This window comes from Genypterus blacodes, unplaced genomic scaffold (genome assembly GCF_046128005.1).
Source record: "Genypterus blacodes isolate CSIRO-AG114 ecotype Tasmania unplaced genomic scaffold, CSIRO-AGI_Gbla_v1 ptg000039l_1, whole genome shotgun sequence".
Lineage (NCBI taxonomy): Eukaryota > Metazoa > Chordata > Actinopteri > Ophidiiformes > Ophidiidae > Genypterus > Genypterus blacodes.
The window spans coordinates 3622421-3876785 of record NW_027466852.1 but is presented as its reverse complement, the minus strand read 5'-3'; the positions used below and the strand labels follow the sequence as shown (position 1 = coordinate 3876785).

Sequence of the window (254365 nt, the reverse complement as noted above, 5' to 3'; positions counted from 1 at the left end):
CTCAAGGGATCCCCAAAAGTCATTTGACATTAAACCGATTGGCAGTAACAGAAGAAAAACTGAGGAAGCGGGAGGGTGACAGGAGGACTGTCAAAGAAGTATTCCAAAGCTGTCTCCAGACAATTACCGCTGGAATCCCTGGTTGAGGAAGAATACTATTTATCAAAGCTTAAATTAAAGGAAGGGGCCGGAATGAGATGCAACTACTTCGTGTAATAATCCAGAGAGCTTGGCTTGACAACATGTCCGTGACACACTCAATATAATGTTAATACTTAATGTAATGTTCTGACCCAGTCTAAAGTCAGTCCCGTCTTGGTTCAAACTCATTATGCTGCTGTCTAGGAGAAGGAGAATCAGAGTGCAAATAAATCCAGGCTACATGGGTGGTTACCTTGTTCAGAGTCCTGGGGATTAGTGTCAGCAAAGCTGACAGATGTAAATGCTTGATCAATGGCTTTCAAAACCTCCAAAGAACGTTTTCTCTATTTGTTCTTGCTTTTACTTACTGAAGATGTGGAAAAATCAATGAGTGGAATGTTGTAGCGTCTTTTCCATGATAGAGGTACAGACATTGTTGAATCACTTGAATGGGCTGCAGATTATCATGGTTCTCAGAGGATAAATTGTGATGAGTCCTTCACCTTTTTCCAGTGTTACCCTCAGGTCCAATTGTGAACTTCGTATAACACACATGCCAAATTAAACAACCGTCAGTGTCACAATGTAAACTCTACTGATTAGGTAGCATGGCCTTTTTCCTGGGTCTTTTTCCCCACCAGTGGGAAGGATCTAGGATAAACAATATTGTCTGTTCTATTTAAATACTTCCAACGACTATTCTTGTGTACCAAATCTATACTTGATGGTAAATGTTACTCGATTTTGAGTACATATAAACTAAAGAAAACTGAAATATGTAGACGAAATTGACTGGATTTAATATGCAGTCAATGAATAGTCCCTCATTGGAAATTGGAGGAGCTTTTTTCTACTTATAGGTAGAAAAAACCAAGTGCATAAATGATGCAAAGAGTGGTGAGACAGCTTTATTTAGAGTAAATTAAAAATGCTGGTACTTGAAAACCAAGAAGATTCATTTAGCACACGCTATCAGTATGCTGTATGTAGCTGGAGATTATGTTTGGAACATTACAGCATCACAGGAATCCTAGTGTGGCTACAGACCAGACCAAACTGCTGCTGAAGAGGAAGTGTGTATATTTTAAAGTAGCTAAAATTCATCTTTCTTTTGGTTGCATTGGTGTTTTTCAATCTGAGGTTGCAGGGCAGACTTTGCATTCAGCTGTGAGTCGATCGCTGTCCAACTGCATTCTAAAAGGGCAATTTTCCACATTGATGGATTCTTTGTAAATCAATTAAATAATTTGGAATCTGATGAATAGAATGATTATTTGAACTAAGATCATGTATAGATTTCATTTACTGGTTTTGCAAAAAACAAACAAAAAAAACAATCTAAAATGTAGGGAAAATTAAGTCAAGTTCTCTGATTAAGTAATGAATTCACACTTTCACCTTCTCCAAATGTCCCACATCAGACCAGTTTGAGGTAGCCTGTATCCTTATCCTTATCTTGATTCTTGGGAACATGAAGTGACTCAATAAAAGCACCTGTGACCTTAGAGCTTCACCCTGAGATCAAACAAAAGTTTTAAGTTCTGATAACTAATTAAAATGTGCCCTGATGTCCGACCACCGAAGAGTGTGGGAAGCTGTATCAACTTGTAGACTAGCTTTGGAAAAGACTCTCTCCCTCTCTCTTCTCTCAAGCTCTTCCTTCCCATACAATTAGCGAGATTATTTTTGTAGAGAAAATGTTAATAATAATAATAAAAACAAGTTTTATTACTGTACAGCTTTTGTATAATAACAGACGGTAAGGTATTACAGTGTTTCGGTTTGACCTCAACTGTGTTGTGTGTAATTGTTTTATGCATTTACAATCATATTTATTAAATGGAAAGAAGTCTGTTAACTTTGTTTTCATTTTCTTAAAAAAAGATGAAGAAAAACCTCAAAACAAACAATGTATTTGAAAAAGTAATATTCAACCTTTAAAAAACAATAAAATAAAAAAAAGTGTTTGAATTTTTTCTTTTCATACACACTAAGTACATATATTTAGAACTGATATAGTAATACTGATACTGATATACTTCTACAATGCTTTTAGATAATGATAGATTAAGAATCAATAGAACATTTGAATATGCATCATTTTTATTAAGAATGTTTCTAGTCCACTAACAGTTCTCTCCAGCACTCTCGACAATACATGAGCCACTCTTTGTATTTAAATGTTAAAAGTCATGCGCTGTGCATTATCCTGATCTTGGCAATAGTGTTGAAAATCAGTCAAGCATATTGTGTTTTCATGTCCGTCAGGGCTTCATTTTGTATTGCTCTAATATGGGATAGCCAGAATCAAAAAACTTAAAAGTCCTGTAACTCTAAATGTGCCTGGACCAGGTAAAACCTGATCTGTGACTCTAATTCTCCAAATGCATCGTGGGGATTTTGTACTGTATGGTGGTGAGCAGATTTGCAGTGGGAGGCGTGTCGAGTGAGCATCCAGGAACATTGGGGAAGTTATTGCTGACTTGGACTACTGCACATTATTTACTATGGCATCACCTTTTTCAGCTCCATGGACATTGGGATACGGCCTAAGTGCTGAGGAGTAGCTACTGAGTGGCGGCATGCATCCTCAGACAGAAAAACCTTATAGGAAAAGTGAAGGGAGACACAGGCAGAGCTGTGGGACTCGACTTGATGTATAAAGGAAGCTCGGTTAAGTTTCGAGTGCCCATGGGACAGACTATGCTGTCGTCATTGCTGTTGACGCTTAGAGGGAGACCAGCCTAAGGCTATTCGGCATGCACCAAGCTAATCTAAGGAAGGTTGCAGTGGTGCGGCGCGGTGTTCCACCTTGCATTCTGTCTTCTTAGTTCCTGCTGGTAGAGACAGAGTGGCTGTGACGTGCCCAGTGAAACCCAAGAGCTGTAGAGCCCAGGACTGGATGGATGATTGCAGGGAAGTCTGACTTTAAATGAAGTGTGTGTGTGTGTGTGTGTGTGTGCGCTAGTGTTTGTGCGCGTGCGTGCGTGCGTGCACCAGTATATACACCTGCCTCAGCTGGTGTAATTAGCTGGACTCTTGTTTTTCCCTTTTGTCATATGGACTTTTTCTATTGAATTGTGCTTGTGTTGAGGTGACTGGGGATACCCTGGGGGGTTGCCCTGTGCCGGTGCACCGTGGGTTCAGGGTCATGGTAGGGTGCTTGGGGTCATGGTATGGTGCTTGGACCTAGATTTGCAAATCAGATATAATTGCAAGGAAATTTGAATTGTGCAAACCAGAGGAGGATTCTTAATTATTTTGTAGTGTGTGATCATATAAAATGTTGCCCTGACACAATAATTGAATACAAGATATCTTAAAAAATGGATGACCTACGACAAGGACGCATCTTTTCAAGACAGATAAATCACCTAGTGCTTAGACTAAATCAACAACCTATTAAGTCAGGTTACAGTGACACAATGCTATGCTGACATCCTTAAAGATTATGTATTATGGTCACTATTACATGTTTTACTAGATACAGCTATCGAATGGTCACAAAACAGTCAGAGCAAAGTCAGATTCCTTCTGTCAGTCGAGTAATTGGATTTTTCCATTACATCTTTGCAGAAAATTGTAACTTAAGTTAAGTTACAAACCACCAAGGACCACCAGTTCTACACACATAACTGTTTGAGAACCACTGGTGGAATGAAAACTGCAAATATTTTACATTTACTTGGCATGTCAAGAGATGTATTCTTCTCCTAATGTCAATCTTCATAAACTGACCAAATAGTAATTTGACTTGGGTCAAACAAGCAGATGTGATCTTTCCATGAATGTGAATTAAAAATTTAGATGAAGTCATGAAAGATTAATAGAATAGAATAGAAAAGAAAGGAAAAGAATAGAATAGAATGTCTTTATTGTCATGACACGAGCAGTACAACTAAATTAAAAGAGATAAAAGAACGAGATTGATTTAAGCATGGCTTTAACCTTAAACATTATAATGGTTCTAAGTGAGTACATAGAGGGTAGCCTTAATTAAGTGGGTAGCTGGGAGCTTATTTATCCAGCTGGGGTTACAATACAACATTTATGCTGATGATGATGGTGACTGCAATGACAAAATAATATAAATGGACTCATCTTCTGAATCTTATTGATGCTGCCTGTGTATTACACATGAATCAGCCACGGCATTCAGGAAATACAGATGTATTTAATCTGAATAATGATGATGATGACAGCCACTCATAGAAATGAGTCACAACTTCTCAAATGATGTTGATATCCAAAGGCCTCTGTTATTCTTAACGACAGATATCAGAGGGAAGAGGGAGGCCACAGGAGCACTGTCACGACTGATTACTGCTGTAGTGATGCTTCTGGTGCTGATGATGTTGATGACAGTCGAGAGGGCCTGAATGGAGTGATCAGGAGTAGAGGGTTGCTTCGACCAACTCTTTAATCGGTCTTAGTCAGGAGATGCCTGGGTGCCCAGGGGACACAGGCGATTACACAGAGATCAATTCCAAAAGGGGGGTGACTCTGCTGACATGTCTCAAGGTAGTGGGCTGCAGTGCCCCTGTGGGACTCGACTGCCAATACAGGATGGTATTATTACAGATTTAGTGTGAATGAGATGAAGAGTCAGGAGAAGAGTGCTTTTGGTTGGAATAAATAGCAGGAGGATTACAGAAAATGTTACAGTGCTTACAGCAGTGTGACTCTTGGCACAGGCATGTTACAGCAGCACACAGAGAGTCTTCTGGCAGGATTTAAGGTTTGATAAGTGAGAGCCTCAAGCTGCACTTGACTTGTTCAAAATAATGTGATGATTTAAATGAATTAATGGAATTTTCTGTGACAACTTTGCTTTGGAGTACATGTTATGCCAAATCACAACAAATGCAACTGTTTCGCTTGTAATTTCAACCCAAAGCTCTGATGTAATTTATCCAAAGTCCACTTTGTCAGAATCAGAAGCTGATTAAATTAAGCTGCACATATGGATTAACATAATTTGATGTAACACTATTTTCAGTTTGCAGTTTGCAAACAAACATTGATTTGCAGATTTTTGGGGCATGTTACTAAAACCTGCACAATATCTGTTAGTACTGTCACAGCTTGTGCCACTTCCTGTTTTATTGTGAAACTCTCTGTCTTGTCTCTGTTTCAGGCGTCTTTAGCTCCTACCCCTCGTGTGTGATAACCTGCCATCCTTAATGTCATTCACCTGTGTCTCGTTGTCTCCTCCCCTGTCTTGTATATATATACCCATGTGTTGTTTGTCAGTTCGTTACTCTTGTTACCGTTCCTGTACTGTTCATGTTCTTGTCACCGGTTCCTGGCTTCCCGTATTAACAATGTTCCCTAGTGTTTCTCGCGTCCTCCGTGGGAGCATCTCCCTCTTGATTTCCTGTGTTTTCCCGTGTATTGACCTCCTACTCCCGTCCTCTACCTCGTCTCTTGCCTCCAGCCCTAGGACCTACGCCTACCCTTGACCTCATCTCCTGCCCCCAGCCCTCGGACCTATGCCTGTACCTGACCTCGTCTCCTGCCCCCAGCCCTCGGACCTATGCCTGTACCTGACCTCGTCTCCTGCCCCCAGCCCTCGGACCTATGCCTGTACCTGACCTCGTCTCCTGCCCCCAGCCCTCGGACCTATGCCTGTACCTGACCTCGTCTCCTGCCCCCAGCCCTCGGACCTACGCCTGCACCCGACCTCGTCTCTTGCCGACAGCCCTCGGATTTACCCTGCCTGTCCCCGACACCGTCTCCTGTTGCTCCTTTGGTTACCTCTGCCTGGTTTAATAAACATTTTTGTTCTGTGAATCTGCATTCACGACAGGCTTTCTCCTAGTCCCTACATCGCACCACAATCTTCCCAGGCTGCACATTCCACCCTATCTGCGAGCTGCACAGTATGTTTTTATCTGCCATGATGCCCATTGAGGCTCACTTCAGCCGCCCTACGATGGGCCTCAACTGCTCATGCCTGCTCTGGAGCCCCAGGTTTGGCCGGGTGATTCAGAAGGTTTACAAGGGCAGTTTTTGTGAAGTGTGTGGCGAACACTTGATCACAGAAGACATGACATTTGTTTTTGAGTTTTAAAAGTAACAGTGACAAAATCATATTGTTTTCTGTGTGAGTCAGTTATGTTCAGAAATTTCCCACACACCAAAGCTTTTGACTTCAGGTTGTGGCACCTTGTGGACGACCTTGTATGTTTTGTTGCCAATTTATTTTGAAGTTGCTGTGATCTTGACTGAAGTGTGAATAATAAACAAAGAGGTAACTTGAGCTCTTCAACCAAGACAAATCTTTGTGTTTCTGTTGCACATGTCCCAAGCGTGAGGGAATGTGCGGTGTCTGGCAGACGGGACATGGAGAGCTGAGAGGTTACAGAGAGAAGCCACAGCTAATAAGACAGCCATCCACAGCTAATGTCCCTTGAGGAAAGGGAGTACAGGGAGGAGAGACAGAGACAGAGCCCTGCCACCCATCGAGGGAACATCATTTTGCTCCCGTGGGCAATTTGCATGCTTAAATATTAATTGGAAATACTTGATTTGATTAACGGGGCAGTCCCTGGAGGAGGGAGAGGCTCACTGTAGAAGAAGAGAAGGGAGTGGCAGCTCTGCTCTAACCTTGTTACATTGAAAGTTAACTACAGTAGAATTGAGTAAATAAGAGGCACTCACGCACACAATTCTGTGTATGTTTAGACATTTTCTATTTATATACAAGTATTTCTCACAGTAGAGAAAAATAGTTCATGTAAAATATGCATTTTTGTTGTTGTAATTCCATTAAAAGTTTCATCAGATTGAAATATTGCATATTGCAGACATGCATACAAGCAAAAAAAATTCAGCATTCAGACAGGGTGAAGCGATTGATTGCAGCTTTTGATATGAAAATGCAGCATACGCACATTGTATCAGCTGCATTTGCATTCTGCCGATTAATCGTTAATTCATATATATATGTATGGGATTTGCCTGGAAATGTTCCTTGGATTGACTTAAATAGAGAGTGGGTATGATGTCATCAGATTGCTATGCGCCTTGTGAAGTTATTGTTTATCTTGCCCTGGCTCTGGTCCCCTGCTGTGTGAGGACCAGACCCACTTCCTCCGGTGTTGATCCGAGATGTTTTCACCTAGCATCTGTGTTACACAACAACAATACAATAAGCACTTGTGTGATAATCAGTGATCTAAAGAAGAAACCGCAGACAGTCCGGCAGCAAGGAATATTTTCCTCCATTTGGCTATGTTCCTAAATGTTGTGTTGACAGTCTTTTGTATTGGAAATTAGGTGGCCCATCTCCACTTGTTGTCACCTGTATGTTTCTCGGGCCCCCAATGGTGAAGGCCACCAGCTCTCTCGGTCCTTTGTATAACATATAGACGTGTTGGAGCCAGTGTCCTGATTATAAATGTAGCCTTTGTTAATCCTATGATTATTATTGATATATATATTCACCTTACGCAAAAAATACTTTCCACTTAATAATTTTCCACTTGCACCAGGCATTCTAAATGTAATTTGTCTACAAATAATATGTTGTGACAATTGAGCCACAATTGTTAGAAAAGATACCAAAGGGGGGAATGTTGAGGGAATAATTCAAAAATGGCAGAAAATCTTACAAACAAGACACACAGGGTGTTGCCTGTATGAATGGCTGCAGATAGACCCAGGGAAGAAAGTTTTTATTATACCACCACCATCAGGCTAAATTAAATATGGTTTAACAAAGGTCCTGACATTAACCATCTGCCAAATTTGATCCTTATTCGATTGTTCCTAATTCCAAAATAAATGTTTTCATCAATTTGCATGCCAGCATGCACAGACATACAGACATGTCTTTATTAAGATTTGACCTCCATCCAAGGACATCAGCATACAGTACCCAGGACACCAATGGGCTTATCTTAATAGTCTTGAAATGAAACACACTGCCAGAGTCAAATCTGAAGCTGATGAACTTGCAATTCCTATGAGGCTGCTCTCATTAATTCCTCTTATAAAGCCAGGACATTTGCCACGTCTTTCATTTAAAACTCTAGATTCAGTTTGTGTTTGTTTCCTTCAAGGACACTATTGGCAATGCAAACAATGCACATGCTCAGTGAGATGGACAGACGCTCATTAAAATCCCCACCAGAGAGGCAGATGTCTGATCTGTGTTTCGGAATGAGCTCAGAATCAAACTATTACAGAATCCCCAGTCATTTGGGATTCTGGCCCAGTAGTGTGACATTCCAAATGTGAGATCTTATGTTAAAATGTGCAAGTATATTAAAAATTAATGCTCTACTTGGAAGTGTTCTTTTCTACAGATTTTACATTTAAAGCCAAATTAATTAATAATACAAACTCTCAATCCTTTATTTGTTTATCCATGCAAATTTGTGTAAATAAACTTTTTACAGCAATAGACACACATGCATAATTTAGATTTGCTTCAACTCAACTATTAGAGCCTTTATTAAAAGCCATGTCAATACATTTCATTTGAGCAGTTTGTAATCCTGTGATCTGATTTGGTTTCCATTCAGGTCACAGATTGAATCTTTAGGCAATTAGCATACTTAACATTACACTTACAAGCATGCCAAACTCAATTTGTGTTCATTCAGCAAATCGAAAAAGAAATCTAGCAGTTCTGGATGACATCCAATATATCACAAATGAGTCCAAATTGAATTGTAACTTCTCTATGTGTGCATAAAGTAGCTATTACAAAACCTACAATGGTAAAGCTTTGTCATAGTTTGCTGGATTTATAGTGCAAATAAAGGTTCAAACAGGCCTCTTGTACCAAAACACACTCATTGTATTGTATTTCAAGTGTAAAGGCCTGTCTTCTGGTGTCACTCTATGTCGCTTTAAATAGATAGAGTTTCTCTCTGGACCTTTTGATCACCTGCATGAGCCAAGGCTGGCCACTGCATGCAGATTTAACAAAAAGTATACTTTTTCTTCAACTAAAAAAAATATATATATGGTATCTAACAACTACCAGAGCAGCACCCCAACATATTCGGTCAGACCATCACTGCTCTTCCACCCTAACCCTAAACACCAGCGTCCCACAAGGCTGTGTGTTGAGCCCGTTCCTCTACTCCCTCTTCACCCACGACTGCAGACCTGGACATGGTTCCAACACCATCATCAAGTTTGCGGACGACACCACAGTGATTGGCCTCATCACAAACAACGATGAGTCGGCCTGGAGGGAGGAGGCCGGCTACGTGGTGCGACGGCAACAACCTGCTGCTCAACACCACGAAGACTAAGTAGCTCATGTGGACTTCAGGAGGAATGCTGACACTCATCTACCAATCCACATCAACAGTGCGGAGGTGGAGACCAGCTGAAAATTCCTGGGGATCCACATCTCACAGGGCCTAACCTAGATGACCAACTGCCCCAATCAGGTCAAGAAGGCTCACCAGCCCCTCTTTTTCCTGAGGACTCTGAGGAAAAACCACCTCTCTTCGGGAGATCCTGGTGAACTTCTACCTTTGCACCATCGAGAGCATCCTGACCAATTGCATTACAGTTTGGTACGGGAACTGCTCCATCTCTGACTGGAAGGCGTTGCAGAAGGTGGTGAAAACCGCCCGACGCATTGCTGGAGCCCCACTTCCTGCTCTTGAGGCCACCCTCAGGAAGCATTGTCTCAGGATAGCATCAAAAATCAAAAAGGATTCCTGCCATCCGGCACACAGACTGTTTGCCCTCCTGCCCTCTGGAAGGCGCTACAGGAGTCTCTGCACAAGAACCACCAGGTTCAGGAACTGTTTTTTCCCCACAGCTGTCTCCATGCTAAACCAACATGGACATCACTGCACCATGGACTGCTTTCATATTCACTTTCTTTTTTACTGCACATACTGTAAATCATAATGTATATAATGTAAAATCATCCTTTGCACTACTATATATAGTCTACTTTAAATACCCCTCTGTAGCATAATTTAGTCATTGTGATATACTATTTAATTATCGCTTATGCACTTGTTAGAACCGTTAGAAGCTATCTGCATTTCGTTGCTTGTACCTGTGTCATGCAATGACAATAAAGTTGAATCTAATCTAATCTAATCTAATGTGGCTCTGTCATGTAGGGCTCAGTTCTGTGTCAGTGAAGTGTGCACATTGCAGAATCAACTCTCGGCTAGCAGACAGTGATCGGTTCTACTGTCCCGCACCACAACCCACAGGCAGCTGATGATGTCTAAGCTCACTGTTTTTATGTTATTTAAGATGATTTTCATAGCAATGTGCCACTCTTTGCTGTCTGTCACTTCAACCGAGCGCACACACACCACATATGCTGTCAAGGAGTTCATACTGGTTGTCTTAACAGAGAAAACTTGACTCAGTGTGTCCTCGGTTTTGTTCGCAGCAAAAAAGACTGAGCTTAGATAGATAGATAGATAGATAGATAGATAGATAGATAGATAGATAGATAGATAGATAGATAGATAGATAGATAGATAGATAGATAGATAGATAGATAGATAGATAGATGCCAAACAACAACATACCTTTAGAACCTGTAGAAGTCTCAGATCAGTCCTGGTAAAACTATATACTAAAACAATGATGAGCCCGAAGCCTTTGCTATCTGTGTCATGGTATTGCATCATTGCAAGCAGGCCCATAAACATGAGAACCATGTTTTACTTATTAAACCACACATTACTCAACACTGGAAGTTTAATTCTGTCTCCACTGGAATGTGATCAAATACTTCCCTGCAAATTGAGTTTTGATGGAGAAAAAAGTCATTTTTTCTTCCTAATTTCCATCTGTTCTCAGCAGCAACCAGCCAGACATCAACCACTGGTTTAGAGAGGGAAGCACACATAACATAGCACACAGGGGCTTACAGACTGCTTTACACTGACATTCTGTCTGCAAAAGCTATACTTTTCATCTCTCACTGCTTCTATACTCTCTGCAATCTCTCTCAAGCTACTCACTGGCTCTTTATTTATTTATCTATTCATTTTTCTGATTACATGTACAGACATTGCTATGAGCTAATGAGAATTATTAGGCATAAGAAAATGAAGCTGGGTGACACTAGAGAGATCAGGGACTTGTGCTCTTTTTAACTTGTTTTGAGACTGTCCCTACCCTTAGCTAATATTGAGGCCTGAAGTTCGATTCATGTTGTTTCACATCTTGTTTAAATGATGTGTTTGGGGAGGCCAGGCAGTCTGTTCACATGCAGAATTGCAGGTATCCTTTATGTAAGCATGAGAATGATGATGATGATGATGTCATCATAATTACACGTTTGTCATTCCTGGTACAACAAATGTACGCTTGTTTGTAATGCCTGCCATGTCATGTAGTATGATCATGACCACGTTGGTCTTTCTGTAGTTTCCCCTCAATGCAGGTTGTACATGTTCCACTAGATGGCACTGTGCACACAGCTGTAAATAATCATTTAATCAGGTGACTCGATCAAAGCACAGAAATAATTTATGATCGGTTATTGACACTGTGTTTTGTGTTTGGACTTCACCTTATCACATTCAACTCTGTTGTCGTGGCCGAAAAGAGGTTGCACAGATCCACACTGTAATTTACAGTCTCCCCGGAGTCTCCAAGGCAAGTCCCTGTAATGTATACAGCAGCTGAGTTGAGTCAGCAAAGGTCACCAAAGATGACACTACACCCAGCGAGTGAATTAGCAAAGGGTCTTTTCCAGAGCCAGGCACTGAGCTGTTAGCCCTTGTTGGCTTACAACCGAGCAATAAAAGTCAAGTCAGGGAAAATGATGTCCTGTTAAAGCCAAGCCTTACTTCAACACTATGCTGGTCAGGTAATCCAGCATGTGAATAATATGTCAGGCAAACTGGATGTGCTTAGTACACCTGTTAGGCAGTACTGTGGCTTAGTGGGTAGAGCTTCTGCCTAAGAACCGGAGGGTTGCTGGTTTGAGTCCCTGCCGAGGTGCCCCTGAGCAAGGCACCGAACCCCAAGTTGCTCCCCCCTCTGCGAAGGGTGGTAATGTAATGTAAGTCGCTTTGGATAAAAGCGTCTGCTAAATGATCGAATGTAATGTAATGTAATGTACTGTGGGGCTGCTTTGTTCTGTGGAACATTTATTCCTTCAAACACAACCCGTTAGCTCTTTTGTGAACGGTGCCGGTGCTGCTCATAGCGTGTTTGCTGTTTGGGTGGTGAAAGTGATATTGTATGGACTGTTAGCCAAATGCTTGTGTGCTGATTCACGACTCAGACACTCCCACAGCTGCCAGATTCAAATTAGGCATTTTCAACCCCCTGATTGTGAGGTCCGCCTATTAGTTACCTCATACTTGGCTACAGCCCTGACAGTACCTTAAAGTGGAGAAAAAGAGAATAAAGTTGTCGAATAGAATTTGAGCTGTTGTCTTGATTAAAGGGTACAATATAACGTTGGTGTTTCTGCTCAGTTGAGTTCTGTTGCCATGAAGAAGACTGCATGAGTCTAGCTTAGTGCCAGTTTTCTGGTGGGTTGAGCGCTCTGCTTGAATTAGCAGCCTGGCAGGCCACAGATGCTACTTTGTCAGCTGGGCTAAGCTAACTTGAGCAGACTGACCACAAGCTACATAAGCTCACGCAAAGATAATTGTATGACTGTGGGCTAATTATCATATTAACCTAGTTCTACCTATCAGCTTCCTTTGCTCTCTGGGATTGCCTCAAAATGGAAACTGTCTTGCAATGTTTTGTAAGTGTTCTCAAATGTATTTCTTGTCAAAGCAATTCATGTGGGACTGAGAAGGCTAATTATATTTACATCCTGTTTCTGATCGCTTTGTCTGATGGGGACCAATCATATTTACAGGATGCACAGCTTGTTCTCGATCGAGCATGATAAACAGGGACTGCCAAGTAGCCAGAGGTTGTGGTGTCATGAAATAAGATGGCTACTTGTTCAGTATATATGTGATTTTGCCCCAGATTTCATATGTTCAAAATAAGGTTTCACTCACATATCAGCAGCTCCATCTGTATCTACAACTGCTCATCACACACCAGCACTACAGTGGGCAGTTTAACAAAGCCCATGTTTGCGTCGCAGCTCAATCTGTTGACAATCAACATTGTGATTTGATTATTATCTTCAGCTACATGAAATGAAATAAGGATGAAAGAAAGCTAGGTTAGGACGGAATCGAAAACCACACAATGTGCACACGTCATTCAAACATATTTGATTCATCTTAGGCCTCCTGTCCTCTATCTAAAAGATATGATTATGCAAGTTATAACACAGAAGACAGTTTCATCAGAATCATATAAAGGGTCTTATTATACTGACAATGTAACTTCTTATCTGTCTGACTGGTTTGTCCTCTTTCTATCAGTTCTTTGTTCAGTTGGTAAAAGTGAATCAGACCATATAACAGTAAAATTGAGACATCATGAAATGGATTCTCTCCTGAAGTTTAGACAATTGTTTAATGTGCATTTTCAAGGAAGCAGATGTTGATTCATCTGATTATTGCTAAATGCTGATATAAAGTCAGGAACATTGTCACCCCCTGAATTGATAAAAATATGTCTAAATAAAATAATATATCTGTCCGGCATTAGGATGTAAAACTGAAGAAATGTATTCAGAAAAATAGAAAAAGCTAATGTATGGGTTGCAAGTGTGTGTGCAAGCTTGTGTATAGATAAATATCTATGCTGGCCTAAGTTGACGTCTCTGTCTCCTGTTTTGGGCTTCACAAAGTAGTGAGAAGTGCCAGGCCATTTTTATTCCCAAACACTTGACATTCCTTTCTAGTTAACCTTTTTCCCATTTTGTTGAGGACAGGTATTGTGTAGACGAGTTGTCAGTGCTTTTTTGAAGCTTGTATTTTTCACATTTCTGTATTCATTCTACAGTTATGTGACCTGGCAATACAAAACAATGAGCTAAAAGCCGCAAAAGCATAGGGTGGTTATTTTCTGCATTTACGCTAAATGAAAATATCAAAAATGTTACATCAAAAAAACACATATTTAAGTCAGAATAAATTGTAGCTGTTACTTAATATTTCATTTTATCTCAACATGTCACTTAGTCTGATGAGATAGTTAATAATGCCTAACATCTTCGGCATGTATTTTGTATTTTTTGGTGGGAGACAGTAGGCTGCTTTGACAGTGAGCACAATAAAAAAGACACGCTGTCACAGCAACTGGGACAAACAGTCTATTGCACACCTACACTATGCAACTAAAAGTAATTATCTTCCTCACTGGGAAATCAATTCTATATCATGGAGGGTTTCCAGAAACAAACTTGCACCCAAAGCTAAAGCAGAGCAGTGCAATCGCCCTTGTGTAATACAAATTTGACTGTCCTACTTACTTGTAATTATCGTCTCTATTTTTCTTGCCCCTACCCCTCAACCCATAACCTACATGGTATTGGTAGAAAAAGAGGTTAGAGACAAACTAGAGTGTCATTATCTATGGTGAACACAGCACAATATAACGAGAATATGATCGAATAGGCGTTTACTTTGTATGACAGACATCTGTGTCTACACAGTCTGCAGCAGGTTGTTATCATATGTATAAACATTGTAGTGAAAATTGTGTATCGTTTATACTGAATATGTATGCAAGTTAACAATGCTGTATTTTCTACAAAGCCCATGACTCTGTGAAATATATGATATTTGTCAGTGAAATATTTAGATTCAGTTAACCTTGTTACAGAGTCTGATGATTGTGGCGTGATTGAAGATGCATCCTCAGTCCAACCATCCTGATCAGTGAACATTGACGTCTGTATTTTCCATTTCCTGCCATATATTAAAAACCGACCACAGGTGACGAGAGGCGGAAATTGAGATGTGCAAATTAGTCCAGAAGGCAACAGCTTCAGGTGCTTTCTGTGCAAAGGGTGTCAGGACCATAAGCACACCCAGTCTTATTGGATTCAAATAGAATATTACTCTTTGCGCAGAGCTATGTCAATCTAGGGTTGGTAATGATTAAATAATTATTAATTACAAGTGGTATAGAATTTAAGCATTCAAGAGTACACACCTCAGGGGAGAAACAAACTTACCGTGAGAGGAAAGACAAGTCAAAGCCTTGGCTACATTTATTATACTATTAATGTTGTAGTTTACTGTTGTTCATTAGTCACCTGGGTTGAGCCCTAACCATGAGTAGTTGACCCAGTCAAACCAACCCAGTTTCAGTATTTCTTCAGGAATGGAACAGAATGATGTTTCTTCAGTCAAGGCTGCATTTTTTTTTCTTCAAGCAGCAAAATTCTGGTCTGCACTAGGTTCATCAGTGAGGTGCCAGTGCAATGTGTTTTAGGACAAGTATTCTCGTCAGCACTAAGCAGTGTTTATTCCGGTGTTTTCATCCTTAGAGCTTCACTGGGACACCTGTGAGGCACCCTGCACTGGGTTAGATTCACCACTTGTGCCTTAAGATGTTGACAGCAATCATTGATGCCTAGCAGGTAAGATTACAATCAGGATAATTACCCACCAGGACGGGGCCATGCCCCTCCACAAGCTATTCTTCTTTAGCTGATATGATTAAAGAGACAACTTTTTGTTGTCCTCAGTTCATAGTTAGTCAAGAGTGATGTTGTGGCAGAGTGGTAACACTGAATGCTAGTCGCCCCTAATTCTCACAAAAAAAAAAACATTTTCAAATATCGTAACAAATCATGTGAAATTCTGTGTGATAATTGAAGAACTGGAATTACTAAAGTTAAAGTGCCAAAGTCTCTGTTTCGATTAAAAAACTCTCTTATGAGATGCTTCACATGAAACAGCTAGGAGTTCCATAGCCCACAAAGATAATTGTGTATTGCATAAGGTGAAAAAAAGCACAAAGACAACACTAAAAACAAAAAAAAGGAAAACAAAATATGAACTGACAAAAGTATATTCGTTAAATTGAAGTCACAATGCTGTTTGAGTGTACTGAGGAAGTAATACATCCTACTTGGAGATGTTACTTGGACCAAACGTCAGATCTCCTGGCAAGTTGTTCAGAAAAGTGCACAGAAACTGCTTCACTGTGCTTTGTTTAATCACTAGAACAATCAGCAAAGCATTGGTAGACAGCCCAAGAGTTATGTAGGGTTTGTGAGGCAAATCACTGATGTATTTTGGTCCAGATGCTGAGCTCTGAGAATGTTTTAACAAATGCACCATTCCTGAGGGATACACTTGAATCATGGGGATTAAACGCAGAAAAAAAAGACCTACTTGATTGTAGGCAGTGGGGCAAACAAAGAGCTTTTTGCCACATGATTTTAATCAGCCATTAATGAGTTACATGACATAACATTTATTTAAATTTCAGTAAGTAATTTCTGGCAGTTAACATATGACAAAATGCAGCTGGTATGCAGTATCTTGTACCTCATCCATATACAGCTTAATCAGAATAGATAGATCTATATGCCTTATCATGTGTGGCTAGAGCAGGGAGAATTAGAATATGTTCTGTATTGTGAGTCTCAAGGACCTGGATTGAGAAACTACAATCTAATGTGTAGGTCATAAGAACTAGTTCAGATCCTGTTTCCAACACACATTAATTAATCCAAATAACCTTAGAGGAGGTGGCCTTGAGACCGCAGTCTCTTAGTTAGTTTGGACTTGACCCAAGTCTTGGTTGTTTATGTTGTGGACCAAGGTATGATGGCTATATTCACGATTGCCTAAACAAACAGAACTTTTTGGTTTTGTATATAAGCCTCAGGAAGACATATCTCATCTAATTGCAGAGTAACTGCAGTTCATATAGAGTCAATTCATCATTAAACATGACATCGCAATATTATGATCTGCAGTAATGCTGGAATCCATGAAATTCTCTTCAATCAGTGATTCAGTTCTTTTCAAAGGAAAGTATCTAGATACATATATTCCCAAAATGTCCACTTATGTATTCCTATTGCAGCTTCTTGTTACTGCCTTGAGCATGTCCCAGATTGGCAGCAGTAACAGGTAATCATTAAAGGTTTCATCTAACACTGTGATTAAAAGACCTGCTTAATTTTCCCAAGGGTCACTTGTCATTGAACCATGCAGCATCCCAGTGGTGTTAAACAGATGCATTTCTTTAGTCCACTAAACAAGCAGACCAGCTAATGGTGAATTTAAGGTATAAACAACATCAAAATGCTCCTTTCATTGCAGTATCCTCTGAACATGGAGCTGTTCTTAGCCTGGAGCCATGGAAAAAATTTATCATTACTAAATTGGGAAAACCTGATTGAATGAAATGAAAAATTGATAATTACATAAATATGTTGCATGTCATCATAGTGCATGGAGTCTTATTAAATTGGATATAAGTTCCACAAAGTCCAAATGACTTGTGGGGACATTGTAAAATTCCTATTCCTCTATTTTGTAAGGCATAACATTTTGTCAGAGGGTGATTACCATGGGCTAAACCCAGTGTCTTATATTGCCTAATATATGGCCCCTTCCATAATTCCCTCAGTAAATTCAAATTTCAAATTAATTTATAGCTAACTACAAGCTTCCACCGACACAATGACAGCAGTTAAATGGTGGTTAAATGGTGACAGCATGGGGAATGAGACATTCAACAATGTTCAAAAGTTTTGTTCAAAGATATGTTTATACACACCTAGATAATCACAATCCAGAAGACATGGCACAATAACATGTATGTAGGTATCTTTTTTACGGAGGCATTATTATTACAGGGAAAGAGGGTGGTTAGACTGTAATCGGCACAACTGTAATTTGAGCAGATGGTCAGTAAAAGTTAGCAATGAAGCAGCATCACATCCTGCTCGATTCAAGCCTTTTATTGCTGGGTTGCTCTGTGGCCAAGTGTGCCACACGGTAGCAGAAGATCATGGCCGTGCTATGGCTGGATTTTTTGCTTTCCTTTTAGAGAGCAATGACACTAGAATTAATCTAATTAATTAGATTATTAATATTATAATAGATTATTTAATTATTTGAAACTATAATCTACAGAAGGGGTCTCCAACACGTCGCTCGTGAACTAACAGTAGTTTGCCAGCCGTAGCTCACTAAAGGTTACTATATTACTATTACTATACTATTACTATATAACTATATGCAGGATGCATATAGTTATATTACTATATGCATCCTGTTTCAGAGCAATCTTTCAACAGAGATGTATTCGCTCTGCACAGTTCATCACTCAGCTGTTCTGAAGAAGCATGATTTATAGCTGGTAATGGATCAAACATTGCTCAAAAACCCAAATAAATGTGAAACGGCTCTATATTTTGTCAAATCTCAATGGCAGATCATCTATGTGTTCTGATGTGAGGGGGAAAACAAAGTGGCTCTCCTTGTGTTGTGGAACAAAAGAAGGGAGTGAAGTAAAAGTTGTGGAGTTTCATCCTCCTACATGTCATGATGAATTGGAGGTATGGAGCTAAAGCTGAGGTCATCCATCATGGGCCACAGTGTTAATTAATGTTGTAGGAGGCAAGCTTCACATCAGCAAAAAGAAAAGCTGCTGTTTTCCTTCAGACCTGAGTAGAACTGCTGATTAAAAATGCATTTCTGTGCAAGAATCACTAGGATAAAGGATACGTGATATACACAGACAAATACTGTATATGCATGCAGTTGGGTTACTATATTTGGGAGGACCCTGATAAACATAATTCCTTCCCCAGTGCGCTAACCCTTGTTGAAGTAGCTGAAGCTGAAGTATACAGTATGCACGCACACACAGAGCCAACAAAGCAGTGGCACATAGTACAAAGGGAGATTTATAGGTGATTTTTCTATCTCATGAACTTCTGATCACTGTGTGTCGCCATGGTAACTTATGCTCCATGGCTAGGCTGGTTTAGAATTTTTATGTTCAAGACTAATCCGGTTGAAATATGAAAAACTGCCTTTTTGCCCATCAACTCCTTGAGAAAATAGCATCACCTTTGCTGCAGGATCCCATAAAACTGAGTGTTTGTATCATTAGGGGGTGTCTCCAGCAAAATCTGTTTTTTTCCTGAGCATAGTCTTTACCAACGCTACAGATTCTCAGTGGATGACACACTCTATTTACGTATGCCTCTGACTTGCTTTGCTGTACATTTCATACTTCCAGGATTGCAACTAAAACAATAATGATGAGAACAATGCTTAGTCTTAATTTTTTTCACAGATGATATTTAATCAACAAGATACAGAAATTACACTATTTTGCAAATGGAATCAAATGAAATCCAGCTATATTTATAGTGCATTTGACATACATGTCTCACTCAACTTTACATAGAACTTTAACAAAAATGCCAATACACAATACAAACATATACACACACATACAGTACATGCAAACACAAACCTTGGTGTGAGTGCATAAAGCTTTCAAATACTGTAAGGAGTGGGAGCTCAGTGAGGCATTTCAGAATGCATTAAGTAAGAAGGTAAACAGTAACAATAAAACAGTAGAACAGTAAAAAATAAGGTATTAAGGTATGTATTTGCACAGCTGCAATTTTTGGCCACCATTCCTCTCTGGCATTATTTGCAGTAGTGGTTTTACACAAGATGTGCGTTGGTTCATAGCTGTGGCGTCGTAATAGGAGGTCCGTTATCAGAAAATTGACAGTTGAAATACTGCAATTGAAATGCGCAATTGCAGGAGTCTTTCTTCTCTTTCTCCTTTATTTGTAGACAACAAGAATATGACATTGATTGATGATTGACAGCCTGGTCAGTGACTTGATGTTTTCTTACAGACCTGACAATGATTAAATAAGCATTAAGTTTTGGCAAAGTCATGGAAATCTACAAATCATTTTGTAATGACCATAATCGTGACAAGTCAATCTGGAACCTGACGAGGATAAACAATTCAACATGATATTATTTTTTTTACTTTCCTTGAAAACACACTAATATAAGCTTATAAAACCAGCCAATGCTGATTGCTATGAGATTCACTGTTATTGTTGATGACTGATTTTGCAAATGTTTGTTAAGACTTAAGAAAGCCAGAAGTTACTCATTCTTTCATTCCTGACTGAGTAATTATTGGTTTTAATAATGCCTGGTTATGAGCTGACAAATGGAAAACATGATGTGTGTTGATTACGCAAATTTGTGGTATTTCAAGAAGCAATCCACATTTGCGCTTTTGTGACACAAACAATGCTGTGGAACTCAGAGAAGGTTTGGAATTTTACTGGCAAATAAATGTCAAAATCCTAAATTGCATTTCATTCTGATTTGTCCTTCATAAATAAAAACAAATACAAACTGTTGCATGTATCTCTTTCTCTGTGGCTTTTATTTTGATATGATATGTATGTATGTATGTGACCATCATGACAGTCAGCATTAAGTGATTTTTGTTCCTTACAAGCACAAACATTTGTGGTCAGCTGAACGTTTTTTTAGATAGAACAAGTAAAGTTTAATGTGTACAACAAAATATGCCATGAGACTTGAGTTATTGTTGGTTTATTTATGTGTTTTTAAGGGTGTGCTTATTTTTTTCAATTTTGTGTATGTTGACACTGAACACAAGGTTAAGACAGAAATGTAATTTTAAGCGTAATGTCACAGCCTTGTACAACATGGACGCACAAGATTGGGTAACATTTGTACATTAAATGCATGGGAAATAGCTAGAAACATTGTATTTTGACATTTAAGGATTTCCATGTTTTCCGTTGACATATGAATGGAAGGAATAAATGGAGGAAAGAAGGACTGCTAGAAGATAATTTATATGAAAAAGAGTAAAAAAGATGATCAACTGCTCGCAGATCAAAAAGATGCAACAGACCCATACAATGACTTTGCATGATTATAATCATTATTATTATCTGATTCAAGGTCATGATAGTAAAAGTATGGATTCATAGATTTATACATATTATCTATCTATGTCTATATCTCTCTCTCTATACATTTAAATGTATATGTATGTACAAAAAACAGTAAGACTGATGGGCCTTGGTAGTGGTATGCGTTCTGTAACCTGTTAAACGTAATGAATTGAATGATGAAGTATTCAAATTACCTCAATAAATCTTCACCTAAAAGTACAGTACCTTAACAAATGCAACTCTGTTTATATCCTGGAAGAAGGACTGACTGCAGTTGTTAGAGGATATATTTGAAAGTTTTGAAATATCACACGAGTTGTATTAGATCATGAAATTTATACCGCTGAATAAAATTCCATTTTACTGCCCTAAATTCAGCCAGCCACAAGTTCTTATTGAATTATTATTCATTAGTCATCACAAATTCAATGTGTGTGCCCTTTGCGTGGACAAGAAGTCCAAGTCTGTAAGACAGCAGACAAATGAAAAGACAAATGACTTAATAAATGCCTGCTCCCTCTCTTAGGATTTTTGTTGAGTCACTGAATGCAACTCTCCTATTCTGTTCTGATCCCAAACAATATATCCTCCTGTCTGTGCTATTTCACCTCCATTATTCATTTACAACAGCTATGCTGGTCTCTCTCTCTCTCTCTCTCTCTCTCTCTCTCTCTCTCTCTCTCTCTCTCTCTCTCTCTCTCTCTCTCTCTCTCTCTCTCATGTATCTCTGGGCAAGCTGAAGTCAAAGTCAGCAGAGGGGCAGATATAAAGAAGGCAAATTATCAGCTGCCATCATCTCCCCCAAGGCATTATAAATATGGCATTCATCTCAGAAGCGATCCACAAACCTCACTTTTATATATTCTCATTTGACAGCAGGCAAAGTGATAAATCTCTCGGTGGACCATTTTCGACGAGGTAACCACAATTTCGAGATGCAACAACCAGAAATGAATAATGTATACAGTAACAAATCAGTGGACCAATTACCCAGCATATCTACGACCAGCTGTATCTTGTCTCGGTCACACTAGAAAGTGTGCATGATCGCAGAGATGGATGTGACATCAAAGTTTGTTTTAGGAAGACAGAGATTCCTCACATATTATATTTAAATTGTTTTTCACACAGGGGAGCCTTTTGCAATAAGCATGATAGTGTACAGTACATTTCCCAGTCTGAGGGAGTAGATTGTAGGCATGTGAACAACGACAGGGTGAGCAAGAGAGACAGAATTGCATTCAGATAAATTAATCTGAATAGTTTGTTATACTAAACAGCTGAATCTGCTGCTTTCTCAATGATGTTATTCATCTTCATGCTCTGAAAGCACTTGTAAAAAAATTGCTTATTACATTTTTCTAATGAATCGTTAGTCATAACATGTAGAGAGCCGCCCACAAGGTCAGATTCTGACGTGTAATCAAATGTATGTCTGCACTGTGATTTCAGCGTGTTACACACAGAAAATGCTGAAATTCGATATGTTGTATTCTGATTGTTGTTAAACATAACAGCTAAACTGTACTCCCCCCCGCCCCCCATAAGAAAAATAGAAAACATATTTCAGTGGACCATTTCAATCTGTTTATAATTTTGAAAAGAGCTAATTGTTTTAGACAGAAGAAGACTCACTTTATAGTCTTTACTGTCGAGAAACAACTTAATTATAGAAAAAAGAATGGGACAGAAATCATTTTCAATCAGAATGTAGAACAGTTTCAGCTGCATCTTTTCAGGAGTTCAATTATAATATAATATACTGTGCATAATGAGTATGTTGGCTACAACCCACCCACAACTTTCACCTCTTCATCCCCAAGCATTAAGAATATGGCTCAAACCTGTGTTTATGAAAGCTCATATGCTAGTGTAACAAGGCTAATTTCCCCCATCGAGAGAGAACAGAGTATTAAGCTGCCTGCCTGCCTGTCGGTCTGTCTGTCTTTGCCTTATACAGTGAAAAATAAAATCTGCACACAAAAGGCTAATCATGTATAATAAGCTGACAATGTTCACATTTTATCCTGCTCAGCATGGTGGACTGGTTTCATACTTGGTTACTTTGGATATTTGTGAATCTATAGAGAATTGACATGCCTTGAGCATCTGATTGACACTCATGGCTTCTTTCATTACAATTTATGCAACGCTCTAAAAACTATATTGATTTCCAATCTAGCATGCTTTAAGTGTGGACACAGAGCTTCTGGGTTTTTTACCCAAGCACATCTTCGTGTTTAAAGATCTCTAACCATCTAATGGTCAGACAAGACATTCCAGCAGTGTGTTTAAGTTTTAATCACATACATGACTGGTTTGTCCAATATTCTGAAAGGAAAGGAGAGCATTGTTGACGTTACGTTTTACTGCGAAGCATAGCACGATGGTGAGTTTGCATGTCTGTGTCCAGTGGTTTAACATGATATTCATGAGACCCAGTAAAAAGGTTATGTTGGACCATTATTCAGCTTCTATATTAGTAACACTTAGAGGTTTTGGTGCTTTTACACAACTTGCACTGGCACTGATATAGAATTGGAAGTGGTTACCAGGTACTGCACACTGGCTGCCCACTGCTCATGGGTTCATGCATGATGGGTGAAGTGCAGAGGATACATTTCACTGAAATGGTGCTGTGTATGACTGCATGTGACAAATCAAGGATTCGTTCTTAGTTTCCACATTACCAAAGTTTGTGATTGATCCTCCAGCTATGTATTAACACAACAACAGACTCTCAACAAGCTGCCATGGAAAATGTAATCTTTAGAGCTTGCCTCCAGTTTAACAAACTTTGCTTTAAAATGCAACAATAATGTAACTAAGGTTTAGGTTTGCAAACCGAGGGTTGTTTTCTATTTAACAAATTATATTGCAGCATTTTGCAATTGGCTCATTGCACCAATGCCTTTTTACAATAATACAAATGCGCTTTGTAATTAATGAAGGATTTGGGAGTTCCTAGAGAGCTCTGAGCTTGGTCTTGAAATGCTGTTGAGGGGCCTGAAAAGCCCTTGGAGACATTGTATGTGATATTTGGTTATACACAGTGGCGGACTGTGCATTTCACACCTAGGCCTTCAGAGATGTCCATTTTTTTTGTCCTACCACTCTGACAGTTTGCGAGGTTCACAGGCAATCTGAGAAATTCTCAAAGTGTCTTTCAATCATCCACGTCAATCATGGAACGTAACGTAATTATTGATATTTATTACACTGTGGGTAGAGGTGTGTGTGTGTGTGTGTGTGTGTGTGTGTGTGTGTGTGTGTGTGTGTGTGTGTGTGTGTGTGTGGTGAGATAAGGAGATATGGAGAGAAGGAGAGGAACTGACTCATAATCAAAAATCAACTCAAAAAGGTACAGCTTCCACAGGATGACAGCTTACCACTGTACAGGCAGTTGCAAAACGCAACATCCGGCAAGAGATAAAAAGAAAAAGTGGAGAAATCCCACCCAAAGACCCATCATTTTATTGAAATAGAATGCTGCCGATTCGAAAATAAAAATCTCAGTTGTCTCTGTTGGTGCGTTTCAGGTCTTTCCTGTCCACCACTGTGAACCTTGGACCAGAAATGTCTCACTGAAACAATATGAGGACTTTGTAAAGAGGAATCAAGCCAGCACAGATGGTGTGGCTCCCTGTTGATCTCAACCTGGAAAAAGACATCTGCCTCTTCCCTCTGATCCTCCCTGCACTACACACACCCTCTCTCTCTCTCTCTCACAGACACACACACACACACACACACACACACACACACACACACACACACACACACACACACACACACACACTGCATTATTAAAGTAACAGACTCACACACATATCCCCCAACCACACTCAAGCAAATCATTCTCTACCCACAATTTCTAGCATTAGGCAAAGATTAAGCCAAAATGGCTTCATTAGATTATAGTAATAGTTTCGAAATTGTAGCCCCAACAAAAAACTGTGCTCCCTTAATATTAGTACGAGGATTAGGATTGGGCATAATCTTTGAAGTAATCAAACATTAGAATTTATGTCAATTTAATTTATCATGACATTGATCATGTCATGGGACTGATCATTTGCCACACTGTCCATCATGTCCACACACACACACACACACACATATATATATATATCATACATTCTAATATCCATTTTCAAGTGCATCCTTCATGCTTGTAGTGAATGGGACCTCAAGTCACAATTCAAATTCTAAAATGACCAATTCCAATTTTATAGAGCTCCAAGCAACTTGGAAGCATTGGTGGCGGCAATGAGCTTTCTGCCTGGGTCACACTGGCTGCATTCTCTGGTCTGGATTTTGTGACAGCCAGGACTGTGATCCCCTGGGTGGTTTTCGCTGGTAGTGTGCCGGGGATCTGCTGCTTTGTTTACCACATCTACTGAGGGAGAGGGGATGCATGGGTGGTGTGATGCAGAACACTGAGCCAGTGATGTACAAATATAAGTGCATGTAATGAGGAACCACTCACGGTTCTGCTCATCACCACCACACACCTTACCATCTGTGGAGAACGCTATTGGGCCATTTTATTGCTTGCCATGATAGTGGAATATTCTATTCCAGTGACATAGAGGAGAGTTAATGCAGCCTGTGTATTTACTTACTGGATGACCCAGAGTCGGCTTTAGGGGAATAACAACTCTTGTAGTGTATCCTGTGTGGGCGTTTCACTGAAACACTGGTGAAGGAGGTTGCCTACTTGATAACCCAGAGGATCCCATCACCTACCATACCACACATACCACATCACCACTCACTTGACGCCCCTGATAAGTCTAGCATGTCCCCACTGCATTGCATTTACACCAGGATCTGATCACTGTGCCATATTGACTAGTGAGCCGGTCACAACACATGGCCTCGTAATCTGGAAGACATAAATGCAAGGACAGATGTTACTGCAAGGTGTAAATAATCTCATGGTGTCTGCATTGAACTGAAGTCCCAATGTCAGTATAGTAAAGTAGTTGTAAGTCGTATGGTCATTTTTTATAACATCAGGGATTCAAAAGCCCTTATCAGCCACTTGAACGGGAACACAGAAGGCCAGATATACTGTATCTGTATGAAACACGGAGCAAATTGCAGACCGATGAGTGTCATTGTGTTGCTATTAGGTGAAATGAACATTTAATTTACAAAGATTGCAGCTGATTACACCTTCAGATAATGTGACTGCTGACTATTTCCATTCAGCGCGAGGTTGAGTTTAAAAGGTTAAAAGGTAGTGTAATCATTTTTAAAAAGAGCATTGTCCTTGTCTTTTTAGAGCAAAGTAACCCTTAGGGTTATAATAAGTGCATGACTGTCATAACAGAGAGCAAAGGTGACGACGCAAAGGCATGGCACAAAATAAGAACTCAAGGGGAAGCTAATTCAAAGCTTACCTTTATAGCCGAAGTAGCAAAAGAGGTATTTCAAAACAAAGACCAAAGAGCATAAAAATATCCAGAACCTAAAATAACCAAGCAAGAAACAATCCAAAAAGGCAAGGAAATGTAAAAAAACAAACATATGCAGCACAAGAGAAAAGCGCTTAAGGAATAAACGATGAATCCAGGAAAGCAACACGAGTGTCAGCAAGGCAACAAGGAGCACAGAAACACATCTCAGGAGCAAACTTAAAAGGGGAACACAATGGTAACACCACAAGAGACACAAGAAGAAGTTGCAAAGGACAAAGTAAAACAGAGTATACATGCACAAGGAACAAGTGAGGGAAAAGTAAGAGAGGGGATGTAAGTGAGGGGAGATGAGACAACTTATTGTTTAACAAAGACATGTGAAACGCGGTGATGGGAGCTAGAACAAGTAATCAGGAACAGGAGAAAAGGGAGGGGCAAACTAACAGGAGACACACGAGAGCAGGAAGTGAGGTTCACAGAAATGAGGGCAGAGGGCAACAAAATAAAACTAGACCATACATTGGATCATGACAATGAGTACAATAAGACTACAAATGAATATATGGTAGTCTATAATTTATCGATAATACCATGTACTATAAACAATGTACACTTTTCACCTGTTGTGATAATCGCAATCTTTTTTTATTTGTACTCCAGCAAACACACGGTTCACCCGAACAGGTACGCTGGAGAATAGAGCAGCACCCGAAGGGAGACAGGAGCAACGGCTGGATGCAAACAGAGGTGTGAGTGTGTGGATCTGGAAGTCCAGGACAAAAGGCACATCAAAAAACTATTACAAGGTATGAATAGCGCATTTACTTCAAAGAGCCAAACACACGTACCGTATAAGCTGACATATAGCTGAATGTCCTTGCGCTTAGGTTCTGCAGCTGATGAGCACTAAATGGCTGATGGGCAACAGATGTGTGGATGAGATGGCGGAAATAGGAATCAGGTAAACACGCCCAGCCAGAAACAACACAGAAATAGGAAGCAGGAAACCAAGGGGAAGAGGAAAGCCTACAAATACATCAGACAGAGCACCATAATGAACATAATATGTTTGTGGGTTCTGCAATTTACCATTTAAATCTTGAGAAACCTCCATTATGCCTGATTTGAGGCATCAGGAAATCATAAAATTAATTTTATGTGATTATAGAGAGATTAGAAATAATTTTAAGCAGAACATTTCAATTTTGGAATTACTCTATTTTAACGAAGATGTTTGATTATTTATGCGGCTTTTTATTGTTTGTTTATGGGTTCATGAATAAAAAGGGTCACAATAACAACTTCATTTTTAAAAGCAGTGATGCATTGGCAATTACTTATATGTCTCTAGCATTTGTAACCATAGTTCTAGTTATGTTACTTATAGATTATTTTTCTTATAAATGTTGATGCCACAAGGTCAAATGGAGGGTATTTTACTCTTGTCAGATTCTCATATTGAATAATTGGATTTTTTACCCATGTGGTTTTGTCAGGATTCTAGGGTTTGATTTCCCCTTGGTACTGTGTGTTTCAGTAGGTCTGAACACCGCAATTGCACCAGGGAGAGGACCAAAACAACTGCACCAAACCAATTTGAGGTGGTTGTCTATGAGATGGTGGTTGTGGTTCTAACTCTCTCTGGAGGGATTTGTTTGTTTGTGGTGTGAACTTGAACCACCGCAGGTCTCAACCAACTACATGGGAATCTGTCCAGGTGTTGTTTGATCTGAAACCAGAGATCAAGATGTGCGTGCCTAACTGCAAATAACCACAGCTAAGGCTAAACAAACAGATGCGCAAAACGGTCATAACACATACATTTACCTAATACAACTTCATATTTACTGGATTATCACAGACAATTACTACCTAAACTGTCAATCTTGTCCCATATTCTTGGATGGTGGGGTGTTGTGGAGGGAGTACTGAAGTGCAGCAGGTCAGAGTGGGTCAGAGGGAGTTGATACATTTTATCACTCGTCTGGTGTTCAACCTTCCCAAGCTCTCCCACACAACTTGCCTTCTCCGTTCTCTACACTGGCTCCGCGTAGCTGCTCACATCCAGTTTAAGACTCTGGTGCTAGCCTACAGGGCAGTGAAAGGAACAGCTCCTTCATACCTCCAGGCTATGGTCAAGCCCTACACCCCCGGCCGACCAATTCGCTCTGCTGCTTCCAGGCGGCTGGCTGCCCCGGCACTCAGCGGCCCCTGCGCCTGATCGACGCGGTCACGGCTTTTCTCTGTTCTGGCACCTCAGTGGTGGAATGATCTCCCGACTGATGTCAGGACAGCGGAGTCGCTGCCCATCTTTCGCCGCAGGCTGAAGACCCATCTCTTCAAGAAACACTACCCGGATCCTCCCTCTTAGGACATCACCTACTCTGTCCTAGCTCGTCTGATGCTCTTGTTTTCTAATCTTTCATTTCTAATTTGTCCTTTTTTTCTCATTCATCATAGTACCTAACTTATTGCACTTCTACTCTAGCTCTAGTTATGCTCTTAGCTGTTGGTTTAGGAAGGAAATGCACTTACGATTTCTTGTGACCTGAAGTTCTTTTATCTACCTTTGTTGAATGCACTTACTGTAAGTCGCTTTGGATAAAAGCGTCTGCTAAATGACAGTAATGTAATGTTATGTACAGTATCATGTCTCGCCATGTCTAGTTCATGATTAGTGTTTTATGTCTTGTCCTTGTCTCACGTTTTGTTAAGTTACCGTCACTCATGTCTTGGTTCGTCTTGCACTTCCTGTTTTGTTTTGAAACTTACCTTCCCTCTCGTTCCAGGTCACTTCCTGCCTTTGTGTGTTTTCCCGCTTCTGTGATCGTCTGCCCCGCCCTTGTCACCTGTGTGTCCTTACCTCATGTGTAAGTAGTCCATGTCTCCCCTTGTCCTGTACCAGTTTGCCCTGTAACATCTTGTCAAGTTGAGCGTTCAAGTCCATGTATTTGCGTCTAGTCCAGTTTCATGTATATTTTGTAAGACTATGTTATTTTTGAGTAAAGGATATTTTGTCATTTGAACCCCGTCGTGGAGTCATGCATTTGAATCCAGTGTTTTTGTGCTGTGGCACCCTGAAATACAGTCGTACATTTGTGCACTGTCCCATGACTGGTGTATGAAGCGTTTGAAGCAGCAGCTTAATGATCAGCTACATATGCAAGATCACATCCAAGCTCACCATTTGGATAAACTGGCAAAACAACTGATTGGGCTCAGTTGTCAATTGTATTGATCACACATCACAACTGATTAACTGCTTAACAAAGCCATGTGAAAGGAGGTGAGGGAAACATTAGCAATGAGAGTTGAAATATCATCCACATTTCATGCCACTAAAGTATACCATCACATTGAAAAAGGTCTCATTATGAGTGAGCGCTCTTTTTTTTGGAGATTTCCTCTTGTTTAATTCAGATTACTTTTCCCTGCCTGTTTTGTGGATTATTATTTGCTTGGACATTTTTAGTTTTGGGCTTTTATGCATTTTTGCTTAACACAATTTGGGCTATGGGATTTAATAAAAGACAACTTTCTTTTACTTCATTTGTGTTGGACCTGCGATTGAGTCCAGTGCATTTTACTAGTGATCCCAGACAGAACAAACTGGCCAAATAAGCAGCAGGCCATTTGTTTTTTTGTTAGTTTTCTTATGAGCATGTGTAGATTGCGATCTAGTCCTCACCCTTTGGATTCTCCTAGTGATCCCTGGCACTCCTTGTTTTATGAATTATCTGCACCATCCTTAGTAATGTGGTATGCATTGGCCAGTTTTTATTAGTATTTAATGCTGAATGGAAGACATTCAGTTGAAGCTTTTCTCACACAGTGTGTGATGAGAACCAAGTTACTGATGTAGTATGTTTTGTTTGGCACGTATCGTGGACATTTGAATCACCTGTAACAGCAGCATAGGCTGTATTCTCCCACTAGCTCATTGTGTTCACATGCAGTGAGTGTTGCTGACAAGAGGGCGAGCTATGGTTAAAATGTGGTTTTAATGTGGAAAAAGGTAACAGTCATGGCTAATTTAAATTGTTGAAATTTGTAATTTTTATATGAAAAACATTATTGCACAGCTCAGTATTTTGCAAGATGTGAGTTGAATGTGTGCCGTCATTTGAAAGGCTAATCATAAAAACTCTGCAAGGTCATATAAAGGTCTTATGCTCCTCTTTCAATTCCCTTTCCTGTGGTTATGAACATTAATGATCACCCCACATGATTTGAAAAGATTTAATGGATGCACGCAACACATTCTGCTCAAGCTTTCAAACCTTTTGTATTTTCATGGATTGTTTCTTTGGCTTCAGTTCCTTAAGTTGGTTTCCCGGGTCCAACCTTCACCCCTGGGAAATCAAGGTTTTTACCTCACATTCAAGATGAACTGTTCTAATGTTTTAATAAAAAAGGAAAGTCATTTTGATTTAAATGTTAGAGCATCAGTCCACCTCCATCTGTGTTTATCTTTATGGGTGAAAGTTTCCATTCAGACTTGATGTATACTATCAAATAAATCATATGAATGGATTATATTACAAAAATGTGTGAATACAAAAAAACTACCAAATATCATCCACACACAACCGCTGATATCTCAAAGACACCAAACTGGATATCCTCCAGACCTTGCAATTAGTGCAAAAACAGACAAAGGCAAACATTTGTTAAACTACCCAATGCCCAAAATGAACATTTACGTGTCCTGGTAGCATTAGTCAACTGTTTGCCGCCAACCTCCACTTTTCTTCTGTGCAGGTTGGATAGGTGAAAACTGCCAGCTTCTTACTGATTGAGTCATGGATTAGCATTATGTTGTCATATCACTGTCAGGACAGAGGGTGAGGTTTTCCATCTAAGCACAATACGCCTGCCAGAGCCTGGTGTGAGGGGTAGCTTGTATTAAAGAGCCATAGTTACATGTTTTAACACTAGGAGCTGCTAGTTTACTACTTTATCAAATCTGCCACAAATTATATTACACATTGGGGTATTCATTAAAAAAGACAGTAACTACACTGTGCCATGTTAAATGTGTACCCAGATAATTAAAGCTCACTCACTCACAAGGCTTTACTGATGTGAATTGGTGTGTTGGTGTAACAATACAATATGTGGTTGTAATGGGTGGGCCAATTGAAAGCCAATTAAAATTGTCACAATTATAAGTTGATACATTTGTAAAACCCATGCTTGATGTGGTATAAAAGCAACATGAACATGTCAAATCAGCAAAGAAACTTGGATTCTCTTATGTAAAGATCTGAGAAGTTTATATTGCCTGAGTATCTCTGCCATCTACTCATGTCACAGCCCATGGGAGGAGTGCATAGATTAATGTGCATGTGACAGAAATGCAGAGCTGAGACGCTGGACAGAGTGCACTGCTCTTGTAGAATGCCTGAGAAATCCAGATCAAAACTTTACATTTCAGTAAACTGATCAGGCCGGCAATAAACTGATTATACTCACAATCACTCTAACCACAAACATTTTAAGTCGTGTTTACTGAAACACAACTTAATTTTTGCATGAAGACGGGTTGTCCAACATCAAAATGTAGAAACACTGTGTTATGTCCCCAGTGTCCGGGGAGAGGGAAGCAACATACAAATACTGATGTTGTAATGATTAAAAAGGTATTTATACTAACAAAAAAGAAAATTGTTGCTTCGTCTCCTTGTGCATCTGGTCCACATCTGTATCACGTTTGCTAGGTCACTTTTATATTTCTTTCCTTTTCTTTTCTCCCCTTCTCTGTCTATCAAAAACAATCTCCAAAATGAACAGAATGAACTGAATGCTCAATGTCATGACAAATCGGAATCAGAATAGCTTTATTGCCAAGTAAGTTTTCACTTACAAGGAATTTGTTCTGGTCATTGGTGCGATCAACATATAGGAGCATCAACTGTGCAAAAAATTAAACTAAAACACACAAAATTGAATAAATAAATAAATTAAATTCAAATAATATAAAATAAACGTGCAAGTTACGAGGTACAAATGTGCAATTACCAATTGTTCTGATTACATGGTTAGTGGTAGACCCGGGCCTTGTTGATGAGGCCCACTGCGGAAGGGAAGAAGCTGTATTTGTGGCGTGTTAAAGATGTCGTCTAACACCGGAGACAGCTGATCAGCTCAGTGCTTCAGCGTGGAGAGGGAGACAGAGTCCGGACTGGCAGCTCTGCGGGGGTTCTGTCTCCTGAACAGCCTGTTAACGTCCCTCTCTAGAAGTGAAAGGGTCGATGAGGTGGGGGAGGAGAAGGGACTCTGTAAAGGCCATTTGTGTGGAGGGGGGGGCTGGTGATGGTTGTAGGTGTCATGGGGGACGATGTCAGGACTGGCAGCTTGACCATCAAAGCGACAGTAAAACTCATTCAGCCTGTTTGCAAGGCACAGATCATTTAAAGACTGAGCGGGTTTGGGCTTGTAGTTCAGGATTTCTATGAGACCCTTCCACACAGATGCAGTGTCATTAGCCGCAAACTGCTGCTTCAGTTTCGCAGAGTACATTTTCTTAGCATCTCTCACCGCCTTGCTAAATCTGTACTTAGCCTCTTTGAACCCATCTCTGTCCCTGCTCCTAAATGCCTGCTCCTAAATGCCTGCTCCTTCTGCCGCCGTAGCTGCATGAGTTTCACCGTGAAGCAGGGTATTTCATTGTTGAAGCACACCCCGGGGCTTGTCACAGCTGTCCTCATAGAAGCTGATAAGATAAGATGAAAGTTTATTATCCCGAAGGAAATTCTGATGATGTATAACGTCACAGCCTCTGTGTGTCACATTCTGTCACCTCGTGCCACTTTGTGTCTTATTTTGAAACTCACTGTCTTGTCTCTGTTTCAGGCGTCTTCACTCCCTACCCTCCTGTGCTTCTCCGTCAGTGTGATTACCTGCCTCCCCTAATGCCGTTCACCTGTGTCTCGTTGTCCCCTCCCTTGTCTGGTATATATAAACCTGTGTTTCATGTGCTCTTAGTCAGTTTGTTATCGTTCGTGGCTTCCCAGTAGTCCTTATTCCCTGTGACAGTGCACCTCTTGTGATCCTGAGCTACCTGTGTACCAACCTCTGCCTGGACTAACTATGTCTTAACAAGAGTAGTTAACTTTATAAGAGCCAAAGGTTTGAATCACCGCCAGTTCAAGTCTTTTCTGGAGGAGTGTGGTTCAGAATACGGAGTCGTGCCCTATCACACGGAGGAGATGGCTAAGCCGAGGAAAAGTACTGAACAGATGTTTCCCGACGCGTGAGGAAATCTGTCAGTTTATGGAAAGCAAAGGTAAAGACCCAACAGAGCTCCGGGATAAACATTTCTGTTTGAGCTTGCATTTCTCTGTGACATCACGAGCCACCTCGATGGGTTCAACCTGCAGCTTTAGCCGTCTCATCACAGACCTGTACGCTGCAGTGAGGGCTTTTCAAACAAAGTTGTGCCTGTGGAAAACTCAGATGCTGTCTCATCACAGACCTGTACGCTGCAGTGAGGGCTTTTCAAACAAAGTTGTGCCTGTGGAAAACTCAGATGCTGCAAGGAAACTTGGGCCATTTTCTGTGCTGCCAAACCATGCAACAGCAGATCTCTACCTCCATGTTGCCAAGTGCACAGTTTGGGGAAAAACTCAGTGGGCCTATATCTATGTGAACAGCTATTTTCTTTGATGAAGATGAACAAAACATCTCCCAGGAGTCATCTCACCGATGAACACCTCCACTTAATCCTGAGGATTTCCTCAGCTCAGAGCCTGACCCCAAACACTGATGAACTAGCATCTAAGAAGAGATGCCAGCTATCTGGCTTGGCCGAATGTGCACCAGAGTAGAGTTTAGCAAACTGAACTGTAATTAATGCTTTCTTCATGCACTTTTGTCTTGGACGGTTAATACTGTAGTTGAATTTTGGGATTTTCATTCAAATTATTTTATTTTGGTTGTTCTGTGAAAAAAGGTTTCCATTGAAAGTTTACTTGATGGTAGAGAGAGGCATAAACACTTATATTATATTATTTATTACTACACTGCTCAAAAAAATTAAAGGAACACTTTGAAAACACATCAGATTTCAATGTGAAAAAGAAATATGTTGGATATCTATACTGATATGGACAGTTTAATGTCTTAGGAACAAAAGGATGGCACATCTTTTGATGGAAATAAAAGTTTTCAGCCTACAGAAGGCTCAATATATAGACACCCCAAAAATCAAAGTGAAAAATGATGTGGCAGGTTAGTCCATTTTGCCAAAATTCAATTTCTGCAACTCAAAATGCTTCTCAATATCTTGTGTGGCCCCCACGTGCTTGTATGCATGCTTGACAACGGCGCGGCATGCTCCTAATGAGACGACGGATGGTGTCTTGTGGGATGTCCTCCCAGATCTGTCTAAGGGCATCAGTGAGCTCCTGTAAAGTCTGAGGAGCAACCTGACGACATCTGATGGACCGAAACATTATGTCCCAGAGGTGTTCTATCGGGTTTAGGTCAGGTGATCGTGAGGGCCATTCGATTGTATCAATTCCTTCATCCTCCAGATACTGCCTGCACACACTTGCCACATGAGGCCGGGCATTGTCGTGCATCAGGAGGAACCCAGGACCTACAGCACCAGTCTGACCATGGGTTCAAGGATTTCATCCCGATACCTAATGGCAGTAAGACTGCCGTTCTCTAGCCTGTAGAGGTCTGTGCGTCCCTCCATGGATATGCCTCCCCAGACCATCACTGACCCACCACCGAATCGGTCATGCTGAACGATGTTGCAGGCAGCGTAGCGTTCTCCTTGGCTTCTCCAGACCCTTTCACGTCTATCACAGGTGCTCATGGTGAACCTGCTCTCATCTGTGAAAAGCACGGGGCGCCAGTGGCGGACATGCCAATTCTGGTGTTCTATGGCAAATGCCAATCGAGCTCCGCGGTGCTGGGCAGTGAGGACAGGGCACATTACAGGACGTCGCGCCCTGAGGCCACCCTCATGAAGTCTGTTTCGGACTGGCAGAAACATTCACACCAGTGGCCTGCTGCAGGTCATTCTGTAGGGCTCGGGCAGTGCTCAACCTGTTCCTCCTTGCACAAAGCAGCAGATATCGGTCCTGCTGATGGGTTGAGGACCGTCTACGGCCCTGTCCAGCTCTCCTAGAGTAACTGCCTGTCTCCTGGAATCTCCTCCATGTTCTGGAGATTGTGCTGGGAGACACATCAAATCTCCTTGCAACGGCACGCGTGGATGTGCCATCCTGGCGGAGTTGGACAATCTGTGCAACTTCTGTTGGGTTAAGAAATCGCCTCATGCTCCCAGTCGTGATAATGATTCTAGCTAAAGCCAACACTAGTGGAAAACCAGTTCAAAAAGATCAAGAGGGAGAAACTTGAAATGGCCTCCACATGCAAAACCAGTCCTGTTTTGGGGGTCGTCTCATTGTTGCCCCTCTAGTGCACCTGTTGATAATTCCATCAACACCAATGCAGCTGAAACTGATTAACAACCCCCTCTGCCACTTAACTGACCAAATCATTATCAGAAAAGCGCAATTGAATTCATGCCATACCCTGATAAAAAACTGTTCCTTTAATTTTTTTGAGCAGTGTATTTTATTTAAGTAAAAATAAGAAACAAATGCCATATTTACTTGAAATTTGATTTCTCATGTGTTGATAATGTTACGCTTTGTTTGTTTCCATATGAAAAAGTTTATCATTATGTACAGTATATGTGATTCTCGAGAGACTGGTAAAATGACCTCAGATACAGTCAGGGGCGTTAAGGTGATATCACCCATTTCTGTGAGTGACCCATCATGTGATCACCTCCAAGGATGGATAATCAATTACTTCAAAGATGCAAGGCATTTTGTTTGATCCTTGACTGTGGTTTGGATATGGGAAGAAGCAGAGCAGAAGCACCTAATCAGCATTCTGTGACTAGAACTCCCACACTACATTTTGTGTAATCTCCACAACACTACTCGCTAACTTTACGGTTACTTTCGTTATCACATATTTATGGAACATTGGGAACCAGTTGTTTATTGTGTCTTTGTGATTGATTATATTGTAACCGGCTGCTAAAAAAACCTGGTGAATAAATTGGCAATTGTGAAAAATTGGTCTCTCTGATTATTCTTTGTGCAGTCATTCTAGAAGTTTCCAGAGACTTGTTTTCACGATTGCTGGAAGGACTTAGTTCTTGTCCAGATTGAGTTGTACGGAGCATATGAAGGAAGTGAGGGAAACATGAACCAATGAATCAATAATCAATTGACACACAAGGGCAGAAAGTCAGTAACAGGAGACATAATTGGAGACAATTACAAAATATAACAGAAAATTTAGACAATAAACAAATAATCATAAGCAGGTGCGTCTCCAATGCCAAATTAATGGTAAATTAAGCCTGTGTTCTTAGTACCTGAACAGAGATTTTAAGATCTACAATATACATTCTCATTTAAACAAGCAAATTATTTATCTAAACCAAGGTTCATTCAATTGAAGGCATCACCGTTTAACCCACATGAAGTCAGATAAATCAGATGTTGACATTTCTCTTGGATGGGAGTGGTATCACTCCACCTTCACTGTGACAGTGGTGACTCCCTCATTGGGCCAGTAATAATAATCAGAGCAATTCTAAGGGCTTGATTTTACTGTCAGTTAGCTGCCATAACATGTGGTCCCTGAAGTGGACACATCATCCTCACTACATCCTGTGAGTCCATTAACTCCTCACCTCCAGCCATGCCATTCTTGTCTTGGAAAACGGGGGGCCATCTTGAGGAAGGAGATGACTGCAAGTGGGAGGTCCGGGTTCTCACACACCTGTAGCTTCTCTAGCGTGTGGACGATGTTTCTTTTCCTAATTTTAAGGAGGAGGCTTGTAATGTAAAATTTAAAATGCAATGACATGTAAAATGTTTGCTTCAATGAAAACAAATAGTAAAAAAAAAAAAGGAGGAGGCTTTGGGACTTTCTTTGTTTATGTCCTTTTTTCTGACATTCTTTTTGTTTAGGTTCTCATTCCCTGACAATTGTTCATGAACACTCTGCAGCTCATCCTGGCACATGTCCAACCCCTTTACCTCCACCCCTCACCTACACAGTGATGTCCATGCATAGCACTTCCACAATTAAGTCATTTACCAGGTCTTTGAACAGATAGAAGTGGGAGAAACAGAAGAAGATTTTTATGATGGAGGTTTGGTGCTCTGTCTGAAATCCTCTGTGAGAACATTGCGCTGGGAAACCTCCAGCAGGTTATAGGGATGCTATACAGTCTCAAGGATGAGCATGTCTCCTCTAAGTTGGTCCAAAGTGTCTTTTTACAAAAGCTCCTTGTGCTTGTCATTCCCCTCAATGCTGGCCTCCTCATGTCAGCATGTCACTGTAGACTTCTGAAAGGAAGGAGACGACCACCAGTAGCAGGTCCTTATGCTAACATTCCTGTAGCTACATCATTGTGATGATTCCCAACAGTTCACCAGCAGACATACTCTGAGCAGCTGCTGCTGTTTGAAGAGGAAGCTCTGGAACTTCAATGACAAGAACCAATTTCCTAAGGGAGTGAAGGAACACACCAGGTTGTCTTTTTATGTGATTCCAGATGCCTCATCAGGGCTTGATGTCTTTCATCATTATTCTTTCATGTAATGCTCATGAATGAAGCATCTGCACTCCTCACAATGATTTATGTAAATCATTTTCATAAAAAAACATTCTACATTGAAAATCACAAAGTGAAGTGAAACACTCATCCTAAGCAGTTAACAATGTCCACAAGAAACATAAACACCAGCTGTCGATAGTCCATTTAATGACTAAGCAGGTGTGTACCACACCTTTTCTTATTTATTTGCACATTTCAGTCATATTCATTATTTTGCAAATCTGAATCTATTTTTCAATGAATGCCAGTGCCCTGCATGAAACATTACTAACCTTTTCTACACTAAGTCATAGACAATTAATTATATATCATTTGAGAAAAGTTATTCCACTCTATGTCATGTGGCATCTAACCTGATGGGTATGTGCATCTTTGTGTGTTGTACCACTGACACTACAGTTCAGGGGAACTCCTTTATTAAGGCAGACAGACACTCTGTGAATTTTAATCCCACTTGGACACTTGCGGAATGACAGTCTAACAGGATGCCACATGTCATGAGGAGGACTGCGAAGGCAGCTCACTTGTCCAAATGATTGACATGATTGATATGACAGGATGGATATCAGTCAAAAATGTTTGCTTGCTTAGAGTAACAATACAGATAGTCTACCAAGACCTGAAGTAACAATCAGATTTCCCTAAAATCTCAGCAAAACTACCTTTATAAATGTACACAGGAATTTAACAGTACAAAATACTAACACATTAACATGCACTTCACCTGTCAGTATGCATCTATATATAGAAATATAGATGTGCTGTTATGTAGTGTCAAATAGTCATATGTGTAAATGAAAAAAATGTGTATATGTGTATATATATATATATGACACATATATATATATTTATATTATATATATATATATATATATACAATATATATCAATCAATCAATCTATATATCAACAGTTTCCCAAGATCCTCCACTTTTCACACTCAGGTGGAAGAAGAACAAGAATAACAAAAGCCTTTTCTAAACCCATAGTTGAGACACTTTACCTTCAGGTACATGCATTTTTTTTTTACATTTCATGCAGTTTTTACACACAACACACAATGAAAATCACACACACATCTGAAATTGCACACACACACCAGAGGGGGCACTGCAAGCACCCAGCGCCCGTGGAGCAGGTTGGGGTTTGGTGCCTTGCTCAAAGGCACCTCGGCACCCCTGGAGGCAAACTGGCAACTCTTAGTTTGTTTATTTTACTGTGTTCTATACATTTTCTAAAAGTGTGCAATCTGAGCCTGTGAATCATTTCAGATCTTGCATGCACGCCTTCTGTTTCTTTCTCCTTTGTTCCGACTAGGAAACATTGTGTGTAGTGCCTCCCCAGTTTCTATCCGAATCAGGCCGGTGTGCATTTAAACTTCCTCGTCTGAGCCAGATTATTTGTGTCATCACATGCACAAGGGCTGATCAACTCCATTGTCTATTGTCTAACGATCCTAGGACTCCAACATTGTGGGTTGTGTCATCCATTTTGTGCCATTCTACCTCTTTTTGAGTTAAATGAACCCTCTTATATTGTAACAAGAAGTTTCCAATCTTGTTTTGCTGATATGTTGTTGGATCCATCCTCTGTCACATCAAGACCTCCCCTTTACCTTCAGTAGACTGATCAGTAGGTGTTGTAAATCCAAGAGTAATCAAAGTCATTCTGTGTGACTCCCTGGTTGACACCGTGGACTCCTTTCAATTCCCGGGATCCATCATCTCCCAGGACCTCAAGTGGGAGCTCAACATCAGATCCCTCACCAAAAAAAGCCCAGCAGAGGATGTTCTTCCTGCGGCAGCTGAAGAAGTTCAACCTCCCAAAGACAATGATGGCCATGCACTTCTACTCTGCCATCATTGAGTCCATCCCCACCTCCTCCATCACCATCTGGTTTGCTGCAGCCACTGCTTAGGACAAGGGCAGGCTGCAGTGTATCATCAGCTGCGCAGAGAAGGTGATCGGCTGCAACCTGCCGTCCCTCCAGGACCTGTACGCCTCCCGGACCCTGAGGCGTACAGGCAAGATTGTGGCCGACCCCTCCCAGCCCGCACACAACCTGTTTGAAACCCACCCCTCTGACTGGATGCTGACAAAAACAGCTTCTTCCCCTCTGCAGTGGGCCTCTTTAACAAGGCCCAGGCCTTCCACTGACCATACAATCGGAACAATTGGTACTTGCTCATTTGTACCTTGTAACTTGCACATTTCATTTTATATACAGTTTGCATCTTGCACATTTTGTTTTGGTTCTTACTATATTTAGCTTTTCCACTTTTCCATATTTTACATTTTTCATATGGGGCTGTGAGGCTAGTAAAATACAAAATGAAAGCACAGATGCTGTTGAAATACATCAGGGATCACAATTCAACATAGAGCGTAAAAACTCTGTGGCAACAGGACTGTGACTGCTACACCTTCTGACAGTCTCACTTCAATGCAATCATTCCTCTTTTTACGAGAGCCAAATGACTGATTTCCCATTCTAGTCAAAATATAGAGAGCAATGGCTGTTATCCCATAGCTATAGCCACAATGTGAAGTATTTGTGATTTTAAAATAATCTACCCTATTAAATACTTTATGATTAAATAATTTTAAAGTTTATAGCCATTTTAGCCCTCGTCAAGTAATCAAACCTCTCAAATGCCTCAATATCCTTCACACTTATCTTTTAATGGGCTTTTTTTAATCTAGGGTGCTGCTAATCCAAATATCTAAATTATTATCAAGATACAGAGCCATATTGATGTAAGACTTTCTGCTTGATATATCTGGTTTATCAATCTCTGCAGCCATGCTGAACCCTCTAATTGCCCTTTGATAGAATCATGCTCAAAGGCTTTACCAGATATATTTAATTTATTGTTTCATTTTTTTTTAAATAACTGTGCTAAGGCTACTGTACAAAGGGGACATATACACACTATCTTGTTCTTATCTTAAATTTGTGGTCAATTTGAAATCTTTTGAATATGCAATTCGAATGCGCAAAGAAACTCCACATTGAAAAAATTACAATATTAATTATATGAATAAACCACCCAGAAACTGATCTTTTGAGTCACAAGAGCCCGCAGACACAGTCTGTTTCAGTTGCCAACTCTGAATACACCCCACAAAGCACAGGTACCATTCAAAAGCGTCTGCCAAAATGATCGTAATTCAAATAAATGTTCTGGTTTTATGTGTCATCAGAAATGAATCACTCAATCAAGACTGATCTGCTAACCAATTATTTAGGTATGTCCAAATCAGACACTTTGCCTCCAGCTATTTTACAAAATGTCCCTTTCCACTCCCCCAAGACCTGCTAACGTTCAAGACATCTTCTGGACCTCAGGGACCTATCTAATTCTAAAACAGGGGTTGCCTTGGAGGCTGAGCTCGCTGGTGGGACTGGGAATTCATACGCAATCTACATACCGTCTCATCCTGTGCTGGTTTGCTCTCATCCAGTTTAAGGTGGTACACAGGGTCCATTTTTCTAAATCCAGATTGGCCGAAATGTACCACAGAAGTTTAGGATAAATGTGATGGATGTTTGAATCCTCACTGTTACCTTAGCCACATGACAATTACTGGTCCGGTTACTTCAACACATTGTCTACCATATTGGGAACACATGTTCTACTCTCCCTCATTGCCATTTTCGGTACCACATCTGACTCAGGCCAATTTAACACCGCACAACAGGAAATTGTCGTGTTCACATCTCAGCTTGCTAGATGCCACCTTCTTCTGTATTGGAAATCCCTCACTCCTCCCTCTATTTGACAATGGCTGAGGGATATGTTTTTTCTTAAACTTGAGAAAATCAAGTACACTACGAGGGGTCACACTGATAAGTTCAATCAGAGATGGCAACCATTTCTCTCTTACTTACAGATCTACAGACTATGCCAGACCATGACTGAAAACCTGAAAAACACCGAACACTTTCTTTTTCTATTTTTATTTTATTTTATTTCTATATCCCAAGCGGGCCAGGACGGGGTTTTGTGACTGCTGGGTTGGGTCGGGTCTTGTGGGTAGGATTCCTTCTCTTTGTTTTTATTGTTTTTTTTCTCTTCTCTTCTTTTCTCCCCACAGCCTACACTGCTGTTTGACATCATCCTGTAAAAACTGCACTTATGCATCAACATCACTGATGCCATCCTGGACTCTGCGTCCACAACACTGTGCCATGTTCTCACAACCTCCAGTGGCCGTGGCTTCCTGCTGTTTCAATTTCAATCTACTTGTACCTCATATTGCCTTTTTCTTTACCTTAGGGTCTATGAAAAAAAGTTAAACAACAATAATAATAATTATACAACCTTCTTTCTCTCTATCTTCCTCTCCTTTTCCACCTCTTCCTGTAAAAAAAATGATCTCCAAAATGTCCTACTCTATGTGCACTGTCATGTTATAATAATAATAATAAGAAGAAATGAAACACTGTATCAGCTGGTCAATGTGAGCAGCAGTTGGAATCATCAACAACATTGACAAAAAAACAAAAGAGCAAAACTGTCCCTGGTTGGTCAACTGCACTACCCTCACCAGATGAGAGGAAAACTGTGAACTGTTTTATTCCCTGTTGTTTAAAACTGATAATAATAGAATAGTGGGTTTTTTTCTCAGTTCATCAGCCTCAGTTTAGCGAAATGCAGACCAATTATAATTATTCAGGCTTTGAATTAATCACAAATAGCCCTAGGCTTGCCATTCTAACTGATCAAATATGCTGGCCTCTCTAAAGAGATGAAGAACATAATGCATATTTATGGTTTCCATCTGTGAGCATTAAATAGATAAATCAATTATCATTTGGTCAAGAGTATATGAATACACATTTTATTAAGACTTTAACAGTTTTGTCAAATTATATAGGCAGTCAAAGATCAACCATATGATCACTGCCTCTTTGAAGGAATAGTCATCCCCTCATTAAAATTAGTAATTGAGATACAGCATTTTTATTTATTTAAGATTTATGCTGATCATTTCCCATCTGTTATTTACAATTAAACTGCAGTGGTTGAGTGGAAGTTTGCTTTATGTGAAGGCTAGCTTGCTTTATCTTTTTTTTTATGACAACACCCCAAATGTCAACATCCTTGCAATTTACCTTCCTTTGGTAAGTGTTGGTTGAGCTGTGTCCCTGTGTCCCTGTTTATTTAATTTGACTCTGCTCCCCAAATGTGATTTTGTGGTTGATTGAAACATTGATTAGGAGTTCCAAGGCAAGGCAAGGCAAGACAATTATATAGCACATTTCAGCAGCAAGGCAATTCAAAGTGCTTCACAAAAAAATATTTAAAGCAGGGGTCTTCAATGTTTTTCAGGCCGGGGACCCCGGAACTGATGTAGAGATGGAGCAGGGACCCCCTACTATATATATTGTATAAAATTGTGTTTTATATCAAACCGGGCCTAGTGCTATGTATAAACATAGCTACCCTGTTATTGTGCATTCAATTCTAAGCTATTCAAATAATACACAGGTTCATATATTAATGTATTTATTTTAAACATGTGCAAGGTACAGGGTGGCCGTGCCACTGCCATTCTAAACATACATCTTGCATACAACTCTGAGCTATTAAAATAATTCACAGATTCATGTTTTTATTTTAAACATACATGTAGAAGGGACAGTGAATCCTCAAGCCGTCTTTGGATGGCACACATACTCCCACATTAGTGAGATGTCTGACCCTGATGAGTAGCACCCAACTTATCTAACCTTGGACAGATGGAGGTTGTCAGGCAGAGGGTCATATCAGCCTCAGGCTGCAGTCTTGACCTGTATTTGTTTTTCAGGTAGGTGAGTGAGGAAAATCCACTTTCGCAAAGATTTGTTGTTGCAAAGGGCAAAAGGCTCATCATAGCTTTTGCTGCCAATTGTGGAAAGTCTTTCTGGAAAGAGATCCAGAACTTGGTGAGTGGTGTAGTTTCATGAATGTTTCTGAACGTACTGTCAGTGGATAGTTCGATGATCTGATCTTTTTCTATCACTGTCAGGCATGTGTCCCCTGCTGCATTGTCTCTGAATGGAAACTGTATCCATGTCTTGTCCCTGCGCCAGGAGAAAAGTAGTTCCTAAATTGTCCCTCGAGCGCCTCCAAGTGTGCAAGAATTGTGCGTGTTACAGGAGGCAAGAGCACAGCAGAATCTCCCAGCTCATCCACTGATGGAAACATGGAAAATATTCCCTCCCCCGACGCGCTACCTCTATTCTGATTTTTTGGAAAAAGCCTTCTATTCTGTCATACAGCTGAATGACATGTGTATTGCAACCTTGCATAGAAATGTTAAGTTTGTCAGCAAGATATGCAAGTTTGGTGACCCAGACGTTGTCACTGAAAAGTGCAGCCAGCTCTGTGCGCTTTTGGGGAAGTAAAAACTCCTGAATAGACGTGCATTATTCCAACACACTTGAAAACACTGTTCCACGCGAAAGCCATTGAACCTCAGAATGGGACAGTAGCGCAGTGTGTTCTTCTCCCTCAGCAGCATAGAGATTAGAGAAGAGACGCGGTTGCAAAGCACTCTTCTTGACTATATTGTCAACTTTTACAACCGAGTCCATGACATCTGACAATTCTGCGCTCATGTCTGTGACTCCCTGTGTAGCATGCAGTGCGTCCAAATCACTTGCGGAGCCACATCCCTTACAAGTGCGATTAGTCCAAACCAGCCATGGCTCTTGCACCGTCGGTGCACAGCGCAATACATTTTGCTCATGGAATGTCATTTTCTCTGAAAAAACATCAATCACTGAAGATTTCAGAACTAGTTGTGCGCTCAGGAAGTCACTTACAAAACAAAAATTCCTCCAGCATTTCATTTTGTTCGACAGAGTGTGCAAACGGCAGAAGCTGTGCGTCCTTTGACACGTCTGTTGACTCATCCAATTGTAATGGAAATGCACCTGCCAACCTCAGCTTCTCTATCAGTTGCACCCTCACATCAGATGCCATCTTGTCAATGGGGCGAGCAATGGTTGTGTCCGACACTTGAATAGTTTTCAGTATATTAATGTCAATATCATTCCCATACATTGTTTTACACATGTCAATTGCTGAAGGCAATATTAAATCCTCTCCAAGTGTGTATGGCTGTTTCTTCTGGGCAATGCGAAGAGCAACTTGATAAGAGCACTTCAAAGCTAGCTCACCAACTTCGGATGATTTTCTCATCAATGTCTGTTGACCTTGGAGGGATTTGAGACTAGCCTGGAAGTATTCAACAGGTTTGTCTCCAAGTGACGCTGCAGCTTTGATGGCTTCATGGATTAATTTGACAGCACAGTAGAGCAAATGACACACATTGGTAATTCAATGCCATCTGTCTCCTTTAGGGTAATTCCGAATTTCAATAATTATCTGAATATTTTTGGGTCTTCTCTTGTTTGCGTTTACCCTCATCAGCTGCTACATCAGCAGCAGGTGCAGCCTCGCCACCTGCATTTTCATTTTATTCGTTTCTGAGGTGGAGGGTATCTTTCTTAAGCTTGTGGAGTTTTTTGGTCGAGCTACAAAGCGATCGGTTTTCGCTCATAACAATGTTCATACACTTGGCAAAGGTATCTTCTTTCAATAATATTGCAGCGTGCGTCTTCTTGCATCTGGGATCTTAGTCAGCTGAGGACTGAACAGGTTCGGCCAATCACAGGGAACCTGACAGAGCCAACCTGTAACATGGGGCCCTCGTGATTGGCACAGCAGCGATAGGGGCGGGTCCTGCTCTTTGCGTACAGGAGGCTTGGAGGGACAGGTGTAGGCTAGTCTTGCGCTGTGAGTGAACCTGTGCCCAGCCATTGCTGACTGAAAGTCAACATCTTCTGCCGCCATTTATCTGTTCACTTCAAGATGTTGGATTCATGTTAATGTGCGTGTGTGTGTGTGTGTGAGAGAGATATTCATATCAAATGTACTTTTCAGATAAAATCGGGATTTGGATTTAACTTCATTTGCAAAAGACAATTATCTTGTCTTGACAAATATAAATACCTTAGACTAAGCATTATTCTTGTCATTATTCTTTGGGTTGCAACCAGGCAGCCTGAAGCAAACAGCAAAGCAAGTAAGAAGAATACATAAATACTATATGTCTTCCATTGAGAATCTGTAGCATTGGCAAAGAAAGACCCTATGGGAAATCAAGCGGATTTCGCCAGCATCTAAATATCCCTGCCCTATGGAGAGACCCCCTAACATTACTATACAATGCTATTTTGTATTCTATCAATGCTATTTGATTGTTCTACAGGCGGTGGTTTATATTTTAGCCTGACTAAGCTCAAACATAAGCTGCTGCATGCCAGGCCATGGAGCATACATCACTGCGGCAACAGGGTGTGATCAGAATTGGGGCAGGTTGATGTCATTGAAAATTGAAAATCCTGAAGTTAGCTACCTAACCCATTTAATATTGCTTCATATTACAGCCCCCAGCTTTCCGTGCTACCCCATTGAGCAACAACATGGTAGGACTTTGCTAGAAATTTAAAGGACTTAAAATAAGGACATGAAATGAACATAAGGACATTGATGTAGGGAACCCAATGTAAAAAAAGAAAATCCCGAGATCGCCAAAAACGCACTGAAAATTCTGCTTCCATGTCTAAAATCCTGTGTTTGTAAGGGCGGGGTTTACTGCAGTGACAGAGTGAGTGAGTAGATTGGACATAAGGAACACACTCCGGGTGTCGTTGTTACAGGCCCTAGTTGCTGCTAACATTAAAACATAAAAGAATTGAGAAACATACGAATATGAAGCCAACCAACTTATTGGTGGTGGAAATTGATTGTGCAACTCACTTTCCTCAGAAGCTTAGACAGAAATAAAGTTTCTAATGTTTCATTTTTTCCATTTTCCGTAACTTTAGTACTTATTATTGTTTTTCTTTATCTTTAACAATGCATTTCAAATTTAATTGATGGATTTTACAGTGACATTTTCAGTTTAATTTACATAATGTAAAATAAAAAGATCCCCAAATTCTCCTTTTAGAACAACACTGGAAATTATAAATCATTTGCATTTAAATCCATAACTATTATTATTTCCCATTTGCTTATACTAAAGCAGTTTCAGTACTTTCAAACAGGTTGCCATAGCTGACATGTTTTTTTGATAGATGATAATCTCTGGAGTAACATTAAGAAAGACACAAAGGTCCTTTATATATTGTGTGAGAGGCCCTGCAGTGCAATCTGCAGTGAACACCATCTCCATGCACCCTCAATTCCTAAGAATTTAATTAACCACACAAGAAAAATGTCTTGATGTACAAAAATACATTTATTTGAAACAATTTCAAAATGACAGTTTCTTTTTTCTGCAGAAATACTGAAATAAAGATGAAACAGAACATTACCCATAAAGCATGCGTTGTTGATCTTTGTGCAACATTATAAAGTTTCACCCTCTGAAATATAGTGAAAGATTCTTATTTCATATTGACCAAGTGTGGATTCCCCACGGACCTCAAACAGGTTCTTATAGTATATTGTGGCATTTAAAACATATATAGGATAATATAGAATAAAAAAAAAAAGAAATCTACACTAGAGATTGGAATGCTTTAACAAAAGCATATAAGTTATCTTTACTGTTGAAAGTTCCAATAATTTGTATCTGGATCATTGTATTTCACATATACACATTTATAAAACAAAGTGTAATTGCTAATAGAATAGCAAAGTGGGAGGGGTTATTTTGGACGGTCTGTCTGCTGGAAGTAAAATATATTTTCTTGTTGGTGATTGGCAGTTTGAGCACATTAAGGCTTGTATGGTCATGACTAAACCTTGTACCTCTGTATTGAATTGTCAACAACAAAGTACCTTTAAAATCAGTGCTTTTACAAGTAATTGATTATTTTTTGTCACATAAACATCGGTGTTCACTGATGAAGTTTAAATGCTCATTAATGCTCTCTGAGCTTACAATAAGTCAAAAGAATCTTTGTTCGCATTTCCTCGTCTGATTTACCTCTTTTTAGCCATTTGAATGAAATTCCTTGATGTGTGTTGAAATAATCTGCATGCAATGTACTTGAAAGTAAGCTATGACTACAACTGCTCATGAGAATTCAAGCTAGAAACATCTATTAATGGAATACAGAATTTGATGTGAAATTCTGAATCAGTGATCAATTATACAACTTACTTACTTTGTATTGTTAGCGATTACAATGATAATTTGATATTTGCTACATTTCAGATTCATGCCCCATTTTGGGTCTTCTCAAGGTGTCTTCTCTAGCATTGGTTGATGATGTATTGAGAGCCAGAAATGGAAAAAAATTACAAATATAGACGCAACACTTTTATTTTTGCCGCCATTCCCCCTTCGTTTAAATAATACTCAAATTGTACCCACAAATTTGCATTTATCACTGTTGGCTAGTATTTCTCTTTTGCCAAGATAATCCTTCTCCCGCATAGGTGTGACATACTAAGATACTGATTAAAAGTCTTGACCTACAGCTGTTCCTTATAATGGGTTCACTAAAAAGCCACCCTAAAATGTTGAGTTTTTTGTTGCAGACTGCAGGAACGTCATGTTGAGCTGTTGCCATAGTAATGGGTGTTCATTTCTCCACCATGAGCCGCCTCCAGCTTCATATCAGAGACTTTGAAAGTTCATCCAACAGGCCAAATGTAACCGCATCCAATGTCTTCACCTACAGGATTGTTGGAGGCCAGCCACAAGGACAGCTTATTAAGCAGTTGATTTACACAGCTGCAAGTCAGAAATAGCCTCAGGAAAGCTCATCTGCATGATTGTCGTCCTCATAGAGGTCTTGATTTGTCTGCAGTTCGGCGTCAAAATCGTGACTGGGCAAGTGCTCGATGGCCACTGGCATGCTGGAGAATGGTCCTGGTCACCAATGAATCATGGGATCACCTGTACATGTATGGTGCCAGGTGGTCGAGCGGTTTTGCCGATGTCAATGTTGGCCCATGGTGGTGTTGGGGTTATTTTATTGAAATGGGTTTGGCGGACATATCCTGTGGGCAGCAAACTCAAGTAAATTTTAAATTGTGATAAGATGAAGTGTGCCATTCATCCACCGCCACGACCTAATGTTTTAGCATGTTGCAAGAATCTGTACACAATCCCTTGAAGCTGAAAATGTCCCAGGTCTTCCATGATCTGCATACTCACCATACATGTCACCCATCCAGCATGTTTAGGATGATATGGACTGGCACATACGACAGCCTGTTCCAGTTCCCACTAATATCCAACAACTTGGTACAGCTATTGAAGAGGAGTGGGATAATGTTCCACAGGCTACAACCAACAATTCTGAAAATCCCCAATCACATGATAATCAATATTTCAGTTGACCGATTTAAATAAATTACCTTTGACCAATATAACATCTTTGCAATTTAGAAGTGTTGCGTTTATATTTTTGGTCAGTATATTTTTAATTAATTATCTTAACCTAATCATATTGCGGTGGTTATCCAACTGTGGTCCATGTATTACTGGAGAATACACTATCCTGAGGTATGGTTCAAATATGCTGATACTCCAATGTTGGCATGCTTAGGAACACTGACTTAACAAAACTTACTTCCAGAGCACATTTTGCTACTCTTTGTGTTTTATTTAGCAATAGTTGCTGGTAAACAGTATGGCATTGATATCAATTGTGGTCGAGTTAAATATAGACGTTCGTTCTTAATGGAGTTTTAGATATTTATTTTGGTCATCGTCCTAATCTATGGTCCTCTAAATGAAGATATCAAAACTTCCATCCAAAAAAGGTATGAAAGCAGCCAACAATCCTGTCCTTATAGCTGGTATTTTTGACAACAACAAAGTTATAAAGATGGATTTTGTTTCTTGAATAATTAGACTCTTTTCAAAATGGTGAATATAGGGGTATGGGGCAATTCCGTATGGTGTGACAGGCTATATCTTTTTGCAATATTATCTCCACCTGCCCCCACCCCTCCCTCTGCTGTTTAAAACAGCATGGAAGTGTGTTTTTTGATTATGGTCATGTGGCATTTGGTCAATGGGTACAAGGAGATCAATTGGTGGCTACCAACAGTTTAATCAGAATCCACAGAGTTGCTTGCTGGGAGGATGCAACTTCACCACTAAAAAAAGAAATGCAAAACAGCAAGTGGGACGAGTGACTGTGGATTAATATGTAACTGCTCTATCTTTACCTTGTGATATTTATAAATAAATATAATCACATGTTCCTGTTTGTTGTCTCTATACAGAATATTTGTGTTCTCATTTTGTCTTATCAATGCTATGTCACAAACAAGAATAATGTTTCAATGGTTAAATATATTCATAGTAACCCATTCCAAAAACAATTCAAAAGTGATTAATAACATAAATTAACGTACATTGAATCACTTTTTGTCATTTACTAATAGTTGTCTTTAAACTTTCCTATAAAAATCTGGCGAAAAAACAAATGACGATGACTTATTAATTCACATTTTTAAATAACCATTTTATAACTTTTGAATCATTACTCGAAGCCGCACTTGATTACTTAAACATGTAGTGTTATATTATTGTAAATGCATCAATTTAGTCAGTGTTTCACTTCTGTTTTAGTCCCAAACAAGCTTTTTTCAGAGAACTCCATCCTCAAATACAGTTGCCAGTGCAGTTAGTCCAGTTTGACGGTGTGTTTGTGTATCTGAATTTTCTGTCATGGCACCAGTTTGTAGGCATTGTAAAACAAAACATTAATAATAAAAATCCAAAATATTATAACAGCAAAGACTCACACACCAACATGAAGATAATATTTCCGGGTCAAAATGATATGACATTTATGACTTTTATGTGTGCAATAATTAATTTGTCTTATAAATTAATCTTTGAAAGCATCAACCAATAACTTCACTAAAACTAAACATTAAGAAAAGTTAATTTTTCCAGTAGCACACTCGAGACATTACACACTGAAGGGTTTCATTCAACAATAAAATAATACTTATGTTCTGTTGACAAATTGGACATATCAGAGCCATCACCTGAAAGGCAAAGTGTTGTATATTTAAAGGGCAGATAACTGTAGGTACAAAGGGTCCAGAGACAGAGTCATCCCTGTAAAATATTTTCATATCAGTATGACTAATGATATCCTTCCTAATGATGTATTCACATTTGTATCGTTAATTTTCATTTCATTTCCAAAGACATATAGGGAGATCTGTCCTACATCAATTCAATTTTACCTGCCGAAAAACCCTTTCTGCTTGACATATACTGCCCAACCGTAATTAAAAAAGAGACAAAATGCAAATCTGAGATTTTCTAATGACTAGAAAATAACTATTTACAACACTTGCTTATCTACAACAAAGAATGCGTGTCCTTAATAAGAACATGCACAAGTCAAGGACCTTATAAAACAAAGCTGATTCTTTACGTTATGTTTGACTTTGTAACACATTAACAAAAGCAGACCACTGCCAGATCCTCTGTTGTCGCCATAATCAGACTACGAGCATGTAGAAAGTAATATATACAGACAACAGAACATTTTTTATATAATACATTTCAATAATACTCCCTGTTTGGTTGCAATTTAGACATTACAGTCCATAAACTTATGGGCAGAAATGACTGACAGCAAACTCTGGAAATATACAGAGCTCTTCAGAGGTCTAGACCAAGATTTTTCACTCTGCAAATGAATGTGATTATGTAGCTTATACATCCACAAAACAGATTAAGTTCTGCCAATAATTACAATGATTTCATAGGGAAAAACTGCTGGATGGATGTTGGTGATCTAGACATCCGTTTGAGTCTTTATAAATGAGTTTTCTTAAAAAACTATTAACATCAGTTGTGTTTGAGAAATACAAAACAGAAAAAATAACCCCCAGCATGGTAGTATGGGTTTTCTATACATGAACTGCTGTGGTTCCTCAGCTTTACACACTGGTACAGTTTGGAATCTCCCTTGTGCTCTCACAGGCATTTCCGACTCCCCCTGAGCAGGAAAAGAAAAAGAAAAAGGCTCAGGAACAGTGTGTTTGTCAATTGCCACTGCTTTAATGCTACAAGATACTTGGTATCACTTTGTATTTATACTCAGCAATAGAACACTTATTTCTGCATTAAGGTTTCTGAAAACAAAAAGGAAATAATCTGGGGAGAAAAAAAGACAATTATTATACAACCTAGAGGGGTGGATTCAGGCTAGACTGACAGTGTTGCATTTTCACAGAAATTACCTAAATGAGATCATTTAGCACATGTGTGATTATTTAATTAGCCAGACTATTTTGACCCTATTTTTGTACTACCAAGCACAAGCCTCATTTGTTGCGTAATTTGTGTGTCTGTCTAACCAGATGTGAAGACTGGTAAAGTCACACGCTGACATAAAAAAAACTTTGATAATGTTGAGCTTATGGCTCAATTACAGTATTACACTTTAAGAATGGGAGAAATGTTAGCAAAGTTGTCAGTCCAATATGATTCGATATGGATTTCCTACGCGTTACTTTTTTTTACTACTACATTCTTAAAGATAATTTTATGCCATGTAAGAAGAGCATGGCCAATCCCCTGTTGTTTGTGTCATTTTTAGTAGTGGTAGCGTTGTTGCCAGATAGTGAAGCCATTTGTCATGTCTCGCCATGTTATAGTTAAACTTTAGTTCATGTTCAGTGTTCAAGTCATGTCCTTAAATCAAAGTCACGCCATCTTATAGATTAGTTCATGTTCAGTGTTTGATTTCTTGTCCTTGTCTAACGTTATGTTAAGTACCGTCACTGTGTCTTCTACGATCACTATGTCTTGTGATCGTCTGCCACACCCTTGATTGTTGTCACCTGTGTCACATTACCTCATGTATAAGTAGTTCATGTCTCCCCTTGTCCTGTGCCATTTTGTTTTGCAATGGCTTGCCAAGTCATGTTAAGTTGAGTGTTAAGTCCAAGTATCATGTCAAGTCTAGTTTTTAGCCTCATGCACATTTTTGTAAAGCCTTGTTTATTAAGAGTAAAGGATTTTGTTATTTGAACCCCTTCGCGAGTCTTGCATTTGGATTGTGCGCTTTTTGTGCTGTGGCACCCTGACACCATTAGGTTGCTGACCTTAGATGAAACCCAAAAACCACATGCATGTTTATTTTATTTATAATTCATACTTCTCAGTACTGCAGTTTTTGCTGGAGTTTATTCCTGGGCATAAATGATCTACAGTGTGTATCTTTCTGTAGATCTATTCTCGTCTAGTTAAATTCAATGGCCAAAGTTTACCTACGGAGTAAATCTTAGACCCTTTACTCCATTTTAGAAGCAGTGCTTTACTCTGAAAATACCCTCTGAATTTGATTTATGAGAGACAAGATCACAAGACTGAAATATATATTTAATACCTTTCTCAGGTTTTGCAATACAATGGAAGCTGTTTCCAGTCTGACATTTGTTCAATCAATTATATGTACATTATATATACATTTTCCACAGATTTTCAACTAGAATATTTACTTGGACTTTATGGAAGTGCTTGACTTACGTTTGACCCTGGCATCCAGTTCCTTTTCCATGAGTTCTTTGGATGTGGGGAACTCACTCAGAGTGATTTTAGGCATGCTGTCACCCTGGCCCACTGAGCCAATCATCTCCTGCTCCTTCTCCTGGTTCACCTCAGCATAAATGTTAATCCAAGGTATTTTTCTTTAGAGTAAAAAAAGAGTAGGAGTGTTCATTGTTAAATGATATGAAGCCTTTTCTAGTTCCTTCATTGATTGTAAATCGTGTGACTATTACGTGCCCTCTATTAACATGGACGGGCATAGAAAAAACTCAAATTCACAAGATGGTGTATGCATTCTAAACCATTTTGTCTTACACCTTTTCAATTATCGAGGGGACATTAACATATGCCTTAAATAGGTATCAGTACAGAAAACATTTTGTGTGCGTGGTGCTAGCACAGGAGTGAGGACTTTTCAAGTCATCTCGACTCTAACCTTGGGAACTAATTCATATCCATACAATACATTTAAATCTACGCACATCTATATTTATTATACCCAATACACAACTTTATTTAGTTGCTATCTAATTTATTTCCAATTACTATTCATTTTTGTTATTAATTGTTCTGTTTTGTCAACTGTGAGATTTCGTTTAAAATGCATCCCCTTCAGACTAATGAGAAAATTTCATATCCATAATTAATGACAGCTTTTCCATTTGCCTCAGACTTTTCAAGAGAATCATTTTGTGTATGAGTAAATTATTTAGCATATAACAGCCAAAGCACAGCAACAGAATATTAAACAATTTAACAGCTGTTTTCTGAGCATTTTATCACTGATTGGTGTGTATGCATGGGAATCAAGCAGAAATATGTTTGCAACCTCTGGGATATAAATTTAATTTCACAATACATTGAATGAATAATGAATGATATATAGTCAAATACTATAGTAGTAGGTAAGGTAACTCAAAGTTGTTTACCTCTTGAACTTGTAGATGAGAAACACTGCTAGGCCAAGAAACACCACAGACAGCAGCATGACCATAGCCGAACTGCTGTGTCTCGGGTTGGAGTCCACCAAGGGTGCTGCGGAAAATACAACATTATAACAAAGCTGAGTTTAGCACCAGTGTAACTGAAATAGGCAATTTGCAAAATAAAGTCTACTTTTGTCGTTTCAAATACAAATTGGATTTTGTCTTGTTTTTTTTTTAACTGCACTAGCTTATGAATGCATTCCTGTTTATTATGGGTACATGTGATATTGTGATATCACATTATGTAAACATTTCTGATATCTTAAATGTTTAAAGTTGCAGCAGCATGTAATTACCATTCCGATCACTTGCTCCAAAGTAGGCGCCAGTTGCAAGTGATTCAAACATTTCAGGTGGATTTTAAATGGTTAAATGCACCTATATTTACCTTAAACACCACACAAAAATTGTGGCACCCGATATGACTAATGTCACAGTATATGGTTTTGCTTATGAGGCCTGTTAGACTGCCTGTTAAATTATTCTCCTGACATCAACAGCGAATTATAAAGCATTTGCCACCATTTCCGCTCCTCGCCCTTCTGCTCTGAGATGGAGTGGTGTGTGCTCGTGACCTTTCTCAAGCAGCTCGGAGGCTTTTTAGACCTTTTCCTGAGAGGTGAAATATAAAGATGGATGCAGCTGCCCACACCTCCGATGTCATTGCACTGGGCCACAACACGGCATGTCAGAGAGCAGCACGTGCCAGGCTGTTATTGCAGAACACTGAGCTACAGACAACTCAGTGCAGTCTTCCTCCAGAGACCATGTGTCTAATGAAACCTGCCAACCATAGAATGCAGTGTAAGACCTCACCAGCACTATGACACCTCAGAGCAGGGAAGCACAGTTGAGGATTAGCAAGACTGAGCTGATAAAAAGAACATTTCTCTGACGCACTACTATTTTCCATTGACTAGGAGTAACTTATAAAAACAAACAAACAACAAACATGACTAACTACATATAGGGCCACACTCAATGACAAAAATTAAGGTCCATCAGCAAGTTGATGAGCTGGTAAATATGTAAGACACACAGTACTGTACATAAATGGAATATAAATGGACACAACTTTCATTTTAAAAAATGTGGGAGAAAATGAACTATATCCATGGCAACATTGTATTATTAGCATGTAAGTGAACCTTATGTTCTTTACAATCACTTAATATAATGTAAGTGTTCATTATTAGAAAGGAAGTACACAGTTTGTTCTTGTTCTTGATCATTTTACCAGAATCATTCACTCATCATCAGAGAGGAAGTGACATTGTGTCTTGGCAGGTCACTGTGACACGGTTAGTAAGGTAGGCAGGGTTAACAATAGAACAATGGAAAGGCACCCACCCTGATACACTTTCATATAAAAAAACATGTTTGATCTAGGAAGAACTCAGTGTATGTATTCACTGAGACGTCTGACGCATCTCTCCTGTGTGACTGAATAAATGAAGGAGAAACCTAAAACGTCTCCGCAAATTGATATATAGAATTATACTTTAAAAACTGATTGATAAAATATTTATTAATTAAATATATATGTGTGTGGGTGTATGTGAAAAATACAGTTTAAAACATCACACAACACACATGCAAAACAAAACACTGTCCACTGAAATGTCTTGTCTGAAACAGGTCTTCATTTTGGCACTATAGCGTGTTTTATGAAGAGCTCCCCCCGGCATGAAATGAGGAAACACAGTGGTAAACACTAAAAAGGTTGGTAACAGGTGTTCATGAATGAGTGAACATTATTACATGATGCAATTTGCCCATAATGACATATTAAAGCTAGTTTTGGTTAAGGAATTACCTCCATGTGTCTCCATGAATCTGGCATTGATTTATACTTCATAATTGCAGTTGTACATAGTGACGGGTGTTCTTGTCGGGTGTAACTTTCCCACTTATTACACGGAACGGTACATTTCCAAATTTGTATATTTGTACATTTTCCCTATGTTTATATTGCTAATTTAAGGTAATTTATTTTCTACTGATGTCTATTTTTGCTTGCTGCTGTACCAGATATTTCCCCATGTAGGAATAATAAAGGTGTATCTTATCTTATTTCAGACACCTGGAAATTAAACTCTTTGATATCAATGCAAATGTCAACAGTTTGGTTTACTTCTCTGACAATTAAAAATTCAGGCACAATTCAAATGTGCCCTTACATTTCACACTGTTATTTTTCAAGGTCTAAGTAATCAACATAATTACACTCAGTGTAAGTCTCATTTTTTGGTTGGGTGGCTGTAAAAGAAATTTAACAGATGTTCGGCACGCATAAGAGATCCCTCTTCTCTAGGAGTTCTCTTTTAATGAAATCCCTCCCATACTCCCCAGTGCTGTTTGCCTTGAAATGTGGGGGACTAAGGTGAGTTTTAATAGATGGAAATAGAAATATTATATCCAAGAGTGTAATTAAATTACCAATGTGAATCAGCAGTACAGTTATTAACTGAATGGTGATATTGAAAAAAGATGGAACTGATGTTTCCTTCACACTCTTGTGTAAACTGTTTAACTAAGCTATTTTGACTGAAGACGTTTTGCAGTTCATCTGCTTCTGAAAGTGTTCTTCTACAGCACGGCAGCAAGTAACAACATGTATCCTTATGTTGCAGACATGCTTACACTGGGCAGTTAGACTCACTGTGGGATGCAGACATAGATGAGGTCAGATACTATCTGTTCTCTCATTACATCACTGCAAATGTAGTTGGCTGGTGATTTTGGAGAATTATTGGTGCTGTGATGTTAAAGTGCCATTATAAACATTAGACAAGTGACCCTTCTACCCTTTACATGAGCAGTATCTCCAGTTTGACATAGCATTACCTTGACAAGAACTGAACTGACAAAACCCTTTGAAACATTTCTTCATTAAATAATTCAATCTAATGCATGAGATGACTTACCCAGTGTTAACTGTGTGTTGTACACAATCACCCTAGCACCTGGCTTGAATTCAAATTCCACCAAATTTTGGTTCAGTGCAGTGACGATGACATCCGATACCTAAACAGACACAGGTAACTCAGTATAAGTGACTTGTTTCAAGAATGATGTAAAATTCAGTCATGCTTTGTCATACCCGCTCTAGCTCCTCCTCACTCTTTTTCTTGCCCTCTGATTGGTTCTTGTGAGGTAAAAGGAAGAGCTCAGCAGCTGTGGGAACACCTGGAAACACAGCTACCAACAGCTGCTCCTCTGGGAAGTCAGATACCTGGTAAGTCAGAATTATGAAATATCTTTAAGCATACTTTAACAGTTGTATTTGACAATGTATCTGTTTGTTTGTTTTCTGTATGCCACTACAACGATAAATAGACGATATAGAATCCCACCCAACCCATTTACAATGAATATTTGCAACCAACACAGCTGAAAGGATGGATTTGCGCCATAGTATATCTTTTAAGATATTGCAGGAGACCTTGATGTTCAATAAAATGTTACTTTAAAAACTAGAGAGAGAACTGAGGTATCTTTTCATTGAAGACGATTTCCTTAGCTAAGTGGTTGTCTTCACTTGGCACTTAAAATGAGAAAAGAGAAGTTAGTGTTGTTCTGGTATGCTATAACTTTTATATAGGAATAACCTTCAACACATTCAGAGTAATGTTAAAACATACACAACTACAGCAAACATAGCAGTCCACATCAGTCAGAATCAGAAAACATTTATTGTCCAAGAATGCTCTCACAGACAGGGAATTTGTTTTCAGCAGTTCTCTGGTATTTACAGTACATATTTACAATCAATGCAAACCAACTGAACTGATCTATAACCAAGCCAACACGGTACAACAAAAAATTTTTTTAAACGATATTAACCTTTTAATTTTACGTTTCGGTCAGAAGTTCTGAAAGGTCAAAATCTAAGATTTTTTCGCACAGAGAACCTGCTGGTGAATTATACAGTAGGGTTTGGTAGCGTGGCCTCCTTCTTCGCGGACTTTATTTCAGATCAGTGTTGCTAAGCTACTTAGCTCAACAGCCATGGCAGACATGCCTCGGTAATAATCATTATCATAAACAGCTGAACAAACAGAAACGGATAAATCTGTTCCCCTTGTTAGGCCTTTCAGGCATTGGAGGTCAAGCAGCTCTTCTGTGTCATCATCAATCCCTCTAAAAAAAACCAGTAACTGGGCTGTGCTTTTACAGCAGGCTAACAGAAAAAAAATCCAAATCCACTCCCCTGTCCCCTAGTAGTCTTGTAATATCTGCTAGTGCTTCAGTTCTTCGTGCTACAGTGTTTCGAGCCAGGCAAACATTAGCAAACTCTTGCTTCCTGTCAGGGGAAATGTTGTCTACCATTAGCATTAGCAGGTTTGCCTGGTTACGTCTCTATACATAAAATTCCTTATATACAGCAACAGTCTCTTGTGCAAATTTCAGTTTTCAGTGAAAAAATATTGCAAATATGGAAAATTTCCATATCTCCTGGAAGCGGCGGCCCCCTCTTTCTATCTACCTATGCCATGGCAGAAATTACCTGGAAGATGTCACAGCATTACAGTGGTGCTGCCACCATGATCTGAAAAGAGAAATTGAAGTGTATGATTCGGATTTACAGTGCCAGCAGGCCATGAATAATACAATATAAGATGGAGGCCCGTATAAAATCTGACATAATGCCGTGATTGGCCCCCGGGCTGGACATTGGACAACACATAACGGCAGCTGTATTAATTCCAATCCTGGAGGAGAATCGACGTCACAGCATGGCACTACCATTCTGTGCGCATGCTGTAATAGACTTTTCTGTGTGATAAGTTCATTCCCTCACTCGGTCTGTCCGTTTTTCAATCTTTGTGTATCCAGAGTGCGTTGGTGACCATGTAAGCTTTTAACAATGCCTCACATTACTCTTTAATGCCGCTTTATTACGCTAAATCAGGGGTCTCCAACGCGTCTCTTGCGAGCTACAAGTAGCTCGTCACCCATTTCTGAGTAGCTCGCTAAAGGTTCAAAGAATACATTCGATAACACAAAGTCACTTGGTAAACGTAGTAAAAATAGTAAAATCAGTAGTAACACTGTTTTGTTTTCTATGAGATTAATATGATTATTGGTGTGAGCTTGACACTGAAAATGTATACAAAAAAAACCTCATGCTGCTGAATTTATGATATTTTTGATACAAATTGTGAGTGTTGGATATCAACATTTTGCAAATGTTCACACAAAAGCCGCTTATTTAGCTGGTTTCAGGTGGAGAATCAGCCATGTGAATACATGTTACTACTAATGTAAAACATGAGTAGCTCTCGGACACTTTTATTGTGTCAACATCGACTTTACTTAATTTATATACTGTGCTAGTCATAATAGCAAAGGGCAGTGGTTCCCAAACATTTTCTGCAGGGCTCCTCTTTTGTAGATAAGAAAATCTTCGCGCCCCCCCGACGCGCACGTGCACACGCACGCACGCACACACACGCGTCTTCAGCTTGCAGACTCCACTCCACATTTTAATCATTGCAATTTATAAAACTGCAACTTATTATTTAACAAAACATATAAAAAATAATAGTGACAAATCACATTTACAGTGGAAGTCTAACGGTGTAATATTGTGTAATTTTTACTGTGTAACAGCATTTCCGCTTTCATCATATTTTCTCTCTTGTAGTATACCTCTGCGCCTCCCCCACTTTGGGAAGCACTGGCATAGGGAATTGTTGAAGTCAGTAGCGTAACACAACGACTGCCGTCTGTCTAGCCTGGTCACGTGACCTGCCACTTGTTGAAGTGTGGAATGCCCTGACCCTTTGTGGTCATTTGGTAGTATGATGTTTAAGCATTTACCAAATACAATACAAGTACAAGTAATTGTAATTGTGCTGTATTGCACATATCACATACTACACAAACACACCCATATATCCATTGTCCCACTAAGAACCACCTCATGTTTGGAATAAACTCATGTTGGAATAAATACCTCATCCGAAGGAGAGTAGTGCTGCATTACTCTGACCGGAAACTTAGGCCAGTTGGGCACAGCCAGACTATAGTCACCCAATCTGTTGTTTACAGCCGCCATACAAAGCTAAGTAATAATCCTTCATTTCTACTGCCTTATACATAATACAGGGGTGGACAGGCTAGGATAGATATTTGTCTAATCTAATGCAGTCTATTACCAAGCCCTGAATCAAATACTATCTTTAAGATTCTTATAATCAATTGTTGCTGAAGGCTAATTCCTCCAAATTAAGATGCACATTGTATAGCTGTTGTGATATTTATGCTAATTTTACACACTATTAAAATATATTTCCTAAAAGTACTGATTGCCTTTCTGGCTTTAAAGCATTTGTTCATAACAAACAAAACGTATGGAGAAAATAAAAACTGGAAAAAATGGTTAGTGTGCTGACTTCATCTCTGCCTTCAAAGTTGATAAAGCAAAACAAATGTATCTGGGTTTTTTTTTTATCGAAAACAGTTTATGAAAGCATAGAAACCAAGGCCTGGTTGATGATCAGTCTTCATTTTAGAGTCTGGAATGTTTTTTGTTGTCCCTGTGGCATGGTGTACAATGGCAAAGTACATAAATTACTAGTCACAATAATCACTGTTTGAATACCAAAGAAGTGAACAAATGATAGCTGTGGCCATGACTTGCAGTGAGAGGATGAGCTGCAAAGGAGGAGATAAAGTGAACAGAATGACAGGAGAGGCAAAAGCTCCTGAAAAAAATCGATACACTCAGACCATGTTTGTTCTCAATGCAATCAGTCAGTTAGTTTTAAAAAGCCGGCTGGTTCCTCAGTGGAGCTGTGTTCAGACAGCATGCTGAAGAAAAAAAAATTGGACGGGGTATAACGAGAGTGGTGCGTGAGCGAAGATGGTTCTTCCTGATGCAGGAAAACTAGAGTTGATTTTGTTTGATATAGATTTCACACCGCTACATGTTGTCCATCTAAATATTCAGATAAATGATAAACAAAAGCATCTTTCGAAAATGTAATGTTCATGTGAGTCCTTATCTTCACTAGAATACACATGGCAATGGTGAAAAACACTGATAGCAATGCTGACATTTGGGCTTCATTCAAGGATGAATATAACAAAATTGTACCAACTCATTCTTGAAATTGCTTGAAAATCGCATGAATATGGTATCTAAGAAATTGCTGGAAATTTCGGGAAAATGTACTGAATGGAAAGCATGTAAATAAAACTGAAATACTGTACTTAAATTGAAAAAAAACACAATGAATTACTGCTATTATCGTATGTTCTGCATGTGAACGTACTTAGTTTGATTTTGGTATACTTTAGGTAAATCTACATGAAATATGCAGTAGATTTTATTACATCTGTTGAATTGAATGTTTGAAATCAGCACAGTTCACATCGCTGACTAGAAAAGTCTTAAAATCTGAAATAATGATGATACAATGAGTACACAATGGGTCCATAATGAGTATATTAAGATTTGGTGGTATAGACTCTGCATTCTTTCCATTATTTGATTTTAAATACATTTCTTGCTATCATTGTAACTCCATGCCAGCTACCAAGTATCCAAATAAACATCCATTCTGACATGAATTCCATCCCTAAAACAGACTACATTCCTACAAATCTGTCATGATGTCATAGTAGTCCTCCTTCATAAAGCAATGCATAGAATCCTGACTTAAACATTGCATTTGCTGAAAACAAAAATGTTTTGTCAGATTTATTAAGCCATCTGCACACGTACCTATATGCAGTTTCTCTTTTAAAAATCACAGTGGTCGTGAAAATGTTTGTACAAAAAGTACAAGTACAAAAACCTCACACAGTTTATGGCCCACTGCGTTCCCATAACTAGCCATGCGGTTAATGCAAAGGATTAATGCAAAGGAATTCCCAAGATGGAAAGCAATTCCAACAATCATGCTGGCTAATGTGGGTTGTGGGTAACAAAATGGATTACATCAGACTTTTGAGCGCTTACCAGCGCAGCACAAGTGACTGTTGTGTCTTTGTGTTTACAGAAACATGGCTCAATGGAAACATCACGGACGCCGCGATGCAGCTGGATGAGCTAACACTCTACTGAGCCTACAGATTAGCGTTGCAATCCAGTAAGCTCCGGCGGCGGCAGCCTGGCTGTTTACATCAACAAATGGTGGTGCTAGGATGTCGTGGTGGTTTCTGTACTCTGCTCACTGCATATTGAGTTTATGACGGTAAAATGCTGACCCTTTTACTGGCCACAGAAGCTAATGGCAATGGTCATTGTTGCAGTCCATGGAGGCTATGAGTGAAGTCTACATCACCATTAGCGAGCAACAGAGCAGCATACAGAGTGGCAAGGAAAAATGTGTCCCGGGACATCAGGCGGCTATATGGGCAGAAGCTCAACAACCACTTCACTAACACCAAAGACGCATGGCGCTTGTGGTGTGCCACAGTGCCCCTCCCCACTACCAGATAAACTTAATGACTTTTATGCACATTTTGAGGTAATCAACATGAGCCAGGCACACAAACTCCCACCATCACTCAGCGATCAGGTAATCCAGCTGTCTGCAGCTGTGGTGAAGAAGGCCTTTGCCAGTGTCAACCCAAGCAAGGCTGCAGGGTCGGACCACATACCTGGGAGAGTTCTAAAAGACTGTGCAGAAGAGTTGAAAGATGTTTTGCAGACATCTTCAACATCTCGCTGAGCCAAGCAGTAGTGCCCACCTGCTTCAAAAGAGCCACCATCATCTCCCATGCCCAAAATAATAAATGCAGCCTGTATTAACATCTTTCTTTCACTCCCATTGTCAACAGATCCACAGAATATGCAATATACACTCCACTCCACCTCACACTCCTTCAGACACATTTGGGAAGGAAGAACACCTACGCCAGGATCCTCTTTATTAGCTTCACCTTAGCCTTTAATACCGTCATACATCAACAGCTGGTGGAGAAGCTGAAGGTGCTGAATGTGGGCACTGGTACCTTCAACTGGGTCCTCCACTTCCTGACGCAGAGGCAGCAAACAGTCAGGTTTGGCAGCCTCACATCAAGACCCATCTCAGTGAGTACAGGCTCACCACAGCGCTGTGTCCTTAGCCCCCTTCTAACCTACAACTGCACTGCAAAATCTTATAACTATCATGTCATTTTTTCAAATTTGCTAATGACACAACAGTGGTGGGTCTCATCTGCAATAACCATGAATCTGCATACAGGATGGAGGTGGAGCAGCTTTCCCTCAACAATGACAAAACTAGGGAGATGGTCATTGACAAACCATCAAGGTCAGCAAAGTAAAGTTCCAATGAGTGCACCAAGCGACCTAACCTCAACCAACATCTTCATCATTAAAAAAAGCCCAACAGCGGCCCCACCCCACTTCTACACGGGCACCATTGAAAGCATTCTGAACTAGAGCCTCACCTAGTTCGGCAACAGCCAACTAATCAGGATAGTGAGGACATCAAGCAAGATCATTGTTCTGTCTGGAAAGAATTACAGGAGCATTGCTACCAGATTCAGCAGAGTACTGAACAGCTTTTTCCTGCAAGCAATCAGGATCATAAACACAATATGCCCCCTCCCTGTACACAAGCTACAACATTGGACTGAAACATGTGCCTTACCTGTACATGCACTTTGTGAATTGAGGTGCTAAATTTATTTTGTGTATTTATTATATTTATGATTTTACTGTATTATTTTTAGGACATTCTTAGATAAATGTATTCTTTCATTCTTTCTTGTTGCACTGCTGAGCTGGGAGAAACAGCTGTTTGTTCTTTTTATGTATGCAAACACACAATGAGAATGACAATAAACTAAATCCTGAATCTTGAGAAAAACATTTGTCAGCCATAGCAGCAGAATTAACATAAAAAAGGGGGAATTGGAAATTAGTTAATTGGTAGAATGCTGTTGCTGCTGTTACTGTGTATTAATACAACTTTAATCAATAATTAATAATTTAGTGTATTGTTCTGTGATCTCTTTAACAGATGCAGCATTACTTCTTCCTTGATTTGTGCGGTATGTGGGGATATGGACAATCATTTCAGATCTCTTAGGATTCAGGAGTATTTGTTTTCTGATATAACACAGGAGTATTTCAGCTGCTCTGTGAGCCTTTGGCAACAGATGTGGGAGTGCATGGTGAGCAGATTTAACTGATCTATATGTCAACAATAAAACTAAAAGCAAATCAGAGATTTTAATGTGATTCCTCTGATGAGCAAATGTATCTGTTATATTTACGTACCAGAAGTATTGGGGCCAATATACGCATGGGCCGGAATGACAATTAATATGTTTGCTCTTTAAGTAAATTTAAATTATTTGAGCCAAAGAAATTTTTGGATTGGAAAAATAAACACTCATATCTACACTGTGTGGATGTTTGTTCTGTCATAGAGGCTCTGTGTTAGTGATTCTACTCATAAGTAATTACACAGCATCAACATTTCAGTGAAATCTGGCTTTATTCACTGCTGGTCCACTGGTGTTTCCAGATCCTCTTAGTCTAAAGGGGGGGAAAGCTGGGTCAGAATATCCCGACATATCAGTGATGAGCTCATTTAAACATGACCCCATGCTAGAACCAAGCCAGCATTATGCTGCCTTATACTGCATGTGGGAATGGGTCTCCTAAATGTGCGTACACATACATTAGATGAAAGCTGCTGAAACGTTTGCATAGAGGGTGGTTTATGCAAGTTTCAAGCCACAATGGTTAGAAATGACGAGGAGTATTGCAAAGCTTGTTGCCAGGCCCTTTCACATAGACCTAGTATAAGCACACCTCCTGGGTGGAAAAGTGTCAGGAAAAGAGCCAGCCAGCACTGGAGATAAGGAGGCATCTTCATATTCATCATTCATAGTCACTGAGTTTACTCCCCTGGCTTCACGGACTCCCACCTCAATCTTAAGTGGTAGTTCTTTTGCCCTAATGGTAATTGTTGTAAAGTCTCCCCTTACTTTTAGGAGGCCACCAGGGAACCCTCTTGTAGCTGCTGGGGCCCAATATAAATCAGAAATATTTGTTGCATTGCAATATGGCGTGCAGTGTATTTGACATGTCTTATTGAGTAATTTTAGGCCTGTAAAACCCTGATGAAATGTAAGAGCAGGGCATGTGAATATAGACAGAGAGGAATTAGCTAACCTCCATTGAATTTTCACTCAGCACCAGCAGAGACAGTGGCACTGAAAACAGAATGGGTGAAGAGTGCAAAGTAATGATTCACGGGATTCAGTGACATGCTACACAGTGAGGCACGTCAGTTAAATGGACGTTGAATTTAATTGCAGATTGTTACTTCTCTCAACTCCTTTTTTATTGTTTACGTTGTTAACCATGTTGAAGGCCATCACTTCAGGAATACCAGCTGTCTGACGGAGAAATTCTCAACCATGACAAAATACAGGGGGCAATAACTCTTCTTGTCAGCATTGGGACAACATTTGTGTCAGCTTCAACAACCCTAGGATACATAAATTGTCGGTTTAAATAGATAGGCCAGGACCAGGCAGGCATCAAACTGTAACAGGATAATCTGAAAAGATGAAAAAGAACAAATATGACACATCAACCATATTGCTGCCTTTACCGACTGTTTCATTTCTATACTATAATCCTAGTGCTGTTGTCATTAGTAACCCCTTTTTGCCCCCTTTGGGTGGCAAAAGAGGGCAAATCATCCATCACTCAATATTCACTCATCCATTCATGCAGAGAGTTCAGTGAGCCAGATCTTCTGCCGCAGTTCAGGAGCCAAAGCACTAGTCACAATTTCAGAGAGCCTGGTGCAGCCCGTGTCTTCCCTGACTCTTCCATGCACCATTCCTATTACCAAAGTTAAACTGCCATTCTCTAACATTCACCTTTGCTGCTTTTAATGTATCATGAGAAACGTTTTTGTCCCCCCCTCCTCCCCACCCACGCCTGTTGGGTCACCGTTAGGCCAGCCACAGCAGATTTACAGAGGCATTGAGGATCCAAGATACGCAAAAAGACGCAAAAGAGCCTCTTTACATTTCATGCAAATCTGTTCAAATGAAAAATGTCACGCTCATCCATTTCCCTGAGGCTTAATGGTAGAAGTATAGTTCCTACATTGTTGGGTATGCCCTCAATTCCTACCCAGTAATGTGTCTGATCAGACGCCCAAACCACCTCGCTGGCTCCTTGCAGTGTGGCAGTGATTCTACTCCCCTCTGGAGCTCATCACCATGTCCCTAAGAGTGAGTTGTAACACCTCACAGAGGAAAATCATTGTGGTCATTTGTAGCAATGACTCAGATAATGACCATTGGTGATGGCTGGACTGTATCAGTGTACACGTCATGATATTTTTTGCATTACATGTGTATCGTGGATCAGTTCTTGTTCTACAGTCTTTTAGTACTGTTGCCTCACAGCAAGAAGGTGCTGGGTCAAATTCCCAGTTGGAGGTAGCATTGATGGTGGTAGTGTCCTCCCACCATAAAGAAAAAGACACATGTCAAATGTCTCTTATCAGTGGAAAGTTTGTCCACTGCTCATGTAATTGCTCCTGCCAGTGCCCTTGACAAAGACACTTGAATGTCAATCTGGCATTGGTCCCCGGGCACTGGACTGTGGCCGCCCACTGCTCCTCAGAGGCGCTAAATGCCCAGAACAAATTTTGCTGTGTGTAGAAAAAAAACATTACAATGACAACTAAAATCCTTTTCTAGTGAAGTAATGTCAATATGAATAAAATATCATGCCATTACACATTTCAGGGCAAAATCAATCAGCTCAAAAAGCATTTGCATGACTCCGGGTTTTTTAGGGTTATTCATGAGATCACAAGCAAAGATTTTAATGTTTCTCCAGAAGTGCCCACTCGCAGCTCCAATATGTTGCTTAGATGACCAAAAGCACAGCACCACCAACAGCAGCCTGCTATTCATGAGCTGTGAAGGGGGGGATGAGTAGCTCTCAATAGTGGTGAGTGAGCTTCCCACACACAGTGAGAGCACTTGCACCCCTCCTACGTTCAAGTGCACTCGCACTTTAAAACCCACACACACATGCATTCAAACTTTTACAGTGTCGGGTCCCTGAGCAAGAGTGCCCCACCAAATCTCCATGCTATTTTTATTGGTGAATTTTGGAAATTAACAGTAAATGCTCATCAAGTCATCTTGGGAGCGAGGGAAGGCAATGGCTTCTTCACACCTGTGTGATGAATCACTGGGTGGCAGCTTGTGATCGCTTGCCGCAACAGTAAGCCTGGTTCATTGAGTTCAGCAAAAGGTACGAAGGGTAGAAAATAGTGTGGTGAGAAAAGGAATAAGAGATGAAAAGACAGAAAGAAAAGAAGAGTGGAAAGAAGGTGGGAGGGAGAAGGACAGAGAAAATGAAAATCACTCACTTGGAGCAATGCCTTCTTAATTACTCTCCCCATATCTTGTCTCCACTCGGGGATGTCCGGGTTGAACTCGTCGAGATTAGGTGAGAAAGATAAAAGTAGAGATTTGAAGAATTCTGTTGGGTAGAATCGGGGAAGAATTACAGATTAACTCAGCTCGGTGCAGGGGCATTATTCTCAGGACCAACTGTCATTGTGCTCCCGTTGAGTTTCAGGTCATCAATATTTGATGAAGAAAAACAGGTTTTCTCATAGTGTCTTCTTTTCCCCACCTGTTTAACCAGCAATATTAAATCTTGCACGTATTTTTGGCTTGCTATGTATGCTTATAACACATTACAGAAACACAGCAAAGCTCACAATTGTTGTAGACCCCTTCACCATGAGATTCGATGTGTTGAAAGGAAAAACATTATCACAATAAATGATAATTCAGTTTAAAGCCAAGCTACCGTTACACGCAGACCCCACCCCTTTGAGACAGTACTGTCCCAGATCAATATTAATTCCAAATTATCAAAAATTACCAAGAAATAAAAGAGACTCTTTCGAAACGAGCAAAACAGGCTGACGCACAGAAAAAACAACCAAATCAAACCAAAACCAATCACTTCGAGTGAATATTGCTCTTCCCACCTCTGATAATGGTGATTTCTTTCAGCATTTCATCCAATGGTAGAGCTTCTAAGCTCTCAATGGATCTTGTTAATGCCAATCAGGCATTTTTTGCCGGAAATATGATGTCAGGCAGTGAGTGACTAAGTTTAAAGGATGGGTGGTCAGGGCCGTCTGGAGCCTGAGTGAAGTAAGTCATGGAGTAGAGACTGTTGTCCCCAAAAAGGTAACATAGAATGTAAGGTTTTTAGCTTTGTTTCAGTAAATATATGAATTGTAAAACTTATTTTAGCCCAAAGAAAATCACACACTTAAGAAAAACCTTCAGTAAAATATGTTTCACTGGGCCTACATGGCTCATATTTGGTACAGATTCAGACAGGAGGGATCACAAATGCATCGTTTCTAGTTGCTCTATGAATCCTGTGGAAATGAGCATTGATATAAAAGTACACAAACTGCATGTTTGTTTATTGAAAATACAGGTGGATTTTTACCTGTATTTTCATTTATAATGCTTTATTTTCTACTCTTTCAACACATGGAATCTCATGGTGAAGTTGTGTAGAACAATTTTGAGCTTTGGTGTGTTTCTTTAATGTGTTTATGGAGAGCTGTATGCATAAATAACAAGACAAAAACAAAGGCGAGATTTAACATTGCTGCTTTAACAGATATATTTTGTTCCATATGCACTTCTAAATATGTACATTAATGAACATAATTTAAATTCCATGCATCAACACAATACTGGTATTAAATCATTGCATTTTAAAAACACTTGCTGCTGGAAAACCTCATAATCTGTAGTTGTTAGAACGAAAATGCAAGGGCAAGAGATGCTTTAGTAGTGTTTTGAAGTACTTTAAGTAGCTATTTTGAATTGAAACATCACCATTCAAAATCTTTGTAATTAAAGATGTCAAAGGTACACACGTGTTGCCAGTTGTATGCGGGAGTGCAAAGTTCTAGGACAGTAAATTATTGGGACCAACCTCGGACTGCTATGGTCTTGCTATCTTGCAGTATGGTGTTGGCTGCAGACACTTGGACCGTTATGGTGTATATACCCTCATTGGCGAAGGTATATGAAATACTCCCATCTAATGTTATTACGGGCTGCAAGCACAAATTACAAACAATGTCAGATGTCAGATTTGGAGGACCTTTTTAATTGTGTGAAATGACTGTAAATATGTGCAAATTAATTTAGGGTACTAGTTATTTCATAAAGGTTATAAATGTATATTCTTCAAACTACAACACTTTAATTATACACTTGTTATCTGTTTTCTAAACTAGGGGCCAGATTACCAAGCATTTCAATAGACATAGAAGAATACTGTCTGTCCTTAGTTACTGGTTTGTGCGCGAAGAACAGCTGCATCTGTAAAATGTTCGTGTTTGGGTTAATGCACATGCATTTTAGGGTGTGCTGATATGAAGCTGCAAAAACATGGCAGGAGAGAATAGATATGATTACATATGGCTCAATACAGCTGATTTATCATGGCTGGTCACTGCTGCAGTAAAGGTCTATGATTTACTGACTTTGAAATGCACGTGTTAAAAGCTTGATTGTAGGTCAAATTTAGTCGAGGACTTTACTTAATTATTGAATGATATATGACAAGCACATTACAGATGGTACTTTAAGGTACACTGGTGTAAAACCAAATGATAGCTAAATAGCAAGAGAGATTCTAATCAAATTGAATTCACATCTAAATTTTGCATTGCTGAAATATGTTCATGAAGTGATGGACTCAGAAAGCGTCCTTAATAGTTGCAGAGCATTCAAATAAACTTTTTGCAGCTCTTAACATTTACAGACACACTCTTGGTAAATACCCTACTTAAAAACTCACTTTTTGACTCAACCCCACCATGACTACAATTGACTACATAAAGGCTGTATAAAAAAAAGAATTGTAGCATATTATTATTTGCATTAACACATCGAGTAATAAAATTAACATCACACTATCTATAAAAAATGTATTAGGTGTGTAAATTACCTCAGTATTGTTGCCTAGCCACCAGAAGTAGGTGACGGTTCGCGAGTGGCTGGGTAAAACCACTGCTGTGATGTTTACCTCCTTGTTCCTTATGACCACAAAGGGAGTAAGAAGTTGGACATGCTCCACTGGACCTGAGAAAGACACACAATGAGAGATATATTGTGTTTGTTCTTCTAATGAGGCATCCCTGAGAATGAAGCATCCCTGAGAATATGGTTCAATCAAAACAATTACAAAAGTAATTTTTTCACGAGGGACTGTTTGCTGTCTCACACAATCACACACAGCTGGGGGATGTGCTACAGTATTGTTCTACAATCTTGTGAACCACACAGGGCTCATACATTGGAGCAATGGCATCCTATGGGTTAAGTGGTTCGCTGCATCTAAGGCTCACCCCCTAGATGCCATCTGCTCAAATGAGGGCCCAGAAAGAGTCCCTCTCCTAATCCAGAACCACTTACTGCCCTTTTCTGGAGTGGTCTTAGACTGACTTAGTCCTTTGCAACTGGTCGAATCTATGCTTTCCTTCCACATTGTTGAGAGTAGGCTGCAAGCTCATTGTACCTCAATGTCTTGCACTCATAGACCTCCTCCACTGCCTCCTTCCAGGCACTGTCAGCTTGATAATGTAAAGAAGGAGTGAAGCCGACCAAAGCGCAAGGTATGTTCTGAGGTTGACTGACACGATTACACTTTTTGTGACATTTTTTGTGGGCGTGCAATATCTGAACTGGAATATTAGATTGATGAGGTTCAAAAAAGGCTTCTTCATTTCTGAGCAGTGTGAGGAAAAGTACCGGTATTTATTCCCATCTGGCAAACAGATTGCTGGGACAGACCCCAGACAGGGCCTGTGTGAGGGTGTGTGTTGGGTATAGGGAAAAACTCTGAGGGTTCAGATGTGTATGTGTAAGCCTTGTTAGTGACAGACATGACTGATGATTGTCCAGGGTATTTTCCTGTGTCTTGCTCAATGATAGCACAGATGACCTTCAATCCAGCTATAAACCTGCTAAGTGATAAGTGATAAGTGGACATAGAAGAAGAATTGATCGATCAAAATATACTGAATGAAACGCGTAATTACACAGCCAGAAAACACTTTGTAAGATTCCTGTATGCCAGTTTTTCACTGATATAAGATTGTTATAGGATATTTTTAGTTCTAAACGTATTGGCCTGTTGAAAGCTTATCTACAGTGACATTGCGCCCCCTTTGTAATGCATGTGTGTTGTGATATGATGTAAAAGAGGGGCGCAAGTTGAATTTCAATGAAGTGTGATTGTATGGAACTGCATGTGATTGCATGGAATTTGACAAATTCTGTGCTATTTGGAGCTGTGTGACAACAAACACGTAAAAACAATCCAAAAACACATTAAAGAGATGGGAAACAAAATTTTAAATAGCAATACGATGACATAGATCATGCTGGAATTGTCTTTAACGAGCGTAGCTTCTTCCTCTTTGGTTCCTGATTTATCAATATAACAACGCACAAAGTGGCTCCGACAACGTTTTCCAATTAGACTACAGAGATTCCTGCTAGCAGGCATACTGAGGTTGTCTACCCACAAACAGACTATGTGTCAAGTCAGCTTTAATGCTGTGGTGCAAAGAGATGAAAGCATGTTATGTTTGCATGACTTTTCTTGTTCTAAGATTCTGTTTGATTTCACCGCAACAGGACCATCATCATTGATACAAAGACCTCAGACTTGTTTCTATAAAAACTTGTGTTTGCCTGTTGGGTCTTTAGAAGCACAGAGCACATGAGTTGTGGGACTCACAGTACAGGCTTTCTGCGATTGTTAAATTCCATGAGCATTCAGAAATCAACAATCTCCACTTTTACCTAATGCCTTTGGAACTCCTCAAAATAAAGAGCAAAAAAGATCACAATCTGCAGTTTGAAGTGAAAAACTTTTTTTCCAAGCAATCTGGGATCAGTCTCTGTGGATTGCATTCGTTTTGAACATAGTAATTCCTGATAATAATAAAGTGCCTGCCTCATTGTTTTTGAAAATAAAATTTAAAACACTTGACTTCTTTTAAGGCTGTCATCAAACTGAATGTAGTGTGTGTTTAAAAGCAAGAGTTGCCTCCCCCTAATTGATCCCAGTCGGTTTGAAGCATTTCACACAGTTTTGTCATTTGGGGGCATTTCTAGAGGAGCTCTGTGCACCCAAAGTAGACATCAACATTGAGTTTTGAGCAGAAAACTGGTCACTGCAGCCTTTTATCTGCTGTCCAATCCCACTCATGGTGGAACTACCCCTCCTAACAGAAATGTCCACTTCAAATAATGGTAATAATTACAGTTGTTGGTGACCACTTTAAGCGCCTTAACTCCCTCTTAGGCAGATATTACCTCCATAAACAACAAACATCAATCTTAGGGGAAGTGGAGCACTTCTTAGTAAGTTTCTTGATTTGTGTTACTACTTGAAACCCTTGAAAGCACCGAATGCATCCATGTAGTCATGATCAAATCTAAGGAGTCAAAGACATGATCAGCAATAGAATTGTGAAGAAGGATTTGCATCCTGCTCCCATTACTGCTATATGACTGAGGCCGTGTTGTAACCCAACACAAAAACAACCAAAATATGTGTTGGGGGCAATCAAGAACACAAAGAGACATCATTTCAAATATTATGCATTGCAACCACTGCAACATATGCCAAATGGTGTTTCCTTGTTAGCTCCTCCATCTGCGGCCCGTGGCTTTGTTCTAAAATGGGGAATAAATAAAAACATAATCCATTGTTGACTTTTCCTTTTTCCATAACAAGATTTGTTGGGGCAGTATTTACATGAGTGGACCATTTTGGGTCAAAAAAAACAACAAAAAATGACCCCAACCCTAACCTAAACCACAATGGGGGACTTCCCAAAATGCAGTGCATGTTACGTCATGTCAAAAACACCAAAAGTATCCTAGTATACCATGAACTGTATACTACATGCAACAATGTATGCAGTATTTTGGCCTCCCTCGGCCAGGGACAAAGACACAGCAGAAAATGTGTCTGATTGGAGGCAACAGCTTCTTACTTTCACGCCTTCTAGCCCTGCTTTTGAATTTATTTTGTAAAATACAAAACAACTAAAAATACTAAAGTTGATTTTAAATTTTTTTTTTGAAAGAATAAATCTCCTAATTGCCTTCGGACATCCGTGTACTGTGTGTATCAACAGTAAGAGCCACTCAATTCAGTCACCGAAAGACAAAGGGTCTCTGGAGTATGCGACCATAAAGTCTGCTGCATTAGCCATATCATCTTCATTGTAATTCTAATGTAATTTAAATTACTTCTAACTAACCTAGAGAGACAACATTTGGAAATGTATAGATTTCAGCTTAAAATCGTGACTTTGAAGCATGATTATGCAATTATTTTTTGTTAACACATACATGTGACATGTAGGTAGAGTGTCGTGGTGTCATAACCCAAATTATTTTCTGCCAGGGCAGTGACACGGAATATTCCAGCGGACTTGTAGATGTGTTTGATCCCTTCCTCAGTCCAGCTCAGGTTGGAGTAGGAAACAGCCGTACCGTCTCCAAAATCCAACTGGATGTTGGTCCGCAAAGAATCACCCTGAAACACAGTAGAACAGTGGTCCAGTCACCAAAAGTGAACAAACCCACGAAGGAAAGGAGAAAGAATCCCAACAAGTTGAAAGAGCATGATAATACCTTCATTTCAAACGGTGTAATCCCAAAAAAGCAGTTTTCCGTTTGCATATAGACTCCCTTCTTTCTTTCTTGTGTTCTCTATGTTTTTGTCTGTTTATGCATGAGTGGGTTGCCAGCCCAGAGCATAAGCAAACTAAACAGCTGCTTAGAGCCCTGTGTTCACCAGGGGCCCCTGAATGAGCACATTAGACATCACATTTTTTCATTTAAACTTATTTATTTAGATGATACATACTTAAGACAATCTTAAATAGACATTATTCCAATATTACTCATATAGTTCATAATTATTACGTTATACTATGCTATGTTGTTTTTTTGTGTATGTGTGTGTGATGTGCACAGGGCTCTGCAGCATTGGGTATTATATTTATGTTTTCCCTCTTCTAAAGTCATATATTAAACTTTTTAACCAGTGTCTTTCATTATGCAACACAGGAGTCCACTGCATGATTTAATAATAAATGTGTCCTTGTTGTTGGTATGGTACCCAGTACCCATGAGCCTCAGCAGGCAATACTATGGAGAACATACCAGCCAAAGACATGGATCGGGGTTGAAAGGTAACTGTAAAACTCTTAATAATGGTAGTGTAATAACACATAAACCAAAACCTAAACACATAGATCCTGTCAGGTGTGTGACTGAGAGTGTGCATACAGTATCTGCTTGAGAAACTGTAGAAACGATTATTTATGTTTGTCATAGAGTTGCACACATGTGTACAGGCATCCGTGTTACAGTATTTGTGTTTGCTCTGAGCATTGTCAGCTGCTTGTGCAATTTCTTGGTTCTTGGAACTGCTGCACCAGAAGACTCACTTATAGGACACTGTATTGTGCTTATACCATTCTCTCTCTCTCTCTCTCTGCCTGTCTCCCACTACCTTGTCTCTGTTTTGCATCTTCTTTCCTAATGCACGATTCTATGTGTTTACTGCTTTGCATGCCTTTTTTCTACCTTTGTATAATCCCACTGTTCTGTTGCACACCCAGCCATTCATGGAGGGGGAATATATCTTGGAATTGCCTCTTCCTAGGTTTCTTCCTTTTTTACTTAATACATTATGGTTTTCTTGGGAGTTTGTCCTTTTCTTCCGAGAGGGCTTTGGGTGGGGTCGGGAATTTTCCTGAATCTGTTTATGTCTAATGCCCTTTAAGACATTGTATGTGATATTTGGCCATACAAATAAAACTTTGACTTGAATTACATTTGGCACCATTGTAGAATTCACACACTACACAAGTGTTGGTGGCTCCAGCTGTCAAAAATCAAATGTGTGCTAATCCTTCCCTCTTCAGGCCTGCACGTGCAACCGTCCAGCCCCCCTTGGCAGACGGTGACATGATGCTACTAGGATTTTGAATTGTAACACTGGATTTGCATGTTGGCTGTGCTAAACAAACAATAACCAAATAAATGAATCTGTTCTTAATTTTCTCTCTTGACTCCATCCTTCATTACCTGAGTCCCTTCTTTGCGTCAGTTCAAGCATTGAAACTTGTCTGGTTTCACTTTCGAGAATATTTCACGTCACTTTAGCTGGAAATGTTTTTGATGAGTAGCCAGAGACAAGAGAGAATAGCTAAAAGCAGAGTTTTACCGAGCAGCCATTGTTGAGATCCATAATGAGTTGGCACGCAAAAGTTTTGATGGCGTCAGTGTCACTCTGCTCTCTTTGTGTGTTGTGTGGTGTTTTCTGTCTATTCTGTCCACGCCAGCTCTCCATCAGCCACAATGGGCTACAGGACTCTGCATGAGACCAATACAAACCCACTTCTACAAATGTCACCTTTTGTGTTTGTGTATCTCTTAGGACTGAGTAGATCCAAATACATTGTGGCAGCAGTCTTGAGGCTGTGCCATTAGAGTTGGTTTGCAATAAAAGCACAGTTACAGGGGTTGATAAGGCTTTGTACACACAAGCAGAGCATTTGTCCAAGTGCAGGTCGAACCCGCAGTGTCAATCTGACAATAGTTCAATGTTTTGATGCTTTGCAAGAGTGACTGCAGCATTGAATAATGTAGGAAAGTTTTTAGCCTGAGTGAGATTCCAGGCAGACTCAGACGAACCATTCCAGTGCCACAATGACGACAAGACAAGTCAGTAACAGTCTGCCCTCTCTCCCCTACATTAAACATTTCTTCTTGTCTTTTTATAATATCATTATTCTTCAGGCATGCATATTCATTTGTAAATAATTCCATGGCAATTGTTTACAGCAACATTGCTTTTATGCCTCATGTCTGTGTTCATGTTCACTAATTTCCTTTATTTGATTGTTTTTAAACATTTCAATGGGTGAATGGTGAATTGTAGTGTGAGAGTTGAACATAGGGCGTTTTGCAACCATCGTAGATTAAGTTTTGGTCGGACAAAGAAGAAAAAATGTACTTAGTAATAAACATTCATGTATTGTTTAACGGTTTGTCTATGTACATTTCTCTGCGATGGCAGAGTACAGAGATGGAGAGTTCAGTAATTCTGACATGCGATTGATTTGATTGAATTGTCTTCATTGTACATAATTGGATTTGATTAGTTGCTTGTTGCTTGTTGCTCATTTTGCAGCCCACAAGCCAAAAATGTTGGGAATGTTTAAGGAGCAAACAGGTCAGGATAAAGCTGTATTATACTACGCATGTTCAATGGAATGGGCAGTTGTTCAGTTAATCTTATCAGCCTCCCTTGCATGATCACAGTTTTCCCTTTGGGACAGTAGAAGTTGTTACAGAAAGATCAGTTTAATAAGAAAAACAGTCGGACATTTACACACAAATTCAAACTGACAAAACATTGTACCTGATCCCATGAGGCAGAGGAACCACTGCACTGAATTAATGTTGTTAACATAAATAAGCGTATCGAGCTAGGGATGCCAAATATTAGAGTGATGACCATATACAAAGGGAAAATAGGGTAAGGGCCCCTTAAATATATTTCATTTTGAACAATAAGTTACAGAGATCAAAGCATACAGCAGTTGTAGCAGTTATCAACCCTCAAGGGGACAATTAAAAAGGCAATTCATCAGCTAATAAACTTAGATTTGCATATACAATAACTGCTGAAACATTTTGGAAATGGAAACAAAGCAGTGTCTCTCTAATGAAAGAACAAGAACGCGTAGTGTGCTCTCACAAGCATCTCCTCCCCAATTTAACCACTGAGTTGGGAGAGCTTTAATTACCCCAGCCTGCCAGCTTAAGGAAGCCAGATCTGACTCACAGCAACTACAGGAGAACTAACAAGGAAGCCAGTTTAGCACAGGGCAATCTTGGGCAATCATGGTTAATTTATTGTTATCCTATGTTGGCTTATATTATATAACTAGCCTATATTGTCTTAATATATCACAATAATCCTACATTCTTAGCCACACTGTACGGGTGGCCAGTCTGTCACAGAGCTAACACAGATAAACAGACATCCAGATTTACACTTAGAATCCCACTTACAGTCAATTTATAAACCCTGTTTCATCTCACCTACAAGGTTTTTGGAAGAAAGAATTTGGTGCGTCCAGAAGAAAAACACAAGATCATGACGAAAACAGGAACTTCAAAAGGCCGCACAAATTTTACACATTAAGAGACCACCAGCCAACTGGGTAAGGTTCAAACCCCTCACCTCATCATTCTGGGTTGAAAGGCTTAATTTTGACTGAAAAGTTAAAGACTGTAAAATATGTTATCTGAGTATAAATTAAAAAGTGTCTGAACTGTGATGGAAAAATCAATAATGTATGTTTTTATCAAATGCTGCCCAAAAAATATACAATATGGTTCACAGCTTATCTTAGACAAAAAATGTCATATTTTTTGTGTTTTCTCTCCATTTTGTATTTACCACATGATCCTGCGTTCACATACTGGCTGACCAGTCCACTTTGATACTGGAGGAGCTTTTTGTCGGCACAGTCACATTGTCAGGAGCCACTGTTTTTGTTCCAAGCCGAGCAGCAGCGCACCTCACATTAAAGAGCATCCTCCTTTCAGCAAATGCTGGTGCAGTTACAGTGCCAAACACCATGGTGGGCACAGTGATACTTGTACAAGGTGCTATGTTCCACTGTGATTGTCAGCTCCTGACCAACAAACAAACCAACCCGGACCTATACACTTGCCGTGTCATATTTGATGACTGACATTACTGCTGATATGAAACTGTTGGTCGCTTGGTCAGGTAGTAATCACATAGTTTTTCTCTAATGATCCAAAATGTAAGAATTATTGGTTGAGTTGTATGGCAGATGGGGTTTTGATATGCTCTACATAACCTGTATTTGATATATCTAACTGCATTAGTTCTCCCCAAATAAATACTATCATAGCAGCCACCATTAATATTAATTTCCCTTTGAATTCATCTTGAGACTTTTCTCCAATGCAGAGGGAGCCATGGGGATGTTTAAACTCACCCTCTTCTTCTGTTATCACATAGCTCTGGTACTTACTTCTCTGACTCTGTCACTCCCCCCTTTCCCCCTCTCACTTGTAAGAGAAACAGGCCTCAATTTTTCAACTCATCTCACATTAATACGACAATTGGGCCCAGATAGAACCCAAAGGGGACACACTTATCCTCAGCTGTTGCAATGGAGGGAAGGCAATGCTGGTGCTAACAATACAATTTCAGTGGAATAAATGCTGTCTGAATTAATTTTTAGAAGTGTCCAGGGAGCATGGCAGGTCCTGGCCCTAATATAATGAGGTCACATCCTAAAATGTCATGTTTTGAGAGTCTTCCTGCTGGTAAGAGATTCAAGGGGGCCGTTTGTGTTGACTGGATGTCAATGGTGGCTAAAACACAAGCCCCCAGATGGCCATATATCCATTTAAGCCATACCTTTGCTTTTTAATATAACAAATGGTACTGTAATGAAGAAGGTCTGTTTATTAAGTTATTGTCTTGTGCAAGTCAGGCAGGCAATTTCGAGGGGCACAATAATATACGAGCATGTTACCTAAAATGGCGTCTTTTTTTCCACTCAGAGTTGACAGTGGTGCTGCAGCAAGGGATAATAGAAATGGATGAATGTGTTTTTTCACATTGCAAAATTTTTGCACATCCAGATAGACTGAGACAATGGTGAGGTCCTCCCTCTTTCTCTTCCTTATATATCCTCCTTCATGTTTTGTTTAGTTTCTGTTTATTGATATTTTATTTAATTATTATTATGTTTATGTAGTCTGTAATTATTTCATCAAAACCCTATATTACATGATTTCATATAAAATATCAACCAGCCACTTGTTTCTGTGCTGCTACAGTAAAAACAAGATTTTAATTTCATATGTTTTTGAGTCCCCCCCTTGTATATTCTCACCTCATCTAGATGCACTAGGAAGGTTACGTTGTTGCCCAGGTTTGCTGTGAGTTTGTTGTCTTTGGTGGTAAGCGAGAGTCCTTTCGGAGATCTGTTGGGGCATTGCTGCTTCCTGGCTGTGTACAATTCTTTAACTCCTTTAGTGCAGTTGTTCAATACCACTTTGCGGTACCTTTTGAGAGACAAAGGAGTTAGAGATTAGGGTTCTGCTCTGTTCTGTGTAAGGTACTCACCATATATGACATATTCCAATTGTTCATAAATAAGTCCTTTTGATGAATGGGTTTGGGATTTACAAATGACTTTGTTAAACTTAGTTCCGAGGTTGGTGATAGAAAATACAAGAGATAGCATACAAGGTGGTGGTAGCCAAGATACTTCACAAAATTAATCTTAATCACAGTGGAGAAATAGGTAATTGGGTGCTTGAGTTATCCCAATCATTATGATACTGCTTGGTGTGCTGACATTTTGCTACTTTTGAGGCATGAATTAGGGTACATTTAAAGAAGCTGCAAGGTGAAATGGATGATATGTAACTTTGCCCTTAATGAGGAACATTTCAGCATCTCTCAAAAGGCTTAATCAATGTTACAAGGATAATTTGTGACAATTCAATCATATCTGTTGATGATCCTTGGGGTTTGATTTTAAATCTGATTGAAATAAAGACTTCAAATGCTTCCACATATTACTTTGTAGTTCACAATCTTTTTTTTTCTTAACACATAACAACTTTCTTATCAAATAACAACTTTAAAATTCAAGGCAATCTGATATAAAAATATATAATGGTATAAAATCCACCATTGTGTAGCTTATAATAATCAGGTTTCATTGACATGGTGTGATCTTCACCTCCATCTACTCTATACGGACTGTGTGTTTGCATGGGGGTGTTTGCATGATAGTGTGTTTCCTAGTCTGTGTACATGTGATGTATGTGAAAAAACAACAGAGTGAGGAAAAATAATTTCCCCTTGGGGATTACTAAAGTTTCTTCTTCTCTCTTCTTCTTCTTCTTCTTCTTCTCTTAAGGTAATATCGATTGCAAAAATTAGTATGTATGTCATGACATAATGCACAAAACATGCATCCTCTGGAGTGTATATAAATGTTAATTCTCACCCTGTGCTGTTGAGGTAGTTTTGACCCTGGCTACAGCTTCTGGAGATGGTGGCAGGGTTGAACCAGAAGGAAGTCCTGCAGTTCCCATCCCCGCGGCGCTCATATCCATAATCACTGTCAGACAACAAAGCATATCCACAAAGCGCCTGATCAATATCAACTTGTGAAAAGGGACATATTGTCCTACTTTGTTCCATATCCCTGTCTTGTCTATCTCTTCATAATTGGTAAGCGGGTGCCTGTCTGGTATAGAGATGCATGATTATTATGAATTGATTAAGGGCGTTGTTGAGAAATGTTCCACCTGCGTCTGGATGTGTTGCAGTGTGTATGAAATCACACTCTGGGGGTCACACAAAGACTGCTAAGTCTCACTTGCCTGCCAATACTTCAGTCAGAACATAATTTACATGTCAAATAACAAAGTGAGCAAGTGTCCATTCTGATAATGGCTGTGACATTGATTTATCAATTAAACACCAAGGCAGAACAAATACACAAAACCAACAAGCCAGTGGCTGATGAGTCCACTTTGATTCTGTAATCAAGACTCATTCATTAACAAGCTGTCAAGGCATATTGACTGTTCCAGGGGATATGGCTAAAAAGGTAAAGCGGAAAGTATGGTGGTCATTTTGGAACAACACAGTCAATAATATAGCACTAACAAACCATATGTTCTGGTTTTTGTCTACCACTGATTGTTATTATTCAGCATTTGATTTTTTTACTGGTCAGCCTAACTAATAGTGTTCTCTACCCTTTGTTAAGGTGAACACTTCATACTATGTCGATTTAGCAGCCTACTTTGAAACCCTTGCAATGCTTTGATGAGCAAAAGAACAGATTGGTACACTCTAGCTTGCTGCTGCACTGCAAACCAATTGAAAACTGGCCGTTTTAGGTACTAGGTACAGTCTCTTAAAGGTCTTTCCTTTAAAAGCTAGCTTTGCTTTGATTGGCCAGCTCTGACCTAAGCTGGCAATATCCATGGACTATGAAATACAGATGCATGTCAAACCAAACATACAATATAAAAATCAGGGAAAAAATAGTGGATGACAATGATACAATCGGCCTAATTGTATCTTCAAATCCCAATTCCAACTAGACTTGAAAGCAAGTCTGAAAGCTGCAGGTCCCCTGCCATGAATCACGTCAGGGGGCCTGTCGGCATGGGGCCAGAAGTAAGGGAATGACATTTCAGGTGAACAAGACAAAGTTCTGTGCAAATTCTCACTGTGAAGGAAATGAGTAAGTCAATCCTAAAAAACTTGGTTTAATAGAGACATAACTGTCATTAGTAGTAATGTTTTCTGATGGTTAGTCTGTTACAACAATTTTCTGGCCTAATCTTTGTTTATTTTTGGTGTCACCCTCAAGCCATTAGTTGGAGTTGTTGTGTCTCCTCAGTGTAACCCTGGGACCACACAGGATGCGAAAGTGCAGCAAATAACCGTGAAGTGCTGTGGCTTGCATTTATTTTAATTTCAGCACCCATGTTAACCAATGTGGCTAATCACAGTTGACAGACTGTGCATGAACGCAGGAAGTCAGACACAGGAACAGCACTGAAAGGCAGAGACAACAAACAACAGTGACAAACTGTCAAGGTTGGATGACATAAAGTTGATCCTGCAGTGTAAGTTGAAAAGTAAAGGGAGTCCATATGTTAATTGTATTGTCGCCCATAAAGGAAAAATTCATTGAATTAATAAAACATTCGCGGGGGGATGTCCTTTCTCATTTTCTGCCTTGAGGTAACAAATTAAGAAAAAGACAAACATTCCTGCAAACAGCGTTTCCTCTTACAAGAGCTCTTAAAACTTTCCAATTTAATGAAACGGTGAAATAGACTATTTGGAAAGGTTCTCTGCTGATGTAACCCAGGAGTAAGGAAAACTAAACTTAACTCTAGTACAGAGTTGGTGCGTTCAAAGATCATCAGACACTCGCACAGGTGGTGTGTCAAAGACCATCGGACAAACTCATTTAAAATCAATGCAATATTGAAAAATTCATAGAAAGAAAAGTAAAATATTATTATGGAGGAGTCATATATGAAATTAATCCTAATTCTTCAAAAAATCATTTGACGAATGTATTGAAAATAAATCAAATATTAAGATGATTTTATTACTAAAGTTTTGGATCTACATAGCTAGCTATCTATATCACGTCATAATTAAAAAATAATCATTTGACGCCAACTACACGTCTCTAAGTCAAAAATCCAGGGAGTAGTTTGAAAAAGACTTTGTGAAGCACTTCGTGCTTGGACCCCTAAAAAGTCTGAAAAAATGCAACTAACGCAGGAAGAAGATACCATACCTAATCTACCATATCTAATGTTCAAGAATGCGGCAATGTAGCACCACTGAGAATTGGGTTTGTGCAATAAAAATGATAAGAGAGTACAGGTATTCATTTTCAAGCATGTAATTATACACAGCACATGTAGTGAATAATTTCATAGGTTTACAGACCTACAGGATTTATGTCATGCTGCCATGCTATCATCATCATCATCATCTAAAATCAAACAATAAAACTCCATGTTACTCATTTGGCAGCACCCTAATAGGACATGGATGTCCCACATCAATATTAATTTCAAATAGTCTATAATTACCGCAACCAAATGAGAATCACTGCTTTCTAGATGAGCTGATTAGTGCCACAAACAATCAATATCCTACCTGCCTTGGATTTCTTTAAAAGAACAAATAAAGAATCAACCACTTTTTTCCCATGCTATGACAACTAACAAACAAACTTCCATTTAACAAGTGTTTGAACATGATATCTCACAATAGCAACACGGCTAGCAGCCTAGCTCAAAAAGCTAACAAATGTTTCACACAACCACGGGGCAGCTGACGGGGGGGTGGGGGGAGTCAGTTTGTGCTGCGTTCAGCCGGTCTGATGGGGGGGGTGGGGGCACTCAACCGAAATGCCAGGTGTTGCAGAGAAATGTTTCGGCGGGCCGCATTAAAAAGCTTCGTTGTTTGCCAACCCCTGTGTTAGACGCACACATTTTAATGAACAAACTGTAGGAAACAAAGCTTTCCGATTTTATACATTCTTACTAAGAAAACAACAGATATCTGCCATGTATACTCATACACCCAAAAGAGGCTACTGAAAATGTACTTTGGTCAATTCTGTGGCAGACTCTTTTCACTTTGAATCAAGTTTAAGGCTTCTCTACATGATGGCTCAACTAATGCTCATTTTATCATTTCAAGCTGGATTTTAGATATTTCCCGCAGAGAGGGACACATACGAACACAAATCACACATAAAAAGTTCACTGCAGACCAATTAGTGCTCACACGCTGTTCTCCTACAAACACTTTTTACGTAACTGCTGTATGTTGGCTTGCGTGTTTCCTGTCAATACAAGGTAAAAAATTGCACCACTTTGAGACTGAATTCAAAATGGTTATAATCACATCTTCCTTGTCTTCTCAACAAAATTGCATACATAGCAAGGATGAGTATGAAGACAAACATTACAGAGAGAAGAATTATGAGCAAATACCGTAAAATGATCCCAAACTTATCAGATTATTAGAGAATACACTAACAATGGGGAAAATGAATAAGACATATATGCAATACAGAGAGAGTGACAGAGAGAGCGAGAGAGAGAGAGAGAGAGAGAGAGAGAGAGAGAGAAAGAGAGAAAGGGCGCGAGAAAATAGAATCATCAGTGAAGCAGGATTTCCGCAGGACTGTTAATGTAGGACATTCATCAGATATATGCTCATGTTTGTCAGATATTCAAGAAAATTAAATGGCTTCCTGGCAGAAACACTAACAACTAAGACGTGAGCCAGGAATTCAGTTCCACAATATCACATGGTCTACTTTGGTGGAAATAGAGACTTCTGCCAGCCACTCAGATTCAGCTTCTCACATCTGATGGTAGTGAGCTATACATCACACAAAATGAAAACAACAGGGAATGTTTTGCAGTTCACCTTCTCTTGACCCTCTACAGTTTGCCTACCAGCCTCAGGTGGGTGTCGACAATGTTGTCATCCCCCTGCTCATGTGCTCACTCTCACTGGGATTGTACTAATGGCAATGTGTGAATCATGTTTTTTATTTTTCCAGAGCCTTCAATACTCTCCAACTACTTCTTTAGATTGGGAAGCTGCAGAGGATGGGTGTAAATGCATACACAGTCTCCTTGATTACTAACTACATGTTGGACAGGCCCAAGTTTGTGTGGCTGGGTCCTGTCTTATGTGGTGGGCATGGGGAAGGGGCGGTCCTGTCTCACCTCCTTCTCACTTTGTACACCCCTAACTTTCAGTACAACTTAATCTTGCCACCTCCTCACCTCAGTCTAAGCCCATTTCCATCCATTCTAATTATTCTATAATTGGCTGCCAAATTTGTGTGGGAGTTGCTCATTCCATGGGGCGACAGTAGCTCAGTCCATAGGTACTCAGCTGGTAACCGGAGGGTCGCCGGTTCGAGACTACGTCTGGACCAAGAAAGTGGACTAGCAGCTGGAGAATTGCCAGTTTGCCTCCATGGCACTGCCGAGGTGCCCGTGGACAAGGCACCAAACCCCCAACTGCTCCAGGGGCGGCGTAGAATGGCTGCCCTGCACCCCCTCTATTATGCATGTGTTTGTGTGTGTGATATGTAAGAGGGGTTGCAAGACAAATTTCAAGTTGTGATAAACATTGTGAATTGCATGTGACCTGACCAAAATAAAGTTTCTTATTCTTTGAAGAGCGCTGTATCTCATTTATTAATTAAGCAAACCATAATGCATACTGTCACACACACACACTTACAGCTGCCCAGCATAATCTACTTTACTAAATAATGACATTCCAAAATAGAGAAAAGTTGTTAAGAAGTCATTACAAAATGATAATTCTAATTGTGTTGCATAATTGTTTGTGAAGTTCAGTAGAAAATGAAGACGGTAATCCCTCTTGAGGATTATTAAGAAATCAATAAACCATTATGCAGAGCAAAGACAATCTCTCCTCTTACCATTCAAAATCATGGGCTCTGCAAATACAAGACTCTGCAGAGAGGATTCTGGAATAGTCCTTTCCCAGCATGCAGTAGTTTCCAGGCCTGCGCTTCATGTAAATCTGTTTTTGTCCCATCACACATGGCTCACCCTGTGGACACAATAAATACCACAATGACTGTTGTGAAATGTTTGATTGTGGCAGGTGGTACACATGCTTGTATGATGTAATTTACCTGGTTATGCAAATGCCAGGTTTGATAATCTTCCTCTGTGCACTTCCTGCTGAATATTGATTTATAGTCTATCTGAATGAGCTGCCACTCAGAACGATGGCTGAAGTGTCCAAAAAAGCTGCGGTGACAAGTGAAAAACAGCATTTATTAGTCAGTAAAATCATATAAATACAGTAACTACTGTGCCATACATTTACGAAGACTGTGTAAATGGTGGTTGAGTAATGTTCAGATGGTTACAATAACTTGAGCTTTCTTTTGCCTAGACATTATGGTTTACTCACAGAAGCCATAATGGTGAAAGATCAAACAATGCTAACAAAATCCCCACAATGTGAATATTTAACAATTTAACATATCAATTGTAAAGCTGTATTCAAATGCAGTCTGTCTGTGCAACAGAAGTATTTCAACTGTATTAATAGTTTTATTTCATCCACTTGCCCTGATTCTAGTGCAGCAATCAGGTTTATTCTGCCTTATTTTTAGTTAGTTGTTCCCAAACCCACTACTCGATGAAGCACACTTTATTTGTTCATTGTTTTTGCCAAGAAGGTAACTTCCCACAGTCATCTCCCCTATGAGGGAGTGCAACAAATATCCTTGGTCCTCTTTTGACAGTTTGCTGTGAGGCATTGCCATTCATTTCCAGAAAGTCCTCAAAAACCATTTCCAGAGGTTAAATAATAAATAATGCTGCTTCACTTGCAACATCACTACTTTTAAATGTTTTTTTATATAAGTCTTAAAATAAACTGATGAAAACATCACATTCACAGATTTTGAGCCACTAGTGTGCATGGAGGGTCGCCGGTTCGAGTCCCATATGGACCAAGAAAATGGACTGGCAGCTGGAGAGTTGCCATTTGCCTCCAGGGCACTGCCAATGTGCCCTTGAGCAAGGCAACAAACCCCCAACACTGCTCCACGCGCCGTGTAATGGCTGCCCTGCACCCCCTCTGTAATGCATGTGTTTGTGTGTGTGTGTGATATTAGGGGGTGCAAGATAAATTTCAATTGCATGCGATTTGCTGTGAATTGCATGCAAAATGAGGAGTAATAAAGAATATTAAATCTTAAATCTCAAATCTTAAACCTATCCTCAACTTTGTGGCTTTTGGAAGGAAAAAGGGAAAAATCCCCCAAACTTGACATACACATTATGTACACCTGAAACGTTTAGTAATGAAATTAAATAATTATTTTTTTAAGTTTTTTTTGTTGCAGATCGTCTGGAAGAAGAGAGCAAATGTACCATCCTTTTCTTTTATACAGCTCTTTAGATTATTTGAAAATGCATTGGGCCATTCTCAGTCTATGTTAACTGTGTTGTGCCACACAAGTTCTCCCCCATGGTAATTTCCAATTATTCCGAAAGTCACCATGGTTTTGACTGCAGCACTGAAATCCCATTACTCCATAGTCACCTGCAGCTGTGTTGCAAACAGCAACCAATCACAGTGGACATGGTAATGAGGTAATGCATATTTTAGACCATTTTGGATGGCAATATAGACAGCAAAAGGGAGGCAGCTAAAGAAAGCCTAAATTTCAAGAAAGAACAGCACTTAATGGCCAAGAGCGATGGCAGGGAGAGACAAAGCGTAAAGAAAAAACTGGGCACTGGGGTCTACAGCAGGCTAACAGCTGGTAAAACAGCCGATGACTAACATTTATGAATTAGGCCTTGTGGCACATTAAACTGGCATTTTCAATCCTTAAAAACATTCTTCAGAGTGGATAAATCTGAAGACGCTGGCTCATTTCAGCATGGATAGGGAACTTTTTCAATAAAATGACACGGTCACAGTCACGCAACTCATGCTCTGGATTTACACAATAACAATCACGGGGGAGCATGTCAGGCTTTTGTTTTTCCTTTGTCTCTATTTGGGGAAGATGAAGCTGTTATTGATAAGGTAACTAGTCATACAAATGCAAGCGTGGTTTCGGGCGATTTTAAGGTCTGCATGGTGACAATTCAGAAATATAGACTGAGCAGACAAAAATGTACACCATACATCAGATAAATGTGTTGGGATAAGGTGTACTCTGAAATGTACAATGTGAAACCAAAATGTCAATACTCAAGTATGATTGTGATACATGTACTTCCCATTAGTGCCATTTTTGAGTAAATGTACTCCGACTCCCCCCTCCCTTGTAAGTCATCAGTCTTTCATCTGAAGAAAAACTCCAAAGGGCTAAAGAGAACAATATCCACTGACAGTTTACCCACAATCGCCCCTAAAATACTCCAAAAGAACACAAAAACACATTGCATCCAGCCTTTTGAAAGGACAAACTTACGTCATGATTTGATTCTCTGTCCCAGCCTCCACCAAGACACCATCCACAAATAGGGGGACCAAAGAGAAGCTGTGTCGGGTCCACTGCCTTCCCTCATCAAAGCTGATCCTGCATGTGTGTCAGAATGCATTACACATCACTAACCCAAAGACAGCAATGTCAGGAGAACAGATGCTCTCTGATTGTAACAGGTCATGTTGGGTGGTTTAGGTGCAGATTGAAGATCTGACTGTCATCAACTGAAAAGTCTCTGAACAATAAACTACCGTGCTATACCTCAGTCTATAACAATATAAAGCAAAAATGCAGCAATATGCTCTCAAATGACAAAAAAACAAAGTGTTCAGGGTCAAACAGAGGTCCTGCTTAAAAGCCTTCACTGGAGAGTTTAAAACAAAACCCGGGCATTATTTGTTTCATGATCGACCGCAGAGAGATGTAGAAACCAGAGAGAAGGATCGCTTTGATCATTAGGATGTGGGCTTTTTTGATTGTGACTGCTTTTCAATATCAGCACTAGAAAAATCTGTTACATGGGCATTTTGCCTCTTAGGCCCAACTGTCTTCATTTGGTTAATAGCACTGACAACAGGGGGAAAGTGTTGACACATACTGTATCTGTTATGAGATTCAGGCCTGGAAAGTGTTTAACTTTGTTCTGGCTGAGGAGGCAATACTGAGATGCACAGGCCTTTACACTGCCATTCCTTTCAGTCCCTCTCCTATCGCGATTTAATTGGTTGGGAGACTAAAAACCCTGAAGGTCACACTTCAGCGATTTTAAACCTAATAGTTGCACGAGTGACAGGCAAACAGATCTCATAGCATGGGGGGAGAGTTTGGATTGCTGTCACTTAACCGTAAGTGCAAGAGGACAAAACCTCAAAATGACATTGAATCAAAGTCAGTCAAAGTTCATGACTAAATGGATCATGTCACATTTATTTGTTTTTATATCGTCGTCGACAATAAGGAACTGGTACAACTGGTACAAGAAAGGCAAACGTACCACAAGTGTCTGGTTGGCACTGATGGCTGTTTCACAGCAACGAGAGCCCCTCCTTTGTCCAGAAACCACATGTTGTGCTCCTCTTCAAAGATCTGAACACACACATGCATCGATTCAAGTGGTGAATACTAATGCTAATCAAAATTATGCACGAGTGATCATAATAACTTACTATTGAAAATCTTTTATGTAAACATGCAATTTACACCATGAATGCAATATTTCAAATACAATGGACAATTGTTTAACTATTCAGAACAAAAGACACTGGGGAAACATAGTTTGTACACAACTTTAGAGTTGTTTTGTTTGATAATTCATGCTTGGAAGACTTTTTTTAATAATGACACTGTCAGTGGGCTTGAACATGGTTATGAGCTCACCTGTCTCCAACTGTTTCCAGCATCAGATGATATGAACATGCCAACGTTATTATAGGATAGCTCTGCTCCAATATTTCCTGCAGTAAAAAAAAGACAGAATTACAAGACACTTAAAGACGACAGACATTACACAGATTATACAGATAAAGCCGCCCGTAACACTGCCTGTCTGTGTTAATGAGCTTATTGTCTCTTAAAGATAAAAAGATGGCCCCAGGTTTACCCGTGTAGACGCCTGCTTTATTCAGGCAGTATGTGAGAACAAGGGTGGAAGCATCCATCACTCTAGCAGCGTTACAACACAACACCTCTAAAGCGTTCCTGTGGGTGTGAAGCAAGTGAACTGGCTTCCTCTGCTGATCTGCTATCTTGGCTCAGTAAACAGGCTTGTGTTTGATCTGTATGGTGTTTGTCATGTCAGTGAAATGATCTCTGCACCAGCTGTCTTAAAAGGTGCAGTGGGCAAGTTAATCACAGGGTCAAAGTAAAGGCTTGGCCAGCACACACACACACACACACACACACACACACACACATATACACACACACACACACACACACACACACACACACACACACACACAAAGAGAGAGAAAGCATGCATGGTAGAAGAGTGGCATATTTATTCTCACTTTCGAAATAAACGATATACACACATGCACAAAACGCACAGCCAGTCGTCATGGAACATTAGTTTGCTTTATTCTTTCAAGTGCTCTTTCTAACACCCATGCACACATGGACACTCCACAGATCAACAACACACAACACAATCGCCCTTTTCTCTCACACTGTGCAAAATTATACCTGTTTCCAATCTAACAACATTTTAAAAGGAATGAGTTTCAGTATCTTGAGACTTAACTGAAAACATATTTGCAGTGCACATAAATAAATTCAATAATAAGCTGGCCCAGCAAACATGGTCCTTTTATGGAATTGTAATAAAGCTTTGAAATAAATGTTATGTTTAAGCTCCACGTCACATTATGGCATTCAACCTACATACTGAAATACCAAAATCAGCATTGTAACCTAAGCCATCATTGCTAAGTAGCCTTGCATGTGCTGCATGCAATAGCAAGCTAATGTTCAAACTGTAAGAGGCATGAAAAGAGAAAGTGGCATAACATTCAGTTTATCTGTGGCTATTATATTTACGTGAAATAGAAAGTACTTTGGGCTGCCTGGAATATTGACAGTTGCATATTGAGTTGCATATGAATGTTATTCCTGAGATAATTTGATTTGATGAATTTGTTTAGGTGATCTGTTTGGGATATACAAAAATAAACAGAATGTAATCCTTCCGGAGTTTAGATCACAGCTGTGGAAAGCGAATGAAATGTGCTACAAAATTGTGTTGTTTACTGTCTACAACTGCTCTGTCTGTTATTCCACTCAGAACAAATCTTGTTTTTTGTCTTACCTGTGGCCACTATAATCCCAGGTGCAGAGCTCTTGGTGGAGATTGTTCCCGACAAGTAAGGGTTTTCTGACATCTGCAGTTGGAGATGGAGTGAACAGAAAGGCTGGGGGGAGGAAAACACCTTTAAACTTTTAAGTTCAAGAAATCAAATAGGTTACATACAGTCTTTCTTTATTTTTCATACTATCTGAACTTTTATTGAAAAAGAAAAACTTCTCCAACAGTTGTCTCACCAAAACACACTGTCTTCTTATGTTATGAAAAAAATGTATTAGTAATTTATTCCTGCCAAACCTGCCTTGTTTACCTACCTACACACAGGTTGAATATATATTAAAAGAAGATTCTGTTTCAATTTATTAAACAGAGTTGCAGAAACATGATTAAAACAAATGAAACAAGATTACATTACAAATTCATTTGGCATGCGCGTGAAAAAATCAACTTGTAAATGAGATTGCTGTGAAAAAAATGATCCAATCCCATAAACCATTGCAATAATGTTTGCATAAATGGTAGTGATCTGTCCCATTAAAGAATTCAAGTTAGCAATAATAAAATTGCAACCTGTACCACATGAAATCAAGCTAAGAATGTTGGTATCACTCAATTAAAAAAAGATATATATGTAGAATATATATTAGAACATATTATCAGAACAAAATGTCAGATATCTTTATATTACTGCCCTCTACAGCATCATCATAACCATGATTGTGGAGTGCATGTGGGTCATTGAGCTTGACATCACTGATCAAGTGAACCAACATTGAGTGAGTTGTATTTGTCTTCTTTCTTGAAGTACTAAAATTTATGACAAGAGACAGATTTCAGTGTTGCAAGATTAATGTCTGTAGGCCAGATTTGGAAAAGTCTTTTAAGGCCCAATTCAAGACCTAATCCTTAAATACCAAAAAGCAGGGGATTCAAAAATATGGGGACACTCATCAAAACAAGTTGTACTAATATCCCGTTTTCATTCCAGCTGCACGTCACAATGACAAAAGGGAGCGTGAATCCTTTTTCAGTGTGGGCAGAACAAAACAAAAACTATTTAATAGATGCCAGTTTAATTTGTCAACCAAAGAGCACCAACTGTGGTTTCACAGGATTTACTAATCATCATTGAATGCAAAGAGTGGGAGGATTTGCATTAAAGTATGAATTCAAGTCTCCAGGGCTGGCAAATAACAGAAGACAATTACATTTGTTCACAGAGCAGAAAAAATGTGTCTGCTTTCATCTTCCCAGCTGATAGCATGTCACTCGTGTAAGGACATTAAGGGCGCTGGGATTGAACAGGGTAATCAAAAGGAATCTATGACAGTAATTAAAATGTCACATGAATGCACAATCACAGGGAACCTGTACGCCACATGACATGCCCCCGAAATCACCTATTAAACAGCATGAAGTCCTACTAATGTCTCAGACATGATTCCCTTCTAACAGTCGGCCTGTTAGTTTCACATGCAGGGAGGCTGTCTAATGAGGAAGGAGAAGCAATTAACAAATACAGTATATTTGGATCTATCAATATTGCATGTTATGTAACATGTTCTCTAAGTAGCTCTGCAAGTGCATAAATACAAACACTGATATTTCCCAGGAGGGAAATATGCAGCAGAAAATGCAGGCACAGTAGCAACTGTGCAGTATCCATCACAGTGTGCAATGTGTCATATCTCAGATTTGAAAATGTCCCTTATAATATCCTACTGTGTGCATTGGTTAGTATTATTATCTTTTGGCTCCCTGCTTATCTGGGTGTACAGCTGGAGCTTTTTTTTTGTTAAAATTGTAATAACGCATTTGTATTACTTGAAAATTATTATTGACATAAGAAGAAATTGGATCTCTGTATCTACGTTTGAATTTTGTTTTTATGTGTCCAGTGAAATAAGTAGATCCTCAACCTCAAAGAAAGAAGAAAAATCCTCTTGGGACTTCTATGAACTCCCGTTGAGCTCATATGACCTTAGAGACTCCCAATTGTATTCACATGGCATATTGAATGTACAAGCACAATGATTGTATTTTCTTCACTTTCCTCAACCTTCCACATGCTGCACTACAAATATCTCACCAGTATGCAGTGAATGTCATTTCCATCCAGGTCAGCAGCAGGGGCCTGCAACAGCCTCCAGTCCCGGCCTTTATTATAGGTGATGTAGGTTTTCACTTGGTTGTCTTGTCTCTTGTTAGCAATCAACATACCTTTAACTCCTGCCACCTGGAAGATACAAACATAACAGAATATTTTCTTACCCCCAGAAAACAAATTAAATGTTCTGTAACCAGCAGAGAATAACTTATACCACTCAGATGTTTCCACAACACTCCATTTCTAAGTTGCAGATGAACAGGTATTTCCATAATACTCTCAAACACACACACACACACTTTCTGTTCAATGTGAAAGCAATCATCATAAATGCTCAGCTAAAATAAAATAGTGTGCTTATCCACATATGGTCAGTTAAGTCAGTTGTAAGTATGTCAGTGTATCTGTAATAATACATTATCCTTATACGGGCCACACACTACCATATGATGATGATCAGTGAGAAGTGTTTTGGGAACAGAGAGGATTTCATGTACAAAATGAGTTCTGTGCCGCGGGATCTATATTTTTGTGACGTAACAAAGTAATACCTTGATATATTTTGTCATTTGCATTGTCACTTGCAATTCATCAACTAAATGAAATGTGCTGTTGTTACAGTGTACAAATTAAATTGTTTTATAATAAGTCCTGTTTAAACATCTCTGGCAACAGAATACAAATGGCTTTGTCATTTCAATGATGAAGTACGAATGGCCTTATGTGGACAGAATGCAAATAGCTCTTGGTCATGGACAAAGAAGATCAAGGTGTAACAATTTTCACTCTGAAAATATACATCTCATGACACATGCCGAGGTGCCCCTGAGCAAGGCACCGAACCCTCAATTGCTCCCCCCCTCTGCGAAGGGTGGTAATGTAATGTAAGTTGCTTTGGATAAAAGCGTCTGCCAAATGCTCGTAATGTAATGTAATGTAATGAACCAAAGCATGATATGCAGTGGTAAGGATAGAGTCAGTCTAAATGGTGTACTATAGTTTAGGCTCCAGTTGGATGTGTTACCCTCACTGAAGGGTCACGTCTGTATAAATGGCACTAATAGGCAGCTCATTTGACATTGTCATAGAAACATGGTCCTCAGGATGGATGCAGCTAATGAGGGCCCTCCCATCCATGTCTGACCTGATCTGTCAATCGCTGCAGAAATTATGTATTGCCTCCACCTATTGCCTATGCCGCCTATGAAATTCATGCACAAACATACACCCACACACACATACCTACATACAACAACAGAGGAGCATGTGTCCCCACCAAAACAATTTTCTCTTAATCCATCACACACACCACCCACACTCTCTTTTCTTGAAGTGAAGGACACAGACATAGATCTCCATTGTGCAGGAATGGAAAGGAGGTGACTTTAAGGTAGATGAACAATTGAAAGAAAAATTTGTCAAGGTGTATCACCACATAGATCACAGCAGAGGTTGCCAAATAGGTTCTATATAAAAAGTCTATTTTCAGCTAGCACACCATGATATTGTAGTAAATAATAACTTTGACAAGAGCATGAAATAACAACATTTGTTTCAAATATGTTTTCCTGTTCAATACGTTTAGAAAATACAAATCATCAGATCTGATTGATTCCAGATAGCGAAGATAAATCTAAAATGGACACAAAATAAAAGTTCTGATTCAAATGCTTTCTTCTATAAAATATAATTCAACATAAAAAAATTAAAGAGACAAATCTGAGTTTCAAAAGGATAAATGGTGGGCTGACACTTTCATAATGATAGTGAAATAAAATGATATTACTGATGTAAGCAAACAACAGAAAATATTAAGGATAGTGAACACTTTCCAACCCAATCTGTTTCCATTTGGATCATAGGTTGTCCTGTTTAAAACTGTGGTTGTTTTGAGTTTATTATTATCATCTTTATTATTATCATTGCAGTTTGAGGACATGGTCAGTCAATATCTAAATTATGTTGAGGGGGGCAAAGCAAATTCTGACACTTTTCTTCACGTTTCCCTAATCGCTACTTTCATTATATTTACTTGACACCTCATAAATATGGAGATATTTTACTAATGGGGTTGTGTAATATGAGTTTTAGTTTTGGTTTTGTGTGTCAGACTAAGATAATGCAAGACAATTTTCTTTAAATCCAGTACGCCAGAAAACATATTGATGTTGAGAGGAAAAAGGGAAAAAAAAGATGAACAACCAAGATAAAGGCTCACATATGATTTGCTTGCAGTAATCAGAGGTGTGGACTAAAAATCATTAAACCCTCATCTTATTTTGTTGATATTTTCAGTGCTGTAGCATCTAGTTCTGACTGGCATGTATGTATGTCTGCATCTGTTGACGATTCAAAGGTGTAGAATACTTATATATACTTATATACTTATATTATACGTATGCACCGAGTGCTCTAAAAAATACCATACCAGGTGAAAATTGCATATGGATGATTGACTTTGTGCCATTTGTTCTGTACAAACTTTATATTGTCTTATGGGAAGAAGAGTGTGAAGATTGCCATGGCATATCTCAAGCAAAGGCAGTGAACATCTTGAAGCTGTTGTCTGATAGCATCAGCAATCTCTCAGCAAAGATACATTTGTCAAATCATTCATCCACACAATATGTCTTCAAAGATAAATGAAGGTCCACAGCAGGTACTGCTGTTTTTACCCGGTACAAGTGTGAAGGCTGCATCATATACTGTATGTAGACAGCTATGTGCGAAACACATGAGTTTGGTTTAGAAAAAAAAAGTTTGGAACGTTATGCGTGTGTGTGATCACATCACGACTTTTTTTCCCTTTAGATTTTTTCATTGCCTTCAGACATCTGTCACTAGATAGTTAAACCTACTTTACAAAGGAGTTGGAACAGTGCAGGTAACAACAGATTGTCTTCCACAAGGTCTAATGAACACAGTGATTGATCCCGGATGCATCACTAAAATGAATAGTGGAATTTTTTTTTCACACAAAACAATGTAACTGTTGTAGTTCAAAGGTTGTCACTCCAGCACTAAGTGCTAATGATAGAAAACAATGGAAGTTGAATTTTGTGTAATCAATCAGAAGAAACAATTACAAGAATAGTAGAGAATACTACAAGAAATTAAAGAAGCCACACCTGATCAGCCTCTCAAAAATGCAAGGAAACAAAGAGAATATACTATGTTTGGGTACTGTTTTGTTTTCCCTGCCTCCTCGATTACAAAACTAGAGTGAGTTTTGCATGGACTGGAACAAAGGAGGACCTAAAGCACCACACCAATCAGAAAAATCTAAGAGACATGAAGGGGCTCATATTGGAAATACAATAGAGCACCCACAGTATGTCCATCTGTCCTCTAGTCTGACAGCAGAGGGAGGGTGGAAAGCAACAGCGGGACATCTTGTCAATACACATAGGCACCCTTTTTCCACTGATCACCAATATTTTACCTGCCTGATGACATTTGTTCCATTGTAGTTAACACATATAGCTGTTCCCCCACAGAAATGGTGAGATGTTAATTAAGTTGAGTACTTTCCATGAGCAGTGGGTCATGTAGTTAAACTGGGCAAGCTTGTTATGATGTGAGTACGGCCAGTGCAAGAGTGTTAATGAGAAAGGTAGAGAGAGTAATTAAAGAAGACATGTGGCTCAAGCTTGGCATTACAAAAATAGTAGTAAATTAGTTCAGGCAACTGTCAATGTGAAGTGGAGGGGATACAGTTCATGTTTGTGTTTGAGTTTGTTTCTCAATGTTTGAGAAGTTAGTTTTAATGGTAGAGGTTCTGGTTCTGGATAAACAGATTACTGAGGAGTGGAATCACAATAGCAGCTCAAATGAGTGGAATATGTGCCGAGCGGATGCATTCACTCTTGTGTTAAGCGATTCAACCTTAATTCATTCATTTTTATTGAATACAAATTGCTATGGGGTCCATTGGTTTTACAGTATTTTCGTGTTTGTTTTGGTAATAATACCATAATAGCACAGTAGAAGCAATTTGAAAGTTTGCAATTGCTATGCACTCACATGTGCCTTACTGTGCCTGACTGATTAAAGAGAAAAAAACAGTCACACATAAATATGAAATCAGAATCCAATAAAACCTGTTTGAGCAAGCCAAAATTGTCGAGCCTAGTGTCTGACACTTACATTTAATAATTAATTAGCTGATTCAAACAACGTTCTTGTATGTGTATGGTATATTTAAATGCGTCAGTTTTCTTTTTTACAGAAAGGTTCATCTCTGCAGTAGTTAAACAGTAGTTTAGCCTTCCTCAGTTAAATGAATGTGAGTCATCTGCTGATTCACGGCTTTATGGGTTTGTGAGTGCTGGCAGGAAAACACAAACATGAAGTGCCAAACCATGATGACTTTCAGCATCAAACCGATCATTATCTTCCAATGAGCCATCTCACATCTTCAATCAATCATTACAAGTTATTTATAGCTGTGAAACACAAATGATTATTGATACATTGCTTTCTCATGGAACCTAGCCAATCAGAGTGAGAGACTTGTAGGAGAGCCACACTTAAAGTTTTAGCCGTTTAAGAAAGAATTTTAGCAGTGATGTAGACCACCGATGCGAACAGAAAATAAGTTTGGACAACAAAATATTGTGATTAGAATTGGTAAAATGATTGAAGATAAAACAAGCCATCTAATTTAGAAGATCATTGTAAAATGTTCTGTGAGGAAATAAAGTTGAAGGCCGGGGATGCAAAGACAATTGCGACCCTCTGTGAATAAAACAAAACTCCTTAAGCAGTGCTGCCAGATCTTTCATGACAAACAAGCAACCGGTTTTATGAGATTAAGCCTGAATAAGATCTTTATAGATCAGGCCCTTCGTTCTTCTCTAGGGCCGTATGTAGGCAGGTAGAGGCTAATTGCTCAGTTAAATTAATCTATTTTGGATATCATAAAGAAGAGTATTTCACAGACAGTGTAACTTTTCTTATGTCATGTTAGAACTGAAAGTTAAATACATACTGTAAGTTAAGTGGTTAAACATAACTAACTAACTAAAATCAAATAGATAAATCAATGTATGGCATTAACCCCTGTATGTTTTAAATGTTATCTTGTTAGAATAAGCCAAAAATACATAAAGAGATAAAGGCACTGATACAGCAATTACAGCATGGCTGGACATCTAGGCCTAAATTCATAAATACGCAAGCATCATTGACAAGACAAATCTGCCTTTTTTAATGTTAATCTCTGCTCACTTGTGAACTAAGTCTGTGGCACAAATTTCACACAAATATCTACACATGGCATTTATATTGTCTCTCACTTGAGGGATAAGCCCTTCTTTTAACACTCCCATACTGCATTTCTCCTTTATTTTGGCTCATTGTCCCCTTGGCATCATTTCAAAGATAGTGGATGGATCCTGTGACAAAAACATTATTCCGGTGTACAGATCACCACTAAAATAAGCAACTTTACTGTGGAAACAAGATAAATAACAGCTAATTCCAAAATGTATGAAAAGTATGGAAAAACAAGACTGAAGTTGCTTATAATAAGTAGACTTGGGGAGACTTCTCTTTCATGGGAGAACAAAAACAGGTTTCACTACTATGCTGTCTCGCCTCTAGTCTGACTGGAGCGGCCTCTTATCTCTGGAACATTAGGTCTCTGAAGTGCAGTTTTTCAGAGTGAAACAGCAATAAATAGGAGGAGTTCCATAACATCTATCTTCCCTAGTGTAAAAGCTGTAATTTATCAGACACAACACTGCATCATCTGTCGCTTGTTTTGGTTCAGATCGAGGATGTAGGTGTGACGCTATGAGGCAGTAGTCGAGTGGGTAGAGCTTCCGCTTAAGAACCGGAGGGTTGCCGGTTCAAGTCCCTGCCGAGGTGCCCCTGAGCAAGGCACCGAACCCTCAAGTGCTCCCCCCTCTGCGAAGGGTGGTAATATAATGTAATGTAAGTCGCTTTGGATAAAAGCGTCCGCCAAATGATCGTAATGTATGACAAATGCAATTAAAATGCTGAATGGTAATGAGGACTACACACACCCACACCCACCACACACTATGAACTAATGGTATTCTTAATTACCACACTTCTGCAACCGCTACTTGCCAATATCTCACTTCTTTCACTCTCTTAGTCACTGCTGCCAGTGAATACACTGGGTTCAGAAGGGAGGGAAAAGGAGAGAGTTTTCTTTTCCTGCAATGAATTCCATACAAGTGCAGCTAGCCACTAAGCTAACAGGGTCATTACAGGTCCAGAGTCGCATGGCAGTGAGGCCCATTAAGCATGTTCTTCAGACGTCTCCTGTCAAAAACATTGAGTTCCACAGTCTGTAAAGCAAACCTGTCCATATTAGACAGGTACTATAACTCACTCTGCAGGAAATGTGTGTATGTGTAGAGGAAATCCTGCAAGCAATTTTATGGCCCTGAGCAGAATTTGACAAAAAGAAATATTGTTGAGTCACTCACTGCTATGAGATTATATCAACCTACCAAATCAATATTGGAACATGTTTCAAGAGTTTTCAAGAAACAAGTGCCATAGTCTAATTTTAGTGCAGCAACCTTACTAATTGCACTCTCTCTGCAACACTCTTACACTCCTGAAAACAACTTCATTTGGATTGGGTTTTTTCGCCAACAAAAACCCAAGCTCAGAGCCAAGAGCCAGAGCACTTGCTGATTTGGCAGTCCAGGAACACTCTTGTAGTGTAAAATGTGTTATGGCGGGCAATGAAAACAGCAAAAAGCAACAGTTCATTAGAGCAAACGATACAGGACAATAACCAAGATGATGTCACATGTGTCCTGTGACGGATTAGTTCATGATTCCTCTTGTAGTGTTTCATTCTGTCTCATTGCCACAGTTGCATATAATCAAGCATCTATCCATGCAGTCTGCCTTTACAAACATTTGTGAAAGAATGGGTTGTTCTAAAAGCTCACTGAATTCAGTGTGGTAATGTATTAGGATGCCACTGTTGCAACAATCAGTTTGTGAAATTTCTTCCCTCCTCGATATTCCACGATAAACTGCAAGTGGTATTATTGCAGAGTTCTAAACCTCCTCATCACCACAAAAACTGTGCGGCAGGAGCGTCATGGGTTTCCATGGTCAAGCAGCTGCATGCATACATCAAGCACAATGTGAACTGGACCCCACTGGACTGGAGCAGTGGAAACGTGTTCTGTGGAGTGACGAATCATGCTTTTCAATCTGGCAGTATGATGGACTAGTCTAGGTTTGGCGAATGCCAGGAGAACTTACCTGCCTAACTTCATTGTGACAACAATAAAGTTTGGTGGAGGAGAGACAATGCCATGGGTGGATTTCCTGGGGTTGAACGAGGCCCCTTAGTTCCAGTGAAGGGAAATCTTAACGCTTCAGCTTACCAAGACATGTTGGACAATTCTATGCTTCCAACTTTGTGGGAACAGTTTGGGGAAGGCCTTTTCTGTTCCAGCATGACTGTGCCCCAGTGCATAAAGCAAAGTCAATAAAGGCATGGTTGGGGGAGTTTGGTGTGGAAGAACCTGACCCATGTTCACAAAGCCCTGACCTTAACCCCATTGAACACCTTTCGGCTCTCTGACTCTCTTCGAAATAAGTTAAACAAAAACAATAATAATAATTATACAACCTTCTTTCCTCTTCTCTATCTCTCTCTCCTTTCCCCTCTCTTTTTGTATGAATAACACTCTCTGAAATGTCCCATAACTGTGCACATGTCATGTCAAATGTCAAAAAAAATATACAACACTGACACCTTTGGGATGAACTAGAACGGAGATTGCGAGCCAGGCCCTCTCGTCCAACAACAGTGTCTGACCTCACGAATGCTCTTCTGGATGAATGGGCAAAAAATCCGACGGACACACTCCAAAATCTTGTAGAAAGCCTTCCCAGAAGAGTGGAAGCTGTTATAGCTGCAAAGGGGGGGACCAACTCCATATTAAAAGTAAACCCCAAAAGACACATAAAGGTCCCACTCAGATCCAGGTGGCAAACCAATGAGCCTATACACTGGGATTCCATTCTCATGCTTTCAAATAAGTTGATCCACCTCCTCTATTGATTGAAGGATTGCTGACACCTCACCTCATTGTAACATACATAACATACATAACAATCATTTGGCAGACGCTTCTATCCAAAGCGACTTACATTGCATTACACTACCACCCTTCGCAGAGGGGGGAGCAATTGAAGGTTCGGTGCCTTGCTCAGGGGCACCTCTGCAGGGACTCTAACCGGCAACCCTCCGGTTCCCAAGCGGAAGCTCTACAGACTGAGCTACTGCCTCCCCTTGTTGACTGCTCAATAACACACCGTCACATGTCCTTTGGCTAATAGAGCCATAAACTGATTGCTCTTGTCTATGTTACAGTAAGAAACAGTTTACCAACATACCTATTGATTACTTATATTAATTAATACCGTTAAAAGATTCAGAACGTTAATTGGTTATCAAAATAACTGATGGTGAAAGCTGTAGATATATCGTGCCAATTCAAAAAGCTACAGCCATACCAACTGCTCTTACAGTAAGTTCATGTAGTTGTATAGTCTAAATAGAAAAGTGGAATATTCCGATTGAGATCAAACCTTTCCAGGTGGGCAGGGAAGTTCAATATTTCACTGTTTATATAATGTATTGACAGGGCTTTGTAACTGGAGGGCATGCAATCGAAATAATGAGGCACTATATCAAGATCCAAAATGATGTACTGGCTTATTGTCATTTGCTGTCTCTGCTTGAGGAGAATATATTGTTGAGCAGTTCGAAGGGTGAATAGGTCTGTGTGTGTGTGTGTGTGTCTGTGTGTGTGTTTGTCTGTGTGTGTCTGTGTGTGTGTGTGTGTGTGTGTGTGTGTGTGCGCGCGTGCGTGCGTGCGTGCGTGCGTGAGTGCATGCCTGCGTGCGTGCATGCGTGCGTGCGTGCGAGCATGTAGGTGGGTCGGTAGGTGGGTAGAATGGAGAACTTTAGGGGGTGTGTGTGTGTGACTTCACTCAGAAGGAATCAATGAAAACCTTCCTGCACATATCCCAGTGATGCGAACAATCTCATCTGGTGCCTACCTCATAAAGGTCCAGCATCTGGTTTCCTCCAATGCCCCTTGTGGTCTTGACATTTTCCATGGCTAAGGTGAAGTAGATCCCTCTGGTGTCGGACAGATAGAGGTTATAGGTGTCGTTCTGGTTCCACTCCTGCACTGCCGCAAATACTTGCTTCTCATCACTGCTGACAATGTGTAAATCCTATAAGAGAGAGCAGGGAGAGATTAAGAGGAGTTATGACTGCAGGCAAAGGGGTAATGGATTAGAAGAAGCTGACTCTGTGCAACTGGTCATGGGATCAATTCTGTGCTGTGAATATAAATGTTTGATGACAAGAACCTCATGATAAAACTTTCTGATGATCTCTGTCTGGATGTGGCATTTGAAGAATTATTCAAGTGTGTTATGTGACAGTAAAAAATGTGAGAATACTCAAGTATGTCTTGCAATGGCATATTACTGTAGTAAGTCAAAGGAGTTACAAGCAAAGCATCAACGCATCCAAAATAAAAGAAGTTATATACAAGTAGGTTTGTGCCTTTTGTATTAAGGATGTTTCTGCTTACAGAGCTGCTGAATAAGGAAAATTAGAATAGTCATAAGGAAGGAATAGGGAAATAAGGAGGGCATAATGAAATAAAGAAAGAAATAATGCTCTTTATACTCAAAAGCTGCAAAGTCCCTGGTAATTGGTTTAATACTACAGTTATGAAGTAATGTACCAGTATCTCAAATGTGTAATAGGTTACTCTATTTGAACAAAAATGTAGCCTACTTGGTAATGGCCCACCATTGAAAAGCGGTACTATTGCTGGAAATATAAATTGAGGAGAAAAATGTTCATTCATTAATTTTGACAGCATTTTTGAAAATCAAAATCTTTAGTTAATGAATCTGGAAGCCATAAGCAACGTAAATTAACTCTATGACATTTTGAAAATTGGAATTGATTTCGATGACTCATTTGAGGCAAATGCTCAAAATATCTGCTGATTTAGCTAAAACTTACCTTTGGCAGAGAATATTTGGGCAATTTGATTTGTATGAATGCTTCTCTCTTGTAGGAAACATAATAGGTTGCCCTTCCTGATGTAGGAACCTAAAACACATGAAACAGGATTTATTCAAAAGCATCAGCAAAAGTGTGTGAGCCACTCGGCCCATTGCTCAGAAATGTGGAGATTATCTAAAGAAAAATAACAGGAGAAGGGAGTTAATGTGTGCCAATAACAGAACCAATACATAATTAGCATGTGTTTCTTGTGATTAACATCTTTTGTGTCACATGTCAACATTCCATGTATGCCTTTGTACAGCTGAATTGGAGAATAACACGTATATTAAACAAAAACAAGCACATGCTGATGATCAATTTATCTATCCAGTTATGTTCAGAGGTTTGCAGCACTCACACACAGCTCAAATACATTTGATCATAAAAAAAACCTTATACAGTGGAAGGGAAACACCAAACCATTAAATCATTGTCTACTAAAGTAATTCAATTCAATTCAGTTCAACTTTGACCCTAATGCAGTTTATAATATCACTCATATTTCAAACAACTGAAATTTACCAAAACAAGACTTCATGTTTGCATGTTGGTATGTGTAAATGCATGGGTTAGAGGAAATAATACTTTTGACTGAATATCCTCATGGGCTGGAGCTCCCTCGCTGAACAGTAGTGGACGCATTGTTCCAAGACCAAGACCTTAAGTCTGACCTTAGACTGACACCATGTGACACCGTATCATATGTCTTCAATCAATTAAAGCGGTGGGTGAGAGCAAATATCAATTGCTCTCTTTGTGCTGGAAGTTTTCAAAGGCGCTGCTGGATACACAGAGTATACACATGGGTGCTTTTTCTGGACCCATTGATAGCGATCTCCTGACTTGGATTTAAAGGATACTGCCCTCTCTAGATGTCGATGTACTCAGCGCTTTCAAAGTAGACTTTGGTAAATATCTCCATGGACAATCAATATTCCCATTATTCTTTGTCAAGAGAAATCTTTAGGCTGCCTTACCAAACTTCTATTGCTGTCTGGAAGGAAGTCGTCCTTAATGACCGAGACCCTGTGCAAACACTCCAAGCTGTTAGATGATAGCTTATGCAGCACAAAACACACACTGCTGGTGGCTGGTGGAGTGTTGTAATTAGCCCCGAGGCCGTGGCAGCCATGCACTTTACACAAACACATTTACACACAATAAGGAAAGTGAGGCTGAGACTTCATAATCTACTTTTCCTTCATACTGATGACAACATAAGAATTTAATTAGACATCATGACAAACTTGTGGCTTTCAGTTTAAGGGAAGCAATGTCAGCATTAATGTTTTATGACAGCGAGCACTGATTCTTTTACTGATCTTGTAAGTGCTCAGAAGAAAGAAAACAAGCTCAGAGTGAAAATACAGCAGGCTAGCAGCGAGCACTGCAGTCCCACATGCAATTGAGTGAAGAAGCAGGAGATCGATGGTGTTGTAACCAGAGGCGGTTTGAACTTTAAGAGGAATTGGTGTGATTGATTTTTTTTCTCTCATCCCTTTCAGGATTCTTTGCCTGTGACATACACGTGTTAAAATGGGGAGGTACTTGAATTGGTGCTTGAAATGTTTAGGTTGAGTGTTTTCTTGAGAGAATTTTGAGAGGTCAAACTGGATTGATGGATCTTTGGAGAACAGCTCTATTTCTTCGTTGAACGCACTGCCAATACCAGGGATGGTTCTGGAGGGAAGAACTGACTTTAGGTTGCACAGGTAAGGCAAGAATGGTACTGAAAAAGATCAGAAACGTATTTTAAATGCCAAGTACTAATTTTAGACTGACATTCAAAGTCAATCATTGTCAACTCTCTGATATAGAATGAAATCATTTACACTACAATCAACGCAGAAATATTCTTATATATATATATCTTTTTTTTTTGTATTTGTGTTCAGGATTATTTAATGAGAACACATAATAGCATGTATTCAATCCTTCTTAAATCAATTTTATGAAGCCTCTCTTCCCCCCATTTTTAAAGATCCCATTTCCAACGCACTCTGTGTCAAGCAGGGCAAACTGATAAATGAGTATTGGTATGTTTGATTTACTTTTGTCTCACACAAACACATACCCAGTGCATAGAATGTGAACAGCGGAGATACTCAGACACATTTGTTTCTCTATCTATCCACACAGCAACAGTTGGAGGTATGGAGATGAGTGTTTGGGGATAGCTTGTTTGAGGTTTACCATAATACCACTTACATGTGCACCAGGGGTTAAATTGTGTGCATACTGTGTGCTAATGTCAGATTGTGTGAGTGTGTGCATTTGTTTGTGTGTGAAAAAGAGAAAAAAATGGGATTCGGAGGGTTGCATAGATAGATCAGTAAAGCTTTTTCACAATGGGAGCAGTCTATTTTCAGTGTGTGTTTTTTTTAAATGACTGTTTGAGATAGCACCAGTATATGTAGTTGCCCAACCTTTGGTGCAGAACAAACCAGGAAGGAATACTTTCCTCTGTCCCTTTGTCGTCTTTTGTTTGGGCTGGAAATACTTAATAGACATCGAAACAACAGTTTTACAGCTAAATCTGTATGATATTGGTGTTGCAGTGGACTAGCTGTGTAATTATGTTGACTTATTTAGACTTTTAAATGTATGAATCCTCATTTGTACAATGTCACAATAAATAATATTCATGCTGCAGAGAAACTTAAATTATAAGCCAGATATTGCATGGCTGTTACTTGGAATTCAGTACATTACCATTTCAGATTTTTCTCTCACAAATCATGATTAATGTGATGCACCAGGAAATTGCTGGTTGAATATTAATTGGTTCTATCTTCACTGAAAAAAAAAAGTACAGTTGAACTTTTCCATATTGTTCCCAAACAAAAGTAGCATTATCTTCAGAGATGCACTGTAAATCTCTTCATAGAACATGATGCTGAAATATTACTCTAAAGCATAAAACATGTAACATGAAAAGCTATAATAAGTAACCTCACCTCCATTTCACATGGAATCCAAAAGAAGGTATAGAGGTTGTGTTGTATATAATATATATATATATATATATATATATATATAATATAATATACATTTTACTCAGGGTTAATATAATGTGCTTTTCATTTGATTTGTTGTGGCATGATGTATTCATGGTATATATACTACTAACATATGTTATGTATGTTGTGTTATGGTCAGGGTCCTACCTGGATGAAGATGTAGTCATCTTGAACCACCAAAGAGCTGATGTCGATGTATCCAGGGAATGGATAGTTCCTGTTTGAGTCTGTGCACATCTGTGCTCTGCATGTGATGTACTGTACATCTGTTATATTATAAGAAAGAGGTATTAGATGTTTATGACACAGCAAATTCAGGATGCTCAAAGAGTATCTTTGTATTAGTCAATCTAAATATATGCTAGAAGAACATATTCATGTATTCCTATCAAGGGATGTATTGAAGCGATGCTTCCTGCAATTTCAATTAATTTGCTTCTCTCTGTAGTGCATGACTTTTGCAAACAAGCAGTTCTGACTCTTTTTGCTGTTGAACGTAAACATTTAAGATGATTCAATGGTATTCTTTTCTTATTCAATGAAATGTTTTGTTTAACACCATACACAGCTAACTGTTTTAATATGTTGTTGGTCATGTATAAAACACAGAGCAGATATCATCATGGCGCCAAGTTCATTTATTCATAAATACCATAATAAAGGCGCCATAATAAACACCAAATACTATGATATGTCCTAATTTGCAAATTGGGTAAACTAATAGCAAGACACATCAAAGATAAGAGAAATGACTAACATTTGCACTTGAATTATTCATATGAATTCAAAATATGTTGAAATGAACATTTTATCACTCCTTGTTAGATCATTTATTTACTTCATGGAGGTGAGATGTTTATGCTACCTCAATAAATAATTTCTCTCTTCCACTAACAATTGTGTGATTCTATAAAATATGAGGCCTCTTTCTGGATGATGTTTTTGCAGTGTAGTGTCAACGCTTTGCAGGCTGGAATTAATTATTTTGCTTATGGAAGACCTTGGTGGTAATGCCATTCAGAAATATGGAGCTGACATTCAAGAACTCAAAGGGATGGGAAGAAAGGTTATATTAATCAGTCACATATATCCAGTGTTGTGATACAGTGCTGTACTGAGTTCATCCCTATTAAGACATGCTCATTAGTCTCTCTCTCTCTCTCTCTCTCTCTCTCTCTCTCTCTCTCTCTCTCTCTCTCTCTCTCTCTCTCTCTCTCTCTCTCTCTCTCTCTCTCTCTCTCTCTTTCTGTGTGTGTGAGAGTGCAATGCAAGAGAGACTCACTTCCATCTGGTGTGTGTGCCTCCATGTGGACCAGGTCTGATTCCTTGTCAAGCCCCAAAACAGACCTACATGAAGGAGAACAAGGAATATGATACAGACACAGAAGCATAAAAGACATGCAGGGAATAAGTTAGTTGTAGGTTGAGTGTTACTAATGTTGAATGAGAAGAGCAAGAACAACAGAAAAAAATAACAGAGAGAGTACAGGATCATTCTGCTCCAGTTCAAAGAATCTTCAAGGGGAATCTTCAATTCCAGCTATAATAGTGTTTATACAAATACAAAGACATGCATAAACATACATGAGCTAACCAAAATTGCATTTGTGGGTCATAATAATTCATTGATCTGTTTGTTTTTTAACAAACAAAGTTTTTACATTAGGGTCCCTAAAAGCGTATTAAGGTTATTTATGTCTATGACATAACAGTAAATACAGTGTATGACATACAAACATGAAGCCTAAAGTATGAAGAACAAAATAATAATAATAAGGGCCAAATATGTAACCTTTGCAGCACGAAGATAAAACAGCATACATCTGTGTGATGACTAAACGAAGATCGTGCAGTTATATCTATGTGACAGATAGATTTGGGGAGAACTTAAAAAACTTTTTTCTGTAGTTTACATAAGCCTGAAGCAACACCACCAACATGAAACACCATTTGTAGGCATGTCATCCTGAAATTCATGCTAAGGTAAGCACACCTATCTTTTTATTATTATCATTATTAAGTTACAGGTGTGCTTTTGCTACACTTGAAATATAATACAACAAAATACTGATTAGAGAATTTAACGCTTAGGATTTCCAATGCTTATCCTAAATTGAAAGAGCACTTAACGTTGGAATACTGCACACTACACCGCACCTATTTAGTGTAAGGAGTTTGAAGGTTTGTGTGTACTTTTGATTACGTCGGCTTAATATATTATAATATTAATCTGCTAAAATAAATTTGATCATTAAAACATCTAAGACAGTCTAAGTTTTACACTGTGTCTAAATGAACACAGTTTAAACTAAACGAGATCTGATATTATATTAAGAATAGTCAAGGATCTTGTCAAAACACCTGAAAGATAATGGGCATTAAACCATGTACTTGGGACACACAACCTGTAGTGTAAATGAAGCAGCAAGATGTAAATGTTTCAATTCAAAAGTTCTGGGCAGAGAAAACATGCTCTCTCTTCTACAGAGTTAAGATGAGGGGAGACTGTGCATGTCTCTGCATAACTGCCAACATGAATGCTGATAGAAATCTATATTTGATCAGCTGATTGGACTGGCCTATATGGCTACAGTATTTTATATCACCAGGAAAAAAAATGCTTTGTGCATAAGTGTAGGTCTCCTGCTGCATTATTCTATCAGTTGGAGGCTGATGAAGCCATTGCCTGAATGCAGCCAACTGGACGCCTGCCTCACCAATGCTACACGCCCACTGTTGAAATGTCCTTGAAGGGGTTTTGGTGATGAAGGGTAAGCCAGGGATGGATTGTGCATATTATTTAAGATTATACCACCATGCTAGAGAAGTAGTGCCAGATTTATGCAAGTTATGGTTGTTATAGCCAAAGGCAATGCAGGGCACAGCGCTGTCACCTCAGAGAGAGAGAAGAGCAATGAGCTGGAATAGATCTGGGCCTATGTTTATGACAAGTGTGCACTTTGAGACATAGAAGTTACACTGCAGGGGGAGTGAGCAGCAGACATGATCTTATGACAAATGGCAGGGACTTCCCGGATCCATTATTAGTCATAACACCTCATACTGCATGTTCACTGAGATGACGTTTTCATCTGCAGGAATACGTCCCCACTCTTTTACTCATGAAAAAATAATAATTTGGTATTTATGTGCAATACGGTTGATATGAGCAGGAGGTGTGTGAGAACTGGAATGGAAAGCGACATGCCCTCAGAGGCTGAATCCAAAATATATTCTGAAGGAGAAGATTAATCTCTGCCTGATAGTATCAAGGGGAGAAAACATGCAGCATTTTAGGAGCATTGCCAGTCAGTCATACACGTTGTTCTTTGCCATTTATATTGTTTGTTCACTCACGCATAAAGCAAGCAACAGTTTCTGCATTCCTGGGCAAGTCAAACTTACCAGAAGGGGCATGGAATAGAATGGAGAATAGAGGAAAATGAAAAAAGGAGAGGAGGGAAGGCATCATGTGACTCACCAGTAGAATCTGTTTGGTGTCACATGCTCATGCACAAGCTGCCATTTTCTTCCAAAGTCCATGGAGCTGTACAACTGTGGAGATCAGAAAAAGTCAGTCTTTATTTTTGCAAAATAAATCAACGTTTCAAGATTGTTTCAGCTTCTAATTAAACCATCTGATTAGAGGTTCTAAAAGTGACATGAGAGATGACATATGGCTAGGTAATTCCACGGTGGGGGTTAGTCAGGGGCTATAAAGCATGATCTGGAGACAGCCTGACATAGCCCTGAACTGCTATCATCATTACCAACTGACCATTTCAGCTAAAATATTGTCGGTGATATAGGCCTTCGCCTCTCTAGTACAAACTAGAGCTATAAGTTTAGAGGAAGCACTTAAATTGAATATTACATTAAACAGTATGCATGAAATACATATGAGATATGACATTAATGTGGTCACATTGAGCAAAGCATTGGTGTGATTGATTAGCTGTATTAAGGTGAGGTTGGTATGATAAAATCTTAATCACAGTGAAACTTTATATCAACTTTGATGAATAACATTTTTGTTATGAATGCCTTGTGAATGAGAGCACATTATAAAGTATACTGATTATTATACATACATTTTCATCCTTAGACCTAAGCATCAGTTCTTGGACATCAGGCAAAACAGCATCATGCCTCAGGCCAAAAGGCATCATACATCAGAAAGAACACTACAGAGACCACAGGTGTCAGACTCAACTGCCATCTCTCTTTTAATGCAAGAACTGGGTTTATCTCACTGGATGTATTTCTATAGGCATGGACCTCGAGTTACCCAACTGGAGGTCAATGTTCACAATGTTCAACACATTATCCCTAAGACTAATTAAAGCAAAGGTCTTACAGAATAAGTTCTTGAATGATATACATTTTATCCCTGCTGACATGTACTATTGGTGTACAGCAGTGGTCCAATTTCAGTGGACTAATTGCTTTTTCTGGTGCTCAGGAAGAAATTCATAACCAGGCTTTCACTACCTAACATTTTATTGATTAATGTTTTTGAAAGAGCCCCTTAAATCTTGCTGCGTCTGTGAATTGTTAATTTCTTCCACCACAGTGAGTCAGAGGCCCAAGTTGAGCTCTATGCAAATGTTCCTACTTGTTGCCTTTTACCACAACAAATGTGACACAGACTCTGATAAACAGATACACATTTGTCAACTGCAGAAAATTCATTTGTCAGCTTTGCATTTGAAAAATGTATCTAAGTCAGCAGGTGTGTTTTGCCGAAAATGACAAAAAAGCAATGTTCTTGACATTAACAATGCTATTGCAGCATGTACTGCAGAAAAGCAGGGGTTTCTTATATCAGTTATTTGCTTGGAGTTTTTTAGTTGGCATGATTCCTTAGATTTTCACAGTTGCTCACGCTCAGTCATATAAATATTCCATCATATGATCAGCACCCAAAGGCTGTGTGTCTATTAGCTGTATCCAAAGGAGTCTTAGTAATGATACATGACGCATGGCATGAGACCGAACATCAATCTTTTAGTCCCATGTGTGGTATTAGGCCTTGCTGCGAGCAAACATTTGTCTAAACCCTTATGAAGTTGAACAGCAGCTAACATACCCACAGGACTTTATTACAGAAATTCTGCCTCAAATCCAATTTAAACACAAGTTTAATAAAGGTCCCTGGAAGAGCTTTAGGAAGGCCTGTGTTACAGCCCAGCAGGCAGGGTTTCTCATCACTTCGGACAGTGACATATGACACTAGAAAGTAAGCTCAGCTCCCCCCCCCCCCCCCAACCATTCATCAGTTCAATGAAATCTTACATTTCAAACCTTCCGAGCTGTCACCAAGTAAGCTTCATAGTTTCCCTTCCCTTCTACTTACTTCGATAAATCAAAAATGCGGCCAACCAGCCGTCATGCCCAAGGAGACACTTTGACAACTAGTTCCTGGTTCCTGGCTAAAACACACGCACCATCAAGCTCACACACACATGCACCATCAAACTCGCATGCACGCACCATTATGCTCACACACACGTAGTGTCAAACTCTCAAACATGTGCAGGTTTGACACAAACTATATAAACTTTGATGATTGTAAGAGACTAAGGATATATTACAATAATATACTACTACTCCTACTACTACTACTACTCTTACTAATAATAATTAGTAATATTATTATAAATATAATCTCATAAAACATGCATTTTATTTACATTTGTTTATGTAAGACAAAATTATGGGTACATATAAATGAAAATTATATTTTATTTAAAACACACATTTTTAGTGTTTTTGGGTGAGCTTGATGGTGCATGTGTGTGAGATTGATGGTGGATGTGTGTGAGATTGATGGTGCATGTATTTCATGCTTGCTTGAATAAAGACTCCTTATAGCCTGAGCCTTGATAGCAGTGACATAGTAACAGTTTAAGTTTTTTTCCTAAGTTTGTGAGCCAATCAGGAACTAAGATACCAAACTGCCTTGTGCAAATTTGACAGAGGATGTGTGAAGGTTTGATAGTGCATGCGAGACAGTTTGATGGTGTGTGTGTATGAGTTTGATGGTGCATGTGTGTGAGCTTCATGGTGTGTGTGTGTGAAAGATTGATGGTGCATGTGTGAGCAAGTATGAATAATGTCTCAGATGGCCTCCCATACCTAACCCTAATATATGCTTTGCAGAAAATAAATCTACACTAGGTGTTGTGAATCAAACCCTGATGGAACCTAATTGAGAAATGAAATTATTTATCCCTCATATAAGTTTACACATCAACCATTGAAAGCTAAATTTAATGAAATCTCTAACTATTTAATATTTTTCCAGTTACTCTGCATATGCTTGAGTTTAAAGCATGTCATTGCACTTGCTGCTATTACGCAATTATTGAAAGCCTGGTGTAAGTGCACTTTTGCAGAAGATGAAATATGAATCAAAATAAAAGATAAATGACTGTGCTATAATGGTTCTATATTCGTGTTTTTGGTGGATGAAATTTTTTAAAGTTCCAGGAAAGGCCACCAATACAAACTGATAATCTGACCCTATATCTTCTGCTGCAAACTTGCAGAGGCAACTCTGTGACCTCTGAATCATCTAGTCAATCTGCAGGATAACAATCACCACTGCCAAAAACACAAACTCAGAATCAGACTCTTGGCTTTTCTCGGCCCACACTGTGAGCTGTGAGGGAGCACACAGTGGAAAAACATGGAGCAGACAAGAGAGAGAGAGGGAGGGAGACAAATGTTCACAACAAGAGGCCTTATATAGTTTGCAAAAGAACAACAATGGGGTCAGAGGTAGGTAGGATTTTTGACAACCACTGCAGAGACCCAGAGTTCAATATCACATATTGGTACAGTTGACTTGGCCTTGCATTTCGATGATTAACAAAGGCCATGTTCTGGTAAGACTTAACACAGCAGTAAGCATATACAATGACACCTGAGGTCTCTCTATACAAGTATAACTTCAGGTTTTGCCCTATTCGGCTTTATACAGTTTACATTCTACACAGCCAAGCATCGTGCTTTAACGACCCAACACAAACAGTAGCCCCAAACACATAAATGCTCAGAGAAGAGAGCCTTGACTTGAGACTTATGGAAATAGTAACTGCTGCATTAAGGTCCCCTATGCCCCACATAATTACGATAAGTCATTTTAACAACTCCTAATACTTGTCCAATAAATTACTGATTCATCTGTGTACAGTGTTATAAATCAAAGCTCTGGTTGGCATTGTCTTGGCAACTACAGTATGGTCGGAAAGAGGAAGGAGGGGTTTTATACCCAACAATTTATGGAGCCTTTGAAGCACACAGCAGTGGTGATGATCCTTATGGAGAGAGCTATACAAAAGGGTTATGCAAATGGACCATCTGGATTGTTCCGGATGAGAGGCAAGGCCAGACTAGGACCTTCTTATCTTATCTCTCTAGTTGTAATATACCTTCTCTTGAGCCTTCGTGTTAGATTGACAGTCCGGGAAATTCATACAAGCAGAGCACAACAAAATCCTAGATAGATTTCAATTACAGGCCAATATTGAACTATTGCTTTAATGAACAAAAACAAGTCATCACATTGATCCATTTCTATTGTTCTGTGCTACAGCACCACTGTGAACACAGGGCTCTTTTAGGTACTGCGTCTTTTAGATGCCCTTTCTGTTCTGGCCAATTGTGTCACGCCTGAGTAGGAAACGACAGTGGTCAAACACTCACAGGGTAGCCTTGTACTTATTACACATTTATGTAAATAAAACAACAAAAAAATCAACTATATTTTGGGGGCAGTAAGGCACCTATAACAAGTGTTACATATGTGACCATGGACCAACCAAAAGTTTCACAGTGGGGTGAGGATGTGAGTACTTTTTTCACTATTGTTAAACTGACTAAGCACGACAATGCCCATTTGGTTCAAAAAGATTAAGATTAAGATAGTTTATTTATCATGTTGCATTCAATTCACGCACAAATTACATGCAATTGAAATTTTTCTTGCACACCCTCTTACATATCACACACACAAACACATGCCTTACAGAGGCAGGGCAGCCATTTTTCGTGGCCCATGGAGGAGTTGGGGGTTCGGTGCCTTGCTCATGTGCACCTCGGCAGTGCTCTGGAGGCAAACTGGCAACACACCAGGTACCAGTTTGCTTACTTGGTCCACACAGGGTACTCGAACCAGCGACCCTCCACTTATACTACCTTACTACTACCACTTATACCTAACATGTTGCTCAGATTAATTGAAAATTGTATACAGTCCTTTTAACCATACCGTGCTATCTATATGCAATGAGTGCCCCTCATTTCCTAAGTGGCTCTCTTTCTATCAATAATTACGCTGTAAAGAGGTATGCCCCTATGCATGGAAAAAAAACTATTATTGCTATTGTGTCTGCATTGTCCTCATCATGTGCATCAAATTAAAGTCCATTAAAACTGTCCTGGTAAAAGCCTGCTGCAGCCCGATGAAGCACTGCAGAGCTGTCACGGCTCAGAACAAGTGAGCTGAGCACTAAAGATACCTGCCATCTGGAGAGGCACTGAGTTGAGAAATGCACTGCAGTAGTTGAGCGCTCATTCTGGCTCGAGCTCAGTGCCACGTTTCAGACAGGGGGAAGAGGAGGGCCACTAGGGCTGCAAGTACTTTTCCAGTGGGCAGAGCAGGGGAATGTTGTGGAAGGGATAGAGATGATTTGATTTGTTTGAAGAGGCCATGGTGAAAAGGATGTGGTGCAGTGGGGACATTTTGGGTCAGTTGATATCTGTTTGTGAATTGTTTTAAGCTTCTTCAATGCTTTAATCTGCAGACACACAATCAACCATATTAGGACTATTACAAAATTGAAGATGCCAATTGTTTTAATAGAATCAATGCAAATTAAAAATTAATAAAAAAATCCTGAATAATGTATCCTCTCTCTCTATCCCTGAATAATTTTTTGAAACTGATATCCCTATTGCATTTGTGAAAATGTTTAGCGAGGGTACGACTAGGCGAGAAATAATTAATAGCATAAATTTGCATCATTAGGGTGGATTAAGTCAAACAATGTTTGCATAGAGAAGGACTGGGCTGGTGCTCTCAGGGAGGCAGTAATGTGCCATTTACTCTTCCTGTGCTGTTGTTTCTCTTGGGAACAGGGATTGGAGGACATTATTATGTGTCATTCAGATAAAACATGCAAACAATTTTCTGCTCGCCTGTGTAACTGAAAAATATATGGGATCACATATCAAGTTGTTTGTGGATGTGTGTGCTTGTGTGTGCAAACCAGCTTACAGTTGCAACAGAGTGGCACATTATTTCAATAATAACCAATGCTGTAGTGTTTTTATTCCTCCTCTGAGCCTCTTCCAGGCTCAACCCAGGAAGCTAAAGTGACTCACGTATTTCTTAGACTGAGCACTTTATCAGGAGCAACAAAATCATGAAAGGAAAAACAAACAATATGGCCGTCCAACGCTGAATTTGACTTCAAGTTAACAAATGGAAAATCACAAAGTTCCTGTTTCCTGTGTTGCCCATTGAAGCGCCGGCTCAGCTTAACATTAGCATTTCCACAGATCACCACATTACACTGTTTTACTATTTGCCCGTAGGTATGGCCCTTTCATCCTATATCTCCTGGTCTAACTCATTTTCCTCCTGCTCTAAGCTCTTTGAGTCAGCTCTTTGACTCAAAGCTCTTTGAGCCAGCAGTCTAAGATTAGCCTACAGGCTAACAGGCTAATCTTAGACTGCTGGCAAACACCAGGGGTAATCCGGCTAGGAACCACCTCCTTGCACACAGCTACCATAGCCCAAAACATTTTGATAACATAGTGATCCAAATCAGCAGTAATGATATCAGCGTAAGTCAGTCAGAGGTCACCAAATTGAGTATGGCCAGGGTCTGTGAAAGATGTGTCAGCGTCAATTAATTGTTTTTGGCCCCCTCCCTGCCAAGGGTAATGAGCGATTTAGAAGACTGATGTCCTTGGATCCATGGATGGCAAAGTTCTGTGAGAAGCAGAATTTAGTTTTAGTAGATAATTGATCCTCCTTCTGGGGCAAACCTGGCCTGCTTTGATCTTAAAACATAGATTGTGCTGTGGATTGACTCAATGGCTCAGAGCTTGCCAGAAAATAGGGTCTAAGAGAACCTATCATGTTGGATGTAGGGTATTTCACCGAGACTGTGATTTCTCTTTGGTGTTCTATCATTCCTCACAAACCTACACAAAAGCCTTCTCCATCCTCCTTGACTCAGTGGGTTTCTCCCAACATGTCCAAGAGTCAACTCACAGAGGTGGTCATAAACTTGATTTAGGACTGGCTTGTGGCTTAGGTGTAACCAGTGGGGAAGTATTTCTGGTTTGACCACGTTATCAGATCATTCCCTTATCATATTTCACATGAAGCACTGATCTATGACAAAAGCAAAATTAATGATTTTCTCAGCTGTCAACAGTGTTTGGATATTAATTTAGAGCAGTGATCATTAGCTGCTGAATTGCTTGTTATTCAAAATTTAAGAATGATAACAACAGTCACCAAAAAACTGTATTTGAAACAGTGGCACAGCTTTCTAGCAAACCAGAAAAAAAGAGTAAATGGAAAATAGGATGTGAAAAAGGATAATGATAGGATCTACGTTAACCCATATTTGCCAACTGGACTTTTCCCATTGTTAAACTTCTAATAAATTACTATTAAAAAACTTTTTATAAACAGTTCCTTGTACCACAAACTAATGTGTCTACATAGGAATATACAACAACTGCAAATGTATACATTAGTGTTGTTGTGTAATATTTATGCTATCAGGACACCAGGTCAAACATCTCGGATACACTCATGAGAGAGTCTGGTCACACCCGGGCCAGGGCAAGAAGGACAATAACTATACAAGACGCATAGTCATTTTATGACATCATGTCCACTTTGTATTTAAGGCAAACCAACAAACTATTCTTGGAGATTCCTTGTAGGCCAGGGCTCCCCACACTTTTGAGTCCGAGGATTCCTTTGCAATCTTCTGACATTGCTGATCTGTACCAAAATATTTACCCTGAAAGTTCTTCTTACGATGCAAAAATCTACTGCTTCGACCAACCGCTCATTCAGCTGTTTGAGACATCTGAAAATCTCCAGCATGACATGGCATGTCAGAGATGCGTTTGCCAGAATTGGCAATAACAGAATTTCACAATGACTTTGAAATCGATACAGAGGAGGTGCTTTAGGAATTGGATGTAACTGGGACAAGGAGGGTCAATCTCACATTCTAAGGTTAAAATGCATTTGATTTTATACAGTGATTAAGGGAAATGTTCTTTTTGCAGTAGCGTGTTCTGTCCCTCTGTCTCTCTCTGTGAATGTCTGTCTCTCTGCCGCTTCCTCTCCCTTTCTCCCTCTGTCTATCTTGCTCTTTTGTGTTGTACTTCTGTTTTCATCTTAAGAACCCTTTAAATATACAGGGTTATGTTATAATTTCAGAGCCCTACTCTTCATTGATGTTCTAATAGGAGACTTCATAAATGTCACCAAATATCAAAGATCATTAAGAGCAGGCTGCAAGTTTTGTTCATGTTGTAAATAAAACTCCAATTTTTGTGACCGCTCTTTTTAGTATTATAAATGTGGAAACTGGGGTGGATCATCAGAATTTTGCAGAACTTGACTTGTTGACTTATAGCAGGGATTGACTTGAGTTGAAGGTTAAGACTTCAGACTTGCTAGTGACTTGCTCATGTGTAACTTACTCCCACCTCTGGTGTCAACCACAATCCTCACCAGTTCTAGATCACTCCATATCAGGCTCAGGACTATTCAGTTCATGTTCAGAATAAAAATGGACTGTGTTCACACGTCCTTAAATGATCCATATCAAGGGGGGAGCAAACACAGTCCATTTGCATGAGACCAAAACTATGTTAAGTGAAAAACTCCAAAGCTCAGTCTAGTAGCATTCCTCAGAAGAATGTTGAAGTGTAAAATATGGCTTGAATTGTGGAAATGTGATTTTTAAAACCAACAGATTTATAACTTATCATGATTTTGTGTTGACCTGTAAAAAAGCCTAAGTTGTAGCATTTTCATTATCGAGATCAGCCACAGGATAAGAACTTGCTCGCCAACAAAATATTAAAACTTAATTTCCACAGTCGGAATTTCTTTCCTTGACTTCGCCTTTCTTGAAGGTGATGTTAGAGCCATGGATCAGTGCATACTGCTGTGATGGCAATGGTGTGCTTTTGTCCCTGACTGTGGGCAGTCTGGTCCACTAATGAGTAGCTGTGGGCCAGTGTTGGCTGTGATTGGCGGATAGAGGGCTGCAGCACTGGGTTGTGTAGGTAATCAGCCTTACTAGTGCAAACCCAGTGCCTTTTTCCCATTTTCCACCCACGCACCCCTCTTGTTCAATTAGTTTTTGGAGGCTTGACAAGGGTAATTTAGTTTTTGTTTTAATTACCGTTTACCGATTTCTTCACTTTATCCTCCCTTATTTTTCTGCCATGTTGTCTTAATCAAGCTGTGACCTCCAGCATGCAGTTTTGGTATTGTTTGGTATTTAATGAAGGTCACCACCACCAAATCTAATTCTAACAATACACTCAAAGTATATCATTGTCTTGTTCACATGAGACTTGATAGGCGTAAGGGTGCAGGATACAGAGCTTTTCTCATTTTCCACATCGATTTACATTACAACCCTTACCTATGGTCATGAACTCTTGGTAGTGAACAAAATAATCAGAATGGAAGTGGCCGTAAATCATTTCCTTCTCAGGGTGTTGCAACAGGAACATCTGATAATTGGCTAGTAATTGGGTTGGTTTAGGTGCACTTTGCACTAACAAAATCAACTGGGTACTTTAAGTACCAGACTGACAAAAATGACTATATTTATCATATCTGGTCTGAAAAAACTTCACATATTAAAGCTCCTCCCCACCGCAGATGGATCGATTGAGTCCATGCTTGAAATGTGCATTTGTATTCTAATAAGACCAACATTACAGTGTAGAAATATATTAATATAAAAGTTATTGCATACATGAAAGTTATTGAAGTACTCTTTCCAATCCTAGACTAAAAAACATCATATTCCAAGTCAAATCAAGGCCTTTATAATGATTTTGTAATCGCAAGAAAATTACAGAGGGAGCACAAAGATGCTGCTTCCATCTTACTTTCTAGCTCATTTTTCATTTCATAAATCAAAGTTTACACTTTTAAACCTTGATTTCAAGCAGTCAAGTCTTACATTTTATGACATTAGAATGTGATTTTACAACATACGTATAAAGGTGCACAGCTGATAGACATACAGCTCTGGAAAAAATGAGAGACCACTCAAGATTTTTCTTAAATCAGCATCTCTACATGTATGGCACTCTCCACTGAACGGGATGACTGGTAGAGAGTTATTCCACTAGATATTGATTTCTGAACTCTTCCCTAAATTAAAGCATTAGTGTTGTGTTGTTTAAAAATGAATATGAACTTGTTTTCTTTGCATTATTTGAGGTCTCAAAACACAGCTTTTTTGTTATTTGGACCAGTTGAAACTTTCGGCAAATAAATGCTCTAAATTACAATATTTTTATTTGGAATTTCTGAGAAATGTTGTTAGTAGTTTATAGAATACAACAATATGTTCATTTCACTCAAACACATACCTATAAATAGTACAACCAGAGAAACTGATAATTTTGCAGTGGTCTCTTATTTTTTCTTTCCAAAGCCGTAGTTGTGACATGACCAGCTCATGCCGCATGTAACATGAATTAATGGCTGCATGACTTTTTGCATTTGGAGACCTAAACAGATGTACACTTTAACGCCAAGAGTGCCAAGGTCGACAGAGGACTCTTGTAAGACTTCATAACTTCTTCAGGGAACAAGTGCCAGCAACAACATTACCTCAAATGACACTGTCAGTGTTGCTCAGTCATCACCATTAGTCAAGCGAAAGAGTAATTCAGCTTATCGTCATTACACATAAGACAACAATATGGCACAGGGACGTCATTAGGCACAGCAGGGACAAAAGTGATGAAGAGCAAGCTCAGTAAAATGAGATTGGATTTAAACAAGTAATGCTGCTGTCCTGGGGCCCTTACATGGATGCACTTTGAGCGGATAGGTGGAGGCTGCATAATGACGAGACACTTTCCCTCCTCTTCAGATTTATGGGCTTGAAGGGCTGTTACAATCATTAGGGGATTGTGAAAGTAGTGGCAAATGGGGTTGACACAATATAGGGTTGGGAGGAGGAGGAAATTGCAGTTGAGGATTTTTCTGGTAACAAAGCACTTTTGACCCCCCCCCCTACCTATTTGGGCAATGGCATTCTATGATGAAAACATCTCTATAATTTCACACTCCAATTAGTTAATTACTTATATTGTCCTGAAACATTCATCTCATTGTAAAACTACATAAACAGGAAATGTCCTGAGGGAATCTAGTTACTGGAGAAAAATACAGATAATGTACAAGCAGGTAATGGTGATTTTATTAGAAGTTGCATCATCTGTTTGATTGATTTTGTTGTTGTAGTTGTTCCGACTAACAATGGAAACTGTATGCAGGACAATTTAGAACGTGAATATGTGCATGTCCCTGCAATGCATGATTGTAGATAACACTTGTTTAGTGACCAACTACTGGATTGGTTAGATGGATGGAATGGTTGGATGAAATAATAAACATTTTGTAACTCAGCCATGTTTTTAAACTTGACACACACCAACACATTTGGGCTTCAGAGTGTTCTGAGTGTGTGTGTAGATAGAAGGGTTCTATTTGGGTCTAAAATATTAAATCATTAATCATGATTCACAGCTTAATATTTTTGAAATTGGAGATTTACTTTCAAATTCAAAATTGTTTCAACAATTAGTTTAAAAACCTTCAACTGTATCTCCAATGGTCAGCAGTTTGATGAGTTAACACTAATCATTCTTCATAATTAACACTTTTCCTGATACGTTCTAATAATAACTAAACTGATACCTTGATGGTTACCTGTGCTAAAATAAGTGTATATTATTCTTTCTCAGCTGCATTTTATGTTGCATTGCAAGATTGTTTGAATTTGTAGAATAAAACTGTCATCTGTAGAAGTTTAGTTGGCACTACAAAATATTGAAATTGCTGTATCATAGTCTACATAATGAATAATGAACACATTTGGACACAGTCGTAGATTAAATTCTGATCCAAGTTACCAACACTGAAAAGCTACATAAAAGAGGGTGTGACAGGGAAATTCCCTCTTGAAATAACAATCTAATGATTGGTTTTAAAGCATTAGGCATCTGGCTGGGGTTCTCTGGCAAGTGCTGCATGAACATCAGCAAAACTTTGTCACCATTAAAGCCAAATGAACAAGAGTTGTTAGGCATTTGAAACATGTTGCATATTTCATGCTGCATAATGATCTTAAATCAACAGAAACACTGTATTTTATGTTACCTGGGGCAGATTTGTAAAAGAAAAAGCCCCATTATTGTTCCTGTTACTCTTATTCCCATATGATTTGCTCAGTTTTGCTGATGTTTGTTGTGGGAAGTACCAGCAAATTAAACAGTGTTTTACACTTTAATTTTATTATTTTCTTGTAAAAGCACCAGCCTTAAAACTGTATATTCATGATTCTGCAAATGCAAACTGTGCTGGAACATGGCTTTTTAAAGCTTGTGTTGGCTTTGATCAGAATAATTGCTGTTTCTCAATGAATCCCCCTAATTAAGATTGAGTACAAATACTACCAGCCTGGGAGATTCAAATGGCACCAAATATGGAAATGATTCCTTTCCAGTAATAATGGGTTTTTTACTATATAATTCAGCCCTGTATAATATAGTATAAAGAATAGGTAAACAAAAGCACTGCACGGACAGTAAACGTCTTACACTGAACATTCAAGCAAGTACACAAGAGTTAGCAGTAAAATGTACTGTGTGTGTAGTAACTCAATTGTGCTCAAGTAAATACATATGACGATGAACTATTAGTGTTACATTGGCTGATGTTAAAACACAACTGGTGTTAATGGAATTTGATCATGAAAAAACATCTTTTCCTCTGCAGAATTTAGACCCTTTTCTGATTTATTTCAAAATCATCAACATTTGAGTGAAATGAAAAATAGGAATAAAGATACATATTTTGCAGAGAGCTACTTTATTCAACAAGTAACTCATAACATACATGATTTATGTTGTATGTTATCTTTCCAAAACCTAAAGACAAGGTTCTTCAACCCTTAAAATTAAGACACATGCTTTCAAATGTTTGTTCCATTACAACTTGGAACTTCCCTCCCTTTCTTCTAAAACCCTTGAATACATGCCCACAAGGCATTGTGCCATTGAGCTAAAAGAAGAAGAATTTACAATTCATCTCAAGTCAATTTGTTATTGTGCCTACAAACTTAGAAAGTAGTACAAAACATATCTCATTTATCTTGGTTTTATTTTTTTGACGAAACATATCTTGAAAACTCCCACTGCAATTATAGTTCAGATTTGGCACCACTAAAATGTGAGTTCTCCCTCAATGTGTTCTACAATGATTAAAATATATAACCTCAAACTAATATGCCCTTGGTTGTTTTACATATTTACTTTTATTGGTTAAGGGTGATCATGTTCCGTCAATGATAGATACCTGTTACAAACCATGTTTAGCATTTGCATTAAAAGAGCCATTGCTAGGAAATTTCTAAGTGCCACGTAAGCTATTCTCAATACGGTGTATATCGGTAAATATTTGTGTGTATACTTTACACTTACTTGGTGTGTATATATTGCTGTGTTTACTTTTGAACAACCATCGTAAAATATTAAGAAAAACTCAACACAAGTGCATTCCCTTTCCTAACCCTCCCTTCTATCGAATTCATCGGTTTATACCATTTTCAGTGACGTTGGTAAGAAACAAACAAACAAACAAATGTCAATGAAGTATTACATCAAGTTGATTAAATGTTGATTAAAAAGTATGCAAAAAAATAAAAATATAAATGTAGAAAAAAGTACATTGGAGTAAGCACACAAATCAGTGAAATTACTCAAAAAGGGTATCTTTAAACTACACCTAACATAATGTATGTAGTTTCTCTCCACATCTGATGGATTTCAGAAACAGTTCAACTCAAATATACACCTCGACTCCCCAGAGAACATCCAACCTGCTGCAAACCACCATAGAGATGAATGTATTATATAAAGAGCACACCCCAGAAACAAAGCAGGAATATGAAAAGGCTAAAGTATTTTTCCTTACTGTTGTTGCTGTGATAAAAGCGACCAAGTTTGATTCTAAGCAGTGATTTCAAACCAGGCTGTCATATCAGGGGTCTGCTTGGCTGCGGCATCAGATGAGGGAATACTTCACAGGCCTGTTTGGAAACTGATAAACAAGCCAACAAACAGATCCACTGCTATCAATTCATCTGCTGCAGCATAGCAAATGATATCAACAGCCTCTATAACAGATAGAAATGAGTTATTTAATAAGAATTCAAGCTTGATCCATCAATCTTCATTTGTTGGTTCATTTCCTTTTTTCTGTTCATACGTCCCTGCCTTTTGTTCCCTTACACACAAATTCCTGCATTTACCTGATGAAACCAAACACCCCCCTGCATCATCTATCTCATTTCTCAATGCCTAACACACACACACGCATGCCTGACAGTTGCGTTTTTCTTCTGCGAGGCGCTAAAATGTAACTGACAGGCCCACACAGCTCGAGGAGAGCAGTGGTCATGTAAGAGACACATGACTCGTGAGATAGCGAAGGCACCTCCTTTGGACAGGGAATTTTTAACAGCTTCAGAGGACAAAGTGGATGTGTTTACCAAGGGCAAAGAAACCACCGTCTACCTACAAACCAGGGCCCTTTAGGGCTAAAACAACACCCACATGATCTGTAAATACACTGAGGAAACCCCACTGTATGCTAGAGCACAAGTCTGGTTGAATAATTTGAGGAAAGTATCTAAAGGCCATTTTCACAATGAATACTGAAGTTGTGTTGTGGCATGATGACATCCTTGACAAGTCTGAGGAATCATTTGAACAAGATTCAAATTCAAGGCAGATGTCAGTAATGCAATATTAAGTGATAAATAGTAATAGTTGTGTTCATGCAAGTGCAATAGTAGCTGTGAGTTTGTGTTTGTTTTTAGTAAAACTTTCAACTGCAGCAAAATAATCAAGTATAGACACCAGGAAAAACAACATCCATGATAATTCTGGAAAATTCTTGAAAAAAAAAGATCTGATTGTTTGTATCAAGTAAATGAATACAAACACACAAATCCCTACTTTAGAAAATTCCCTTTTTACTCAATTTTTATCTGATCTATTTCGGAATACAGCCTAGCAATACCATTATGCATATACTCTGACCTCAGTTGTAGCTTTATAACTTAACTGGTACCAAAATAAAGACAACTAATTTTGGAAATCATCTCTAATGAAGGAGCTTTTTTACAGCTTTTATGAGGCAAGGAAAAGCCGGATTTGCTAAAACTACAACAATGACTTCAGGCTCCAGGGATTTAAACACAGCATAACATATTGTTGGGAGGCAGGGAAGCAATGGCAGGAAGCTTTCATGTGGAATTATCGAGTTTTTTAGGGCCTCTCTTGTCTAATTTCTTTACCTATTGCCTCATCCTGTTTGGAGTACAGTACATCTGGGTGTTAGCAAAGTTGCAGTTTTTATTTGTCAATAGCTGTTATACAGTTGTTGATTTTGATATTAAAAAAAATATTTTAATATAACACATTATAATTAAAACGTTGTTCTCAAACGTTTTCAGGCCATGGACCCCTTAAAGACATGAGGGATAATTTCAATAAAATAATAAAACTGAATATCAGCGTGTAAATAAACTATGTAAGAGCCACACTGTGTACTGGTCATTCAAAATTCTCTTATATTTCCAGGTACCCTGATACGGCCATTCCCAGTCCCATGAGTCCCATTGATTGGGGTGTGTGTGTATGTCAAAGATGCAGAGCAGAGTAGTTGATGCTCAAGGAAGAGGCAAGATTTCAATAAAATGTCTGTGAAATTCGGTCAGCTTCCACTTAAAATTTATACTCATTAATCTTGTTCGTGGATTGAGATGTGAATTGATTGATCACTAACATGTGTGGGTCAAATGCAGTTTAACTCACCTAGATTCATACTGAAAAGAAAGTTACAGTGTGTGTGTGTGTGTGTGTGTGTGTGTGTGAGCAAGAGGGATGGTACATTTTGTTAATAGCTCATGTGGCATGCAAATTACATAGTTAGGACTCTTTTCAATTCAAAGCATAATTGCCCTTAACCAATACAAAGTAAATGGGAAATGTGTGTGGAGAATTGTAGTTGTACAAAGTAAATTGATAGTATTGAGAGTATTTACATTGATTCGCAATGAATCAAGGTCAGTCTGAACATACATGTTTGAGAAATAATCTATTCATTGCCCTAATCAAATTACTATAAAGTTGTATATACTGAGAGGCTTCCATGACATAAATGTTATCATCAATACAATAATGAGTGTTACAATCCTGGTCTAGGAATGTTATATAGTATTTGTAGGACAGCTTTCACACTTATGTGCAAACTGTCCTCGTGTGACAGACGTTATGGTTTCTTTGTGAGACTGCCCAGAGATTATGCAAAGAAGGAAAAGCAGACAAATCTCTGTGCAATAGTAGCAGTGTATCTTTGAAATCAGTATAAAGACTGAGGTGTAATCCTTAGCGCAGCGTAGCAAACAGCAGAAGTTGAGTCTGCATGTTGATCACCCTTCTGTTTGGCAGCACAAGTGCATCTGCTGTTTTGACAAAGAAGTGACAATAAATATCTGCGCTTTCATTAGAGGAACTTACTCCATCTGTTATCTTTGCTGTATACCCTCCACTGCTTCACTCTGTTCATAATTTCCTTCTGATTTCACAGCCCCTCTCTTTGTTTCATCATGCCAGATGTGCAAAAACCACAATCAAATGTTTCCTGGCAAGTTAAGTCATGCTTGACCTGGTGTCAATGCCGCCACATCACTCAAGTTCTGTGTTTTTATATATTTGGTGTTTTTTTATGTGTAGGAGACCCAATTTTACATAATTAAATATAAAAACAAAGGAAAGAATCAATGTTTAACATTCTACACAGAGACTGACTTTAATACAGGGTCTGATAAACATCATCCTTAACAGAAGTAAGTGAGTTGTACTAGAGTGCGATAACAGTTACCTCCTCGCCATAATAAAAATGTCCACTCATCTCTGGACAAAATCTATCTGGACTTCCACACACCTCCATCGTATCAAGACCTGGACTTACAACACCTTTGCAGACATTTTCCCAATCAGGAATAATCGGGATTCCAAAACTATTTATCTTCTTGGAAAGAGACTAAGACAAAGAGCCACACTGCCTCCTTTCAGTTTCATGTAATACCGTGTGTCCTCCATTGCAACCTTCACTGACTGACTGTATGTTCCCTTTTTAGATACATTGGTCTGTGTTACAATGAATTGATTATAAATAGTGATCAATAGTTGTTAAAATTGTAACATTTCAATAGTAGGGAATAGACCAGCAAATGTAGATTAGCAGATCCAGTCATTAATTCAGACATCTAAAAGTCAAGGGAATTGTTCATAGGAATACTGCTTTTATTTAACATTTCTGTGTTCACGTACATTATTTTTCTTCATTTTATTGTGTTTAAACATGTCAATTGAATTTTATGCAAAATATGCAGGAGTTCATCTTACAGCGTTTCGTAATGTTATAAATTCAATACAGACAGGACAAAGGATTTCATGGTTTGGTGCCGAAAGACCCTCAGTCCAGCTTCTCACACGGCCTGGTGTGAAAGCGGATAAAAAACAGCTGAGGAGATGCTTTCCCTGTTTGCAGTACCACTTCTTTTGCAGCTCAGTCTAGTTTTGCTTCTAGTTTCTGTCTTTGTTTTTCTCAGTTCTTTCTTTAAGTCTTCTTTTACTATTTGTTTTCTACTACTTTGCTCACATTTTACATTGTTGTAGTCCCTATCCTTCTTTTTGTTTGTACTTGAAGTTTAGTTGCATTGGTCAAACAAGTATTTTTCATAGTTAAAAGGTCAAAAAAATGTTAACCTTTGATACCTGTCATCATTGCCCTCATCAATCGTGAGCAGGAATCATCCTCTCTGGGCCAATTAAGATAGAGCTGCTGTCAGCCCCCCCCCCCCCCCCAGCAGAGTGCAAAGGGTCAATGTGACAATGTGAGAGTTTGCTTCTTCGGATAAGAAATTGATTTAATTCATTTGTCTTAATTGAATAAAATTTGGTTTGATTAATTTCCTCCCAAATTAATCAGTTCATATAACCATTGAAAGGAGGTGTGCAAAAAGTGATGGGATACTTCTGCAAATACAGAAGTATTGCTTTATTTCTCCACATACGTAAATACAGTATATAAGCTCAGCATGCATTTTCATTGAATATTTATGTGCAACGACACTACGCCATTGCTTTTGTCTTTTCCATATGATGCACACATCCTCTACTGTCCAGAATTAACCTGGCAAAGACAGCTCCCTTGATGATTGTTAAGTAATGATATATTGTATTATTACTGTCTCACTCTGTGTCATCCATCACCTGACTAATGACATTAATCCTCCCGTCTGTATCAGACTGCCGACCCAGTGCCATGCCCCACATGTGTTCCAGATAAGGATTTGGCCCAGTAATGAACCTGCTCAGCCACGAGTAGTGACACTATGTAACAAAGGACATTTAAGTTTGTTACATTACAGTTTCTACTACATTTCAGAGCGCACTTTTGAGCAATTTATTCACATTTCCTGAGTAAAAACATTCTTCAAACATTTAATTGAGCTGTATGTCTAAGCACAACTTTGAGATACCTGTACTTCCTGAACTTTTCCATGACTTTTTCTTTAGTATTCTATGGTGTAATAAGAAAAGCAATCTTTACAACTACTATGATATTTACACTGAATGAAATTTTATAATTTCCTGAAATATTTCTCAGGCATAGGAAACACACTTCTAATATCCCGACTTTCCACGTTTTTCATAACCATAGATAGATGGATTGACATAAGCTTGAGATGATGCTCTTTCATTCAAAATAAAATAAACTCACAAACTATTGTTTTTGTGTTTATTTCCTTCCATATTCTCATAAAGCATGAAAATCCTCCACAACAAGAAAAGATTTGAATCCAAATACTATTTTCAGTGAGTAAAAATGGCAATACAGTACCTTTACTTACAATACAGAAAATCACATTCATATCAGTGTTTAAACCTCCCAATTAAAAATAATTATTTTATCATATCATTCTATAAGTTGTGCACCATTAGATTTAGGATAACCCAAATGCTGTGCAACATGACTATATCAAACATTCGCATCTGAAAGATGCAAGATGTTGGCAATAAAGCCTGAAAACCTCTGTGTGTAAATACAGACAATGTCTTTCTTCCTCTAAATGGGCAGCACAGGTATTTGCTGCTTGTTCCTAGTAGCTGGTGATCGTAGTAGCTGGTAAATGTAAACTTGAAGATAAGACATCAGTGTCCAGCTAGTCAGTGTCCAGCTTGTGCAGGCAGCTGGACCACAGCAGACCAACAGGAAGTATGCCTCCAAGTGTGATTGTGTGTGTGTGTGTGTGTGTGTGTGTGTGTGTGTGTGTGTGTGTGTGTGTGTGTGTGTGTGCGTGTGTGTCACTGAGACGTCATGACAGGCAGATCTGAACTTCCATTCACCTCCATTGTGCCAATACTTGGATTTACGATACCTTTGCAGACATTTTCCCAATCAAGAGTCATGATTCCAAAACTTCCCTTTTTGGAAAGAGACTATGATATGGAAAGTATTTTAATAAAACATTTGACTAATGCGGCGACAGGGAAGTAAGTGACACTTTCACATCAAGGTGTGAAAAGGGGGTGGATCCTAGGTAATCTTGGGATTTGTAGTTTTCCTGTCTGTTTGTGAACAAAGGGAGTACATACCCTTTGGCTTTAATCACATGGCCTTAGGATTGGAATATCCCACATAGAAAAACTCAGTTTTAGTCTTCCTTTTAGTCTTAATTTTACCCAGAGCCTGAATTACCGAACATAAAGACCTTCTGAGATCTGAAACTGCCTGTTACTCAGGAATCCGGCCACAGGGAATCAACTCTGTCCCAGGTCAGTAGTGAAAATCCACTGAGAACCTGTTATCTGGTTTTACCTGCAACACTCGTTAGCAGGAACCGTCCTCACTGGTTGAATTGAGGGGGAGAGAGAGCTACTCCCCCCTTTTGTATTGTGTACTGTGTATACTGTGTAGTGTATATTGTAAATTGTTAACCTGAGAATAGGGTTCAAGTCATATCAGAAATACCATAACTACAAGATGAGAGTACATTGAAAGTCAATATAACGAGTGCTGACTTTTTTGAGACAGTCAACAGCAGCTGTTAAGATGCAATAGGAAAAATGTGGTTTTAAGGGCAGGATCTGAAAACAACTGCAGCCAGTCTTTGCCATGGATTGCCAAGAATTTTAGTCAAAAAAATGTAGATAAGATAATACTATTGGGAATCTAAGATGGAATTTAATTGAAGATGTCTCCTATTTATTTTGCGTTTCATTTGTCAAAGTTTCTTGTCTGTGCTACTCTGTGTCAGGGTGATGGCATAATTCTCTTAGTTAGCCTCAACGGTTGGCATATACTCAGAAGCAAACTTAGCACAAGGCTGAATTAAAACATCCGTTTGATTTTTGGACAAAGCAAATGCTAGCCCATGCCAGCAAGGGTACCTACCTCAGGGTCTATGTATAAAGTTCAACAACAATAGTAGGGATAACACAACCTTCCTCCCTTCTCTCTCTATCTCTCTCCTCTTTCCCCCCTTTCTTTATTAAAAAATGATCTCCAAAATATCCTACACCTGTATGCACAATTTCATGTACAATATCTGCTTCAATAAAAACAAATTGCAATAAATAAAATAAAACTACAAATGAAGTGGGGAACTCAAGTTGTTGATGGCAAGTGCTGGCTGTAGCAATACATGCTATTTATGATAGCAGGATACCAGTGTAGAGTTTTTGAGTTTATTCAGGTGAGGAGTTTCCACCTCCTAGAGGAAAAAAAAGTCACTTGCGTTCTTGGCCCCTAGGGAGCACATCACAAGCAGCTAATTCTGGAGAAAATAGATCTTACCTTTTGGTCGTGACTATAGGCCAAGGCCCAGTCCTCCTCAGTGTGATGGAATAAAAGGCTCAGGACATAAAAAGTGAGACGGTATTTCTGATAACTGGCCCCCTCGTCAGAACTGATGAGGACACTGCTCTCAAACTCTGGATCAGTCAACACCATAATCTGGGAAGGGAAAGAAGAGAAAGGAAGACAAAAGTCAAATTGTAGGAATGAGTAGGAACAAGTTTGGAAGAAAGAAAGAAAAAGGAATAGAAGGGTTCTCAGTAGAGGTAGAAGGAGAGGAAGCTGAGGGATGATAAAAGAGAGATGTTTGAGGCAGTTGTGGTGTCAGCAGAAAATAACTGGCTTTTGGCACGCTAGCCTATACTTGGCAAACCACCCTACTGCATTTCCAACTTCATTCCATGAATGTGGCTCTTGCTTCTGTTGCTATGGCTCCATGACACTTCCTTCTGCAATCTGAGGCAAGAATTTACTTGAGGCAAGAGTTCCCATAATCTCTTTCTAAAATAAGTTTAAGGTAGTTCACAATCACAAAATGTTTTACTGTGATAAAATACTCAAAATAATAATTGAAAGAAAGAAAGAAAACAATCTTGAAATAATTTCTTGTAATAATCACATGGAGATGGAGTGGCAATTGTGTTTTCTAGAAAACAAGGGTAGTAAGCAACCATGCATGAATCTGCATACAAGTTGTATGCTTTATCATTTAGCTTTTTGGGATGTAATTTCTTAGCAATTCTTCTTTCCAATAAAATTCTAATTTCAAATGTAACACCATCAGTGTCAGAAGCTGTAATTTCATGCTCGGACTATTTCTGCCACAGCTATCACGGTTATTACAGAATTCAATAAGAACATGAATCCCACACTGCATATTCCTTTCAGCTAATGACATTTAGAGCCATTGTGGGAGCAGATAAAATGCTCACAGCAATCCAGGCATGACTATAGAAAGTGTTGCAATAGGTGTGCAACATACTTTAAAATAATGCTACTAATGCTTCAAGCTGCCCTAACAAATCCATGATTCAAAGAGGGCGGTGTAACTATTTATATTTATTCAACTCCTGAACATAGAAGGTGCATATTAAACACATTTCCATGTTACAGGTATTTTCATTAAGGGGTCTACTAGAAGTCGTTGCAATGCTTTAAGATACATGAATACACAAATATGTTATGACATGGCCAGAGAGGGGACACTATAGACAGATTGAGTGCAAGAGAGGAGGAGGACTCAAAAGGCGGGGCGACACGAGCAGTAACAGAAGGAATATTTAATGACTGAAAACACACACAGAAACAGAACACACCAGACAGAAGAGAAATACTCAAACACAAGAATACAAATGTAGGATACAACTTCTGTATTTACACCCAATGGGTTAATTAATTTATTAATTTGGGATGAAATTAATCAAACCCAATTCTACACAATTCGATCAAGTCAATCTCATATCAGGAGTAGTGAACTCTCTGTCACATTAACCCTTTCTACTCTGCTTTACAAGAATGTACACAGACAAACCATTACCAATAAATTAATGTTTATTACGAAGTGAATAGACAAGCAACTGAGCTTCTCTCTCCTCCTCCCCTCACATTCACATCATTGCATTGCTTTACTTCTTCCCCAAAGTGCTCTCTCATTTTGTTTGTTGTTGTGGGAGCCTGCCCTGTAGAGCAGTGTTTTTCAACCTTTTTTAAGCCAAGGCACATTTTTTACATTAAAAAATTCTTGAGTAACACCACCAACCAAAAGTGTTCCAAAATGACACAAAACCGTTGTGCTTCGAAATTTGGGCAAAACCAAGGAACCAAGAGAAAATGCAAGGACAAGACCAGGACACAACCAGTACGAACCAACAAGAGGAGAAGTAGAGACGCAGACTAAATACACGCAGGGCTGATAACAACGGGGAACAGGTGAGGACAATCACACAGGAGTAACAAGTCAGGTAATGCCTGACAGGAAACACAATGGAAGGATTTAAAGCAAATACACACAACAGAAATCCTATAAAATAATACAGAAAATAACAAAACAATCAAAAATCAAAAAAACATTGCATTTTTCACAATGCATCATTTATTTAACTGCATAATATTAAATTGTACTGCAATAATTTCTGCATAATTTATAAATCATACATTTTTACAAAAAATCCAAAGCTGATCAGAATGGTTTGGGAAGAAGCAGAAAACGCAATTCTCATGGAGAATTTCAACATTAAAACCTGAGTAACATGGTGATGTAATCAAATGTTGATTGCAATGTAAAACAGAAGTAAAGAAATTCTGATGTTTAGTTTAATTTCCCTCCATTGAAAAAATGGTAACAAATATTTGTACTAACAACTAATATGAAACATGTTACATATGAGAAAGTGGGAAATTAACACATTAACATTTTGTTTCTTTGATTTCATATTACTGGGAGAGGCAAGTAGAAAGCAGCAGTGTCATTACTGCTGAGTTTCCTGCCAACTGATTATAATCCTGTATTGAAATGTTTAAATCCAGCTGGCTTCCGTAAACATTGCTTTACAAATACATCTTATCAAATATGTTAAACGTTACGTTATGTTATAAGTTAAACCAGGGGTGGGCAAACTTTTTAGCTCAGGGGCCACAATGATTTTTAAATTTGACAGACAGGTCGGGCCAGTGTGAACGTACATACATTTCCTGTAAAAGCTATTGAATACATTCCCCAAATGCTCAAATGTTATTTTTATATACCATCTGTATTGTATTGATCTTTCCCTGGAGGCTTCATGTTCAGCTCATTCATGTGTGTCAATTTGTCCACAGCAAAAGCAAAATCACAAAGCTAATCTTTGTTGCTCAGCTCAGGAAAGCAGGAGAATGAGCGTCCAGATAACATTATTTCCCCATGTGTCTTATTTTCACCAGTCTCTGGCACAGCGTACATTCACATCTTCATACGTAACCCTTAACCTTAACATTGCTTCCGCCAATGATCTACGTACCACCAGACTCTCGCTCTTGCTTGTCCACACACTCACACACACCGAGATGCGATACCTGTGTCTCCCTGCAGAAAAAAATTGGGAACCACTGGATTATGCAATGTAGGCAAATTACATCCAGCCCAGAGTTTTCCTCTTTTCACCTTATCCTGGATCCGTTTAAGCAGTTCCTGTTAAATCGGCGATTTGTCCATACTTGTACTAATATTTGATGGGCCGCATTAAAAAGCCAAAGGGGCCGCATGTGGCCCGGGGGCCGCAGTTTGACCACCCCTGACCAACTAACTAACATCAATGACCCAGGGAAACTAGCTGTGCTTCAAGGCACAACCAATGAGGATTAAACAAATAAACGAGTTACTTTGTTGACGGTATGTCAGAAATCCCAATGTCTTGTGACACAAGAAAATACGGTTATTGTTGTGTAGTGTTTGTGTTGGTTTGTCGTGTTAAAACTTGAAACTAAATTAAACAAACAAATTGTGATCAATGTAAAATAAATGACAACATTGAGGAAATTACCCAGCAAATTCAGTGATTTTGTTTGCAAAAATCATTGACATTGTCTCATTAACATTATTTGATTTCAAATTCTCCAAAACACAAAGGGTTGTTCATAGTGTCAGATCAAAGCACCCTGTATCTTCAATAGTTGCAATTTTATCATTCTAAATTATTGATGTTGTAATATGCACAGAAATAAAAAAGTGAGTGTAAGTGCTTTTACTTTGGATATACAGCACCGTGTCCTTTTCTTCCACCACTGATGTGAAATTAAGTTATGTTCATGCATATGTTTGAAAAATTCACAATCCCCAAGCATGAATGCATCTAGTTCTTTTACATGCAAAGATGGATTCATTAAAAACCCCATACACATCTCTTCTGAACTACAAATTCCAAAGCTCTGTGAAGATTGTGTATTGGGATTCTGGGCAGTGACTGCGCTCATGCCCCCAAATGGCTGTTTTCTCTCTTCAATTCAATCTGAATTGGAAAAACAGCTGCACATTTGTCACTGACAAGAATGCTCCCCCTCTCTGCAGAGCTTTAACCAAGAAATCCTCCCTGGTGGTGATTTAGATAAATTGTTTTTCATTAAGCACCAATAAGCAGGCAGCTGATTCTCAACCTGCATTTCACATTGGCTCATGCACTCCAGTCTTACAATTCATTATCTGTCACCATGGAAGTCGAAAGCCTCCTGATGTCTGTCAGTGTTTTTGTGCTTGTCAGATGTAACATAGTTTCTAAGCTGCAATCACATTCTGTAATTTCACAGTAAGTAGTTTACTTAACAGATAGCTAGTGCCATTGTAATAGCTACATTAGTTATGTTGGCTGCAAATGAAGTTGAACTTTGTCTTTATTGTCATTGTACAACAGAATTTTCCATTGCAATAAACCCATCCTATAAGGCTGGCATGACATTTGAACCCTCATCTCATGGGGGAACAGTGCTTACCACTTTGCACTGCGCAAGTTAAGTTAATTTCCTCCATCTGACCACTGACATTCGTATGATTTTATGTCTGTGTTGTTTCAGCTATACAAGGCTAATGAGCTTCGCCTCCACTAGTTTGTAGCTTTATGTTCCATAAAGATATCAACTCATTGGTCGCGCATTTGAAAGGTTAGATTTTGCTAATCGCAATTGTCAAGTTGACAGTGTATCACCTCAATCTCCAAAATAAGAGGTGATCTCTTTCATAGAAAAAAGTTAAATAAAATAAAAATAGCCGTTATTTATTTCCATATTTTGTTTTTTCAAATCTACAGGGAGCAACTGCAGAGGGGAGCCAAATTATTATATATGAATTGAAAAACCCAATTTTTCACATCTGACAATATCCAAGAACACCAAAGCGGTTTGAAAGTAAATTTCAACATATATTGTGAAAAAATTAGATAGTCAGGAATCAGACAATCCTCTAACACTCAACTGCAACAATTACTGTCACCCCGTCCATCTACATTCAACAACATATGTATTTAAAAAACTAATTTCATTCTGTGTGGAAGCAGTTGATTTTGGTCTTAAAACAGAGCTGGCCATCTTGTTTTCTTGTTGACATTTGTAGTATATCTGCAACCTGGGATCCAACACCTCCCCATCTTGTCAGTCATTGTGATCCAATGCCATCCAAGTGCCCATCATCTCCTCGTCATATTGAATGGCAATCTTGCCACTTAGCCTTTATTCCATTCCAGAATGTGTTCGTATTTGCAGAGGCATTTGCATTAGATAAAAGAAAAGGAAAAGAAGGGGTCTTTCTGTGTCCTCAGGGCATTGTTATGCCAATGTGGGAGTTTTGTCTTGCAAGACAATTCCTATCTTCTTTCAAGGTTGTCAAACCTATTTTTGTAGATATCAAATCAGAAAAGTATGCTATGGGTTTAATCATTTATTTTGCAAATACTTATGCGGTGGAATGCTATTTTGTTGTGGCTGGATTTTCTTTTACACACTAGGTTACATACATTTTTTCTTGTTTCTAATATGGTATTCAGGGAGGGTTCTAGTGACTGATAGCATTAGCAATGGGTGATTAAGATTTTTCTCACAGTATCCACTCGGTCATTGTGAGGAAGGATAACAAAAGTAAATCGATAGAGGCTGGAGGGATAACCTTTGTGTTTTTTCCTCCTGAGGTGGACATTGCACACTTAAGAGATGGAAGCCAGCAGTTTCTGGATTGTCTGGCAACTGGAGGATTGTATCAGAAACAGGATGAAGCAACAGCAAATGTATATGATCAGTGGAGCTTAGTGTGGGTCTCCCTGAGAGTTGTGCACAGTTAATACAAATACATTAAACTCATTAATTGTGGCTGGAGACTATATCACCCTATGTTTTCAATTGTTTGATTCCTCAATGGAGAGGCACGTCTTTGTTTTTTAGAATGTATCAGCTGCTTTGTCTCTGCTTTTCAATGTCTGAGTGCAGAATTGGAGAAAGATGTGAAAATATCGGAGGGAAGATTCATAAAAGGAGTAATTTTCAGAAGCTGTCTACTAAATGCCATTACTATCATTCAGATCTATAATGCCATTGTGAAAGGTCACACTTCAGCTTTTTCCTCGGATAGTGTAGGTGAGATAATCTGCGTAGCTGCATATAAAGTTTCGGAATTTCTAATGGGCACATAAAGGAACAGACGCATACAACGCTGCAACTCGTCTTTTTGTCCAAGAACACAGGCAGATTCTCAACAAGGTCTCTTACATGCAAGGAAGGAACAAGGGGATGTAACAAGCATACAGGAAAAGTTCCATCCATCTATGAGATGGCAAATCAGAATAATTAGAGGAGAGAAGATGTCGAGAAGGTATCAGTTTGTGGGCAGCACACAGAGGTCAAAGACACACACAAAACAATGACTCACTTCATATATTGCAATAAATGAAAACACACAAACTATATCCAGATTTGAATATATAGAATAAAATGCAAAGTAAACATGAAAAGAAAAATATAATTCTATTATTCACCGAATAAACTGTACATGCTTAATCAGTTAATGAGAGTAAAATAGTGAGGTAATTCATGAGCCAAATGCTTTCATCATAATCAAAAAGGGCTTGCAATCATGTAAGTAATAATCTTTTCCTCAAAGTACACCAACATTAATTTATGCTGATTTTAATGTGATTATTGTGATTACACAATGTTTGCAACAACAATAAGAAAGTAATATATTACCTCAATTGCATCAGAATCAAGTTGTTGCTGAGTGAATGGAGAGGATTCTGCCATGTAAGTGTTTTTTTGCATCTTGTTTGTGCATCGTGTGCTTTGAGAGTGAAGTGGCTACTTCGGTTTCTTCTGTTGAGTGGTAAAAGTTGATCTAATTTAAAATTAGTGAAGTATTCAAAATGTCACACTGTCAAAGGGAGATTGCATTCCTGCTGTGCCCTTGATGTGGAATTAAATTTTCTCCATATAAAAATGGAGTGAGTCATGAACAGTAATCAGGGCTTGCGATGATCCGCTCCCAGGATCCTATCAACTCCCTCTCCATAGAAAGTATTCAGGGTCAGTACCTTGGCATGGCCTTGGAGAAGTGAAGTTGATGAACCTGAGCACTCTTGCAGCTCTGAGCACGGCCCTGTCACTCAGAAGAGTCACACTCAATTTCTGAAATTCTGTTGATGCACTGCCGATTCTTCATCACAAATGTTTGACATGAACAAAAATATCATTTTCGGGAAAAGTAAAACACCTCAAATTGCTTTTAAGTTCTGTTACTGGATGTACACCTTGCTTTTTTTACCAAAAAAGCAGATACACAACACAGCATCCAAGGTAGAAATTGGACATCATTTAGAATCAGATTGTGAACTATAAAAACGGTATAATTGACACAGTGAATTGAGCACCATTTACCATGTACTTTGTAGTTTCATAGCATCCATAGTATTACTATATGTATTAAAGATTATACTATAATGTTCACGTAATTGCTTGTTTTGATAGTTAGTATTTACAAGGCTAATTCATAGTAATTACTGTGGCTAAACATATAACTGATTTCAATGTTAAAATCAATCTCAATTTCATTCCATAACCTCATCACAATTGCTAGTATACACTGTACATGTTTTCATACCATATTAAACAATGACAAAATGAAAATGTCATTGTAAGAATGATTAAATTCTTTGAAATGATTTCTTAAATGTATATGATTTCACTGTCTCCAAGTATGAATGTATAGTGTAAGGTATAAGTAAAGTATAAGGGGTGCTCATGGCCACTAGGCTTATATTATTGGTAACCCCAAACTCAGAATGAGGGTTTATTCCTCTTTAATCCTATTTTCATGACACACCAACTAAAAGTCTCAATAATAGCCAGCTTTTATTAACAATATTGCTGACGACAATAGTAGATTGACAAAGAAATTAGTAAAAGTGCCCTATTACTTATTTACTTTTTTTTTTTTTTTTAAATGTATCAAAATAGTGAAATCAACATTAGATAATCCACCCACCACAACACCACAACATATTTTCTGTAGTCAGCCATTACACAACAAGATAATCAGATCATTTTAATCGACATTGTAAAGAACTTGACAGAAATCTTAACAGAAGGGTTACACAAATACAAACAGCCATATGGGAGATGCTTGCTGAAAACTAAGATACTGTTGGTGAACTTTGGACTCTGCTTCGATTTTATTCCTTGATTGGGGTACCATATGATTACACACAACACCGGGTCAATTCAAGGTCACAGCAAAGTGGAGGGTTATCTACCTACGCAGATCTCAATATGATAGACGATTGGCTGATATCACTGAGGGGATCAGTTAAAGCTTTTAGGGGAACATGTACAATCCATACTGCTGATGTATATCAGCTAGTCTGAATCCTGAATGTGAAACTGAACAACTGAGCCCAAGAGAAGTTTCAAAGATAATGTAGGCTTTATCATTATTTTAAAGAACTCTAAGTGCACGCTATTCTGAAAGTAATTTAACATTTTGGAACATTTGAGAAACTAAAATGTATATCACATAAAATAAGGCAATTCTCCGGCACATTATTGAGACATTGGAAGCTGGCACTGCTCAGAGTTTATGGCTCGTTTTTGGCCTGAATTACTGATAATATTACACTTTGGCGACCAAAAAATCCTTCTGTGATTAATTGTCTGTATTTTATTATACTGTCTTTAATTAATTAGCTGTATCACGGAAAGACATACAGCAATAAGAGGTAGTGGGTTGGATTTCATTCGATTTCAAATTGTGCCACTAACTATGGCCACAAATTAATCAGAGTTGAAATAACACCTCTCTGACACAGGGTCAACACATAACAAGTATTATAAGCATTGGAATAGCCAGATTGTATGTTTTGAGTGCAACTGTTAAACTCACCTTTCTTTTGTTAGTAGGACAGACATACAGGTAACTCAGGACGGTCTTAGATCCAACTTTATCATTCATCCTCTCGTACGTGGACCCATAGTCAGTAGATCTGAATGAATGATACAAAAGAAAAAAATGCAGTTAGTATATGCATCAGGTTAGGGCTGTTGTTCACAGAGCATACAAAAGCAGAGACAGGTACTCAAGTTGAAAGTTTTCTGTAAACAGGTGTGAATAAACTCATTAAGGATTACTGGGACATGGTGTGAGTCGATTCAACTGATGTTTTGTGTCGAATCAAAAGTATTCATGAACAGACCCTGGCTGGTATGGTACTGTATATATTTAATGTGTGCAGGAGTAAAAACCCCTGGCGATAGAACAAGGGGAGGTTAACCAATCATCTATAGCTGCCAACAAAAATGAACTATTCAAAAAATGTCTGGGGACCTAGAAGTATAAATAATTAATTCTTTCCCAATGACTAGTGTGAAATAAAATATGACGAGTGCAAAAACATGCGGATGTTCCCGAACCCATGGGCTTTAATAATTTAACAGAGGGAATGAGCCTGTTAGCTAGCCTAGTCCCTAGGAACTCAATGTGAATCCATCATAACCACTAACTACCAAATCTGTCTTCAAGTATGATATTACAGCATTTACAGGCACAGTGCTGAACTCAGAAAGCTGCAGTTATTTGCACATGATATTCGAATATTTCTCTGTGTGGGGACAGAACACCCACCCACCGCTGTGGCATTACTCCCATTTGGATTTGCAGTCTACTTAACTGGGTTATGAGGCAAGTAGAGAAGATACCTATTTCGGTGCTCTTTCCTTTTTTTTTTAGCACACTTCACTGCTTGAGCTCCTTTCGTGGTAATGGGTTTTCAGGGAGATTGCAAAGAGATTTTTCTCATTCAAATGTATCCCTGAATACCTCTGAGACACAGTTATTGCTATGATTACAAAACACAATAACGGGTCAGACAGACAACATCTTTTCCACTGCACATTATAGTGGAGGAGAGCTGTACCATGAATGATCCTGATGTCCAGCAGAGGATGTGCACTACACGTCAGAAGACACATCACAAATAACATAAAAACACATCTTGCCTAAGCTGAAGTCATTATAGAACTTCCACAGGTTCTTTCATCATAAAGTCACCATAAAACAGTGTGACAAATGTGTATATGCTCAGACCACATAAATGGAAGTGGTAATGTCTTTGGCCTGGACAGTAGGTCGATGTCATATCTTAGATACAGACCAAGATTAACTATGACCCCTGCACACCGTACACTATGCAGAAGAAAAATAATTGCTATTAAAAGGAAATGGATAGATTTTACTGGAGGAAATTGCAGTGACAAAGGGGAGGTACACACACATATACATATGAAATAGACACACAGGAGGTAAGAGCTGATGTCTTGTTAGCCAGGCTTATGTCTTGAATGAGACATTGCTGCCTAAGGCCTAGTCTGGTGTTGCAAGTTATAGGTTGGCACTTAAATCACCTTCTTTGTCTCACAAAAGAGGGTCCAGAGAGGCTTTCCAGCCTTGAGAGCTTTGTTAGCAGTCTGTAGAATGGTGGTTACGTGTTTTGACACTAAATCCAAGAACACAAGCAGAGCAGAACAGAGCACTATAACTGCTCTTACAGATGGGGAGAAGTGACATCCAGCATTAGCAAAACAATGCATGGCTTGTTCTGACATAAAATGCGTGCCCATAATAATTATGTCATGGCCATGAGATAATGACCTGACCCATAACGTAATCATTATATCAAAAGAAACCATATCCTCAGATGTTGTCAATATGATGGCTCCTCATGTGTTTATGTACATAAATATTTGGACAAAGACACTGATGCTGAGTATAGACTGTATGGTTAAGAATGCATCCTCACGCAGCCAGTCTTGTCTTTCCAAACACTAAGACATTAGTGGGCTTGCTTAAAATGATCAACAGGTCTTTGAGAGTATTTGAGATTCAAGTTTGAGTCCCATTGTGGGTCCATAGTGATACAATAACAGTGACTTCCTGTGTGTTCTCTCTTCTCACTTGTGTTATTGTGAACATCAGTTTAATCTGTAAGTCTTTCATCATATGAAATATTTCATTATTATGTTGACCCAAGCATTGATTTTCAGTGAGCCCTTTATTGACATTTCTTCCCCATCAGGTGAGCCCTTTGAGACACAGAAACATTTTTTTGTGTGCTTCTTGCAGAAAAGAAGTAAAGACAAAAATGGAGATCGAAGGTTGAACGTTCTGCCTTTAGATATCTTTGCGACTATCAATAACAGATATTCAGGCAGATTTGATTCAGGTTGCTATGTTTATCTATCTCGAGATGAAAATCCTCTGTGAATCTGCATATAACCATAAAACACATTCACCACATTGGCAACATAATCTTGTTGGAGACAGATGTATTCTGGCAGTAAATCCAAAACATAATTTCATACATGAAGCAAAAATAGGACCTGGATGCCTTTTTCTTCAAGAAATTAGCAGTAACTTAAGCAAAAAGCAAAATGATTAGCCAATGGAAGCCATCATTTTTTAGGAAACTCTGCTTTAAATACTACTTATTTAGAATATTAGTTCACAAGTACATGTTCCACCTAAGACTGGTTGGGGAATGTGTTCATGAGAAAGAATTGTGTCAATCTATAGGACTGCTGACTAATCATTGGCAAGCTATCACAGGAAAATGGTATGGCAAACCGACAAAGAAATGAAAAACAATCTTATCCAAATATATTGCATTAAAATTGGTGAAAAATAAACTTACAAAAAAAATAAACAAACAAAGGTGTGAGAACTGATTGCTTTGCCTTGAACAAAAGAATCCAGGAAATAAAATAGGTATACTTCAAGTTGTGGTTGACCAGTTATGATCCAAAATGTAAAGTGTATAGGATAACTGCAATATCCTCCCAACAACCCAACAAACAGACAAAAGGATAAGAGTTGGACTGAAAACAAAACCGCCATAATGCTATTAACTGTCTGTAGTCATACTGTGCTGAATTATTTTGAATCCAGAAATGGATTTATCGAGAAATAAAACAAATCTATCTATCTATCATATCGTTCCCCAATTGTTGGACTTGTAAAGCAACACAGAGAGATTAAGTGGAGTGCATTGCAGTACGTTAACATCAAAAGAAAAAAGGCGAAAGAAATTGCATTCATGAAGGTTTGTGAGGTTCTGCCAGATGGCCTCCAGTAAAGCAGAACACTAAGTATTGGTGTACAACCCTGTTGACGATGCACTGGGGAGGGATCAGAAAGTTGTGCACTTCAAAAGCTGAGGGATGAAAATTCCAACCCTTAGCTTAGTTTTTCTTTTAAAAAGCAAATAAACCTAAAAGGAGGCAGAGTGAAGAGAAGCCTGGAATATTGTTCCAAAAGTGTTACTCTTGAGAATAGACCTTATGATGGACTGCTGAACAAAATGGCAGACAGCAAACAGACACAATGAGAACAGAATACATCAAATCAATGCGTGTTTTCCAGGGTCCAAATGTGAAAGTATCATCGGGTTGGTTTGTTGAAGTTCAACAAAAAGAGCAATAACTCAATTGTCTGTTCTCAGAAAGAACCACAGACCGACAACAACTGAGAAAGAGAAACAAAGAAATGTGTTTTTTTTAGCAGAGAACTAACTGACTGATGTGCTATAAAAACACTGAGGGCTGGTGAACCAAATCATTCTATGCTGTGCCGGAGGTCAGATTCAATGACAGCTGACTGAATCTTAGACATGAATTGTTGCAGTCTTTTCTTGTGAGTACAGGCAGACTAGAGGATCACATTTCAGGTGCATAGCAGAACTCCACCATTCTGGCCAGAATTCAGAGATCTTTGGCAAGGGATGATTCCTGATTGCGTCAGATATACAGCTGAAAGTTGAAATGACAATGAAAAGCCCTTCTATTGTATGACAAGTGAATGAAAATGGTGATATGACATAAGATGGAAAAGAAAAGAAAATCTTAAAACTATATTGCAACAAAAAATGTTGAGTAGTAAGATACGTGTGTCCATCGGAGTTGCACTTACACCCTGGCTCTTACTGAAGTTTACACACACACACACACACACACAGACGTGTTTAGGATACATGTTCAGCACACATACATGCTTGCATGTAGCTTTCTATGTCTTGACCTGATGAACATGCTGTGCAATCAAATTCTTTAATACAAAAATTTAATGAAGCATAATAGAAAAGGATCTTGGAGGATTGGCTCATTAAGATTACAGGTGCTCTGAAGGAAATCGAGTTGTTGAAGTGTGGAAAACAGATTGTAGGATTGTATGACCTTTTTTTTTTTTTTGCAATTTGTTTTTATTGAAGCAGATATTGTACATGACATTGTGCATACAGGTGAAGGGGATTTTGGAGATAATGTTTTATATAGAAAGAGGGGAAAGAGGAGAGAGAGAGATAGAGAGAAGGGAGGCATGTTGTGATATCCCTACTATTGTTGTTGAACTTTATACATAGACCCTGAGGTAAAATACAAGTGGGCTGGAGTTGCAATGAAGTCATAGGGATTGTATGACCTTGCTTACTTTACTTGCAATAGATTAAGAAAGTGTTTTGTTCATAACATAGTGTGCATCAATGCATGTGTCTGTGTCAGTGGGAGATAGTGAGGAGAAAGTACAAATCAATCCATGTGTGAAAAGAACACAAACAGGAATGTGAGTGCCAAGTTCATGCTGCTGCTTGCACAAAGTGTTGTCTAGACAATCCTGCAGTGGAAAAAAAATTCACATAACAAGTTGTTTACCAGAAGCAAGCAACACGGACAACAGGTAATCATTAAAAAAATTGAATGATGCCATTAGACTTTGCCTACAATAGAACCATAGCATTGTGTTTGTGGAAATCAGAGTTGAAGAAAAACTTTAAAGAGTGGTAAAGACATCCTGACATTGAGTGGGTGATAACATACAGTATGTGTTGTGTATCCCACTCACAGTTTGTTTTATCCTTTCCTGTTGTTCTATAGCAGGGGGGTCAAACTAATTTTAGTTTGGGGCCACATTCAGCCCAATTTGAACTCAAGTGGGCTGGAGCAGTAAAATCATAGCATAATAACCTAACCTAACCTAACCTTTAAATGGATGTGAATGGGCAACTCCAAGTTTTCCCTTTGTTTTTCCCTTTCTTTTAATTTATTATATAAATAACTTTTTACAAAACATATTATGAACAACCTGAATTTTCTTAAGTAAAACAAGTCCAATTTCAACAATAAACAATAATAACAGTACAGTACATATAAAACAACTTGTCAAGATCTAGAAATTATTTTAAATGTACATACATTTCCACATCTGTGTAGAAATGGAAATGAACGTAAGAGAGCGATTGGGATACTGCTGTGGAAAGCTGGGGAGAGCAAATCGATCAAGGAGACCAGTTTGAAAAGATCTTAAGGCATGGAGAGCTGTTCATAGACGGAGATTACATGAAAGAATAATTTACTTAAATATCAGAGAATCTATCCTCGGAAAAATCCCCTCCGTTAAACCCTGATCGGACGCTGATGTGGAAACGCTGCATTTAAGTGGCGGGATGCCGTCAATTCGCGTGCCACAAAATCCACATATGTTGTGGGAAATGTAGTTTATGGACAATGTACGCTTATTTTGCCACATAAAATGACGTGACGGGCCAGTTTTGGCCCGCGGGCCATGAATTTGACACCTCTGTTCTATGGGATGATTTTGCCAGGATTAGCTACTTCTATAAAGTAGAAAATCCCAGAGAGTAATTATTTTTTCACAAACCTAGAAGGATTAGGATTTAGGTTACAAGAGATTTAAATATGCTTCTGACATCTTTGTTTGCACACTTGTTGCTGACCTATAGCATACTGTATCATGACTTTATCTCCTTCTGAACTGCTCCTCCTCTCTTTTCTTGTGCTCTGTCCACACCATGAAGCAACTACCAGCTTTCTTGCCAGTTGAACGCAGATGCCATGTGTTTTGGTTTTTTACTCAGCAAGCAGGCTTCGGAGGGAAAAGCCTCCAGTGCATCTTTCTCCAGAAAACTCCTGGCAGTGAAGGGACATAAATGACTTCTATTCATTATTCAAGCTGTGCAGGCACAGGGAATGAGTGGGTAAATGGCTAGAAGATGCCTATATTCTTACAGTGTATATGTGATAGTGTAAACACATCATAGTGACCACTCCAACAGAGTCTCTCGGGTGTTGTTAGTGGAGATAACTGACATGTCAGGGTTGGAAAAGCAGTGGAACTCTAGTGGAGATGAATGTGACTGTCAAGTGACAGATGCAGATAAATACAAATAGATGAAATAATAAATATTACTGAAAAGACAATTACTCTTCCTTAAAACCCCAAATGGGTCATTATTGACTACTAGACGAAAGCACTTTTGGATGGAAATTTTGATTGCACAATGTTGACTTTAGCATAAGAGTGGAGCCAGGGGAAAGGCCAGGGTTTCAAAGAAATCATGTTGTTCATCAAAAACCTTTTGCCGTTGCTGCATCAAGAGTACAAACATGGTTTTACACGTGGGCCAAAGTAGAGGCCTATTTGAAAGAATCAAAACAGATGGGGACAAGGACAGTTGCCAAAAGAACCGTGTCATCTGACCGTGCAATTGGTTCTGCATAGACCACATTTTGGTGTCTGCAAGGATCACACTCTTCAAACAGCCCCCAAAAATCCAGTGTAGGCACGTCGACCCTTGCAGCTATGGGGACACATAACATTTTACACACAACCATCCCCTTGAGTGCACTTCTAAACGGAGGGGAGTATATCTAGCATGGAATGGGATTAGGGGAAAAAAAGCGGTGGCTTGTTGATGAGACACATCTTATTCTGACATTATTCAGTAGGTACTAACATGTAAAGGGACTGTACTGTAAGTGTAGCAGTCTTCTCAAAGTGCTTTACAATGACCTCACATTCACCCATTCATCCACTGATGGCAGGGGCATACCATGCAAAGAGCCAACATGAACATCAGGAGAGAGGCTCATTTAGGGGTTCAAAATCTTACCCAACAACACTTTGTTAGGCTTTCTAGCAGGAGCCCGACATGGAACAAGGAACCGTGGAGGACCTCTCTACCATACTGAGCCATGCCGCCCCTTTTGTGAACTGCTAAACACTTCACCATTATAGTATTACCATGAGCAAACACAGAGAGATCTGAACATGTAGTTCCTCTCAACGTAGGCTCTTTGTTCATCAGGGAGAATGGAGCTCATTATGCCAATAGCAAGTATTCATGGTGATTTCATCAAAGAGGAGGCAGGGAAAACAAATTGACGCATTAGCTTCACTGCATGTAGCTTGATATTGCCTAGCCATGTAACATGAACTTTGAAATGTGCAAATATATTCTCTCCCCCCATCTCCCTGCATGTATTGATATATTAATTTGAAGCTTTTATTGGACCCTTAGCCTCTTTCGCGTTTGCTGAAGTGATTCAAAATAATCCTCTTAGTTCCAATTCTATCTCTAACAGCATCAGCAACAGGTAGTAGATTATTCCACAAAAAAAATACTGGGACCTAATTGAACATCCAACCAAATTAAACTGTAGATGAAGTTGTATCACATTGATTGATGTGGATGAATCAAATTGTGCATCTGATTGTTGTAACTGCAGCCAGCTCAAGAGCTGTTTGCAAGCTTACAGTTTGCCCTGAATAATGAATAACTTCTGCCCAAGCCCTTAAATGAAAGGCACTACCTTAGATCCATTGTACTCCATGTGATAACGGTCAGATATTTCACTCTGTACAAAAATGTTGGTGTATTTTCAAATGAAACTTTATTAAAGACTCAGCAGCAATCACACTTCTTTGCAGACAAAAATGTCCATACTGAGGTGCTTTTGAGGAAATGGTCACAATCCACTCACATATCCAAGTCCAAGCCTAAAGTTGTTTTTGCTATACATTTTAATTGTTTTTATTATTTATTTAACAACACGCAACACGTAAATATTGAATGGTCGGCAAAGGAGGATGAGGTCCAGGCAATTTCATAATTGCCTAATTTATAATGAGGCAATATACGTGATGATGATCAACTTGCTAACTGTCGGGTGCCAAATGCTTACTTTAACACTTTCCGTGAATATAGCGGCCATTTCTGCCAAAAACATTTATTCACAAATTTGCAAAACTTCATATGAATACAATGTATAATTTAAAGAAACAAACAAATCTTACCGCTACATTCCTCGAATGACACTAGTGACAATAGTGATGTATCATTTCATTTGTGATATGTTCATATCAGCATTGGAAGTTTTTGTATTAACCTTTTTTGAATTGCTATTAATTTCAGATGAATTGCTATTAATTTTCAGATTGAGTATGAACGTTTCTGCTTGCATTAAAGGTAAAGTACATAGCAAGCCATTGTTTTCTGGATCTGCCAAGATGACTACCGATGATCCAAAGAAACTGGTTGTCTGTTAACTTTGCAAACTGCAAGAGTGGTAGGACATTTCTCTGGCCAGCTGTTTACCAGCTCTGTGGCTCCAGAGCTATATCAAGGATAGACGGCTTCTCGCCCAGAGGGACAGCGGGTGTGTCAACTTGCAGGGCTCTATGGATCCCTTTCCCTCTGCCATCTGCTTAGCCCCTTTCCTCTGTCCCATCTTCTCCTCCGTGACAGACCCCTCCCCGCCACCTCATCCTTACAATCCCTAACTAACTTCCTACCATCCGCATTGCCAAGCAGATATTTAAAATAATGTCAGATCACAAAATATCTGGTCTGGCAACAAAACGGATAGGTTAGCAAAACTCCTTTTGTATGATGGTAGTTGAATTCTAGTAATTAAGTTAAGTAAGTAAGTTAAGAACTAAATATTCCTAAATATCTGCTGAGGACTTAGGAAAAAGGTAAATGAGATAAAGCTGAAACATTTTTTCATACAATGACATTGCTACACTGCTATGTATCCACATATTTCCTGTATTGCCCCTTTTTTATGGTTAAGGCATCTCAGAGCAACACAAGGTGTTGATATAGCAGTGTACAAGTGATTTACCACAGCAGAACCAGTGTCACAATCAATAAAATAAGGCAAGAAGCAAAAATTGCCATCACAAATGCAGACTGGACATGTACATCTGTAGATCCCTTAGTGGGAAAATACAAAATGTGGGTAAAACTTTGATATAAAGAAGCTAATGATATAAACAGAGAGGGAGATGTTAACCTATTAAATATCTGCTCCAACCATAGTAACAAACGGCTGCCAAATGAATTCATGATGAATATCTCTGTCTTAACTCCATTTGATTCATGCTTATCATGCACTATTTATGCATCTTATCAGGCCTTAACTTTATATCATTTATTTATTTTCTGTGATTGCAGAAAGACCTCAGTTTGGATGAGTAACTCACATATGTGTCTGTTTAGCAGAACGCCAGCTGTTTCTCTGGTACAGGCTTGTTGAAGTAGGAATATAAAAGCCAGGCAGGTGTGTAGGAGGGTCTGCACGCTCAAAAAGTTGTTTGTTTGATCTGCTCATTTGCCAGCTAGCATCCAGTTGGGGCAGTACAAAGGTATACATACATGGTTTGTTGGCATTTTCCAAAGAGAAAGAAAAAAGTCTTCTCCAGTAATGTGAGAGGGCACCATCCGTCACCACTCTGGGATGCCTTTATCTGCTACCTTTTTTCTTACTGATAAACAGCTACAGAGCCAATCATGTGGAACTTATAACGCTGGCATGTAAAATGAAATTTGCACTGAGGCAAATAGGAGGATGGAAATGAATAATAAACCTTCCCCATGCTTCAGTACTCTTTCTTGCTACACTCTGCTGTCCCAGTACTGTTCACACACTCCCTTCTGTAATTCCAGCAGTCCGTCACACTGATAGCCCAAACCCATCATAATCTCAGAAGATCTGAGTCTATGGCCTCAGTGCCGGCAACATGGCTGGTTGCTGTGTAAGCAGGCGACAGTTGTTATGGGCACAGCAAAAGTAAAACACATACTGCCAGAACAGCCACGATATCAAATGTATAGCCAGACCAGTCCGAATGATACTGCAGGTAGCTGATGTCAGAATGCTGTCCTCCATTGACATATTTATATTATTGATACACAATGCAGGCACAGGCTACTGCTGTCATTAAATAACTGACTTTTTTCAAAGCTTGGGAGTCCCTTTGTGAGAGAAATCGAGGTGAATGCATATCAGTGCTGCCAAAGTCTTTGAAAAAGCTAAACCAATCTAACTTGCTGATAAGACTTAAAACCAAAAGCAAAGCAGATATATCAATTAAAATAATATGAAAGTCCTTGGTGTCCTTGGACTGAAACCCCAGGAGATCCAATTAACTGCAAATCTGATTTACAGTATGTAGCACCCACAATGCATGAGAAAAGGGCCTATACTATCAAGAAATTAGATAAGTATAAATAGAATAAGTCTGTGTGCAATGGGTATAGAACTAGTCAAATATTTTACTTGGATTGCTCCCTCTTCTCTATTTTCAGAAGTGCTGAACCTTTATCAATCATATAAAACAGTTTCATAGAAGGGGGTTCGAAAAGTTCTGGTCCAGGTTGGACATTTTCTCTGGAAAGTCCAATTGCAAAAGGTCACAGACGTCTGGTGGGTCCTTCTCAGAGAGCTAGTCCCTTCCATTATAGGCGCTGACCTGTGAACTATCACACAGCCTGTGAGCATGCTCAGCAAAATGATGCAATTTGAGAGGATGTCACTCTTCACCCACAGGTGACCCCAACCTGGCACAATGGGGAGAAGGAATTATAGTGCAGAGCAATCTCTCCCAGTTTGATATCAACCTGTATTTGAGCAAAGGGATCCCCTCAACAGTGGCCTTTTCACCAGCAATGTGGCAAATATCCACTGTGTGTGTATGTTATATGTATTTATATAAAATTGTTGTGGTTTTTGACCTTTTGCTTCTCCATTGGATAGAAGGTGAAATACATTTGAACTGAACACTTCTCAACTTTTGTTATGTTCTAAACTGGTTAAACTATCTGAGGAGGTTCTCAGTCTCCAAGAATAGCTTGATCCAATTTATATGCAGCATACATTAGTGTGATTCATTGTTATTCACATTTTGTCTCTGAGCGTCTGTCTTAAGTTCCAGCCCAAAGAGATTTTTGGCTTTGCCACTGCTTGGTGTCTCCTACCTGTTCTTCAGGTGATTGTACTTGATTTAAATTCTTGTGCTTCAAAACCTTATCTTTGCCTTTACCAAAAGACCACTGCACATTGTAGTGTTATAAATAATGACACAATACACAAAAGATAACACAATCTTCACACAAATAAATGGTCTTATATTTAGCCCCTAAATCAAATAGTTTATGGTCTCACAAAAACACACACACAATGTTTCCATGATAGAGAGGTTTCAACTGTTTTGTTTTCTGTTGCATTTTGCTGCTTAAAAAGGAAATCACCATTTACTTTGAACACTAAGAGAACTGCCATGCTGTCTCTGCAGTGCATGCTGTGGCAAAACCACAAGGTGCAATAAGTGTTAAGTTATCACCACGGTTTCTAATACTTCAATCAATATCCTTGAAAATGAACAACTCCCTCAGTGGACAAGTAAGTGATGGCACCACTCAATAAATATCCACTAACTGTTTGTTTTGGTAAGCATCACTCTCATCTTCGAAACCTTGTCTCATTTCATTAAAGCATTTTCCACACCAAATAATTAAACGTTTGAGTCTAATTATGTCAACTTAATTGGTGTTTTTCTTACCATCAGAAATGAACTTGAATTTAAGAGCACTTTCTTTGCTTTCTTCATCGTCTATTAACACCTTTGATATGGAGTTGTAATAGTGTTTGTTATCAATCGTCATTATATCTATAATTGACTGATTAGTGACAGTCAAAATAAAAGAGATAATATTATCAGGCAGCCATCGGACAACTGGCGATGACTGTCTTGTTGAACATGATTCGTCTCATGTTCAGGAAAATAGTTTTGCTGTAGGGAGAGCAATTTTCTTTTTTCTTTTTCTATGTCTCTGTCTTGCAAGCCTAAACACAACCTGGTGAGTGTGTGTTAACCACTACATGTGATACAGTCTATAACCTGTAATTTAGAAAATCGTCACTGATGACTGATTCCCTGCAAGAAAAAATTGAAACACTTTTAACTCAAAATAGCTTTTCAACATGGCTTAAGAGAATCTGCCCTCCAACCTTGGAAAGCTGCTGTCTGGTGTAAAAAGCAAGTGACCTCCGCAACCCTTTTAAAGGCTACGCTGATAATGACTGCTCTTTTTTAGGGAAGCTATACAGACCTCATTTATCACAGTAAAAATATCTAGGCAGCTTGCCAAACATGAAGGTAGAAATATATGTTGGAGATTTCCTTATACACAATCTATCTTCATATAAAAATTGCCATGGAAAGCAGCACATACTGTACTAAAGCTTTCCAGTGCAGTAAATCTGTAACATATCAGTGCATAAAGCGTCATAAAACAACTACCGCATCGGCTTGATTGTAAGAAAGTCACATTCTTAAACTCTTTTCTTCTTGCCCTTAATTTTGTAATGTTTGAATAGAGGGACCAGATGAGAGAAGCTTACTTTGAAGAACAGTTTTGCCAAGCTTTTATATTGTCAAAACTAAGTAAACCCTCATTTATTTCCTCTTTACCTCTAACATGAGAAGGCTCCTTTGAAAAAAATATGCAGAAACTGACTGAGCTTTCATTGTTTAAGGTCAGAACGTTCATTAAAATTGATAGACTGACTGGGTGCTACTTTGAGCTGTTGCCACTCCAATGACCTTTGCAAAAAGTCAGCTTTAGACTTGCCATTTGAGACTTCTCCCCACGAAGCGATAAACATTCTCGCCAACTGTTTCTCCTCAAGCCTTATCAAAGCTGTGATCTCAATTAGCCAGCAACAGAAAGATGAATCACAAAAAGATGCTGACACAAGACCGGCAGCTTTATCAATTCTGCCACAATTCAGTTTGTGCAAGAAAATGACAGATGCATTCTGTGCCTTTATTCTTTTCAGTTTGCCAAACATCCATGGTGCATCAATCCCCAAAGATGCTCCCTCTTCAATGTCAAACAGAAATGAATGTTCCAACTCTGAGTAAATTAATATTATGATGCGTCTCTCTGTATTTTTTAAGGAATAATCAACATTTTTTAAACTGAAAAGCAGCAAGTCCTTAACATGTCCCTACTCCCAAATAAATGCCCCATTCACTATTTTGCAATTCACAACAAATGGAAATGTGCGATTTGAAATGAACTCCAAATAGCTGCAGCTATGTAGATGTTTATAGCTAGTATGGTTGACACTGCTGTTTAGAATGCAACACAGTTGCTAGGCTAGAACAGGATGAGAGGATTGCTCAGGACTGTTTTTCTCAGCGGAAGCTTGTCATTAATATTAAATAGATTTCAAATTAATGCAAAAATAAGTAAAAATTGAAAAAATATATACTTCTGTGTAAGCAGCCATATAATATGACAGTGATGTATTGTCAGTGGGTGAGTATTGTGGAATCAAATAAGATAAAATCTCATTACTTCTGTCACTACTGTAACTGCTGCCAACTATGTACTATTTCAACTACTTGTACTGTTTTACCTGCTTACATTAATGCATTTACTTTTACCGCTATTACAATTAATTTGAATGCTGCAGCTACTTAAATAAATAACCTCAATCAATTCGGTACATTGCTAGATTTGTTTAATATTTTTTGTAATAACTATAAGTAACATGCATTCTTAGCATTATCATTCTGGATAAGCATCGCCATGCCCCAACCAGAATCAATAATACTGAACATAAAACACATATTTTGATAATGGTATTGATCCAGACAGCATGCTTTTAATACAGCGGAAAACAACTTAAATTACTGTACTGGGGAACAGTTTCAAGCTCGGTGAGACATTTTCATTAGTTAAGTTTGACTGCAGATGTATGTACAAACACTTAATTGAGAACAAACTAAAAAATTTGGGATCATGTTGGATAAAAAATTTTCCTGGAAATCACATTTGGGATATGTAAAGACTTAGACTTACTTTTATTGTCATTGCACAAAAAACACAACAGTGAGTATGACAACGAAATGTCGTTGCTTGGCTTCCGGCGTAACAGCGCTAAAACTTTCCCTGTACAACAATAAATAAATATGACTACATACTAAAATAAGAAAAGTCGAAATTGTCAAAAAGTATTTCTCTTAAATCAGACCAAATATGAATTAAATTATAAAGGAAGATATATATTATAATGTTCAATAATAATGTCTGATTTAATTTTTTAAATCAGACATGGAAGTGTACATTAAGTGTACATAAAGTGATAATGTGATTATGACATGATGATTATGTTCTGTTGTTTTGCTCGACCTTTAGCTACTTAATACTGTAGTAGTTGTAGAAAGGGCAATAAGCTGTGGCTTCAGCCTGTGCGTTTTCAATCAGATACGTTTTTTTCTTTGCTTTGGTGTACAATTGTACAAAATATAATATATAAAATACAATTGAAATTTTGTACATCCATTTGGTCTGTCACAAATGATTTTGTTATATCATTAAAGCTGCTGTGTATGCAAAAGAGGATAGTCATGCATGATTCTGCATGCTTGCAGTTTTAGCTTAATATTACTTGAAATGTGGTTACCCAAATCCAGTTAAACTTGAGAAAATATATTAATTGCTTGAAATAGATAATTTACTGATACTAAATCACAATTAAGCCAGTGTCTTATCACTAACATGGAAAATTCTGCATCTCTGCATACACTGTGACAGCAATAAAAAAATTAAGTTTAGATGGATGGATGCTCTCCTCGCTACATTGTGTGAATGACAAGACTGGGAGTACTGCCAAATGTGGTCTTCAACCACAGGGACGCCTCACACATGGCTTCGTTACTTCACCTTGTAACAGCTTCCCCACAGGAGTGTCATGACACATTTTACTCTGAAACTGCAAAACTGACTGCCAGGTTTTATGTGAGTCCAATCCATTTTTAAAGCATGCATGTGGAAACAATAACACCAGATGTACCCTTGGATATAGTTGGTTTACTTAAGTGTGAGCTTTGTCGTTGTAATGTCAAGTAAATCTATTATTGTAGATGTGCAAAGGTGGATAATGTTACATGCACCTACATCACAAACTGCTTTCTTATTTATTGTAAATGACCTCTGGTGGCACACCGGCATTACCTTCAGAAGACACTTTTTAGAAAATGAATGTCTTAAATCTAAAATTGAATTTAATGCTGCCATTGTCCAATCAACAATGTAAGTAGCACAGAGTTGAACAATAATAGACTGTAAGAGGAGGAGCAAAGTGCAGTATCCCCTTACCATTTTTTTTAATCCGTTGTTTATGTAGGATTTCTATGTTATTTTTTGTTGATGTAAAGCATCAACAGATGTAGTTAGTGCCTTGTCTCTGGCACTTGGCAGATGTCCAAATCAATCAGACACGCATTTTGAAAGACATGATACCTAGAGGACTAAAATATCTGGACCAGAGAAATAAACTTGTTGATGAAGGCATGATGGTGCGTAATTGTCCACAACATAATTCTAAACAAGCAAAGAAGAAAGAACTTTGCTTTAGCTAACTCACAAAATATCCTTGTTGACAGATTAGCCTGTGCATTTGCAAGCAAAGCTTGGCACTGTGTACAAAGTGGCACATGTTTGTTTGACCGCCTACATCTTGTCATGTTGGAGGTCATCTAGCTCTACGGTAATAGCCTGTTTAGTGTGTAGGCTCTAATTGTAGGCTAGGTGTTACGTTGAACTCCCAAACAGGACAGACTGCATGTACAAATGATTAGAAAGCCTTTGTTTTTCTCATGTACTTTTCCTATCATGCCCCTGTTCATAGAAATGACATAGTAATGACTATATTCATTACTAAAGAGCTGTGTCCAAGCTAATTTATGATCCATCGTGTTTGCAGCAGCCAAATTCTGTCTATTGCACAGAATGTCAAGGGACTGCACAAAGGATGTTGAACACAGCTCTGTTTTTGCCTTGGGGTCCAAATTACACTGTGACTAAATGTCAGAAATAGCTAGCAGTTACTTTGGCACCAGTTATCATTGTCAAATTACCACTTTAAGCAAGTGAGTGTCAGCCAGGGAAAAGGGAAAGAGAAGGGAAAATTGTTTTCTGCTTCAGATTGTCATCCCTAAACCTGCCAAAATGCGTACTGATGGAAGACGATTCCTTTCTTTGCTCTTAAATAATTGTAACTGTGGAGCACAAACCAGTAAATACTCAACAATGGAACTGCAGGATGGCAAATGAAAAAAAAGCTTTAACTGAGTAAAGAAAATTTGTTTTCAGTGCCCTTATTCAGAAAACAAATAGACTATGCAAGGAAGGTAAATCTTAGGCAACTGGACTTGCTGGTAAAGGCTGTAAAACCAGACTGTCTTACTCTATGTTGTCCTCCAATCTCACCACACATCCAGCTCGACCGGTCTCTGTTGTGATTGCACCAACCGTTAATCTCTTCAAATATATTGCAGTCCATTAACTGTTGAGAGTCATAGGAGTGACACAAATCATTAAGACTAATGACTAGAAACTTGAACACCAAATAGTTTCTTCATCACAGGACAAGGATGGGGGCGAGTAAGTGTGGGTTTGTGCGACTGCTGGGGTGGGGGGTGCGGTGGATCTTAGGGTGGGATTTCCCTTTTGTTCTTTTTCTCTGCCCATAAGAACTATACCTGCGCAATCATTGAAATAACAACACTGATGTCATCTAAAACTCTATGATAAAATCATTGTGCCATTTTAACATAACCTTTATGCCATTGTCTTAATTAAAATGAACATTACACAATGTGGTTCTCTTTATGGTTTTAGTTCTCTTCTTTCTCTCTCTTTGCTTCTCTCTCCTCTGTAAGAGAACAAAAATCTGTATATGGCAATGTGTTACACACATGGATCCATCCAACAGAACTGTGACTATGTGGCTTCACTATTGTCACTCTGGTACAGAACATAGTTATTCATCTCCAACAACGCTATTATCCACCACCTTTACAACCCGACTGTCATTAGACCAAGTGACCGTTTCTTCGTCTCCTTATGAATCTCGTCCATATGTGTATCACATTTCCGAGGTCCCAATATGTATTTCCGTTTTCTCCCCCTATCTCTGTATGAAAAAAATATTCTCAAAAATGTCCCATAACTGCATGCTCATTTAATGGTCAATTGCTTTCTTCGATCAAAATAATATTCAACAAACAAACAAATAGACAGGGGAACAGTCGCTTGGCCTAAAGTGGTGTTTGACTGAAAATCTGCCAAATAAGGACCATTAATGGATGGTATTGTATGAAGGGTAAACCTCAAATTCCATTGGTGAAGTAACGGTGTGGGTGTACACAATTTACCTTGGTTTGTAAATGGGTTGCATGCAGTTTGAACATGAAGCAACTTGTGTATTTTTAGTCTGTACAAGCACTGTGTTGTCTTAAAGTGTGTTTATTCTATTCTCAGCACAGGTGATGCAGTTTAGCAAGTACATCAGATAATTTGCCAGAGCAAGATCATGGCAAGCAACATTTTCCACCCTGAGCTCCCTGTCTGACTGTGCACAGTGAAAGAGCATAATGTTCACAGCACCAAAAATGGGATAGGAGAATCAGACTCGGGAGAAAGAAACAGGTGAAAAAGGAGTTTGATATTTCCCGAGCTCTCAATGCGGTTTAACATAATCTGATGGTTCAGATCTTGTCAGGAGTGTTGGCAGTGACAGAAAAAAAAACATATACATTGACCATCAAATAGCTAACTGCACTCTCAAGTACTCCACGACCATAGTAGCACACACAGACATTTATCTGGAAATAGAGTGCACTCTAAACTTACCTCCACAAAGTGCTCTCTGTGACGCTCCCAATGTGAAAGTCATACAGCTTGGTGAGAATGAGGATCACCTGGAAAGAGAAAGAGATTTGAATATCACAATAGTTCACAAGGGATCACCTCTTTAAGATGAGGTGGGGTTATTGATATGTACTTGTCCACACAATATACAGTAAAAGGGACATATATGCATATATTTTCCTTCATTTTGAAATTGTAATATAGTTAGCATATACTAGATGTAAAAGACTCTCCAAAATATCAAAGAAGATTATGGCAGGTTAGGTAGTGTTCCAAGATCACTTATGTGAATATTTTCATCATGGCGATCATCATTTCATCATTAAGATTCAACAAAACCTTTGCTGGGCAACTGACAACAAAAATGGATTGTACCTTGTCCTCTTACAAAAAATGACTTGTCATTTTGTGTGGTCTGCTTTTCAATGATCATTATCCCCAGATTATAGTCCAATGAATGGATCAAACAAGCAAGGATGACTTAAATGAATATTTTTATTATTATCACATTATATATGATGAGTTTACAGTTTATTTAGAAAATAAATTTCTCTCTACAATTGTGGGTCAGTTGTCACAATTTTTTACATGTAGGCCAGGCCAGACAAAGGTTTTTCTTAATTTTTTTTTTTTATATGAAATATCTTACCATTTTTTGCAACAAGTGCCCTCCACAGTTGTGTGGGCATGCCTCACTCTTCAAAATGTGTAACTGAACTTGGTGGACATGATACTCAAACTATCATGTCCAAGCTAATGCAAATGAATGTGTAATGAATACAGTGAAGGGAGAGGGAATGTAAAAAAGCACACTAAGCTGAAAGGTTCTAAAGGTTCTTTGTATGTTTGGAGGTAGTATTCTGCATTATTATGCCATTACGAAACTTCAAAGTTTTATTTTGATCTAACACACTCTCAGGTTCACTGCAGTACAAAAGCTTGACCCTTCTCTACTGTTCAATGTTTTGGTCTCAGTTTTTTTGGGGATATTCTCTGCACTTTGATAGACCTTGTGCCCTAAGAGTAAATCAGAGGACATGGAAGGTTGGATCTGCTTTGACAGGATCAGTGGTTAGTTGTTATACTTGACAACACAGTGATCTGGGCTCAGCAGAGCTTGTGGCAGATAGTGCAGTGAAGTCTGTAAGACCTCAGCTGCAACCTGTTGATTTCATGGTGGGTTTCATAGTGTGATTTCACTGTCGAGAGACAGCTGGGGGATATGCAGTTACAGTGAGGATGACAGGCAATATACACAGTCAAGGGGAAAAACTGTTTATTACACTTTACCATCTGGTAACACCCATGACTGATATTCACCCCTAGGTTACACAATGCAGTCAGAGGTTAGTGGAGTAATTAGCTGCACAAATGAGCAAACAGAGGAAAATGAAATGCGTGTGAAGTCTAAGTAACTTATTTAGCATTTGTCACATGCATGACCTAACTGCACTGGAGGACACATCATTTTACATAACAGATACCATTTTCATACGCTAGTCTGTGTTGTGTTTTCTGTCCTGTTTTCCTTCACTGATTAAATATATGCTGCTCCTCCTCATTAGCATACATGTCTCTCATTAGCATCCCTCTGCCAAAACAAGGCTATGGTTGTTTGAAGCAACCTGACAAGCTCGACATGAGTCACTTGGTATTGTCTTGACTCTGTTGTCAGGCAACAGCAATCAGACTACAAAAGACACTGAGATTCTGCCAATATACTGGCATTCTGTTAGGGTTGTGTCCTTGTGAAGCTCTGAAGCATGTAGTCTTACAGAACCTTTCCACCTCTGGCTGAGCCTCACTATACACAGAAGCACTGTGCACAAGCCATCGTCATAGCAGGGAATTTTGGATGGTTGTAGTGGGAATACGTCACGCTGCCCAAGGGGTCCTCCTGCTAAGGCTGTGAACATATGGTTTAGGCCAAGGAAGAAAGGAAGGCACTATCGTGGCGAAGGCTGTGTTGAATAAGGATTAGATGGGTTCTTGGTACGCTGCTACATCAGGGCAAAATTCAATCTATGGATGTGTTTTCAGAATATGTGCATGAGTAGAATACACTGAGGTTGATTGTGTTATAGAGGCATATTTGTTGCATGTGTGTGTGTGTTCTTGTTAACTGAGTGTGCATCTGTGTGTGAGACATTATGTGTCAGAGATGTAGTCACAGCCGCCCAGGGGTACACACTGAGATGAGAGCTGCTGCATACCACATGACAGGTTGATTTGGAAAGTCACATTGAATAACCAAGCCACCAGCTCATAAACAGAGACATTTTTTTTACGTACTCAGAAATTCCTTGAGAAATTGTAAAAATGTGTAAAATCATGGTGCCCAGCCAACTTCTACAGGAATTGTTCAAAAATGTAATGTTAAATACCGTAGATCTGACTTGGAAAAGAATGTGTACAAGTACACTGGGTGCACAGCAGTACATGTCAAACCAAGTATGACAGGGAGTCAGTACTTCAAGTACATTCTCCCCTGCTGAAGCCCATGTTGACCTCCGATACAACATCAACATCTCTTGCAATACCCTTATTGCCTCAGCAATTAACCAACTGTGGTGAAAACATGTTATTATAATACCTAAATGCCCTGTGTCCTCAAAGACCAAGTCAAAGTGCCAAACACAATTTTGAATGTTAGTTTAGCTCACGGCGTGCTAATGACAGTGCCAATGAATTTTCTGAGGAATATAGTTCTGCTTGTCTCTTTGCAGAGCAAGTTTAATTGTCATCATGATCTGATGAAATGCAACTGTAGCAGTCAACTGTGGGAGACTGCATAGGAGTGCCATTAAATCAAACATGATTATCCATAGTGCAAAGTAAATGAATTTGTTAATTTCTGTTGAATGCTATTATCTTTAAAACATCATAAACTTATTATTTATGGAGATGGCTGATATGTGTTGAGGATGATTGAAGTCAATATGTTATGAGTATTTCATCACAGACAAACCTTACAAAGACAAAACAAACTTACCACTTACAAAACAAAAAGACATACATACATATTGTATTGCACTAGAGCAATACAATATTTTCAAAATGTGTAGTACTGAGTACTGTACTTAAACTGAACCAAACAGTAAGATTTAAACTTATATATACACCAATAGCAGGTGGATATTTAACAGCTAAGTTAAATACAGTATAATGCATAATGAGTCCTCGCTAAGACACCTTGTGTTTTTGTCAGATAACAATAGATAGGAAGGAGGTGAAGGACATGATGCTTAGTAGCATTTCCTTTACAGATCCCTGTTATTTGTAATATATAGTTTCAATATAGCTATGTAGAGATGTAGGTAGCACAAAGCATGAATATTCTTTTCATGGTTACTTGCATTATAATAAATTTAATATTAAACCATTGATTGGAACAATGTTGGTAAGTGTCCTGGGTTAGGGGTTTACAGGGATCCTGCTAATCAAGCCAACAAATTATTTTACATTAAATTCAAAATAATTACGTTTCATTATGTCTTGTTTGCACCCTCTGTCGTGAACAAAAGAGCTCTCTGCTTTGGATGACAAAATGTCATGCCATTCAACTATCGATAATTCCATACACAATATGGAAGCAATATTTTCGGAGAATGGAAACAAACACAGCCAAGAGCAAAATGGCAACTGGAACCCAATCATTATCTAGAGGTGCTTAAGCTTCAACCCCCCTCGCAGTCACATCTCAACAGCTTACCAATTACACTGCCAAGCGGGCTAGAGCTGTTTATGAAGACAAACGTCAGCTGGTGGCCCTGTAACAATGCCAAAACACTGACACCTTCCTCAAACTATAGCAGAATAATAAAAGAAGCCATCAACTTGGTAGTACGTGGATGAATACACAAGAGAGGTGATTTCAAACTGTATGGATCTGCAATTGGAAACAAATAAAGAGATGAGGTAAACTAGAGTTGCGGACATATGATCTCATTGTTGTGGTTTGCAGACATATAAGCTCATTGTTGTGCGACAATAATGAAGCGGCCAGAAATCCACCATGTTGTTAAGTAAATAGAATTAGTGAGAAATGAGCACGCCAACATGTCTCCCCACACGTACACTTGCCCTTGGACACACATCAACATGCACATATTAACAACCTCTAAAACACACTACAAAGAGGAATAATCCCATTTTGTCCATGAATGGATATAACTGTTTCTTAACTATCATCATTCCCAGTAAACTAAGGCAAGACCCAAGGTTGTAGCTCAGTGGGCCTAAATGAATGTTTCAATTAACTAATGCCTTTCCCATGGTGAAGGCCATCACTCTGTGAAATAACCTTGATTAAGATTTAAAATGGGCTACATAAATGCAGTATGCTAGAGTGAACTGCAGCTGTGGATGCGTCATTGCACCACCAAGACAACAAAAGTCAAAAATCATCATTCATTCTTTCTACCCTTACTGTCCCTGTCTCTGTCTCCACTTATAGTCCTTAAATCACTCATTTCCTTCTTTATTTTTTTCTTCTCTTTACGCCTCATCGGAGTAAAAGTCATCTTATTTATTCCATCCGTCATGTGTGCATCGTTCCCCTGTTCCCCTCTAACTGCACGCTATCTGTCACCCAACCATTACCGTACCACCATTGGATATTCCTCCCGGCTAAGGCTCCTTTATCTTTGTTTATCCATATTCTTTCCATAAGCTCTCATTACTACGATGCATTTTTCCTCTTGCACTTCCACCACTAACCTTATTTTCTCCCTCTTATCTTAATTCTTTTGGGGTTTTTTTCCAATCACATCTCAGCATTCTCCAACATATAGATGTATTTATTTTTTCTCCATTTATCTTATGTTCCCGTCATTCCTATCTTTTTCCTTCCTTATGCCTGCCTTGTTTATTTTAATGTTCCCTCCCCAGCTTTCCCTTTTAGTTAGACAGACATACACTTACAATTGTTTATTGACCAGAAACTGGTTGTTGTTGTTGTTTACATGGGACATTCAATTTATCTGTGTTTGCTTGAATCTAGAAGTGTGTGGTCATGCTTTAGCATGTATTCAAACGACACAGACAAGGTTGGTTTCCTGTAGACTGGCCAGTATCCATCAAAATGCTAAAATGGACGACAGCAATGGATTTAATAATTTAAACTCCAGTGTGCACAAGGTATATTATATATTATATTATATATTATAACTGCAAGTGACAGTGTCATTTTTCTTTATTATGGTGGTGAATACAGACATGGTTATAAATACTACATCAGCTTATCTTGTTAGGGCTTGTAAACACGAGTTTGTGATGATCCTCTGTGTTCTTGTCTTTCCTGTCTGATCCTCCCTCGTGTGGGAGTGATTCCCCTTTGTTTTTGTTCCCCATATCTGCCATCGCATGCGTGCCACTCGGGCAGACTTCACACACCTGACTCTCCACTCCCAGGTGATGTTTTCATTGTATCTGTTCTCTGTATCTATCTCTTGGTTTCCTGTCTTATTTTGTTACTCACCTCTCTTCTCGTAACTGTGACTTCACTTCCTGCCCTTGTGAGTTTCCCGGCTGTGTGATTGTCTGCTCCACCCTAAATTAACTTCAGCTGTTCCTGGTTTGCCTTACCTGTCCATCACTCATTCCTTAGTCTATGTAGTCTGTGTGTTTTCCTCCATCTGTGCCAGTTCATCTTTGTTACTTGTTTGCTTACCTGGTTCCTGATCTTAGAATATGTTTTGGATTAAGTATTTTGCTGTCCTCCTCTAGGATTCATATGTTTCTATGGACTCATTCTCTGTGTACTGAACCCTTCTTATACTTGAGCCTTGTTTTGCTCCTGTGATTTACCTGTTTGGGTGCCTGATCCTGGCTTCCTTTTCCTGACACGAGCTCCCTGTAACCTTGTAGTTATTTCTGATGTTCGCAGTTTCATACGTTCTGTGGATTAAGTGAGCTTGATTTCTTGTACCTTCTGTAGATTTTTTGAGCTCCTGTCTAAGTGGTTTCCTTGAGGATTACCGTTTGCCCTGCCAGCCTTGGATTTTACTTTGCTTTGTCTTGGAGTTCTGGTCTTGGCACACCCTAAGGCTAATAGTGTTCATTATTTCTGTTACCCCTTTTCTTGTGACTATTGAGTTTAGTTATTAAAGACTACTCCTCATCCCGATTCCTTGTGTGGTCTGCATTTGAGTCCTCACCCTTGCACTCCATTAGTTCCCCATGACAGAGATGCACTGGGGCCTGTACTACCCGGGAACCTCAACAGACCTTGGCCTGGTTTGCGAAATTGGGTTGAGAAAATCTAAACATGGCAATCAGGATTTGTCGGTACCGCCTTCTTAATATGGAGACGTGCATGCTCTCATACAAGTCTGCAAAGAGCCTATAGGAAAAAGATGGAACGGTCACATGCAGATGTTATTTACAGAGGAGCTTCTGTGTGTGTATTGTCCTATTTTTATCCCTTACTGTAAAGTGTACTGAGACATTGATGTCAAATGCACTTTAAATAAAGCCGGACTTGATTTGAATTCATTTGAAAGATTCAAGTTGTCCTCAGTGTCATTATTGTATGTTGTTGATCGAATATCACCTGTGATCAATACCTTAGACTACATATTATTCTCGTCACAATTGTTTTAGTTGCAATCCTGGCACCATGAAACGCACAACAAAGTAAGTAAGAGGTGCCATTACTGTCTGCCTTCTGCTGAGAATCTGTAGCGTTGGTAAAGAATATCCTCGCTGTCTAAATATCCTCGCCCTGATTGATATGGGTAAACCCCCCTAAAGATGCTACAGGGATCCTACAGGAATGGTGTGTTATGTATAAATAATCTCATATCATTTTATATATCAGATATCTTACATGCTGATGCAATCATTTGATACTAGATTTAAAATCAAACAGTCTGTGTAAGTTAACATTCATGTTGACTACAGCAGACAGTGACAAAACTGTGCTTAAACTCTTTTAAACATGAAAGGAAAAGACAGAGGCCAGAACACATTGGTGTCATTAGGCCCTGTGGTAAAAAAAAATTGCGCTGTGATCTGCTGGTCTGACGGGGGGATTAAAATATACAGTATAATTATTTATATGCCGTCATCGAAAGAGCCATAATTGTCTCGCGGGCCGGATCAAACGGCCTCGGGCCAGAGGTTCCCTACCCCTGGTCTAATACCACAGCAGTTTTAGCCTGAGCATGTGGCATGGCTTTTGAGAAGAGCTGGATGATCAATATAGGGGTGAAAGGTAAGGAAAAGGTCACTTGATAAACCAATCAAAATTCCTACGTGGCAGGAGTAAGATTGCGTAGCTATCGGTTTTATCATTTTAAAACTTTGATTCAGGTGGACTTCTAGACTGTTTGAGAAATAACCTTTCCAGCAGGGAGATAAACCTGTCATATTATGTTGGGAATTCTCCCCAAAAAAGTTGCTGCCATTTCACATAAGCATTCGATATCCTACCTCAGCTTCAAAGGCTTGAGATAGTAATGTTACCATAACAACAACTGCAAAGCAGCTGAAAATGCTCACAGAGTTGCAGCCATTTTAGATTTTAGATGTCTACAGTAAACCATCACTGTCTTCTTTAAAGAGGATTAGTAATTTGTCAAACGCAAGCATATGCTAGCTTTGGTGATATGAAAATGCTAAAGCTTTTAAAAGAAAAGTTCATCAAAGACACAAGGAATTTACTTATTTTTCTCACACTACTTCTTGCTGCATTTCCTTGAGCTTGCTGTGTATGTGCAACACATGATACTGTGTTGAGACACACTCAGAGCTAATACGTGCCATTTGCTAATATTTGTCATTTGCAGACATTTGAATTACCATCATTTATCTATCAATTTATTCATTTATTTTTCACCACTTATCTAGGTCCAACAGTTCAAAGTCGATTTATGAGTGGATTGTCTCAAGGGAAAACACTCAGATGGTTAATTTTTGTCTCTGAAAAGATGTTACGACAAAAATCAATTTCAGACCACATGTATGAATATGTGAGATTCCAGTAATATATAATAAACAATACAGATTAATGGAGGGGATACAAAAAAAAGCTACCAATTTTGTGTAGACTATCTAGATAAATGATAGAGCAATTTCAAATATATCAAATTAAATGATTAATATTATCACTTGATAATATTGGAAGTAATGGAATATTCCCTCTTTTTTCTTCTTTATTTCTGAAAACAATGAGCCAAATCGATTTTGAATCACTTCTCAGAGCAAATTAGACCAGAATCTCTTCTTCCTCTAGAATCAAAAATCTCTTCCATGGCAGCAGTCAGAACAATGTCAACATTTTTTGAATCTTTAAAGCAGACTAGGGTTTGGAATTTTAGAGTAGCAATTGAGCCACTAAAATCTCTTACTCCAAGCATTTCTTTGTTTTACTAGATCTCTATCAGCTTTCAGAAGGTACCATGAAATACAGGGAGGATTAATTCCATGAAAGATATCTAGACCAGTAGTTCTCAACTGGTCTGGCTTCAGGACCCACCGTCACCCCTTAATGACAAGCCATGACCCAAATCGCAGAAAATGTTCAACTTCTCAAATGTATTGAATGAAAAGATACTGCAGTTTGAACCTGAGGTAGTAGAATAGAACATTAACCAGGACACTGACACATAAAAACTAGTTTAATGATAAACCAAAACGACGAGCAAGTGGTGATGCCAGAGAGGGAAATATTCCCTTTTACCCTCAATTAGCTGCATTTTAATTGGAACCAAAACTCTTCATTTCAGTAACTACAGCCTTATTTTAACAGACTCAACAGTGCTTTCATGCACAAACATGAAATAAAACATATAAAATAAAATAAAAAAAAAATACATAGCTTTAGCCTAGAACCCACTCATTGAATATATAACTAACACAGTCTAGAAGTCTTGATAACATAAATGGTATCAAATACTTCCCCCCTATTTTACCAGTCGTGCATAATTTTTGATTAGAGGGATATATTCGTCTTTATTCAGCAAAATGTTTATCTTCACATCATTCCCTTTTTTCACCACTATACCTCACTCAGCCCTTGAAATTTCCTCAACGCAAGTGTTAGCAAGAGCGGAAGAAGAGCGAGGGAAAGGGGGGATGGTTTAACTGCAGGCATGCTTGTGTGTCACTAAAAATCTGAAATCTTGGTGACAAGATACAGAAGCAGCAGGACGGCTGATTAACACCAGGCCCCGTCTTAAACTCTTAAACTCTTTTCCTGTAATGCCACCTCCTGTCTCTTAATAGTAAGTTCTGCTGAGGCAATGTGAGGGACAAAATGAGGGGATCACGGTTATTCTCTCATCAGTTGATGCAGTGGTTGATAATAAGCTGTGAACCATGATCACAAGTGAGTAATATTACATAGTACTCGGCTGACAAAACATTACCCCACCTATCATACTGCTACTTACCAATGAAATAAATAATTTCACGCTGTAGAACTATCAAATGAATGAATGAAATGAATGTATTACTAATTTCAAGCTTCGACTCAAACAAATAGTTCCATTGCTGTTACTCTGCCCTAGCCTAGCAACTATGCTGCTATGGAAAATGGCACATTGTCCATCACATGTCCATCCATTGCTAAATGTGACTGAATAGTGGTGTTGATGGTGATGCCTGGCTGCTTTGGTTTGAAAACCCAACACATCTTGTTGGGTGATGACAAGAGGGCATTTCTAGCTGTAGCAGCAATGCTAGTTTGTAGGTAGCTACACATAGCTTGGTTATGTGAAACAGCAGTGAACACTCCGTAAGTTCTGCAGTCATTAGTGGATAAAAAATAACCATGGAATGCTGTGATTGACCAATCACAGTTGTACATTACAGATGTGCTTTATAATGATGAATAATCAATGACACAGAATGAGCTTCACTGAGAGTAGGATGGGTCCAAAACAAACAGGAAACAACTCTGACACTGAAGTGATAAAAACTGGTGGCACATTTAAATGTTCTTTTTTTAAAACTATTGCGCTACACCATGACATGGCTGTGGCAATGACTTGGCCGATTGGGCCGCTGTTTTCAATTCCATTCAATTTCATGTGTTGATTCTGCTACACCTTAATTTAATTATTGCATTCATTCAATTGCTTGTCTATTTACTTTACTAGTAATAAACATTCATTTATTGATAATGGTTTGTCTATGTACATTTCTTTAAAGCAAAGGGTCAATGTGACAGCGATATGTGACTGATATGGGATTGATATGATTGTTGACTGTTTTGTCTTTATTGAATAGAATTGGGTTTGATTAATTTCCTCCCAATTAATTTACCCCTTGGGAGGTGGTTCCCCAACAATGAGTGTAAATAAAGAAGTATTGACTTTTAATGCTCCCACAAATTGAACCCTTGTATGTAACTTGCAAAACACAACTGGTGCACTAAAGCCACCAGAGGTGAGATAATTACAATTGCAAAATGTTGTGCTTTGCAAAATGTTGTGCTTGAAGGGACTGTTATGTTTGCCATCACCCCCTTGATGTATTGGTTTGTCTGCTACAGAAGCCAACTCTCTGATGGCTCAGGGGCTGCATACACTGACATCTGCTGTGACAGTGCTGTCTTAGCAGAGCCTATTATGGTGCTGATGCCACCCCAGTCCACCATCCATTGGTTTGCCTGTCCTTACTGATCGACTGTATTTGGGGAATAATTTAAGTACAGTTTTATTTTATTTTGCACAGACTTTCGAGTAAAGGTAGAGATAATCTTGTATTAGGGAAACTTATTCTGAGAAAAAAACATTAAGTCCACCTTCATTTGAAAATATCTTCTTCCACAAGAACTGACGGATTAGATAAAAAAGAAATGTTAAAAGCATTTCTGTGAAACGATGTGGACAAGTAAAGGAAGACAGATTGAAGTTGCTAGCAAGAATGACATTTGATATGAGTAATAACATCAGGCAATACTGAGTAAAAAGTGAATTGACAGCTCATAAAAAAGCTATTTTTATAATTAGTTTCTAACGACCAAGTCTTCCAGACAGATATTACATCTTGTTCTACATGAAGATACTTATTTTCAAGTGATCAATGGATATAAAAGGAAATATTCAGTTAAAACTGGTGACAGAGAGAGTGTCAAATTAAAATCATTTCAAATAATCGATAATAACACATCAATGCTTTCAAGACAAGCAAATTAAAGCCGCAATCACGCACAAAACGTTTGTATATTCTACCTGCCTTGGATCCATTAAAAGAACAAAAAAAGAATCCACCATTTTTTCATATGCTATGACAACACAAACAGACCTCCATAAAATAGCCGTTTGAAAGCGTTTGAAGCGTTTGAAAATTATATTTTACAACAGCAAAATGGCTAGCTATCAAGCTAGTTAGTTTCACACAACCACAGAGCAGCTGGCCAGAGCCCAGCCATGCGCTTTCTGCACAGCCCGGAATTTACATTTTTAAATGCCATCATATCATTCGCTCAGCCATAACCCAAAATATTGAATATATTACCAATCTTAACGGCATTCAGAAGCTTGTAATGTCCTTAAACAATCACCACCAAACTGGGGGCGCTGTAACGTAATCCAAACAGGAAGGAACATTATTCAGCCCAGATTCAGCTGACACCAAGAAGAAGTGACAAATCACTTTGAGTGAAAACCAACAAAAGCAGTTCCATCAAATAGTAGAGCTTCTAAGCTTGAGATCAACACCTTGCTTGTGCCATTTTGCCAATCCTTGACGGAGAAATAAGGCCAGAAGTGCTCCTGACCAATGGAAAAATGAAAGTGTGGGTGTTCAGTCTGGGTCTGGAGCCCTGTGTAAAGCAGTTGAATGAGCACAGACAGTTTTCCTTTGAATATAAACTTGAAATACAAGGTTTGGAGCTTTGTTTCAGTAAATATATGACTTATAAAACTCATTCTCCCTGAATAGATGACACAACCAAAAGAAACAGAAAATGACCATAATTTAGTAAAACTTAAATAAATTATATCATCCACTGGGTCTCAATGGCTAGAATTTGGTACAGATTTAGACAGGAGCAAAGGGAACACAAACACATTGCGTCCAACACAAAATGCTTTGTTTCCAATGCATTTGTCTGCGGAAAGTTAATGATATAAAGGTACAAACATTTCATTTTTATCTGAATTTTCATTCATAATTATATTTTTCTTTCAACATATGGAATCTCATTGTGAAGAAGTCTCAAATCATTACTGTATTTGCTGTGTTTCTGTAGTGTTTTTATCAAGAGTTTTCTTATAAAGAATATTTCTTTCACTTGAAATTACTCAAGTCGAATTGTTCATAGTACCAACAATGCACAAATTGTCAGTGTGGTGAATCTCGAGGCAGATTGTCATCAACATGCACCAAACTAGAGCTCCAGAAAGCCTTCATGTCTGAGCCCATCATTCACAGCCACTGCAGGTCATCAGCAGTGGGCGTCACAGGAGCCCAGTGAACTATTCTGATTCAGTTTGATTCGTTTTGACATGTCTAGCATCAGGAATCTTAGTGAGTCATTTCTGAGATTTCCACATGGAGTCCCGAGTGGACCTTGGCTGAATGAGTTGAGGGGCAGCTAACAGGGCTTCGGGTGAAAAAATATAGATATTTACATTCAGGGAGAAATAAGGGCTTGAACATTGTTTTACAGGGATGGATTAGTAAGCAAAATATTTTGAGACCTGTGGCTCTTCAAGAAAACAAAGTATGTAAGGATTGTTTTATGGGAAAAAGTATAATTTTGTATGTATGATGGAGGCTTGGTGAAAAATAATGCATAACTTCCCTAGATGTTATGCTTCCCTGTGGTGAAGGTTTGTGCTTTTTCTTCTGGCCACATAATTGCTCTCTTCTTATCTTTCCTGACTGATTCTTCTCTAGATTTATGTTCTGCTAGTATCCTTGTCACTACTGGTAACATGATGCGGTACCTGCAGCCCAATCAGGTCTTACAGGTAGTCCAGCTGCTCTCGGATGGTACATCTATACGCAGTCTCAAGAGCATGGAGGAGAGACCGGCCATTACACACAGACAGCTGGACAGGGCTGTAGAAGGGCATCAACCCAGCATCCGGTATCCGCTCCTTTGTATGATGAGCAACAAGAGGAGCACTGCCAGAGCCCTCCAAAATGATCTCCAGCAGGCTACTGGTATACAGGACCTGTTTTTGACCAAACATTCATTTATGGATATCTCATGCCACTCCGTGAGGGTGACATGAGGGCCCGAGATCCTGTAGTGCAGGGGTGTCAAACTCAGATACACAGGGCCAAAATATAAAAACTGGGACTAAGTTGTGGGCCAGACTCCATATTTATTGAAAAATTGACTACTCATTTCTTATTTCATTTAGATAAATAATAATAAAAAATCTCTATCTGTAACCTTTCGAGGAAAACATTTTCAATGGAAACCTTTTCTTGACAGAACAACAAAACAACCAAAATAAAATAGTAATTTCTTTCAAATCCAACAATTCAACTATTAACAGTCCATGCTTTGGAGTAGCAAGAAAAAAAGTGCATCGGGAAAGGCTCAGTTTGCTACACTCTGATTTACTCTGATGCACATTGGTCCAAGCCAGATAACTGACATCTCTTCTTAGATGCTAGTTCATCTATGTTTGGGGTCAGGCTCTGAGCTGAGGAAATCGTCATGATTGAGTGAAGGTGTTCATCAGTGAGACGACTCCTGTGTGATGTTTTGTTAATCTTCATCAAAAAGAATAGTTGTTCACATAGAAATGTGTAGCCGAACATAGAGAGCATTCGAGCAGCTTGGGGATGGAGTTGGGGCATAGTGTCGGGGATGAAACGAGGAAACTGTGCAACCCCAACAGAGTCATACTTTGACTTGAGCATATCACTACACTGGAGCTCCATTTGGAGGTTGGTTGGTGCGCTTTCCACGTCAACTGCAAACGGATTACTAAGCAGTACAAACCTACATTTCTGGGCTTCAAAGTCGGCAAATCGCCCGGTAAACTCGGCACTGAGTACTTTGAGTTTTCAGCAAACTGTGCACTTGGCAACACGGTAGGTGTAGAGGTAGAGATCTGCTCTTTCATGGTTTGCTCTTTTCATGGCAGCACGGTTTCTTTGCCGCATCCAAGTCTCCCACAGGCACAACTTGGTTTGAAAAGCCCTCACTGCAGCATACATGTCTGTAATGACACAGCCCTGCCCCTAAAGCTGCACATTGATCACATCGAGATAGCTGATATCATGATGTCACAGAGAACTCACTCGCAGAGCATTGTGGGATGTGTAGTATTAGCGGTGCATGCGCGATATACCGGCGGGCCAGCTTTAATAGGCATTTGATATTATTTCACCGGCAAAATATAATTACACTGGCCCACGGGCCTGAGTTTGACACCCCTGCTCTAGTGGGACTCACAGTTCAGCACTGTGGAACACGATTGGCATTCACCAGAGAACACCAGAATTGTTAGCTGTGCCATTGGCGCCCCGTTCTCTTCAAAGATGAGAGCAGGGCCATACGGAGCACATGTGACCGGTGTGAAAGAGTCTGGAGATGCCATGGTAAGTGTTATGCTGCCTGTAACATCATTCCGCATGACAGGTTTGGTGGAAGGTCAATTCTGGTCTGGGGTGGCATATCCATGGAGGGTCGCACAGACCTGCATGCCATAGCCAACAGTACCCTGACTGCTGTTGGCTACAGCGATGAAATCCTCAGCAATTGTCAGACCTTACCACTAGTGCAGTGGGCCCTGGGTTCCTCTTGATGCAGGACAATGCCCAGCCTCATGTGGCCAAAGTGGGCAGTTCCTGGTTGACAAAACATTGATGCCATTGACTGGCCCTCACTTTCCCCTGACCTAAATCCAATTGAGCTCCTATGGGACATTATGTATTGGTGCCTCGGATGCCCGCCAAGTATAGCCACAGACTGTCCAGGAGCTCATTGATGCCCTGATCCAGGTCTGGGAGGATCCCCCAGGACACCATTCGCTGATTCATCAGGAGCATGCCCAGAAATTGTCGGGGGTGCATGCAGGCATGCAGAAGCCATACACACTACTAAGCCACATTATGAGTTGCCATGATAAAATTCACACAAGTTGGATCCCCTTGTGATTTCAATTCTTTACTTGGTTAACATTGGCCATTGTTACATAATTTTGTTCTCAACAAATTATATAACATAACTCAGTAAAGATTTTCAACCTGAATAATTTGTTCATCAAGATCCGATATTACATTACGATCATTTGGCAGACGCTTTTATCCAAAGCGACTTACATTACATTACCATCCTTCGCAGAGGGGGGAGCAATTTAGGGTTCGGTGCCTTGCTCAGGGGCACCTCGGCAGGGACTCGAACTGGCGACCCTCCAGTTCCCAAGCGGAAGCTCTACCCACTGAGCTACTGCCTCCCCGATATGAGATTTAAGTGTGCCCTGAAATTTTTGAAGCAGTTTATATGTACTGTGTGTATGTGTGTATGGAGAAATATCAGTTCAATCTAGCCTGGAGGGAGTTAATTGTAAAGAAATTGTATATAAAATGAGCACGGTACTGTTGACAATTTTGAGGATATTTTGGTTGAATTGGCATGCATGATATTTTAGAACTTGCAATGGGATGTTAAAAGGTGGGCCATCACACTATCGACAACCATCCTTCCTCTTTGCTCTATGGATGATCATCATTAATTTAGAGCTCAGGCAGTCCCCTAAACCTCAACTAATCAGCAATCCAATCACAATGGCCTCATTACCTGGATAGCTAGGTATAAATAGGGCCAAAAGATCGGTTCTTCAATCAATCAATCATTAATGGGTTTAACTAAAGTCTGAAGAAAATGTGTTTGAGGCCTGCAAACTCTTAATCTTTTGGGACTCACTGATTGAACTGATTCCGTAAAACTGAAAAAAAATGTGAATCCTCACTGAAATTTGAATTCCTGTTCTTTTTTCATCAATGAGCAAGCTCTGTTTTTAAACATCCTGTCAGTTGAATGACTAACAAGTTCAGGGCTGACACAAGGGAATAAAAAGACATTTGAAGCAGGCTTTACTTATCATGCCAAGCTTCAATGCCGCTGTAAGAGCCTTTCTGTAAACCAATTAGTGTGAGAAAAGGTCATACAGCTGCCTTGGAGGGGAAGAGATAAAAGCCTGATTGGATTGGTTCATGCTCCAATTTTGACCATCGCATTTGAACTTAGATATTCAAGGAAGCATGGAATTTAGAAAAAGGTATACATGATTATTACATCTCCCATTGTTATGATTTGATCCTACTTGTTTGTCTAGTAGTCAGAAGACATTCTCAAATACTAATATCAATGAAATAAGATGAAAAGATAGAGTACTGGACATGGTAAACTGGACGATTTGGTGCACACATGCTTAGCTTATAGGGAGTTGTTTGACTCATGTTGAAGGTTATTGAGTATTTCATATTGATGTATTGAACAATCGGGAGGGTTTTGCGTGTTTTTTCGTTGGTAATGATAATGTTTGTGAATCAACAAATGGAATATTATGGTAACGGGATCTACAACAATTGTGAGCTGCTATAGAGACTTATAAGCATACATGCAGAAAATGCAGGTGTCTTCAAGTGTCTTCTTCCTTTTCATGCTCTGAAGATAGTAGGCCTGAAGTGATTGTTCCAACAAGACACACATTGATGCATTGTGTCTGCTGCTGATGTAGCGTGATACACAGTGAAGTTGTCCTCCACTACACGTTTAATTTGAAAGTCTTTTATTTTGTTCTGCAAAGAGCCAAAATATGTATTTTACAACACAGTTCGCCACACTCACACAAGTAACTTCTTCTGTGTTCTCGTTTTCTGAACGTATTCCTGCGTGACTTCCCTGGACGTAATCCCGCGAGATTTACCTGAACACCCAGTGTAGCGAACAAACCCTCTGCTGGTCGGAGTTAGACACTGCATACTGCTAAATAATCACACTTTTCAAACAATAAATCAACCTTTCCTTTCCAGAAACGACACATACCATTTTCAGAGCACTCTGAACATGAGCTGTACTAAATGTAAATCATACTAACCATGTAAATAATAAAAATCTGTAGGTAAATCACCCTACTGATGGCTCTGTATGCCACACTGACACTGTGGATGCCTCTAATGAATCTGTACATTTTTAAGCCTTTGAAATGAGGAAATTTCCTGGGAAAAGAAAACACTAAGAAAATTGCTTGTGCTGCTGTTGTTGCTGATAGTGCATTGGGCAAAGAAAAAGACAGAAATTGACAAAAAAGAAGAGACTAGAGAATCCACTTGATCTTTGATCCTAGCCTTTTGCATGCTCCTCTTTTGCACTGGCACAGTTCTTCTAAATGATAAAAGTAGAATTTCACTGGATGGCATTAGACTTCCTCTTATGGTGCCTCTGCTGACTTCTGCTCTCATTGTACCTGCATCCGCATTGCCAAGCTATAAATAGGAAGGCAAGGTAATAACAGTGTCAGGATTTTGTCAGAATGATGCCTTTGCTGTTGAGTTTCTCCATTGGGCTGATGTATCGTTGAGCTTGAGCTCTCATTATCAACTCAAAAGGATTATAGGCCCAAACTCTCTCAGTGGAAGGAAACGAGTGCCGTTCTCGGTTTCAGTGTAATTTACTCACAGAGACAGACTGCCAATTGAAAAAGGACATACAGTATCTATCCGCCATTTCCATTTTCTGTCGGTTTATTTCTGATTAATTTTCCTGCCTTCCCCTTCCTCATTCATTTCTTCCTGTCTTGTTTACCCTCTTGACCATACTACTGACCCCTTTTTTTTACCGCTGCTTGCCTTCACTTCTTTCAAGCTTTGTCAAAGTTTGATGCTTTCATTGACTTCACACAGATTCCTTCTGGACTCCGAGTAACAGTGGCGTGGAGTATACCATTCCTCAAGCTGACATCTCTTTTCAATGAAATCTGGCTCATGGCTACAGTTCGGGCGGTGATGTTCGGGGCCATCCTCTGTTGTTCTGTTCCATTGTGCCACTACGACTCCCTTTTTTGAGAACAACCACTAAACAGACGCATGGTTCAACACAGGAGGGCAACTCCTTAGGACAAGACTTAGCAGTTCACCTACACTTCAAAGACAAGGGACACTCTTTCGAGCAACATACACATCATGGATAGGAGAGAGGTTTGTAAGAGGCATCTCCATGAAAATAGAGGAACCATATTTGAACAGAGGAGGAGGTATTCAATACAATTCAACTCAATTCAATTCAATTCAACTCAATTCAATGAAATTTAACTCTCTTGTGTGGATTTCCCCATGTGGGAGAAATTAAGGATTATGTCTTAACTTTATTTGTATTGCGCCAAATCACAACAAACATTATCTCAAGGCACTATTTAGAACAAGAACTATATAGTATACGTATAGTATACTTCATCTCTTATCACAGTGAACTATTCATCACAATTCTAGAGACTCTAAGGATGGGCAATATGGACAATAAGAACAATAGATATTATTTTCTTAGTGGTGCACTCTCATGGCCTTCAGGTTGTCCCCAGATCTATAGGCAGAGGACCGTGCTCGCACCGTGAGTGTAGCACAGAAGTCCCTTGTAGTCCAGGGCCTTTTGTTGGGGAAAGTCCTCACATTGACTTTCGCCTAATATTAGCCCTCTTGAAGTTGCCCCCAACAATAGAAGCACACAGCAGTTTGCATTGTCCCACTGGAAGTTAATCTGCGCATGTAGTTTGCAAAGTGCACATACATTTTATTGTCCAGGAATTGAACATTTGCCAGTAAAATTCCCTGTAACCGTTGAATACAGTATCTCGACCGAGATCTGCAAAGGATGCCAGCATGCTTGCTTCTTTTCTGTATTCCATTGGCATGTTAGTGAACACCACGGGGCAGGACAATGGAATCAGAGCACATGCTCCTGTAAATTGAGAAAAAGTCTGTGTCATGTGAAGAACAAACATCCAAAATGTTTCAATCGTACTGTATGTACGATGGGCCATCGTACACCACACCAGAAGAAGAAGATGGCGGGTGTCTGAAAGATGGCAAAAGTTGTATCTTTGCCTGCTGGTTCATTAAAGCGGAGGATTGCCATTGGATATGTGGAGAAAAGGATCCGACCTACTTCACTGATACCAGACTCAGATATGTTTTGGACAAAACAGATCATATTGACAAGCATGAAAGCAAGCGGGATGCAAGGACCAAGTGTGCAGAAGTATTTCAAAGGGCAAGTGCAGAAAATGCAAGCCATTTTAGGGCAGCTTCAAATTTAAAAGAGAAGAAAAAAAGCAGTGAATAAATAAGAAAACCTGTGATGAATTGTTAATTACAATTTAAAAGTAGATAAATGGAACTGAATGTCAGTAAAGTGATTAAATAAGCCCTTGAAAAACATGTACCTCTGTTCTGCGTCAACGTTTTTTCCCATGCATAACAGGAAAAAGCGATAAAGCACACAATACCTAATTTGCTAGTTACCAAACAAAATGTTTTGTGTCTGCTGTGTGGGTTGGAGTTCAGCAAGGTAAAATCAACATTAATGACAGCTATGGAGTGAAGATACCCTCCTTTCATTGACATTAAGGGAACCCACACCCACTCTCACCATTTACCAAACACAAAAGCGAAAAAAAGGATTAGTCACAACAGACTTGAAACATTTTAATGGCCCAGTGACCATTTCTTTCAAAGCATGTGTGCAGTGCCATTTACCAAGCACAACCTCAGCTTGATGCAAATGTCAACAATCACTCTGGAAAAAAATCATATTCATATTTCTCTGATAACGTTTTGTCTAAGTGCTTTGTGTTGTGAATGTAACTTGGTTGACTTCAGTAATGTCCTTAATGTGCACCAAGGCTCCTGAAAGCTTATAATTCATAAATCGCACTTATTGCAGTACTTGAAGTCCCTGACTTACCAACAGCATAAAGACAGATTCATACTAAATACACCCACATACTGTACTCCTAGAAATAGAAAAGAAAAATTCCCTATTCTGAATTTAAGGTACAAAATACTGAACAGTGAAGTGATATTTTACTTCTTTCTTTCTTTGTTGTACTTTTAGCACTTTTACTTTAAATTGATTTATAATAATTATAATTTTTTATTATTTGTTATCGTAATTATCACCATTATTAACTGGACTACTTGCACCCAGCAAGTTTTGCTGTGTTAGTTAGAATGCTATTCAGAATTATATGTTTCAAATTGTTGTTTTTTTAAATGGTGGCAGACGATGCTCCTGGAGTTTGTTCTCACATCTTAAATGTGCAAATAACAACACAAATATGCACCCATACGAACACAAAATGCACAAACACAATCTTACGTTGGGTGTGTTAAACAAAAACAGTTTACTAAGTGACACATTTCAAACACAGCCACATGTATCTTGTATTGTGTTACTCCATTTTACTTTCAACATCAAAAAATTGAAGCGTGAAAAAACACCCATCTTTAATCTGATGCAAAGAAACAGTAAGACTTTAATACAGCTAGTAGAAAAAGTACAGTGCCTTGAATCCCTGGAGGCTTTCTATGACAGGATAGCAAAAAGCTGCTTGTTTCATCCTTTGAAACCCAGGAAATGGAAATATGTGTTCATGATGAAAATGATATAAACAAAGCTGCACGAGCATGAAAGCATAAAAGTGCAAATTGTGAAAACTTGCATCACGTTTAGAAATATATGTCCGTCTTTCCATAAAGTGGGACAGAGCTGCAACCACACCCCTCCGCCAAAACGGAAAAAAATCAATGCTTCATTTAGGCTTTCATTTCTCTGCAATGCAATGTTGCAGAGTGCACTTTGTAATCAAATCTAACTGGTTTTTATAGATTGCTAGAATCTAAAGAAAGACCTGGTTTCATCCATTTGTTCACTTCATGATTTCTATATAAAAGAATCAAACATTGCAGCAATCCAACCAACGTATCACGCAATCTGAGGCTGCCTGTACCTACACATAATGACAGAAGCATATCTGTGCATATTGCCTCTTCAATCCAATTGCAACATAGATTGAACTAATTCAGGATGTTGACAAAACCCCCCTCCTGTACATTAAGGTTTTCTCGTCTCGTCTTCCTAGAGAGCTTTGGACTGGGTCAGGAATTTTCCTGATGTTGTGGGTCTATTAAGCCCTTTGATGCATTGTATGTGATATTGGGCTGTACAAATAAAACTGACTTGACTTGACAAAGTTGTTGATGCAGATTTAATTTTGTAAAGATTTTTTTTAATTTTGCCATGACCTACTATTCAAAAGTCACATGCCAAACATTTGAAAGTTAAATTAGTTATTACAGCGGACCGTCTGTACCAAATTGAATGTGTTCTTCACTGGATCATGTCCAACCTGCCCCATTTTCGACTAATCCTACAAAACAGATGGATGGACAAATCAACACAGAAGATAACCTAATAAGTAACAAGCAAACAAACAGGTTAAAATTACACGAGTATATTTACAGATACAACCACTGATTTGAGAAGTTAGTATCTCTCTCTCTCTCTCTCTCTCTCTCTCTCTTTCTCTCTCTCTCTATCACACACACACACACACACACACACACACACACACACACACACACACATGCGGTGGATCAATCTTTTCAAATTGGATTGATGGCCCACAGGGCTTGTGCTGACTAAGGCACTGCCAAATTTGGTGAGTTATTGGGAAATTATGCTGGGTTGCCACTCTATCCAGAATGGTGATTCACTTTGTCAGTCCTGATCTTTAGCTGCTGTCACCACAGTACCACCCAGCAAGCCTCAGTGACCCATGCTGCCTGTGGATACAGAGAGGATTGTCACTTACAGGCATGATAAACGCACAAGTTCGAGCATTTCTGCAGTTCCGTTTTAGCATCTCTGTCTAAATATGAAGGAGGAATATGTAGAGGAAATTGGTGTACTTCATGAATCAACATGGGTATTGGTTGAGTGGAAATGAAACCAACATCCTTGTCAAGGAAAACCAAAGAAAAGGAAAGACAAGATTGTGTGTGGTCAGAGATAGCAAAACAAACACCCGGAGAAACTCCCCTTCCTTTAATGCTTGGTCATTTCCATATGCCCCCTTTGCTCCACTACCCATCCATCACATTTCACTCAGGGCCAGACAGCTGTCCTGGACCAAAGCATATTCACAGTTCAGCAGTCCATCAAATTGCACCATATACAGTAATGCTTAAGTCAGGCCGGAGCAAAGGGTGGCACGGTGGGTGGCAAAAGTGTCAAGAAGGTAGAGGAGAGTAGTTACATTTTTCCATTTTTTCCCCAAAAACTTGTTACATGAGCCAATATTATTTTCTATAAATGCCAGGTGTTGCTTGAATACAAAATCCAAGCAAAATCAGTATTAAAACACAGCCCAAATATATAGACATTTGTTTTGTTGACACTGGAGAATAAGGTTATAATGCCACCAAGAAATCCTGTATTTTAGTTTAACCCTTGTTTACGACCTAAGAGAGCAAAGAACAGAAAATAAGGTACAGTTTGTGTTAATATAACTAGGTTGTAAAAAAAACGAAATAATCTGGAAGCTATTTGTTGATGCTCTGTGAAATGCTACCTGATGCCAAGCTAGGATAAGACGTTTCTAGAATACTATAGGATGGTTATTGATCTCACGGATGAGAAATTCATCCGTGATACGGTTTTCCAGATTATGAAATATAGTACATGGGCTCAGAAGGCCTTTGCAGTTTAAGAAGTTGTTGCTATATTACCCAGTACACTGTAGCCTCTGCTTCCATTTAATGTGTGAAAATATGGTCACAAGTCGACAAGGTTGCAAAGGACGTGGGATAATGGGCTCCTGGTATCCAATGGGAAATCAAGACACGAGGGTGCCAAGATGTCGACATCATTGGAGGAAAGAGATTCATTACGAGGTGCCACAGAGGACAGCTATATGATTGATGTGTGTTTGGTATTCAGATTCGAAGATGCGATTGCTGTGATTTACCACAATATGTTTCCATCCCCTGGGTATGAGGTAGTAAAAGGTTAGACAGCAGGGTCTGATCCTCTGATATCATATGGAATTCTTTTCCTTTTGAGAGGTTTATGACTTCTTTTGAAAGGGTTGGATTTGAATAAGCCTTTGTTCTCTTTGACCATGTTGATTCCTTAGTTGAAAGTGCCTTGTTAACCCACTCAGCGAGCATACGAGTGCACTTTATTTAATGCATAATGGTGGCACCTCGCCAGCTGCTGCACATTCTTATATTGCGGCAGGCTTCACTCCAACCCCCGCTATTAAAAGCTCCAGCCTCCCGCTCTTGTATTTCCTGGTTATGTTTTGATCAACCTGTGATGATCTTGGCATGGCGTGTGTCGACAGACGACAGGTTTGAGAGGCCTTGTGAATGCAAATGGAAATGAAATTATAGCTTTGATGAAGACACATTATTAAAGGGTATTTCTCTTCCATTTCCTTGTCTACGTCTGAAGGTGTTCATTCGTGTTATTCAGATATTCTTTAAACTCACCAATGTAGCAATTCATACATTTACACAAGTAATCAAATAGGATGTTAAGGTATATTACTTCAGTGTATGATTTTCTGCAAATTTCCACTTTTCCTACATTTATTTAACTAGATTTAATTGAAAATCTTAGTTTTACTTCTCTACATTGACACTTACAGATCATTACACATCATTGAATCTTTTTCTCTCTCTCTTCCCTTTCCTTCATTATCTTTCTTTTTCTCCTTGTGAACGTCCTCTCCTCAATATTTCCCTTCTGTTCTTAAACCTATTGCCTTTAAGAAAACAGCACATCCTCCCTCAACAGACAAAACATCTTTATAACATTGTCTCTCTAATTTTGAGTGAATAATGTTATACAGTATTTATTAGCACTCCTTGATTTGCCTTATTTTATTGCAACAGCTGTAAAATTGGATATACAAATTCAAATGCTTGCTGATTACTGTAAATGCTAGTGCATAAACATTGAAACATTAAAAACCCAATTAAGTGATTCTCCTATCACTGGATCAAATTGCAAGCAAGCTGAGAGGAAGCATATTACATTCTAGACAAAACAACAACACTAAAATAACATAATTTTCCAAGAAGAAGACAAGCTGATGCGTAAACAACTCGACATTCACTACAACATTTTACAGAATAAATGTCCAATTATAGGTATCAACTAGCTTAAGTGTTGGATTTCTCATCACAAACTCAAATTGCACTTGTCACACAAATAAACAAAACCAAAAGACAGCAGTCTGGAAACTGAATACAGATTACATTTGAAAGAATAGCACAGTTAATTACCTCCAAATCATCAATCAACAGCACAACAGGCTTGCAATAACAGTCCTCTGACATTGAATGAATGTGTCTAACTGACAATAATTTGCTACATTTCCAATTCAACTGAAACATTTGAAAATGACATTTGTAAAATGAGTGGCGTTCTAAGCCATTATTGTGGAAACTGAATAGTAAACGCAAACGCCTGGGGCTGAAAACTGACAAAGTTAGCTATTTTTTCTCTATGTGGTTTACGTTACTCTAAGATTTTCACAATGGACAATCATATTGTATAGATTTTAACATACAGTATATGGAGGAGGCACATTAAATACTGGTCATTCATTTTCTCTAATGTTTTAAAAATGCTGAATCTCTGCCTGTTTCTTTTCCACTGTCATGCATCCTCCAAAATCAAAGCAAATCATCTATTTTGGCAGGTTAGAAAGATTTGATCTAAAAAACTAAAAGAAAACTCATGTAATCATGGAATTACTCCTTTGTACTAAATGAATCACAAAATAACCATGATAGAGAAGTACCTCATTACAATACGAGTGCGTTTTTAACTCAGGAATTGAGTTGTTTGTTCAAAGTGTCAATTTGAAATAAAGTAATTAAAATATAAATAGTAAATCAAGAGAAGGGGCCTTACAAAGTATGGAAAGTATTAAAAAATAGAAAGAAAAAACAGATGAAAGGACAACAATGGAAGTTTGGGAGGAAAGAAAGAAAAAGGGAAGGAAGGACAGTGGAATCTGAAGGAATGGATGTTGAATGTAAAGTCTGAGCCTGTAGCATAAAATAATGATGACAGTATGATACTGTTAAAGGAAAAGGATCTTATTTTAATATTGGAGCATATTCACATCTGCTGTGGGGATGTTGCAGACATCCAAGAAAATTATTTCTATGAAAGTAGGATAAAATATTTCCCATATTGTTGGCAGAAGTGTGTTGAGTTGGAAATAGAAATAATTGCACCTTGGATTTAGATCTTTCCGTGCTGGGCTCAGAACATATTGAAACGGTCCTTATAATCAGTGGATCTTGTCACATGAATGTATCAATTACCTCCTGAGTTTGAAGACATCCAAGTCAAGAATATAAATTAAACAGATCCCAATCAGCTACAGTCCCCTAAAGCCAAGCTCCAAGACATATTAACATATTGGCTTAGCCATCAGGATGGACCCTTTCTAAGAGTCGAATGGGCTTTGCTGAATGTCTACTGTGCATTTGTTAGGACATGTGAAGGCATGTCATCTGTGACAGGCAGCTGAGCTGATATCCCCATCAAGAATGCCTTCAATGCACTACCAATCTGTGTCTATAATGACCACACAGAGTAGGATGAGCAGGATGTACTTGTATTTGAAAATCTCGATTTTGAGTCCATTTTCAACAGGTACAGATATTTCATTGAAAAAATGTTGTATAAAAGAGGTAGGAGACCATCGTCTATAGTAGAGGTTATTTCCTCGTTTCGAAATTCATGGATGAGGCATGAAGACGGGATGCTTGTCTTTTTTGTGCCAAATGACAGAATATCCCCCAGTCAAGCATTTTCTAAAGAGACTTTTGTATATTGCAGGTATCACCTGCCACTCACACATGCCAATTTTTCTCTCTACACCAAACCTACAGTATATCCTCCATTCCACATACTTGAACATTTATAATTATCTGATATATATATTGCATTGTATTCATTTTAGTTTCTTCAAATCCAGATGGTCTGCTTAAGTCACATTTACTTGTGCATGTACAACTAGAGTGCATACCTTCGCCAAAGCCAAGTATTCCTCTACTCGGCCGGTTTCCTCCGGTTTTCTCTAACCATCCAAATCATGTATGTTAGGTTTCTCCTGTCAGTGCCTTTGACTAAGGCCCTCGCTTAGAACTGGAGTTGGTCCCCAGGCACTGCACAGTGCACAGTAGCTGCCCACTGCTCATGGGTTCATGCATGATGGGTAAAATGCAGAGGATGAATTTATTTGACTCCATGTGAGTGCATTGAGTTGCATGTGCATTCTATAAACATGATCCTGTCTCTTACTAATCAATTTAACTTGTTGACAAAACTTTGATCACCCAGATACAAAAAAATGCTTTGGAAAAAAAACTTGAAATTGCAGAAATCTATGTGCAAATGGCCTATATGGATGGATGCAAATAGACCCTACAAATACAAGGAAAAAGCAACTTTGATTCTTATGACTCACAAATCAAACATTATTGGAAAAAATAAATAATAATTTTACAGCGTCACCATCAGGCTAACTGGGAGGTTCTGCCAAACCTGCCCATTAACTTTCATTAAAATCTATCAATTATGTTTTGAGATATCCAGCTAACAGAGAGACAGACAAATCATTGAAAACATGCTCTCCTTGGCGGAGGTGACTAACTGGTATTTCTTAAAATACATTTGAATGGGAATCAATCAAACATTATTCATGTTTGTAATAAATCACATCATTAATTGTTTAAATTGTTTCATTGTCCTGTTAATTACATTATCTGAATTGTTCAATACTTGGAATGGAATGCCAATCAATTCATTCCAGAGCTGGTCTGTATTTGGCTTCTGTGAGTGAAAAAAGGACAGAGAGATAGTGATAACTCCTTGTGATGGTGTAGCAAGTTGATGACCCATTAGTTGCAGTGAAAATGGCAAAACATACAGATATCGTGACAATCAGTTTTATCATTATCCTGAAACTCGGGTTATAAGAAAATCTGTGGTAGGCTGTTGGGGATTCATCCAGTGAAAAGCAAGAAAAAAACGTTTTTATTTCTGAAGCTCCAGTGCTTCTGGCATTCCCCAGCTCTGAAAGGCTGTTGACTGAAAACAACAACGAACTTGTGAAAACTAAAAACACAGTAACTTACATTAATTTGCTCAATCAGTTGTTGTAAGTGCTGGAAGCTTAAGCGGAAATTTTGCACTTTTTCTGCTCCTGGTGGCCAAAAACCAATTGATATCTCAAATACAACCATGATTTAAACCTACAATATGTTTCTAAAAAAAAAGGTTATATGTAGTTAGTGGAGCATGTACATATATGTATGTATGAAACCATTAATTTCTATATTTTTAGCTTCTGTTGAAACTCCACAGCCCTCCGATTTTATTTCAGTTGAAAATATCACTGATATTTTACAAAGGGAGCGATACATAGAGATGTTCAGACTACATGGCAACAGAAAAACAGAAGAACAAACAGAACAAAACTAATTTGCTTGAATTTTGAAAGCCTACCCTGAAACCAGTACTGTACCAGAGTGTACACATTACATTACATTACATTACATTACGATCATTTGGCAGACGCTTTTATCCAAAGCGACTTACATTACAGTTACCACCCTTCGCAGAGGGGGGAGCAATTGAGGGTTCGGTGCCTTGCTCAGGGGCACCTTGGCAGGGGCTCGAACCGGCAACCCTCTGGTTCCCAAGCGGAAGCTCTACCCACTGAGCCACTGCCTCCATACAGGCAAGACCTGTCTGGCAGACTTCCCACGTCTAGTTTGCACACCCAACAACAGCACTGCAAATACATAACAGCCATAGCACCAACCTTGACCATGGTTACCACTGTGGGCGGCTGATGGAGAAGCAGAGGAGTGGAGGAGAAGGAGGTTGTGAACTGCCCCCCTGGTATTAAATGGATAATTCAACTCCATTCCACTAAAACACCTACTGGAGCCAAGAGGCAGTAGAGTTTGTACAATACCTCATGCCATCAACAACATAACAAGCTTCATCACCTCTTGGAATAAAGGAATGAAATGGTGAGTGCACAAATACATCTCCCACTTTCCTCTCTATATTACTTATTCCTACTCTTCTCTGCCTGTGGCTCCATACAATCCATCATCTTACGCTGTGGTGGAGCTACCTCAGGTTCCCTGTGTGTTTAACGCGCCATATGGTATCCCTAACGAAAGATTTCTCCTCACTGAATCCATCTCTCTACCCCTGTTCTTTTGACTCCTTATTATTAATAGACAAGACAGCAAGAGGCTCTTAGGGAAATGCTTGCTTTGTACTACACACATTAAAAGAGAGAGTAAAGACCAAACTAACACAAAGAACATGAAGATAAATGTTTATGGCGACATCCATGCACACATCTAAAACCATTTGTTTGGCTATTACAGTGTAATGCTGCAGAAAACACAAGACAGAGTACCTTCATCCAGCCAGAAAAGATAAATAAATAATACTAATTGCATTAGAGACAGAAAAAGAAAAAGAAGATGAAGTGTACATTGTCGGTGAGCAGATTAGAAGTAAAAGGATTAGGTTTTCAGATTGGCAACTGCAATTCAACATATCATCACACTAAATGTTTGAACACAACTCTAGGGCTCATACCTCATGTAAGGCTGCACTGTCCTCTAAAAATAGGTATTTGTATCGAAAGCTCTATTGAGAAATGCAACAGCAAAGTACAGACAGTGATAATCAGCTACATGATTGAACGAAAGAAACATCACATCTACACTGTCTAGGCAACACACACTGTCATGCAAACACCCCATGCAAACACACAGTCCATATACAAGTAGATGGCGATGGAGAGATGCGTAGTCTGCCAAAAAATATTATTTCTTCTTTGCCATGATATATCTGGCAAGGGAAAGAAAATCAGAATCTGATCAAATCAGAAATTATCAAGTTTTATTGAAATCATTATATCAAGTTTTGTAATACCCTAACCTTTGGTATTTTCTACACCACCATTGCTGCTGTATACCACGATATCAACAAAAAACTGAAACTGCCATCGAAAAGCATAAACACAATCCAATCCTTGGATGTTTCTGTATGGCTGCATCCATAAGCCTACCGCTCCTCAACATATTCTCACCCCAGGATGTACAGGGTTTAGTCACCCTGTCATAAGTCAACAATTGAAGAGTGCAGTTTTATCCTCTTTTAATGAGCAGATTATATTGTCCTTGGAGCTTGTGACATTTGTTTTCTCTTAAAACAATTAGGGCTGCACATAAATGCTACACATGCCCTAAAATGTGCATTTGCCCTACAATGCCCACACATGCCATGCATTTGTGCACCAAGGACAAGTGGCTGAGAGAGGGAATGAGAGACAGAAAGAGAGAGAGAGAGAGAGAGAGAGAGAGATTTTCTCATTTCCCTATTTCTGTGGCTTCCTGTCATTGTGCTTGACTCACCTTCCCCTTTCTGTCTGTCTCCCCTGTGCTCCATTATAATAACATTAATTGACTTCGGCATGAAATTTTGTGGGAACTGAGTGCATTCAAGATCCTGTTCGAATTAACCAAAATGTAGAAGAGCTATATTCGCAGCTCGCCATGCTCAGACTGCAACAGGAGAAGCTGATGATCATTGAAAAGATTAAATGTGATAGTTCTGCTTCATTCCCTCACGTATCACACCCTCCCACAAAAAAGTCCACACCAGACTCAAAATAATGTGTACTGATGGGGTTGTAAGAAAACCTTGATAACAATTCAACATTTCTCAGGTGTTGGTGTTATTGAAAGTGTCACGGTCTGCAGCAGCAACACTCAATAATCCAGATTCTTTGAACGTCTACACTCAATATTCCTCGCAAAACCCTAAATGCCACTGGTTCTTCAAACCGAAAACACAGCAACTAAACCCTGTGCTAAAAGCACATATGCAAGCGCAGTGGCAGCCAGATGGTGAAACTGCCAAAACATTCATTTAGGAAAATCATTAAGTCACCTTCAGAGATTTTATTTTTCCTCTCTGCTACTGCCTCAAAGCAGTAAACATATTCAGCCAGCAGCAAAAATGTTTTGTAAAGACGTGTGCTTTGGTTGTAGAGTCAAATGAAGGATAAGGGAACAATCCGCCTCGTGTAGCTCATTAGAGGAGAGATGAGCTGGGTGCTTCAGCAGAATAAGGCCCATCAGCTGTCAAACACCTGCTTTCAATGTCTGGGAGACACATCCGCAGAAAGCTGAGCGCAGTCAATGTGATGGAAAAATACCCCAGCACAATAGTATCAAGAGGAACACACCACATTATTATGATGAAAACTCATTCCACAAGAACACGACTATGTGATGGTAGCCCTGAGCAATTGTGGAAATCCAAAAATTCTTGGCAGCCTTAGAGACAGGCTGCATGATTTTTTTTGTGTATAGTTAAAGGCTGAGAAAGAGGCAAAGCTGTGGTGTCCTTCCCATTTCTTTTTGCTTTTGAATAACACATTTCTGCTTTATCTACTTTTTTCCCCTCTAAACCCCAGTAAAGCTCAGCCTCAGCGAGAAATTCATTATCTCCACTTGATGCACAACAGTGGTACAATGGAGACTTGTCACTTCAGCTTTCACCTGTCCCTTGAGAGCTTTCAGGGATATGCTGCTTGGCCCTTCACATTGCTAAATCACATTGATCATTTTCATATCAATGCAATGGGGTGAAGATAAAAGACACCCAGACAAGCTGACTGGCTCGTATGATATTTCATGTAAAAATGAGAAGAGTACTCTTAAAAACAGACTGATATGTAGGATATCTGTTAAAAAAAATGAAGGAAGAGACCAATACATTCTATTCAATGTCAAATGTATGAGTACTCGTAGTCATCTAATAAAGCATTCAGAATGCACACTTTAGCCACAAGGCATGTGATATCTACACTGTGACATAGCATGCTGGTTTTACAACGCTGTCAAACCTAATTCCATCTGGTTGATACTTTTTGAGATATTTCATTCACCAATGCACAAACTAATACTTCAGCAAACACCACTGGAACCTTGGTGATGCAAGTAAAAGGAAAAACAGGCAAATGCAGTGTTCATCAAGCATTTGGCATGTTTTGTGTGCAGCTAAATTCAAAAGTGTTAAATGTTGACTCCAACATGCTGATTTCAGAGCAGTTGGGGGTCTCCACTGCATGCATTAACTTTTACAGGTTTTTTTTTGCAGCGCAAAGGTCTTTGAATAAACTCTACTATCATCAGACACAATAAGAGAGGTCCTTTTCAGATAGACTACTGACAATCAAGTATTTTGTATCTATAATACAAAATTTTACACAATGAAGAAATAGTACAAAGGCTATATTACACTTTTCCTCTGGCTACATCCTGTGCTTAAATCACACATATCCTGAAACCTCATTTGATCAACGAGGTAAATGATCTTACTACCTCCACGGTTTTCCCTTGTTGCAGCAAGTGAGATACTCACTCTTAATCTCCTCATGAAATGAAACTATAAACAATGAGAAATTCACTCGACATCTCCTATTCCATTCAACTGGAAAAGGTTGAAGTTAGCCTTGGGCAAAGCTGTTAGTGCTTCATGCTCCAACAATCTGGCAACTACTTCTGCTCGAAAAGCAAGGGTGAAAGAGGCTGTGTATCTTACCAGCCAGCATGATTTTGTTTTCATACCTTATCATTGTCCTTCTCTCATTTCAAAAAAATGTTGAAGCATAAAGCAAAAAAAACCTTTATACTGGTGAGCAACGTTGCATTCAGTCGCTGCAATTCTGCGTTCAACTTTGGCTGAAGTATCAGTATGACCATCAGAAAAGCTGCCTTATGAATAACATGACACATATGAATTGTGCATTCAGGTCAAGTCATAAAGTAGCCATTCCCAAACTTAGGATGCTGCGGCCAAATTTGAAAACTGAAAATAACATTTAAATTCCATGGCTTTGTTAATTTAGTTAGTTCTGATTAGTTTTTAAATGTAAATATTTAATGTTATATACAGTATTTTAGGGGAATTTCAAAATTTCATGTATTTATTGTAAATGACCCACCAGCAGTACCTTCACTGTGGTAAACACTGTCATAAAGGTTTCAGTAGCATTACTCAATCTTTTTGGGATAGAATTGAACCTACATTGCTTTCCAGAACCATCTCTTCATAGATTGCATTTACCCATGTTAACCTTGTTCTGCTGCGTGTGATAAGGTTGTCAGTTTAGAAGATATTGTTTGTGAAAATCCATACAAGTAGGTTTTATGGTTTGCTGCTGTGAATGAATTCTCTTCTCATTCTGAACATCACAGCACTCCACCGCATACAGTATGAAGGCATATTTCTCTTCGCCTCTCTCATCAGGCCTCCTGCAGAGGAGCTCTACTTATTAACCTTTCTGCTCTGTCATACCCTAGGGCTCCATTTTGGGGGTGCATTTATTTCTTTTATGTTGCTCTGGGTCCACTTTCCGGCCCATTTCACTGCTTGACCAGATGCCGCCTATCACCTCTTCTCAATCTCCATAGCACATTTCTGACTCCTTTTCTGTGCTCCCGTCCTCTGATAAAAGGCGCCTATCCCCCCGGTTGCAGGGCTCTCCTGTTCTCCTCTGCAAACCCCCGGAGGGTATTCTCTAACTCTGCACTGTCCGCGCACATTAAATCAAATATATGTCCTCTTTGAGCAGGCTCTGCCGTACGCCCTCCTTTGCCATTCTAAAAAAGGGAATCTCATTCAAATTCACTGAATGTCACAAGTGAAGATTTTCCATCAGAATTCAAAATAAATATGTGAGGGAAGAAAGGCACTTAGATGTTTTTATTTTTGCCTCTCAAGTGAAATTTTCAAACCAACATATAAATCAAAATGAAAATGTGATGTGTGAGCCTTTGGAGATAATCTTAATGTAATAAACATTACAAAATGCACGCCAATGATGTGAAAAATAAGCTTTACCATTTACCATTTTAATATGCCACAATTTTGACCGTTTCCATTTTAGGATGTTTTCTTCTTTGACGTATTGGAGATTTTGTACTTTTTACGCCACTAGTAACAGATTCTAAATTTATATTGACTATGATATCTAGGTTAAATGTGTTTTTTTTAAAAAGTGTCCATGCACATTCGCTTCATATGCTCTTCTGGCTGTTTAATTTGTTAATGGGTTATATTGCAGATGCAGTGGTGTGTACATTGTAATGGTAATTAATCTTACACTGCTGCTTTGCATTTGATAATATTGAATCATAAAACCACCGCAACAGCAGCCTCACATGTTCAAATCATTTTTCTTGGATTGCAGTACTAATGTGGCAAGGCAGCAGCAGACACGGGGTCTAATGATGCAAAAACTAAGCAACTATACATTTGTTTTCTATTTTAATGAAAGGACAAAACATTGCCTTGGGCTTGGATGTCGGCGCAGCAGAGAATGCACTCTATGCACAGGAAAAGCTTTTTTGTCATTTGCCCCCATGTAGCTGCAGCATGTCACCATAATATAGATACGAGGATTCTTTAGTCAACATGTTGTCATTGTTCTTAATCTCAATCAATCTCAAGTCTTTAAAGGCAAAAGTAATGACAGGTCGCTTATAACAACATTTAAAAAAATATTCATTCAGTTGACATATCACAGCCCCTTCTCTTGTCACTTCCAATGCCTTTCTTATCCTCTGCCTTCCTCCCCTTTCTTTCACCTCTCATCTGTTTAAGCCGAAGTAACTGGCCTCAGTCTGTTAGCTGCTTCATATTCTGATGAACGTGAAGGGGCAGAGGCACCCAAACAAGGTTCTTGACTTCTGATTTCCTTAATTCAAACTTCCTTTTGTAAAGTGGCTCGTTTCCACATAATATATCTGCTGAATTCCTTACAGCTTCCCCAAGCTGCCTTTAATCACCAACAGAGTTCTGAGTTACAATACAATTTGCTAATTTCTTCCCAAGTGAGGCAGTGGCTCAGTGGGTAGTGCTTCCGCTTGGGAACCGGAGGGTCGCCGGTTTGAGCCCCTGCCGAGGTGCCCCTGAGCAAGGCACCGAACCCTCAATTGCTCCCCCCTCTGCGAAGGGTGGTAATGTAATGTAAGTCGCTTTGGATAAAAGCGTCTGCCAAATGATCGTAATGTAATGTAAGTTTTCCTCCTGACTTCCAATCATCACACAACAAAATCCTCTACTCTTGTTCTTCTTCTCTGACGGTAATGTATAGGTAATGTGTAAATCAAAGCAAACAAACTACAGGTCCTATTATAGCTTTAGTTAATATCGTTAATGCTTTATTTAAGCATTTTAGCATGCCATAAAATTAAGCTTCTCCTCCTAACTTCACTCATCCTGGACGCACCTCCAAAACAGGTGGTTGTGTAGGCCAGGGGTGTCTTGTTTTAGTTCAGGGGCCACATTCAGCCCAATTTAATGAAGAGGGCCGACCAGTAAAATCATAAATATAAATATAAAGCAGATGTGCAGATGTTGTCACTATGAGGGCCCCTCTGTCCTGTACCCTTAGTCTTTTTTGAGACAGTTTCAATGGCCTTAGTTAGTTGCTCTATGCAATGTGCTTGGGGCCACTCTGCTTAATATTTTAATTAAGTAACTCTGCACAGGGGTTTGAAGCTTCCTTTCCTCTCCAAAATTCTTAAGTGTCTAGTAGCTGATCATCAAATGGACTACCCTGTGTGAAATAATTTATTTGAACTGTGGTAATCTGACTTCAGGCCCTTACACAGTAGTGAGACCACTCTGACTAAAGTATCTAAAGATTTACTTCTTACCGCTGATTCTGGTGCTATCTCCACTTTGTTTAATTAAATAATACCAATTTGCCTTGCTACCCTGTAGAGTTTGGCATTCGGCAGGGTTCTGAATAGCTGAATAGCTCATTACTGTTTTCAAATTATATGCCTTGAGCAAACTAATTTGTCCCTCAAGCTAATTTGTCTGTTTGGCATAGATTTTCATTATTATGCAGATAATATTCAATTGTATGTTTCCATAAATCCCAATGTTCTCTGGGATCACCAACCAAGAGTGCTGCCTTCTGGCTGGATGACATGATGGACTTTTAGTGAATTTTGACAATGGTCCCACAATGGCGAAGAATGTAGGCGTAGCATTTGACGAGGACATAACCTTCAGCAACCATATTAAAAAGCAAATGCTGAAACCCTTATTTGTTTGTTTGTTATTTCCAGACTGGACTACTGTAATATTATTCTCCCTGGTTTGAGCTCCTCCGCTCTGAGAACAAAACACTGCAGCAAGACTCCTGGATAATACTTGTAAATTTGAGCACATCACACCAGTTCTAGCATCACTACATTGGCTTCCTGTCAAGGCCAGGGCTGATTTTAAGGTCTTCTTACCTATGAAATACTACATGGTCTGGCTCCAGTGTATCTTTCTGTCCTTATTGCCACGTTCCTCATGAACATAAGATCTCAGCAGACAGGCCAAATTGTTATCCCAAATGCCAAAATAAAGACTTTCAGAAATTGAGCATATTCCTACCTCACTCCTTTTCTCTGGAGTACACTTCCTGCACTCGTTAAAGAGGCAGACTCGCTTGGAATTTTTTCAATCTTGTCTAAAGACACACCTCTTTGCCGTATGTATACTACTATTCACAATATACTTCCCTAATTACTAAATCACCAATGAACAGGAAGCACAGTGTCCTCTTGCAGGAGATTGATTAGTCAACTCAGGTTTAGTTCAGGGCTTAGACAGACTTTGTCCTCTCTTGCTCAGTGATAGCGTGAGTGTAGTGAGAGGATGGGGCACATCAGCTACTTTCTCTCTCTCTATCCTTCTCAAATCCATTCATGTGATTCGACTGACCAATTCTTTGGCCTATGGGGCCCCACACTCTTGCTTGACTTTTGTTTAAAAGTTATATCTTGAAATAAAATGTTTTACTCGAACAGATTGTTTTCAGGGGTTTTATTTTCCTGTTGCTGTTATACAATTCTATGTGTTTCAATGTAAACTCTTGAAGATGTAAGATTAGAAGGTTTGTCCAACTTACTTCTTGACAGAACTGTTGGCCTTAGCAGTGGCCAAGTCATGCTGACATCAGAGCTCTGTGTTTTGTTACTCCCTGTGGATGTCTGGCATCTAATTATGTGCAGCACTGCACTCACACAAAATGGCCAGGATATTTCTTTACTTGTCACATTACAGCACTTTCTGCAATTTCATTTATCCTGAGGAGAAAACACAGATGGCACACTGGAAATAATGTATTTTGGGCTAAATGGGCCATAAACATTTTGGCCTGATGTCCTACACGTCCCTAAAAAAGAAAAAATGCACGGCACCTTTGTCAAAGCTTTGCTGTGCTCCCTTCTATGTATTTCTCTCTCTCTCTCTCTCTCTCTCTCTCTCTCTCTCTCTCTCTCTCTCTCTCTCTCTCTCTCTCTCTCTCGTTATATTAATGATTCCATTTAAAAAATCTGTCACAGCTCTCTTCAATGAGACTTTTCTAACTCAATAACTATAAGCCAGCACAACATCAAGTTTTAATTCTCAAAGTAATTTGCTGTGACTTGTTTTGGATCCATGGCTACATTTCAATGTGGACATATGGACACAGGCCTGTTAGACTGTTGAAGTCATTGCGTTTAGTTAATTTGCTAAACTGAATCAATCAAAAGCCAATCAGAGTAGCATTTCACTGGCACATTATCAACCGGGTAGAGCAACCACAAGGAAATGCTTGAGTGGGTATTGCCACTGACAGGCAAACCAGTGCCAAAATAGTGATGGTGTCTTCCCCATGTCCAGCCTGCCCACCAAGTGTCAAAATGTACTGCTATCCGACAAACACAACCAGAAGCATAACCTCTTTAGTGGAGGGAACAAAGCATCCAATGCAACATGATTTAAATATAAAATGTGAAGTTATTAGTGAAATGTGACAAAGGAAATATCCCCAAAAAAGTGAAAGAGCAGATCTTTGGCCAAACACACTCTAATATATGTGTATGCAGTCATTCTCAATTCATGTGACACTGTCTTCATTAGGGGTGAATGGTTCGGGAATCCCATGTTTCACTATGTATCATTTAAAATAAACAATGTAGTCAAGTTCTTTTAAGTTACCCTTGAGAACCAACTATCTATGGCAAGAGGTGTGTAGCTCATTCTCAGTTCTGCCACGTTTATCTGTACAGACTGGGAATGACCTTGCTCATGAAAGGAATGCATGAATGGACTCCAAATCCAAGTTTCATGTGGTTAAATCTTGAGTCCTCCACAACTGAACAAGGCTGCAACTCTTTTGTGAAACACTCACTCAGTGCTTTAGTTATGACTTTATTGTGGAGTGAGCATGCATTTGAAAGCTTTCAAAACTACTGGGAGAGAGAAAGCAGTCTTCGACACACCTACAGCCCGACTCTTTTTAAGGTAACTGACACTTGGTATGTTTACACGCACTTTAAAACTTTGATTGTATTGTGATTGAGGCAGTAAATAAGCTTTTTTATACGTTTTACATACTAACTAAAGCAATTGAATTTGGCATACATCAAAATATGCTTATTCCAAGGATATAGACCTATTTTATGCAATGATTAATCAATTTATTATTGCATGTTAGGGTATGATGCCTTTATGTACGTTTGGAGGCACTGGGGGAAATCACCCCACACTGTGATAATGCAACACGTCGTGTGACAGATGCCTGTTGATTCCGTATATGTATACAGCTGATGACATTTTGCCTCCAATTGCATTTAAGGACAAACACCTCACCCTCAATTGCTCCCCCCTCTGCGAAGGGTGGTAATATATAATGTAAGTCGCTTTGGATAAAAGCGTCTGCCAAATGATCGTAATGTAATGTAATGTAGTAGATTTAGTAGATTTCCTGTCACCAAAGAACTTTGCCCTAAACTATTATAATCATGTTAACAAAATGCATCCATTTGTATCCATAAGCATGCCTTAACAAGTCACACAAGAGCTTGGAGTCATGGAGTTGCTGGTCTATACTAATGCAATCATGTACATGTCTAGAATTTTGCAGTTTTGCTTTACTACACACTTTGTCAGTGAGAAGGGTAATGTGCGAATGAAAGACAGGAGCTGCACAGTCACATACAGACAAATATAAATATTTGAGTCAGGATGTGCAAAGGTGATCTTTTTTTCAATTTCAAGCTGCCACTTCCATCGCCTTTGAAGTGATTATAGCAGCCATAATTTTGCAGATACAGACAGAGGAAGAGGGAAGAGGTAAACATAAATCTCATTTAATGACTTACTAAACCATCTTACAGAGCTAGAATTTGAAATGTGCCACTGTGTATCTTCTCTTCTCAATCTGGTTATTACCTGTTTTAGCCTCAAAGATGAGAGGGATGATGATTTTATTTTTATAACTGATAAGAACACATATATATTTCCTCTTGGGGATCATTAGAGTATGTTTCTTTCTTTCTTTCTTTCTTTCTTTCTTTCTTTCTTTCTTTTTTTCTTTCTAATCAGTGTAGATAAATAGTTTCAATGAACCATTCTCATCTAAAACTCTATAGTTTAGTACATAGGATAGTAGTACACAATAGTACACAGAAATATTTTAGTACATAGGATCTTTATTCCTTGCCAGGTGTAACTGTGAGAAAGAAGAAGAAGAACCTGAGGTAGAATTTGTAAAGTAAGATGTTGCTGCTTAGGTTCACAACAGAGAGGCATGTGTCACCAAAATGAAGCATAGCAGGCTGCATTCTCCTTTGCACTAAATGAAAAATAAAATGTAATAAATAAGATGACTAAATGTGGCTGCATTAATAATATAGTGTGAGCTAAGATAGAGCTCATCATTTTCTCCCTAACAATGTAGTTTAGTTCTTCCACTCATTCAGCATTGATATATTGATGCCGTTGCTCCATTCTCATTCCAGCATTGTCATACTTTATAACTACCATGATAGTTAACTGGCAGATCCAATATAGTCTTAAATAGGTTTGGCAATTATGAACAATTTCTAAAGGTTAGAAGCACTTCAAAGCACCATGGACTGATACTTGTCATGATCTGGAAGAAGGAGGAGGAAGTCTTAAATGTAATGGTACTGTACTGTAATGGTATGTAATGGTAATCAAGTCTTCTAGGATTGAAAATCAGATGATGTGTGTATTTTATACAAGTAGAAATGTGTGAAGTTGGGGCTGAAATGTAAAATATCCTTAGTACAATTTCAGAGACTTTCCTGTTGGGCTTCAAGGCAATTACTTTGTAATGATCGACTGGCGATCAAGTTATTTTAATTGACGGATCCAGTTATGCGACACAGACACCAGAACAAGGAATCAGGTAGCAAACAGAATTTAATGAACAAGACACAAACCAGGATGAAGCTGAGAACATGGAGCTGGAGATGCTGAACATGGAACGCTTGACAAAGCCAGAGTGAGTGAATCCCACAAAACAGAATGCCGGAGCACAGGAAAAAGAAAGGTCCGCTCACTTAAATAAAAACAGCGCAGCCTGCAAAGTCCGACTAAAGGTCCATGAAAAAACTGATAACTAGACTTAAACAGAATTGACTAGCACTGAATATTGAGTAGTAAGTACTCTCCGGCCAGACATGGCTGGCTGACCTGGAACCTAAATAACACCAGTGATGAGCACTGAAATGGTGATCAGCTCTGTGGGATCAGATGGCGGGCACAGGGATCAGGTAGCCACTCCCAGCCAGGAACAAACACAAGCATGAAAACAAACCAATGCAAAAACAAAGCGCGACCACGCACAGATCCTTACATACTTATTCACAACCTCTGAACTAAAAATGAGGCAACAGGAATAGTCAATCAGATTTCAGTAACACATACAAGGTCAGGGCCACAATCCAGGATCGTTCTGTCCCCTACAAGCTTCCTAACAAGATCAGGAATCGAGTCATCCACATTGCAAGGATTGGAATTTCTTATCTCAGAAACCAATTAATTAGCTTGAATTACGTTTTTTTGGTGTTTTTTGCATGTATTCAACCTTTGTGCTAATTTGGATTAAAGATAGTGGTGGATTGGAATGTAGTATTAAACAATGTTTGTGTAATGTAATAATACCTTGTTATGTCATGTGTTATCATGGCATATAAGGTGTATTCTTACACTTAAAATACTGGCTGTATGTTGCTTGCAAGCATAAATAGGAAGATGCTATACTGTATATGAACCTGCATGCCATGAGTAGGTAATTGAATGAGACAACAGAGGACTTGCAATTCCTCATGCCTATCATTCTGTCTCCTTCTCTCAATATCACAAACTCAGTATTCACCTTTATTTTGTCACATTTCTCTTCCATTCCACTTCATTTGCCTCTTTCTCTGGTTAGAACTGTTATTTGTTATGGAGATGTGAATTTGTGGCCAGAGCCCATATAGCACTACACAGTCAAACACATTAATTTGACTTAGCAATAATGACAAAGTCTTTTTCACATTAAAGTGAAATGTACATTGAATGTAAAACTAGTTCTGATTTCACTGATTTAAACTGAAAAGACAAGAGGAAGAAGAGCACATCAGACCCTTTGAAGGGCAACCTCCTGTGACAGGGTTGACTGAGCGTGGGTTCAAGTCAGTGACATATAAAGATAAGCAATCAAACTGATAAAGGTAAAATAAGCATTATATAATCGGGTTAATAGCTCTTCTAAATCAGGGTGTTTCACTCTGTAGAACAACAAACCCACAATCCAACACACTGCATTACTGTTGAGAAATCTCACTTTTCATTCAGTGTGCATCGCTCTTTCAGCTGTGCTGATAGTTAAAGGGAAATTTAGTTAAAGTACATATCATGTTGGATTAGAAAACATTGGAGAAATGTCCCAGTGTCCCAGCATGGTTTGTCCATGCTTTTTCATCAATATGATTTAATCATATATTCCATATTGAAAGATAATGTGACCTACTGCTGCTTTTTCTACTTTCTACCTTTTCTCTTTATTACTATTTCTAAAACTAATATTAAAACTAATATTATGTACACCAGCCTTGCTTTGTTTTGGGGAATATTTGTGTTTGGCTTGTTCTGCAGTCATGGTCGACCTGGGAGACATAAGTAGAGGGAAAATGAAACACATCTTTAATAGAAAATGGTTGAACATCTTACATCTGCATTCATAATTTAAAAACATGTCTGGATTGGAATGGTTACTGGATAATACATTATGAACAAATTAATAGGCATTTTCGAAGACAAATGTTACAATTATTGCAAATGGGTAATGGCTCCTTATTTTGTGGGGTGATTATTCAGTGGAATTCAATTTACAGGAATTCAGCCCAGAGTGTCATTACGGCCACACTTAGTCCTATGTGTGCTATTACACTGACATGCACGATGGGTAAGATACCCAAATGCAATGAGGTGACCAGAAGTTCAATTAAAGTCAACACAGAAAAAATAATGTTATCTGCTGCGCGCACTGGGATTTCAGTTTACAAAACAATGGATCAGTGACAAAAGACAGAAAACAGCAGCCTTAAGTTATGCTTCAGTAACTACTTTGATAACTTATAGCAAAAGAAGCACTGATTTAACCTTTCGGCAGCCAACATGGTATTTTTTTATACAAGTGGAGAAGTGATAAAGAAGCTTAAAAAAGAGAAACAGAGCTCAAAAAGATATCACATCATTAACTTTCAGTGGAGTTTGTTTACATGTTTACTGCCGATCCCAGCATATACACTAAGGAAGAGGCTCAGAATGCTGGACGATACTGGTCTCCGGGAGCTAAAACCAACAAACACGTTCATACCTCATTCACAGGCAATTTACACTCTCCAGTTCACCTTACTTGAAAGGTCCTTTGACTGGAGGAGCAAAGTGGAGCACTCAGAGGAAACCCTGTTGTGATCTGAGGTGACAAAAACATATGAATAGGGAGGCTGAGGTAGGCTTTGTTGCTGTGGGGTGACAGCTCTTTTTTTTCTTTTTTTACTATTTGTTTTTGATGAAGCAAACATTTTACCTGACAGTGTGCATACAGTTATAGGACATTTTGGAGAAATTTGTTATACAGAAAGAGGGGGGGAAAGAAGGGGAGATAGAGAGAAAGAAAGTTGTATTATTATTATTACTATTGTTGTTGTTTAACTTTTTTCGTAGACCGTGAGGTAAAATAAGCAATATGAGGTACAAGTCGATCGAAATTGAGTGACAGTTCTAATCAATAGGTCACCACACCCCCCTTACTTTTTCTGTTGTAATGTTGTATATACACAATAAATAAAACTCAGATTAAATCAGGCAACAGAAGTGAAGTGTTCGCTCCTGACTGGTGTCAGTTAGGAGCCAAAACCATTTCTTTCAAGTTTCAAGTCATTTCTTATGAAAAGAAAGAAAGGAATAGCAATGTTATTGTTGTTGTTGTTGTTGATGATGTCCCCAGACTGAAAAGCACAACAGTAGTGCTTTCATAACGACGAAAATAAACACTTACACTGTTACAAGACCTAATGCTATAGGCATGGATTTTGTGGAGTGAAGAGGTAATTCACTCTCTGTTTGTGTCCCTTAACATCACAGAGTGAATGTTTCTCCCAGCTTCACTCGTATTTAGGTTCACACAGGATTTGTTTTCACTCTGTTCTGTCCTCTCAGGCCTGGTTGAGTCTCACAGAGCCTTGCTTCACTGCCAGTTGTCCTACGAGGTAGCTTGGCTGTGTGTGTGTGTGTGTGTGTGTGTGTGTGTGTGTGTGTGTGTGTGTGTGTGTGTGTGTGTGTGTGTGTTTGTGTGTGTGTGTGGTCGCCCAGTCACACACAGCAGCCTTGGTGTTTTTGTATACATTGAAAATCAGTTCAACCTGCAAGTTCGAGAAAAAAAGAAAACAAGCCAAAACAAGCCAAAGAAGGCCATTAACACAGGATTTGTTCACGGATAACACCCACAGTTTCGATTGAATGGACATACAGTTAGTTATTTTGTGATTGTTTAATACCTTAAAATCAAGTAGAGCAAAGTGGCAATTGGCAAAGCTACCTGTCACATCCCCATATCAGACTGCACTAAAAAGAGATTCTCCACAGCTCTCAGTGAAGGAATTCCTCAGATCACCACTTTCATCTGGATCCATCCACAATCTGCTCTGCTGCCGAAGCATGAAACTAAGCCTATATGCTCAGAATAAAGAAGGACCTTCCCAGACTGAGGGCCAGACACTGCCAGTTTTGTCTTCAAGCCAAGAATGCTAATTAGTCTATTTAAAGGCTGTCCATTCCTGGCAAAGAAAATAAGTAGTCTGTGTTATATATTTCCTGCATCTGTATATATTTTGTCGTAGATGTAATGTAATGTCCATTTAATACATATGCAGGGTGATTCTATTAAATTCACACGGGCATTTCTGGATGACAGTAGGGTCACACATGTCCCATATGGAATATTCTCTAAGCGATTTAGCATTATTTATTGATGGGCGCAAGAATGACAGATACTTGTAATCTAGTTTATACTTAATCTAATATTGCAAGAATGTTATCTGCTGTTTGATGGATGCTGTATAACAAGTGATAAATTATATTTGCTTTAACAACTACTTGATGTATGAGTGTGTATATACAGACATAAATAACACGCTAATGGATGCCCTCTATCTCAGGATCAAGCCCCATGCCGTTACAGACAGAGTGACATGATGTGAGAGGAAACACTCACCCCAGGATCTATGCTACAATTAATGAAGTGATGACATTATATATTTATTTACAAGTCATTAGCATTCAGGCCCCCGAGGAGACACAACTCTGCCAGGCGCTCTAAGGATCTTTCATTTTGTTGAGTCTACATAACAAATGTAAAAAAATCCAATAAAAGCTTTTGCACAGAAGCCCTCAAGCTTAAATGACACAAAGCCTCAAGTTTACAGTGGTGACAGGGATGCTTAAAGCGTGAAGAGGGAATTCTGTGACTGAATGTTTACAGATTTAATTAAATTACAAGAACGAACGTAAAAGAAGTCCAATGCAGAGCATATAACAAAAGCTTGATATGGGTGTTGTTTGGAATGAATCGCCTGAAAACACCAGAAGACATTTTTTTGTTTTAATTCTGTTTTGTATGCAGTATAATGTGCTGACTGTAGAAGATATATCAGTGAGTTTATTAAGTAATGGCTGCACTGAAGCACAATGCTCATTTGTGTAATCTGTGAGTAGACAACAGATACAAAGGGAGGAGAGAGACAATGGAGGTTCAGTCTGTGTTGTGTGTGTTCACGTACACATGCATGTATTGCTAAATCTATGCTTTTATGTGTGTGCCAGGTTCCATTTTTGTGTCTTTGCGAGTAATAGGAGTGCAGACTTTGCTGTAACAGTGGTAATGAATGGGCATGAATGACTGCCATCATTATGTTATGTCATCAGTTAATCTCATCAATTCATTTGATGACATAACACGGCCTCAGACTGTACTTGTGCCCTTACCGATTACCTCTCACAAAAGCAAAGCAATGCCAAGAGCTGATATTTGGAAGGTTGTGTAAAGAGGCTTGTCCATACAAACAATCTTTGTTCAGAATACTTCACACTACATCGGTGGACCTGCCAGGCTTGCCCCTTATCCCCACTCCTCTTTGCCCTGGCCATTGAACCACTGGCCATCTCTTTACAGTGTCTTTAAAGGCCAGACAAAGAAGTCATGCAAAACCCCAAGTAGTTTAGTTTGCAGCTCCGCTAAACAGACTTCCCCTTTAATCTTAGTAGCTTGTTGTTGAAGTATCTTACAGTAGTTAGTATACGAGTAAGTGACTCGTACATTCTCAGACCTCCTGCCCGCCAACTACACTGCGCTCACCACAACCCTGGAATCTGACTTTCTAAAATGGAATAGTTTACTACTCTCCTTAATTGGGATTAAGATTACAAATAGAACTAGAATTTGCAAGCAAGTTTGAAAGGGGTCCAAGTCCTCTGAAGAATTCATAGTTTTTCTTCCATCAGTGGAACCTCACTGTAACCTAAGCCACATGTTTTTTCTCTGCCCCAGGCTCCAGAACTACTGGTCCGGTTACTTCAACACATTGTCTGCCATATTGGGAACACAGGTTCAACCCTCTCCTCATATTGCCATCTTTGGTACCCCATCTGACTCATGCCAATTTCCCTCCGCACAAAAGGAAATTGTCATGTTCACCTCTCTGCTTGCTAGACGCCGCCGGCTCCTGCATTGGAAATCCCTCACCCCTCCCTCTGTTTCACAATGGCTGAGGGATAAGATGTTTTTTCTTTAACTCGAGAAAATCAAGTACACTATGAGGGGTCACACTGATAAGTTCTATCTGGCAGATAGATGGCAACCATTTCTTTCTTCCTTCTACATGCTATGCCAGACCAAAATGTAAACAACAACAATAATAATAACAATACAACCTTCTTTCCTTCTCTCTATCTCTCTCTCCTTTCTCCCCTCTCTCTGTGTAAACAATGATCTCCGATGTCCTTTAACTGTATGCGCAGTTGCTGTCAAGTCAAATGTTTGCTTCAATAAAAAAAATATATACCACATGAATAAGGCTTGTTCAAGTGCCAATGCTTAGTGGCTTCATTTTCAAAAAAACAACAGAAACCATGACCTTTTTCACAATCTGAGAATGGGTTCATTGAAACTTCTTTGCAGTCCAGCATCAAAAGTGATGATCAAATTGAAGCACAGCATGATTTGAGTTTTGGGGTTTGAGGATAGAGCCTGTTGAGCATGTCCATTTCCTGAGCAGAAATGTTTGTTTTCTAACTACACAGACCAGGCTCGGCAAGCAAGGAAACTTTTGTCAACCCAACAAGTCTTAAAAACTCTAATTGCACATCAAGATGCAGGCACCAAACCTTTGTTTATGCCAACATGCTTCAGGGTCTTAATACCGGAATAGGATCACTTGTAGATACATGCTAAAATGCAACACGGACAATGTGTATCACGTGTATTACTTTGGTTATGTTTGTCTTGGTCATAACAAAACACATCCCTCATCCCTCACAAGTCCACTTGCATGACAATGAATAAAACCTGAAACTGACTGGAAAAGAGACGAGAATCATAATTTGATGATGAAAAGTAGTACTGAACACTCTTCCAGTGTCCCCTCTTAATGCATATTTCTTCCAGTGAATATAGATTTAGATCTTCAATGAACACACCTGATTTTATGAATACCTCCTTGTAGTATTTCCATAGATAAAATATAGACTTCGGGATATGTTTGACACAAAATCAAAATGAAATCATATGCACGCAGTCATCTCCAATGTAACACGAGGCTGTCATTATTTCTAATATTAGTCTAAACCCTCACCCCTTGTCCAGCTCCCAGGGAGCCAGTGGCCAGGTGTTGGAGAGGGTTACTGGGTCAGCTCTACGCTGGGGGCCACAGCAGTGAATTGGAAACATGGCAGAAATAGGTCAGCAGTGAAAGAGAATGGCAAATTCAAAGTGACTGAATCCACAGTAAAACATAGAACTGGACAAGAGAAACACGCATGTTGTGTAAAATCATGAATCTACAACGACAGACAAAGACAATTACCGACAGTAAAAACAAAAACTTCAATTATTGTTTTCATTATTTAATTATTTCTTTGGTGTAGAGGGAAAGTGTTTTGTAAAAAAATCATGGAGGGGTTCAAGAATTGGTTCTTCACAGACACAGCAGGGGGCTCCTGTGGCTACTGCTCTGTCGTGAGGAATTCTGGGTAGACAGGTGACATCAAAGGCAAAGTCCAGCTTTAAAACTTTAGAGGACCTATAGCAGGTTGCCTCAAGAGAGAAAAATCACAATTTAACCAATGAGAACTGTGTGTCTAAAACATATACTGAGTACTGCAAATATAACTGATTATATCTGTTTACTGTAGCAGTTTGGACATGAGAAAAGCTAGTAGTATACAGTATTATTATCATTACTCATACTGTCGGATAGGGGGTGTGAAAGTAGAGTAATTTGCCCATGGTCATAATGAGGGTACTACATACTCTCACTATAACTGAGTATTCTTCTTCTTTCTCACTTAACCATTGTCCTCGCCCAACCAACCTCCTTCAAGCGCATTTCCTTCACAATCCTGGTCAAAAACGTCCACACATTTTCCTTGAGATGCTTCAGAACAGCCTTTGACATTAAGCACATGTGTCTGTCTGTGAGTCATATGGCCATTTGGATGGTTTAATACATACAGGTCATGTGTAAATTGGTATAGATCCATGCTTAAGTGTTTTACTGTTAATGTTGAAGCTCTTATGAACTCTCTGAGATGAACATTAAATGTAAATATCCCCATTGACAGCTATTAATATGAGATGAAGTGGTATACAAATATAAAAAAACACAATAAACAAACAAATTCAACTAATTCCAATTATGGGGGAAGTATTATGTAGAGAATAAGATAAGAAAAAATACAAAACAAATTATAATTCCACTTGATGAATGTGCACTTTGTTGTCTCTAAATATTTTATTCATACTTTTCAAGACAAGCATTCAAAAACACTACCTCAGAAGGATGCAAAACGAGAGAGAGAGAGAGAGAGAGAGAGAGAGAGAGAGAGAGAGAGAGCGAGAGAGAGAGAGAGAGATGTCATAGGGCTTGGGATTTAATCATACATAGCCTTTCAATTGTGACTCAGCCAAACTACAAAATGTCTGCCAACTGTGCTCGAAAAGACTGCAGTCTATTTTGGTGAAAGATTTAGCTGAGCATAGCAAGTCATTTGTTAGCAGTTAGTGTGATGGCAAAACTGTTGGAACAACAAAGCTCAGACAGTTAAATTTGTAAGCATGATGAGTATTTTAAACATAATATCCTCTGAATGGGGGCCTTTATTACCATAAACTAGGTACCTGTCATGAATACAACCATCTTTGAATTATGTAAAATTTAAGAATATTTATTCAGTCAGGTTAAGTGCTCTATTCATTATTTATTCATATTTTTTATATATATTATATATATATACTTTACAGTCAATTTTATCTTATTTACATTTTTTGCTAAAGCTGTTTTTTTTAAATCAATCTGAACCAGAACACCTGCAGGTGTATAGAAATTAAAAAGAACCCTTCTGTTCTCTGTTCTTCTCCTGTATTTTTAGCCTGACCTTCAGATATGAGGTATCAATGTATCAGAGAAAATCACAAAGTGGTATAATTGTAACATAAGTGATGTCACTGGGTTTGAAGAGGCGGGGAAAATGCATGCCTGTGAATTAAATTTTGGTAGTGTGTCAAATAGCTCAGCTAAATTGATGCTCATTAATTACAATGGTTACAAAGTCTATCCCTCATTTGGCCTCTGCCCCTTCAGAAGACGGTGCGGATAGATAAAGGGGGAGACCTTGAGCAAATTACTAAGCAAGGCAGAGAGAAAAACATCAGGAGGGAGGCAGGAGAGACGGTAGGGTGCAAGTTTGATTAGATGAACTTGGAGAGGAGCTTCATTCAGCACTATGGCTGTTAATTACCGCTCTATCTAGTTCAAAAACAATCTCTCCCTCCTACAGTGTTACAGTGTTCTCCAAATGCTTTGTCACATGGCCTTCCCTTCATTTTCTACGCCAGTCTCATCACCGCAGATTGGTTCAGATCAACATATCACACTTTACTTACCATTTTGAAGCGGTCATTTTATTCATTTTAATTATTTTGGGAAAAAAATAAAATACTGAACATACTCAGTGTTTTTTAGTGTTTTAGAAGGATTCACTATGATATCATCAGGAATTCAATACAATTTTGATTGACTTTAAGACTTTTGGTTTTCTATATTTGTGACTGAAGGGGAAAGATCATTGTTTTTTCGTAGATTACAAATAGAACTAGAATCTCAAGAAAGTTTGAAAGGGGTTCAAGTCCTCTGACGTGATTCATAAAACCATAGCATCTCAGCATGCCATGGTTTTTCTGTCATCAGTGTGTGTAAAGTGCTACACAAGGACTGAATTATGAACCATTGTTTATATTTGGTCTATTTGAGATACTATACATCATATCATACACACCTGTAAACAAAACATTTAGCGATCTTCCGGTCTGTCTCGCGGGCTGGATCATCGGATCGGCTCGCGGTCTAATTAAGTGAAGTTGGATAATTTCCCACGGCACACCTGACGATCTCTCACACCGGTTGAAAAACACTGCCATAGGGGACTCTGCTTGGGAACCGGAGGTTGGCCGGTTCGAGTCCCCTGTATGCCAAAAAGAATGGATTAGCGGCCAAAGAGTTGCCAGTTTGCCTCCAAGCCACTGCCAAGGTGCCCTTGAGCAAGGCACCTGTTCCGCAGGCGCCGGCTGCCTGCGGTGCCCCCTCCGGTGCATGTGTTTAGAAGGGCGGTGCAAATTTTCGAATGTGTGTGATTGCATTTGTGTGGAACATGTATGTAATAGCATGTATGTACAACTGCATGAAATGTAAAAGCATGTGTTTAAAAGGAGAATTTCTCAAGCTCGAGACTAATAAAGGCATTTTTGCTCTATTGATAAAACTGAACAGATAAACCTTTATTTAAGGCATTCACCAGTGATAATATGGATGCTGCTGCCAAGATGAAGCACATTTTGGAAAACACCAATGCATTCTCTTTCACATAACATGCCCATAAGGACAATCTGCAGCGATTGGATGCAACTATAAAAACAGAATGACCATACATCTACAGACTAATATATAACGAGATGAGTTCATGCTTGCTCACTGGGAATACAGAGATAACATGACTTACATGGCAGACACTTGTACCATTAGGTTAAACATCTTTTTCACAACGTTTATAAATGTGAAAACACGTTCATATCAAACTTAAGAAAATATTTTCACATCAATAACATACAATAACGATAATAATTCCACATGAGTAATATAGATATTACTATAAGTGAAGAGTCATTTTGAGGTAAGGGTTTTGATGTGTAAAAGGTTGAATTCCATTATAGGTTACTTTGTCTGTCATCAGTGTTAAAGATTTTATAGGGGGTCTAGGTTGTAGGGGTATATAATATTTGTATTTATAACAAGCTGTGTTCGACTGCATGTGACAAAACAAGGATTCTTTCATTCTGTAATTTGCACATTCCCGAAGTCTGGAATTGGTCTTCCGGCTTATAAGTTAAGTATTAACAACAAACTGATAACAATCTGCCATGGACAATGTGATCTTTAAAGCCTTTATGCCATCTATTTAACAAAATGTACTTTTAATGCACCAACAATGAAGGTTTAGGTTTGCAAACTGTGGTGTTTTTCTGGTCTGGTTTTCTCTGTTTAACTAATTATACTGCAGCACTCTGCAACAGTGATATAAAACTTTCCTTGGACAACTGAAGGTCGATGACTACCATCGACCTCTCTTCAATCATCTCTGTGATCATCTGTTGCATAATGTGGCACAGATGATCACATGTGTGCCGGTTTTAACACTCAATGAATCAATTGTCCCATCTGTAACTGCATGCCTTTTTTTACTTTTTTGATTTCAATCACCGTTGTATAGTAACTGGTAATGAGCTGTCCTAAGTAATTTATCATGGACATTATCATATCATTATCATATCATTATCAAAGGAAAAAAAGAGATATTATACACTCAAACAGCAGAGAGGCTGACTTGATGCTACGTGCCCTCTACATCATCAAAAATCAAATGAAGTACGAAAGTCTTTGGAAATTGTAGAATTTGTCTTTACCAATTCTATCGCTCTCCTGTTCTCTCCTGTTCCCCTATCATCATTCATAACTTCCCAGGCTATCCATCATTTTCCACTCCTGTTGGAGCTCATCTGATTAACAAATGTCATATCAACCCATGATAATTTATTCATTTGTTGGATGCTTGTTTTGTTTCATGGTTTTCAGATTTCACATGTTTCCTTAAGAAACATTACTATTCATTTACAATTGATGTCCTGCCTTTAATGAAATACTGTGGTATTTTGTCCCGGGGAAAAGATATATCGCATTCAACATTTTTCTATATCCATGCCAGGGCGGAATAGGAGCCAACCTCTTTGAGCTGCATCTTGAAATGCACTACTTTAATTGATCAGCATTCACCCCTCATACATACTAGATTTATGGAGTGGTGCCCACAACTGCCGCAGCTAAATAGAAATAGCTGCAGGAAATCTGCCATCCACCATCCACACTAGGAGGTCTCACACACCAATTCTATCTGGATGACTATGAAACTAAATTGGGTGTAGATCTCTTATTGCTTCCCACAGGGCCAAAGTCAATAAGTTTAGTGCTCTTTTACCACCTATAGTGTTTTGTATTAGGTTAAGGGATCAACTGCTTTGTTTATAATCACTATACAACAGTGGCTTGGGGGCTGATTTAATTTCTTAGGTCATCCTGATGAGTTTCCTTAATAAGCCTGATGGTGCCACAGGGAGTCCCGCCTACCCAATTTGACTTGATTTGACAGTAAAATGGACTCAAGTATTTAATTAAAATAAGAGAATAGTCTCCTTTACTGTATTTGGTGCAATTAATGGGAAATGAAAACAGATAATACGGCACATTTTTATTTTATTTTTCTAAATCTAATATTGAATCTTGACATAGAAATCACCCACAATTAAAAACATGTTTAAATTACAAGTTGAAATATCACATTTGGGGGATTTTTATGCAGCCTTTCATGCCAATTTTCTTTCCTTCACCTAAGATATTATATGCGATTGATCAAGAGTTGGTTCTTTCCAGATCTTGACTGGCTAAATGCTTCTAATTTGGCTATACAGGGGTACGAGGATTTCACCCGACAGGGGTACGAGGATTTCACCCGACAGGGGTGATATGTTACAAGTTTATGCAATGTCAAATTAAAAGGTACAGTGCCTCCCTCAGAGCAGAACAGTGCTGATGCCAATCCAAGACTAACTTTCCTAATATCTCATTAATGATCACAGACTTTAAGCCAGTTCACAAGCCCCAATAGACCTTTCTGACTGCTGACATTTCAGCCTGATGTCACCTTTGGCACACATTTAAATTTGTACTTTGAAATGACCTAAGTATTATAAGGTTCTATCTGCCCCAAGACACGTTTTGAGAAACAAGGCTTTAAGGTTTTATCTCTCTGGTTAGCTGACCTCTTTCACAGACTGATATTTTGAAATATTAAAGCCTTACATTTGGAAAACACTAAAATCACCCCTAAAGCACATAACGCATCCTTCACAGGCAGTCCTAGCGGTTAACCCATTATAATACTGCTGTCACCAATTGTTCTACACTGCTTATGTTTGATCGGTTCTGCTTACATCAAATACATCTATACTCTCATTGGTTGCATGTTGGAAAGGTCAACAACAATCAGGTCAAAGTTAAACAATCAAAGTGGAGGGTGGTCTATTGCTCAAGGTAGCACTATTTACATTTGACTCCCTGTTGTGGGGAAAGAGGCGTTTTCCAACTGCAATGCAAAAAAAACAAACCACTTACTGAAATAAATGCACCTCCAAGAATACGTTTTCAAATCTAAGTCCTTATCCTCTAATAGCCAAAATGCCATATTCCCTGTGGCTTAGCAAGTACTTTCTGCGATGGATGGAGGAGAGTATTATATGTGTCTAATAAAGGAGATATCCTGTCAAGGTCACAAAGTAGGGACTGTGATATCTTATAGACCCAAGGACCAAAGAGCGGGAGGAGGTGGGGGAAGCAGAGAAGATGCTTTAAGTTCCGGTCCTTGGGGAAAACTCCATCCATCTGGAGAGTTGCTGAGAGCAATAACAGTTCACACCCATCAACGGACCCTTAATTTGAGGAAAAATATGCCATACATACCATTTAGGCCGTTAAATAAAAATGTCACTGCAAAATGTCACTGTCCATTTATTTTCTAATGTTAAAGTGATAATGCTTAACTTTGTTGACAAAAAACTAAATAAATGTAACACTAATTACGTGTGAACTGATATTTTGCCTTCACATGCACCTCTACAGAAAGACTAAATCCTATTAACGACGTATATCGGAAGTATGGCAGGTGCTATGTTGGCCCAGTAGGGGGCAGTATACATGACATGTATCTCAGAGAGAACCTTATAATACTAAAGTCACACTGTATGTAAGCAATACAATGCAATATACCTGGTTCTGGTACTTTCCTGCATTTCATTCCCCCCTCTACTCAAACTACCGACAAACAAACAATGTTTTAATCTCAGTAATTGAGTTAATCTACTTAGTTACTTCTCTTCAACAAATAAATATGGCTGAAATACTCCTTTCAGGGTTGGAACAATCCCCACCACTTAGCCGCAGCTGGAGTCCCTGTGCTTTGAATAAACACCAATTCCATGGGTCCCAGAGCAGTCACCAAACAGCCAAGCAAATGCTGATTATTCTCATCCAGTCACTGGGGTGATAAAATCACAGTGTCAAGTTTGCAGTTGGCTCTGTATGGCTGTGTGCAGCCTAAACTTGATCTTACTGCAAAGCGTCGAGAGAGGGAGGACACATTCTATACTATTGTGGCAGCCCCGGAGGGAGCAAAGAAAAATGTGGAGTTGGCCCTTTCAGTAATTTCAGTCTCAGTACCCACCATGTGTATCAGAGCCTGAGGAGCAGCTATGCTTCGAATTGTGAATCCACCCACATTTCATGTCACTTTCTACAATACAAAAACTGGGTGCGCTATTTTTGCCAACCACACATGCACACGTACATGCATACTTGAAGTTTTGCCGAAAAAAGAAATGACATGCATATTCTAAGAAATTGCATATACTGAATTGCTGGAAAGATTAAGTCAATCACTGAATCTATAGAATATAGATGACATGCAATTATTTTTGCAGAATTCAAGCCTCACTCCTCCTTTAATTATCTTTTATGTAGTCTAGGTGTTTAAATGTGAGTGGGACAGTGGTACATTGGCACGCTCTTTGTCTGCCTCCTGAATGGACAAATTCCTGGGTGCAGCAGCGAAACAAATAGTTCTTTCCGGGTTCCCCCGTGTATTCAGATCCATTCAAATCCCCCTTATGCTGCAGACCACAGTGGCTCACAAAACAAAACATGTTTTTGAATTGAAATGACCAGATTTTGGTTTTATCTTTAAATACAGTGGTACAGTAATCAAAAAAACTAAAAAGGTTAAATGTACCCATGATAAACTATAAATAGGCCTGTTTCAGATCAGTTAATGTGCAGCTGAAATAATATGTTACAATCTTAAGTGTACATAATGAAGTCGTAATATGCCAAATGTATTAATCAAACACTATTATCATAGTAGTTTCTTTCTCTAATATATTATAGAGGATTGGAGGTAATGTTATAATTACTTATATAATAATAAGAATTTGAGGATATACAATCAGTGGAAAGAATATAATGGAATGCTAACTGTCCTGGGAAACCAATTTGCTATATTAGGAGTAGAATGGGAAAGATTTTTATGTTGTTTTTTATGTACATTTTCCTTACACACCATGGCAAGCTTACCTCGTCATTTGCATGATATCCTGACTCCCTGTGAGTGTGTCATTGAATGATTTGACCTTTAATCTGTCCCACCCCCTTTCAGCAGTTTGATGCTCCCAGTGCCTATCACTCTGCCTGCGATGACAACATATCCCTTGACTTTTGAACTCGTGTTGACAACTCAGACATGTCAAGTTGCGCGGGAGGCCCATGTGTGTCTTAGTTGGCATGGCGACATGACATGCAACATGACATTCCAGAAATGTATTTGAATGCTGCTCTCTTGTGTATTGACGCTCTATCCAGAGGAAAAGATAAGAGAAAGGCAAATGCAAAATGCAAATTATGCCAATACTGTTACGTTATCATCTGAACCTTTGCAGACCTGTGCAATCACACCTAGCAACACTTCAAATATGACTCTATATACCAAAAAGGTTTGAGCACAATTGCATGTTGAGATAACATCATTTAATCTCAGCAGCTTCAAATCAAATATCATACTGTACCCTTTAGCTTCACAGCTGCAATCCATACTGCATACACATTACTGAAATACAACAGATCAATCTCTGTACTATCAGCTTGAATACAAAATGTATACTTCATCTTCATCATATTTTCTCCTTTCCTGACACACACTACCATGCGCTATCAGAGAACAAATATTTGAATACAACATTTTAAATACAAAACTTCCCACTTATGTAAATTCAGCACCTGGAGGCTCTCTGAACACATCCAGGATTGAATCCCACCAGAACTTGTTTTCCTAGGAGACTGCTATTTTGAGGCTGCAGCGGTTGTAATATTACTGTCATGCAATGCAGAGACGTTACATAAAGCAAACAGTAGAGAATTACCATAAGTGAGAAAAATTATTGTTCCTGAAGGTGGCGCTACAGAAAAAGAAAAAAAAATTGACCCTCTTGGACCAATAATGCACTCAGAAATTCCCATGGTAATCTCCCAATTACATTGAGATGCCATGTGCATACATCTTGCATCGGACAGCACAAGAGAACAGCATGTTTAATGCCCAAAATGTAAAAACTAACATCTGAGGAATACGATTGCCTAAAGAAGATTTCATGGATTTCATGCCTGCTTTTCATACTTCTTTATGTACAAGTGGAAATTTTGTTCTTAAGGTATTGCATGAAGAAAAAATCTTTGACATGGGAAAGTGTTCATTCTCGGAGGAAGTTTGCCATGCATACTATGGCACAACATAAAAGTCCATGGCAATTAGCCTCTTGTATATTATGTTGGTATTAGAGCTCACATGTATGTTTTGAAAAAAGTTTTAATTCAAAATGCTGGCATTTATCGGCAGGAGACCAAGATTACCTTGACATTATTTTCTGGTATACCTTGTCATCGACCTAACTACTGCTTAATCAAATTAATGCAACAGTCATATCTGAAATCTGATCAAATAAACAAGATTAGACAATTTGTTCCATTAATGAAAATAATAGTCGAACCATCTGCCAAAATATGACCATTGTTCTAAGGTTGAACCGAAGCCTCTTACCTAATGTGAAGATACACCGCAGAACGGAAGAATCTTTCCTAGCTTGAGTTTTCTTGCTTGTTGCAGCCTGTTCTACAATTGCTTTTCTATCTGTTAAACCATGTAGCTCTAATTCAATTAGACTCGCATAAACATTTTCATGTGTGTTAAGTGAGCTGTGAAAGAGGAAGAGGATGGCAGCAAACTCTGGCACAGGCTGCAGCTGGAATAGAGGAACAAGCCCCCGAACCACCTCTGAGGAGAGAGAGGAACAGATTTAAGATGCTGTGGTAGAATTTAGAGCTTACTTGAAGAAGAATGAGACAGTGGTTCTATGTCTTTGTTGCTCTGTGTGTTGGCTGCTGTCATGTTTCCGCCAGTCTACCAGTGAAGGAAGGTGGTACAGGGCTTGGTGTTTAAAGACACAAACCCACACACAGCCACATTTCACACATCTTAAATGATCTCCCAATCTTTATATAAGAAGCAGCAAACATTTAGAGAGAACTTTTCTGCAGTCCACAGATGCATCCAAGTCACCCCATCAAACATACAGCCTGTCCCATAACGTGCACTGAAGCTACATGGACATGTCATGTCTGCAGCTCCAAAGCAGATACAGTGAAGAATGAGTGGTCAAGCAGTCCCCCATCTCTATCTTCCTCCTCATCTGTCCACCTGTCCTGCAGCTCGTTAAAATGCATTGTTATTTGGGCTACCCACTCCCTCTAGTGATAGACAAAGGCACTGCCCGAGGAGCAGCCGGCAGGCAGGCAGGCAGCAAATGTGGGACCATGGGGGAGACAGGAAGAGTCATCCCTCTTGGCTGCAGGCTGAATGCCGTGCCAGGCTGCTGGTGGGAAACACAGCAGTCAACTGAGAGGGACACTTGTGAGTACATGCAAATCTGTCGCTTTCACATGAAGATGACCTGCTGAGCGAAAGTGTAACGTTTAGTTTTTAGGGAATGTTGTGGAATAAATTGTAAAGAGGGACAAAGAATAAGGGACGGGCAAGAAAACAAATAAACTGTTTGATTCTGCGTTGATTTTTTTCAGAGCAGCCCGAGTGTGATAATTACCTGGGCTGGGTTCTTTCAAAGCTGCTTGCTACTCTGTGGGTTTCCAACAAGGCCTAGTTTCCGTTGTTGCCTGTTCCCCTCATCCATCTCACTGGTCTGGATGATGCAGTGATGCCTTCACTCGTAGCCCTACCTCGGTGAATGTTTATAATCATAAACAGCCTCCACTTTTATATCTGCATACCCAATACCTATCAGCAGGATATTGTCCATGATAACAACAGAACCACTTCTGTTACTTAATATACATTTAATTTATCAGACTGTGTGTCCTGTGTTAAGACACATTAACACATTACCTCTACAGATTACCTCTAGGTTTTGATTTTGCCTGTGTCCACTGGTTTGTTTCATTGTTAGCAGTACACCCAGTCCCCAAATTACCAAAGCCTGTCATATGAAACACTCCATACTTACATACCAACCGCCGTAAAGCCTGTTATTATTAAAATGTCTGTTACATACAAAGGTTCATACTAACGAACGGGCAGACTAGTTTGTGCCCAAGCACCGTAAAAATTATTTGGGTGCATTTTGTATGATTCATTGACGTGAGATGTTAATGCATAACTGTTCACACTTACTCACAAATTCGGCTAAAAAATGTATCTTGTTGGAAACCTGGGGACTGCCTGTAATACTCAAAAAGCAATGAACCAGAGACTTGGTGGAAGGGTAGGCGTGGCTCAGGGCAGAATCCATTCAATATTGGTGCAGATATAGATCCAGAGATCAGTCAGGGATATTTTTTAGGATGATTTTTTCAAACTACTTTTAGTTATGACAAATTAAACAATGATGTGCTGTTATCATTAGAGCCCCCTCTTCGTCTCTCCAGAGTAGAACAAATTATGTCGGCCATGGTTAGCCTGAATGGAGGTATGCACTCTGTCGAGTTTGTTGCTAGTGGTGTGTTGTGTTACACATAAAGAACATAGTCATTATGATAATCATTATGTCTATCCCTTCAGTATAGAAACACATCTGCTGAGAACAGTTGGAAGGATGTGAGTTTGATGCAGTGCAGTGAAATGAATATTATTGATTAAACAAAGTTGTTACAGATTAGTGCACTCACCATGCACAAATCATTATTTTAATTTAAGTGATTTAATTTAAATTCCATTATGTCTTAACACTAAGATATTTTAAATAGGGCAGGGGTTTAAAGGACATCTACTTCCTTCAGGGATATGGATATCACCAGAGTCCAGGAAGGCAACTATATAATGGAGCATTATTCATAATTCATTAAACTGTATGTAACTGACTTACTTTTTACCCTTACACAATAACAGTTATGTCTGAGATGTGATGATGTAATTGGGCTACTACAACATGTTTGCAGCAGAGATGATGATAGCAGATGATAAGGATTAATCACACTGATGTTTCCTAATTGGGAATATTTCTTCTGTTGTGGTTCAGTTGATAAGGTCAAACCTGAGCCAAATCTCCTGCTATCATGTTGTGACACCTCTGAGATAATGTGTTATAATTAAGGAGGCTTTGGCATATGGCTGCCATCCCTCACATGCTGTGCAAAGCAAAGTCTCCCACTTGTACCTTGTGTGTAAAACAATGCTACCATGGATAGTGATGCAACATTAGGAAAGAAAAACGTTGTCAACTAAAGCGCTTTGAGAAGCTTTGCTCCACTCATTGGGCTGAATTATGTAGTGTGGAAACACATAGATTATAAAAGGGTGATGTTACCGTGACCTAACAGGGAACAATGACAGAACAAGCATATGCTCCTAGAATCATCATCTGTTCCATATGTCAAAACAAACATTGCTAACAGAATATCACATTTTTATACAATTCAAGACAATGTCTCAAAAGTCACATATTCCTTCACATTATAAGCACCTGAACCAAACTGGGGGCATGGACACATGCACATCATCTCGAGGGGTGTGTCCAAATGATTAGCACCAAATGGTAAAAACAAGTCATAATCGACTGGATTCAATACTGCATAGTGAAACACCTTCATTGTTCTAAGTTGACATTTGCCTAGCTCTTTCACTAATACCTTCATTCCATCACCAACTTGCCCTAATCTAAACAATATAGCACCCCAAACACCTTTCACTGCAGCTGAACTCTATGTGGCTTTCCTTATTTCCACTGTAGCCTGAAGGTATATGACATGCTGAGAATGATACTGAGCATTATTGATTGTAAAGACCCACTATCAGTCTCCCTGTGACAGGACTGGGGCACCGCTGTGGCTTCCCTAAAAATGATTGAGTGATTAGGATTTCTGGGGGTTAAGCATTGCTTGGAGGTAGCCTGTGCAGGATGTATTTACATGTACTGTGTAGGTATACATGCAAACACCACAGCAGCATAACTCAATAATCATCACAACTACTACTAAAAGGTGCTAAAAAGGAACAAGCCCCTGTTGATGCTGCATTTATGTACTGCACTCAGCACGACAAGCCACACTGCAGAAAATCACTGTGCTGTTGACGCAGGCAAAAAGTGGCTCACAAGCTGTAAGTAAAAAGTGTCAGACTGAGGGTATTTATTTTGTTATACACCTGTTACTACTCATTACTCAACATTACTGCTTGTGTTCAGAACAATCTCAAATCAAGCTGCTGTGAGCACAGTGCAGGAACCGAACGAGGATGTGGGGTACATAATGAATGTCCAGATGGGGCCACTTGAGGACATCTTTATTAGATCCAAAAAAGATGAGTTCAAATTGAAATAAACCAGCAAAAAGCACTTTCTTTTTCTCAATGAGGTTTGTTTTGTAACACTTTCTTTAGGTGTTGTTTTAATGGTTTAATGACAGATTGTAACTAAACCTTATTGATATTTCATAAAGCCCTAATTGGTCATTAATAAGCTATTAATAAGGATCGAGTTTGGGTTGCCAGGATGTGGGAAAACAACTTGCCTGGTGTATATCATCCTCCAGCATGGCTACCTTATTATTACTTGTTATTTTTAGATTTAAATTCATCCAGTAGACCAAAGTCTTTTCATGGAAACAATTGCAACTATAGCAGCATTATATTGTCACGGAAGAACCCTTTGTTGAAGGATCACTAGCATTTATGACTGCAGCCATAATGGCTTAATAAAGAATGATACACTCAAGACCACATTAATGATAATGTTTGGGTCTGTTAAAAGGTAACCATCATCATAAAAAGCCAAAGCTATACCTTGCTAGAAGTTGGTGCTATCTGTGTCTTGATTATATTTCTATTGTGATTTTATTTGCAAAGCAAATTGCCCATTAGGAAATAAATAAACACCAAACTGAACCTGTTGATTGCAAAAATGCCTTAAATGTTTTCAAGAAATGACTGACAAAATGTAATCCACATTTAATCCTCTGACTACAAAAATAAAATTAAAATTTCTCTTTACCTTTTGAGACACAGTTTCCTGCTGACAATGAGAAAAACAACCAAATAAACACGAGAAACATGTTTTCACTTTGTCATTTCTAGCCCTGGCTAACGCATTGTCACTTTAATAAATGAAAGCCAACACCTCTTGAGTCATTGCACTTCATTAAGTTTTCATGTGTTAGTGGCACTTCACAAGCATTAGCAAACAAGAATAATTAACATGCAAGTGTTTGAAGGGGATACAAATGATGCACAAGCCCACGTCTTCATTTATTCCCACAAATGTGACAGCAGGGAAGTTTCTGTGTACTTTCCAGAAACTCTCCAAGCAAATCTGGAAGCAAACATCACACATGGAAAGATTGCAATCTCCTCTCATCTCCACACTGACAACATAAAACAGAAACGGACAGCATTGTGCCGCTGTACAATAGACAAATAAATGTGATTAGAGATGTTGACAGTTTGATGTCTATTTAATCTAGGTGCTTGCTCTCGTAGATCCTTGAGAACAATTAACAGCTGAAAGAACATACCAAACACAATTTGGCAGACACTTTTGTCTTGTATGCTTTATAAAATGAGTGGACACCTCCGTGATGGATTTGTGGGAATTAAACTTGCAGGGTTGGCTTCAATTCATTGGACTGCTGTATATAAGGCTGTAGTGTAGCTAACTGAGGGGATAGTTAGCAATGCTTTTACACTGGCCTATCCTTTCTTTGTTTCACTATATATTTCTCTGGACCATTACAGTGTATGTACTTTCTATTCCAGCGGCAGCTCCACCCTCACATAAACACCTATGGAAGAGCACAAGTATTAATAATTCATGGAAACCCACCACCACTCGTACTCTCTTTTAAAAGGCCAGGTTATATTAGTATGTATCCATCATGAAGTAACCAATCTTATGGCATTATTAAAAATTCAAAAAGCAGCTCAGCATGAATACTTAAGTAAGTAAGAGACAATCACTGTGTTCGGTAGAAATGTAATGTGAATCCTATTTAAAGGGGAACAAGTAGTCAAAGCCTAATACAGCTTCTCTCTGTGGGCATTCAAACTTTATCCAGAACTCTAAAAACTCTCATCAGAGAACACAGGCAATGTGATTTTTTTTGGGACAAACTTTGTACATAAAACCACGCTGTGAATAAAACTTGCATGTACTATTTCAGTTCTGCAACTTGTCTCACCTGCATCATGTGTATGTGTGTTCCTGAACGGCTGAAAATAGTTCCATAAGTAGCAATTTGTGCTTGTTTGTGCATTTTATTTTAACACACTGGACTACAAAGTAACAAATGGGTTTTTTCAGGCCGTGGTGGCAAATGGATGAGACTATTGTCTTTGTATATATTGTAATACATACTATATTGTTATACATACTTGTATATTATAAGATTATGTCAAAAAGGTCCACAAAAGTCTTGTTTCCTGCACCAACGACACATTTTTCACCATTGCTGACAGCACACAAGGTCATCTAGTGGTGACTGCAGCTCAGAATATCCTTCCAGTAATAGAAGGCGGAGAGAAAATGAAAATCTGTTGCTAATTACATAACAAGTAGCAAATAAAGTAATAATTAACTGTTTGGGCAGTACATATTATTGTATAATTGATGCAATTTGTTTTGTTTTTTTTTGAGGGTGAACACTGACAAATGTATTGATTTAAAAAAAAAATTCCATCCAAACAAAAATAGCCCCAAGTGTTTTGCACAGATCTAAAATGGTATTAGCAGAAGAGTGTGCTATAAATGAAAGATGCTTACTCAATCTGTTTGGTAATGGAGGATATTTAAGCAGGTTAGTATCATTAAAATCCAAATGGAAATAAAGAAGCACGCCTGGTCGTAAAGTTAATGCAGCTTGGACTCATTTTTACAGCCTCTTTCAATCTCTCATAGATAAACCACTAGATCAGTTTAATTAGACAATGTGTTAATTGACTGCAGGTCCAGGGGTTTGATGTGTCAACATTAGTCTCCATCAATGACAACATCCTCCAGGCACAACACCATTCACTCTGACTGAAGGGGAGGCGTGATACTGAGAATGATTACGGGTATGTGTGTGTGTCTCTCTCTTTCTGTTTGCATGTGAAGGTGTGTGTGTATGTACTTGTATGCATAGTGCATTTACGCAATTACTCGTAATTTAATTGAGTATTTCCATGTTGTGACACTTCTAATACTCCTCTGCTACATTCTAGAAGGACATAAGATACATTTCACTAAATGGATATTATAAATCAAGCTGGTAGTCAGGAGATGAGTATTGCTGTTATCCTGTTTTTGCATCTGCAAATTTTCAGGAACCATGAATACTAGACTAGTTTCATTGTTTTGTTTCATATTATCTTATTTAGACATATTTATTCAATTCTCACATGCAGGACTCTTACTCTTATAATCAGAGGTGGCATGGTAACAATGACCTGAGAGTAGATTTGATAGCACCGCTGCGTGAGCACTGTGGTACTGATAGTCCTACTTTCATTTGAAGACTTCTGCAACCGCTCTGCATGGATCTACCGCTGTTATCTGTTGCAAGTGAAGACAGGTGTGTCGGCTGTGTGATTATTTGTTTGTGTGACTTGAGTGAGTGCACATCAATGTGAGGGAGGTGAGAGCTTGTTGAGGGAGAACGGGACAGGAAGGAAAAGCAAACGGTATAAAGGGAAAGAGTAAAACACAGCAGGGGAGCTATTGTTTTGCTCTGGTCTGACATTATTATGTGCTTATCGCCGGCTTGCTCTCCCTGGCTCGCCGGCCTTTGGAAACAAACCAGGGACATGGACATTACAAGCAACTGCATCGCACTTGCATCACAAAATGGGTGGATAAGGTCAACATGCAGTGCACCTGTGGGACCTGGATGACTCAAAGTCAAAGCTGCACATTTCCTCTGTTAATCCGTCGCTGCTCAAGCTGTGCACAGCACGAGGAAAACCTCAGGAGAAGACACGGTGCTCTGGTAGGTGGTACCCCATACCACTTCATAACACATATGGGGAAAAAAAGCATTTAATAGAATTGAATCAAAACCGAATTAAAGCTAACACTGGGGTACACCAATGTGATTAACATGCATATGCTTAAAGACACACGCACACGTTTCTCTTTCTCTCCTCACAGTTTCAGCAGCCGTGTGCTGCAGAACGGGATCAGTGGCCAAGCATATGAATACATTGAGAGCTCTGTAGTCTCAGCAATGTGGTTTCCTTCAGCGCCTCAGCTACTGTGGTAATCATACAAGGAACATAATGAGGCCATTAGTTTTGGCCACGGCAACCTTAAAGACTCTTGGCTGACTGGCTTGGTTTCCACTGTGCATGACCTCTGAGCGTCAGAGCTTTTAACAGCGCTATGTGATGCGAGATTGGCGGCGTGTTGCAGCAACAGGGATTTTTAAAGTTATGTAACTGCATCTAGCGAGTTCTGCAGTTGTAAAGTGTCAAGTCAAGTCAACTTCATTTGTATAGCCCAATATCACATACAATGTCTCTAAGGCCCACAACATCAGGCAAATTCCTGACCCCGTCCAATGCTCTCTAGGAAAACAAGATAAGATATGAAAAGTGGTAGCTTCAAAATTTGCCAAATTTGCATTACTTTCATGTCATTAGGATATCATTAGGTGTATTACAGGGGTGTGTGTTGGCTCATACCTCATACCGATTTGACAAAATAGCTGACATCAGACCAGACTGTCAAAGTGTCCGATCTTGAGTTTAAACTGGCAAGTATTGCATTCATTGCAATCCCACCCTGTCACATTCTATGAAAACAAGTAGGGTGACCGTGACAAGTGGGAGACTTGGTCGTCTGAGGATGACATCCGAGCTGTACTTGCTGGGAAGGCTGCCTCAAACGCAAAAATAGTCACAGAAAAGGCAACCAAGGTGTTTATAGCTTACTCACCAGAGAAACACGGACATCCTGTCCATACCAGGACATATTATGGTGGCTCAAAATGCAGACTGGAGGATTACCTTGTTAAATTTATTGTTGACACACAAACAACTTATGGAAGTCTTGGAAAAGGAGAAACTCAACCTACACAACATTTAAAAATCAGCAAGCATTAGCTTACATGACACAACTTTAAGATCCATACTATGTGATATCAGAGGATCAACAGAGAGCGAGAGCCTCGGCCAAACTGTTTGTAACTGCAGCCAAGCGTTTAGCTCAGGGGGCTAGTTAAGACAGATTCTCCATTCATGTTTTGTGGCGTGTGGCCTCTCGCCATGACATAATCAAAAACAAGGGATTGGAAACAAATTTGTAGACACTAATTAGATGAAGGGGCAGGAAGGAGAGATCTGGGGGAGGAGGGAGATAAGGGCCTTCGGAAGGCTAAATTATTGATGGTGTTCCAGTTTTTTCTCTTCCTCGAGTGCAGAGGGCCACCAGAGTGTGAGAGGGAAGAAACAACTTTATATGTATTATGTATATACATGTATACATATATGTATTAGCATCTGTAATTTAGGATGAGGGGTAAAATGGATTGATGGAAAGCAAGCAGGAACAAGAGCTTCTTCCATGTTCTAAATGACTTTGCTTCAATGTCTTTGTGATTATTGTGGACGTATAGTTTATGGTTTACTTGAAGCCCTTTCACGTCACAGGATAATATTTACAGGAACTAAAGAACCAAACAGAGGAAAATGTTTGCTCCTTTTGGGAGCAAGAGCGAACATCCATGATTGGTCAGATACAATCTCATGCAGATGGACAAACTGCCAAAATAAAAACAATGTATGTGGGCTCTTCATCAATTAGGGTCCAATATAGGTTCCAGCCACCCTGTGATGCTGCATACTTTATAGATTATTGTTGGATCGATGGATATTTTATCAGGAACTTGGAATTACTTACAAAACAGTGATGAACAAATTAAATTAAGCAAGATTAAAGGTATCAATTATCGTACTCGAAGGGGCTCCAACTGTAGCAATCAGTGGTACAACACAATGGATGCTTTGGATTCCGAGTCGCTGACCAACATACTCCAACATCATTGGTACTTGTCATAATCCAATAGCAGAATCCCTTATAGAATAGAATTGTCAGTTAAATGGAAATTGTAAATGAAATGTGAATGCTAGCAATGTACCGGATACTTATTATTCCAGATAGTATGATTTAAAAAATGAAGTAATAAAATGTGGACAAAGCCTTCAATGCTAAAAAAAAAAAAGGCACAAACATGCATGTGTGGGTATGAGCATGTGTGTGCATGTGTCTCTTGAGTATGAGATCATTGTATTGAAACACTTCACGTGAGAGATTGCATATGGTACCTAAAACCCAGAGGGATTTGGTAATTTCAAACATCTGCTGTATTGATGACTTTCCAGATATGACTGACCTATCTCTGTGTGACGTTTCACAACATTAGTTAATCCGACACTCACACCATTTTACGCTAATTCACATTTTGGATGAAAAACAACAAAGAGAACGTCATGTCCCACAGTGCATGAAATTACCACCAAGGAGGTGAGAATGTGGCATTGATCAGCCAATACATTGATAGCTCATCCTGCATTATCGACCAAAAAAACAAAAAACAAATCTACTTACAGTTACAGTTATTTTCTTCAATTATACTTTTGGGTGGTAATCTCAAAGTACCATGTAGGTTCCTTTGGAAGACATTAATCTTTCAAGATTACTAAAGGTATGCACTACAAAACACATTCATTTTGTATATAAGCTGTCAGTCACATTGTCATTATGTTTATGAGTGTCGAGGAGTGCTGCAAAGCCTGAAAGATACTCCAGGGAAGAACTTGTCACTTTGCTGTAAGGATATTTTATTGGAGCTACACCCATAAATATAAAAATGACAGTTTAGACAATGCTACATCTATATTCCAAGGTAATGTCTATGAGCACTGGGACACGCATTTACAGTTCCTAAACGTATGCCCCTATGATGTAGTATGAACTGTGATGTATTACAATCATTGTTTTTTATCAATTTAACTTTAAACTAAACGAAAATTACATTTTAGTCACATTGCCATTATGTTCATGGGTGTCATGTTACAAGCAGCTGAGCCTAACAGATTCTTCAGGGGAGTAGTTGTATGGACATTTTCTTACACCCATAGGTATTTCGAATGACAGCTTATCTTGACAGTGCTGCATTTATGTTAGGTAATGTCTAAAGGCTTTGACACAATTCGCCTAAGAGTAAGAGACCTGAAAAGGCAAAAAAAAAACAGACATGGTGAGAGGGTAGGGGTACCTGTCCAAGTCTTGTTTCTAAGACTTGTACACAGGGACAGTAACAGTATATTACACTTGTACAAGTGTCCAAGCCTCAGTGGACACCCGCCGCATTCCTCCCAGGGAACCCGCAGCAGCATCAAATACCCAAGGATTCTGTCACAGTGCAGGACACAGCTGACCAAATCTGGATGAAATAAGATAGAGAAAAATCTCTGGAAAAATATGAATGTATGGTACATCAGGTCGGTCAACCAGAGAACATTGCAGTCAGGCAACCGACAACCATTTGCATTTATATTTAAGACATAGCCCATAAGGGGCTCTAGAAAAAGTAGTTTTTGGCAGTCCAGATTACTGATGGCTGCAAAAATACATTAATAAAAAATGTCTGTGATCAACTTCTGACTCTCAAACGTTCACCCTTCATCCTTGGTTTATGTGTGGAAAAAAGCAGTGATAGTTACAAAAACTTATAGATACAGAAACACCCCATTTTTATGAATAGTTTTGGTCTGTAATTGAGCATTAGATTTCCTTTTTTTAAGTCTTCATACTCGGGCCAGCCATTTGCTAGCTTCCTTTTTTCTTTCAACTGAAAGCCAACACAAGTTTCCACACATGACATGAGCAAACAAGCGAATTGACAACAATATCACATTGCTGATTAATCTCCACTGGCAGAGTTTTCACATCACACAAACAAAGTGTCAACCAATCACAATTACGGTGGTCAGTACATCCATAGTGATATCTGTTGTCATTATGTCGGGCAGGAAGTGAGCTTTGTTTGATAAGCCAATGGCGGCTGGCACACACCCAGGAAATGTTGTAGAAATAGCAACCGGGCAAGCGATGTTTAGTACGGCAGCAACATCAAGCTGTTGGCTCGCTGTCACACACAGCCAGTCGGACTGTTTTTTTATCTTCTTTTTTTTTTGCATCTCTCTGTCGCATTGCATCTTGTTTGTAATAGATGCAAGGCTTGCAGTCATTATTCTTGATAGACCTATTGATAGAGCCATCAGAGGGCAGTGTTGATTTTTCATGTTTATCACAAGAATAGTGACTATGATGTGATGTGATTGGAAGCTGGAAATAGAGCCATCAGGCAGCCGTGCAGCCCGGCAAAGTGCACCTAGACATACAGTAAAAATGTAAATGCATAAAACAGCAACACTACAAGGGATAATTATTTCACAGTGTTGGTTATGCCTCCACTGGATAGAATGGATGTTGGATGTTTTTATTGATTTTATCCACTTTATCCCTGGGGGGGATTAATTATTACGTCATTATGACGCGCCAGCGCAAGGTTATGCAAATCGACGTAATTACGTAGTCGAGTATTCGATTTACGTCGACGTGTCACCCCACCCCTACACTGAACAAGAGCCGAGTAGTCGAGTAGTCGATTTACGTCGACGCGTCACCCCACCCCTACACTGAACAAGAGCCCACAGGGCAACGTCCAGCTTCAACCACAACTTTATGCTCACATGAAACGTTCTGTGTGAGACACAACTACGCAACTTCAATGTCGCGGACTTCCCCCCGCTGCCTGAAATCAAATTTGCTTTTTCAAAGGCCAAGCTTTCTGCGAAGACAGGGAAATATGCGTCTGTGATCACATCTCTCATGACAGAATTCAGTGAGCGATTGCAACAGTTTTTAGAAAGGAATCACGCTGTTCTCAACTCCCTTCCCGATGGACCCAGAAGAAGTGGAAGTGAGTCTGCAATTACAACTTATAGAAATGCAGTGTGACAATTCTCTCCCTACTCAAATTCTACCGAGCTTGGAAAATTACAAGTTTCCTCTGTTGAGGCGCCATGCAAACAGAATGATGAGATGTGAGCAAACATTTTCTCTGTGCACAAATGTAGATAAAAATAGTCGGACCGACAGCCATCTCTGCGACGTCCTTTGCACCACAACCACCAAACTAACTCCTGACCGGCCAGACATCCTTCAGTCCAAAGTGCAGCATCACTGCTCCCACTGAGTGGAATGCTTGAAATATTCCCATCCCCTTTCCCCCTTATTTTCCCCCTTTATAGGGGGGGTGTGAAGGGGGATCACCATCCTGACTAAGAAACAATCTGTTCTGAGAATGTGCTGCCAACCAATTTCGTGACAAAATATATGACAATGCATTAATTTTCTTTAAGCATATTCAATTCTCAGGCATAATTCATCTACATTTGATTGATTTTGCTAACTTTATTACACTAGAGGTGAGGCAATATACTTTGCCTCTCGTGAGTGGCCGAGTCCTCCAGTACTCCATATATTTTTCTGTATGTGACCCTCGGTGAAAAAGGTTTGGACACCCCTGGACTAAGCTAAGCAGGGATTCAGAATATTTGCTTAAGGTTGCTTGAACAAGATACATGGCAGTCATTCATCCAGTCATTCACTCTGTCACTCCAGATCAACAATAAATGAATAAAGTGGTGTGGTACAGCCAGAGGACATCAATAGAATAAAGGAGGACACCACAGCGGAACAATCATGGTTGAGGTCAAGTGAACAAAACTGGTCATCCATCCAACCAGCAACGCCATTTACTCGATCTTAACTACTGCTCTGGTTAAGTTCCTGGACCTCAAGCTCAATCTGCCTCCCCTACCTCTCTATTTATCAGTGGAACAAATGGCTCCAATGGCCAATGAAGATTAAGCAGTAGCCCTGCACTCTTGACAATGGCAGGAATGCGTGGTCAGACCTGCTTTCCCTTTCTTCGAATGAAAGAAGAAAACACTCCAACTCAAGGCTGCGGTCATAAAGATAGATATTAATGGGTTGAAGCTGAGATTCAGAAGGACACAATGACCTCTTCAACCTCTGCTTCCAGTGATCATTAATGCGGTCACACACAGGCACACAAACATGTTTCCCTCGCAGTGCCCCAGTCTATTCTCCGGGTTAAAAAAACAAGCGCATGCACCGTGTCATAATCAGCTCAGACAAGACTGGATATGTGGAATCTTTTTTTTCCAACTGGAATCAAGTGAGCAGAGCAGTCACAACAACAAATAATGTCCGCGATCCCACAAAGAGGAGCCCATCAGCTCCACATGTGTAAATGGCTTCATTTTATCGCATTATTCTCTTCCTATGAGGGCCCTCTTGTCTAAGATGGGCAAGGTCCATAAAACAGATGAATGCTGTGTTTCCCATTTCAGAGTGAAATAGTATGTTCCCCGGCTGCTGCATATATGTATGTGTCCATGTTATGGTCATGGGTGAGCCCTGTCTTTGACCTAAAAGTAATATTGCACCACGTAAAGAGATGTTCATGCTCCTCCTGTTATAACAGAACAAAGGTGTCACATTTTGTCCGAGGCTGGGTATTTCATTTTGTGAAACTATTTCCACATCTTGTGTCAGTATTGGCATGTCCCAACACTCTTTAATTGCAGAGCAGTTGCAGTCTGGATCCATTTCAATCACTGCATTGTTTTCAAGAAAACACACACGCACGCACGCACGCACACGCACACACGCACACACACACACACACACACACACACACACACACACACACACATACTTTGCTAGGTAATAATATGGAGATGGAAAGACAAAACATCCATACAAAACGTATGTGGTAATGCAGTGAGAACAGGCAGCTTTGTATTAGTAATTCACAACAGAGATTGGGCAACTCCACTGAATTACAATAAAAAGGCACTTATAAATATTCAAACTTCAAAATGAATGAATTAACCCTTGCTCAAATGTGCAAAGGAGAAACCCATAATTATATCAGAAGAAATTAAGGATGGACTGAGCAATAATTTATGACCCCCAACCCCCTTTCCCTCCTCAGCCAATTAATTTGGATGAAAAATGCACCAGTGAATAATGCATGAGGTTACCATCAATGCAAATCAATCATACTTTTTGAAACTAAAAACCACAAAGCAAACTAATTAATGGCTGATTGAACACACATTGCATGACTCTCATTCGAATAGGACACTCGTGGATGCTGCTAAAGCTTGAATAGGCGGTGTTTCCCGTGCGTAACGCTGGGAGTCAAAGGTCCTGGCTAAATGCAACTCAGTCGCTGCGCAAGGGTGACATTTTGGGATCGGTGTGCGTCGGAGCGCATCTGCAGCTTCCAGCGCACCTGTTAACAGGAGCACAACTCCGACAGACCACAAAGGGTGTGTGTGTGTGTGTGTGTGTGTGTGTGTGTGTGCGCGCGCGCGCGTGTGCGTGCGTGCGTGCGTGCGTGCGTGTGTATGTGTCTGTAGGGGGGGGGGGGCTTTGTGCGTCATGGAGTTTATCCATGCAAAATGTGCGACCCCAACACATTGCTTTCACTCGATGTGTCAAAAGTGACCCAAACAAAGGAAAAACAAGAAAATTATAAAGTAAATGTAGACTTACGCTGCTATTGTGCCCAGACCAGTAGACCACCGCGTGGTTGTGCGCGGAGTCCCCAGTCAAAGCGAAAGTGCTGCTGGCGAGCTTGGGCTCCTCTTGCCGGTTATTCCCTCTTCCTTCATCCCTGTTCCATCTGATATCGGACCTTCCTTGTCGGTGTCCCTCTAACAGCGGACCGACATTGCCCCCATCCCTCGATACGCCTGTTTCCGCGCCTGCCCGACCGGTCCACACACTCTCCCTGGTCTCGGTAAACTCGGGTGCGCTTCTCTCTGCTCTCCGGAGCGCAGCGTCCTCCATCATTTCGGTGTCCGCTTTCTCATAACTGCCGCGGCGAGTTTCTTGTCTTTCGCTTGACCTGTGGACATCTCCCATGACACTAACTCCATCCAAACTGACACCTTGAAAGAGCTGAGGAAGATCCACGGCAGAAACGCCATTCTCGTTATCGTCGTTAACTCCAGGATATTGGGCAGTAACGCCGAGTTGTCTAAACTCTACTCGGATGTTATGTAGGTTGTTTGGCTCCTGTGCCGGGCCAGAGCGCATACCCAGCTGTAATTCCTCCAGGTGAAGTTGAACTGGCAACGGGCAAGATAGGCAAGTTATCTCCGCCTGGGCACTTTGGAGGGTATAAGCGGCTATCATCGCCCAGATACCCAGGGATAAGTGAAAGCCTGGGCAAAAGCCAGCCCAAGTCCCCATTGCTGATAGAGATTTGGGGGGTGAAGGACCGTTGGAGACCGAATCCGACACCTTAACTCCTTTACCTCAGGTCGATATACAAGAACTGGTGCCTCGATTTTCCGTCTGGTTGTTAGGGCGAAAGTGCTCTTCAGCGAAACTGTTCACGTCCAAGGCTCTTTGGTCGGGAAAGCCACCACACAGGAGGGAGGAGCTGAATCACGGCCAGCTGCCGACTGCGCGCCCGGAAGAGAGAGAGAGCGAGAGAGAGAGAGGAGAGAAAGAGAGAGAGAGAGAGAGAGAGAGAGAGAGAGAGAGAGAGAGAGACACACACACACAGAGACACAGAGACAGATATGCTGTCCATGGTTGTGAATTTCTAACCTTTCTGAAGTATGAGATTGTGTGGATTTCAGCTATGCAAGATAGTTTAAATAGTGTGTCCCATTATGATATGATATGACATGATATGGTATAATATGATATGATATTATATGTTTGTTATAAATATGGATAATATACAATATTATCATATATATAATATATAGCATATATTTTAATCTGCAAGCTTCTTCAAACACAGGGAAGCCTAAGTATCAACTTTCAACAACTAAAATCCATGTAATCTCAGACTTCAGAAAGGTTCGACGTCGGTGCAGCACCATGGACAGCTCCCCACCTTCGCGCTTTCCGTGTGCGTGTGTGTGTGTGTGTGTGTGTGTGTGTGTGTGTGTGTGTGTGTGTGTGTGTGTGTGTGTGTGTGCAATTACTAATTACTGCTATGTAAAGTGTAACTGGATGATTTTGGTCATTACTAGTCAGCTACTGTCCATAGTGCCAAATAGCTGACATTCCATTGTGTGAAATCCCTTTCATATTTTTAGTGATGTACTGCCATTGTCTGAAAAAAGCTTTAATCCCATTCTTCAGTGGTCAGTTATGCCAAGGTGGGTGCAGACTGTAAAATGTGCAAGCCATTCCCATCGCCGTAAAACAGATAATCATGAAGAATCGAGCAGAAGCAGCTTTTGCACAGAAACACGACCTGGTCAGGCTGATGGTAGGGGGGAGATGGTGCTGGAGTATGTGGTGCCCCTGGGAATAGAACACATACTGATGGATTGAGAAGAATTGGCAGGGAGTTGCACCACTCTAAGGGGGAAATAAGGCATCGCCTAGAGGCATATGAGCAAGAGAAGGGAGGAAAGAGATTGAGGGATTATGTGCCATGTTCTCGCATCAAGGAGTTTGAACACAGGTGGAGATAAGTAAAGAGGTATAAAAGGGCAATATAAATGCATGAAATGTATATGTGCTATTTATTGTATGTGTGAAACAGAGAAACATATTTTGATATTTTGAGTTATTCATTTCTATTTGTGTCCGTGTCTATCAAATTGACTGCCCACAAATTACACATGTGAATACGGCACCCTCTGAGACCCTCTGTGATGTTCAACATATTTCCAGTCATGTCAGTCAGAAAAATATAGTTTCAGGGATTGCAAACTGCAGCAGCATAGAAAGAAATCTGATTATTCCTGATGATTCACTTTCTTGTGTAGATTATAGAAGATGAGATGAATGGTAGAGATTGCTTGTTTGTAGGTCTTAGGTATACATGGGGATGGCTTGGCTGAGGGTGGTATAGCGATCATCTAGGAATCCTCTACCATCACAACCTTAAAGGAGTATAAGGCAATCATAAAATATAAAGCAACCGAAAACAGAGATCAACACAAAAGCAGGGACTGAGTATCAAGACTGAATTATTTCAGAGATGTGGTGGTAATGAGATTTTAATGAAAGTGAATGTATATCCCCATCTCTAGCGATGTTGCCATTCATCAATTACCACGCCTAACTAATGAAGTGGAGATTATTTATCCCTTTTAACAATGTATCAAATGGAATTTTTCAAATCAATCAACAACTAAGTAAGATGCATTTGTAACTTGAGGTAGAAGGATGGTTGGTGCATTTTATGCTGCATTTTGTCCATGTCTTTGCTGTGTCCCATAACTCTGTATGCAACTGAGCAGTGAGGTAGGGTGGTACCGTGCTCTTTGACCGCCCTTACAGGGGACTTTACAACAGGAACTCATTAACCCATTATGTTTTCTACTAACTTATGAAACAATGTATGTCAAACTGATTCCACAAGAGTAATTGGTTGTTAACGAACATTCTGAAAGTCTCAAACAACATATTTTGTGGAGATTTATTTAAACTCCTTCTAAACTTCTATCAGTTCCAACTGAGTTCCAACTCAAAGTGGAATGGTGGGCAGAGGTTGTGGATGCTGTCTCCTCCTGGGCTCATCTCACACTCATTCAGTTTAAGGTTAGACACAGGGTCGATTTCTCTAAATTGAGAATATCTGAAATTTACCCTAAGGTAGAGGATACATCTGATAGATGGTTCCACATTGTGATTTGGGCCATGTATTTCTTCTGCCCAAGGTTACACAATTATTGGTCCATTTACTTTAATATAATGTCCACCATAGTAGGAATACATTTATAACTGTCCCCATTTATTGCCATCTTTAGGATTCCAGATGACTCACATCTTACTATGCAAAAAGAAATGATCATTTTCACACCTTTACTAGCCAGATGTCATCTGCTCCTACAGTGGAAATCCCCTTACCCTCCCGCTGTTTCACAGTGGCTTAATGACACTATGTTCATTGTTAAAATTCTCTCCCCCTCTGGCTCTCTGCCTCCCTTCGCAACAAGTTAAACAACAATAAAAATATCAAATATACAACTTACTTTCTTTTCTCTGTCTCTCTCTCTCTCTTATTCCCCCTCTTTCTGTACAAAAAATCTCCAAAATGTCCCATAACTGTATGCGCAATGTCATGACAAATGATGTTTCAATAGAAAAAATATACAACATTGTTAAATTTAAGAATGTTAAATATACAATGAGAGGACACACTGATGAGGTTTTTTTCACAAATGGTAACCATTCTTAACTTACTTTACTAATGTACAGCTTCTTTCTTTTCTTCAAATTTACTTTTATGTGTAAATGTACTCATCATCAACCAGGATTGGGTGTGTGAATGATGGGGTGTGTGAAAGTTTGTTTTTTGATGTTGTTTTTTTTCCATTATTCTTTCATTTTTGTCAGTGCTTGTTGTATACATGTCATGTTTTGTTGCTGTTGTTGTCTTCCTTCCCTCTCTGTGGTTGGGGAGGAGGGGATTCATGTTATGTATATGCTTATATTTATGTCACCTGACACAGTTAATATCCTCTAAATGGATGTTTCTCAATGTCCTCTAACAAATATACAGTAATGATATTGTCTATGACGTCATCTAAACTAGCAGGGTCAGAGTGATGTTACCAGGAGTGGCAAAGGTTTATCTTTTATTTTGTTTACTTTTTACTCCCTCTTCATCTATACAACTACATATTGGTAATTATCATTATTTTCTCTTCTTCTTCTTAATGCTTTTTTTTTTCCAATCAAAAATGCCCATTGTTATGTCATCTGGAGCTGTCTTCAAGTACTATCAGTTTAGTGTCTGTGTCATGTCCCAAGGGTTAAGCGTTACATTTCATTTAGAAATATTAACATTTTACTACTATAAATCATCCCCACTTCTAATCTTTCACTGAATGCTGTCCCGCAAATGTGTTTTGTGCAAGGAAATATGTTGTTGCTACCAGGTTGTGTTACAAAAATTACTCTCTGCAAACTTTCACCATAGACAGCAGCTAAATCAATAAAGACAGACAACACAACACAACCTTGAACAGGGTCTTCGCTGCTACTTGGACCTGGCAAGGTTATACATGGGGTGGTGGTGGTTTTTCAATATAGGGTGTACATGCTTTTTCCTGTCCAATAGGACAGTCTCTAGTCCCTAAATTTAAGAAACTATTCTAAGAAACTATTATTATTACTATTATTATTATCATTATCATTATTATAACAGCAACAACAATAATAATAATAATAATAATAATTTACTAAATAAAAGGTTGGATGCAAAGTAACACAGACAACATTTGACTTTGAACTATGTAATTTCCCCATTAGAGATTAATGGTGTGAGTTCAACCAGGAGGTCACACATGAATCAATACAGACAGGGGACACAGTAAATAATCCAAAGCTTCGGAATCTGGGGAATCAAGTATTATCAGGAAATGTGTCATTTGGAGGAGGCTCTTGTGGATTTACTGGCATGTCAAGCTTAAAGGTCACAGTATGATAGGATAGAGTGTCCTTGTACATGTTACTGTATTTGACCTTTTTCGTTTGATAGTACAGCTTGGAGTGACATATTCTCCCATTGCGGCCTGGCTTCATTTACCTCTATACAAAATGATTGTTTAAGTTGCTTGCAGAGTTTAATAAGTTCGGTAACAAGTTACAAGTAATAAGTTATAATAAGTAATACGTTTGACACAAGTGTTTGGCAACACATAGAGACAATGTAACAGCTCTTTCTTTACTTTAAACATAGGGTTGTTGTGAAGTTACTACCCACAGAAGACCTCACCTGTGAAAAAACACATTGTATGGGTGGGTTAAAACTGGCTACGGGTCACAGCCACTCAACTTAGATCTATTATCATTATGTGATGAAGAGCTAGATGTTGTAGTTCTAACATTTATACTTCCTACGCTACAGTTTTTCTTCAACTTTTCAACCCACACAAATGAAGTCTGACGTCTGAGGTCCACATTTTAAGTTTACCAATTTTGCTGAATTTATTGCTAATGAGTAAACAATTATGTACAAAACATTATGCACAGGGAACAGAATATTTAAATTTGCTGTAGTGGGATGTGACAAAAAACTATTTTAATTTGGTATTTGAACATTTCACTCAGTGAGTCTTATCATTAGGTGTACTGGGGGAAAGTTTTTTTTTTTTACTTTAAAACATCATCAGTAAACATATACATTCACCTTGCATTAGTATTGGGCTGAAACTTTCCCCACTATCGATTTTGAAGTTCTGACCATAAACCCAACCAACTAATCCACCAAATCTGTTCAAAATCTGATTAAAGTGGTTTGAGTTAAAGCTGTTTGAGTCGTTACTGCATGGTGTGGGCATAATGAAGGACACAGTTGATTTGAGTGCTGTTATGTAGATGACGTTCCTGTTCTCATAACAGTTATTGGCAACTAGACGTGAAGTGACGTGATGAAACATGCATCTTCTCACTTGTTCAATCTTCCTATGTGGATCAATTTGTCTTTTGTATATTTAATATGAACCTTTTCAAAAAGGGATGACTGTTTCATAGCTGAGTGACATCAATAATATTAATGATTGATCCATTCACACATTCAGCATACTCTACTTCCACTAATGCTATGGTCGTACAGGGTGGAGCAGTGCTGGAGCAAACTCACAAAGACACAGGGAGGACAAGCTGATTCCGTACAGAATTCCAAACTGAATACAAATGAGTACAACAAAATCACTGTTCATGTATCTTAAAGCCTTTTTCACAATTCATCCTCTACCGCTCTTCCTCTGTCTCTTTTTTATTGTCACTGAAAGGCTCACTCACTCACTCACTCACTCACTCAAGCTATACAAAGTGACAGCACACAGAGGACACAACTAAACTAGTCGCTTCCACTAAATATGTCCCTGTGCTCCATTTGAAAAGAGTGGAAGCAATTGTTCCAAATGAAGTTTACTTTTTGACAAGACTAAAAGCTGTAAGCCCCACAAACAGCCCTGAGAGACTGCAGTGTTCATTAAACTTCACAATACAAAAGTGTTGCAGGGAATACACAACCTAGTGATGACTTTGCCATCTAGCTGAACCTTAACAGAAATGAGAATGAGAATGAGCAGTCTTTCCTGAGGGTAGTGCTGGAAGAAAGGCTATTGGGTCATTCAAATAAAAAAGGTTTTATCTCCTTTGCCTTGATCTTCAATGTGCCCAGTGTGTGTGTGTGCGTGCGTGCGTGCGTGCGTGTGTGTGTGTGTGTGTGTGTGTGTGTGTGTGTGTGCATATACATGTATATTCGTATATATTGTCACTCACTATGGCACAAATATGATTTATCAAATATTCATGTATTTTATCTACTGAAACCAATACTGCACTGCATTCATCATATTTTGTTTTTCTTGCGTGATGGAAATAGACTGAAATTGGTTGCACATTTATCACACAGAATGTTTCAGAACTGTCTGCAATTAAGCAATAGAAGAAATTAATAACCAGGTGCATCCTGATAGTAACATTTAAAAAAATAATTTACACTTTTTTTACTATAAGAACTGTATTCAGTCTTTATAACAGCAAAGGCATGTTTGTATATGGTATTTGCGGCTAAGTGGGAGAACAAATGCCACAGCCATTGTGTATACTTTGGATAATTGGAACGTCTAAAACATAAACAATCAAGATCTTAGATTATTAAATTATAAATGATCCAGTACAAGAACACAATAGGGTTTTCTATATATATTCTGTATTGCACAGACTTGTCAGCCTTTGCTTTACAATGTGTCAGTGTTGACTCCAAGCCATTGAGTGTATCCTCTGCTGTCATAGGGAATTCACTGTTCGAAAATCAACATTAATTACTTTTAGCCAAGTATTAAGTGTTACTGTTCCCATGGCATCTCTAATTCAAGGTCACTTAAATACACATTGTGTTTCTTTCTTTTCATCTATGTGGATGAGTCTACCAACCATTGCCTGCTCTGTGAATGCTACCCGTCTGCAAGCTGTGCTGTTTTTGTATTGTATTATATTAAGTATTGTAAGTATTGTATTCTTATCTTGAAGAGCAGCAGGTGATTTATGTCATCCTCATCAGTACTGATGTACTAATTGCAGGAGTGGATTTAATCAAATCTTTTACTTGAATGCAATAATAACTCAAAGTGGAAAGGGACTCTTTATTAAATAAGAGCAAATTAGTTACACAAACCACATTTCAACTCTTTGGCAGAGGCTCATAATAAAAGGTATGGTATAATAGCTTTACCCTTCTCTTATCTTGCAAGTGTTGAGAACCTCAAGTTTACACAAGTTTATGTGTGTACATTTACATAGTTTTTTGTAGTTTATGTAGTTTTTGGTACGAGTGTGCCCACATGTTGGATGTCATTATCAAGGGAACAGATCTACTGAGGTCATATTTTGGTGCAACGTGTGAAAGGGGCCACAGATAACAAACCTAAGAGAGAAAAATCTCAGTAACAATGAAAACTGCTTTTACACAACTGGAGCTCGTCCAGAATTTGAAAGTGCTCTCCATCGAGACACATATCACTATCAATAGCAAAGGCAACACTTGCTACACTTTCTACTCTCACAGGTTCCATAGACGATCATTCTATAAACTACAGGACTGCTTTAGACCTGGTGAATGAAACATTTGGGTAATTGAAGTTCTCAAACTCAATGCATTAAAATCAATAACAGTTCTGTTATTCAGACACATTGTTAAACAGGACTGCATCGGTTCTCTGCTTCAAGTCAGTGCTCAATATTTTATCATAGAGTTGTTGCAACCTCATGAAACATAGCATGTGCTTGCGTTAGGGGAAATCACACTGTAGGATGTCAGTACATTCTCAACATCTCAACCTGTCCAAAAATGTTAAATTGCAGTTGAGTGCGTCAGTTTTCTGCTCAATTGTGTATTTCTAAAATGCTTATGAGAATTACCGGAAGAATATCAAATGGTTTTCTGTAGTTAGAAAAAACACAAAGCGCCAAACAATCACCCCATATGTGGATTAAACATCTCATAGTTTCTATGGTAACGGTGACAAAAGTGCTGACTGTTTTTGTCCTGTAGGTGAAATCGCCGGATCGTCTCGTGGGCCAGATCAAACGGCCTCGCGGGTCGGAGGTTCCCCACCCCTGATTTACACATTGGGAGGTGATGCCCGAAAAAGTAGGGCAAATTAGCTTTCTTTCTCCTGCAGAAGTATGCGCCCTGTGACTGTTTGAAAGTCCATCAAAAGTGTAACATAGACACACACAGACCGAGAAACTAATTAATACACGCATGCACACATACAGACAACACAGATTTTCCAATTACCCGATTTCATATTGCATTAGCCTCTGTTGCTTTCACTGTTCTGAGTGAGTGAAGTAACAGTCACAATCTGCACATTTTTGAAAGATGGAATCTGTCATGTCCTGCCAGTCATGTCTTTAGTCATAGTCACGCCATGTTATAGTTTAGTTCATGTTCAGTGTTTATTGTCCCGTCCTTGTCTCTCCCGTTATGTTAATGAGTTACCGTCACCCATGTCTTGTGTTATCTAGCACATTCTGTTTTGATTTTGATACTTACCTTTTCCTCTCGTTCCAGGTCACTTAACTTCCTGCCTTTGTGTGTTTTCCCGCTCCTGTGATCATCTGCCCCGCCCCTGATTGTTGTCACCTGTGCGCCCTTACCTCATGTAGAAGTAGTCCATGTCTCTCCTTGTCCTGTGCCAGTTTGTCTTGTAAAGTTCACAATGTGTATTAATCCAACTAAAGCGTTCTAGCCTAGTTTTTTGTTTCACATATATATTTTGTAAAGCTTTGTTATTTTCTTGAGTAAAAGATATTTTTGTTGTTTGAACCCCTTCGTCGAGTCGTGTATTTGGATCCAGTGTTATTTGTGCCGTGGTCCTGGACAGAATCTGCAACACTGGCCAGTGGATCACAGATGCCTGAATTTACCAGGCACTCTTAATCCTGTTGTGTGAAACGTGTTGTGACAGCCAATGAGAGTGTGAGAGAAGAGGCGATAGGAAACAAGGCGAATGAGTCATAACATCTGCAACACTGTGCATCAAAACATTTTTATGAAATACATACAGTGCATGTTATAGTGAGGAACACTCCTGAGTTTTGCATATGTCCTTATGCAAAGTACTGGAGAAATTAAATTATTTGTAAATTTAAGTCTGAATACAAAATGCCAATGCATGTATATAATGTAAACACATATTATTAAGACTTGGCAGGGTGAAATGAAGGTAACTTGTGAACCCAGTCACTGTTCAGTCCTCGAAGACGAAGAGTTCATAATAATTGATTCAAAGTAAAGTGGTATGATGACTTTGAAAGTTGTCCGAGAGTGTCTGTAGCCAGGCAACAATCACCACCCCAAGCAAAACACCAGCAGGACTCTAGACCTTCGTAATCAGCCTTTCACCTGAACACAGTGGGAGGCTGCAATAACTACCAGTATATTAATTTATCTGATTATGTCAAGGGTTACATCAGGAAATGCAAGTACTACCATGTGACGGCCAATTAGGCAATGATCAGTGAGTGGCACCTTGCAATATCATTACTGAAATGCTGTTTAGTGCTATTCATCAACCAATGGAGTAGGACGTGTGCTTGAGTCTCCTGCAGAATCTCGGCTTTTTATTTAATTATCATCATTTTCTGACACATTGTTTGTCTAAAGATTCCCCAACAAATTCTGCACTATTAGGTTGTAGTAGGAAACTGAATCTGACCTCTCTGACCACCTGTTCCCTAACTTGGACTCTTCCCTCTCAGTATGGTATCAAAAAGGCATACAATGGTGATTTGTATTGGGATGGTAGTTATAACAGCTTTATAACAGCTTTTCTAAGCTGTCACCTCAACTAATGTGAGAGGGCCATAAAGGGGATGAATCTAACTCTAAAATAAGGGCCGTCTGGGAGGGTGAGCTTGGACTCCAACTTGAGATGGACCGGTGGGAGGAAGTCAGTCCCAAACTACATGATGTCTAGTCTTGAGCTCATCTCACACTCATCCAGTTTAACACAGGGTACACTTCTCTTAATCAAGACTGATCTAGACGTATGCAGAGGTAAAGGACAAACGTGGTAGATGTTTGAACCCACACTGCAAACTGGTCACTCTAGGGGACCCTGTTTAAATCTTCTCCTCATGCCATCTTCAGGACTCAACTCGACTCATGTCATCTTAGCACTGTGCAGAAAGAAATGATCAATCTCACATCACTGATTTCCAGACGGTGCCTGCTCTTGCAATGGAAACGGCTTACCCCTCCCTCTGTCTCACAAAGGCTAAAGGACACCATGTTTTTCTTGGACTTAAAAAAATACATAAATACACAAGTGCCAAATTCCTTCCAAAAAGTGGACTTGAGTGAACAACCTTTAAATAAGTTAAATCCAGATCAACTATTGAATGCAAAAAACAATGAGTTGGCAAATAAAAAGTCTTGTTCATATTGTAGTGGCAAAACCTTGATGTTTTGTTGTGTCCCATTGACAAACTATTGATAGTTCAAACCACTTCAGACAAACATTCTCCGGGAAACGGTGATGTAGTTAAGTTGATGACATTTATTTTGCTTACAAATGAAAAGGTAAAATGATATGAAAACGGTTTGTGCTATTGTTTGCTAAATTAAGTTAGAGCCGTTCCAGTTCCTATTCACGTTCATCGTCCCGGTCACATGTACAGATACGGGTACGGTCAATGATGGTATGCGCAATCACCGGAACCCCTTCCCGTCTGGTCTCAGCTTGGCACACCTTTATGCTCATGACCCCATGATCTGTAAAGGGGATACATACTGAGAAGACATTAAAACGTCCTACTTCAAATGTTCAAATTACTAGACAGGAAATATTTCATACTTGTATATAAACTTAAACTGAATTATGAATTAAAATATCTTTTCGGCTCCTACACACCGGTCCGTAATAGTGTGCATAGGGAACTATTAAACAATTCAAACATAAAGGAGCCTACATTTACTGTTAACATGTAGTTTTAGCAATTAACTTAATCAATCATGATATGAGTGAGTGGTACTCATCTCTTACTGGCACCACTGGGCTTCTCTAAGTTCATCTCTTCTGCCACTTCTAGTAGCAGGCACAGCTTAGTGGCTGGCCTTTCAAAGACACCAGTCTTGGTCTTGATTCTTACTGTCCTCACAAGACCTTTGGAATCTGGCAGGACATCTTTAATTCTTCCAAGACTCCTGGACCCTCGAAGGGCTGTATTGTCCACCACCATCACAATGTCTCCTACTTGAAATCCTCTCCTGACTGTTGTCCACTTTTGCTTTACTTGCAACAAGGGTAAGTATTCTTTCATCCATCTCTTCCAAAAGAGTTCAGCCAGATATTGAACTTGTTACCAGCGACCTTTGATGTATTTGTCTGTCTTTTGGAATAGGCCAGGAGGAAAAGCAGGGTGGCACTTTCTCCCTCCATGTCCAAGCTGCTCATGTATGTGCTGAAGAATGAGTGCGGAGACATGAAGATCCTTCGGAAAAATCATGGGCTGCTTGGCCTCTTCGGGCATTGCTGCTCTGCGCAGTGGCTCCTACTCTTAGGACTACATCCTCCAGTACTGGATCCAGCCTGTAGATGGTGCTCTTCCGGTTTAATCCTTTTCCAGCTGATTTTTCAAACTTTGCCATTTCCTCAAGATAGCTTTGTTGCTGACAGAACATGATGATGGCTTTCTCCATCCTCTTTAGGTCATTCATGGAAATGCACTGTGCTTTCATCCCAAAATCCAGGATTTTGCTCTGGCTCCTTGTCTGTGGTTGTGGTAAAACTTTACTCTGGAGCTCTCTTTTCACACTGAGATCAAGAAGATGGTCTCTCAGCTTCAAATACCACACAATAGCCCTCTTTAACTTGTTCCAATTTGAAAAGTATTCAATTAATTGGCATGTGGGGTTGTCATTTGTCTTAATCACTGCACTATAAACTGCTGTGCTCCTCTTGACCTCTAGGTCATCTTGGCTAAGTGACAAAGACTCTGAAGGATTCTGTGGCCACTCTGTTTCTGACTTCCACAAGAACTCTGGTCCGTGGATCCGTGGTTTGCATTTGACAAAGTCGTCTGCAGTCGTTCCTCTTGATGCTAAATCAGCTGGATTCAGCTTCGTTCCAACATATTTCCACTGGGTGACTGTGGCTCTCTTATAACAGAGATTCTATTAGCCACAAATGTGTGGAATCTTGTTTGTTCATTTGCAATGTACTTTAACACTGACTGACTGTCTGTCCAGAACGTTGAACTGTTAAGCTTGATGTCTAACTCTTTTCTAAGCATCACAGGAGATCCAAACTGAGAAACAGACAGAAGACTGGTAGCATGCAAGCACTCTGTAAGACACTGTGGACACAAAGCTTGGTCTATAATGTGTCATCAACATTCTGATATCTTTTGGAGACTGGACAAAACTGTGAACAACTGAATTTGATGACTCTAACAGCATGTACTTTATGACAATAAAGGCCAACTGCAAGGGCAATTGACTACTAAGGCAAGATCAAAACATAAGGTGACACAAAAATCCACTTCTAACCTTCAATGGCGAGTGGCTCGATATTGCTTTCATTTGTTTGGCCATGTGATCTGCCTCCCACTGGTCCAATTGAAATGTACAATTCTCCTTCAGGGAACCCCAGGAAACTGCAGGTTGGACTTTGAAGAAAAAAATATGCCAAGAAACTTTAGACGTCTCTGCAAGATGCTGGTCAACATTCACAAAACCACAAGTGGTCGAGAACTGATGATCATGATGATGTTGGTGATGGTAGTATTTTTTTAACATTGGAAAAACGTTTGAACCTCAAGTTTCTCTGTTGTGAATCTTTGCACAGTAATCTGAATAAGGAGAGTAAAAAAAAACCTCACTTTTTGCTAAACGGCCATGATTTAGTCCCCATTGATCTATAAAGCAAATTTTCAAGTGTGTCAACCAACAATCACAATCACAGCCTACATATATTATGTATATACTTACTCTAAAGAGCACTGCAGAGAGAATATAAAACAATGAAGTAATCTTGGCACCCATTTGACTATACAGTAATTCCAAAGTTACCAAAAGTGGTTGTGATGCAACTGCAGTTGTTACAGTTGTGTGCCCTCTGTACAAGTTCATATAGTTCAAATTTCACTGTTTAGAACGTCAAGTAGCTCTGTGTTCTTGGAAGCAGTCTCCAACGCAGGCACCAAGGCCAACTGAACACTTGTCAGTTTGCGCTGGTGTCACGCCGTTTAAAATATGGATGGGAGCCCCAAAATAAAGCTTTGCCTAGGGCACTGTAAAGCTGACCCTGGCTGAAGATGATTCACACTCATGTACCACAAAGAGACTGACATTCTTTGAATCTTTTACAGGCAAGGCTTTTAATCACAGAAGCAATTAAATATCCACCCTTGTGTCTTTTTTTCTCTACAGTTCTCCCTTTCCTTTGAAGATGGAATAGGCAAACTGCTGTATTTTAGTGCCAGTGAATAATTGATATATATTGCAGTTGTGAAGTGGAAGTACCTCATAGTGGCTGCTTCTACGAGCATGGATGACATGATGCACCTTTTCAAGCTTCCTACCATCTCACTAACATACATACAGAGAGAGAGAGGGAGAGAGAGAGAGAGAGAGAGAGAGAGAGAGAGAGAGAGAGAGAGAGAGAGAGAGAGAGAGAGAGAGAGAGAGAGAGCAGCCTTTCTTTAGAGGGTGGAAGTAGGTTTGACTAGCGGAAGGCCTGAGATTTAGAGGTAGATTAAAGCAGCAATCTCTCCTGTGTTGAGGAAAATGGCTAAAGGGCAGGAATTTCCCTCATACATAAATCAAAACCCGCTAGAATTTGTCTGTGGAGCTCAAGTATCTATGAGTGTATATATAGTGTATACACATAATATGTGTAAGCCAGCTGATATGACTCCTATCCTACTCCTTTGTCCTATCCCACAAGCTCCGTTGCTAACTCTAAAAACTTAAACATTTATTTAGAAGTCAGGACAGATACATAGGTTCACATTCCGCATCAAATTTGTCAAACAACGCACATAACTGTGTTTACGCAGTTCCCTCGAAACCAAGAATCTTTGAAAGCATTAAGTGGAAGTAGTGGCCCATTCGTTAGTACAACCCACTTTGTGAATCTTGCTTTTTTATAATAGGCCAGTATAAAAGGCCAGTATGTAATACCAGATGTTCGTAAATCAGAACTTGCATCTTATTCAGCCTTCATCTCAAACAGGGGTGTGTGTCCAAAGCCGAATTGTTAGTAAGAAAAGTCTCCTTGCTTTCCCAGAATACAAAGGATCAGGTAGTTGAATCTACAAACACCCTACATCTATGTAGTCAGATTATCATATTGTAATAGTTGCAATTATAAGCCTTCAGGCCAGGAGTGGTCTATACAGGTTGTTCAAAGCATACTCCCTGCCCGATTACAGTATTATATTATTTAAAATATTGTTGCCTAGCCCTAGGTATATGTATTTGGACACTTTGGCTCAAATTGGGAGTTTGAGAGATAACTCAGTTTCATATGGACATTTTGCAATACAAGGTTTTGCTGATTGAGGCTGTGTTTCAGCCTCAGAAAAAAAAAAAAAATGTTTTATTTATTTTTTTAAAGCAGGGTTTTCAAATGGACTCATACCATCTCTGTTCCACTCACTGCCTCTAGGGAAATGTTAATTATCCCAGTAAGTAGGTAGGTGTCAAGCAACACTAAAGATTTGGCATAGCTGCTTCCACCTCAGGCAGCTGGTGTAATTACCTTCTTCTTCCTCTTCTTCTACCTTTTTAACTCTCATCTGCCTCTAACTTTTACATGGTTTACATGCAGGGCTTTTTAGCAAAACCCTTCATCCTTCTATTATGCAACTCGGACAACGTTTTTTGAGATATATATTAATATTACTTGTAACCCTGACAGATTCCTCCCCCAGACAGAAAAAATACAATTATTGAACACTTGATATATATATATCAATGATTAAAGGTTGGACTTATAATCATCATATGACTAATTGAGGACACTAATTATGACTAATTAGGATTATCCACAAATCCAGACATTGAATCCTGGGTATCAACAGTCTGTCAGAAGTGAAGAAGCCTTACAGAGGTGAATATTTCAAGTCCAGTATGATTAACTTTCTTTGGCTGCCACGACCTGGATGACTGAGAAGCTTCACAGACATATTCAAAATTCATGTGTGCCAGAATTAACGTTCCAGTGATAGTGACATGCAATCATTTTATGCATCTATAAAATGATTGCATAAATATCTGTTGGCAATTTTAGTATGAGAGAAGCATTGGTATTAGTGTTTCATTTACCTCAGAAGTTGTAGCTGGAAATGATTCATACTAGCGTTGATTGCTTTCCAGTGCAAGTCGGAAAACCAAGACAGACGCCCAAGCCTAAGCCAGGGGTATCAAACTCAAATACACAGTGGGCCGAAATAAAAAATAGGACTAAGTCGCGGGCCAGACTCTATATTTATTGAAAATTCGACTACAATTGTGCATGTGATCCCTTCTCTCCTCAACTTTTTCATATGAAAACATACTTAAGTTTAGCTTTAACACTAAATCTGGAACAAGCTAAGCTTAATATTATAAACACAGGAGAAATCGATTTTCAAATAAGAGATACATCAGTGGCATTTGTTAATTTTTATTCAAATAAATAAAAAATTGTTATGCCTCTCTATCTGTAACCTTTAAAGTTCATTTTCAATGGAAAACTTTTTTTCACAGAAAAACAAAACAACCAAAATAAAATGATAACTTCCTTCAATGAAAATCATCTTCATCAAAGAGAATAGTTGTTCACGTAGATATGTGCAGCTGAACATAGAGAGCATTTAGACAGCCTGGGGACGGAGTTTGGGCATTATGTTGGGGATGAAACGAGGAAACGTGGCATGGCACTACACTGGAGTTCAATCAGCTCCATTTGAAGGTTAGCTGGTGCGCTTCAACTGCACGTCAACTGCAAACAGATTTCTGAGCAGTCCAAACTGTAGAGTGGTAAAATCATACTTATTCCCCTTAACTGTGCTTGCTCATTAAGAATTGTCTGTGAGTAAACTATGAGTGAGAAGAAGCCTGTTGACACCGAGACGGAGAAATGAACAACTAAGGTAATCTATAACTGACAAGATAAGAGAAGATAGTCCTTTGTTTGTCCCGCAGCAGGGAAGTTCACATGTTGCAACAGCAGAGTGGACAGTGCAAGGCAATAAAAAGCGCTATGTTAAGATAAAAGCCTAACAAAGCAAAAAGCCTATCAAAGGACAGCTGTACTACAGTACAGTACAAAGGTTTTCAGGGTTAATGAGTGAATCAAATGACTGAATGCATTATATGTTGCACATCGGGGATATTGCAGTGTGATACTGAAGCTACAGAGAATCATGAACAATGACTGGAGAGGGTTTTGCAGAATGGAAAATGGCCCAAGTTTCCTTGCAGCATCAGAGTCTTCCACAGGCACAACTTGGTTTGAAAACCGCAGCATACATGTCTGTGATGACACGGCCCCGCCCCTGAAGCTGCAGGATGAGCACATCAGATGGCTCGTGATGTCACAGAGAACGCACACGCAGAGCATTCTAGGATGTGTAGTATCAGCAGTGCATGTACTATATACTGGCGGGCCAACTCTAATAGACATGTGATATTATCTTGCGGGCCAAATATAATTACACTGTTGTCACATTGTAAGCAATACCAGTTCATCTCAACATGTCAGTGATCTTTCACCATGTCAATTGGTTTGAGCTGGGCAGCTCTACATTCTGACAAGTAGATTCATATGTATTTGTCTCTGCACAAGTGATAAAGGATGCAAAGTTGTTTGTAGTAACCAAGGTATAGTTGAATCCTGGTAGGAATAACACAAGTGTCAGAATGACAAATAATTATTGTTAATGATTATATAATGGATAATCATAAGTAACTTGAGAACGGTCTCATAGATGCTATATTAATGAACCAGAATGCAACCATTAATGTTGACCATGTTCTCAATAAAGCATTCCTTATAACTCTAAATCAGGTGGTAAATGACATGTGACTAATAAGGAATTATTACATCACCATTTTTGTACCAGAAGCCAGTCCTAAAGTTTATTACAAACCTCTGTGATATATTCACACACGCAAACACACAACAAGCATAGATTCCCACAACTCATGCTTAAATACTGTCAGTACATATGCCCCCACAGAATACACCTCTATTTGCAAAAAAGGCAACGTGTTGGGGCTCTCGGGGCCATGATCTTCACTGGAGAAGATTCTTGGAGTGGCGTAGGGGCATGTCAGCAGGACGCCTCCGCTTGAGGTGCTTAGCAAGTCCCACCGCTCACAGCCATGCGCTGTCCAAGAGTGTGGCCCACTGTTGAGTTGCTGACTGTCGGAACAAAATCACCAAGGACAGAACAAAATCACCAAGGACAGCGGATGACCATAAACCAACATAGTGGAAGACATTTCAAGAACAGAAGAACAAGAACAACCCTTTGTTCATCCCAAGCCTTTGAGAAATTTAGCTTCAAACACTTTATTATTAATCTTCGACAAGAACCGGTGACCCTCAGGTTCCCAAGCCGAGTCCTCTAAAGACTGAGCTACTACCGCCCCAGGTCTTCCCTGGCAGCAGTCCTCAGTCCCAACATAACCCATGGGAGCCTGTTGACCCAGCTGCTGCAGTTGAGTGTGGCCCGGAGACCGGCCTTCATGGACCAATGGAACCGCTCACAAAAACCTGTTAACCTGTGAGTGGTATGCTGTGTTGCGGTAGAGCTTCAGCAACTGCATCCCAGAGCTCAGATGTGAACTGGGGCCACTGGTCAGAGGAAACGTTACATGGGGTCCCTAAAATGAATACTCAAGTCACCTCAGCCGACAAGTTATAAACAATTATGTGTTATTTTCACTACAACGCCCCCTCGTGGTTGTCAAGTGTGATTTTTGTCCCATGGCATCTTATGCTCCATCACACTGTGTCCAAATTTGCACGTTGCAACATTTGAGCTACCTAATCGGTGTTTTTGCGGAAGAAAATAAAGTTATAATAAAAATCATAGCAAAAACAATAGGGTTCCTGCCCTTTGTGCTTGGAGCCCTAATAAAAATCAGAGCAAAATCAATAAGGTTCCTGCACTTTGTGCTTGGACCCCTTACAAGTTAGTGATATAGATTTTGAATTTATTGTCTCTTCCTATCATGTCAATATAGATTATTTTAATTTGAATAAAATGTTTAACAAATCTGAAAGTGCTTGTTCACATGTGTAATGTGTAATTGTATTGTATCATAGATGCCACACTTTTGAGCTTGTATTGGCATTATGATTTTCTTGTGGTGAGTGAGTTGATGATGATGCATGTGATCCCACCAAGCGGGACATTGCTTGAGAACTAACTAAACCAGGTTTTCTGTAACAGAACTCTGCTATGGCAAAGTTCTCAGTTTGCCCTGACCCCTAGGTGATCATGTTTAAACAATGTCCACCACTTTATAATGAAGAATGATGAAGCCTAAGTAATGAAGTGGCAGTGATAGGCCCCTGTATAGTTTTCCCAAGCCCTTTCACACAGTGCCCTGACCTTTTTAACTAGCAGAATTAATTGGGCTGCACTAACCTTTTAGAGGCTAGCTGTGAAATAAGACCACCGTTCCCGGGTCGCCTAATTATACTTCTTTTGCTTTGGATTGTGAGTGCTCCTTTTCTCCTACAGTTTGGGGAGACACATCTGCCTGTTGAAAGATCAAATGGGGAATATATTTCAGGTCAGTGCAATTGAGCCTGGTGCTCTGAGCATGGTCTTTAATCTTTCTAGTCGAGATGGTAAGTTCCTCATTCACCAGCTCTGGCGCACCTATAGAGTTCACAGGACACATGACCACAGCAACAGAGCTCTCTCCTCATTTTCTGTGAAAGATTATGAGACCACTGGAAGACATATTTAATTGTTTCTAATGAACCCAATTATCATGATCAGTGACATCTAAAGAAACCTCAAACACCACCAACTAAGCAACTACCCACTGTTATCTCTGCTAGGGTGATTATGGGATTTCTTTTTGTTTGTTTTTTCCAAAACCTTTATCCATATTTGCTGTAATTTGCTGTAAATATATGATATGCTTACTACTACAAACTTAGTCCTGAGTACAGATAAAACAATAATAGTATGTGACTTTAAAACTCATGTGGATGTCAATAATGATGCTTTTATTTCATCACCAAACTCTATTGGCTTCTCTCTGAGTTAAGATAAACCCACTCACTGCTAATTCTTTTTTCTCTTTCACCTTTCAAGATGTGATAACCTTATAGGTTATAGGTTATAGGTTATAGTCTAATATCCCTGGAAGAGGTTATCATAATGTTAGTCAGCATACGGACCCTGAGTGACAGGGGTGTGTTAGGGCGAAGGAGACAGGCCCACCAGGTCACCATTGCTGACAAGGTTCTTTGCTCCAGTCCCATGCTCTGTGTCCCCAGCAAGATGAAATGGCACTTCCTGGATATGTCTCTTGTTGCTGTGGGCGAACTTTCCGTGCTTTGAACAAAGAGTTTGAACGAAGTAGGATCGTGGCTCTGGAGCTTAAGTGAGTTTCCCGGCCTATTTCTCCTTCTAATTTCATGATTAGATGGAGTCTAAACGTCTAATCAACGAAATATCAACAGGTTTGAAAATTTCATTTCAAACACGTTGACCAGACTGTATTTCAGACGAGGGACTTACAGAATGTTGTAGAAGAACCGAAGAACTATCTTGTTTGGCTTGTTGATCTTTCTGCTGAACCTAGCTGTAATCAATGTAACTAGGCTACACTTGTCAAGGTAGAATGGAATCTGTTGTCCTAATTTGTTGAAGTATTAGGAACCATATTTACCATTTATTATTATTTAAAGTCGGCACACAAATGGATACGAGCACCCAAATGCATTCTCTGCTTTGAGATCCTCTAAAACGAGTCCTTAAAATATACAGGGGGCCTTATCATGGAAAAGTCTGGGCTGTGTATTGCAGGTTTTCTAGTACTTCTCTCTCTCTCTCTGCCTGTCTCTCTCGCTCGTCACTGTCTTGCATGCTATTTCCTAATCTAAGACTGTTTGTGTGTACTGCCTTGCATGCCTTTTTTTGTACCTTTGTAAAGTCCAACTGGAAGTTCTTGTTGCACACCCATCCATTTGTGGAGAGAGACTCTTTTGGATTTGCCTCTCCCAGGGTTTCTTCCAGTTTTCCTTATACTTGTACATTATACAGTTTTTCCTCCTCTTCTAGAGAGCTTTGGGTGGGGTCTGGAATTTGAGTCTGTATTGAGACATTCCAGACATTCTATGTGATATGGGGCTATACAAATAAACTGACTTGAATAACAAACTAAATTGACTAGATTTGAGAGTGAAATTCCATGTCCATACATAGCATACAAAGAAAGAAAGAAAGAAAGAAAGAAAGAAAGAAAGAAAGAAAGAAAGAAAGAAAGAAAGAAAGATTTTTACACAAAGCTCTGGCTATGTGCACTGACAGTTCCTCTTTGGTGGCAAATTCCTCAGATTTGGCAAAAACAGCAGTCTGCATTTAACATGACATGTTTAGTTCACAGGGTTTTAAAAGGGGTTGATCCCTGAATTGCTCATGATCTCCTTATTCCTGCTCATCCACCTAGTGCCTTTTATGTAGAGGGCAAAAAAATGTTTTAGGGAATCAGCAGCCAACATGCATTGAGATGAACACCGAACCCAACCGACATAGAAGTGTGAAAGTTGGTTCAAGATCCTTGAAAGATAAAGTGGTGTTCCAAATCGTCTCTCTCTGAATGTGTTTGCTACTATATCGTAGATGATTCATGCATGATTCATTCAGGAACAGTATTTGTTTTATGAAATGACTCCAGCATGACTAGATAATTGCATGCTGTCCCTCCCAACAGAGAAAATGCTCACTTTTACGTGCTCTTTTTAGGCCTAATGAGTGTTTGTCATTTGTAATTACATCCTCTAGTGGCATTCTGACATTCTTGCCTTCACCAAATTCCAAATTGCCCTCAAACATTTGAATCAATCCACCTTTGAATTGTATGCCAGCTTTTGTCAGGGCAATTTGCTTGAAGAGAAATAAAAAAAATACAATTCTACTTTATATGCTAAAGATTTAGTCTAGGTACGAATACCTTATCTATATGCAAATTATAAGTTATCAACTTCAATAACTGTTGAATGTGGAGTCTCCAAACATGCTATTGCCTTCATTTGTCAGGCTGCCAGGGCGGCCCAGTGTTTAATGCAAAGCATTCAATCTTGAGGGAGATGGCAGCAAACACAGACAAATAGTTGGTGGGAAAAGGAGAGGAGACCTAAGAGGCTGGATCATAATGTTTCATGTTTGTGCTGCTTACTAAAAGTGCAAAAGAAAAATAATTATGTGACGTTAAAACACTTTTCTTGTTGATGTTTTTAATAAGAAAATGTACTATAAAACAAAATATAGAAAATGTTAATGAGAACATGGTGAGCTGCAACCCAGCACAACTGATAGCAATGGCATTAAGTTTGAAATGGCATGTTTGATTTTTAGATTGTGTTGGCTTAAAATTGTAAAGAACATGGGTGGCGAGCCGCATGTGGCTCTTTGCCGGCTGACGTGCAGCTCGCCTACAGCGCAAGTGCTCACAGATTTTCCTCTTGGTTTACAGAATTTTCATATTTTAAAATAAGCATCTACAATGCATATGCTATTTGGCAATACAGACAAAAAGCTGTCCGAGCTGTCTATATTTATTCATATGAATTTTGTCATCAAGCAATCTTGAGAGATGTCTTTAAGACATCTGTTCGAGACCGGTGGTAGGTAGAGCGTTGGCGGGAGCAATGCATGTTATGGTTACAGGTAAGAGTATGAAGATATGAATGTACAGTGTGCCAGCGACTGGGTAAAATAAAGCTGGCAACTTCCAACGAACGGCTGAGTTTCCCGTGTGTTATTCTGCTGCTGCTGCTGGAAAAGGTGAGGGGATTAACCCTGAAGTTGCTGAGCATCCACTTTGGCCCTGGAGGAAACATCTTCCCTGTACCACGGTTTGGGAGCCGAACAGGAAAAGGTTAACAGTAACGTTAATGTTTCAAACATGAAACATTCCAATGTGCACACGCAGTCTCAGGGTGTTACTAGCCAGACGAGGATTAGGTACTGACAGAATCGCTAAGGATGCAGGAAAGCATTAAGCTAAATCAAAATATGAAGATCAACACCCGCCATTTTGCATTGCTGTACTGTTGTCTCTCTGTCTCCCCTATAGGCCGTGTCATGCTGGTGCTGTGAATACTTATTATGGGTTTGGCCAGTCTCGCTCACTCTCTTCCCGTCCGCTCTCTCTGGCAGTCACTGGGCAGCTCCTTGTTGCACTGCGCTATATATATGCACTGTTTGTAGTTATAACTTAATTGTAGTACTAACTTTCTTTATTTGTTCATCTTGAAGCACTTTACCTGTGTGGGTTAATACTTTGTTATCTTTTTATTCTCACAACACGCACAATCTCAAACAATTGTCTCCTGTTTCTGGTTATTTTCCCATCAGTTATGTGTTGTCAGGGTTTTTTTTCAAGGTTATTGTACCGCCACCTTGCTTTCCTGTATTTTATTTATTCTCTGTCACCTCTTTTCTATGGCTCTTTTGTTATGTTGAACCATTTCATGCCATTGATGGTCTGGTAACAGTGCAGCTCTTCGAAATGGTGTTGGGATTTGTTGTGGCTCCTTGAGCTGGACTAGTTAGCCACTCCTGGTATAGAAGATACTTCATATGGCCTTGAGGCAGTTTACTTCATAAGACATGCTGTCACAAAAAGGCAACGAGTTTACTCAGGTTGGAAAAAATTTGCAATTTACAGTGATCCTTAATTTCCTTTATGTTCATTTCCTGTTCATTTCCTGTTACTTTACTTCCTGCCCTTTTATTCCTTGATTGTCTGCTCATTGGTTTCACCTGTCTGATTAGTTTCCCTCTGTTCGTGTTTCCCCCGCCTCCAGTCACACTCAAGCCCCATAGGCCAGAAGGGTGATCAGTAAAGTCATTGGATGTAAGATGAGCAGATTAAGGAGGATGGAGAGAGAAAATCAGATAATGTGCCCTGTCCTCTTACTACACTCACACTATCACTGACCAAGAGTGGACAGTCTATCTAAGCCCTGAACTAAACCTGTGTTGGCTAATAAGATAAGATAAGATAAAAGTTTAGTATCCAGAGGGAAATTACTGTGCAACAGTTACAGAATGCGCATCTGGCTGGGAAAGTGAGAGTATTTACAATATATACAACTTCTATAGCATACAGGTGTGGTACATATGATATACAGCGACGTGTTGTGCAATATGCAGTAAAGTGATTGTGAAAATGTTGGGGGGGGCACTACTGAAAAGAGGTGTGTCTTTAGGCGGGATTTAAACATTTCTACGGAGCCTGCCTCTTTAATGAGTGCAGGAAGTACGTTCCAGAGAAGAGGAGCGTGGCACGAGAGTGCTCCTTTGCGCAGGAACATAAGTGGCAATCACGTCAGAAAGACACACTGAAGCTAGGCCATGTGGTATTTTATAGGTATGAAGTAACACCCTGGCTATCAGTGCCCTGGCACTGATAAGAAGCCAATGTAGTGACACTAGGACTGGTGTGACATGATCAAATCTACCAGTTTTGGTCAAGAGTTAGTGTTTTGAACAAGCCAGAAAAGAGGATATTACTATAATCCAGTCTGGAGGTGACAAATGCATGGATTATTGTTTTAGCATCTGCTTGGCTAAGGAATGGTCTGATGATTTTTCAGATATGGAACTAAGCAACCCTTGTCACATTGTCAATATGGCTGCTGAATGTTAGGTTCTCATCAAATGTTACGCCCAGAATCTTTGCCGTTGCGGAGCAACAGATTGGACCATCGTCAAAGTTAAGTAGGGGAATCTGAAATTTCAATCTCTGCTTCTTTGGCCATAAAATCAGCATTTCAGTTTTATTGACATTAAGACATTTTTGTCATCCAGCCTTTAACGGCGAGAAGGAGATCCCAGAGTGATTGTTGGGATTTATGGAAACATACCATTGGGTCTCGTCCGCATATGAATGAAAATCTATCCCGATCTGATGAATTTTGTTTCATAGTGGGAGCATATAAATGAGAAGAGTAATGGGCCCAATACAGAACCCTGTGAAATGCCAAACTTTACAGGGTAGTGAGGTAAATTTATTTTGTGAAACAAAGAGAAACCTATTTGTTAGGTAGGATTTAAACCAAGAAAGTGCAAGACCAGGAATGCCAATTTGGTTCTCAAGACGTTCAAGTAGAGTACTATGATCTACGTCAGGGGTCTCAAACTCAACTTACCTGGGGGTCGCTGGAGGTAGAGTCTGGGTGAGGCTGGGCCGCATCAAGTGTTCCGCACAAAAAGGGTGTGAAGTATTCCAGAAAAAAAGTACAACTGATTCAATCTTCTCAATCTTAATTAATAACAGCTCAGAACATGAACGGTTCTTCAGAACATAGGCTTCTCTTACCTACTCCTTGCTGCCAGAGACGTGGCAGCGCTTCCCTTTTACACATCTGAGCCTCATTTGGCTTGAGGGAGGAAGCGATTGAGACCCTCAGTATGGCTTGAAGATGCTCATCAGTAAGTTTGGACCTCTACTTATTTAAGTTCATGGTGGAGAAGAGCTTCTCACACAGATATGTGCTCCCAAAAAGAAACATGGTCCGCTTGAACATCCTGGAAAGCTCAGGGAAAGTGGGGGCAATTCTCTCAAAAATTTTCCAAGCTTGTCTGCTTTTCCACTCACCTCACTGAACTTGGCTTTGATTTCAGATTGCACTGCAGGTCAATTAGCTCCATTTGAAGCACTGGAGGGGAATCTTGCACATCGAATGAGAAGGGGTCAGCAAAAATTTGAAAAGTGGCTCTGTGTGTCTTGAAGTCTGCAAACCTGTGATCAAATTCCTCCTGTAGCTTTACAATGGCATCAGCATACCTCTCACCACTGAATGGTGTGCCCGCATCCATGAGTGCCTTGCATGCTGGGGAATGGCAGAGTAAAATGTAAATTCTTGTTCAGTAAATTAAGCACCAGTGTGATGTCAACAAGAAAAGCTAAGTCCATGAGCCATTTGGGACCACTTAGCACAGGAACAGCCATCCCATCCTTCTCCATGAAGGCTTTCACTTCTGCTCTCAACTCAAAAAACCTCTTGAAGACGTTTCCCCTGCTGAGCCAACGTACCTCAGTGAAGTAGAGCACATCCTCATATGCTGACTCTATTTCCCCCAAAAAGGTGTGGAACTGCCGGTGCTTT

At 39.2% G+C, this 254365-nt stretch overlaps 1 protein-coding gene across 1 annotated transcript; it reads right to left on the bottom strand.

Moving 5' to 3' along the window:
- Positions 1–51995: 51995 nt before the first annotated feature.
- sorcs3a (sortilin related VPS10 domain containing receptor 3a) lies at positions 51996–229259 on the bottom strand. The gene is made up of 27 exons (XM_076147969.1): positions 228558–229259; positions 157462–157529; positions 139509–139608; positions 130625–130783; positions 109862–109935; positions 107663–107727; positions 106528–106646; positions 103316–103405; positions 102328–102507; positions 93238–93384; positions 91152–91254; positions 89723–89799; positions 89340–89431; positions 88331–88438; positions 86021–86138; positions 85802–85935; positions 80780–80893; positions 79652–79823; positions 74037–74223; positions 70612–70745; positions 69589–69712; positions 67982–68094; positions 57700–57831; positions 57524–57623; positions 54540–54645; positions 53590–53750; positions 51996–52054 (listed from the first exon to the last, which is right to left on the bottom strand). Exons 1-27 carry the CDS (start codon positions 229257–229259, stop codon positions 51996–51998), a joined length of 3738 nt encoding a protein of 1245 aa, XP_076004084.1.
- Between the last annotated feature and the right edge of the window lie 25106 nt (positions 229260–254365).

Bases quoted from the DNA above. Each gene is read 5' to 3' on its own strand.
- sorcs3a (XM_076147969.1), bottom strand. From the start codon at position 229,259: ATGGGGACTTGGGCTGGCTTTTGCCCAGGCTTTCACTTATCCCTGGGT. The intron at 109,936-130,624 runs GTAAGATCTATT...TGATCTCCACAG, and splicing joins CCTATAGTCACGACCAAAAG to TTGTACAGCTCCATGGACTT. The intron at 85,936-86,020 runs GTAAATTACATC...TTGTGTCCACAG, and splicing joins CCTGGCATTTGCATAACCAG to GGTGAGCCATGTGTGATGGG.